General features: G+C 45.5%; 1 protein-coding gene across 1 annotated transcript; it reads right to left on the bottom strand.

Moving 5' to 3' along the window:
• Positions 1-75,299: 75,299 nt before the first annotated feature.
• PPP1CC (protein phosphatase 1 catalytic subunit gamma) lies at positions 75,300-222,952 on the bottom strand. The gene is made up of 7 exons (XM_069214857.1): positions 222,727-222,952; positions 200,419-200,550; positions 194,163-194,393; positions 153,201-153,305; positions 151,869-152,092; positions 97,956-98,090; positions 75,300-75,964 (listed from the first exon to the last, which is right to left on the bottom strand). The coding sequence occupies exons 1-7, from the start codon at positions 222,779-222,781 to the stop codon at positions 75,875-75,877; spliced, it is 972 nt and encodes a 323-aa protein (XP_069070958.1). The 5' UTR covers positions 222,782-222,952; the 3' UTR covers positions 75,300-75,874.
• Positions 222,953-288,358: the final 65,406 nt, after the last annotated feature.

Raw genomic sequence — 288,358 nt, 5'->3', positions numbered from 1 at the left:
TCACAGACCCACAAAGACACTGACAACCACTCACAGACGCACCCAGGCACTGATGCACCCACTGACAGACCCACACAGTCCCTCACGCACCCACTCAGAGACCCATTTAAAGCCTCACACACCCACTTACGAATCCACTCAGTCCCTCATGCACCCAGTTAGACCCACACAGACACTGACACATCCACTCAGACCCCCACAGATCCTCATGCACCCACCCACAGACCCATTTGAACCCTCACACACCCACTCACAAATCCACTCAGACCCTCATGCACCCACTCATAGACGCACTCAGACACAATCGCACCCACTCACAGACCAACACACACCCATTCACAGACCCAGACACTGACACATCCGTTCACAGACCCACTTATAGTGATGCACCTGTTGTGTAGGCTCTCATTATTCTAATTAGACTACTGGATTTTGAGCGGCAGAATCGCCTGCTGCGTGGGAGATGGAGTCTGACCCACTGCAGGTGACACCTGTTGCTCCAATCCGGGTTTTGCTCCGGCCAACTAGCAGTGTCTCATCCCTACCTGAGGGCAGGGATGACTGGGCAGCCGAGCGCATGACATAATTGGTTTCTCAGGGAAACCATGGTCACTCAGGTCTCATCCGTTTCTCTCAGTTACCTTAGTCTCATATATAAAATGACAAACAAAGGCAGTATATGTTTCAATAATGATTTTCAATAAAATGACTGCATCTTAGATAGCAAAGCATGAGCTGCAATAACCAGGACAACACCGCATGACAGTATTAAAATTGTAGCGAGGAAAGTGAAGAATAAAAATAACGATATCATATTGTCACTACGGTCAATAGACTAACTCCTACCTAGGCTATGATAGAGCACAGCGTGTTAAGCTCTAATTCTGCCCTTCAGGTTCCCCTGGGAAGACATCACCCCCCATACCTGAGCAAAGGCCTGTAGTCTGCGTTAGCATCTGTAGCGAAGCATTCGGCAATCAGCATACAGTCGTGGTTCTCTGGCTGGAATCTCCCTCGAACGTGTAAGGGACAGGGAAGTGTTTTTATAATAACACAGCTGATGTTCTGAGAAAATGTCCCTATGTAAGGATGTGTGTTCTCTACGAATGTTGGATACTAACTTATACCACGTTCACCCGCAATGTACCGTGCTGTAGCCTTGGAAGAAGCACAGAGTGAGCAAGAATGTCTTGTGTGAGAACAGAGGGCTGGCCTAGGCAAAAACAGTTAGATAAACAGAACATAAAACAAGACCGTAAAAGTGGCTATTGTAACAATAATAAAATAAAGCCGAATAAAATATATCTAGGTTAGAGTGCACAACGGTTTGGCCTAGTGCGTTACAATAACGTGCATGGAGCTATAGCTAAAATGGCTACACAACACCCTCCCCTTGTCGGTTGAAGGTGGTTCAAAGCCTGATAACATATAAAATTGCTACTAAAAAGCTAAACCTAAGATATACATGTAAAAATTAATGTCATTTATGACAAGTCGAAGGTACATGTGACATTTACAAAAGGACAATTTAAAACGTGAACATGTGGCATAAAAAGACCGAATTTCAAGAGTCAAAGTTATTTTTGAAAAGTTCCAATCAATTCTGGGACCATAGAGGACTGGAAATCTTCCACTTCGGCAGGTGTTCAAGTTGGAAAAGCATCGCTGATAAGGACCAAGGAGCAGTCATGTTCCATAGCCTCAGCCTCAGCCAAGGCGGCATTCCGTGGTATACCCAAAGATGAGTTAAGAGCCACATACTCCAGGAAGGGCAACTCATAAGTAGCTTCCCGTAACAAACGCAACCTCAACGTGCATGTCTGGTAATGAGCCGTCAGCAAGAACATCAACAGATCAGCGTCCAATGAAATCAAGCACTGCGTAGAAAGACAGACTTCCAGTGGGTGTTCGAAAGAGCACCAGAGGTACCAAAACACAGGCTGCACACAATGCAAAACCGGTCTGAATGACAAAGACCAGTCACACTCCAATTGCTCCAGGAGTGTTGCTCCTAAATACTGCATCATGCATTCACGACACAGCTGCGCTGATGGGAGCGCCTTCATTACTCCTTGTTACGGCGGGACAGCCATTGCGCATAAAAAATAGCAGCAGCAAAATGCCAGCTAATAAAGCCAAAGTTATTGGAAATCCCCCGAAAATACTAGAGAAAATTGAGTGGATGGCTGATGGTATTAGACCGAATATGGAGGAGAAGGTGTGAATGAAAGCAGAACCAACAGCCTTAAGAGGTTTGCGATTCCAGCTGTACTGGACGCATTAAATATCCGTCCCACAAGTTCACCAAAGTGTCTCGGAAAGTTTGTACTTAAAAGGGACTGTATCTCTGCTGACGAACTTGCCACCTGAAGTGCGTAGGTCTCACGTGCAGATGTAAGGGCCACATGCTTTTGAAACAATAAAGCCTTGAGTCTGCTCAATTTGTCAAACTGCACATTAGACGTAGCAATGTGAGGCCAAATATCTGCCACCTCTTTTATTTTTGTAGGAGGAAACAGTACATGCCTGCAGCATGTAACAATTTTAGAGACCGAAACAACATAAACTATTCTGGCTCGCATCCCACAACAGTCTTCACCATTGAGGATAACATAGCTGCTGTTTGAAAGCACCTAGAACGTAGGTCTAATCAAGGGGACAGGAACTCCCTTCAGATAACAAGCTAAGTTTGCTGCAGGCACGTTACAAGGCAAGGACAGCTGTTTACAAACCATCGAATGGCTGACTGAAGTCTTGCATTCACTATCTCTAAGAAAGACTTCTTTCATGCCACTAAGACATTTGTACGAGAAGGGTAGCTCCCACACCTCATGGATGTAACTATCTCCTAGCCTTTCATAGCTGCCTACCAGGATGTGTTTTAAACAGGAGGTGAGTTGAAGTGTAGAAATAGGCAGATTAATAGCCCATCAGCAGATGGTATTTCAGCCACAGTAAAAGGCAATTGTTCTAATTTTTCAATGTTTAGCATGCCATAAGTCGCTTCTTTCTTAGCCATTAGTTGTTGCTGTCGTGTTAAATTAAAGGAAGAAAATATTTCCCTCACACTGACATGTTTCCAGGGAATGCGACCCGCCTTCAGTGTTTGAAGTGTCCAACCCAACTGCATAATGGACCTTAACTGACTCTGTCTGTGATGTAAGGAAGACATATCTGTTTGTATAATGTCTATAGCAGAAGAGAAAATGTTATTTAAAGTGTATATCTGGTTGGACAGGGTATTAATCCCATTATCCACAACAGCTAATGCCTTTTTTTGATTTTCCTGGTCTATTTGCCTTAATCGGGCAGCTGCTTCTTGTTGGGAAAGCTTCCAAATGTCATTATATACTTCATATAAAAAATGCTTTCTGTGGTGTTTTCTGGGGCCTAACAGGACATCCTGTAAGTTGTACTATCATACAGGAGACTGAGGTGTTCTCTAACCGCATCTAATGAGGAAGTTCTTAACCACTGCTGGCATAGTTTCCCTACACTGTATGTTGTAACTATACCCTCATGTTCAGATGATATATAGCGAGGATCTGGCCTATTAGTTCTAAAACCCCTGAGGAATTGACAAAAATTGGTATCTACTGGCCACAATAACCACCCGCCAGGATGTGTCAGTGAAACATTAAATGTACCATTCCGGACCCATTCGTCGAGCTGATCTTCAGTTGCATTTGTATATTTTTGCCATTTATAAATCTTGCAGGGGCAGGTATACTGGGCGTGTTTAATTCTTTGATCTTTCCTAAGCCTAGACAACTTGTTTGTTGTACTGTTTCATTTAAGAATATAGTTTGTACAGGTATCAGGCATGCTCTGAATAAAGCTTCCTTCCCCCTTATTTGCCAATGTCTAGTTCCCCCACACACTTTTTAAGTCAATCGACTTCAGCCAATATTCATAGCCTTCTATAGTCAACCGGGAAACAAAGGAATCCAAATATATGAATTTCTTATTTGTCAATAATATGTGTATGTTTTTAGTAGGTGGCAATTTAAAATAATACGACTCAGCATTTTTAACATCATGCCCAGAAAAATATGTAAACTTTTCAGAATATGTTTTGGAACTCCCTTGTGGTGGAGTCAGACAATGTTCCCATTGTGTATAATTAAAAACTGTTTTGGGGCTGCTTGCTCTGTGTATGAAATGGTGCCCATAATAATTATAGCACAACATATCACCATAATGTTCTTTAGATTGAGAAACATCTTCGTTTTCAAATACAGTACAATACTGTAATTCAGCCATCATAGAATCAACTGTTTTCACATCCCAATCATCAGAAACAATGCCTGGTATTATTATATCATTCATGGAAAGTTTGAACATATATGGTATTTGAATGACCTCCGTAGGGCCGTATATATCAAAAGTTACTTTATCCCAAACAATCCCATCAGGAATTGGTATTGCGGAAATGTTCACAAAAGACAAGTCTCTTTGGACCTTGTGTGATGAAAAATGTGGTTTTAAGACCTCATCCACCAGTTCAGCTGTTGATTTTTCAGGAAGAAAATGACCGTGTATTAACAAAAAGAAAGTGATGACAAAACCAATCCAAAGTAGGAAAGCTAGTACAGTCAAGGAAAATCACAGATAGTTCCATGGAAAAATAAAGTATGTTATTTTAAGCCACTTCATTAGCTTACGTGTTCTTGACAGTTCAGGTGTTGAAGAGGCGAATGAGCCTGAGACGTCATCATTGATGTCAGCAAAATATCCAGAAGCAGTTCGTGCAAAAACTGGAGCTGTATTAATTGGTGGAGTCGGTGTTTCTTGCGGTGGCACAGAATAAATAGCACCATCAGTTTGTGTTGAAGCTGTATCGAATCGATCAACTATTTCTGTATTATTTGATGTTAGTGGAACCAATGCAAGATCATTTTCCACACTCACCAAGCTCGGAGAGGTGTCGTGTTGCTACTCACAACTTGTAGAGGAGCATCCTGACCAGTAGTGAGAGGGATTTGGGAACTACTGGTTGTTCCTCTTGGTCTGCTGTGCAGGATCGGCCACATGGTGTAGTTTGACATTGTTGATTGAGACAAAATGATTTTCTTTAGCACCTGCCAACGGCGGTAGAATTAAAATTCTGGTACCGCGTATCCCCAAGACTGGGATTGGTGCTCGATAAGAAGGACCGAATTCCTTTTTCACAGCGACCTTTTTACATACTAGATCCCCGACTCTAAGAATCCAGCCGGTAGATGTTACAGGTGCATCGTTAATTCCTACGGAGGCAGTACTGGCAGAAGAGTTGTCATTACTGAACTGTTGTAATTCCCGTAAGACAGTGACACATTTATTTATGTCAAAAGGTGTTTCTGCCGCCTCCACGCCAGGACCATCAAGATCTGGAACATACATTTGAGTTCCGAACAGGCACTCATATGAAGTACAACCCCCCAGGGACCTTATAGGCAGATTGTTATGTGCTCTGTGAACTCCATACAGGTGATTAAGCCAACAACGACCCGTACCTAAGACTCTGGCTGTTAAGGATTGCTTTAAATCACGGTTTAATCACTCCACTACACTATTTCCCTTGGGATGAACTGGAGACGAGTACTGGAATTGGACCCCAAACGAAGCCATGGCATCCCTGAATGCCCTTGAGGCGAAAGTAGGGCCCTGGTCCGAGTGGAAAGCCGCAACTGCATATGTACCGATAAAGACTCGCAAACAGTCCGAGCGTCAGCCGAGCGTTGTGGCCCCACCCATAGAAATCTGGAGCAAGAGTCAAGAGTGACCAAAATATACTTGTATGCACTGTCCGGTGTTAGGGGACCGCAATGGTCCAAGTACACACATTGTAAAGGTTTACTTGAAATCAAGAGGGGTGTCGGCGGCGGGCATTTGGCAGTTGAAACTTTAATTTGTTGGCAGATGTCACAACAAAGGACATACTGCTTGGCCTCTTTGTAGAGGCCTGGCCACCAATAGCGGGCTTGTAAGATTGATATTGTAGCCGCCACACCAGCATGGGCAGATGCTACCCCTTCATGCGCTGCTTTAATCAATTGTGGTCTTATATCTCTGTTGGGATTATCTCGCATCCTTACGCCTGGTATCTTAACTTCAGTGTTCAGGAAACCTCCCATTCGGTAGGAATATTTGTCAGGAAATGCTTTTGGATAGGGTGTACCATCAGCCGTAGCTTTCACAGCAGCCCATATGTCTGCGTCCGGTTTAGAACTCAACCGAGTTACTGCAGCAACAGCAGTCACAGGCACTGCTGCCTTTGCGGCTTCATCAGCCAGTGTATTCCCAGCAACGTGTATTCCAACGCGCTGGTGTCCAAGTGTATGCACAACATGGACATTTGGTAGCGTTTACTTTAGATCCGCTACTTTCCCCCACAGAAGTCTGTGTTTAATGGTGTTGTCTTTAGAATCTCTGAACCCATTCTGGCGCCAGTAATGCAGGTATTCATTGAAGGACTGGGCACAATAATACGAATCACAAACAATCAGTGTATACTGTGCAGGCTCCATATGTTCCAGTGCCAACACCAGAGGCTTGACCTCTGCTAATTGTGCTGTGCAATCCCTTAAGGCTTGCGTAAATGTATGGAGTGGACGGAACTTATTGTCCTCCATATAGCTGCTTACGACTGCGCAAGCAGCAGAGTATTGATGCTTTGTGCAAATTGCAGGCTGTGCAGAGCCATCGGTGTACATGACTCTGTGATATTGTTCGATAGGGAAAGTGTCTGCTGGAATTGGGTATTCCAGCTCGTATTGCAAAAATTCTTGAGTTTGTAACTTTGGGTCAAAGATGTAGTCTACATCAGTGGCTGTCAAAGACGTGGCCCAAGGTGTATCCAATGTGGATGTAATGCTTTAGCGTTTGGGACGCTTGCTTTTGTAACAGCCTCTAGGGCTGGAATTGGAATAACAACAATAATGTGTTTGCCCTGGGCTAGAGGTCTTTCTTTAATGATAGCCATCTGAACAGCAGTGAGAATTTTCTCAATGGGAGCAAAGCGTTGTTCTGCTAATGAATTCAAATGTGATTTGTAAGCTATCGGGACGGTCTTAACCTCATTAAATGTTACATAAGTGAAACCAATGGCCCCAGCAATTACTCTGATGACCAAGTGTGTTTTGTTGTCCCTCGTGTGTAGGTGTTGTGCTGCAAGCATGTCTGTCTGCAGTTCCCTAAGTATTCGTGTGTGTTTGACTGTCCAAAATTTACTTGAAAAGTCCAGATGTATTAAGTCATATAAAGGTTTAATGCGTGATGCATAATCTGGAATGTAAGTTCTGCCAAAATTTAGAAAACCCAATAGAGATTGGAGTTTTTTTATCGTGTTTGGAGGTTGTAGTGCAGCAAGTATGTCTGTCTGCAGTTCCCTAAGTATTCGTGTTTGTTCGACTGTCCAAAATTTACTTGAAAAGTCCGGACGTATTAAGTCATATAAAGGTTTAATGCATGATGCATAATCTGGAATGTAAGTTCTGCCAAAATTTAGAAAACCCAATAGAGACTTGAGGTTTTTTATTGTGTTTGTAGGTTGTAGTTGTGCGCATTTTTCGAAGAATTGTGGCGCTAGGCTCTTTCCTTCACTTGATAGCTCATTTCCCAGGAACAGGATGCTAAGGAAGGCAATTTTTGTTTTTTTGAAGTTGAATTTGTAGCCAAATTCAGCAAATCCGACAACAATACGGGCTACCCGTCTTAAATGTTGTAGTAGTTCATCATCCGTAAGATAAATATCTTCTAACTAGGACAATGCTTCAGGGTCAATCTCGTGCAGAATTGCAGTGACACAAGCTGCGAACAGTCTTGGGCTGTTCTTATACCACTGAGGTAAACAACAGATTTTTTTCTGGGAGCCTAGTGCACTGAAACTTGTTACGTCTCTACTCTCAGGCGCTACATTCTGGCAAAAAAATAAATTGGAAATATCCAGTGTTATTTTGTATTTTTTACGCACTATATTATTCATCAGTGCTGTACTATGTGGATTTTGTATGGCATATGTGCGTGTATGACTGTTCAAGTGTCTGTAGTCAAGACTATTCTGTATGAATGGTCCCGTTTGGCTACTGGAAATAAAGGGTTATTCATTGGGGAGACACAGGGTTCAATTACGTCCTGGTGCTCTAGTTGTGTGAGTATTTCTCTCATAGGTGCTTTTGTTTCATGTTTTATTGGGTACTGAGGTTGAGGTTGAAGTTCATTTTTAATGGGAATTACATGGTAGGGGGATTCTTTGTCCAATCCTACATGATTACGATATAACGCAGGTACCTATGCCAAAGCCCAATCAATGGCATACGATTCAGCGAGTTCCTCCGAAACAAGGGGTGAGAAAGAATGTTTAATAAGATCTTCTCCATATGGGAAGGTACGGACAAATTCAGGTGGCCAATCTTGTTCGGCCAACAAAACATTATATATGTTTACTTTGCGATCCCAAAAGATTGCGTCTATTGTGCGTTTGATGTCTCCTTCTAACTGTAGTGTTACTTTAGACACCCTGTCAGGCGTGGAGACATGCATCTCTACAGTTTCTACTTGTAGAACGTCATCAGTTGCTTTTACCTCCAGATGCTCTAGAAGACTCCGGCGAACTATTGTGACCTCTGCCGCGCTGTCTAGCAGTGCTAGTGCCCACTTCCTGTTCTTCAAGAGGACCCTCTTCTTGAGTGGCATGTCGTACTGCGACTGCTGCCACCTTTTTCTTTTTAAATTGGGGTTTTTGTTGGGGAGGTTTCTCTTCCTTTTTAATCGAAACCTCTGATGAGTGTTGTGATTGCTGTCTTAGTTTCACGTACTCTGTTCTTCGCTCTGATCGCCCACCTCTCTCACTTTGTTTTTCCGATGAGTCCTGAAAGGAATGAGATTGGCGTGTCTCAGTATATTGATATCTATCAGGCGTCTTTATATTATCTCTGAGATTATATCTATTCTGTGGGGTCTCCGTTCGCAGAGATTCTCCCCTTTCTTTTTTAGGTATTTGTTGTTTTTTATCCCAGCGTTTATTACCCTCAGGAGCTTGCTTGGAAAAATCTTTATTAGATTTGCCCTGAAACTGTGGTTTAGTTGGTCTGGCCCCTAGACTATCTTGACCAATGGTAGAATAGATCTCTGCGATAATCTTAGGCTGCTCGCGTTCCTGATCCTGTTGAGGAACATCATGGAGCCGCATGCACACTGCTAGTGCGACTGCTTCCCCTTTAAGACTACTTGAAATAATTGAGGATACTGTGGCAAAATTGCCCATTAGTTACATCCCCAAATCCAGGGCCGGGGCAGCCCCGTATTCATCTTGAATTTACTTCAACACTTCTGGTAAATTGGCAAGTGCCGGTGTACTGTGTGCGGTTGTATAGAGCGCAGCAAATACCGTGCCCCAAGTATTACAGTTTTCCACTGTAGGGACCATCCCAAATGGCAAGCACATCGTTAGGATTCTATGTTTATCCTGAGGTCCCGTATGGGGAAATACTGCTTCCAGCGCATTTATTTTTTGTGCTAACCAAAACAGAGTTTCTGCTCGTTTGGCGGGTACTTTACCCATGATCGCATGTACAGTTGCAGGGTTTATACCTGGCGTCACTGCATGTGGTTGTACTGGAGCAGCACGTGCTGGCTGGGTTTGTATTTAAAGTTTGCATCATAAACTGTACCAATCGTCTATATGTCGCTGTTAGTTCAGTATGTAAGCGACGAGCCTCAGCTACTGCTAAAGTCGCTACTGCAGGGTGTGGTGTATAGGTGGCCAATAAGGGCCAGGTAGGACCATCATTACTTAAGAGGACCTAACCTTACTGGTTATGTTGTGTGGGGTAGGGCATCATCAAGCCAATTATTATGTTCTTGATAAGATAAAGGTATTTCTAAATATGCATATGCCCTGTATTGTCCAGGTACGTTTGCAAGTGTATGGTGATGAAATGTATTTGTGTTCCCATCAACTGCTGGAAATGTGACCCAAGAATAGAAAAGTTCTGTCCTATAAGCTGTATGGGCATCCACCACAAATGTGACTGGACCCCCCTTGGGCCATTACGCCATTTGCTAATAAATGTGTAGTCAGAGGTTGTCTCATATTGACTGCTATTGCTACCTGCTGCGGATTCGCCATGCTAGATAGAAAATATGTTCAGAGAAGGCACACCAAATAGGGTTTTACCTTCTAGAGTTCAAGCTTGAACAACCTCCAGCACCAGGTAGGATAACCTACGTAGCTGGGGCGGAAATCCTTGGTACCACGGACGTCTCCGTATACAGTACTGGGGTATCATTGTATATAATGAGACAGAGATACTCAGGAGGACCCAAAAATTAGAGCCTGACCAAACGTTGGCGGCGCCATGTCGCGTAGGCTCTCATTATTCCAATGAGATCCCTGGATTTTGAGCGGCAGAATCGCCCACGGCATGGGAGATAGAGTCTGACCCACTGCAGGTGACACCTGTCGCTCCAATCCGGGTTTTGCTCCAACTAACTAGCAGTGCCTCTTCCCTATCCGAGGGCAGGGATGCTGGGCAGCCGAGCAAGACATAATTGGTTTCTCAGGGAAGCCGTTTCTCTCAGTTACCTTAGTCTCATATATAAAATGACAAACAGAGGCAGTATATGTTTCAATAATGATTTTAATAAACCGACTGCATCTTAGATAGCAAAGCATGAGCTGCAATAACCAGGACAACACAGCATGGCAGTATTAAAATTGTAACAAGGAGAGTGAAGTATAAAAATAACGCTATCATATTGTCACTACGGTCAATAGACTAACTCCTACGTAGATGTAATAGAGCACAGCGTGTTAAGCTCTAATTCTGCCCTTCAGGTTCCCCTGGGAAGATATCATCCCCCATACCTGAGCAAAGGCCTGTAGTCTGCGTTTTCATCTGTAGCGGAGCATTCGGCAATCAGCATACAGTCATGGTTCTCTGGCTGGAAGTTATAGTTAACTCAGGTAACTATAACTGCTGAATTTCTCTGGTTTTGTGGAATTAAATCCAGGACCCAAATATAACTTCTCTGTAACCTTTGTTTTTTTTCAGTGAATTTCTAAGGTATTTTAATTCTATTACCCATCTATAATGTCCATGTAACCTTTGTTTTTTTCAGTGAATACAACATCTCCTGACCCCCTTTTTAAGTACACAATGAATAACTGGGCCATTGTAGCCTGTTCCTACAGGCTACATAATATTTTTATCTCTTAAGTGACTCTGCAGGCCTTCCCAAAGAAAGGTTAACATCTGCACTTAAGATATATTGTGAAAAAGTGCTCTGGGGTCCCCTCACGTGGGCGGGACTTTTCATAATGGAAATCCCCTATGAGAGAACTTTAGTTTTCATATGCAGGCAGCAACCGCTGCCATGTACTTAAAAAAAAAACATACAAGAAGCCTTAAGGCCGAAGGGGAGAACTTTGAACTGGTAGTGGGATTTTCCTACCACAAATCATTGGAATGTCTTGTGTTACTTTACAATTTCAATCTGGAATTATGCATCCTGAAGGTCTATTGTGCTCATCCAATCCCCTTGGAGTTATTGCATATAGTTCTGGTGTAAGGCGAACACCCTGAATATCTTTTTTAGCCATGTTAGTCAGTCTCAAGCCGAGGACAAGTTTCTTACTTTCGGTAACGCTCTTTCTAGTATGGACTCTACCTAGCCATAGATTCCTCACCTGTTGAATATGCCACCGGCATCAGATTGGATCAGGAAACTTTTTTGCAGTAACTCAGCATGCGTTCAGATGACACAGTGTGGCTCTGCACCAACATTGTTACACTCCAGAAATGACATGTGGAGCTGACTTCAGGCTGTCTGTGCCAGACGCGCAGAGCCCCAAGTGTAAATTGGTTCTGATCTGTGATTAGATATCTAGACTTGGGATCTTAATAGATAGAATCCAATCACAGAATGGAGAGAAAGGGAGGGTCAGTGAGGAACCTGTGGGTAGAGTTTCTACCAGAAAGGGAGTTACCAAAACTAAGTAACTTGTTCTTCTGATAGACACGTCTAGCAACATATTCTGCAGCTTTTGACTAGATACCAAAGCAGCAGCTATTTGGAGCAGGTCTGTGAATGTACTCAAATCAGAAAGTCCTGCAGGATTGAGCAGGCAAAATGCCTCTCTTGGTGAACCTGACTATCTAGACCAGTGGCTCCCAACTTGTGATCCGGGGACCCCTGGGGGTCCGTAAAGCCTCCTCAGTGGGTCTGCAGTGCTTAGAAAATGTAATAATATTAACAGATTAGGTCCCCAGCTCTCAGTAATGACTATTGGGGGAGAAGGGGGTCCCCAGATTTCAATGATGATTCAGTGAGGTACCTCAGGTTCCAGTACTGACAATGTGAGGGTCCACAGAAGTCAAAATATTGGAAACCACTGGTCTAGACAATATTGCTTTGTGACCATATGGAAGCACACCATCCTACATGCCTGGCATTGTCTAGGACAGGGACACTGCATGCTAACACAGTGGTAGCAGACTTGGCCCTGGAAGAATGAGCATGCAGTCCTTCTGGAGTCTGCTTTTTAGCCAGTGCAATGCAGATTTCAATGCAGAGCATGATCCAGTGGGAAATGGTTCTCTTCTGCACTGCCTTGCCCTTTTCTGCTCCAGAGAACCCCACAAAAAGCTGACCGTCCACCCAGTGATCTTTAGTATGACCAATGTAAAAGCAGAGGGCTGTTTTAAGGTCCCAGCGATGGAGCCTCTCTTCCTCTTTAGAGGGGTAGGGTAGAGCTTAAAATGCCAGACAGGTAATGGTCTGATTGACAAGGAACGGTGTCACAACTTTTGGTAGAAATGATGCTCGAGTCTGCAGAACCAGTTTATCTGGGGAGAAAAGGGTACTGTATAGTGGATTGACACAAACAAACTGAAGCTAACTCACATGCCATACCAAGGTGATGGCGATGAGGAACAGTCTTAATAATAGGGAGCCGAAAGGGACAGCTGTGCAGGGGTAAATCTAGCATGTGCCGCACCAACTACAAATTTGTCCCAACAAGCGTACACAGTTTTCGTAGAGCGAAGCTTGACTGCCACGAAGACGACAACCTCCTCTGAAGAAAGGTCGAAGGTGTTCAGCTGCTGTCACCCCTCAATTTCTGAGCAAAAGGGTGGGGATTGCAAAGGCACAGGTACAGAATCCTGCCCTGCTGCTGTGACAGTAGGTTCTCCCATAGGGGCAGCCTGATTGCAAGATAGATGCATAAGCACAGGAGATCTGAATACCATCCTATTATCCCAAACTAGGGCCACTAGGAAGACTTTGGCCTGTTGGGTCTGATCTTGATAATTAAGGGCAGGAGTCGTGGAATACATGAGTCCAGAGTTTCAATCGAGGCGGAACATGTCTCCAACCGAGACACGTCTGGGAAAGTCCAACGCGTAAGAGTGCTGACATTGAAAGTTCTCAGCAGTGGCAAAATCATTAGTGAACAGGTCAAGCCAAGGTTCTCCCCCATGTTAACTGGTTTTGCCCTGGACACATCTGGTGCATCCTGAAAGACTGAGTCCTGACTGCCAAGTGGTGTTCCTGCAGTCCTGGGGATTTTAAAAGATATTTTGGGACTCTACAATTTTTTCTGAGTGAAGCAATAGAAGACTAGGACCAACCTGAAAGCCAATCCCCAAAAGGTATCTCGCCAAACGGATTCAACCTCAAGATCACAAGTCCACCTGATTGGGGTCTGTCTCAGACATTTGTTTGCGACAGTTCCTAAAGGGCTTAAGACCTGTCATTTTTCTGGGGAGACATTCCCGGAATGTACACAAAATTTGAGATGTGTCTCAAAGACAAGAGGGATCTCTGGGTGCACATTTGGGGGGTTATTACAACTTTGGAGGAGGTGTTAATCCGTCCCAAAAGTGACGGATATACCACCAGCCGTATTACGAGTCCATTATATCCTATGGAACTCGTAATACGGCTGGTGGTATATCCGTCACTTTACCGTCACTTTTGGGACGGATTAACACTCCTCCAAAGTTGGAATAACCCCCTTGGTGTCTTGGAAACGAATTGTAAACACACAGGAGTGGTGCCTGTATGGACTCCATGTCATTTCCAGAGTGAAAAAGCGTCAGTGCAGAGTCGCACAGCACCAGCTACAGGCATGCAGAGGTACTGCTGAAAAGTTTCTATCCAGTCTGACAACTAGGGAATATTCACAAAGGTGAAGAATCAGCGGCTATAAGTCTCTATCAGAATGGTATACTGAATTCTATAAGTCCCTAGAGTATGGTACAAAGTGTACCCAAGGCATGAAAGATAAATGCCACTAGTGGACTTCAACCCCTATGGTGCCATCCACAAACAGCGGCAGTGCAAACAGGACTTCAGGACTACTAGTATTGTGTGACTAACCATGTAAACACTACAATTCTACCTGTCAATGTACACCCTTTGGACAGGTGAAAACCTCCCTTTTAGAAATTGTCACCCCTGTGTAGCCATTAGAGCACACAAGGCAGGGTGCATGGTGTTTAAAAGGACACATCGAAACATAATGTTAACATGTCCTTACAGTGGCTATTTTTCACAGTGGCAGGCCTAGCTGTCCTATGCAGAAAACCAGAGTACAGATTAAAAATCCTGTAAAATACTGTATCTCTGCAATGGAACATTATCTTCCCCTTGCCTGAAGTTCCTGGAGGCTAAATTTGCATTTGCTCTCCCATATCTTCCAGCAAGTAATTAGCATTTGAACAGGTGTGAACAAGGTGCAAGATGTCTCCTAGGAGAAGATGATTTGAATGTGCACAGAATGCTAAAAAGTCCCAGAATTTGTAGGGAAGGGGCTGTGAGCATATTTTTTTCCATTCAAAGACACTTTGGCCCTCATTACAACCCTGGCGGTAAATTCCGCTTACCGATGTGCCGACGGCTGCCAACATACCGTGACCGCGGCGGAAATCCGCTACGGGTATTATGACCCACACAGAGAAATCCGCCACTATACAGACACCCACACAAGTCCGCCACACCAGAGGTCAGTGATAAACTGTCGATAGCAAAACCCACATCATCACGCCAGCCAACAGAAATATGCCCACAGTATCATGACCCACGAATCAACGCAGCGCTCTTTCAACCGCGGTAAACCATTGGCGGTACACACCAACGTGCTCAAAATAGACACACACATACAAAACACAACCACATTGGACAAATCATAATACACACATACACACACCACATACACACACCCACAACACTATATAGCACATACCCCCATTACCCACAACCCCTTACAGCGAACAATTTTGAAGAAGCAGAGAGAGAGAAAAGAAAACCCCACACTATCATCCAGAGGCACAGAACACCATCACACATACACCATCCACATACCTCACACCACACACCCCAACACATCACCCCACACATCACCTCACACATCACCTCACACCACATCATGGCACCTCAAACACACCCCAGGTTATCTGAGGAGGAGCTCAGGGTCATGGTGGAGGACATCATCCGGGTAGAGCCACAGCTATTCGGATCACAGGTGCAGCAGACATTCATTGCAAGGAAGATGGAGATATGGCGGAGAATTGTGGACAGAGTCAACGCAGTGGGACAGCATCCAAGAACAAGGGATGACATCAGGAAGAGGTGGAATGACCTACGGGCGAAGGTACGTTTCGTGGTATCAAGACACCAGGTAGCCATACAGAGGACTGGCGGTGGACCCCCACCTCCTCCCCCACAACTAACAACATGGGAGGAGCAAGTCTTGGCGATCTTGCATCCTGAGGGCCTCGCAGGAGTAGCAGGAGGACTGGACTCTGGTAAGTCAAATTTTAATTACCATATCCACCCACCCAACCTGCATGCCATCACATACTCCCACCCTCACCCTCACTCCCATGACTCCAACACCTCCCACAAACCCCACCATCACAACCCACCACTTCCACAACCAAGCCCTGCATGCAACAACAATGCATGGACACCCATCACAGACATGCATGGACACCCATCACCAAAGCATGTCCAATAGAAAGACTCACCCAGGCCACAAAATCGCCACTCACACAAGGGCCAAGGCGATAGTGCAAGCACATTAATACAGGGAAACACACCCACTGCACAAGATGGCACACACAGATACAATAACAATGCATTTACATACCAACAGGACCCCTACCCCACGTCACCGGACAGGAGGTGCCAGCCATATCCAGTCCCCCCACAGAAGAGGCCCACAGTGATGACAGCATCTCTGCACGCCTGGATGACCACCAGGGACCCTCTGGACAGTCGGTTCCCCTGCAACAGTCCCAAACCACCACAGAACCTCCCCCCTCAGGAAACACCACCACCTCACCTACCCAGCGGGCCCATGCCACTGTCCCCAGGACACGTCAATCAGCAGTGTGTCCACCACTACAGGGACCCCAGGCAACCCCACTAACCCAGGACAATCAGGGACTTGGGGTCAGTGGCAGTGGGCACACAGTTCAGGGGACAGAGGCACAGGACAACAGGGAAGCTGGGAGGGGACTGCTGTGCGACAGGGGGAGGACAGGCCCAGAGAATCAACCCTCCACGAGGCACTCTCCAACATCATGGGAGCATACCGCCATTCCCAGGAGACCATGGGCACGGTACCGGCCAAGTTTCAGGAGACCCAGCGGCTGCAGGAGGGACAATACATGGGGATCAGGGAGGACCTCACCAACATTTACACCATCCTGGTCACCATAGCAGGGGTGCTGGCAGACATAGGCAAGACCATGAGGGAGGCAGTGGCACAACAAAGGGCCCCTGACACTAGCCAAATTGAGGAAAAGCCCTCCACCTCTGCTTGTGGACAGGAGGCCCCGCCACAGGACCAACAGGCCACCAGCACCCCACCCCCTGCAGAAGGAGAACCACCCCACAAACGGTCCCTGTGATCTAGGCAGAAGACAGAGAACATTGCCAAGACCCCCACCAGGAAATAAGACTCTCCTGATTGTCACCCTTCTGTCCCACTCTGTCACGCTGTCCACCTTGAACTGCCATTACTTCCCTTCCTATGCCCCACTGGACAATGCACCTGCGATACCAAGAGACTGGATTCTATCCTGGACATTTCTCCACCATCACCCCAGCCCCTTGCACACACCCCAATACTCATTAGCCCCTAAATAAACACCCTTTAAGCACAAACCAATCTGGAGTCAGTCTGATCATTCACAAATGTATAATGACAACATTAGTAACAAATAGCAATATAAATGTTCATTTACTCATACCAATGTATGACAGTTGTTGGACAGCAGTACATATAGCAGAAGGCAGAATGGGGTACCCAGATCTGAAAAATGGAAATCCAAAGTGAACTGTCAGTGTCCATAGACAGAGGTTAAGAGGCTGACTTATACAATGTCCTACAGTATTCTGAAATGTGAGGAGGAGTTACAGTGTCTTACCTGTGTGTCACTGGAAGTACTGCATGATGATGTTCGTTCGGTTGTCAATATCTTCTTCCTCCGCCTCCTCTTCCTCACTGTCCACAGGCTCCACCGCTTCCACAAGACCATCTCCAGGCTCATCCTCCTGCAGAAAAGGCACCTGGCGTCGCAATGCCAGGTTGTGCAACATGCAGCATGCCACGATTATCTGGCACACCTTCTTAGGTAAGTAGTATAGGGAGCCACCTGTTAGATGGAGGCACCGGAATCTGGCCTTCAGGAGGCTGAACGTCCTCTCAATAATACGCCTAGTTCGCCCATGTGCCTCATTGTAGTGGTCCTCTGCCCTTGTCCTGGCATTCCTCACTGGGGCAGTTGCCATGAGAGGTTGGGGTAACCAGAGTCACCTGCAAATGTCGAGGGATACCTGTTAGCCAGACACTCACCTTTAGGGACAACCCCATACCCAGTCACCTACTCATACCATAAGGGATACTGCTATTCCTCAAAATGTAGGCGTCATGCACAGAGCCAGGATACTTGGCATTCACATGGGAGATGTACTGGTCCGCCAAACACACCATCTGCACATTCATTGAATGGTAGCTTTTTCTATTTCTGTACACTTGTTCATTTCTGCGGGGGGGACTAATGCCACATGTGTACCATCAATGGCACCAATGATGTTGAGGATATGTCCCAGGGCATAAAAGTCAGCCTTCACTGTGGGCAAATCCTCCACCTGGGGAAACACGATGTAGCTGCGCATGTGTTTCAGGAGGGCAGACAACACTCTGGTCAACTCGTTAGAAAACAATGGCTGAGACATCCCTGATGCCATGGCCACTGTTGTTTGAAAGGAGCCACTTGCCAGGAAATGGCGCATTGACATGACCTGCACTACAGGGGGGATTCCTGTGGGATGGCGGATAGATGACATCAGGTCTGGCTCCAATTGGGCACACAGGTCTTGGATTGTGGCACGATCAAATCTGTAGGTGATTATGATGTGTCTGCCTTCCATTGTCGACAGGTCCACCAGGGGTCTGTACACCGGAGGATGCTGCCATCTCATCATCTGCCCCAGCGGTTGTGGCCTAAGGAGGAGAACGGTGAGCAGAGGGTCATGTACCACATAGGTTGCACAAGTGTGTCTGCAGTAATGTTCGTAAATCCGTGTGTGACGTAGTTAGTCCGTATATGTGGCAAAATGTGCTGTGACGCAGTTAGGTGCCATGGCATGTCCCCCCCTGAAATGGCGGCTGCCTGACTTGTGAGGAGGGACAAGGGGAAATGAGGTAACTGCGCTGGCGTTGTGCTGCGTTGCGGTAGGCGGTCGAAGACCGCCGCATAATTCAGCATTGGTTATCATTGTGCCCTATGGGTTCCAGGAGCCAATGGCGATGTACATGCCGGCGGTGACAGTACACACCGCCTCGGACGTGACCACCATTTTCTATCTGTTCACTCACTTGATACCTGACCTTCAACAGGAGAGGACCTACACTGCAATTGCTGCTGTGACCTGTGTCTGGAAGCGACAATGGCTCGATTGTCTGGGGAAAGGGCCCCAGCCTTCACCATGGAGGAGTTGGACAAACTGGTGGATGGTGTCCTCCCCCAGTACACGCTATTCTACGGTCCTCCAGACAAACAGGTGAGGTCATTGTGAGCATGAAGCGTGGGCAATGCCTGTTTGGAGTGGTGTGGATGGAAGATAGATGTTGGGGGGGCTGAGGGCTGCATGTGAGGATGGTCAGTGTATGTGCGTCAGGGCATGGTTGGGAAGTGGTGGGCAATGAGTCTGACGGTCTGGACTGGTGAGTAATGTCCTTTCCTCCTGTAACTTTCCTCTAGGTCAGCGCCCACCAGAAGAAGGGTATTTGGCGTGCCATCGCCAAGGAAGTGCGGACCCTGGGGATCTATCATAGACGGAGCACCCATTGCTGCAAGAGATGGGAGAACCTGTGCCGCTGGAGCAAGAAGACGGCGGAGGCCCAGCTGGAGCTGGCCTCCCAACGTGGAAGGGGTGCCCGTCGCACCATGACCCCCCTGATGTTCCGCATCCTGGCGGTGGCCTATCCGGAGTTGGATGGGCGCTTGAGGGCATCACAGCAGCCACAAGGGGGTGCGTACAGTGTCATAAAGCTGACTCCACATGGTTTAGGAAGTATCTGGGTGGGGGATGTCGGCTGTGGGTGCCCCTAGGCCAGGGCAAACATGGCAGTGTAGGTCCCTTGTTGGGCAGGCTCTGAGGCACTCCAACCCCAATAGTGTTAGTGGGCTTTTACTACTGGGCAGGCTCCTGTGGGTTTCAGGTGTGCAGCTAATGGCGTTAGGCATTGTACCCCATGGGCTGGTGACTTTCCTACCAACTGGTAGTGTATGGCCTAGTGCATAGGGCTGCTCCCTGTGTGTTGTGTCCGCCAACGGTAGTGGTGTTGCTGGCATTGACCATGTGTGTTCTCTGTCTCCCCCCCCCCTTCTTGTTTGTCACCCTGTCCTTGTGTGCATTAGCATCATCTGGCGGAGGAGCAGAGGCACCGGTGATGGAGGGAGCTGGCCACATGGCCCAGGAGGGTGAATCCACGGAGGGTGAAGGCACCAGTAGGACGGAGGGCGAGGGGATCTTCACGACGGGGACAGTAGGGGATACCAGCGACAGCGACTCCTCCTCTGATGGAAGCTCCCTGGCGGTGGCGGACACCTCTGTGCCCACCCCAACAACAGGTACAGCCGCCACCCTCCCCACCATTACCGCCCTCCCAGCAGCCCCTCAGTGAGTTTCCTGTGCCCGCTCACCCAGGAGTGAGGGCATCTCCTTTGCCCCGGGCACCTCAGGCCCTGCCCCAGTCAGCCCTGCTGCCCTCAGTGAGGAGGCTATTGACCTCCTGAGATCCCTCACTGTTGGGCAGTCAACCATTCTGAATGCCATCCAGGATGTCGAGAGGCATTTGTAGCAAACAAATGAATACCTGGAGGGCATTCATTCTGGCGTGGCAGCCCAACAGAGAGCATTTCAGGCTCTGGCCTCAGCACTGATGGCAGCCATTGTCCCTGTGTCCAGCCTCCCCCCTCCAACTTCCACTACCCAGACCCAATCCCCTCTACCTCAGCCTATCTCAAGCACACCATCAGACCAGCATGCACACACATCAACAGACAAAAGTGGCTCAGGAAAACATAAGCAGTACACATCCCACAGGCACTCACACAAGCACCATACCCATGCACACATACCAACATCCACTTCCTCCACTGTGTCCCCCTCCTCCACGTCGTCCACCTCCCTCCCTGTCTTGTCTCCACTCACACCTGCATGCACTACATCATCAGACACTGCCTCCATCAACAGCATGCCGATCACAACACACCGCTCACGTGCAATCACCACCCCCACTACCATTCACACGTCCCCTGTGTCCTCTCCCAGTGTGTCTGTGAGCCCTCCTCCTAAAGTACACAAACGCAGGCACACACCCACTCAACAGCCATCCACCTCACAACAGCCTCCAGCCCATGCACCTTCACCCAAACTCAGCAGATGTACACCTCCTTCAACCACTACCTCTTTCTCCACTCCCACCCCCCCTCCATCTCCCTGTCCCAGTGTGTCTCAAAAACTTCACCTAGATAACATTAACCTCTTCCCTACACCTTCCCCCCGTCCTTCCCGTAGGGCCAGGATGTCTAGGTCCCAGCCCAGCACCTCAGCCACCAAATCTGCATCCGTTGTGGTCCCTGCTAGTCCGGTACGGACGAAGGGGGCACCCGTCAGAGCTGCCAGTGTGCCACCAACAAATAAGAAGGACCACCCTATTCTGCCACCTGCTAAGGTCAAAAAGGGGCTGGCTTCCAGCAGGGGAAAGTCACACCACCCACCCAGCAAGGCCTCGCCCAAACACAGTGAGGACAGTGCCAAGGTCCCTGCAGAGACTGCCAAGTTGGGGAAGAGCCACAAGCCAAAGGGCAAGTCACCTCAGGGCACGATGTCTCCTGGTGAGGGGCTGGTGACCATCATATCATCAAGGATGGCAGCCACCTGCACCACAGTCACCACTGCCGCTCCGACCGCCACCTGCAACGCCACTGCCACAACATCAGGCTGCAGCATCCTCCCCAAGGATCAGCCATCCGAGGCTGCCGGGAACGTTATGGTGTCTCCATCCACCACAACAGACACTTGCATCACGGCCAGCAATAGCAGCATCTCCGCCACAGCCACCTGCACCACCATCAGCACCGCCACATGCACAGCCGATACTACTCTGTCAGATGTCAGCACCATCCCCAGTGGGCAGCCGTCCGAGTCTGCAGGTGACGTCCTGGACCTTGGACACACCACTTGAGACACCACCTCCAACGCTGACACGAAACAGCAATTGGCAGCCTAAGTCGCCGCAAGATAGTGTGGCTCTGCCTCCATGGAGAAACATGCAACCTGTTCCAGGTACATCGCGTGGCTAAGACACCCAGGTGAGAGGATGTCAGCTGCCACACCCCAGGTGCAGCATCACTGGGCACAAAGCCCCCTCCAGAACCAGTGGAGAAAGGTATCCACTCCTCCAATCTTTGGCAGGATGAAGCACTCTGGGCACAAAGCCCCCTCCAGAACCAGTGGAGAAATGCATCCACTCCCCCATTTCTTGGCAGGATAAAGAACTCTGGGCACAAAGCCACCCCGAGAACCAGTGGAGAAATGCATCCACTCCCACAATCCTTGGCAGGATGAAGCACTCTGGGAACAAAGCACCCTCCAGAGCATGTGGGCAAACCACCCACTTGAGAGACTGAGGCTTTGTACTCCCCAGGACCAGGCAGTGGGCAACCCACCCACTTGAGAGACTTGAGAGACTGTGGCTTTGCACTCCCCAGGACCAAGCAGTGGGCAAACCACCCACTTGAGAGACTGTGGCTTTGCACTCCCCAGGACCAGACAGTAGGCAAACCACCCACTTGAGAGACTGTGGCTTTGCCCTCCCCAGGACCAAGCAGTGGCCAAACCACCCATTATAGAGACTATGGCTTTGCACTCCGCAGGAACAAGCAGTGGGCATGGAGCCCCCTCGAGGAGCAGTGGCGTCGTACCATCATCCGGCTGAGGTGCACCCTCTCCCCTTGCACATGAGGTGCCTGTTTTTTTTCCGACCTGATGCCCCTGCAGTGTTCTCTCCATTTTGATGCAGGTGTCATGTGTGGGCTTCGCCCATGCTTTTTGGGACCACTGGTCCACGGACATTTACATGGGACAGTGTACGGACTTGTGTACTTGATGTAAATATTTGTGTATACTGATTATTTTATTTTCACTAGATCTGTCTGATTGTTCCAATATAACACTAGTTAAACTCATTTAGTTTTGTTCTTGCGTTCTTCCAGGGGGTGACAGGGTGTATCTGTGATGTTGGATATGTGTGTGTGTATGTTGTTGTGGGTTGGGGGTGGGGGTGTTACGTGCCGCGAGTGTGTGTCACTCCCTTTTCCCTCCTCCCCTCCCCTGTGTGCTAGGTGCAGAACTCACCGTCGTCACCGTCGTCGCCGCCTTCTTTCTACTTCGCGGTGTATTAGTAGATACACCAACATGGGTAGGATCTGCAATTCGTACTCCATGGCATCCTGGTTCTTCGTGGAATGTCGAGAGGTGAGTGGTTCCCCTTCGTTGTTCAGTTTCCGCCGTGCTTTTGATGGCGTTGGTACTGCCCCGGAAAAGCTGGCGGATTGGTGCCTTGTAACAGTGTGGGCGGTACATTGTCTTCCGCCTGTCTGTTGGCGGTTACCGCCGTGGTGTTTGTTGCTACTGCCATTTTTTTTACCACCGGGCTGTTGGGGGTATTACCGCCACTTTAACACCGACCGCCAGGGTTGTAATGAGGACCTTTGTTTTATGCATCGCTGAACATGTCAAGCCTAACAGGCCCGTGTAACAGACAAAACAGAAACTGAGTAACATAACTGCAAACAGGAACTGAGTAACATAACTGCCACCCCACAGACACCAAGGTGGGTTAGCAGAGTCCCCAACAGAAACAGCGAAAAGTACTAACACTGAAAAGTTTTGCACATTTGGGTTAGTTTGTGCTTCTATACCAGGCAGCCCTTATTCCTGAAAGTGCAATTGGTCCTCCGGTTTCAGGAATCTCAAGTATCTGGGAGAACCCACGAGCAGCATCTGTACAGGCAGATACTTCACTAGCAACCTGCATGTCTTCGTATTTACAACTCATGATGTTCACATCCCAGTCAGTTTTTCCAACGGCAGCAGGGACCATAGTTTCCCAGCCAATTTCTAAGTCATCAGCACGACCACAGATATCCATTTTTGGGCAAACCACCGTTTTGCAGGTATCATATCGGGAGCGATTCTCCAATTAGCTTCAGTAAGTGTAGGAGGATGGCCTTATGCAGATTCACCCCCCACTTTGATGATTTTAGGTACTGGTGTATTTAAACTGCACATTAGGGAGCAGACGTTTAGTGTATGTATTCTGACCTCTATAACTGTACCAGTGGGTACAAATTGGCTAGTCCCCGATTGACAAGGCTAACAAATGCAAATTCCAAGTAAAAGGTACTCAGTATCTAGGGCCTGTAAGTTAAGATGCCGTTATTGAATTGCAGCACTTTTTGTGCTCTAGGCCTGTTCTGTAGCGTATATGACAGGTAAAACGTTATCTCTATTGATATCCTAATTGCTTTATTGGAAGGTTTAACTTGTGAGTTGCTAGTATATGGTACCAAGGGCCTGCCGGTTAAAGTGGAAGCTAGTGCACTTAAGTACCACTGCAGTGGAAAATGAAAATGTGGCCGTTAAAGACCTGTTAAATCCAACCTGTCAACCATTTTGACAGGCTCAACTCTCCCTATTCATTACCTAGAAATTACCCCTAAAGTCTACCGTAAGTGCCCAAAGGGTAGGGTGCAAGGTTCTAAATAGCAAGTGATATATAAACAGTTTTTTACAAGCCCTGATACTGGAAAATTTCCAAAGTTGATTTTCAGTCTTGGGAAGCTGGTAGCCCAAGCGGGTGACTTTTAATAAAATAAAGTGTAACTTTCCAGTGGAGCTAGCCAGAAAGATGTTTCAAAGTGTCAAATCAATAGTTACGTTTAAATCCAACTGGTTTCCAAAGTTGACTACAAGGCCACTAGTAGCCTTTTCTGATTTGTCCAGCAACTCACAGCTGCCAGGCCTGCCCTCCAATTAGGAGCATATATTCTTAGGAACTTAAAACAAAGAAGCCATCTACTAGGTGGAGTTTTCCTCTCTTATAACATGATGGGTGGAGAGGGTGCTTGTGGACTAATGACACATCCAGGAGAAGATGCTCCTGCTAGGACAGATGTCACTAAGCCTGTGCTTGCCACTTCCCCTGTTTGCTGCCCAGACGTACATTAATTAGATCAAGAGTTATCCTGAAGGGGGAAGTGTAGTCCCTAGATAGCCATACCTCTGGGGTGGGCTACTAAGTTCCACATGAGGAAAGGGGGATCTGGCCACACGAGTTTATAAGGGGGAGGGGGAAAGGGAAATAGGGCATTCTAGGATAGTTTGCTACCACACTTTGCAGGAAGTAGCCACAAGCTGGGTGCGATTACCCAGGAAAGCAGTAGCCCCATCGGCTGGCGAGCCCTCCCCTCCCACAAACGTGTGCAAAGGATACAACTAGCAACCTGCCAAAGGAACTCAGAACACTGCTTTGCCTGCAGGGCTGCACCTGTGGCACAAAGGATTTAATCAAAGCCTGTGCATGTTTGACCTGTGAGGAGGAACCCCAAAGGCCTGCTCCAACATATACCCAGGACAGAAAAGTGTTCTCCATAAAATAGTTGGCTAGTCACCAGTAGAGCCACAGTATCACAAAAAGCTACAAGAAGTCACCACAACAAAAGAAAAGGACATCCTGACTGCTAAGTGGTGTCCCAGTTGTCCTGGTGTCCTTAGAAGATAAACTGTACTCTGCCTGCCTAACTCACAAATGTGAAACTTTTTCAAGGATTTTTGCCCAGAGAACTGAGAGGAGACTGGGACCAACCTGAAAGCTGATCTGCCAAAGATGCATCACTAGTCGGATTCAACTTACCTCTTTGCCACCTCCGGAGCAGCTCGACCCCTACAACAATTTATAAGCCCACTCATGAAGGATTTCAGCAGGACCAACAGAGGAGCAGGCTGACCTTGCCATATATGATTTAAAATACATTTTAGAAAAAGTCCTAAATCTTAAAGTAAAGATTTGACTGGACAGACCTGGTCCCTGTATCAGACTCTTGCTCCATAGTTGTCAACCTTAACTTTTTAGTTTGACCCCGTCTAGAGCGACTAGATGCCCATGATTAACACTTCGTTTTCTGGTGCTAGATTCTTCGAGTTCAAAAGCTAAATTCTTTTAAAAATCATATTGTCAGTGATACACAATAGATCTAATTTTGATGTTATTTTAAATATTAAAATGCATACTACTTTTATAAATTGAACTGGGATTATTATTGTGGTGTTTGTGTTGTTAAATGCTTTACACATGCTTTCTCCTAACTTAAGCCTGATCTGTGCATAGCTACCAAGGCCTCAGTTAATTTGTGATTTAATGAGACCTAACTAGACCTTAAAGTAAATTGTGCCATGATTACTTAACGAGGTTTCACAACCTCATCAACGAATAAGCCAGTTTCCTATAGTAAAGAATTTATGATTTGTAGGCCTTATATGCAACAAAACTATGACAGATCTGGGCGTAACAAGCATCTTAGCACCCCTCTCAGAAGGCTAACATTTTTCCATAAAATCTGCAGGTGGCAGCAGGACATCACATAGACCTCATCACCCTCCTGTGCACACTCCCCAGCACAACCCTGAAGTGAGCGGATAGATCCCGTCAACATTTTTAGGCGTGATGTGCCATAACACAAGGTTATGCCCTATGCTGTACACTTTTACATAAATACAGGATGTCTATCCCTAACTTCCGTCATTGCTCCAGTGGAATCTCTTGCTGCAGTGTAGGAGGCCTGCGCTGCATAGAAGTCCAGGGCATTGCACCTCACAGTAAGCATGGTGTAATTATTAGAGAATATCCCATAGGGATGGGCATATTTTGGAAAGTGTCTCCCCAGACAGCAAGAGGCAGGTGGCGGTTCACAGTTAGCAGGATGCAATACCCAGTATAGGAGCTGCTAGTACCTCATCCAACCACATCTCCCAATTGAAAGTCCTTCCTACAGGGTTCAAAAGTTTTAATGACACCTTTTTGAAAGAGGTCCTTCAACAATCTGCATACCACCCACCCACCTGAACACATTCTTGCACCCCTAGAGTAAAATCAGGAGTTCGCCACAGCAGAGAATACAGTTAAAAAGCCCTTTCTAGGTCACCTGGTCCTAGATTTCCATTGTGGGCCTTATAATCTCAGACAAATAGACAAAGGCCTATCGCACTTGCCCAGCCATTGTACTGTCCACAGTGCTTGACCTATTACTGCTGCATCAATATGAATCCAGTGCCTTTCAGTCTTTTAAGGGACCACTCAAAACAAATCTGAAGCTGTGATGCATAGTAAAGTTTATCAGGGGCTCACAGTAGCCCCCTGTATACCATCATGCCTCACATGTGACAGTTCAGGTCATTTATACAGAAATCCTGAGTGAATGAATTGTTGAGAGATTTAGTTGTTCCTGTCCAGGCAGATGGGCAAGTTGCTTATTACTTTGAGGAGGATTCACCTGGAAGGGAATTAGTGTTGGACCTGGCATCCTTGGCGAAGTCTCCCCTGCTTTTTTGCCTCCGCTTCCTGTGTTTTTGACTGTGTGCTAGCCTCTGTTTTCATACTCTGGGCACTTTACCACTGCTGACTAGTGCTAAAGTGCAATTGCTCTCTGTGTAAACTGGATGTGTAATTCACTTTTCCATGATTAGCATATTTGATTTACTAGTAAGTCCCTAGTAAAGTGCACTAGAGTTGCCCAGGGCCTGTACATCAAATGCTACTAGTCGGCCTGCAGCACTGATTGTGCTCCCACTAGTAGCCCTGTAAACAGAGCCCAGACCCGCCACTGCATTGTCTGTGTGTGCAGTTTTAAACTGCCAATTCTGGATCAATAGGAACCTCTGCTAAGGATAAGAGCTGGAGGACTACTGCCCCTTTGCTGGCTTGGCCTGCATTTCCTGCTTCTTTTACAAAGACTGGACCTTGCTGTGTATCCTGCTTGTGAAGTTTCTCCAAGGGCTTGTCCCGATCTTGCTCCCCTTGTCTTAAGTCTCAGGGCCATCAAAGACTTCCTCTGCCAGCACCTGGATCCTCTGCTGAGACTCCTACCCTACCAAGTGGTGCCTAATCCAGTCCCTGGGCCCTTGAAAGGAAAAGTTGGTGGAAAACCAAGAAGAACCAAGGGCACCGACTTCAGACAACACCCAGATTGACACCTCTGCTGTCTCTTGCGATGCTGCCTGCAACTGAAGCAGTGGTCCTCACTGTAGTGCAAAAACTGCGCCCCAGCCTCGCCAAAGTCCATGACTACGTGAGTTCCGAAGTGTTGCATCACCGATGTCCATGACACCAGACTCCACCAAGGCACCCGCAGCCTCGTGGTGGGACCCCGTGAGTCATTACACCACGTCATGACTGCCAGATATTGACCCCGCTGCAAGTGCGAGGATCCAACGCTGCACACCTACACTGCCTCACCTCCACCGCAAGGACCCAACTCCCCCGCTCCTTTGCTCCGCCACACCGGATCCAGCAACACCTCAAACCCAGACTCCGTGCACCGGCTTGTTTCCTCATTTTCACAAGGCTCTGTTCCTAGGGGTCAGTGTGACTCCATGACTGGCACCATTGGCGTCGGATTTTGGGGAAAGACTGTAATATCTCCAAATTGAAGCATTGGTGTTTCTAAGTGAAATATTAATCTTTAAATGTTCATAACTTTGCTTGTCTAAGTTGGATTTTTGTTGTTTTGGTCTTGTTCTACTCAGATAAATATTGGCTATTTGTCTAAGCTGGTGATGTGTCCATTCAGAGCGGTTTCACTCTGTTACTGTGCGTTGGTACAAATACTTTACACATTGCCTCTGAGAAGCATGGCTGGTTGTGCCAAGCTATCAAGGGGGTGAGCAGGGGTTATCCTAGGTGTGCATCTCCCTTACCCTGACTAGAGTGAGGGTCTCTGCTTGGACAGAGTGCATACTGACTGCCAACCAGAGACCCCATTTCTAACAACAGGCGAGTAACTTTTTTGCTTCTCTTACAGGGGATCCTCATCAATAGTCAATCTCTGACTAGGCTAGCAGGCCCACCCCACAACAAGTGGACATGAAATTGAACAGCTTTAACCATTACCCAAATAAGTTCCTCAAAGTAGCCTGCCCCACCCGATTATCAGCTTTAGAGTCTGAATCTTGACAGTAGCATTTACTGAAAGGATAAACAGATTACCACGTAGGAGCTCTACAACTTCGTTTTTTTAACTGGGGATATTCCTAATAAGAGCTCCAGTTTCAGAATTTCCCAGTGTGCTTTAGGTCTAGTAGGAAGGAACTTCATGGCAAGTTGACATGACAGAAGTATTCAGGAGACTATCCATCAAGTAATGGTCTGCTTTGATGGAAAGCCTGTTCTCACTGGATCATAATATAGAAGATTCGATATTCTCATGTCTTGTTTTGTCTAAATAAAAGTTTATGATGCTTAGCATTGAGAGAATTTAGATGCTTCTCGGTGGAGTCTATCAATTAGGGGGAAAAGTAGGTAATGAAAGGGATTGATTAATGTGAAAATAAGACACCACATTGGGAAGAAAGCTAGGATGAGTGTATGGTTCAACAAAACACTGCCTAAATATATCTCTACGTGCTGATGCAATAGCCACTAAGAATGCTGCTTTTCATGTAAAATGTTGTAAGGAAGCTTTATGAATGAGTTCTATTAGTTGTGATAGGACAATGTTAGGTTTTCAAGGAGATTGAGACCTAAATTGAGGGAATGCCTTCTTAAGTGCTTCTAAGAAGTTTTTAATTACAGGTACTCTAAAGAAAGAGGTTTGTGATGGAGATTTCCTATTAGCTGTTATAGCCACAAGATTTACTTTAGTTGTAAACCAGACTTTGACAGTGTTGTGTAGCCATTTTGGCTATAGTTTTATACATGTTATTTTAGCATACTAGACCAGTCGCTGTGCACTTTAACCTAGATGTATTTTATTCGGCTTCCTTTTATTATTTTAACATTAGCCACATTTGCGGTCATTTTATTATTTTATGTCTAGCTGTTTTTCGCCTAGATCAGCACTACGTTCTTAAACAAGACATTTCTTTCACTCTGCTTTTCTCAAAGCTGCAGTAAGATAGGTTGCCTGCAAAAGTGGTACGCTTAGTCTCCAATGTTCACAGAAACATACACACGCTTACATGGGGATCCTTTCTTGGAACATCAGTTGTTATTATAAAAACGCTACTTTGACCCATGTACGTCAGAGGGAGATTCCAGCCAGATGACCACGACTGTATGCTGATTACCGATTGCTTCGCTACAGCTGCTTATGTAGACTACAAGCCTCTTGCTGGTATGAGGGATGTCATCTCCCCAGGTGGAACCTGAAAGGCAGAGTTAAGAGCTTAACATGCTGTGCTCTAACAGATTATGTAGGAACTCTCTACAAACCTTAGTGACAGTATGGTAGCATTACTCTTGTGTTTTACTCTCCTTGTCACAATTTTAATCTTATTGTGCTTCATCGTTCTATTTATTGCAATTCATGCTCTATTATCTAACATGCAGTTACTTCAATAAAACCTTTTTGAACTATACTTTGGTTAATTGCATATGTGAGACTAATGTAACTGAGAGAAACGGATGAGATCTGAGTGACCACGATTCCCCTGAGGAGTCATGTATGTCATGCTCACAGTTGCTCCAATCATCCCTGCTCTGGGTGGAGATGAGGCACTGCTAGTTAGCCGGAATAAACCGGGATTAGCCTGACAGGTGTCACCTGGTGTGGGATCAGACTCAGTCCCCCGCAGTACAGGTGATTCTGCCGCCCGAATCCAGTAGTCTCATTAGGATAATGAAAATCTACACGGCAACAGATGAAGCACAAGATTATAATCACTTCATGACACGATTGGATTGTGACCATACAGTATGTAGAACACAAGGCCATACAAAGCCACTGTGCGTGACTTTACATGGCCTTCTAGACATAAGGCAATGCAGCTCAAGTTGTTGCGTTGCCTTACTCTATCAAAAAGGCGTTCCATGGGTGTTGCGGTGGGGGTTACCTAGCAACACTCACGGATTTTGACAAATTCCCAGATTTACAAGGCTTTGTAAACTTGTGAATGCATCAAAAGCCTACACCTCAACACAGGAGGTGTAAAGGAGGCACTACGAAGAAAAATACTTTTATTTCTCCTTGTTTTTTCCCTTTTTAGAGTCAAGCCTGTAAGTGCATGCGCTGGCACATGCGAGTCACTGTTGTGTTCAGTGAAGGGCTGGAGCCCACCTGTTGCTCACCCTCTGATGGTTTGCGTGGCACTCTTTAAAGCCTCATAATTCATGAAGGCACATTTGGAATTTCCGTTACTGTGTGGAGCAGGGATCAAGCACGAATTGATTTCAACTTAATTAGTGCCCGTCCACTGCGCCCAACTTGATCGAGGTACTATTTTGTTCTTAACAGAAGGCTTGGGACTGGCAAAAACATGCCCAGCAGGACATGCAAAATTGCAAAGTTATTTTTTAAAACCAACTTGTTTTTATTTTAAAGCCGTCTTTTCTCAGTTTCCACTCAATTTTTCTTGTTTTTTTTTTGCTCGTGGGCACTTTTGACAAAAGTGGAGTTAACTTGTTCAAAATTTGCGAGACCTATTGCTTTGCAGTTCCTTGTTCTATGTGTGCTGCATTCCACAGCACAAATAAAAAGAGGAAACTCCTAGTAATTGGTTTTGTGCAGAAATGTGTTCTTTCCTGCACAAAAATATTCATCCCCTTAACAGACACCCTTGCACCATGGTGACACAGGTCAAGGATGTAAACTGTGAAGCCAATGCAGAGACAAATTCATGATCGACTGACATTAGGCTCTTGAGGTAGAATGAGGCCTCAAATGAGTAGCAGGTGGTGAATTTTCTAGTAAAGTCAGTCTTTCATATCGAGAGACTGAGGTTTGACTTTGAAGATGGCTTTGATGGTGGTTTCGACATCCATACATGCTTCAATGTCGATTGACTGGGGACTGCAGACATCTACCTTGACGCAGATATGTACTTCAACAGGAAACGTAGAGGGTGAGATGACACTGACAGGCTCTGCTGGTAAGCATTATGGGTGATTCAACAGTGATGCCTAGACAGCATTTGACAGCATACCTGTGGACTGCAAGCATACCAGTCATACATAGACATCAACTGGGAGTCCTCTTCCTTCAGTGTTTCTCTAAACCTCCCTCTGTGACAGTCCTTCAAGCTGGTAGAAAGGGATTTGAAACCTGAAACTGTAGATCTCCAGTATTGGAAACTTTCATAGATTCACATGCTTGAATCATTCCCCGTCGTCGAGATGGAAGTCCCCGTGTAATACAAAAGCCATTCTCAATTGCATAAAAAGCTCAGAGGCATTAGGCCTCTTAATTTAGTAACATCTTAAAGTCATTTTTATAAAAAAAAAGACCAAACTTAAACAGACAACCAATCAGCTCATACCACCTTCTAGAACTCTCCTGTGAGGAGCTGATTTCCCTCAGATTTTCCAAGCACAAGTGCAATAATACATCTAGGACTGAAGGAAATAAATGTGAGCTCCTCCGGGGCGGAAGGGTGGGTCGCATGTGAATCTATGAAAGTTTCCAATAGAATCAGAATAGTAAGCAGTGGATAACACATTTTCGACCTACAGATTGCAGCATAGCACTCTGAAATGCGAACTGGCATGACGATATGTACATACACTTCTTTCTACGATCTACAGCATTATTTTAAAGAAAATGTGAGATAACAGACAACAAGAGGATAGAGGGGAAATAACTATTTAGCTCACCTTTATTGAAACATGTTTCGAAGGACTGCTTGCCCAACGGCTGCATCCTGAAGTGACTCCGTGTCCAAGAATTAATGCTGCGCGAAGGTGTGAGTTTTCCTCCATGTCGCAGCTGGACATATGTCTTTAATTGGTACACCAGCAAACAGTGCATAGGACGCAGATATAGCTCTGGTAGAATGTGCTCTCACACTTGTTTGCAATGGTCTACCTGCTTGCTGATGGCAGAATATGATTGCATATTTAATCCATCAGGATATAGTCTGTTTCGTTACAGAGTGACCTTTTCTAGCAGCACTGAAAGCTACAAATAACTGAGTGGACTGTCTGAACGGCTTTGTTCTGTCCAGATAGAATTTTATGCACCTTTTAAGGTCGAGTGAATGGAGAGTACTTTCTGCAGTAGTTTGCGGGTTCGGGAAGAAAGATTTGAGCACCACTGGCTAGTTGATATTGAATTCCAAAGGCACTTTGGGAATGAATTTGGGATTGGTGCATAGGATGACTATCTTGTTTGAACTGCAAAAAAGGTTCTTGTACAGTGAAAGCTTGAATTTCACTAGCTCGGCGTGCCGAAGTAACGGCGAGAAGGAGAGCCACCTTCCAAGTGAGGTACTTGATGTCCGCCCTTTGGATAGGCTCAAAAGGCTCCTTTATAAGCTGGCCAAGGACGATGTTAAGTTGCCATGCCAGAGGTGGAGGCTTTACTGGAGGAAAAGATCTGAAGAGACCTTTCACAAATTACTTGACTAATCTGAGAGAGCATAAGGACGGCTTGCCTGGTACTCTTCTGTATCTGGAGATGGCTGCCAAATGGACACTAATTGAGCAATGGGCCAGTCCGGAACGTGGCAGTTGTAAGAAATATGGCAACACCACCTAGGGTGCGGAGGAGAGAGGGTGCATTTTTTGGGTTTCACACCACCAGCAAAATCGTTTCCACTTTAGGCGATAAGATTTGTTGATGCTAGCTGCACATGCATTAGCTAGCACTTCCCTGCACTCACTTGGTAGATCTAGATGGCCGAATTCATTGTATTCAGGAGCCATGTGCATAAACTTAGAGACTTGGGATCCGGGTGCCCCACTTGCCCCCGGTTGATGGTAAGCAGCTCCGGAACTGGTCTGAGTCTGATGGGTGGACAAGCAGACAGGAGAAGAAACTCCGTGTACCATGGTTGACGTGGCCACGTTGGAGCTATTAGAATCATCTGGCAGGGTTCCGACTTCATCTTCCTGATCACCCTTGAGAGGAGCGGGATCAGAGGAAAAGCATACGCATAGATCCCTGATCATGCTATCGAAAATGCATCCCCCTTTGATCCCGGTTGGTGATGCCAGCTTGCATGTCGGCATTTGGCGTTCTAGGAGGATGCAAATAGGTCCAGATTCGGTTTTCCCCACTGGTCGAAGATTCGATCTAGTGTCCTTTGGTCTAATTCCCACTCGTGGGAGGATGTTGCCAACCTGCTTAGCGAATCCACAATTGTATTCTGTAGGACTGGGACATGCTCCACAGTTATGTGGACTGAGTGGTGAATGCACCATTTCCAGATGGTTTGTGCTTCGAGAGAGTATGTGAGAACGTGTTCCTCCCTGCTTGTTTAGGTAGTGCATTGTGGTGGTATTGTCTGTCCTGACAAGCACTGCTGATCCTCGTAAGGAAGGCTTGCAAGGCATAATAGACTGCTCTCAGCTCGAGAAGGTTTATGTGGAAAAGATGGTGAGATGGTGGCCACTTTCCGCTCACTCGAAGGTCCTGCAGGCTTGCGCCCCATCCTGTGAGTGATGCATCCGTAGTTACAATCATTGGAGGAATTTGTGCCAAGAAGCTGAGTCCTTTTGAAATGTTCTCGGGATTGTCCACCAATCCAGAGAGTGGACCATGCGCGGTTTTATGAGGATGGTATCCTCGAAGGACCTTCGTGCTTGCAGAGAGTAGACCATGCGCAGTGTTATGAGGATGGTATCCTTGAAAGACCCTCGTGCTTGCGTCCATTGCTTGTCCTGATCCTCCTGAATTAAGCGCATGCAAAGGCAGCAGAATGGAATGAGGCTTATACATGACAACATCATGCCTAATAAGGACTTGTACCGCCAAACTGAAAGACAACTTTTTCTTTGGAAGCGCCTTGCCAGTTGTATTAACCTTGCGTGTCTGTCCTGTGCTGGATAGGCTTTGGCCTGTTGAGTGTCTAAGATAGCCCTGAGGAAGGCTAACCGAGTGGATGGCTGTAGGAACGATTTTTCTCTGTTGAACATAAGTCCTAATTCCTTGAAAAGGCGCAGAGTCGCCTTGACTGAGTTTTCTGCTGAATGGACATCTGGAGCTTTTACTAGCCAGTCGTTGAGATAGGGAAAAACCTGGTGTTTGTTTCGCCTTAGGTAGGCCGCCACTGGCGCTAGACATTTCGTGGTGCTGAACGTAGGCCAAAGGGAAGGACCTTGAACTGGAAGTGTTTACTGTTGACCACAAACCTCAGGTACTTTCTGTGTAGTGGATGAATGGAAATGTAAAAGTATGCATCCTGGAGGTCTAGAGAGGCCATGTAGTCTGCTCTGTTCAGAAGCTGGAGGACATCTTGTGGGGTGACCCTCCGAAATGTTTGTTTCTGGAGGTACTTGTTAAGCTCCCGTAAATCCAGAATTGGCCTCCATAGGCGAGACTTCTTTCGGATGAGAAAGAAGGGAAGTAGAAACCCTTTTCCCTCTGAGAATGTGGAACAGACTTTATAGCCCCTTTCTTCAGCATGGTTATTACCTCCAAGCGGAGCAGAGGAAGGTGTTTGTCGGGTCTGGGATGGAGGCATTGAAGGGGAAATCTGGGTGATTTTCAACAGGTGTCTGAATCGGACGACATCCAGCACTAACTTGTCTTTCATTATTTGTTGCCAGCATTGGATATGATTTTTTAAATTCCGTGATAAATTGTAGGAGAAGAGTGTAGAGGACGTGTTGTTAGACAGTGATTGTCTACGTGCGGATTCCTTAGATTGTCACCCCGACTTGTTCTTGTGGTAGGGCCTGGTATAGGCTGTGGGAGGCGGTTGCCTCGGCTGGTATTGTGTCCTAGAAGGTTGGAACGTGGAGGAATAGGATGGATACCTATATTGTTGGTATCCTCCGCAAACGGAAGTTTGACCTCTGCCCCTAGCACCACAAAAGGGCACTTTCCTGTACTGCAGAGTGCCTAAGGATTTTGCCGTCTCCTTATCAGTTAATGGTTTGAAGAGCCTCGGGACGAGAGTTGGTGACTTTGAACCAACCTTGTCACCTCAACACAGCTAAACCCGCGAGTAATCTGAAGCCCATCGCTGCTATATCTAGTGCACAATCGATGTCTGCTGAAGATCCCTGGCCCTCTAAGAGTACTTTCCTGGCCTCTGTTTTGGAAGCGTCTGAAAGCTCTTCCAATGATTGGGACATGTCTGGCCAGAGCTGTCGATCATATCTGCCAAGTAGAGCAAGGGAATTGGCCGCCATTACTACAATAGTGGAGAAATGCTTGCCGATGTTATTTAAGTGTCTCCCCACTTTATCCGGCTTTGATGTCAATGGCATAGAGGGTTTCCTGGAGCTACGTTAGGCAGCTTGCAAAATCATGGAGTCCGGCTTCGGGTGGCCCGATAGGCAAGCCAGAGTATCCTCCATGGGTTTATATTTTTTGTCCAGTCTTGGCAGCACTGCAGGGACCGTTGCCAGATTCTGCATAATTTTCAGGCCCTGGCTCCAACCTTGGTCTATGATGGGTATAGCTCTGACCATCTTCCTGTGGGGTTCTTTAAAATCATAGAGTAAGCAATAATGCTGAGTTGCAGGCATTGGAAGATCAAACCGTGTAGCTGCACGCTCAAGCAGGTTATGGAAGCCACCTATATCTTTAGGTGGGGACTCTACCACGGGTGCTGTAAGAGAAGCAGATGCCAGTATGATGTAATCATCCCACTCATCGTTGTCAGGCTGTATTTCACCTTCCTCTGCATCCTCATCAGAGGAGACCTGATGCCTTGGTGTGAAAAGAACAGAATGCTGTGATCTTGGCTGTGCTGGTCATCCACATGCAGCCTTTTCTTCATGCAGGTACCACAGGCTCTTACATGGTTGCCAGGTTGACCCACCTTGAATGATTTCTGAAGAGGAAAAAGTATCCAAATCTCTTCAGAAAGGATTTCTGAGAGTAAAACTGAGCAGAGCTCAGAGGAGACTCCTTAGCACAATGTGCGGTGGAAAATCTGAGGGAAATCAGCTCCTCACAGGAGGGTTCTAGAGGGTGGTGTGAGCTGATTGGTTGTCTTTTAAGTTTGGTCCTTTTTTATAAAACAACTCTAAGATGTTACTAAATTAGGAGGCCTAGTGCCTCTGAGCTTTATATGCAATTGAGCATGGCTTTTGTATTACACCAGGACTTTCATCTCAATGATGGGGCATGATTCAAGCATGTGAATCTATGAAAGTTCCAATACTGGAGTAAGGCTGAGCTTCTCTAAGGCCTTTTGATGAGCCAGTTGCTCTATACTGCCTTCTCTTGCAGACCATGCAGCTTGGTTTACAGTCGTACAGAATTCCACTGGAATAGTTCTGACAGTGGCTACTTACCTGTAATCCTAATTCTCTCAGCAGAATCTCCAGTAAAGTCATAAGCAACCCACCATCCTCCATTGTGGAAGAAGCAGAGACCACTATTGAACAAACATCCTTTGTAATACTGTCACTGCCTTTAAAAAGAACTGAGGCAACTACCACTTGCTGGGTATGATGGAATAATGGTGGGCTCTGGGCCCTTAAACTCTTTTCACATCTACCCATAAGTGCATCCTACAGGGCTACATTGTCCTTTTTTTTATTTATTTATTTTAAATAAAGGAAAAGGGTTTGTGACAGATTTAAGCAGTCAAACGGCACAAATCGTTAGTTTCTATACAAAAAGCATATGTTTTGCGAAAACAATTTTCCAAACAATGGACGTCACTTCAGTTGCTGTCTGGAAAGTTTGAGTGATCAGTCAAACGGGCTGAGAAAAGGGGGGTCCCAAAAATGTTTTCCCCATTCATTTCTCCATAGGGATTTTGAACAGCAATAACACCGAAACCACTCAAAGGAATTACACTAAAGTTGTTTGGCAGAAGGGAACCTCTTGGTCCAGAAAGATGCCTTTGTTATTTATTAAATTTGTTCAGTAGTTTGAGAAATTAAAGGATATATAAAATATATATATATATATATATATATATAAATAAGTTAATTATTTAACTATAGTACTCCAGTATTGGTATCTTTCATAGATTCACATGCTTGAATCATTCCCCGTCATCGAGATGGGAGTCCCCGGTACCTTAGAAAAGACAATGTCCCAAAGACATAACAGCTATAACATAAAAAATCTCTTCATTTTAGCAACCTATCCAGGTCCTTATGTAAAAAGGACCAAACTTTAACCTCAGCCAATCAGAGAGTACCACCCTTTGGAACCCTCCTGAGAGAAGCTCCAGCATCTCAGATTTTCTAAGCACTAGTGCACCAGTCAATGATTAAACAAGAGATATTAAAAGGTGAGCTTCCCCCGGGAGGCGGGTGGGTCGCATGTGAATCTATGAAAGATTCCAATACTGGAGAACTATAGTTACAGGTAAGTAACTTATTTTCTTACTCCACTATTGGAACTTTCATAGATTTACATGCTTGAATCAGACTATAAAGCAGTATTCAGAGCACATTGCATTAATCCTACATCCTCCAACTCAATCAGAGATTGCCGAGCTGTTCTTAATAGCATGAAAAACATTATGCTCCGTACATATAATATCATTAATTTTCACAGACACTTATATGTTATGATATAAGGAACATATGCAAATAAAACATAGCAAACAAACCATGCAATGTGCGAAGTAGAAAAGAAGGATGGAGGGAGGCAATGTGAGCTCACCATTACTGGAACAGATGTCGCTGGACTGCCTGACCAACTGCTGCAACTCCCTTAGGAATGGCATCCAGAAAATAGTGCTTCGTAAACATGTGAATAGTCTTCCAGGTGGCTGCTCTGCAAATGTCCTTCAGGGGTACACCTGCAAACAGTGCCAGGGACGCTGAGACAGCTCACGTAGAATGTGCCCTTACTGAGGATTGTAAAGGCTTTCCAGCTGCTTGGTGGCAAACGTTTATTGCAGCTACTATCCACCTGGCTATACTTTTCTTGGAAAGGGCCTGTCCCCTCTTTGGGGCACTATATGCAACAAATAATTGAGTAGTCTTTCTAAAATTCTTGTTTCTTTCCAAGTAAAATTTGAGATTTCTTTTGATGTCCAGCGAGTACAGAGCTTTCTGCCCGGAGATGTTGGGTTCGGAAAGAAAGATTTCAGAACCACTGGTTGGTTAATATGAAAGTCTGATGGCACCTTTGGTGCAAACTTGGGGTTCGTACAAAGTATGACTCTATCCTGTTTAAATTGGAGGAAACGCCCCTTAATAGTCAACGCCTGGATCTCACTGACCCGTCTAGAAGAGGTAAGGGCTAGAAGCAGAGACACTTTCCACGATAAATGCTTCAGATCCGCTCTGTGTATCGGTTCAAATGGGTGTTTCATAAGCTGAGAGAGAACTGTGTTGAGTTGCCAAGACAGTGGAGGAGGCCTTACCGGCGGAAAAACTAGAAAGAGCCCTTTGAGAAATTGTTCATTAATCTAGACGACCACAGAGATGGAGATGTAGGCGAACCTCTGTAGCGAGATATCGCTGCCAAGTGCACCCTAATGGATGCATGCGCCAAGCCTGTGTATGCCAGATGGAGGAGAAAGGGCAGTATTTGCTCCGGCGGTGATAATAGTGGATGAGTGTGCTCCTTCTGACACCACAAACAAAATCTCTTCCATTTCAAAGAGTACGATTTGTTGGTGCTTTCTGCTCTGGCTTTTGCCAAAATATCCCAACACTCAAGGTGAATGTCTAAATGGGCGAACTCATTGTGTTCAGGAGCCAGGCCGATAACTTGAGTGATCTGGGGTCTGGGTGTAAAATCTGGCCCTCGTTTCTTGTCAAGAGCTGTGGTGAAACTTTCAGCCGAATGTGATCCACCTCCGAGAACAGGAGGAGTTCAGAGAACCAATGTTGGCGGGGCCAAAACAGAGCTATCAGGATGAGCCTGCAATGCTTACGTTGGATCTTTGCAAGTACTCAAGATTAGAGGAATGGGTAGAAAAGTATAGGCAAATATTCTGCATCATGCCATCGAAAACGCATTCCCCCAAGAGCCCGGATGGTGAACCCAACCTGCATAATAGCAGCATTTGGTGTTCTGCAGAGTTGCAAACAGATCCAGTTTGGGTTTCTCCCACCTTCTGAAGACCTGGTTGAGCACCTGCTGATTCAGCTCCCATTCGTGACAGGAGGACATCAGTCTGCTGAGAGTGTCTGCTGTCTCGGTCTGCCTTCCTGGTAGATGTTCTGCTCGTAGACTGATGCCATTGCAAATGACCCAATCCCAAATCGCCTGCGATTCCCGGGACAGGAGGAGAGATTTTGTTCCCCCTTGCTTGTTTAAATAATGCATTGCTGCAGTATTGTTCGTCCTTATGAGAACTGTTGTGTGTTTTATTCTCGGGAGGAAAGCCTGCAGGGCCAGGGAGATCGCTCTCAACTCCAGAAAGTTGATATGATACTTTTGGAAGGAGTTGCTCCACTTCCCACTGATTTGAAGATCTTGAAGATGTGCTCCCCACCCCTCTAGGGAAGCATCCGTGGTGTTGACTAACGGAGGCCAAGGCGGTAGAAAGGGAAGACCTACTGCAATGTTTTGCTGGTCTTTCCACCAGTGGAGCACCTGAACCATCCGAGGAGTTACTGTGATTAGATCGAACAAGTTCTCTCTCTGTATCCACTGAAGATCTAATTTTTCCTGCAGGGGACGCATTCTTAGGTGACAAAAAGGGACTAACTGTACGCAAGAAGACGACATCCCCATAAGCGATTTGTAGGTGCGTACAGAAAGACTTTTTTCTTTGTATTCTGCTTGCTAAGCAAACGAGTTTCGCTTGTCTCTCCATCAACGGGAAAGCTCCATCTTTGATGGTGTAGATTTTTGCTCCTAAGAAGGTGGTTACTTTTGTAGGCAAGATGTTTGACTTGTTCCGATTCAGAGTGAGACCCAGCTCGTTGAATAATGCTATAAAAGCCGTCGTTGAGTCGTGAGCTGCTTGAGACGACCGCGCCTTTATTAACCAGTCGTCTATGTAGAGAAAAATGTTCTTCTTTCTCAAGAAAGCCACTACCGGAGCTTGGCACTTTGTAAAGATCCTGGGGGCGGACTTCAGGCCGAATGGAAGAACTTTGAATTGGAGATGGCTGCCGGCTACCACGAAACAGATATTTTCTGTGGGCTGCTGAAATCGGAATATGAAAGTAAGCGTCATGTAGATCCAGCGACGTCATATAATCTCTGTGGTTCATGCGGAGAAGAACATCTTGCAATGTGACCATGCGAAAGGTTTGGCACTTGAGGTACATGTTTAGGTCCCGGAGATCTAGAATGGGACGTTAAGATTCTCAGTTTTTGTGTACCAGAAAGAAACAGGAGTAAAAACCTTTGCCTTTCTCCGAAGAAGGAACACTATTGCTCCCTTTCTGAGCATGTTCACGACCTCCAGCCGGAGTTGTTTTAGATGCTTCTGCAAGAAGGTATGAGGAGGACAAGGTGGGTGTTGAACAAACTCTAAAGTATGGCCAAATCGAACAATGTTTAAAACCCATTGATCTGACGTAATTTGTTCCCACTTCTTGTAGAAATGTAATATCCTTCCTCCTATCTTCTGGCTCTGTGGCAAGGTTGTAGCTGGAGCTTGAAACTGGTCATTGACGTCTGGCTGCCTGTTTGCCCTGACACGGTCTCCCCCTAGGAGGGGGTCTGGAATAGGACGCCTGAGGTGGTTGCCTTTGGGTATATGGAGGCCGAAACTGCTGTGTAGTATAGGAGGGATAACGAAAACTCTGGTAGCCCCCTCGATATGTCGAGGCTCCCCAACCTCTGGAAGCACGAAAAGACATTCTCTTAAATTGAAATGTCCCTAAGGACCTTGCGGTGTCTGTATCTGATTTGATAGCCTGCAAGGCTTCATCCACATGCTTGCCAAACAATGCCTCTCCATCAAAAGGGAGGTCCAACACCTTGTTCTGAACCTCTGGGCGAAAGGAATTTGCCCTTAGCCAGCCCTGATGTTGCAGCACTGCTCCGCCAGCTAGCTGTCGAAAAGCTGTTGTTGCAATATCCATAGCGCAGTCCATCACCTCAGCCGAGGTGCGCTCACCCTCCAAGAGGATAGTCTTTACTTCCGCCTTAGAGTCTTCCGGGAGGTGATCCAGATACGGGGCAATATAAGCCCACAGCTGTCTGTCAGACCTTCCCAGGATTGCCAATGAATTAGCTGCCCTAACTATTAGGCCAGACATGGTAGAGAAACGCTTCCCGATCTATTCTAGTCTTCTGCCCTCTGTCTGGAAGAGCTGAAAGGGGCGTTGATGGGTTTTTAGAACGTCTCTGCGCTGCCTGGGTTATAACAGAGTCCAGCTTCGGGTGACTAACAAGACACACCGGGGCGTTCTCTGGGGCCTTATACCTTTTGTCCAACCTAGGAAAGACTGCCGTCACCGTAGCTGGATTTTTCATTACTTTGAGAACTTCCTCCCAGATGTAGCCTACTATCGGTATGGAGCGGACACTCTTCTGATACGGCTCCTTGAAGTCGTATTAAAAATAATCCATCTGTTTGGATGGCATGGGTATCACAAATCTCTTTGCCGCCCTCTCAAGCAAATTATGGAAACCCCCAATATCTCATGGGGGAGAATCCACGGGGTAGGCGATGGAGACAAGGGTGTCAGCAATATAGAACTGTCCCAATCCGAGTTGTCCTGCAACTCTCCTTCCTCTCTCTCTTCATCCGAAGAGTAGGTAACCTGTATGAAAGACCTTTGCGGGGTACTTCTGGCCGATCTCCGATGATGTAGGTTGTGGCCCTGGAGTGGCAGGCATCGATGGAGGAGGCGCCGTCTGAATGTCCAGTTGTGGCGCTGACGGAAATCTCCTTTTGTAATCTGACAAACTGTAGATCAGATATAAGGGAGCTTGGAACACAAACGATGTCCTCTGGTACGTAAGTCTGCTGTCACCGAGGAAAATAATACTGCTGATAATATTCCTCTTCATCCTCTTTGCACTTAACATGAAGTTGTGAAGGGCTATGGGCAGCCCGAACGGCCCATCATCATCCAAATCTTCCTCCAGAAGATGAGTCAGGATTAATTGAGTAACCTTGCTTGGGAATGTAGCTCTTGGAGTGATGTTTCCCCTTCCAGACGCAGACTGCATTTTTCTCTTCGACAGTGTCGACAATAGTACCATTGATGGAGTAGTCTCCGATAATCCTAGTGCTCCAGTAGACGGTTTCGCCGACGAAAGCGCGGACGTAGGGATCCTAGTTGTTGACTGAACCATCATAGACGACGTTTTGATCTTCAGCATTGGCGGTCTAGATTTTGTTACCGTCGTCGTGGACGTCGTCGACGAGAAAGAAGTCACCATAGATAGACTGGTTACCATTCTGTATGAGGGTCTTCTGAATGGAGCCTTTTCTTCCCACAAGTGCTGCAGGCTCTAAAGAGACTTTTTCTCTCTGTCAGACATCCTGATTGTACAACAGTCTCCAGAAAGTATGAGTGTAAAACAGAGACACCCAATGAGCAAAAAGGAATTCAGATATATTGAGAAAATCTTCTTCTACAAGAACTAACTGAGCAGAGCTCAGAGGAGACTCCCTAGCACGACGTGTGGTAGAAAATCTGAGGTGCTGGGGCTTCTCTCAGGAGGGCTATAAAGGGTGGTACTCTGATTGGCTGAGGTTCAAGTTTGGTCCTTTTTACATAAGGACAGATAGGTTGCTAAAATGAAGAGATTCTTTTTATATTATGGCGGTTATGTCTTTGGGACATTGTCTTTTCTAAGGTACCAGGGACTCCCATCTCAACGACGGGGAATGATTCAAGCATGTGAATCTATGAAAGTTCCAATACTGAAGTAAATGTAAATAAATAAATATATATTATACATATGGAAAATGTCACTTACCCAGTTTACATCTGTTCGTGGGAGGTAGTGCTGCTGATTGAAATGCTTTGCATATCTTTTCGGATATCTAGTGTTGGGCTCGGAGTGTTACAAGCTGTTTTTCTTCAAAGAACTCTTTTCGGAGTCACAGGAATCGAGTGACTCCTCTCGGTTACAGTGCACATGGGCATTGACTCCATTGTTAGATTGTTTTCCCACAAAGGATGAAGGAAGGAGTGATAGAGTATAAGAATACAAGATGTCCTTACGAATGTAAATGTATCTACATATTTAGAAATAAGAAACTGCAACGACTACAGGTTTCCGGGGAGGAGGGAGGGTGCATGTGAATCTGCAGCAGAACATGCCAAGAACGGATGTACACTGGGTAAGTGACATTTTCCGTTCGATGGCATGTGTAGCTGCAGATACACATGCTATGCATAGACTACAAAGCAGTTAGTCCTACAAAAAAATAGCAGTGGCTAGACTGTAGGAGTTGAAGTTGTTTGAAATAGTGTTTTTAAGACAGCTTGACCTACAGTAGCTTGTTGCTGCGAAAAAACATCAACACAGTAGCGTGTTGTAAATGTATGTTGACCATGTGGCTGCTTTATATATATCAGCCATTGGTATGTTTCCTAAAAATGCCATTGATGCACCTTTCTTTCTTGTAGAATGTGGTCTAGGAGTGATCAAAAGTTGTCTTTTTGCTTTGATATAGCATGTTTGTATGCATCTAACAATCCATCTTGCTAATCCTGGTTTTGATATAGGATTGCCTCTCTGTGGTTGTTGAAAAGCAACAAAAAGTTTTGTTTTTCTAAATTCTTTAGTTCTGTCTGTTTAGTACATAAGAGCTCTTTTGAGATCTACAGTATGAAGAGCTCTTTCTGCCAGAGTCTGGCTGTGGAAAGAAGACTGGCAATTCCACTGTTTGGTTGATGTGAAAAGGAGATACTACTTTTGGTAGAAATGTTGGATTTGTTGTAAGTACAACTTTATGTTTGTGTACCTGGAAAAAAGGTTCCTCAAGAGTGAACGCTTGTATTTAACTAACTGTTCTTAAAGAAGTAATTGCTACAAGGAAGGCAACCTTCCATGTTAAAAATTGAATTTGGCAAGAGTGCATGGGTTCAAAAGGTGGGCCCGTGAGTCTGGTAAGTACAATATTTAAATTCCAAGAAGGAACCGGTGGTGTTCTGGGTGGAATAATGCGTTTTAATCCTTCCATGAAGGCTTTAATAACAGGAACTCTGAATAGGGAAGTGTGTTAAATAGTTTGTAAATAAGCAGATATTGCAGTAAGGTGGATTTTGATGGATGAAAAAGCTAAATTTGATTTCTGCAAATGAAGTAAATAGCATACAATATCTTGTATAGATGCGGTAAGTGGATCAGTGTTTTTAGATTGACAGTAGTAGACAAATCTTTTCCATTTGTTTGCATAACATGGTCTAGTGGTAGGTTTACATGCTTGTTTAATTACTTCCATACATTCTCATGGAAGTTTTAGGTAACCAAATTCTATGACTTCAGGAGCCAAATCGCTAGATTGAGAGCATTGGGTTTTGGGTGCCTGATTTGACCTTTGTTCGGTTTTAACAAATCTGGTCTGTTAGGGAGTTTGGAATGAGGTACTACAGACAGATCTAGGAGTGTTGTGTACCAATGCTGACATGCCCATGTTGGGACTAGGAGTATCATGGTGAGTGATGTTTGACATAGTTTGCTGACCAGAAAGGGAAGGAGTGGGAGAGGGGGGAAAGTTTAAGCAAATTTTCCTGACCAGTTGATCCATAGAGCATTGACCTTCGATAGGGGATGTGGGTGTCTGGATGCAAAGTTTTGGCATTTTGCGTTTTTGCTTGTTGCAAATACATCTATTTCTGGTGTTCCCCACTTTTGAAAGTACTTGGGGGGTGAATCTCCCATTCGTGAGTTTGTTTGTGATTCCTGCTTAGGAGATATGCCAGCTGATTGTCTATCCCTGGAATGTATTCTGCTAATAGATGAATGTGATTGTTTGGGCTAGTAGGGACAGTTGAGATGAATGTGCCCCACCCGGTTTGTTGAGGTAATACATGGTCATCAATTTGTCTGTTTTTATTAGAACAGTCTTCTGTTTGAGAAGGGGTTGTAACGCTTTTATGGCAAGAACTACAGCTAATAATTCCAGGTGGTTTATGTGAAGCTGTTTCTGTTTGGGACCCCATTTCCCTTGAAAGGATGATTGTTGAGATGAGCTCCCCAACCTATCATTGATGAATCTGTTGTGATTATAGTGCGAGGCACAGGGTCTTGAAATGACCTCCCCTTCACTAGATTGCTGAGATTCCACCATTGAAGGGACATGTGTGTTTGGCGGTCTATCAACGCTAGATCTTGAAGTTGACCGTGTGCCTGAGACCACTGTTGTGAGAGGCACTGCTGTAAGGACCTCATGTTTAGTCTTGCATGTGGAACTATAGCTATGCAAGATGCCATCATACCTAGAATTTTCATGATAAATCTTACAGTATATTGTTGATTTGGCTGTATGTGTGGGATGAGATTTTGCAAAGCTTGTATCCTTCGTGCATTTGGATATGCTAGGGCTTTTTGAGTATTTAAAATAGCACCTAGGTAAGGTTGTACTTGTGCTGGTTAAATGTGTGATTTTTGGTAACTGTGTATGCAGGGTTTGCATCACATACTGAGTGCGATGTTGGCATTGTGTAAAATTGCTTGATTTTTTTTGCCAATCGTCTAGATATGGAAAGACGTGAATGTGTTGTCTTCTTAGGTAGGCTGCTACTACTGCTAGACATTTTGTGAACACTCTTGGAGCTGTTATGCCGAATGGCAGAACTTTGAACTGGTAATGCTTTCCTGCTATGACGAACCTGAGGTATTTTCTGTGAGCCTGGATGGATGGGTATATGGAAATACACATCTTTGAGGTCTAAAGCAGTTATGTAATCTTGTTTTTGTAGTAGTGGAATGACATCCTGCAGAGTTACCATGGGAAAATGTTCTGACAGGATGTATAGATTGAGAGGTCTGAGGTCCAAAAAGGGCCTGAGGGTGCAGTCTTTTTTGTGAATAAGGAAGTATAGTGAGTATACTCCTATTCCCTGTTGAGAATGTGGGACCAATCCTATTGCTTGTTTTAATAGTAGAGATTGTACCTCTTATAACAGAACGTTGTGTTCTGGGAACAATTTGTGGTAACGTGGTGGACTGTTGGAAGGGGGTGGGGAGATTAATTCTAGGCAATAGCCATTGCAGATAATGGATAGCACTCAATTGTCTGTGGTGATATTTTGCCTTGCTGTAGTCTTCCCCCCACCAGGAGATGTGTGGGGTAGGAAAGCAGACACTGCTTGTATGGTGTAGTGCCTTGCTTTGAGGCTTGGAATTTGCCTCTGTTTCTGAAATATTGTCCTCAGTAGGACCCTCAAAATCCCCCTCTTTGATTTTATTTGTTGTCCCTGCTCTGCCTGGGAGGTAGACGCTTCAGAGGATCGTTGCTTAAATCCGCCTCTAAACTGTGGCCTGCGAAAGGAGCCTCTATATAGTGTGGTATGTAATGCCAACATTGCCTTTGCAGTATGCAAGTCTTTCTCAGTTTTTACTGTAGTGGTGTCCACTTCAGGCCTAAATAAATGTTTATCGAAAGGCATGTTACAGTACTGCCTGTTGAATTTCTGGTTTAAAACCAGAGGAGCGTAGCTATGGATGCCTTCTAATTGTAATGACAGTATGGACACTCCTTGTAGCTGCATCAGCAGCATCGAGGGCAGACCTTATCTGATTACTTTTAGCCTGTCCCACTTCTACAACTTGTTGTGCCCTTTTTTGATGCTCTTTTGGGAGGTGCTGTATGAGTTCTTGCACCTCATCCCAATGGGCTCTATCATATCTGGCAATAAGTGCTTGCCAATTTGCAATTCGCCATTGGTTGGCTGCTTGGGTGGCTACCCTCTTGCCGGCAGCATCAAACTTTCTACTTTCTTTATCAGGAGGAGCATCTCCTGATGACTGACTGTTAGCTTTTTCTAGCCTGACTAATACTGAATCCAGAGGGACCTGATGTTTGATGTAGTGTGGGTCTGTAGGGGCAGGTTTATGTTTTTTGTCAATTCTAGGGGTAATCACTCTAGCTTTGACAGGCTCATTAAAAATTTGGTCAGCATGTTTGACCATTCCAGGCAACACTGACACTGGTATCTAGAGTGAGTAGAAGACAGTGTTGAATAAAAAATATTCCTCCAGTGGTTCAGAGTGCATAGGCACCTCATAGTAAGCAGCTGCCCTAGAAACTACTTGAGTGTAGGCAGTAGTGTCCTCTGATGGAGAAGGCTTGGAGGGGTATAGGTCAGGATCATTGTCTGGAATGGGATCATGATCATACAGATCCAAAGGGTCCAATGTATTTCCATGCGAGTATAGTTAGTGTGTTAGCGAAGGCAATGGTGGTGGACTATTGTGAGGTGGTGAAAAAATTGTGGAGAGTGAGGAGGAGAGGTGCTGGTTTCTCCTGTTTCTGAACCTTTGCTGGTGGTTGAGCAGAGTCTAATTCCTCTTGAAAGGCAAGCTTTCTTTTAGTCTTTAAAGGAGGTGCAGTCAGAATTCTGCCAGTCTCTATGTATACGGATTCTTAGTTTTCTTTCATCCATAACCTCTAATAATGGCTTAATCTCGTCTCCAGAAGCTTTGTGAGATTCTTGCATCAGCTTCGAGATTTGCTTAAGTTTACTTGAAAGTCCTTGTTCCTCTGTAAGAGGATTTTTTCAGTTCTGAAGTTGGAATCTTTTTCGGTCCCAAAAATGAAGTCAGCTGTTTCGGCACCGAAGCAGGACAGTGAATCTTTGATTCCAAAGAGTGAGTACGCTTACTTGAGTCTGAGGTGGAAGTTCTAACCGACTTGCTAGACTCTGAAGTAGACAGACGAGTGGCCTTTTTCAGCGCCGAGCCTGAAGGTCAATCGCCGACAGTCTTTTTTTGGGCTGAACCATGGCCTTCTGGCAGTGGTGTACCCAAGGCTGATTGTTTTTTATATATATATGGGCATAGGGGCAGACGTCCTCACGTGCTGGCCAGCAGTGATGGGTCTATCATCTTCCAATTCTCGCTTAGAGTCGGTGTCTCGGATGGAGACTGCTGTATGCGCCTGCTCTTCCTCCATGACGTCGAGATGTTTAGTGCTTTGACACCATTTCTAGTCTTCAGGCCCTGCGATCTCTCAAGGTCTTTTTCGGTCGGAATGATCGACAGGCTTCGCAATCTTCTTTGAGGGTCTGGAGAAAGGCACAAATTACAAACCAGATGTTGGTCTGTATATGGGAATTGTGTGTGGCACCAAGGGCAGAACCATGTGGTAGGCCTGAATAGGCTGGAGTCGAGCATACACGCCCCAACGGGCGAACTTTAGATTCCGACAGTACTACCTGTTCGATGCTAGATGGAAACAATACTGACGATTAATAGGTTTAAAGGTTTTTCCGATTCAAAATCTCAGAGCGAGAGGAAACACGTCCGAACCTGACAGCAGAAAGAAACCAATCTAACAAAGGAGTCGACGCCCATGCGCACTATGAGGAGTCATTCGATCCTGTGACTCCGAAAAGACTTCGAATAAAAACAATTTTGTAACACTTCGAGCAAACACTAGATGGCAGAAGTAATGCATAGCATGTGTATCTGCAGCTAAACATGCCATCAAAAAAATAATAATATATATATATGGAAAATGTCACTTACCCAGTGTACATCTGTTCGTGGCATGTTCTGCTGCAGAGTCACATGCTGTGCATACGTCTGCCATCTAGTGTTGGGCTCGGAGTGTTACAAGTTGTTTTTCTTCAAAGAAGTGTTTTCGAGTCACGGGATCGAGTGACTCCTCCTCTTCGGCTCCATTGCGCATGGGCATTGACTCCATGTTAGATTGTTTTCCCCGCAGAGGGTAAGGTAGGAGTGATAGAGTATAAAGAAAAGAGATGCCCATGCAAATGGAATATATATATATATATATATATATATATATACACCCACACATATATACAAGTGATTGTTTAACTTAAACAGCTACAGGCTCCCGGGGAGGTGGGAGGATGCATGTGAATCTGCAGCGGAACATGCCACGAGCAGATGTACACTGGGTAAGTGACATTTTCCGTTCGATGGCACGTGTAGCTGCAGATACACATGCCGTGCATAGACTAAAAATCAGTTGTTCCTCCCATAAAAGCAGTGGTTAGCCTGTAGGAGTTGAAGTTGTTTGAAATAATGTTCTTAGTACAGCTTGACCTACTGTGGCTTGCTGCACTGCTAAAACATCTACGCAATAATGTTTAGTAAATGTATGTGGTGTTAACCAAGTAGCTGCTTTACATATTTGAGCCATTGGTATATTTACTAAGAAAGCCATTGTAGCCCCTTTTTTTTCTTGTGGAATGTGCTTTAGGTACAACTAAGAGTTGTCTTTTAGCTTTAAGGTAACATGTTTGGAGGCATTTTACTATCCATCTTGCTAAACCTGGTTTAGAAATGGGGTTACCAGTAAGTGGTTTTTGGAAGGCCACAAATAACTGTTTAGTTTTTCTGAATGATTTTGTTCTATCTATGTAATACATTAGGGCTCTTTTAATATCTAATGTATGCAGGGCTCTTTCTGCCACAGAATCTGTCTGTGGGAAGAAGACTGGTAGTTCCACTGTTTGATTAATATGAAAAGGTGATACTACTTCTGGAAGAAATTTAGGGTTAGTTTGTAGTACGACTTTATGCCTATGTACTTGTAAGAACGGTTCTTGAATTGTGAAAGCTTGAATTTCACTAACTGCTCAATGGAGTAATTGCAACTAGGAAGGCTACTTTCTATGTTAAGAATTGTATTTGACATGAGTGCATAGGTTTAAATGGTGGGCCCATAAGTCTTGTGAGCACTATGTTTAGATTCCACAAAGGCACTGGAGGCGTTCTAGGTGGGATGACGTGTTTTAACCCTTCCATGAAGGCTTTCATAACAGGAATTCTAAATAAAGAGTTGTGCTGCATATTTTTGCAAATACGCGGAGATTGCAGGGAGATGTATTTTTATGTATGAAAAAGCTAAATTTGATTTTTGCAAATGAAGCAAATAGCATACAATGTCTTGTACTGATGCTGAAAGAGAGGTAATTTGTTTAGATTGACAGTAATACACAAATCCTTTCCATTTATTGGCATAGGACTGCCTGGTAGTGGGTTTTCTTGCTTGCTTAATTACTGCCATATATTCAGTTGGTAGTTGTAGAAACCCAAATTCTATGACCTCAGGAGCCAAATTGCTAGATTGAGTATGTAGGGATTTGAATGCCTGATCTGCCATTTGTTTTGTGTCAACAGATCTGGTCTGTTTGGGAGTTTTATACGTGGTACTACTGACAGGTCTAATAGTGTTGTGTACCACGGTTGACATGCCCACGTTGGCGCTATGAGTATCAGCTTGAGCGTGTTTTGACTAGAAGTGGAATGAGTGTGTGTGTGTGTGGGGGGGGTGTTGGGGGAGAGAAGCGTAAGCAAATATCCTGGACCAATTGATCTATAGAGCATTGCCCTTGGATAGGGGATGTGGGTATCTGGAGGCGAAGTTTTGGCATTTTGCGTTTTTGCTGGTGGCAAACAGATCTGTCTGGTGTTCCCCATTGTTGAAGTACTTGAGGGTGAATCTCCCACATGTGTGTTTGTTGATGATTTCTGCTGAGAACATCTGACAATTGGTTCTGTATCCCTGGAATTTATTGTGCTACCAGGTGAATCTTGTTGGGGATTGCCAACTTTTTTTGGGCTAGGAAGGAGCGTTGGCACGAACGAATCCCTCGTTTGTTTAGGTAATACATTGTTGTCACGTTGTCTATTTTAATACGGATATTCTTGTGAGTGAGAAGAGGCTGAAAAGCTTCGAGTGCTAGGAATACAGCTAACAACTAAGTGATTTATGTTTAACTGGTTGTGTTTGGTCTCCCATTGTCCTGGAATGTTGCGATTGTTGAGGTCAGCTCCCCAGCCAATCATTGATGCATCTGTTGTAAGTATGGTCTGAGGTCTTGAAATGGCCGCCCTTTGTTTAGGTTCATGGAATTCCACCACTGAAGGGACATGTATGTTTGGCGGTCTATCAACACTAGATCTTGAAGTTGACCCTGTGCCTGTGACCATTGCTGTGCAAGGCACTGTTGCTACGGCTGCAAGTTTAGTCTTGCATGTGGGACAATGGCAATACAGGATGCCATCATGCCCAATAGTTTCATGACGAATTTGACAGTGTACTGTTGGCCTGTCTGTATTTGTGCTAACATATTGTGAAATGCTTGTATTCTTTGTGGATTTGGGCTTGCTAGCGCTCAGAGTATTTTAGTGTTGCCCCTAAATACTGTTGAATTTGCACAGGTTGTTTATGGAGAACCCCAGGGTGTACAGGGTTTGTATTACATAAGGTGCATGGTTTTGACACTGTATGACTGTTTAATTTTATTAACAAATCGTCCAGATATGGAAAGACATGAATGTGTTGCCTTCTTAGGTAGGCTGCAACTACCACCACGCATTTTGTGAATACCCTGGGAGCTGTTATTCCGAAGGGTAACACTTTGAATTGATAATGCTTTCCTTGAATGACAAACCTGAGATCTTTTCTGTGCGCTGGATGGATATGTGAAAATACACATCCTTGAGGTCTAATATTGCCATGAAATCGTGTTGTTGAAGTAGTGGGATAACATCCTGTAGTGTTACCATGTGAAAATGTTCTGACAGGATGTAAAGATTGAGGGTTCTGAGATCTAATATAGGCCTTAAGGTCCCGTCCTTTTTGGGAATGAGGAAATAAAGTGAGTAAACTCCTGTCCCTATTTGATGTTGCAGCATAGCTTCTATTGCTTGTGTAACAGAGATTTTACTTCCTCTTGCAACAGAGCAATATGGTCTGTGGACAGGTTGTGTGGTTTTGGTGGAATATTTGGTGGAGTTTGTGTCAATTCTATGCAATAGACATTGCGGATAATTGATAATACCCAGCTGTCTGTGGTAATGGGTAGCCAATTGTTGTGGAACCTTTGCAGTCTTCCCCCCCCCGGGTGAGGTGTGAATTGGGAAGGGATGGCACAAGTCACTGCTTAATTTGTTCTGAGGCTTGTTTTGCTGTTTGATATTTTCCCCTGTTTCTGGGGTACTGGCCTCTAAGTACTTTTGAAACCACCTTGTTGATTTTGAGGTTGGTAGGCCGACTTTGGCTGTGAGGTGGATGCCTCCGCAGTTTGGGCTCCAAATCTACCTCTAGATTGGGGCTTACAAAAGGATCCCCTGTATTGAGTGGTACACAGAGCACCCATGGCCTTTGTTGTGTCTGAATCTTTTTTTCAATTGCCGTGTCCACCTCTGGGCCAAAAAGTTGTTTTTGGTTGAACAGCATATTGAGGACTGCCTGTTGTATTTCAAGCTTGAATCCTGAAGACCTAAGCCATGCGTGTCGTCTTATGGTTACAGCAGTGTTGATAGTTCTGGCTGCTGTAGCTGCAGAGTCTAGGGCTGACCTGATTTGATTATTGGTGATGGCTTGCCCTTCCTCTTTTGCTGTTCCTTATGGAGATGTTGAATTATGTCTTTCATCTCATCCCATCCTCTGGTGGTGAAGGCTTAGAAGAATAGCAATCTGGGTTGTTGTCTGGAATAGGGTCTGGATCATAAAGATCCCATGGATCCACGTTGTCCTGCTGCGAATCAAATGAGTGTGCTGGTGACTGCATAGGTGTAGGACTAGTAGGGGGGGGAGAGATAAGTAAATGTGGAGCGTGAGGAGGAGAAAATTGAAGAGGTGGAGGTTTCTCCTTTGTTCTTGGCACTTTAGCTGGAGGCTGTGCAGTGTCCAATTCGTCTTGAAAGGCTAATTTCCTCTCTGGTTTTGGAGAAGGTGCTGTTACAATTCAGCCGGTCTCTTTATGGATGTGACTCCTGGCTTGCCTTTCATCCATTGCCTCCATTGGTGAGTGTTCCTCAGTAGCTTTATGGCTTTCTTTAAGTGCCTGTGAAAGTCCATGCTCCTCTGTGTAAATAGGCTTTTTCGGCTACGAAGCTGTTTTTTTCAGTATCCAAAAAGTCAGGGTTGAGGATGGTCTCCGCTCCTAAAACGATTTGAGATTGACTTGAAAGATCGATGTTTGCTGGGCTCAGAGACAGAGCGTTGTCTCAAGTCAGATGGCTTGGGAGGAGTGGCCTTTTTCAGTGCCGAAGTTGTGGTTTGGTCACTGAAGGTCTTTTTTTCGTATTGAGCCATGGCCTATGCAGTGGTGTCCCCAAGGCCTTATGTTTGGGCTTGGCTGGGACAGGGGCAGGTGCCTGAGTGTTTTCTTAGAACGGAAGGATCTGCAGGCCTCCCAGTTTTCTTCCTGATGGTCTGGGGAAAGGCAGAGATTACAGACGAGATGTTGGGCTGCGTAGGGGAATTTAGCCTGGCACCGAGGACAAAAGCAGAATGGGGTCCAGTCCATGAGTCTTCCACACAGTCGGCCCGACTAGACCAGAGTTGGGCACGGGCGCCCCGAAGGGCGAGTAAAGATGTTTGACTCGAAAACACTTCTTCGAAGAAAAACAACTTGTAACACTCCAAGCCCAACACTCGATGGCAGATGTAAGCACATCATGTGTATCTGCAGCTACACATGCCATTGTGTGTGTGTGTATATATACACACACACACAAACCTTTTAAAAATATTCTGATGGAGCTGGCCAATATAGGTTTATAAGCTGCAAAACATTGTGTCTTAAGTGTAGGTGTTCACATTTCTTTAGTAAGGACTGCAGAAACACTTAAAACAACATTACAAAGAATTGCTCTGGAATCTCCGTACATGGGTGGGACTAATTCAAAGCTTATGACTATCAATGGAGATCTGCCGAGAGAGAAGGTGGGTTTCCATAAAGCAAACAAAGCAGATGGAATGAAGGTCTGGCTAGGTCTTTTTTCCATAAGGACACTTCACAAAAAGATAAAGTTTTTTCTTTTGACAAGTAAACAAAACATTCTGACAAAAAACGTTCTATGTACACGCTTGGTGCTGAAAAAGGCCAAATGACGAAAAGAAAGGTTTGGAAAGTTTTTCCAATATTATTAGCTAAAACGGGAGAGCTCAGTTCCCCCAGATTCCTGTCTCCAGAAGCCAGAAAAATAAATTGACCTCAACTGTCATCTGTGAGGCATGATGGGGTGCTGTGAGGTTCTTAAAGGCACAGTGCCAGTTCTCTATACAGTGCCTTGCAGTGCAGTCTACTGTCTAATGTCTCATATTCCCTTGTGAAAGATTTTCTATGGTCACTTAGAAGTGACATTTTTAGGGTCGAGCCAGCTTCGCTAGCGAGACGCTTTAGGAATTCAAAAGGGCTCGGAGCTCAGTCCACGTCACGGTCTTTCATTGGTTCGTGGGCTTGCCTGTTAGAATCTCCTTGATTTCATTAGTGGAAGGCACGCATACGTCATGCCTTTTCCAGTGGTTATCCCTCCTCGAGCGCATCGACCAAGTACAGAAAACATACGAGGCTCGCTGTTTTCTGACCGGTTCGTAAACTACTTTTTCTCCATTTTCGCAGCGCGATCTCGCTTGGCAGAAGTCAAGCGATTTGCATAATATCGACCCAGTTAGTTAATTGCACTTTTTCCGGTTACGTACATAATTGCACTTTTGCTGATCGGTTTCATTACGAGTGAAAAGTCCAGTTAGGAGTTTACAACGCTATTAGCTCTAACACGAGCAAACGTGAGACCCGTTGCATTGCAAATGCTTGTTAGGATTTGGCTAAAATGAAAATTCAATGTAATATGGCAGTTTTTAGCTTTACTGTATGTATATATATATATATATATATATATATATATATATATATATATATATAATCTCCCAAACACGAAAAGCCCAGGCACCAGTCCATGTTAAAATCCAAGCATTTAATAGCAATTTGTCTTGCTGCTCAGAATTGCTATTAAATGCTTGGATTTTAACATGGACTGGTGCCTGGGCTTTTCATGTTTGGGAGATATTTTCTGTGGGATGCTTCGCCCCAGTATCCCAGTCCGCCCTGCAGGGTCTGTGGCCCCTTACGGAGCAGGAGGTGACAATGATAGTTTTATGGAAGGGGCCCGACCCGCTCACCTTCATGCAAACAAGGCATTTATCTGAGAAATATATTGCGATGGAGGTGAGCAAGGGATAGGAGGGAGACAGTGTGCCTCTCCTCTTACTTTTCATGTATTCCTTGTATAGCTGTTATCATGCTGGGCAGCAACTGCAAAAGCAAGTGGACTATCAAGTAATGGATACCTAATGCACACAAGAACATTTGTATAGTGAACTGAAGTGCCTGTGACGCTATTGCAGCTATATGGAAATTAAGCGCTCCAGTTCAGGAAGTTATTTTATGGAATTGTGCATTATGGGAGTTGGAGTTTGGCTATTGAAGTCACATGACTATTTAAAAAGCACTGGCTCACTCACACCTGCTCTTACTTACCTGTGAACAAGGCATGCTGTTGCCGAAACGCGTCAGGATTTTTTGTCTTGCTGCTCAGAATTGCTATTAAATGCTTGGATTTTAACATGGACTGGTGCCTGGGCTTTTCGTGTTTGGGAGATAGTTTCTGTGGGATGCTTCGCCCCAGTATCCCAGGCCACCCTGCAGGATCTGTGGCCCCTTACGGAGCAGGAGGTGACAAAATATATATATATATATATATATATGGAAAATGTCACTTACCCAGTGTACATCTGTTCGTGGCATGAGTCGCTGCAGATTCACATGCTGTGCACAGTCCGCCGTCTGGTGTTGGGCTCGGAGTGTTACAAGTTGTTTTTCTTCGAAGAAGTCTTTTCGAGTCACGAGACCGAGGGACTCCTCCCACTTCGATTCCATTGCGCATGGGCGTCAACTCCATCTTAGATTGTTTTCCCCCGCAGAGGGTGAGGTAGGAGTTGTGTATGTTAGTAATAGTGCCCATGCAATGGAATTAATACGTATGTACATAATAAAGGTTAAAGTAATATATTTACAAATGTACAAATGTTCAAGATCTACTTCTAAACGGCTACAGGCTCCCGGGGAGGCGGGTGGGCGCATGTGAATCTGCAGCGACTCATGCCACGAACAGATGTACACTGGGTAAGTGACATTTTCCGTTCAATGGCATGTGTAGCTGCAGATACACATGCTGTGCATAGACTAGTAAGCAGTTATCTCCCCAAAAGCGGTGGTTCAGCCTGTAGGAGTTGAAGTAGTTTGAAATAATGTTCTTAGTACAACCTGACCTACTGTGGCTTGTTGTGCAGTTAACACATCTACACAGTAGTGCTTGGTAAATGTATGAGGCGTAGACCATGTTGCTGCCTTACATATTTCGTTCATTGGAATATTTCCTAGAAAGGCCATGGTAGCCCCTTTCTTTCTGGTTGAGTGTGCCTTTGGTGTAATAGGCAGCTCTCTCTTTGCTTTAAGATAGCAGGTTTGAATACACTTAACTATCCACCTAGCAATGCCTTGTTTTGAAATTGGATTTCCTGTATGAGGTTTTTGAAAGGCAATAAATAGTTGTTTTGTTTTTCTAATTAGTTTCGTTCTGTCAATGTAGTACATTAGTGCTCTTTTGATGTCTAATGTATGTAGTGCTCTTTCAGCTACAGAATCTGGTTGTGGGAAGAACACTGGTAATTCTACTGTTTGATTTAACTGAGATAACCTTTGGTAAAAATTTAGGATTTGTTCTTAGAACTACTTTATTTTTATGTATCTGAATAAATGGTTCTTGTATGGTAAATGCTTGAATCTCGCTCACTCTTCTTAGAGATGTGATGGCAATCAAAAATGCAACTTTCCACGTTAAGTATTGCATTTCACAAGAATGCATGGGCTCGAAAGGTGGACCCATGAGTCTTGTTAAGACAATGTTGAGGTTCCATGAAGGAACAGGTGGTGTTCTTGGTGGTATGACTCTCTTTAAGCCTTCCATAAACGCTTTAATGACTGGTATTCTAAATAGTGAAGTTGAATGAGTAATTTGTAGGTAAGTTGATATTGCGGTGAGATGTATTTTTATGGAAGAGAAAGCTAGATTTGATTTTTGCAAATGTAGTAAATATCCTACTATATCTTTTGGAGATGCGTGTAATGGCTGAATTTGATTATTCTGGCAGTAATACACAAATCTTTTCCACTTGTTTGCGTAGCAGTGTCTAGTGGTAGGTTTCCTAGCTTGTTTAATGACCTCCATACATTCTTGTGTGAGGTGCAAGTGTCCGAATTCTAGGATTTCAGGAGCCAAATTGCTAGATTCAAAGATGCTGGATTTGGATGTCTGATCTGTTGTTTGTGTTGTTAACAGATCTGGTTTGTTGGGTAGTTTGACATGAGGTACTACTGACAGGTCTAGTAGTGTTGTGTACCAAGGTTGCCTTGCCCATGTTGGTGCTATTAGTATGAGTTTGAGTTTGTTTTGACTCAACCTGTTTACTACATATGGAAGGAGAGGGGGAAAAGCGTATGCAGAAGATCCCTGACCAGTTCATCCATAGAGCATTGCCTTGGGATTGATCTTGTGGGTACCTGGATGCGAAGTTTTGGCATTTTGAGTTTTCCTTTGTTGCAAATAGATCTATTTGAGGTGTTCCCCAAATTTGAAAGTAATTGTTTAGTATTTGGGGGTGAATTTCCCATTTGTGGGTTTGTTGGTGATCTCGAGAGAGATTGTCTGCCAACTGGTTCTGAATCCCTGGAATAAATTGTGCTATTAGGCGAATGTGGTTGTGAATCGCCCAATGCCATATTTTCTGTGTTAGGAGGCACAACCGTGTTGAGTGTGTCCCTCCTGGTTTGTTTAGATAATACATTGTTGTCATGTTGTCTGTTTTGACAAGAATGTATTTTTGGGTTATTATGGGTTGAAATGCTTTCAGCGCTAGAAATACTGCTAACATTTCCAAGTGATTTATGTGAAACTGTCTCTGATGTATGTCCCATTGTCCTTGGATGCTGTGTTGATTGAGGTGTGCTCCCCACCCTGTCATGGAAGCATCTGTTGTTATGACATATTGTGGCACTGGGTCTTGGAAAGGCCGCCCTCGGTTTAAATTTGTACTGTTCCACCATAGAAGCGAGATGTATGTTTGGCGGTCTATCAACACCAGATCTAGAAGTTGACCCTGTGCTTGTGACCATTGTGATGCTAGGCACTGTTGTAAGGGCCGCATGTGCAATCTTGCGTTTGGGACAATGGCTATGCATGAAGACATCATGCCTAGTAGTTTCATTACCATTCTGACTTGTATCTTTTGTGTTGGATACATGGCCTGTATTACTTTGTGAAATGTTTGAACCCGTTGTGGACTTGGAGTGGCAATCCCTTTTGCTGTGTTGATTGTCGCTTCTAAGTATTGCTGCGTTTGACACGGCAAAAGGTGTGACTTCGCGTAGTTGATGGAGAAAACTAGCCTGTGAAGGGTTTGTATGACATATTTTGTGTGCTGTAAACACTGTTTTAGTGTGTTGGTTTTGATTAACCAGTCGTCTAAGTACGGGAACACACGTATTTGCTGCCTTCTGATATGTGCAGCTACTACTGCCAGGCATTTTGTAAAAACTCTTGGCGCAGTTGTTATTCCGAATGGCAACACTTTGAATTGGTAACGTATTCCTTGGAATACGAACCTTAGGTATTTCCTGTGTGAAGGATGTATTGGAATATGGAAATACGGATCTTTTAGATCTAATGCTGTCATGTAGTCTTGCTGTTTGAGCAGTGGGATTACGTCTTGTAACGTGACCATGTGAAAGTGGTCTGATTTTATGTAGGTATTTAGTGTTCTGAGATCTAGTATTGGTCTCAGAGTTTTGTCCTTTTTGGGTATTAGAAAGTACAGTGAGTAAACTCCTGTGTTTTTTGGTTGAATTGGTACTAATTCTATTGCGTCCTTTTGTAGCAATGCTTGAACTTCTAGTCCTAGAAGATCTATATGCTGTTTTGACATATTGTGTGTTTTCGGTGGGACGTTTGGAGGGAATTGGCGAAATTCTATGCAATAACCATGCTGGATAATTGCTAAGACCCAAGTGTCTGTTGTTATTTCCTCCCAAAGTTTGTAAAATTGGCTTAGTCTTCCCCCCACAGGTGTTATGTGATGGGGGTGTGTGACTTGGGAGTCACTGCTTATTTTGAGGGGTTTTGGGGCCTTGGAATTTCTCGATTTTTTGGGAATTGGCCCCCCCTCTAAATTGCCCCCGAAAACCTCCCCTCGGATATTGACCCTGGTAGGTAGGCCTCGTTTGTGAGGTTGTGGTTTCTGTGGGTTGACCTCAAAACCCTCCCCTAAAAGGTGTTTTCCGAAATGTGCCTCTGCTCTGCGGGGAGTAGAGTTCGCCCATGGCTTTGGCTGTATCGGTGTCCTTCTTGAGTTTTTCGATGGCAGTGTCTACCTCCGGCCCAAACAATTGCTGTTCATTAAACGGCATATTGAGCACAGCCTGCTGGATTTCCGGTTTGAACCCAGAAGTGCGCAGCCATGCATGCCTTCCTATTGTGACTGCAGTGTTTATTTTCCTTGCAGCTGTATCTGCTGCATCCATGGAAGACCGTATCTGATTATTTGAGATACTTTGTCCCTCTTCCACCACCTGCTGCGCTCTTTTTTGGAACTCCTTGGGTAAGTGTTCGATGAAATGTTGCATTTCATCCCAATGAGCCCTGTCGTATCTTGCCAAAAGTGCTTGTGAATTGGCAATACGCCACTGATTTGCTGCTTGTGCTGCAACCCTTTTTCCTGCAGCATCAAATTTGCGGCTCTCCTTGTCTGGAGGTGGTACGTCGCCTGAGGTATGAGAGTTGGCTCTCTTACGAGCTGCCCCCACAACTACTAAGTCTGGTGTTAGTTGTGTTGTAATATATATTGGATCTGTGGGCGGTGGCTTATATTTTTTCTCCACCTTTGGAGTTATGGCTCTGCCTTTAACTGGATCCTGAAATATTTGTTTTGAATGTCTTAGCATTCCTGGGAGCATGGGAAGGCTTTAATACTGGCTATGGGTGGAGGATAGGGTGTTAAAGAGAAAGTCATCCTCAATTGGTTCCGAATGTAAGGAGACATTGTGAAACTCGGCTGCCCTTGCGACCACCTGTGTATAGGATGTACTGACCTCAGGTGGTGACGGTTTTGTAGGATAAGAGTCTGGGCTATTGTCAGACACTGGAGCATCGTAGAGGTCCCATGCATCGGGATCATCCTGACTCATTGTGGTATGAGCTGGTGAGTGCATTAGTGGTGGAGTTGTCGCTGGTGATGCATGTGTTGATGGTGGTGGAGAAGGTGGTGGGGTTGTTTTCTTTGCCACCTTTGCCTGTGGTTGCTTGTCCCCTTGTTGAAAGGCAAGTTTCCTTTTAATCTTGATTGGGGGAAGAGCGGTTATCTTCCCTGTGTCTTCATGAATATGAAGCCTTCTCTGCGTGTAGTCAGGCTCTACAGCTTGAAGCTCCTCTCCAAATCTATGTAATTGGGTGGTTAACCCTTGTTCCTCTGTATAGGAACTAGTTTTCGGCTCCAAGGCTGGATGTTTCGGGACCGAAACCTTTTCGGAAGTCTTTTTCGGCTCCGAAGAAATTTTCTTTGGTTTTGGCGCGGTGTCTCGGTGCCGAATCTCTTCGGTGCCGCTGTCTCTGTGCCGAAGTTTCTCGGAGCCGCTGTCTCGGCTCCGAGGTTGCTGTGTGGCAGTATCACGACTGGAGTCGGATGACTTAGACACCAGCATGCCCTTTTTTGGTGCCTTGGGTCAGTCACCTAGTTTTTGGGTTAAGCCATGGCCTGTTGGCGGTGGCGTCCCCTAGGCTTTTGTGGACTTTTCGTGAGTCCTTATTTTCAACGTCTTACTCACGGTTGTTGTTTCTTCGGCGTCGAGTTCTTCTGAATCCGACTCGTGGATGGAGAAAGCTTCTTCCTCCTCGAACCGTTGTTAACCTGTCGGCGTGGATGCCATTTGTAATCTCCTGGCTCTTCGGTCTCTCAGCGTCTTCCTCGACCGAAACGCTCGACAGGCTTCACACGTATCCTCCTTGTGCTCGGGGGGACAAGCACAAGTTACAGACCAGACGCTGATCCGTATAAGGATATTTGTTATGGCATTTTGGACAGAAGCGGAACGGGGTCCGTTCCATCAGTCTTGAAGTCGCACGCGGTCGGGCCGCCCAGGCCCCGACGGGGGATCGAAATTACCCCGAAGGGCCACCGGAGCTCTTCAAAATTCGGTGTTGATTTGTTCTAACTAACCCGATACCGAACGCAACAATACCGACGTTTTTTTCCGAGATTCTAACTAACTTTCCGACCCGAAACACGGAGCGAAAAGGAACACGTCCGAACCCGATGGCAGAAAAAAAACAATCTAAGATGGAGTCTATGCCCATGCGCAATGGAATCGAAGTGGGAGGAGTCCCTCGGTCTCGTGACTCGAAAAGACTTCTTCGAAGAAAAACAACTTGTAACACTCCGAGCCCAACACCAGACGGCGGACTGTGCACAGCATGTGTATCTGCAGCTACACATGCCATCGAACATATATATATGGAAAATGTCACTTACTGTAGGAAGTTGGCTCTGTATGCACTATTTCAAAGTAAGGAATAGTATGCACAGAGTCCAAGGGTTCCCCTTAGAGGTAAGATAGTGGCAAAAAGAGATAATACTAATGCTCTATTTTGTGGTAGTGTGGTCGAGCAGTAGGCTTATCAAAGGAGTAGTGTTAAGCATTTGTTGTACATACACACAGGCAATAAATGAGGAACACACACTCCGAGACAAATCCAGCCAATAGGTTTTGTTATAGAAAAATATATTTTCTTAGTTTATTTTAAGAACCACAGGTTCAAATTCTACATGTAATATCTCATTTGAAAGGTATTGCAGGCAAGTACTTTAGGAACTTTGAATCATTACATTAGCATGTATACTTTTTACATAAAACACAATAAGCGGTTTTAAAAGTGGACACTTAGTGCAATTTTCACAGTTCCTGGGGGAGGTAAGTTTTTGTTAGTTTTGCCAGGTAAGTAAATCACTTACAAGTCTCAGGTTTGGGTCCAAGGTAGCCCACCGTTGGGGGTTCAGAGCAACCCCAAAGTTACCACACCAGCAGCTCAGGGCCGGTCAGGTGCAGAGGTCAAAGAGGTGCCCAAAACACAGGCTTCAATGGAGAGAAGGGGGTGCCCCGGTTCTGGACTGCCAGCAGGTTAGTACCTGCATCTTCAGAGGGCAGACCAGGGGGGTTTTGTAGGGCACCGGGGGGGGGGACACAAGTCAGCACAAAAAGTACACCCTCAGCAGCGCGGGGGCGGCCGGGTGCAGTGTGCAAACACGCGTCGGGTTTCCAATGAGAGATCAAGGGATCTCTTCAGCATTGCAGGCAAGGGGGGTGGGCTCCTCGGGGTAGCCACCACCTGGACAAGGGAGAGGGCCTCCTGGGGGTCACTCCTGCACAGGAGTTCCGTTCCTTTAGGTGCTGGGGGCTGCGGGTGCAGGGTCTTTTCCAGCCGTCGGGAAATGGAGTTCAGGCAGTCGCGGTCAGGGGGAGCCTCGGGATTCCCTCTGCAGGCATCGCTGTGGGGGCTCAGGGGGGACAACTTTGGTTACTCACGGTCTCGGAGTCGCCGGAGGGTCCTCCCTGAGGTGTTGGTTCTCCACCAGTCGAGTCGGGGTCGCCGGGTGCAGTGTTGCAAGTCTCACGCTTCTTGCGGGGAGTTGCAGGGGTCTTTAAATCTGCTCCTTGAAACAAAGTTGCAGTTCTTTTGGAGCAGTGCCGCTGTCCTCGGGAGTTTCGTGTCTTTCTTGAAGCAGGGCAGTCCTCAGAGGATTCAGAGGTCGCTGGTCCCTTGGAAAGCGTCGCTGGAGCAGGTTTCTTTGGAAGGCAGGAGACAGGCCGGTAAGTCTGGGGCCAAAGCAGATGGTGTCTTCTGTTCTTCCTCTGCAGGGGTTTTTGAGCTCAGCAGTCTTCTTCTTGTAGTTTCAGGAATCTAAATTCTTAGGTTCAGGGAAGCCCTTAAATACTAAATTTAAGGGCGTGTTTAGGTCTGGGGGGTTAGTAGCCAATGGCTACTAGCCCTGAGGGTGGGTACACCCTCTTTGTGCCTCCTCCCAAGGGGAGGGGGTCACATCCCTAATCCTATTGGGGAATCCTCCATCTGCAAGATGGAGGAGTTCTAAAAGTTAGAGTCACTTCAGCTCAGGACACCTTAGGGGCTGTCCTGACTGGCCAGTGACTCCTCCTTGTTATTCTCATTATTTTCTCCAGCCTTGCCGCCAAAAGTGGGGGCCGGGGACGGAGGGGGCGGGCAACTCCACTAGCTGGAGTGTCCTGCGGTGCTGGTACAAAGGGGTGAGCCTTTGAGGCTCACCGCCAGGTGTGACAGCTCCTGCCTGGGGGAGGTGTTAGCATCTCCACCCAGTGCAGGCTTTGTTAATGGCCTCAGAGTGACAAAGGCACTCTCCCCATGGGGCCAGCAACATGTCTCGGTTGTGGCAGGCTGCTGGAACCAGTAAGCCTACACAGATAGTCGGTTAAGGTTTCAGGGGGCACCTCTAAGGTGCCCTCTGGGGTGTATTCTACAATAAAATGTACACTGGCATCAGTGTGCATTTATTGTGCTGAGAAGTTGGATACCAAACTTCCCAGTTTTCAGTGTAGCCATTATGGTGCTGTGGAGTCCGTGTTTGACAGACTCCCAGACCATATACTCTTATGGCTACTCTGCACTTACAATGTCTAAGGTTTGGCTTAGACACTGTAGGGGCACAGTGCTCATGCACTGGTGCCCTCACCTATGGTATAGTGCACCCTGCCTTAGGGCTGTAAGGCCTACTAGATGGGTGACTTATCTATACTGCATAGGCAGTGTGAGGTTGGCATGGCACCCTGAGGGAGTGCCATGTCGACTTACTCGTTTTGTTCTCACCAGCACACACAAGCTGGCAAGCAGTGTGTCTGTGCTGAGTGAGGGGTCCCCAGGGTGGCATAAGATATGCTGCAGCCCTTAGAGACCTTCCCTGGCATCAGGGCCCTTGGTACCAGGGGTACCAGTTACAAGGGACTTACCTGGATGCCAGGGTGTGCCAATTGTGGAATCAAAAGTACAGGTTAGGGAAAGAACACTGGTGCTGGGGCCTGGTTAGCAGGCCTCAGCACACTTTCAATTCAAAACATAGCATCAGCAAAGGCAAAAAGTCAGGGGGTAACCATGCCAAGGAGGCATTTCCTTACACTTACCTAGTGTACATCTGTTCGTGCCATATTCTGCTGCAGATTCACATGCTATGCACAGGTCCTGCCATCTAGTGTTGGGCTCGGAGTGTTACAAGTTGTTTTTCTTCGAAGAAGTCTTTTCGAGTCATGGGACCGAGTGACTCCTCCTTTTCGGCTCCATTGCGCATGGGCATCAACTCCATCTTAGATTGTTTTCCCTGCAGAGGGTAAGGTAGGAGTGAGAGTGTAAAGAAAGATGTCCATGCAATGGAATAGAGATATATAGATATATATATATATATATACACACATACAAATTTAAATGTAACTTAAACGGCTACAGGCTCCCAGGGAGGGTGCATGTGAATCTGCAGCAGAACATGCCACGAACGGATGTACACTGGGTAAGTGACATTTTCCGTTCAATGGCATGTGTAGCTGCAGATACACATGCTATGCATAGCCTACAAAGCAGTTCTCCCATAAGCGGTGGTCAGCCTGTTGAAGTTGTTTGAAAGTGTTCTCAGTACAGCCTGTCCTACTGTGGCTTGTTGTGTTGCTAACACAGTAATGCTTGGTAAATGTATGAAGTGTTGACCAAGTGGATGCTTTAAAGATTTGTGATTGGTATATTTCCTAGAAATGCCATTGTTGCTCCTTTCTTCCTGGTGGACTGTGCTTTCGGTATTCATAATAGCTGTCTTTTAGCCTTTAGGTAACAGGCTTGGATGCACTTTACTATCCATCTGGCTATACCTTGTTTTGAGATAGGATTACCAGTATGGGGTTTTTGGAATGCGACAAAACAGCTGTTTAGTCTTTCTAAATGATTTTGTTCCATCAATGTAATACATTACAGCTCTTTTAATGTCGAATGTATGGAGCGCTCTTTCTGCTACCGAATCCGGCTGTGGGAAGAAGACTGCAAGTTCCACTGTTTGATTTAAATGAAACGGTGGGATGACTATAGGTAGGAATTTTGGGTTTGTGCGAAGTACAACCTTATTCTTGTGTACTTGTATAAAGGGTTGTTCAATAGTGAATGTTTGCATTTCATTAACTCTTCGTAATGAAGTGATTGCAACGAGGAATACTACATGCCACGTTAGAAATTGAAGTTGACACGAATGCATGGGTTCAAACCGTGGACCCGAGCCATGTGAGTACAATATTGAGATTCCATGAAGGTACTGGTGGTGTTCTTGGAGGTATGATACGTTTTAGACCTTCCATGAAGGCTTTGATAGGCACTCTAAATAGAGACTTGTTTTGTATATTTTGTAAATAGGCCGAAATAGCTGCGATATGTATTTTGATGATGAAAAAGCTAAATTTGCTTTTTGGAGATGAAGTAAATAACTTACAATGTCTTGTATGGCTGCGGCAAGAGGTTTTGTGTTTGGATTGGCAGTAAAAGACAAACCTTTTCCATTTGTTTGCATAGCACTGCCTGGTAGTGGGTTTTCTTGCTTGTTTAATTACTTCCATACATTCTGGTGGAAGATGTAGATATCCAAACTCTAAGACTTCAGGAGCCAGATTGCTAGATTGAGTACTGCTGGATTGGGGTGCCTGATCATTTGTTTTTGTGTCAACAGATCCGGCCTGTTTGGTAGTTTGATGTGCGGTACTAGTGACAGGTCTAATAATGTTGTGTACCATGGTTGACGTGGCTACGTTGGCGCTATAAGTATGAGTTTGTTTTGATGCAGTTTGTTGACCAGAAATGGAAGGAGAGGTGGAAAAGTGTAAGCAAATATCCCGGACCAGTTGATCCACAGAGCATTGCCCTTGGATAGAGGGTGTGGGTACCAGGATGCGAAGTTTTGGCATTTTGCGTTCTGGCTGGTGGCGAATAGATCTATGTCTGGTGTTCCCCATTGGCGAAAGCACATGAAGTACTTGGGGGTGAATTTCCCACTCGTGTGTTTGCTGATGATCCCGGCTGAGACCGTCTGCTAATTGATTGTGAATCCCTGGAATATACTGTGCTACAGGGTGAATGTTGTGAATTGCCCAATGCCAAATTTTTTGTGCTAGAAGACAAAGTTGTGATGTGTGGGTTCCTCCTTGTTTGTTCAAGTAGTGCATTGTTGTCGTATTGTCTGTTTTGATGAGAATGTGTTTGTGAACAAGAGGTTGAAAAGCTTTTAGTGCTAGGAATACCCTAGCAGTTCCAAGTGATTTTTGTGAAGTTGTTTTTGTTTGGTATCCTATTGTCCCTGAATGTTGCCATTGTTGAGATGTGCTCCCATCCAATCATTGATGCATCTGTTGCAAGAATGGCGTGAGGCACAGGGTCCTGAAATGGCCGCCCTTTGTTTAAATTTGTGGAATTCCACCACTGAAGCGAGATGTGTGTGGCTGTATCAACACTACATCTTGAAGATGACCATGTGCCTGTGACCATTATTTTGCAAGGCACTGTTGTAAGGGCCGCATGTTTAGTTTTGCATTTGGGACAATGGCGATGCATGATGCCCTCATGCCCAACAGTTTCATGACAAATTTGACTGTGTACTGTTGATTTGGCTGGATTCTTGGTAATATGTTGTGGAATGATTGTACCCTTTGAGGACTTGGGCTTACAAGTGCTCTTTGGGTGTTTAATGTGGCTCCTAAATACTGTTGAACTTGCGCTGGTTGTAGGTGTGATTTTTGGTAGTCTGAGAACCCTAGTGTGTGTAGGGTGTTTATTACATAACGTGTATGATCTTGGCACAGTGTTTGACTGTTGGCTTTTATTAACCAGTCGTCGAGATATGGAAAGACATGGATATGTTGTCTTAGAGTATGCTGTGACTACGGCAAGGCATTTTGTAAATACCCTGGGAACTGTTATCCTGAAAGGTAACACTTTGAACTGGTAATGTTTTCCTTGTATTACAAACCTGAGATCTTTTCGGTGCGCTGGATGGATGGTGTAAGGAAATGCCTCCTTGGCATGGTTATCCCCTGACTTTTTGCCTTTGCTGATGCTAAGTTTTGATTTGAAAGTGTGCTGAGGCCTGCTAACCAGGCCCCAGCACCAGTGTTCTTTCCCTAACCTGTACCTTTGTTTCCACAATTGGCACACCCTGGCATCCAGGTAAGTCCCTTGTAACTGGTACCCCTGGTACAAAGGGCCCTGATGCCAGGGAAGGTCTAAGGGCTGCAGCATCTTATGCCACCCTGGGGACCCCTCACTCAGAACAGACACTGCTTGCCAGCTTGTGTGTGCTAGTGAGGACAAAACAGGTAAGTCGACATGGCACCCCCCTCAGGGTGCCATGCCAACCTCCCACTGTCTATGCAGTATAAGTAAGTCACCCCTCTAGCAGGCCTTACAGCCCTAAGGCAGGGTGCACTATACCATAGGTGAGGGCACCAGTGCATGAGCACTGTGCCCCTACAGTGTCTAAGCAAAACCTTAGACATTGTAAGTGCAGGGTAGCCATAAGAGTATATGGTCTGGGAGTCTGCCATGCACGAACTCAACAGCACCATAATGGCAACACTGAAAACTGAAGTTTGGTATCAAACTTCTCAGCACAATAAATGCACACTGATGCCAGTGTACATTTTATTGTAACATACACCCCAGAGGGCACCTTAGAGGTGCCCCCTGAAATCTTAACCAACTATCCGTGTAGGCTGACTAGTGTGGCAGGCTGTTAAAACCAGAGACATGTTGCTGGCCACATGGGGAGAGTGCCTTTGTCACTCTGTGGCTAGTAACAAAGCCTGTACTGGGTGGAGGTGCTTCACACTTCCCACTGCAGGAACTGTAACAACCAGGCGGTGAGCCTCAAAGGCTCACCCCCTTTGTTACAGCACCACAGGGCACTCCAGCTAGTTGAGTTGCCACCCCCTCCGGCCACGGCCCCACTTTTGGCGGCAAGGCCGGAGGAGATAATGAGAAAAACAAGGAGTCACTGGCCAGTCAGGACAGCTCCTAAGGCAACCTGAGGTGACTGACTTTTAGAAATCCTCCATCTTGCAGATGGAGGATTCCCCCAATAGGGATAGGAATGTGACCCCCTCTCCCCTTGGAAGGAGGCACAAAGAGGGTGTACCCACCCTCAGGGCTAGTAGCCATTGGCTACTAACCCCCCAGACCTAAACACACCCCTAAATTCTGTATTTAGGGGCTCCCCAGAACCTAGGAACTCAGATTCCTGCAACCTAAGAAGGACTGCTAAGCTGAAAAACCCTGCAGGGAAGACGGAGACACCAACTGCTTTGGCCCCAGCTCTACCGGCCTGTCTCCCCCCTTCTAAAGACACTGCTCCAGCTACGCTCTCCCCAGGGACCAGCGACCTCTGAATCCTCAGAGGACTGCCCTGCTCTAGAAGGACCAAGAACTCCCGAGGACAGCGGCTCTGTTCACCCAAGACTGCAACTTTGTAACAAAGGAGCAACTTTAAAACAACCTGCGTTTCACGCACGGAAGCGTGAGACTTGCTACTCTGCACCCGACGCCCCTGGCTCGACTTGGAGAACAAACACTTCAGGGAGGACTCCCCGGCGACTGCGAGACCGTGAGTAGCCAGAGTTGCCCCCCCTGAGCCCCCACAGCGATGCCTGCAGAGGGAATCCAGAGGCTCCCCCTGACCGCGACTGCCTGCTTCTCAGATCCAGACGCCTGGTAAAGACTCTGCACCCGCAGCCCCCAGGACCGGAACTCCAGTGCAGGAGTGACCCCCAGGAGGCCCTCTCCCTTGCCCAGGTGGTGGCTACCCAGAGGAGCCCACCCCCCCCTTGCCTGCATCGCTGATGAGACCCCTTGGTCTCCCATTGAAACCTATTGAAAACCCGACGTGTGTTTGCACACTGCACCCAGCCGCTCCCGCGCTGCTGAGGGTGTACTCTGTGTGGACTTGTGTCCACCCTGGTGCCCTACAAAACCCCCTTGTCTGCCCCCCCGAAGACGCGGGTACTTACCTGCTGGCAGACTGGAACCGGGGCACCCCCTTCTCCATTGAAGCCTATGCGTTTTAGGGCACCACTGACTTCTGCACCTGACCGGCCCTGAGCTGCTGGTGTGGTAACTTTGGGGTTGCTCTGAACCCCAAACGGTGGGCTACCTTGGACCCAAACTTGAACCCTGTAGGTGGTTTACTTACCTGCAAAAACTATCAAACTCTTACTCCCCCCCAGGAACTGTTGAAAATTGCACTGTCTAGTTTTAAAATAGCTATATATGAGTTATGTGAAAACTGTATGTGCTATTTTGCTAATTCAAAGTTCCTAAAGTACCTACCTGCAATACCTTTCATTTGAAGTATTACATGTAAATCTTGAACCTGTGGTTCTTAAAATAAACTAAGAAAATATATTTTTCTATACAAAAACCTATTGGCCTGGAATTGTCGGAGTGTGTGTTCCTCATTTATTGCCTGTGTGTTCAACAAATGCTTAACACTACTCCTTTGATAAGCCTACTGCTCGACCACACTACCACAAAATACAGCATTAGTATTATCTCTTTTTGCCACTATCTTACCTCTAAGGGGAACCCCTTGGACTCTGTGCATACTATTCCTTACTTTGAAATAGTGCATACAGAGCCAACTTCCTACAGATGGGTATGTGAAAATATGCATCTTTTAGATCCAGTGTTGCCATAAACTCTTTGTTGGAACAATGGGACTACATCCTGTAGTGTTGCATCCTATCAGAACACTTTCACATGGTAACAATTGAGAGTTCTGAGATCTAGTATTGGTCTCAATGTTCCATCTTTTTGGGGAATGAGGAAATACAGGGAGTAAACCCCTGTTCCTCTTTGATGTGGCACAAGCTCTATGGCTTGTTGGAGTAATAGTGACTGTACCTCTGTTTGCAACATTGAAATGTGTTGAGGAGAGTGTGTGGTTTTGAGGGTATATCTGGAGTTTATGTGAACTCTGTGGTAACCATGTTGGATAATGGATAAGACCCAATTGTCTGTTGTGATGGGTAACCACCTGGGGGAGGAAGACTGCAAAAGTTCCACACCCACTGAAGTGTTGGGAGGGAAGATGTGGGTGAAGTCACTGTTTGGTATGCGTGGGCTGATATTTTCCTCTAGATCTGGGAAATTGTCCTCTGTAGGTTCCCCGAAACCCCCCCCCCCCTCTGGTATTGTGTCTGGTAAGAGGGTTTGGATTGGGAGGTAGATGGCTCAGATGTTTGGGGGTCTAAAGATTCCCCTATATGGAGGCTTTCAAAACAAGCCTCTGTATTGAGTTGAGTAAAGTGCCCCATAGCTTTGGCAGGGTCGGCATCTTTGTTCATTTTCTCAAAGGCTGTATCAACCTGTGTGCCAAACAGTTGGCGTTCGTTAAAAGGTATGTTAAGTACAGCCTGCTGGATTTCAGGTTTAAAGCCTGACGACCTAAGCCATGCGTGTCACCTAATGGTGACAGCCGTTTTAATAGTTCTTGCGGCTGTGTCTGCGGAGTCTAACGCCGACCTGATTGTTGGTAATTGCCTGTCCCTCCTCTACTACTTGCTGGGCTCTCTTCTGTTGATCTTTGGGGAGATGCTGGATAATGTCTTTCATCTTGCCCCAGTGGGCCCTGTCTTATCTGGCCATTAGCGCTTGGTAATTGGCTATATGCCATTGATTAGCTGCCTGTGATGCCACCCTTTTACCAGCAGCACCACATTTTGTACTTTATCTGGTGGGGGTGCGTCCCTAGACGACTGGGAGTTAGCCCTCTTCCTTGCTGTGCTGACCACTACGGAATCTGGGGGTAGCTGTTGGGTAATAAAAGCTGGGTCTGAAGGAGCTGGCTTATATTTGTCTACCCTTGGAGTGATCGCTCTTGCTTTAACTGGTTCCTGGAAGATTTGATGTGCATGTTGTAACATGCCAGGAAGCATGGGTAGACTGGTAGGTGGCGTAAGTTGAGGACGTGTTAAATAAAAAATCATCCTCAAGAGGTTCTGTGTGCATGGCTACGTTATGATATGCCGCTGCCCTATATAGAACCTGTGTGTATGAGGTGCTATCCTCTGGGAGGTAACTGCTTTGACGGATAGCACTCTGGACTATTGTCAGAAATGGGATAATCATAAAGGTCCCATGGGTCAGTCTCATCCTGGTGTGATTGTGCAGACTGTACTGGAGACTGTGCAGTGGGGGTAATAAGTGGGGAGACAGGTGAGGAGGAGACTGTTGAGGTGAGAACTGAGGAGGCAGAGATTTGTCTCGGTTTTAGCACTTTAGCCAGTGGCTGGTCAGTGTCCAAATGTCCTTGAAAGGCCAGTTTCCTCTGTTAGAGCAGGTGCAGTGAGGATTTTGCCAGTGTCTTTATGAATTTGGATTCTGGCCTGTTTTTCGTCAAATTCCTCCATTTACGCAAGTTCTTCCGCAAATCTATGGCTTTCTTTCAATGGCTTGGAAAGTCCACGCTGCTCGGTATATGTATGTTTTTTCAGTTCTGAAGCAGGTTTCTTCAGGATCGAAAGGCCTGGAGTAGTTGTTGGCCTCGGCTCCGGGAGGAATTTTCGGGGCTTCAGCTCGATGGGTCTATGCTTAAGGATTTCAGAGCCTGTGCCTCGGCTTGAGTCCGAAGGCTTCAGTGGTGTGGCCTCTCAGTGCCGAAGATGTTGCTTGGTCACCAGTAGTTTTCTTACAGGTGGAGCCATGGCCTTCTGGCAGTGGCATCCCGAGGCCTTGTATTTGGGCTTGGATTGGGTCGGTGCAAGCGTACTCATGTGCTGGCCTGCTGTTATTGGCCGGTCGTCACTCTTGATCAGTGGGACCCCCGAACGGAGACTGCGGTGTGGATCATCTTATTCTGTGTCAAGGCGTTCAGTGCTTCTGGACACCATCTCTAACCTTCGCTCTAGTCGGTCACGCAGTCATTTTCGAGCGGAAGGATCTGCAGGCCTTGCAAATATCCTCTCGGTGGTCTGGAGATACACAGGTTACAGACTAGATGTTGGTCCGTGTAAGGATACTTGGCGTGGCACCAAGGGCAGAATCTAAACGAGGTCCAGTCTATGAGGCTTCGACAAGACTTGGTCAGGCTGACCAGGTTTAAGTTGGGCACGGGTGCCCCGAAGGGCAAGTAGAGATCTGTGTCCGCTGGTACCGAGGTGTCGATGATAGATGGTACTCGATCGAAAACAATGACTAATTTAGAGAGTTTGTAGTACTTTTCCAACTCGAACAACCGGAGTGAAAGAAACGCGTCCGAACCTGATGGCAGAAAGAAAACAATCTAAGATGGAGTCGAATCTGGCGGTAGCTGTTGGGTGATTAAATACCAGGCCAGACGGTGGTGGTTTATATTTCTTCTCTACCCTTGGTGTTAAGACCCTTCCCTTAACCGGCTCCTGAAAAATCTGTTGGGCATGTCTGATCATGCCTGGGTAGACTTTGATAAGATGTATGTGTGGAGGACAAGGTATTAAAAAAAGTCCTCCTCTAGTGGTTCAGTATGCATGCTTACATTGTGGAAAGCAGCAGCCCTAGCCAAAACTTGTCTAGGAGGTGCTATGTTTAGGTGGAGAGGTTAGCCTTTGGCTAAACGGAAGCCAGTTTCTTTTTAAATTTGAGGGGAGGTGCTGAGGATTTTTCCAGTATCCTTGTGGATCTGTATCCAGGCTGGTCTCAAATTCTACCTGTAAAAGTTCCTCCTCAAATCTATGGCTTTCTTTCATCTGCTTAGAAAGTCCATGTTCCTCTGTATATGAGGCTTTTTCCGGCTTCGAAGCTGTTTTTTTCGGTACCGAAATGCCCATGTGATAGTAGGCCTCAGTTCCGAAAGTCTTTCGGGGTTTTGATTTGATGAGTCGATGTCGAACTTTTTCGGAGACTGTCTCAACTCCAAAGACTTCGATGTGTGTGGCCTTTTTCGGTGTCGAAGGTGTTGCTTGGTCACCGCTTAATTTCTTCCGGGTAGAGCCATGACCTTTCAGCAGTAGCGTCCGAGACCTTTTGTTTGGTCTTGGACTGACTCTGGGTTTGGGTAGGGGCAGGAGTACTCATGTGTTGGCCTGCTGTCGGTGGTCGGTCCACGTCTGATTCATCCGAGTCAGATCCTTGAATGGAGATGGCCATCTCCTCTTCTTAGACATCAAGGTGTTCGATACTTTGACGCCATTTGTAGTCGTCTCGCCCTTCGATCCCTCAAGGTCTTCTTGGAACAGAAGGACCTGCAGGCCTCACAAGTATCCTCTTGGTTATCTGTTCACAAACACAGATTACAGACCTGATGTTTATCCGTGTATGGATATTTTGCGTGGCACTGAGGGCAGAATTGGAACGGGTCCGGTCCATGAGGCTACAACGCTTCCTGCAGTCGGGCCGACCAGGCACGGGTGCCCCGAAGGGCAACTGAAGGAGTTTCGCTGGTGTCGATGCAAGATGGTTTGCGATCGAAAACACCAACGATTTTCAGTGTTTTTTAAAAAATATTTCTGAATCGAAAAACCAGAGCGAAGAGGAACAAGTCCGAACCCGATGGCGGAAAGAAAACAATCGAAGATTAAGTCGATGCCCATGTGCAATGGAGCGGAAAGGGAGGAGTCACTCGGTCCAGTGACTCGAAAAGACTTCTTCGAAGGAAAACAACTTGTAACACTCCGAGCCCAACACCAGATTGCAGGAACAGTGCACAGTATGTGTATCTGCAGCTACACATGCCACCTAACACAGACATATATTTGGTCCTCCTTATTGGGTTTGTCATTCTGGTATAATTAAGTTTTACTTAGTTGTTTGTAATTTATCGTTTTGCATTTCAACTTTTACTGTTCTGGTACTGCGTAAATACTTCAAACACTATCAGGGGTTGAGCTCTGGTTAATTTCGTGACTAACGGCTCACCAGGACATGGGTTGTAATTATTCCTTGAGCTGGGTGCTAATACTCCCCAAATTCAAATTCTCACGATCAATATTAAAAATAAATGGTTGCCTTCAAAGGGGGCTTCCTTGATTATGTTGGAATTTCCGACCTCCATTTAAAGTGTTCAGTCACCAAGCACTGAGATGGAATAAGGGTTTATAAATTTAATGAGGAACACATGGTAAAGACTAAGGCAAACTTAAATTTCAGATATATAAATACAAAAATGATTGTTGAAAATTAGGTGTACCTGCAAAGTGGTACACAGTAGCTTAAACAGATTTACTGTACACAGGGGCTCACAACATACTTTATTTAAAAAAAGGATCAACCTGAAAGAGCAGATATTCGAAAGACAAATCCAACTCCTTGATGTTTCTAGGCATTTAAAATGAATGGGCAGCTTGGTATGCATCAGTTTTTCTTTTGCTTACAACAGTGGTGCTTGTTGACAGTGCATTTTGTAAACAAAATGCAAACAGCACCTTCACCAATTCACTCGTGGATGGGCTGCAAAGACATCAAATTTCGCAATCCTGCCACTGCAAAAACCTTCAACTGCTTTGGAATTTGGCACTAACATGCCTACAGAATTCAATCCCTATGAATAGGTGTACTTTCAGATAAGTTTCCATTTGCAAACATGAAGAAATTGTCACTCCAACATTTAAAATCATGGCTTTAATTGTCATTTAAAGTTTACAGTATGGGAAATGTGCTTTAATTAAATATACATCAAACCAGTGATGCTGGTGAAGTTGGGGGTGTTTCACAGCTGTACAAGGGTGAACATGACAAAAACAATCCCTTTTAACGTTGTGGAATAAAAAATGGTTCACAGTGGTTTGTAGTAACATACGCAAATTATAGAGATTACGATTAGAGCTTTTCACCAGCACACTAGTGCCCTCTTCAGATCCTTAAGAAAACAAGCATTTACATTCCACATGGACTGTACAAGATGAAACCGAGAAAGTCCATTGAAAGGAGAGTACAGTAATTTGTAAAGTTCAGAGACCTTTTAAAAACTGCACTCCAATTGAGGTCAAAGGGCAGGATAGGGAGGAGGAAAAACATTCAGTCTCGCCTTGCTGTTAAATACAGCAACTCATTCATTAAAATCAAAATAAACATACATCTATTTTGAGCAAGCTAACCAGTGCACAGTAACACAAAAGGACATCTTAAAAATGGAAGTTATATACTATATTACAAGTCCGATTAGGAAATGTCAAAAGGACTCATTTCTTTGCTTGCTTGGTGATCATGCCTCTTGGTGGAGTTACAGGTCTGTTTGCATTTGGCTTTTTCTTCTCTGCAGGCTTCAAGATCTGAAAAATCGATTCAAGAGTTAAGTAGGCAGCATTTGCAAGGTCAGGATAACCATTTTTATACCTTTAAGTTAGTAAGAATATTATGAAATGTTATAAAATTAGCATGAATTCTAATAAACACTGGTCAGTGCATGGCACCAAGTACAATATGCTCATGTACCCAGACCACCAACCTAAGCATGCAATTATCTGAAAGGTTTAAAAAGTCTATATGCTGAAAAGAAAAACAATGAAATTAAAAGCATGCAACGTTCAAGACCATATCCACCCTTACTCCAATGATCCTTTAGCTAAGCCAAAATACCTGTACATCTGCTATCAATTTCTAAGAGCTCTATTTTCAAAAGGTCTTAAATTAAGTGCATCAACTGGCAAGCAGTGCTACAAGTGTCAGAAGTAAGATACGTACAGGAACACCCCAGGTCTTCCTGCATTCCATGCATTTTGACAGCTTTACTTTTAGGCAACCAACTAAATTTGATGTTGGCTGGCAGTCAGTCAGCGATGAGCTGCTGGTAATAACTCAGTCTTGTGAAGATTAGAAGCCTTACCTTAATGCCAATCCCCAGAAACTATTGTAGTGCTGTGGCATTTCCATAGTGCTTTCTAACCTTGGCTAGGCACCGTAGCGCTCTGCCGACAGCAAGAAAAGTTACTTACATGGTACTGTAATTCTTCGACAATTTGTACTCTTCATGGATTCACATGCTTGAATAATTGCCAGTCAGCTGGCTGAGAGTCCCCAGTAGCCAAGGTTTAAATGGTGAAATGTTAACCCACAATCTTCTCTCAGTGAGTGAATGGTGTCAGTCTAACCATTTTCAGATCTGAGGCACAGTTTTTTTCTTCTATTTAAACAATGTCTGAATCTTCTCAGGCAAGGACTCTTCAAGCTGCGTCCTGTGGTGCCAGGAAGGTTCTTCAAAGATGATATGGGTGAATAATCAACAGCACCCTGCATAGAGACCTCAGTTCCTGGTACTTCAACTGCATCCTAGCAAGGTATATGGAGAGGACCAACAGCAACATTTACATCAACAATAACAGCACATATCTTATTTGCATGTCTCGGATAGTCTATATTGCAGCTGGCTTGAGGGAAAGGGTGGTGAGGAATCTGCAGTAAGATTGAACCAGCAGATATTAAGGTAGGTCACTAAGATGACTGATACATCTTCCTGCAGGCACCTCACGTTAAACATGAGTGGGAATGGGTAGTGCCAATTAACCAAGGAAATAAAGCAGCACAGCCCATCCAATGCATTAGTCGGAGTGCTTGGGCTGCAAGGCAATGATGTTTAACATTATGTAGCAATAACCAATTACCAACCCAGCAGATGTGTACCAGAATGCCTCTGGCGAGAGCCATGAATGCAGCATGTCCTTGTCACAGGTCACAGCCATGTCCCCGTCAAGGCATAGATCAGTACAGAAGACCCAATGAAAACTGGTGAGTTTGACCGCCTCCTCTACATTCTTGGCTCCAACAATTCTCAGTAAGAGCTATAACAATGAATTGTTTTTTTCTTTGGAGTATGGTAGTTTAGTACAAGATTGCGTGAGTGGGATAGGGGGGGAAGGGAAGTTAGAAGTTGCGACTAAGCCATTAAGGCAAATCCCGCACCTTGGTATGGTCTGCAGCGCCTGCCTGTCAAGGGTAGTGATGAATTGCGACAGGTGAACAGAGGCTGCAACACTCAATATAGAAGTAAATAACTTAACGCAGTTTTGAAGACAAACTGGACAACTATGCATTGGCTCAAACAGAAGACACAAGAACAGCCAATAAATGAAATCTTTTCAGAAACATGTGAGTGACACATCCATGACAGCAGATCAGGGAAGACATGAAAGCATACAGGTAACTCTTGAGTAAGCATTGCCAGAGATGTCTGGGTGAAGGCCTAACCATGCTGTGAAAACAAGTCTGCCTGATGAGCAGGGCCACTGGAATTATGAAATTGTGCAGCTGTGGAGATTCTCACATAATTCTAGATTTGCTGAATTTGCCACACGATCCATCATCTGCTGCATAACCCGCAGATTAACAAAAAGGAATGTTACTTACCCAGTAAGCATCCGTTTGGGACATGTAGTGCTGTAGATTTACATGCTCTGCATACTTCCACCATCTAGCGTTGGGTCTGGAAGGTTGACAAATTATCTTGTCACGAGCGGCGACTCTTGCTGGCAATGTGCATGGTCTGGAACTCCATCTTCAGATTGTTTTCCCGCGGTGAAGTGTGTAGTGTAAAAATAAGCAAATTAAATAACCATGCATAAAAATGCATATCAAAAGACTAACAGCCACAGGTGCCAGGTGAGGTGGGTTAGCACACATGAATCTACATCACTACATGCCCCAAAGATGCTTACTGGGTAACATTTTCAGTTTGATAGCATGTGTGGCTGTAGATGCTCTGCACAGACTAAAGCAGTGTCTAGCCTCTGGGTTTGAGCTTTGAAAAAATATGCAGCGCTGCCAGACTTCCATTTGCTTGGAGTGCTAAAACATCCAAAATAGTTTAGTGAAAGTGTGTGGTGATAACCATGTAGCTGCCTTACAAATGTCAGGTTTCCCTAGAAATGCCATAGATGCACCTTTACATGTTGAATGTGCTCTTGGGTAATAGGTAGGGGCCTCTTAGCTTATGCATAAGATCAGATTCATTTAACAATCCATATCAATATAGAACATAAGCACACTTCACATATAACATGTGTAGGGCTCTTTCAGCAACTCAATCATGTGATGGGGAAAAAAAAAAGTTTGAGATGGAATTGAGCTACTACCTTTGGTAGCAAGTTTGAGTTAGTGTGAAGAACCACTATTTGGAAAAATGGTTCTTATAATGTTAATGCCTGGAGCTCACTTAAATGTTTCAGGGAAGTGACTGCAACTAAGACTACTTTCCATGAAAAAAACTGCAGAGGGCATGAATGTAGTGGTTCAAAGGTAGCCCCATAAGTCTAATGAGTACTATATTAAGATTCCAAGAAGGTACTGAGGTAACCTTGGTGGTATCACTTTAGTCTTTCCATAAAAGCCTTTGACAGGACTGTAAAAATAGAATGTTATCTGTTTTGAAGACAAGCGCCTACGGCTGCTAAATGTAATCTTCGAGATATTGCCAGGTTTGCTTTCTGCACATAAAGATACAAAATGATATTTTGTCCCAACACTTGGAAAGGGTCCCAGTTTTTAGAAATGCAATAGTGAACAAAGCGTTTCCACTTTGCTGCATAACATTCTCTAGTGGTTGGTTTGCATGCTTCTTAAAGAATGTCCATACATTCTTGAGGTAGATATAAAGATACCAGTCTTCTAGGACTTCATGAGCCAAACTGCAAGATTCAGCTCTGATTTTGGGGCCTGATCTGACCTTGGTTCTGAGTGAGAAGGTCCAGGTCGAGGGGAAATCTTGTGAGGTGCTACTGATGGGTCCCAGCAGAGTGGTGATCCATGGTTGGATTGCACATGTAGGTGCCACTAGGAGTAGTGAGAAAAGTTTGACTGAGCTTCTGAAGCACGTACTGAAGGAGGAGCGGGAGAAGAGCGTAGGCAAATATTCCCAACCAGTTCATCTATATAGCATTGCCCTTGGATGAGGCATTAAAATCTCAATGCATTTATTAAATGCAGATTCAGATACAGGAACCTGGCCTACTGCTGTGACAGGAGACCCTCCTGAAGGAGCAGCCTGATTGGAGGACATCAGCCTGATTGGAATACAAATGCTCATGCAGTTAGGAGTGAAGGATCCCAGACTTCACCTATTCCGAAGCAATTACTTGGACCTGGTCGTTCCTGATCTTGTGAACTCTGGACAGGAGTGGTATTGGTGGAAAGGCATACAGAAACCCTCAACTCCACTCTAGACAATACATCCCTGTGAGCAAGAGCTGCCTTTGAAGCTCCGGGGCACAGAAGTGCTGACGCTGCAGTGGAAAATAGATCAAACCAAGTTTCGCCTTAGTCTCTGAAAAGACCTTGCACCACCTCTAAATTAGACACCATTTGTAATCCACAAGTCATCAACTACTGAGTGTCTGCTCTATCAGTTCAGAAAGCCTGCCAGATGTTTGAACCACCACAAAAATGCCCTGATGTTCAAGCCATATACAGAAAATACTAACCTGCTTGTTGCAATGTCACATGGCAGTGGTGTTGTCTGAACAACTGAACCAGCCTTCCCTCAATAGGAGGAAACTCAATGCCAGGCGAATTGATCACTGTTCTAATAGGCTAATGTGGAGCTGTGATTCCACTAGAAACAGCCCTCCGATCTCCATCTCTCCCAGATGCCGCGCCTCCTCTCTACCCCCCCCCCCCCGGGCCCCCCCCCTCAAAATCCCAGAAGCAGTGAGTGTCATTATAGTGAGTTCTGGGTAAGAAGAGAGTGGACCTCTGACCCAATCATGGTACACAATCCCTCACTGCAGAGCTTTAGCAGTTTTCTGTCTGGACCAGATCAGAGATGAGATGAGATGAGATGAGATGAGATGAGATGAGATTCCCCCAGATGCTCTGCTCAATGGACTTTAGATCCTACTGCAGAGCCCACATGCACCAGTAGGGATGTTTTACCAGCAGGATGTAGGAGGCTGAGACCCAGCAGCCTCAGAATCAGTCTCAGTGAAACACAGGACAGAAGCTGAAAAATTAGAATCATAACCTGCTTATACTCGACTCACTGTTCCAGAGGATAACCCAGAAACTGCTTGGTCCAGAATAGCTCAGATGAAAGAGTCAGTCAGGTGTGACTTCAGCACATGTAGATAGTGAACCCCAGTGAATGCAGGAGGTCTGCAGTACTATAGAGGTGTGAGAACAGTCTGGGGCAATCCCGCTTTCAACCACTAGTCTAGGTAGGGGAAGACTGGACCCCCTGACCTCCGCAGATGTGCTGCAACCACTGCCCTCACACATTGGGTAACACCGGAGGAGCACTGGTAAGGGGAGCATAGCAATCTGATAATGCTGTTGGCCTATCATGAACTGCAGGTATTGCTGTGAACGGGCAGACCAGGGACATGGAAGTAGGCGTCCTGCAAGCCCATTGCTACCAACCAGTTTCTAGGGTTGAGTGCCAAAAGTACCTGAGCCAGAGTGAGCATGTTTAAATTTTCCTTCCCATGAAGTACTTGAAAAGGTAAAGGTAAAGTCTAGGACGAGGCCTCCATCTTGGTTAGCACCAGAAAGGAGTGGAAACAGCAACCACAACCTACTGCTGATGCCAGCACCCACTCAATAGCTCCTTTGGCCAGAAAAGCAGGTACAAGATAGAAAGGTGGTACTCCATCAGCTGATCGCGGGGGAAGGTAGTGGGGTCTGTTGGAAAAGTAGGGCATAGCCCCGCTTAATCTTAAGCATCCATTTGCCTAACATGATGGGTTGCCATTGGGGCTGGTTGTGCCGAATCCTGCCACCAACTGGGTGCTCACGAGGGCAAACTTAAGTGGCTTTGAGGTTATGGCTGCTGGGAGGGCAGAGTAGGGGGTTAACCTCCAGTTCTCACCAGCCTTGTGGAAGCTGCGGACACAAAAGGACTAAGATGCCTGCTGGCTGTGGAGGTCAAGAGGAAAAGGATGCGACAAAGCCCCTGCTGTAGCCACAGAAGGGGCAGGATGTGGCAGTCACAGGCCAGAGTGGACCCTAAAGACCTACCGGTGGCCCTACTCTCTAAAATGCTCAAGCGCCGAATCAGTCTTGTTGCCAAAAGGAGAGTGCCATCGAAGGACATGTCCATAAGGAATGCCTAGCCATGCCACCAAAAGCCAATTGTCTTCAGCCAGGCGTGACATTGGAGTAACACCTTGGAAGCAATGGCTCTGCCCAGCGAGTCAACCATATCCAAACAGCATCCAACTGTGAAAGTTTCAGTGCCTGTAAGGCTTGGGTCTATGAGACCATAGGCAGCACTTATTCTTATACTGTGCAGGATATGGGTGATTAACAGCTCAATGATCATGGAGTGTTCAGACTGCAGAGAGGATGGTGGAAGAGAAAATCCTCTTTCCAAAAGCTATGCAACCTCTTGGATTCAGTATCCAGTGGTAACAGATGTATCTGTGGTTGAGGCCTTGACCACCAGGCTGTCAGGAGAAGAATGCTGGGAAAGGAAGGCTGGGCCCACTGGAACAGGGTAAAGTTAGTGGGAGATAGTTCTGTGCACAGGAATGCCTGTGCAGAGCTTGGCCCAGCTCCCAAGGACACGAGAGAAGGATTTATTCAAGGGGAGAACAGTTTCTGAGGGTATACCCTGGACAGACGCACCTCAGTCAGGATACTGGTCTTGACCTAAAACGTGGCCAGTTGAAAGCGCAGGACCTTGCTGCCCTCTGTCCCACTATCACTAAGGAAATCACTCCCCACCCTCTTTCCTCTGTAGCCACTGTAGGAGGACATCAAGTGGTGCAAGTCTGGTGAGGTACCCACACCACTGGCATCACCCAGGGCCTAACAGCAGCTGTAGTCAGCAATGGACTCTGCAGGGTTTTGTCAGAATAGCCATAAGGATCCTCAGATCCCCCTTCTCACGTGTTCCTTAAAGTGACCTTCTGTAGAAAAGGGTTCCATCTCCAATTCAGGTTGTGTGGGCCTGGTCAGTGCTGGAACGGATGTCTGGTGAAGTTGGTCCAGCTCTATATCAGTCTTGAATTACAATGGGTTTCATGCTGCCAATTGGCATCTGTGTCACCAGGAACAGCACCACTGGAACAGTCTCTAGATGAGGTGGCGAAGTCTCAGCCAATTTGGATCTACCAACAGGTTCCTGAGGCCCAACTGGTGCCAAGGGACGACCCACCGGCAGACTTCCAGTACGAGTCCTTCCTGACCCCATAGTGTTGGAAGGCACTCCAGAGGGGTTCAACTGCCCAAAAATGAGGCTCCTGGCTCCATAAAATTGTTAGGTGGGGGTTGCTCTGGGAAGCACCAAGCAGACCCAGTGTCACTCTGGTTCCACAGAGAGGACCTGGGGGTGGGTTCTGGATTTGTGGCTTTGTTCCCACATGTCATCCGATGAATGAAACTACATGAAGTATAAGAGCGCTTCAACGTTTTGTGGGACTTACCTGAAGTTGTCCAGGATTGAAGTAAAAACCGACGTGAGTGAGCTGTCCATGGAACTCCCTCAAGAACAGGACCGAGCGGTGCAGAGAAGCTTCATGGCCCTGCTTGCCAAAGGCCTTCAGATTCAGTCCTGCAATCCACACATGCAATGGAGTTGTGGTGCTGTTCCAGACAGAAAAAACACAAAGTGGAGGCCTGTCAGCCATTGGCCTGCACCACAAGGCTAGAAACGGGTCAGTTTTGTGGGAGACTGCAAACACAAGGCACACTGTTCAAATGAGAACGGTTAAGAAAAATAAATTAAAAACTGATTGAGGGGAGCTCTTGGATCTGTGCAGATGGCATGGAAAAGGGGGAAAGGATGTCAGCGTACTGGGGAAATGGAGCCTATTAAGGCACCACACATCGCATCCGGCACGGACAATTGTAAGAAAGTGCTTCTTGTTGACATGGTTAGCCCCCCACTTCTTGCGTATTATCTAATATGATTGAAAGTGCACTGGGTTCCTGCTAACCAAGTCAGTAGTGCCAGATTTTCACTAAACTGTATAATATTCCCCACCTGGCAAATCCTCTACAACTGAGTCCCTCATAAATGGTACCCTGGTCCAAGGTGCTAAAGAGGATACCTAAGAGCTGCAGCACGAATTGTACCACCCTATGGCTACCCTCTCAACAAGGACATGACAGGCTGCCATTGCAGGCTGCGTGTCTTGGTGCAGACCAAAAGGAAAATCAGAGATGTCACATCCCTGTATTCCATGTCCCCATGCTAGCAGGCCTGACAGCCCTACGACAAGGTGCATATTACATGGGAGGGCATACCTGCAAGAGCAGATATGCCCATGCCGAGTGTGTCAATTCTCGGGACATAGCAAGTGGCCAGGGAAGCCAATTTAAATGCATGTGCTGGACACTGGTCAATGAGTTCCCCAGCTACAAGATGGCTTTACTGAAGATAGGGATGTTTGTATCAAACAGCTCATATTGATAAGCCCACACCAATTCCAGGGAAGGACTTCTCAATACATGCACACAGAGAGCACATTAGAGGCACTCCTTGAAAGCCTACCAGCCTCTGGTGTACTTGCTGTCTGCCAGCCTGCCACCCAAAACACTGTTGGTCCTCCTGAGAGCAGAAGGCTCTCACCCTAAGGAGCCAGAAAATAGCCTGTTCGGTATGACCTAATATGCACCAAAGTTGACTCGTCCTGCAGCTCTAACTCCAAAAGCCCAGGAGCTCTGCCTACCTTTAAGACTCAAGACCTCATGTTAACAGCAGAGCTGTTCTCCAGGAAAAACTCCAAAGAAGGGACTCTGAAGCCTCCAGATCCCCCAAAACTAGACACCTGATATCACCAGTGCACCAGTCTCTGACCCGAGTTGAAGTGGACCACTGGAGCCAACAAGGTTTCCCAGTCCTCCAGAGTAGTTTCACCCCTCCTGGACTGAGTACACCTGCAGTTTATACACAGCCCCTTCACTCTTACAACCGATCCGGCAAGGAAAAATCCAACACCTAAAGACACCTCTGCACCAGTCATCCCCGAGCCGTGTAGAAGGACCAAAGGTGCCTTACCTGTGTGAGCATGGTGAGGCTTAATCTCCGCTGCGGTTTCACCCAGACCGGCCCTCTGGCCAGAGCCTGCAGCCTTTTAGCAGTGAACAATCCATTGAAATGCATTGCTCACCCAATGCGGTTTTGCACCCTGCACCCAGTTGCCCCTGTGCTGCTGGCCTGGCCCACTACTCACCTGATCTCCTGGAGATTGGTCTTTTGAGTCAATGTACTCTGTTTGCACAACTTGTTTTTTCCTCCCATAGCATAACATTGCAGAACTCAGAAATTCACTGTCTACTTTTTAAAGTAGAAAGGGTTCCTAGAGGAGAAAAAAAAAAAAAAAAAAAAAAAACAACTAACAAGGAGTTCCTTGATGCCTAAACATATAGAATGATACTTGTTATTTTTAAATTGGTGTGGATCTCCTTTGAGTCTTGTATAATTTATTGTTGTATTTGTAGATGTCTTGCACCCCTGTGTTACGCTCAAGGCTGGGCGACCACTCACTACCTCTAAATACAGCAGTTTTGGGATTGCATACTAAACCCTATCAACTCATTGGGGAACCCCTGGACCCATTACACAGTATTGACATACCACATCAAGGGCCAGCTTCCTACAATGATGTAGACACTTGCCGAGCCAAATGACGCCACCTACCAGCATGTAATCAGACTGCTAAGATTTCTGGATGCAGTCTGACACTTTGGGGAATATTGTAGGGTATGGACTCTGTGGTTACAAGTCTATCAAATTCAGTCTTCCTCAAAAATTATAGATCCAAACAGCATGCCAGTAAGGGATGCCTGGACGTTCAGAGAAAATCCAGTTGCCCAAATCGAAGTATGTCAACTAAGCACTACTACACTGGTGCAGATAGCATGGCCCATGCAATTGGTGTCTAGGACCTCATAAGTACATTTTAGTACATCTAGTCCATCCTGAATAGTTTGGGCAAGCAAGGACTGCCTGAAAGATTGATAGTCATGTCCCAAAAAGATCAGTTGCACCTACCGTCCTTGAATGCGTGTCTTCTGGGTAAGACGAGAACAGCTAACTAATAATAATTCTATCTAATAAGTCTTTTTGGGAAAGTTGATATGGGGAGGCATTTAGACTCCCTATCAATACTTGCACCACAAGACTTCCCGGTGTATGGTATCAAAACTGCCAAGGACAGGTGAGTCATGTCAACAATTTACCTGAACAGAGAAGACTAACACGATTCTGACCAAGTGGCCTTAAGGGTGCCCAGAGTGCCCTCACATGGCACCAGACTATTGGACAAAACTGCCCGATTTCATTCAGCAAACAACCCTTTGTTTCAACAGTAGACCCATGGCGCTCAGCACAATTCTGTAAAGGCTGGGATTTCGGTTGGTGGACCAGGTATGGAGTACAGCTCTGTTTCATAGGTGTCCAGCTGGCATTCTGTAGGTCTAGGGAAAGTCCATCAATGTTGAGGGTAGAATATCTGCCTCAGTTTAGTAGAGAACATTTTAGTCCTTGAACGCTGTCAGAATTGGAACCAATAGGCCTTAAACCTGAAATACTGGCTTTGTGGAGGAGGCTGAAGACTAATTAATGAAGACTGGACGAACCTAGGTTGCCAGTGAGATATAGACCTGGTGCACTGCTATTTGTGCTATCAGCACATAAGACTTGCCTGGAAGCCTGGGCTAACATCAGCATAGGTCTCAGGTGGAACCTAGGAGGGATGTTGGTTAGGAGGGCACTTGGGCAGAAATCTGACTAGAGGCCCCTGCAGCTGTGTGGACAGAGAACAGAGGAAGCCAGCAGCCGCAAAGCTCTGGAGCATGACCTCTTGCTCTGGGGTTGATCTGTTCGGTAATTCTGGTCACATCAAGACCAACAGTTGAACCAGATCCGATTGAGACAAGAAACTTCGTGTAGCCCTGTAGGTGGGAAAGGAGAGTCGTGCTTGGCTTTCTCATGTTTATTAGTCCTGGCCTCTTGCTATATCTCCATAAAAGAAAACAAGTTGCTTACCTGTAACTGCAGTTCCAGTATTGTATCTTTCATAGATTCACATGCTTGAATCATTCTGAAGTGGGAGTCCCACTGTACCATAATAAAGCAGTACATCAGGCTTTAATGGCAATGAGTCAGTTTAATAGCCTGTGTCCTTTTTAAAGAAGGACCAAACTTGAACTATAACCAAACAAGGAGGCTGCACCCTCTGCAATACTCCCAGAGGCTGTCCCTCAGATTTTTAAGCACAAGTGGGAATAAATATTCCCGAGCTATGGGGGGGGGGGGCTCTCCAGGGAGGAGGTTGGGTCACATGTGAATCTATGAAAGACAACAATACTGGAGAGCTGCAGTAACAGGCAAGTAGGAAAATGTTACTTACCCATTAGACATCTGCTTGTGGCATGTGTAAGCTGGTCATCTTGAAGCATTATGTTTGTATGAATTTGTTTATGAACCCAAGGTTTATGGCCTTAAGGTTTGAGCTTGTTTTGGTATGAGGAAATATGTTGATTAGTTCTTTGTAACTAATGTGCTGGCAAGAATTACAGCTTTTTTTTCTATTTTTTTTTTTTTAAGAGTAGCTCTTTCACCTCTGTTCTGAGTTGTTTTAGTTCTTTCCCCTTGTAAGAGCTCACCTTTGGGGGTCTTTGTGGGGGTGGTCTGTTCAGTTCTATGCAGAATCCGTAGCAGATATTTAGGATCCATTTGTCTGTGGTGATGTTACTCCATTCCTGGAGGAGCCACTTGATTCTGCCACCTACTGGTGTGTTGGGTGCCACCCCTCCTTCTCACCCCCTGGGTGTTGGTCCTCTTAAGGGCGGTCTTGCTGGATGCTGCCATTGTTGGAAAGGCTGCAGTTGAGTGGTTTGAAAGGAAGCCCCCTGTTGCTGGCTTTGTTGTTGCCCTGTACTGAAAGGCGTTCTGCCTGTGGGTCTTCTATTGGGGGTGCCCCCGAATTGTAGAGTACCCACTGCTCTTGCAGTTTCATTGTCCTTTTTTGTTTAAGGGTGTCATTCTCTGCCTGTCCGAATAGGGCGTCCCCTGTGAAGGGAGTTTATTATTGATGCTTGGTCCTCGGGCTTGAATCCAGAGCCAGGCGTGTCTATTTAGGGTGGTGCCTGTGCACATCTGCCTGCTGACCATATCCAACACATCCAGTGCAGACTTTAGGCATGTATTTGCAGTACCCTTCCTGATCACCTTTACTGTTTTTGTAATCCTCAGTGAGGTTGCATGAGGTCTCAGATTTCCTGCAATTTCTGGCATCTGTAGCAGTTCATGAGGGAATACGAGTTGACTATCCTCCATTGAGTGGCCACCTCCCTTTCCATTTTCCTTCTCACCAGGTCCAGCCGCTTACTCAGGTGGTTGACTGAGGTGGGCAAATTCACTTCCTGGCAGTGGTCACAGTTGTCTGCACTGGACCTTGCCCTTGATGTATTTAGGGTCCTGGGTGGAGTGCTTGTTTCTCCACTCGGGGCCTGAGAGCCCTTGTGCTAGTTGGTATGCAGCCCTTTTTAACAGGCTGCTGTACATGGCCAAGTCATCCGGTGGAGATGGTATAGAGGACTACCCATCAAGGCCCTCAGGTGAGTGTACGTCTGCCATGCATCCAAGATGGCTGGAATTAAGCCTTGAGCGTACTTGTAGTCTGCCCCAAAGAACTCTTCCCATTGTTCGTGTGGTTCAGGCATTGCTGGTGCCCCCAGCACAGATTCGACCTCTGGATGGAACTGTTGGGGGTTTTGCTGGGATGCAGAATTTAAGGAATTGTCAAATTCCCCTTTTCTCTGTATAAGCTGCCATTTCTGCCTCAAGTTCACTTCTTTCAAGGTTTTGTGCCTGTAGGTCTATCTCGTCTGACAAAGCTTTCCTTTTTGGGACTGTGGGTTCTGGCATCTTAAACACTCTGGCCTTGTCCCTTGCATTCAGTGTCTTGTCAGTTCTTTTGACAATGCTTTCTGGCCTTCAGTATCCGTTGGTCTGGATCTGCTCAGCTTTTTTGCCGACCTTCGGTCACTGCTGTTTGGCACCAAGGCTGTTTTTGATGTCTTGTCAGAAGGCTTAGGGTCCATCCCTTTCAGTCTTACCTTCCTTTTCAATGTTCCTTCGACCCCTTTTGTGGTTGGATGTTTCTCCATTTGTGGCTTGAATATTTCAATGTCAGCCTCCGTCCCCCTCCCACTGTTTTGGTCTCTTCTATGTTCTCCTACTCATTGCTCAAGAGGCCTAAGTGCCAAAGTGACTCCAGCTTCTGGACACGGTGTAGTGTACCTTGTCTTTGCTTGTGTTGAACCTTCAGAGTTTCAGCACAAATTCTGTGCAGGCCTCAGTCTTCGTCCCTGTGGTCTTTGGGCAGGCAAAGGCTGCAGACCTCGTCGGGTCCTTTTTTGCAACTTGTGGTGGCATTTTGTACAAAAAAATTAAAAATATATAAAAAAAGGCGTTAAGTATTTCCCATGACCCTTCCTTGCCCACTGTCTTCATTCTCCATCTGTGGTAGGTCCGATTTCCTCATCCAGCGGCCCTGACTGGGTCTGCGGTGTCCCGACAGGCACAAGGCCGATTCCCAGTGACGTTCCCCTGATGGGGCGTGGCAATGTTCTCTCAATGTCTTCCGAGCTTCCTTTCCTTTAAAAAAAAAATAATAATAATTTAATACAAAAAAAACAATTATGTATTTCAAAAAACCTATTCAGGGGCTCCTCGGTCATGCTTCCAGACCCAATGGCGGGAAGGAGAAAAAAAAAAAAAAACAATCTGAAGATGAAACCATGCACAGGTACTTCAAGGGCACTGTCCGAGGTATCAGGCCAGACCAAGTTCACCAACACCTCAAAACTTTCTGGACCCAACCAGAATAATGCACAGCATGTGAATCCAGAAAAGGATTCATGCTGCAAACTGCAAAACCAAGAGTCCTATATACTTTGTTTTGGTGACAAAACAGGTTTTTGGGGGTCAAGTAGTCTTGGAGACAGAAAATAACTCTGCAGAGCAACTCTTCTGCCATTTTCCAAAACAGCAACTCCATAATGTGTTTTATATAGCATATTGGTAATTGATTTCATTATGGTTTTTGTTCCACGTTTTCAATTGATCCAATTCGTAAACATTAGCTAATCAGGTGGTAGCAGACGATCTTTACCGCCTGACAGTTAACAAAATCTGAAGACTCCAAAGAAAAATGTGTCACATGCCAAACTAATCTGAAAGAAAAGCTATCAACTGCAGCTGGACAGAAGAGTGAGATGCTGCAGAAATACTACAAAATGAAGTTCACAAAAGGTTGAAAATGATGGGTGACTAGAATCAAATATTCTATTGTAACAAGTGCTACAAGTTGTATGCAATGGAAAAAACCAGGAAAAAGTGCGTAAAAAAACCCCGAGCAGAAACCAGTGAATCACAACAAGAATTTGAGTCTTGAGAAAGTGACGCCAACCAAACCCAATGCCCATCCACTTAGCTTTCTGATCAGTTGCTGGACTGGACAAAGTTCTGAGGACCTTCAATGTTTTCCGTGGTTTAGTGATAAAGACCAAAGGGATTGACGAAAGTACAGAGCATGAGATAGAACCGGTTTTTATATACAGCTAGTTTCTTTGAAGATTTAGTTTTCAGCTGAGTTGCTGATCTATACATCAAGGTGAATGTATTTGCAGCAGATTTGTATGCCCACCCAAACTGCATGCATATATAAATATGAATGTACAATGAGGTCCCAGCAGCAACATAAACGCCCACCTTCAGTTAAATTTGCACTCTGAAAAAGCAAATTAAGTTTTAAAGCCACTCATGTGCTGGATACAGGTTCACACTCTGAGAACAGAGACATAATAGTCATTGATGAAACTATTGATGATCCGTAATAATGAAATTAAGATGTGTGATTTAAAAAGACAATTCTGTTTGTCAGTCTAACAAAAAGAATGAGCCACTTATGGTGTTCTCAGCAGAGTTGACCCCTGAAGGTCTTGCTGCCTAAGAACTAAAGATGCAGTTAAAAAAAAAAAAAAAAAAAAAAAAAACCAGCAGGAATCATTTTAAGAAACTTCCTAAAAGATTTAGATTTTGGACTTCATGACAAATTGTCATGCCTCAGAGCTCCACAGATCATAGGAGTCAACAAGAATGCCTGATAACATTTTTTTTTATATCATGGTTTAACATCAGCAAAGCAAAACTGTTATAAACTAAAGCTGGAGTTTGCTTATCTTCAAAGCAGTCAAGTGTTGCCTGCTTCTATTCCAAAGTGGAAGACCATCCAATGAACAGACAGGCTTATGCTGTGAAAATGTACTGTCTTTTCCAAATCATGCTTTATGAAATAAACCATGGTAAAAAGAAACCTCCCCCCCCCCCAGCCAGACAGGTGCAGTCACTTCAGTTAGTGACTAACCTCCTTCCTGGTTTACTTAAGGGCTACCCTGAAGGTGGGACCCTAGATTTGTCTGCAAGACTCCAGGAACTGTCTGCAAGTCTCCTCTGAAAGACACTTCTGCAACCTGGACACCGGATGCACTGTTCTTTGCTAGAACTAAGAGCAAGGTGGGAACCAGTAGGAGGGCTTCAACTGCAAGTTCTGCAAGACTTGTGACCTCTTCCCCGGTGCTGGCTGCCAAAGGGTCCTGATAGTGGCAGCATCGATTCCTGCTGGCTCTCCTTGCTGAGGGCTCATCCTGACCTACCATGCAAATATGGGTCACTTCAACCTTGCTGGTTGTCACAAATGTAACCTTTGTGCAGCTCTTCCCTGCAGTTGCCAAGTGCGGACCACTGACGGAGGTTGGGTTTTTACCAGTAATAGCATCTCCAGTCAAACTATGCAACAGTATACACAGCTCTACTCAATTTCCAAAGTGTGCATGCTCTGCTTGAAGACCAGCCTATCCTGACAATTTTCTGCAATGAAGGTGTTTTCTGTACTGTAGCCAACATTTTTAGGCGCAATCCAGTAGAATTTGCTAACATTTATCCAATGATAGCCATTTTCCACATGACAGAGGTTGCATGGTGCAAGAAGTTCAGTAGATGTGGCATAGATGCACTTGAGGCCGAAATCTTTGAAAGCAAAAAACTGTCCAGTCAGTACTGAGCAGAACTCATTGTCATTCGTTACAAGGTATGCGCATTATATCGGAGGCTATAGAACCATTGCGCTGAAATGCTTTCTGGAACAAGGACAAGTTTGTTTTTGCACATCTTCAGAAATCAACAACCCAAATGGTTAAACTTCAGTCAAAAGATGTAATGCAAAGCCAGGGAGTTTTCAGTACACAGTAAAACAAAATAAAATTCAGAAAACCAACTGAGTTTGTCAAAGAATGAAGAAAAACCAAAACTTTGCAAGTACTGGGGAAATGTTTCACACGATTGCTCTAGTGAAAAACGTGGTACATGCCGATCGGGAAGTTGAGTGGGAGCTGCATGTGAAGACACTGGAGTCACCGATTAACGCTTCATGAACTTGATTGCATAAACTACCTGAGATGTATCCTTGGATTTGGAAAGAGTGAAGCAGCTAGAGGTGGAAAAACCATACCTCAACAGAAAATACATCTGAAGACATTGTTGTGAAATGCTGTGGCTCCAGATATGAAACTGGAACAGACAATCCAAAGATCACAAAGGAATTGTTGGTCAGACATGTAAAAGTGAATATGCTGCTCAATGGAGCCTAGTTTACCATTAAGTCCTTTCCATTTGTATATTTTTCAGCGAGATGACATTCAAAGTTAAGGACCATTGTGAAACTGTTCCTCACCATGAAATTTTGGAAAGCAGGAACATTAACATGAGTCCTCTTCATTTCATGCAGCAGCAAGGAAACCCCTTTGAAATGACAGCCTTTTGCAACTACACAACTTCATGACCAAACAATGTGGGTAACGATATAAAGAGGTCTACTAGATGTACTGGAACATGGATCAAAACTATATGCAGAACTGAAGGTGGAGAGATTTGTATTGGCGAGAAAGCTGTTTGACAATCACTAAAACTGAACTTCCACGCTGTAGTTTCCATAGTAAGTTTTGTTCAGTCACTACAAAAAAAAGGTTAACCCCCCCCGAAAATTTTGCAAACAAGGAGATTTAGCAAAATAAAGGTTTCTTTATCAAGGACATTCTGTTGCATGATCTTCCAACAAAGGCATTGTTTGACGACATGCTGTAACCAAACCAGTGAAGCACAAACTCGTACAAAAGCTCGGAAAATAAACTTTCACTTTAAGAATTTCCATTTGAAAAGGTGTCCTCATTGAAAACTGCTGTTGTGGACCGTCACAATTGCGAATGGTCAAGATTTCACCCATGCAAAACTGGAGAGGTTGTTCAGACTGTTCTACATATCTCAAAGACAGTGTGCACTTTGCAAGAATTGCACATTCTCTTTGGCAGAGAACTGTCAAAGAACTTGAGAGAATCAAAAGAATGTCTATAAGATGAACTGGCCTTGCCAGCATCAAAACAATGTGACACCTATACCGTTGCAACTTGATAAATTCTGGTCATCAAGATTAACTTGATGTTAACTCTCCAAAAATGAGCTTCCACGGACGTCATTCTGTGTGGGGACACATTAAAAGATTTCTGTTGTAGGGTCTCAGTCATAACACTTGTCATAGTCTTGATTATCCTCCTGGTATTTAGGTTGTAATTCGGAGGGACTGTGCGCTACCCTGAAAGGTCCTTTACCGTCCAATTCGTCATTAAACAGATGATGCAGTGGAAATGGGGTGATTTTACTTGGTGAGGTGTGCTTCGGACAGAAGTTGGTGTGCAGGTAATGTAGACAGGGACATGCCTGTAACAGACATCAAGGGTGTCAGAATATGTGGCTGTTGGTTGTAGGCAGTGATACTATTGCCGACAATGGTGTAGACTGCAGCTTAGTCGACGGTTGCTTTTCGGATGGTGGAATCAAACATTGTTTAGTCACCTCAATGGTATAGTCAACGGAAAAAGTGTCTTCCTTCTGTCATGAAGGGTTTTCTGTGAGAAAGGTCTACAGATTTTGCGATCTACAACCTTATGCTCTGGTTAGACACAATAACTACACACCCTGTGAGTAAGTATTTTGCCACAGGTGTTACATGGCTTAAACAGGGCCTTTAAGAGATCCTTACAATCAGTGTCCCAGGCTGTAATAAAATGAAAATTAAAGCTGACCTGAGAAGTATTCTGTTGAAGTTAGTTGTTCTGAAGAGAAAAACTGAGCAAAGCTCAGACTCCCATCACCTGACGTGTGTTAGAAAATCTGAGGTACTGGAGCTTCTGTGGAAAGGGTTCTAGAGGGTGCTGTTGCCTGATTGTTAAAAGACCAAAGTTATGCATGGACAAAGAACATAGATAGGCTGTTAAATTGAACTTTGCATTCCTTTTTTAAAGCCTATTAGTATAATGTACACTTCTTGTTATGGTACCAGGGACTCACAGCGACAACAGGAATGATTCAAGCATGTGAATCTATGAAAGATTCAATACCGGAGAATAAGTCTTTACCACCAAGAAAGCAAGTTTCTTGTTCATCTGAGACTACTAGCTGCATATTCCATACCTTTGAACAGATACCGAAGGAATACCATCCCTAGAGGTGAGTCTACAAACCAATTTCAGAAAAGAAAGTCTTGTAGGACAGAATGGTCAAAATACCTATCCCTACAAGCCTGTCTGTCCAGGCAGTAATGTTTAATGAACGTGTGCCGAGACACCCACATTGCTGCCTGGCCAATGTCAAGGACCAGAACTCTGTGCCAACGCAGTGATCGCAGCTTTATAACTGATGGAATGCACTTGCAAGCGTTCAGGAGGTTGCTTTTTGGCCAGTGTGTAGCAGATCTTGAAGCAGAGTATGACCCAAATATAGATTGTTCTGTCCTGCTCTACATTTTTTCACATCTGCATTCCCCACGAAGAGGTGGCTGTCCACCCAGAACTCACAGGTATGATCCAGATAGAACACCACATTTTGGGTCCAGGAGGTGGAGTGTTTTCTCAGAAGGATGTGAGGAGTGTGTAAAAAGGAGGCATATTGATTGGCCTACATGAAAGGGTGTGACGACGTTTGGCAGAAAAGAGAAAAAAAAAAAAAAAGGCCCGTGCGCAAAGCACCAGTCTGTCAGGATAAACAGAGAAAGCTTGGATGGGTGGGTAAGAACACCTGACTGTTAAGATGAAATAAGACTTTGGGAGGAGGGTCAAAAGGTGTCAACTGCTGCTCAATCTCCACGCAAGGCAGCAGAAAGTGGACAGGTTTGGGTGAAGAACCCCTCCCTGCAGTTGACTGGGGCAGTCTGTTTGAAGGATCGATTTGATGGCCATGCTCAGTAGCTCAGGACACCAGACTGTCCAGTTCGGAGCCACAAGGGTGACTTGGGCCCAGCCATTCATAATCTTCTTGATAACTATGGGCAGAAAGGTGTACAGGCTGCCCAAGTTGAACTGAGAAAGCATCCGAGTGACAACTGCCTTGAAAACTCCAGCGCACAAAACTGCTGACATTGCAGGTTCTCGGTGGAGGAAAACAAATCTAACCTAGGCTCTCCACACTGTGGCAAGAAATCTTGCACTACCTCAGGGTGGAGATGCCATTTGGGATCCAGTAAGCATCTTTGGGTGAGTTTGTCTGCTCTGGCGTTCAGAGAGCCTGCCAGGTGTTGTACCGCTAGGGATATGGCCTGCTGTTCCAGCCATGTCTGGATGCGCAGAGCCTCAAAGGGTCCACAACCACACCCCACCCTGTTTGTTGCAATACTACAAGGCAGTGGTGTTGTCAGTGAACACCTGCACTATCCTTTCCTTGACAGAGTAGAAAGACTTACTGACAGTCAGAACGCCCAGAGCTTTAGCAGGTTTATATGGTGGCAAGATTCTGCTGGAGGTCAGAGTCTCCTGATCACCACCTCTCCCAGATGGCTGTCCTATCCCCAGGAGTCTGATCTGTCACCACAGTAAGTTCTGGTTGGGCAAGGAAGAGGGATATGCCTCAATTCAATCACGGTTTAACCACTGCAGATCTTTCGCAGTTTCCTGAGATCTCGACCGGTTAAAGAGATTCCCCGGATGCTGCACTCACTGAAACTTCAGGTTTCCACTGCAGAACCCACATGCACCATCTGCCTTGTGTCACTAGCAGGATGCCATGAGCCCCCAACAACCTCAGTGAAATCAATGCTAGAGGCTGAAAAATCAGTATCATAGCCTGAATATCCTGGAGTCTCTGCTCTGGAGAAGCCCAAAAATGCACTGTGTCCGGAACAGCTCTGAAGAAAGGGGGCTTCTGAAAGGGAGCCAGGTGTCTTTGGCATGTCTATAGTGAACCCCAGCAGGTTAACCATAGTCTGGAGGTGGGAGAAGACAGCCTGAGGCAGGCCCACTTTCAACAGCCAGTCAAGATAGTTTAAGACTACCACCCTGGATCTCCACAGATTAGCTGCAACCACCTTGGTGAACACCCAAGAGGCGCTGGTAAGACCAAAGGAAAGCACAGTGAACTCAGTGCTTGTGGCCTACTGTAAACCACCAGTAACATCTAAGCAGGCGGGAGAGGAATGTGGAAATAATCAGCCTGTAAGTCCAACACTAACATCCAGTAAGTATGGTCCAGGGCAGACAAGACCGGAGCAAATGGGAGCATTTAGAATTTCTCCTTCTTGAGCAAGAGATGGAGGACTCTTCGATCTAAAATAGGGTGAAAACCTTTGGGGAGGATCAGAAAGTAGCAGAACCAGAGCCTGCCTACTTCTGGCACTGGAACCCTCTATGGCTCCCTTGGTCAAGAGAGCTGCGACTTCTTTGTGAAAGGATAGATGATAATCAGTCATTCAGTCCTGATATGGTGGCATGGAGAGAGGGATAATCTTGGAGAGGTAGTACCCCCTTGGACAATCTGCAAAACCCAACTGTTCGATGTTATGGCCAGCCAGTGGAGCAGGTGATGGCAAATCCTGTCGCCAACTGGGTTTCCAAGTTGGTACAGAGGCAGACCAGGAGGGATTAGGAGCTGCTGGGGGATGTTCAAGCAAGAAGAACTGATCAGAACGCTGGCACCCGACACCCCACCAGCTGCCCTCACCACCACTGCATAGGAGGCACACAAGTTATTTTGGAGCTAGGGAACTATCAAAGTTGGGAGCGGAACACTGGATCAACATTGAAAGGTCCAGATATATGCGGCTATGGGGTGCCTATGTGCAGCCATGTTCAGTCCCAGGGTTGTAAAAGATTGTCAAAGTGTCACAAGGCACTACCTATCTGGATAAGGAAAATTCTAACAGTAACTTCTAGCTCAACCGATCAGCTGAATATTCTAAAGATGAGTAATCTGGTGTTAGAAGTGTAAATCAGAAATGACCTAGTCAGTCAATGTCCAAGTTGGGGAAATTTCATACAAGTATAAAGAGCTCTACAGCACATCAAAGCAAAGATACAGGAACAGCTGTAAGCTCACAGGTTGGCATTTAATATCTGCCTATATCCAGCAGGTAGATAGGCAGGACATGGTGCTGATGGAATGTGTCCAGTAAAGAAAATGTAGGATAAGGACACTGCCTTGGTGGAGAATCTGCTTGCAAGCAATTCTACTTTACAAACGTCTTGTGTGTCTAGCACATAAATATTAAGAAATGTTCCTCAGGCCTCTTTTCCAACAATGGCTAAATAGGTCTAATGACTGCTGAAGTTTACAGTTGACCCTGAATCCCAATTAGCCTCTAGCAAAAAGAAACATGGCTATTTGGGATTCTTTCCCCACTCAGGAAGGGCATGTCTTGTAATATGCATTTGAGTTTCTATTGTAGTACTAGCGCAGCACCACAGCAAGTGGTAAGGTACAGAAGAGACAGGCAGAAATTAAAGCAAGCTTGAGATAAGTCTTTAAACATTATAGAAACTAGAATATATATACACACACTACATAAACTTTCTTGCAGTTTTATAAATTGCTTTTTATTCTATCAGCATCTTACCTCAAGGAAACCTGCAGACAAAAATGGGTAAATCATTTGAGCAATTACAATAGTTTCGACAAGAATAAAAACATTAAAGGGTAATGAAGTTTAGTTATGAACGAGTTTATCAACATGTAAAATTGATGTACAGTTCCATGCACCTACGCTTGAGTCAAATATTCTGCAACCGCTACAAAAAAAATGAGAAATAATAAAATGAAGCCAACATGTACAAATTTAGTTTGAATAAGGTTTCATAATTTTCATAAGAGGATGGCATGTCCAAGTCATGAGTGCTCAACTTCTGAATCATTCATGAAAGACCAGCTCAAATCCTGATCAGTTTGATTGGGTAAATCAAAAGATCTTTAGACTAGAATAGTAGCCAATAAGTAAGCTCTCATACCTGAAATGAGCACATCAAGGTTTCATCCACACTCATCATGGCACCTGCATTATCAAATTCACCACAGTAGTTTGGTGCTGAGAACAAGGTTACCAACTGTCTCTTTGCGAAGAACTCATACCCATCTTCAACAACCTAGCGGACAAACAATTAAACAGAATGATTACCATAAATAACATTCCAAACAAGTATAAGTGAAACAAGGTATTGTGAACATAAGTTGAAGGGTTTTGTAATGCACAGCATGAACTTAACCATATACCTCTTAGTTCTATAGTATTCTCAACTGGAAATCACAGCGTTACAGGGTTGCATGGCTCTTCAGAGTTGAAATCAGTAAGAGTTGGGGAATCAGGAAAATTAAGTTTACAAAAAAATTAGAGAAGGAAGAGTTTACCTGTAACTCCAGTTCTCATGTAGGGGTATTTCCATGATAGTCATAAGCGTTGAATAGTTCTGCCCACCTGCAGGAACCCCAAAGCACTTTTCCAAAATATCAAGTGTTGATGTTCGACTTACTTCAGGAAGGCCTGCAAAGTCACTTAATGTCAATATGCAGCCTAAAGGAAAGGCTACAGAGTCCAAAATTCTTCAGCTGGTCTGCTTTCGAAAAGGGCAATATACTAAGGCACCTGCATTCAAATGCATGAAAGTTGAACATTCTTGCAGGAAAAAAAAAAACCATCACAAACTTTTGTAATGCAGAATAAGGATAAAGGAGTGCAGGGCAGTGTAGCCCATAGGCTGCCACTAAATGAAGAAAAAGGGGACTGTGTCTTTAAGAACAGACAGACCTCCAGTATCCCATCATGCCTAGAGTGAGGCAGTTACCTCAGTTCTTTTTGTAGGCAGTCATCGGTGAGCATCATGGTATTCCCAAGATATTATTTTGTCTACTTCACTGGGGAGGAGGGAGGGTTGTTTAGGACTATCACGGAAATACCCATATGAGAGAACTGGAGTTACAGGTAATAAACTATTCCTTCTCTCGTAGGGGATTTCCATGTATAGTCATAAGCCTGGATTAGAATAGCAAGCCCATCCCAGAAACATCAGGAGAGTAGACTGAACACTGCAATGCTCTATACCATAGAGGTTTCTGAGAGAAGCTTGTCCTACTTGAGCATCTGTCCTGGCATCAGAGTCAAGACAGCAAAGTTTAGTGAACGTGTGGACAGACTTCCAGGTCGCAGCCCTGAAGATACCTGCCAGGGGAACCTTCAACAAGGCAGTCGTGGCAGACTCTCCTCTGGTAGAATGCGCTCTTGGTCTGCCAGCTAGGGTTTCGTCAGCTAGTTGGTAGCAATAAAGAATACAAGAGACAATCCACCGAGAGATTGATTGTTTAGAGGGGGCCAGCCCGGGACAAACCGGTCCATAATTAATAAGTTGTGATTTTCTAATAGATTTGGTTTATTTAAGTATAGTTTCAAAACCCCTCTTTACGTCTAGAGTGGAGTGCCCTCTCAGCAGGAGTGGATTGGTTTTGAAAGACAATTGGCAAGGAAATGGTCTGGTTGACATGGTTCAACTAACCTTGGGTAAGAATTTAGGATGTGTTTGCATCACTACTTTGGAGGAGTGGAACACTGTAGGGCTCATGAGCACAGAGCCTGAATCTCGCTAACCCTGTGTGAATGTCACTGCCACAAGGAAAGCAGTTTTCCAAGTGAGGTGTTGGAGATGCTTTGTGTATGGGCTCAAATGGATGAAATGAGGTGTGAAAGGTCCACGTTCAGCTCCCATTGCAGAGAAGGACACCTAAGTAGTGGAAACACTTAGTCCCTCTAGGAAATCTTTTATGACTGGCAGCTTAAAGAAAAATGTTTGAGGGCCCTTTTCTGTATGCAGTCAGAGCTGCCAGATTGACTTTCATAAAAGAGAAAGATCAGATTTTGGTAAATGTAACAAATATTGTAGGATGACATCCTCCTGGCAAGATATAGGGTCTATCGTCTTGGAGGAACACCAGATGCAAAATCTCCATTTGGAGGCATATGCTGCTCAGGTGGAAGGTAGTTATGCCTCTTAGAATTTCCATACAGACTTGTGGAAGACATAAGTGCCCCAACTGTATTAGCTCCGGAGCCATGCTGCCAAACTCTAGGAGAGGTTGGGGTGTCTCACCTGACCTCCAAATTTAGTCAGGTCTGGCCTGCATGGAAGCTTGAGATGTGATCGGAGTGACCGGTAAAGGTCCAGGAATCACCACTGTCTCAGCCATTCTGGTGCAATGAGAATCAATCTGGCAGTGGCCATTGAGTTTGGTTAGGACTGCTGGGATCAGGGGAATTGGTGGAAAGGCGTACAGAAATTTGTTGGACAAGTCTATCCACAGAGCATTCCCAAACTATTCTGGATGTTAAAACCTGGCAGCAAAGCTGCTGCATTTTCTGTTGTCCACTGTGGCAAAAAGATCAATAGAAGGTGTGCCCCACAAACTGAATATATCTTGGATGTCTTCATTCAGTACCCACTCATGGTTCTCGTCTAGAACCCTGCTGAGGGCATCCACTTGTACTTTCTGAACTCCTGGAAGGTGAGTTGCTATCTTCACATTCCTGGCCAGAAGCCGGTGCCAAATTGTAAGGGCCTCTTGAGGCAAGACTCTGGATTTGGTCCCCCCACCCCCTCCTTGTTCCAGTAATACATGGTGGTTGTATTGCCAGTCTGGACGAGCAGGGTGTTGAACAAAGGGAAAAAAGCCTTGAGAGCTAGGTGAACTGCACGTAGCTAGAGAAGATTGATGTGGTAAGACTGCTCCTTCAAAGACCAGAGGCCTTTTATTTGTAGGTGATCCACATGAGCTCCCCACCAGAGGAGAGAAACATCCGTCACAATGGTCTGGTCCCATTGGTCCTCTAGGCACTCCTGGAGAGGTTGCATGTGGAGACGAGTGTTGGGAGTTAGGAAGATGCAGGAGGCCATGGAGCCTAGAAGTGAGGAAACTGTGCATACTGTTGGGCGACGGATAGTCTTGAGAACGCAGCACTTCTGTAGTATTGAGACGTTCATCAGAATGACACTTTTCCCTGCAGAGTCTATGGTAGCTCTGGTGGCGAGTGACCTTCCCCTTGCTCAGAGGGGCCACTGGCTTCTTGCTGGCATCGCCTCTCTGCTTACACTTGAAGGCGAACCTTCTCCCTGTCGCGCAGGGTAAGTCTAGAAAATGACGTGCAGATATTACATGAGGCAGGAAGGTGTGAAGAAGGTAGGCAGATGATATAGACAATCTGTTTTGACCTTTTTTCTGCCACAACGTGGCCATTTGTCAAAAAGCAGGCATTTTACAGGGAAAAATACCTTAAATCCTGTCGGAAAAAGACAATTCAAGAAACAGTGGGGAAAAATAATAATAAATCAAGTGAAAAAGCTGAGTTAACTGCTTCACTCTAGGTATGATGGGATACTGAAGGTCTGTTCTTAGACAGTCCCCTTTTTCTTCATTTATAATGGCAGTCTGTGGGTTAAACTGCCCTGCACTCCTTCATCCTTATTCTGCATTACAAAAAGGTTTGTGAAGGATTTATTCTGCAAAAAGTTTTCAACTTTCATGCATTTGAAGGAAGACATTTGCCTTAATATATTGCCTTTTTTGAAAGCAGACAAGATGAAGAATTTTGGTGACACTAGCCTTTCCTTAAGGTTGCATATTGATAAAGTGACTTTGCAGGCCTTCCTGAAGTAAGGCGAACATAAAGATATTTTGAGAAAGTGCTCCGGGGTCCCTGTAGGCAGGCAGAACTATTCAATGCTTATGACTACACATGGAAATCCCATACAAGAGAATTTTAATTTCTGTGAGAGCAAGTTAAGAATGGGTTTATTTTTAAAGGATTAAGACTAGAGAAAAAAAAATGAAATGGCTTTTCTACAAGTTTGTGATCTCCATTTGCAACTGGTTTGAAAAGGTCTGCAATGGTCTCTGTTTTAAACTGGAAAGATGGTGGTTAAAATGCTCAGACAGCTTCTGCAGTACAGTTTGATTCTCTGCAGGACCAACTATGGCTTCCATCTGAACATTCGAAAAATTAGTAGTGACATCCTATAAAAGATGCATTGTGGGCACCACACACAAACTAAAGGTTATAAAGACTTCCCTGTATGGAACCTTTAAAATCGAGGCTTCAGTGACAACTATTTAAATGTCACTAACCAAGTTTTTTGGGGAAGACCTTCAAGCTTTGATATTTTAGGATGGTGATAACCATACTTTTGCTGCAATGGAGCTTTGAGAGGAGATCAGCCCATACTTGCATGAATAGGGTCATCCTGCATCTGTGAATAAAATTTCTTACCGGCAACTTGGATATATTTTACCAGCTTCCAAGCTTGAATATGTCTAGCCAGGAAGAGACTCTTCAGTAGTCCAGAATAATACAGCGTTGTTGAAAGGATTTATAAAATACTTACTGGGACTAAGTGCTTCAAGTAGCTACTTTCCTCCTTAGAAGCGAAGAAGTGAGGAGAAAAAAAAACATAGTAAGCTTTTCATTATAGCTTTGATAACTACTAATGGCACTGTTTGGATTCCAGCAAGGCTCTGATTATACCACTTCTCTGCTCACCATAAACAATCCAAGTAAAAAGACATGTCAAATATTGTGTTCTGTGATTCTGGCGGCCCAGTTTGGTAAAAGGCTATTTAGGGCAGCATTTAGAGACTTATCCTCATCAGCATGCTCCAGTACCATCATGTAGGAGTTATGCTTATCAGTGTTAATAACACTTTTTTTTTTTTAAAGGACAGAATCAATTTGAATTAGTTATGTATGCTATTTTGCAACACAGCAGTGGCTTACTTGAAAAATAGTTGAATGTTTGTGGGTTTGTTATATAGGTACAGATTTGGTTTTAAGAAGTTATAGGGTTGAGGCACCATATTGCGTGGTAAGGAAAATGTCACTTACCCAGTGTACATCTGTTCGTGGCATGATACGCTGCAGATTCACATGCTTTGCACATCCCGCCATCTAGTGTTGGGCTCTGAGTGTTACAAGTTGTTTTTCTTCGAAGAAGTATTTGAGTCACGAGATCGAGGGACTCCTCCCCTTTCGGCTCCATTGCGCATGGGCGTCGACTCCATCTTAGATTGTTTTCCACAGAGGGTGAGGTAGGAGTTGAGTATTATAGTAATAGTTCCCATGCAATGGAGTAAAAATGTATGTACATAATGTGGTTTAAAGCCATATATTTACAAATGTTCAAGATCAACTTCAAACGGCTACAGGCTCCCGGGGAGGCGGGTGGGCGCATGTGAATCTGCAGCGTATCATGCCGCGAACAGATGTACACTGGGTAAGTGACATTTTCCGTTCGATGGCATGTGTAGCTGCAGATACACATGCTTTGCATAGTCTAGTAAGCAGTTATCTCCCCAAAAGCGGTGGCTCAGCCTGTAGGAGTTGGAAATAAAGTTTGTAGCACTGCTTGTCCTACTGTGGCTTGTTGTGTTGTTAACACATCCACACAGTAATGCTTGGTGAACGTATGAGGCGTAGACCATGTGGCAGCCTTACATATTTCATTCATTGGAATATTTCCTAGAAAGGCCATGGTAGCACCTTTCTTCCTAGTTGAGTGTGCCTTTGGTGTGATAGGCAGTTCTCTTTTTGCTTTGAGATAACAGGTTTGAATGCAACTATCCATCTGGCAATGCCTTGTATGGATATTGGATTCCCTGTATGAGGTTTTTGGAAAGCAACGAATAGTTGTTTTGTTTTTCGAATATGTTTTGTTCTGTCAATGTAGTACATTAATGCTCTTTTGATGTCTAATGTATGTAGTGCTCTTTCAACTACAGAATCTGGTTCAGGAAAGAACACTGGTAGTTCTACTGTTTGATTTAAGTGAAACAGTGATATGACTTTTGGTAAGAACTTTGGATTTGTTCCTAAGACTACTTTATTCTTGTGTATCTGAATAAAGGGTTCTTGTATGGTAAATGCCTGTATTTCACTTACTCTTCTTAGAGATGTGATGACAATTAGAAATGCTACTTTCCATGTTAAATATTGTATCTCACATGAGTGCATGGGTTCAAACGGTGGACCCATGAGCTGTGTTAAGACAATGTTGAGGTTCCACGAAGGAACTGGTGGTGTTCTTGGTGGGATAATTCTTTTCAGTCCCTCCATAAAAGCCTTTATGACTGGTATCCTAAATAGTGAAGTTGAATGCGTAATTTGCAGATAAGCTGAAATTGCTGTGAGATCTTTTTTAATGGATGAGGAAGCTAGCTTTGACTTTTGTAAGTGCAGTAGGTAGCTGACGATTTCTTTAGCAGATGCGTGTAAGGGTTGAATTTGTCTATTATGGCAGTAATAAACAAATCTTTTCCACTTATTTGCATAGCAAAATGTCTTGTGGTTGGTTTTCTAGCTTGTTTTATGACCTCCATACATTCCTGTGTAAGGTCTAGATGTCCGAATTCTAAGACTTCAGGAGCCAAATTGCTAGATTCAGCGATGCTGGATTTGGGTGCCTGATCTGTGTTGGGTTAACAGATCTGGTCTGTTCGGTAGTTTGACATGAGGCACTACTGAAAGGTCTAGTAGTGTTGTGTATGAGTTGGGGACTGCATCATTGGTGGAGTGGCTACCGGTGATGGTTGTGGTGAGCGTTGTGGAGATGGTGGTGGGGTTACTTGTCTTGCCACTTTTGCCTGTGGCTGCTTGTCTTTCTTGGAAGGCAAGTTTTCGTTTCATTCGAATTGGAGGGAGAGTACTGATCTTCCCTGTTTTTTTGGATGTGGAGCCTTCTTTGGGTGTAGTCTGGCTCCATTGTCTCCAGTTCCTGTCCAAATCTATGTGTTTGCATTTGTGAGGACAGGCCTTGTTCCTCGGAACCTGATTTCGGTTCCGAGGCCGGATGTTTCGGTATCGAAACCTTTTCGGCTGCCTTTTTCGGTTCCGACGACACTTCTTTGCTCTTCGGCGTACTGATTTCTCAGTGCCGACTTGGTTCGGTGTCGATCTCTCGGTGCCGAGATTGCTCTGAGCCGGTGTCGAGTCTGCTCTGACCCGGTATCTGGACCGGAGTCGGATGACTTAGACACATGCATGCCCTTTTTCGGTGCCGATGCCCAGTCACCTATTTTTCGGGTTAAGCCATGGCCTGTTGGCGGTGGCATCCCCTGGGCTTTACGTGAGTCTTGTGCATCGACGTCTTACTCATGGTTTTCGGTGTCTGTTCGGGATCGACCTCTTCTGAGTCTGAATCCTCGATGGAGAAGGCTTCCTCTTCTTCCTCCATGTGTTTGTCCTGTCGGCACCGACACCATCTGTAGTCTTCTTGCTCTTCGGTCCCTTAAGGTCTTTCTGGACCGAAATGCCTGACAGGCCTCACAGGTATCCTCTTTGTGTTCTGGCGACAAACACAAATTACAGACCAAATGCTGATCTGTATAAGGATACTTATTGTGACATTCGGGGCAGAAACGGAATGGGTCCGTTCCATTAGCCTTGAAGACGCACGCGGTCGGGCCGACCAGGCCCCGACGGGGAATCGAAAACCCCGAAGGGCCGCCGAAGCTCTTCAAATTTCGGTGTCTATCTGTTGTAACTAACCCGATACCGAATGCAAACAATACCGTCTAATTTTCCGAGTTTTCCACTAACTTTCCGAACCGAATCGCGGAGCGAAAAGGAACACGTCCAAACCAGATGGCAGAAAGAAAACAATCTAAGACGGAGTCGACGCCCATGCGCAATGGAGCCGAAAAGGGAGGAGTCCCTTGATCTCGTGACTCTAAAAGACTTCTTCGAAGATAAACAACTTGTAACACTCAGAGCCCAACACTAGATGGCGGGATGTGCAAAGCATGTGTATCTGCAGCTACACATGCCATCAAACATACACACATATATAAAAAAAAAAAAACAGAAACCACAAAGGTAAACAATGAACAATCAGGGGACAGCACATTTAGAACATGCCCAACGGCATCTTCCCTCAGATGTTCCAGGCACTAGTCAGACAAACCTCACTGGCCAAGAAGGGGAGCTTCTAAAGGGAGGAGGGCGGGTCGCATGTGAATCTATGAACGATACCAATACTGGAGAAGGGAGTTACAGGTAAGTAATATTCTTTCTCCAGTACTGGGGTATCTTTTAGATTCACATGCTTGAATCAGAATACTTAGTGCAAGACATTAGCAATGAAATGCATATGCTAGCAGATGAGGGGTACCACATTATATGGTAAAAGGCTCACCTTATTGGAAATTATGCTGAAGTACTGCTTGACCCACAGCTGTATCAGTGGTCTGTGCTGAAGCCAGACAGTGCTGGGAGAGAAAGTGCCTGCTTTTTCCAGGTTCCATAAAAGCATATCTTTTTTGATGGATATGCTAGCAAATAAGACAACCGTTTTGAAAACTGCTCTCGTAGATGTGCTTTAGTTTTTTTTGTTTTTTTAATGGCTTGCCCAGGAGTGACAGCACTGGATGGCAGATTAAATCCCTCTTGCTATGGTGGGCTTGGAGACTGGTCCACCTATGTGATTGTAACCACAGGCCACAAAAAGTTGATCAGCAGTACGAATATGCTTTGTTAGATGCAAGTAAAATTTTAAACATCTCCTGATGTCGAATATGAAGACTGTTCCGCTGGTGTTTGACTGGGAAAGTTAAGCATAACCGGTTGCTTTAGATGAAAATCAGTAGGGACCGTTGGTATGAATTTGGGATTAGATTGTAGGATTACCATTGTATCTCTGAATTGCAAAAAATTTTAATAGTGAATGCTTGTAGTTCGCTTACTCATCTAGCGAAGGTGAGGGCTAGTAACATCACCTTCCAAGTAAGGAGCTTCAGTTTTGCCCAATGAATTGGTTCAAATTGACTTTTAATCAATCAGTTGGGATAGCATGGTATTCAGATACCATGCAGGTGGCAGTGACTATTGAAGGATATGCTTTGAAGAGTCTTTTGAGCAGTTGGAATATTGTGACCACAAGGAAGGAGTCCAAAGTTCGCCTATACCTGGAAATAGCAGCCAGATGCACCTTGACAGTGGAGTGCGTTAGACCGGATCTAGCTAGAGACAACAAACATGACACCTGTTTGGGAGGAGCTGTGATAGGATGTACTTTAGATTTCTCACATCTAAGACAAAACATTTCCATTTGAAGCAATATGTTTGGTTGGTAGAATGAGCTGGACTTTGCAAGAATACTCCGACAATCTTCTGGAATATCTAGGGGCTGTAGCTTATGGTGCTCAGGAGCCAGGCTGATAAATGCAGAGGACTAAGGTCTGGATGAAAGACCTGTTGATTGTTCGATAACAAGTCTATTTTCTGCTTGAGTTGAATGTGTTGGTTCACAGACTAGGAGCTCCGTAAACCAGTGTTTTCCAGGCATCATGGAGCTAGGATTATTAACGACATGTTTCCTATTTGATTTTCTGCAGGATTTTAGGAATAAGTATCAGGAGGGAAAAGCATAGCCCTAAATTCTGGATTACTGCATTGAAAGGGGTTTCTCCGAGGTTTCTTTAAGGGTACCTGTTAGCGTAAAACCATCATTTGTTCTCAATGACAATCAATCCAGATTGGGCTTGCCCCATCTTTAAAACATGGCATCCAGGACCAGTTAATTCAGTTCCCATTTCTGACATATGCTCAAGGTGTCTGCTAACGAGTTGTGTACTCCTGGGAGATGTTCTGCCCTTATGGTTATGCAATGCCAGATAGATGAAGCTTCTTGGGACAGTCTTGGATCTTGTACCTCTTCGTTTGTTGAGATAATGCTTACTGTGTTGTCTGTCCTTAACATCGAGGAACCTTGATTTCTCAGTAGAAATGCTTGAAGAGCTAGTGAGACTGCTCTGAGCTGGAGAATTGGATATGCAGTTGACACTGGTCTTGAGTCCAACTACCCTGAATTTGCGGATCTCGGGAGATGGGAGAAAGGACTCCAAGTCCTACAGAGAGACTGAGCTTATCCACCAGGGAAGAGACGTTTTCATGACTGGTGTGATCCGTACAAGGTCAAACTGACCTTCCGACTGGAGCCACTGAGCATCCAATGGCTAGTGGAACGGTTGCATTTTGAAATGAGCATTAGGTATAAGGAGAATAGCTGAAGACATCATGCAACCAAGCGCACTTTCTTGAAAGGAGGCACGCTTGAATGGAGTTTGTTGCCTGTGTGAAGACAATGCGTTATCAAGTAATGTCTAGCGTTACTCCCAGAAAGACCAGCCTTGTTAAAGGCAAAAGGGACGTCTCGAAATTTACTGAGCCCCAGGTTTTGAAAGAGGTGAAGACACCTGGAGGTATCCCTCAACATCTGTTGGGAAGATGGAGCCTTTATCAACCAGTCATCAAGGGAAAACGTGAATGCCTGGTCACAGGTGGGCCACCAGTGTGGGAGAAAAACGTTTTTTTCAATATCCAGGTAGCAGATCGGAGACTTTGAACTAGTAATGTGTACAGACTATTGAGAATCTGAGGAATTTGCAGTGCTTGGGATGGATGGGAATATGAAGATATGCATCCTGGAGATGTAGGCTGGTGAGAAAATTTCCAAGGTTGAGAAGTTGGAGAAATTAGTGAAGGGAAACCAAATGAATAGATTGTTTCTTCAGGTACTTGTTGAGTTCCCCCCCCCCCCCCCGAGGTTGAGAATGGGACACCACTCCCCTGACTTTTTTCACAAGCAAAAAAGAGTGGAGTAAAAACCCTTCCCCTTTGAGAATATGGAACCAGTTCTATGGCCACCTTTGACAATATGGCCAAAACAGACATCATGCCAGAATGGCGAGTTTGCGGCTTGGCCAGTGGTACCAGACATGATCTTATATAGATCTTTTATCTATATTGTCTAATCACCTGCCCTCCCTATCAGGTGGAGGGAGACGAGATAGGAGTAGGAGGATTTTTAGATCTGTTGTGCAGCCTGAGTAAAGGCTGCATCAAGCAGGCTGGAGCATCATCTGCCAGTTTTTTTGTTTTTTCCCCTTTAAATTATTGGGAACAGCGGGAATTGTTGGCGGTGTTTATGGTTTTGACTCCTTCCTCATATGTAGTCTACATTCTGTATTGCTCTGACTTTATGGATTGATCTTTGAAGAAAAAAAAAAAAAAACAGTACATCTGTTTAACAGTAATGGGGGTCATGGAAACGCTTGGCTGCTCACTCAATTAGCCTACGAATATCACCAATATTTCCAGGTGGAGAATCTTCTGGTTGTGGCACGAGAGGAGAAGGTGGAGGGATAAGGTAATCATTCTATTCTTTTGTAATGGTATGATTGTGATTTCGCCTTCTTCCATCTCCATCATCAGTTGAGGAAGGATGGTCTTGAGGAGGCATGGTAATACAGGTATGCGGGGGTCATCCTTGGAGTAGAAGGTGGGGCAGATGTTGGAGATTTCAGTGCCTGCATAGTTACTACTGCAGGTGATTACAAACACTTCCCAACACCAGCTGAAGCATATAAATTTTTAAGCATGCTTTGCAGGTTTTGCACAACAGTAGCTGAAACCCGAACCTTGTCTGGTGGCGGTGGACGACACATCAGGCAGATACAGTTTCACATATTGACGAGTTTGGTAAACAGGCACATAAAATCTTGCTCTTAGTCTTCATCCTGATACTTAACGTGCAATTGAGGGGCTGTGGGCTGCACCAAACATTCCTTGATCATTGTCAGAGTCTTGAATATCCAGTAAGGGGCTGGGTATAAGAGGGGACACATCAGTAGGCAACATGAAACTAAGATGAATACAGTAAGGAGATAGTAAGACTCATCGACAAGGCCATAGACACTGGGTAATAGTAATGTTGATGACTTAGTGTTTTGACTTTGCAGACGAGGCCTTTTCTGATAGCTGCGTTGTCAACAGTATTGTCAACAATAGTGGTACTGATGCGATCGTTTAATGTGTTGGAACAGTATGTCGACGTGATAGTGTCGACAAGGTAGTCAGTCAACGTTGAAACACTTGATATTGTCGACCATGGGATTGAGGACTACAGTGAGAGCCTAGTCTGTCTTTTGTCACTTCTAGCTGTCATTGGCCATGGTTTTAACGTTTTGGGTGCCGTAGATTTCTTTCTATCTAATGGTGACTGAGACAGGTTCAGACAATCTACACTTTATAGAAATGGCAACAGATGGAGTAGATGGCTCAGATTTAGATTCTGGAGAAGCCCTTTTTGGTGTTCATGGTGGGCCTTTTTGAAGGCTTTTTTTTCCTTTGATGAGGGGGGGGTCGACTCATGGTGAGACCATGTGAATAGCAATAATTAACAATTTTTTTTTTTGCCATAGGCTATAATGGAGACGGCAATTGCTCATATAGCCTATCCATGTCCTTTTGTGAAAGGACTCAAACCTGCCTGCTGTCCAATTAGGCACCAGCACCCTCTAGAACCTTCTCCAGAGAAGCTCCCTTCCTCAGATTTTCCAGCACAAGAGTGAAAAATTCTAACCTGAGAGGAAATGCGAGCATCAAAGGGGAGGAGGGTGGGTTGCATGTGAATTTATGAAAGATACCAATATTGGATAACTGTAGTTACAGGTAAGTAACTTGTTTTCTTATCCAGTATTGGATCTTTCATAAATTCACATGCTTGAATCTGAATAGTCCGCAGTATTGTTGATAAACATATCCAACGTGGATGGAGGGTGCGAGCATGAAGACCCTCTATCTCCAATATAAATAGTTAACTCATACATTTTTCATTGTGAGCTTCGAAGGATTATAGATACTTCTAAGTAAATGCACACATACTGAAATTCAGGTTGTAAATGCCGATATAGAGATATATATATATATATATACACATATATACATACACACACACACACATTCATATATAAGTGTAATAGAAATCACGGTTATTTGCATCTCAAACCATTTGTATATAACTAAGGAAAGGTCTCACCTTAATGAAAGATGGCGTAGAACAGCTTGTCCTACTAGAGAGTCGGTTCTTTGTGATGACTCCAAACAATAATGCTGCGTAAAGGAGTGCGTAGTTTTCCATGTCGCAGCTTGGCATATTTTATCAAGGGCAATACCTTGAAACAAAGCAGCCGATGTGGAGACTGCTCTCGTGGAGTGGGCTCTCGGGCGCCTAGTCAGCGGTCTTCCTGCCTTGGTGCGACAGAATTGGATTGTTGAGGAAATCCATCTGGCTATAGTGGCCTTGGTTACTCCTGTTCCCTGTCGTCCAAGAGAATAAGATACTAGGAGTTGGTCTGATTTTCTGATTTGTTTGGTAGTTTAAAGATAAAATTTGAGGCATCGTTTGATGTCCAAAGAGTGTAGTTTTCTCTGCGATCGTAGTAGTATTTGGAAAAAAAGGTTTGTAGAACAACAGGTTCATTGAGATGAACCAAGATGGCACCTTGGGAATGTATTTGGGGTTGGTTCTGAGCATAACAAAGTCTTCAGAGAAAACTAAAAAGGGTTCTTCAGTAGTGAACGCCTGTATATCACTGACTCTCCTGGTAGAGGTAAGAGCGAGCAAGGTTGCCACTTTCCAAGTGATGTACTTGAGTTCCGCCCTATGAATGGGCTCAAAAGGAGCTTTCATGAGCTGGGAAAGGACATCATTAAGGTGCCACTCTGGCGGAGGTAACCGCACCAGGGGAAAGTGTGGAAAAGCCCTTTCATAAACTGCTTAATGACTCTGGATGAGCCGATAGATGGCATCTCAGCCGATCGTCTGTATGAGGCTATAGCTGCTAGGTGAATCTGGACTGATGCATGGCAAAGACCAGCTTTGGAGAGAGAGAGAGAGAGCAGGTAAGAAAGAATTTGCTCAGGGTTAATTTGAAATGGGCGAAAATTGTTCTGAGAGCACCAAACAAAATCTCTTCCACTTGAGTTTGTACGTCTTATTTGTGCTCTCTGCTCGTGCCCTAGACAATATAAGTCTACATTCCTGATCGATGTTCATATCGTGAAACTCTGTACTCAGGAGCCAAGCATGCAATTGTAGTGAAGCTGGGTCGGGATGTAGGAGGAGACCCTGATTCTTCATTAGAAGTGTGTGGTTGCAAGGAAGGCGGACTGGATTGGCCACAGACCGGAGTTGGAGCTCCGTGTACCAGTACTGTCTGGGCCATTTGGGTGCTATAAGAATGATCCTGCAGCATTCGGTCTTCATTCTGAGGAGCCTGGGAACCAGTGGGAATTGGGGGGGGGGAAAGCATATGCAAAGATCCCGGACCATCTCATCAAAAGAGCATTTCCCCATGACCCCGGGAGTGGGTATCGACTGGCGTAAAACTGGCATTTGATTTGGTGCTCAGGTTGGTGGCAAACAAGTCTAGGATCGGCCGACGCCATCGTTGGAAGATGCCGTCGAGTATGTTCTGGTTGAGTTCCCACTCGTGGCAGTTGTCGTCCGTCCTGCTGAGAGAGTCCGCTAGAGCGTTGTTGACCCCAGGCAGGTGCTCCACCCTGAGGCAGACGTTGTTCAGTGTGAGCCAGTTCCAAAGAGACTGAGAGGGAGAGGGATCTTGTTCCTCCCTGTTTGTTGATGTAAAACATACTTGTTGTGTTGTCCGTTTTGACTAACACTGATGATCCTGCGATGCGTGGCAGAAAAGCCTTGAGCGTGAGATCGATCGCCTTCAGCTCTAACAGGTTTATGTGCATTTCTTTTTGGAGCCTGGACCATCTGCCTTGAATGCGCATGTCCTGCAAGTGGCCTCCCCATCCTTCCAAGGAGGCGTCGGTGGTGATGACAGTCTGTTATTGGTGCTAGAAAGTTAAGACCTTGGGAGAGGTGGTTGGTGCGAGACCACCATTTCAACGCCTGCCTAATTTTTGGTGTGATAGTTATCAAGTCGAAGGACCCTAGCGACTGGTTCCATTGAAGTTGCAGTTCTTCCTGCAGCGGCCTCATTTTGAGTCTTGCTAGCCGTACTAGGACTATGGCTGAGGAAATCATGCCCAGGAGCTACTTGAACAGTCGTACTGAAACAAACTCTTTTGTGGAGATTGACAGCCAAGTGGGTTAGCTTCTGCTGCCTTGCTAGAGTGAGATATGCCTTGTTTTGGATAGTGTCTAATTCTGGTCCCAGGAAAACTCTTCTGCATGAGGGGAGCACGACTGACTTCTGTAGATTCACTGTTAGACCCAAACTGTGGAATAGTTTTAAGCAGGCATTTGTCACTTTGGAAGCTAGTAGAGATGACGGAGCTTTTATGAGCCAGTCGTTCAGGTATGGGAACACCTGGAAACCCTTGCTTCGGAGGAAACCTGCGACTGGGGCAAGGCATTTCGTGAAAATTCTTGGAGCTGATCTGAGACCAAATGGTAGGACTTTGAACTGATAAATGGCACCGGCTACTGTAAAGCGGAGATATTTGCGATGTTTTTGGTGTATTGGTATGTGGAAGTAGGCGTCCTGGAGATCTAGAGTGGTCATAAAATCTCCAGGATTGAGGAGGTGCAGGATATCCAATAGTGTGATCATCCGGAAAGATTGCTTCCGAAGGAACTTGAGTTTCCTGAGGTCTAGTATAGGACGCCACTCCCCTGACTTCTTCCTTAGGAGGAAAAAACGGGAGTAGAATCCAAACCCTCGTCGTTGTACTGGAACTGCCTCTACAGCTCCTTTGGCAAGCAGGCTGAATACCTCCCCTTGAAGCAGACGAAGATGGAGAGATCTGCCTGATGTTGGTGGATGATGCGATGGCTTTTGTATGAATTCCAGGGTATGACCTCTTGTCACTATATCCAGCACTCATCTGTCTGATGTTATTTTCTTCCACTCTTGGATGTAGTTGGAAATATTTGCTCCTGGTGTGGGCACTGGGGGAGCATAGCCGGTGCCTGTAGAAGATCATTGTTTTCTGGGTTGATCTCTGGATTGTGAACCCTGTCTTCGTTTACCTCCTTGTCTGGCATAGGAAGCAGTAGATGATTGCCTGTACTGTTGGTGGTAGGAAGGCCTATATTGGGATTGCTGGTATTGCCTGTGGAAGGAACCTCGAAATGAGGTGAAACCTCTTCCTCTAGCACCCCAAAAGGGCTGCAGGGTACCCAGGGACTTGGCAGTGTCAGTCTTGATGGCTTGAAGCGTGTCATCTACGTGTTTGCCAAATAGAGATTCGCCATCGTAAGGCATGTCTAGGATCCGGGACTGCACTTCCGGCCTGAAAGATGTGGCTGAGCCAACCTTGGCGGCGTAAGACCGCGGCACCTGCTAGTTGACGAAAACCAGTAGAGGCTATATCAAGAGCGCAGTCGATTATTTCTTCCGACGTACGCTCACCCTCTTGGAGGATCTTCCGTGCCTCTGCTTGCTTACTTACTTTCAGGGATGAGGTCCAAGAAGGGTTGCAGGTCAGACCACATTTGGCGGTCATAACGACCTAGAATTGCCAAAGAATTTGCTGCTCTGACAGTGATTGCTGACATGGAGGATAATCTTTTGCCTATATTGTCCAATCTCCGTCCTTCTTTGTCTGGAGGAGTAGAGATAGGCGTCGATAGGTTTTTGGAGCGCCTTTGAGCAGTCTGTGAGATAACTGAGTCAGGCTTTGGATGGCCAGTAAGGCAAGCCAGAGAATCTTGGGTTGCCTTGTATTTCTTGTCCAGTTTTTGCAGGACTGGTGGAACTGTAGCCGGGTTGCGCATAATCTTTGTACCTTCGCTCCATATGAAATCAATAATCGGAATGGACCGTACAGACTTCCGTGACTGCTCCTTAAAATCATGTAGGAAACATTCCGACTGGGAGATGTTGGAAGGTGAAAGCGTACAGCAGCTCTGTCCATAAGATTATGGAAACCACCTATGTCCTCGGGTGGAGAATCAGAGGGGCGAGGAGGTGGTGGAGAAGGAGTGGGGGCTAAGTAATCATCCCATTCCTCAGTAGGATGTTGCGGGGTAGAAATTTCTCCTTCCTCTTCTTCCCCTGAAGTGGAACCTTCATCTCTAGGGGGTGCAGCTAACACCGAGTGGGATGTTATTCTTGGAGTAGCTGGAGGAGGAGGGACATTGATTGGTGTCACCGGAGAAACTGGCGCTGGTGGCTGTGCTTCTGCTGCCAGTGGGAACCTTCTCCTATAATCCTGTAGCATAGATTGTAAATCCTGGATTAAGGAGGAAGGCATCTGTATAGTCTCTCTATGCTGAGGCTCTCTTGGTTGGTAATAGTGTTCCTGATGAGTTGTATGGTTGGTATTGGTCATACTCATCCTAGTCGTCTTCTTCTTGATACTTGACGTGGAGCTGTGAGGGGCTGTGTGCATCTCTGAAAGGACCTTCATCAGATTCCCCCCAGTCAAGAAGATGACTGGGTACTAAAGTTGAAACCTTGCTTGGAGATGTGTCTATTGGATAAATGTCTGGTGTGGGCAGAGATGTGATCCTGACCATGGCTCGGAGATCTGGAGACCTGGAAGAGGTAGGAGTCGCCTCTATCTGCCTAATAGGCACCAGTGCAGTCGTCGATGGCGTGAAAGTTGATGGAGCCGTGGATGGTACAGATTTTTCCATCGACTATGGTCTTGGCGATGATAGTCTCGGCGACGATGGTCTCGTTAACGTCATAGATGGTAGTGTCTTCGTCGACGAAGACTTCTTTGACGGTGTCCCCGTCGACGGTGAAACAGCCGATGACATTGGCGTCGCTGACGTTAGTTGACGGGGCAGTCGAAGGTGTTCTAATAGACTATGTTTTTGTAGTCTATGGTGTACTAGTCGACGGAGGCTTGAGTGAGGGGATAGGAGCCCTTACCGTCGATGTTAGAGTAGTTGACGCTGGTCTCGTCGACGATGTAGTGGAGACAGTAGTTGTTAGTACAGTCGTCCCGGTCGTCGACGGTGGTGTCGATCTGATTTTTAGAGTCACTTTTCCAGAAATAGAAGGCTCTGAAGGAGAAAGACTGTAGGACTCCTTCTGAAGAGGAGAGGAAGGTTCAGAGGAGACTGAAGTCTGTAAGCCCTTCCCATGATGTGATTTCTGCCTCTTCCTAGATTTTTCTGTGTGGCCCAGGTCCTCAGATTTGAACCTTTTATGTGGCCTCTCTGACCCACTCTCCTCACCTGAAGTACAGGATTTAGCCTGTAACCATGTCAGGAGCCTACCCTCACGGATTCTGAGGGTCTTTGTGGAGAAGGTGCGACATATCTTGCAGTCCTTAACCTGGTGTTGTGGGTAGAGACAATACAAGCAGTCTTTATGTGGATCATGTACATGGAGCCTTTTCTTTCCACAGGTCTTGCAAGGGCGGAAAAGGCCTTTTCTAGAAGAATCCGACATTTTCAATTCTTGAGAGAAACTGTTCTGAAGTAGAAGAAAAACTGAGCAGAGCTCAGGGAGACTCCCTTCACACGACATGTGGTAGAAAATCTGGAGAAGGTTCTAGAGGGTGCTGGTGCCTGATTGGACAGCAGGCAGGTTTGGGTCCTTTCACAAAAGGACATGGATAAGCTATATGAGCAATTGCGGTCTCCATTATAGCCGATGGCAAAAAAAAAAAAAAAAAAAAAAATTGTTAATTATTGCTATTTTATGTACCGTGGGACTCCCACTTTGACGACGGGGATGAGTCAAGCATGTGAATTTATGAAAGATCCAATACTGGATAACTTGCCAACTGCCCGTCACATTTCGTGCAGATTCAGTGACAAATTTAAGCAAATAAAAATGTTATTTACACATGCCCACCTCAGTGCCATTTCTCAGACTGACACAAAACTTAACCTACCAATAGAAAACTAACCAATTGAATCTTCTGTGCAGAATCCGGCCAGTGATTAATATATTACTACTTTTTTGCTACCTGTAACTTTTAAACTGGCCCCTCCTTAACTGATCGAAGTACGAACCGTAGGCTAAATATGGTAAGTGTCTATCAAATTTTATCAAGCTGATGTGCAAAGCAACAAATTATCAACTTTCTATATGTACACACCCACAACAACCGGCACTTTTGTTTAACAAACCAGGCTTCACGTTCCACATTTATTTGCTACATGTATACATATGCAGCTGTCAGGACAGCTAAAATCCCCTCTATGCCACATAGGGACGACAAATTTTACTCCAATTCTTAAAAATCATGCTTTGAGTAAACTTCTACATTCATGCCCAGTTTGGCAAAAATATGGTCAGTAGTCTTTGCTGTATTTCGTATGGATATGCCACAAAGGTGCAGACTCTACGCATGTGCCAAATTTTGTTCAAACCACTCCATGACAACCAAATGTTCTAGACGAATCAAGATGAATCAGAACTTAGCTTTTTTTCTAGTGCAACGTCACCATTAAAACCAATGAATTCTCCAGTTGTTTGCAGCACACATCTAGCACCTCCTTTGGTGTCAATGCCATCCACATGACTTCATTGACAAGTGACAATATTTAATGCACAACTTACAAAATCACCCTTGCTGCTGCCTGAACCATGATTTGGGTTATCCTCTTGAACTGCTCATGATGACACCACATAACATTGATAATGGTCACACTGAAGATACTACTGATGACACTTCTGACTTTACCAATCAGATCAAGCACAAAACTCCAAAAACGTTCATCAAAAAAACAAATCACCTCAAACTGAAGCCAAAACAGGAGGACTCAGGTGAGACTTTAGTACACAGAATAGAAAGTTTGATATATATATTTATTTTTTAACATGGACTTAAATTTCATAAAAATCATACAATAGTACAATGTATAGGTATCTCAGTACATTAGGCACAGTAGCGATCAGGTAGTAAAATGCAGATTTAACCGTCATTACATCACCCACACAAGGTCTCCAAGGCCAGTCTGCTCAGACTCAGTACCCATATACTGCAAATAGGCAGTTCATAGCAGTGTAGGAGCAGCAAGACTACTCAGTTGTATTTTCCCCATCCCAGGTCCAGGAGTTCCTACAGCATTCCTGCCCATAAAAAACAATCCTCCAATTTATCGGTTCTAACCTCCAGCATGCAACGTTCTTCTGCTACTGTCAATTTCTGGTTGCCATTGTGTATGTGGGTTGTGTAGGCAGCAATCTAATAGCCTTTGTTTGCCAAGACCAAGGAATGGATAGATTGACTGCAATTGCACTGCTAAATACACTTGATGCAAGATACAGAAATGCGCCAATGTGAAGTGGGCATTACCAGAGGCGTCTCACCAGTGCATGAGCTTTGTTCCACTCTGTTCCAAGGGCACCTTCAAATCTGTGCCAATACAGTTGTGCCAGCTGCAGGAACTTAAGTGTCGTGTTTGAGTGCACTGTAGAATTGGGATAGCAGTCTTCGGAGGGAACCCATATCAAGCAGCACCGCCACTCCAAGGGGTCACGTGTGCAGGAAACCAGCTAAGTATGAGGAGATTTATACCTGGACTTTGCCCTGGAGGGAGAAAGCTTATGAACTCTTTTCTAGAGGCCTTTGATAGGAGGTGCAATTGCACTGGTTCTTGGCCTTATCGTTGATCAATTACTCAAGACATGGGCCTCCAAGATCTTTGCACCTCGTTTCTGGATAGCCTTCTGCAATGCTATCTGTATTTAACAACAGACTCCATCTTGACCAACAACTCCATTTTGTGCTTAGCTTAAGGTGCTTGCCATCACATCGGTAGCACAGCTTGTTTTCCACATAGAACGGTGTTTGTGCTTCTTCCCACCAGCACCGGGTGGCACTATGTAGGAACAGAACATGGGTGGATGTGGACAGTATAAGTGATGAGTCTCAGCTTCGGAATGTTTTCATTACGGAAGAGTACTGCTCCTGCGTCTCTGGAATGCCCATTGGGCAGTGCCCAATACTTTGCGTGTTTGACGAAGACAGTACAGCCAGCACTTGAATTTCATAACCTACTCGGAGGGAGGAAGGTTGCCAGAACCTTCATCTTGGGTTTAAGGTGTATATAAGGTGGGGAAGCTTGGCACTGAGGCAGGAGGAACTCATTTTGGGGTGGAAGCACTGCCCAAAAACAAAGTCCCATTGGGGGAAGGTTCTCCTGTCTCAGCTGTCCAGGGATCCTCAGACTGACATTGGTAAGGAAGATGTTCAATCCCCATGGTGATGCATTTATATTCTTAATTATCTAGCTTTGCATGTGTGTGTAATACATGTGAGATATATAAACAAATGAAAAAATAAATAAAATCACTGCATATATTCATTGTTGACATATTGCACCGTTTTATGCCTGCCAGGAGTATTTTGGCATTTACAAGTGTTTTACTGCATTGAAGTTAAATGCTCATGTTCATGTGTACTTTTATTCGATATCTGGGAAGTGCCTTAATAGTCATTATTCAAACTAGGAGTGCCACATTTCCTTGGCATCGTTTTCCTCTTAGTTTGAAGCAGAGGAAAACGCATTCGGATTCATTTGGAGGCTGAGATCACACGACTCAACAAGACTATCATGCCTCAACAAGACTATCATGAAGATTTGTAATATATATCTGTCAATTACACCTGTGGCAGGATTGCAACACTGAACTCTTGTGGGTGATCAGTCCAGATTTTTTTTTATATATCTATATATAAAAAAAAAAAGTGGTCACGTACATCTGTTCATGGCATGTTCTGCTGCAGATTCACATGCTATGCATATTCTGCCATCTAGTGTTGGGCTTGGAGTGTTACAAGTTGTTTTTCTTCGAAGAAGTGTTTGAGTCACGGGATAGTGTGACTCCTCTTCGGCTCCATTGCACATGGGCATCGACTCCATGTTAGATTGTTTTCCCGCAGAGGGTAAGGTAGGAGTGATAGAATATAAAGAAGAGATGTCCATGCAAATGGAATATATATGTACAAGTGATCGTTTAACTTAAACAGCTACAGGCTCTCTGGGAGGTTGCATGTGAATCTGCAGCGGAGCATGCCACGAACAGATGTACACTGGGTAAGTGCCATTTTCCGTTTGATGGCATGTGTAGCTGCAGATACACATGCTATGCATAGACTACAAAGCAGTTTTACCTCACATAAAAGCGGTGGTCAACCTGTGAGAGTTGAAGTTGTTTGAAATAGTGTTCTTAGTACGGCCTGTCCTACTGCGGCTTGCTGTGTTGCTAACACATCTACACAGTAATGCTTGGTAAATGTATGTAGTGTTGACCAAGTGGCTGCTTTACAAATTTCAGCCACTGGTATGTTATTTAAGAAAGCCATTGTAGCCCCTTTTCCCCCCCCTGTGTGGAATGTGCTTTAGGTGTAACTAATAGCTGCCTTTTAGCTTTCAGGCAACATGTTTGGATACATTTCACTAGCCGTCTAGCTAACGCTTGTTTTGAAATAGGGTTAAGAGTATGTGGTTTTGGAATGCTACAAATGAGTTTGGTTTTCCTAAAGGTTTTTGTCCTGTCAATGTAATACATTAAGGCTCTTTTAATATCTAATGTATGCAGGGCTCTTTCTGCTACAGAGTCTGGCTGTGGGAAGAAGACTGGTAACTCCACTGTTTGATTAATATGAAACGGTGATATAACGTTTGGGAGAAATATTGGTTTATTCGAAGCACAATTTTATGTTTATGTACTTGTATGAATGGTTCTTGAATTGTGAAAACTTGGATTTCACTAACTCTTCTTAATGAAGTAATTGCGACTAGGAAGGCAACTTTCCAGGTTAAGTATTGAATCTGGCATGAGTGCATAGGTTCAAATGGTGGACCCATAAGTCGTGTGAGCACTGTTTAGATTCCACGAAGGTACTGGTGGTGTTCTAGGTGGAATGATGCGTTTTAATCCTTCCATGAAGGCTTTGATAACAGGGACTCTAAATAAAGAGCTGTGTTGTATATTTTGCAAGTACGCAGAGATTGCAGGGAGATGTATTTTAATGGATGAAAAGGCTAAATTTGCCTTTTGTAAATGAAGTAAATAACTTACAATGTATTGTATTGATGCTGAAAGAGGGGTAATTTGTTTAGATTGACAGTAACACACAAATCTTTTCCATTTGTTTGCATAACACTGCCTGGTAGTGGGTTTCCTTGCTTGTTTAATTACTTCCATACACTCAGTTGGTAGTTGCAGATATCCAAACTATGACTTCAGGAGCCAAAGTGCTAGATTGATTAGTGGTTTGTTTCGTGTTAAGATCTGGTCTGTTTGGGAGTTTAATATGTGGTACTACTGACAGTAGTAATAGTGTTGTGTACCAGGGTTGATGTGCCCACGTTGGCGCTATAAGTGAGTTGGAGTTTGGCGCAGTTTGTTGACTATAAATGGAATGAACGGGAGAGGGGGGAAAAAGCGTAAGCAAATATCCATGACCAATTCATCCATAGAGCATTGCCCTTGGATAGGGGATGTGGGTACTTGGATCCGAAGTTTTGGCATTTTGCGTTTTCGCTGGTGGCGAATAGATCTAGGTCTGGTGTTCCCAGTGGTGAAAGTATGGCTGAAGCACTTGGGGCTGAATCTCCCACTCGTGTGTTTGTTGATGATCTCTGCTGAGCACATCCACTAATTGGTTGTGTATCCCTGAAATGTACTGTGCTACCAGGTGAATGTTGTTGTGGACTGCCCATTGCCAAATCTTTTGGGCTAGGAGGGATAGTTGTGATGAATGGGTCCCTCCTTGTTTAGGTAATACATTGTGGTAATGTCTGTTTTATAAGGATGTTCTTGTGAGTGAGAAGAGGCTGAAAAGCTTTGAGTGCTAGGAATACGGCTAGCAATTCTAGGTCATTTATATGAAACTGTTCAGCGTCCCATTGTCCTTGAATGTTGTGATTGTTGAGGTGTGTCCCCCAGCCAATCATTGATGCATCTGTTGTAAGTATGGTCTGAGGCACAGGGTCTTGAAAAGGCTGCCCTTTGTTTTGGTTTGTGGAATTCCACCAATGAAGTGATGTGTGTTTGGCGGTCTATCAACACTAGATTGTTAAGTTGACCCCGTGCCTGTGACCATTGCTGTGCAAGGCACTGTTGTAAAGGCCGCATGTTTAGTCTTGCATGTGGGGCAATGGTGCTACAGGATGCCATCATGCCCAACAGTTTCATGACAAAATTGGACAGTGGGCTGGCTGTATTTGTGTCAATATATTGCGAAATGCTTGTATTCTTTGTGGGCTTGCAAGTGCCGTTTGTGTATTTAGTGTGGCTCTTAAATAGTTTTGAATTTGCGCAGGTTGTAGGTGTGATTTTTGGTAGTTGGAGAACCCTAGGGTGTGTAGGGTTTGTATTACATAATGGGTATATTTGACACTGTATGACTGTTGAATTTTATTAGCCAATCGTCGAGATTGGGAAGACATGAATGTGTTGTCTTAGGTAGGCTGCTACTACTACTACTACCGCCAGGCATTTTGTGCATACTCTGGGAGCTGTTATTCCGAATGGTAACGCTTTGAACTGATAAGGTTTTCCCTGAATTACAAACCTTCGGTATTTTCTGTGCGCTGGATGGGTATGTGAAAATACGCATCCTTGAGATCTAATGTTGCCATGAAATCTTGCTGCTGTAGCAGTGGAACCACATCCTGTAGTGTTACCATGTGAAAGTGTTCTGACAGGATGTAAAGATTGAGGGTTTTGAGATCTAATATTGGTCTTAAGGGTATGTCTTTTGGGGATGAGGAAATAGTGAGTAAACTCCTGTTCCTATTTGATCTTGTGGCACAAGCTCCATTGCTTGTTTGAGTAATAGAGATTTTACTTCCTCTTGCAACATGGTAATGTTTTGTGTCGAGATGGTGTGGTTTTGGGCGGAACATTTGGGGGAATTTGTGCCAATTCTATGCAATGGCCATTGCGGATAATAGATAATACCCAGTTGTCGGTTTACGGGTAGCCAATTGGTGTGGAACCTTTGCAGTCATCCTCTAAGGGCTCAGGGTGCATGGAGACGTTGTGGTAGGATGCTTCCCTAGCTAAAACCAGAGTATATCTGGTACTATCCTCCGGTGGTGATGGCTTAGAGGGATAGCAGTCTGGGTTGTTATCTGGATCACACAGATCCCATGGATCCACATGGTCTTGCTGAGAATCGATTGTACAGGAGATTGTACAGGTGTGGGGGTAGTAGGGGGAGCGACAAGCCAGTGAGGAGAGTGAGGAGACCGAGGAGGAGAACATTTGAGGCAGAGGAGAATTCGGTTTAGGCTTTGGCACTTCAGCTGGTGGCTGAGCAGTGTCCAATTGTTCCTGAAAGGCCAATTTCCTCTTAGGCTTCAGAGGAGGTGCAGTTTTAATTTTGCAAGTGTCCTTGTGAATATGAATTCTGGCTTGCCTTTCATCTATATCCATGATTCTATGGCTTTCTTTGAGTACTTGTGAAAGTCCACGTTCCTCCGTATAAACTGGCCTTTTCGGCTCCAAAGCGGGTTTTTTGGTATCGAAAGGCTGGGAGTGGATGTTGGCCTCGGCTCCGAAAGTGATTTGAGGTTTTGACGCGAAGGATAGATTTCTGATAGTTTCGGAGACAGAGCTGCGACTCAAGTCCGAAGGCTTGGGTGGTGTGGCCTTTCAGTGTTGAAGTTGTTGGATGGTCACCGAAGGTCTTTACGGGTCGAGCCCTGGCCTTCCGGCAGTGTCATTCCTAAGGCCTTATGTTTGGGCTTGGCTGGGGCAGGGGTACTCATGTGCTGTCCTGCCGTGACCGGTCTGTCGTCCTCGGACACCTGTTCGGAGTCGGACACAGACTGCAGTGTGCATGATCTCCTCCTCAAGACATTCAGTGCTCTTGGATGTCATCTAGAGTCCTCGTGCTCTTCTGTCAGTTTTCTTTGAACGAAGGATCTGCAGGCCTCACAATTTTCTTCCCGATGGTCTGGGGAGAGACAGGTTACAGACGATATGTTGGTCTGTGTAGGGAAATTTTGTGTGGCACAGAGGACAAAAGCGGAATGGGGTCCGGGCCCGACTAGGCCAGAGTTGGGAGCGGGCTCCCTGAAGGGCAAGTAAAGATGTTTGACCCAACTGTACCGAAGTATCGATGAGACGATACGTGAAATCCAGACGAGAATTAGCGAGTTTTAGAACTTTTCCGATTCGAACTATAAGAGCAAAAGAAACACGTCCAAACACGATGGCGGAAAGAAAACAATCTAACATGGAGTCAGTGCCCAAGCGCAATGGAGCCGAAGCAGAGGAGTCACTCGATCCTGTGACTTGAAAACAGTTCTTTGAAGAACAACTTGTAACACTCAGAGCCCAACACTAGATGGCAGAATATGCATAGCATGTGTATCTACAGCTACACATGCCATCGAACAGAGACAGATACACATACATATATACATACAAACATATATACACACACATATATATATATATATATATATATATATATATATATATATATATATATATATATATATATATATATATATATATAGAAAATGTCACTTACCCAGTGTACATCTGTTCGTGGCATGATACGCTGCAGATTCACATGCTTTGCACATCCCATCTAGTGTTGGGCTCGGAGTGTTACAAGTTGTTTTTCTTCAAAGTCTTTTTCGAGTCACGAGATAGAGGGACTCCTCACCTTTCGGCTCCATTGCGCATGGGCGTCGACTCCATCTTAGATTGTTTTCCCCGCAGAGGGTGAGGTAGGAGTTGGGTATTATGGTAATAGTGCCCATGCAATGGAGTATGTATGTACATAATGTGGTTTAAAGTGATATATTTACAAATTTACAAATGTTCAAGATCAACTTCAAACGGCTACAGACTCCCGGGGAGGAGGGTGGGCGCATGTGAATCTGCAGCGTCCCAAGCCACAAACAGATGTACACTGGGTAAGTGACATTTTCTGTTCAATGGCATGTGTAGCTGCAGATACACATGCTTTGCATAGACTAGTAAGCAGTTATCTCCCCAAAAGTGGTGGTTCAGACTGTAGGAGTTGAAGTTGTTTGGAACAAAGTTCTTAGTACTGCTTGTCCTTCTGTGGCTTGTTGTGTGGTTAACACGTCCACGCAGTAGTGTTTGGTAAACGTATGAGGTGTAGACCATGTGGCTGCCTTACATATTTCAGTCATTGGAATGTTTCCTAGAAAGGCCATGGTAGCACCTTTCTTTCTAGTTGAGTGTGCCTTTGGTGTTATAGGCAGTTCTCTTTTTGCTTTGAGATAACAGGTTTGAATGCATTTAACTATCCATCTAGCAATGCCTTGTTTGGATATTGGGTTTCCTGTATGAGGTTTTTGGAAGGCAACGAACAATTGTTTGGTTTTTCGAATTTGTTTTGTTCTGTCAATGTAGTACATTAACCCTCTTTTGATGTCTAATATATGTAGTGCTCTTTCAGCTACAGAATCTGGCTCTGGAAAGAACACTGGTAGTTCCACTGTTTGATTCAAGTGGAACGGTGATATGACCTTTGGTAAGAACTTAGGATTTGTTCGTAAAACTACTTTATGCTTGTGTATTTGAATAAAGGGTTCTTGTATGGTAAATGCTTGTATCTCACTTACTCTTCTTAGAGATGTGATGGCAATTAGAAATGCTACTTTCCATGTTAAGTATTGTATCTCACATGAGTGCATGGGTTCAAACGGTGGACCCATGAGCCGTGTTAAGACAATGTTATGGTTCCACGAAGGAACTGGTGGCGTTCTTGGTGGGATAATTCTTTTCAGACCCTCCATAAAAGCCTTTATGACTGGGATCCTAAATAGTGATGTTGAATGCGTAATTTGCAGATAAGCCGAAATAGCGGTGAGATTAATTTTAATAGATGAAAAAGCTAGCTTTGACTTTTGTAAGTGCAGTCGGTAGCTGACGATGTCTTTAGCAGATGCGTGTAAGGGTTGTATTTGTTTATTATGGCAATAATAAACAAATCTTTTCCACTTATTTGCATAGCAATGTCTTGTGGTTGGTTTCCTAGCTTCTTTTATGACCTCCATACATTCTTGTGTGAGGTCCTGATGTCCGAATTCTAAGACTTCGGAAGCCAAATTGCTAGATTCAGCGATGCTGGATTTGGGTGTCTGGTCTGTTTGGTAGTTTGACATGAGGCACTACTGAGAAGTCTAGTAGTGTTGTATACCAGGGTTGTCTTGCCCAAGTTGGTGCTATGAGTTTGTTTTGACTCAATTTGTTTACCAGATATGGAAGGAGTGGGAGAGGGGGAAAAGCGTATGCAAATCTCCCTGACCAACTCATCCATAACGCATTGCCCTGAGACTGATCCTGTGGGTATCTGGATGCGAAGTTTTGGCATTTTCTTTTGTTGCAAATAGGTCTATTTGTGGTGTTCCCCATCTTTGGAAGTAGGTGTTTAGTATTTGTGGGTGAATCTCCCATTCGTGGATCTGCTGGTGATCGAGAGAGATTGTCTGCTAACGGATTCTGAATCCCTGGAATATACGGTATTAGGCAAATGCGGCTTGAATCGCCAAATGCCATACTCTTTGTGCCACGAGACAACTGTGTTGTGTGCTCCTCCTTGTTTGTTCAGATAATACATCATTGTCATTGTCTGTTTTGACAAGAATGTGTTTGTGTCTTATTATAGGTTGAAATACTCTCAACGCTAGAAACACTGCCAGTAGTTCTAAGTGATTTATGTGAAACTGTCTCTGCCGAGTGTCCCATTGTCCTTGGATGCTGTGTTGGTTGAGGTGTGCTCCCCACCCTATCATGGAGGCATCTGTCGTTATTACGTATTGAGGCACTGGGTCTTGGAAAGGCCGCCCTTGGTTTAAATTTATATTGTTCCACCATTGAAGCGAGGTGTATGTTTGGTGGTCTATCAACACTAGATCTAGAAGTTGACCCTGTGCCTGTGACCATTGTGATGGTAGGCACTGTTGTAAGGGCCTCATGTGCAGTCTTGCGTTTGGGACATCATGCCTAGGAGTTGTAGTACCATCTTTGCTTGTATCCTTTGTGTTGGATACATGCGTTGTATGATGGTGTTGAAATTTTGAATTCTCTGTGGACTTGGAGTGGCTACTCCTTTTGATGTGTCTATTATGGCTCCTAGGTATTGTTGTACCTTGCGCGGCAGAATTTGGGATTTTGTGAAGTTGACGGTGAACCCTAGTTTGAAGAGGGTTTGTATGATATGATTTGTGTGATTTGAGCACTCTATTAACGAATGGGCCTTGATTAGCCAGTCGTCTAGATATGGGAACACATGTATTTGCTGCCTTCTTATGTGTGCAGCGACTACCGCTAGACATTTGGTAAAGACTCTTGGTGCGGTTGTTAATCCGAAAGGCAGTACCTTGAATTGGTAATGTATTCCCTTGAATACAAACCTTAGGTATTTCCTGTGCGATGGGTGTATTGGTATATGGAAATAAGCATCCTTGAGGTCTAGAGTTGCCATGTAGTCGTGTAGTTTTAGCAATGGTAATACTTCTTGTAGTGTGACCATGTGAAAGTGGTCTGATTTGATGAAAGTGTTCACTACTCTGAGGTCTAGGATTGGTCTCAGCGTTTTGTCCTTCTTTGGTATCAGAAAGTACAGTGAGTAAACTCCTGTGTTTATTTGTGTGTTTGGCACTAATTCGATTTCATTCTTTTGCAATAGTGCCTGTACTTCTATCTCCAGGAGATTGGAATGATGTTTTGTCAAATTTTGTGCTTTTGGTGGTATGTTTGGAGGGAATTGTAGAAATTCTATGCAATAACCATGTTGGATAATTGCTAGAACCCAAGTGTCTGTAGTGATTTCCTCCCATGCTTTGTAATAATGACTTATTCTTCCCCCCACTGGTGTTGTGTGGAGGGGGTGAGTGACATGTGAGTCACTGTTTAGTAGTAGGGGTTTTGGGGCTCTGAAATCTTCCTCTATTCCTAGGGAATTGCCCTCCTCTATATTGTCCCCGAAAACCTCCTCTATACTGTCCCTGGTAACTGGACGGTGTTGCTTGTGAGGTGCTGGCTTGTGTGCTCTGACCCCGAAACCCCCCTCTAAAGGGTGTTTTACGGAATGTGCTGTAATTCCCTCTGCTCTGCGGGGAGTAGAGTGCGCCCATGGCTTTGGCAGTGTCCGTGTCTTTTTTGAGTTTCTCAATCGCTGTGTCCACTTCTGGACCGAACAGTTCTTTTTCGTTAAAAGGCATATTGAGAACTGCTTGCTGAATCTCTGGTTTAAATCCAGACGTTCGGAGCCATGCATGTCTTCTGATAGTTAGATGTATTAATTGTCCGTGCAGCTGTATCTGCAGCGTCCATGGAGGAGCGGATCTTGTTGTTGGAAATGGTCTGTCCCTCCTCAACCACTTGTTTTGCCCTATTTTGTAGGTCTTTGGGCAGATGTTCAATGAGATGTTGCATCTCGTCCCAATGGGCCCTGTCGTAGCGCGCAAGTAGTGCCTGGGAGTTCGCGATGCGCCACTGGTTTGCAGCTTGTGCTGCGACTCTTACCAGCTGCATCGAACTTGCGGCTTTCTTTATCTGGGGGTGGTGCATCTCCAGATGTGTGGGAGTTGGCCCTTTTCCTAGCTGCTCCTACAACGACAGAGTCTGGTGGCAGCTGTGTAGTGATGAAAACCGGGTCTGTAGGAGGCGCCTTATACTTTTTTTCCACCCTTGGTGTGATTGCCCTACTTTTGACCGGCTCCTTAAAGATTTCTTTTGCGTGCCGGAGCATACCAGGGAGCATAGGCAGGCTTTGGTATGAGCTGTGGGTGGAGGAGAGTGTTGAATAAAAAATCATCCTCGACCTGTTCTGAGTGGAGGCTTACATTGTGAAATTGTGCTGCTCTAGCCACCACTTGAGAATACGCGGTGCTGTCCTCTGGTGGAGATGGCTTCGTAGGGTATGCCTCCGGACTGTTATCTGACACTGGGGCATCGTATAGGTCCCATGCGTCTTGATCTTGGTCACCCTGGCTCAAGGTGGTGTGAGCTGGGGAGTGATGGAGTTTGTGCTGGTGAGACGTTAATCACGGGCGGAGGAGAGGGTGGTGGGGTAACTGTTTTCACCACTTTCGGTTGTGGTGTCTGTTCAGTTTGGAACTCCAACCTTCTCTTTCTTCTAATAGGGGGAAGGGTGCTTATTTTTCCTGTCCCCTGCTGTATGAAAATACGCTTTTGCGTATGGTCCACATCAGTTGATTGTAGCTTTTCCTCAAACCTATGCTTTTGCATTTGGGAGGTTAGCGAGTGCTCTTCTGTATAAGAGCCTGAAGCTGGGTCGTTGCAGTTTGTTTCGGGCCCGAAACTTTGTCTGCGTCTTTTTTCGGCTCCGAGGTGACTTTTTTCTTTTTTGGGGCCGAAACCTGTCGGCGCCGATCTTCTTCGGGGCCGCTGTCTCGGCATCGAGCCGTGTCTACACCGGCATCTTGGTGTCGATGCTGGTCTCCAGCACTTTCTCGGTCCCGAGAAGGCTGCGTGCCGGTGTCTCGACCGGAGACAGACGATCTCGGCACTGTTTGGGCCTTTTTCGGTGCCGACGGTCGGTCACCGAATTTATGGGTGGAGCCATGGCCTGGTGGCAGTGGCGTCCCCTGGGCCTTGTAAATCTTCCTCCGAGTGGTTTTCGACGTCTTACTCACGGTTTGTGTATCGTCGAATCCTTCGGAGTCTGAGTCTTGGATCGAGAAGGTACCTTCCTCTTCTTGTTCCTCGAACTCTCGGTGGGCTGTCGGCGCGGACGCCATCTGGAGTCTTCTGGCTCGACGGTCTCGGAGTGTTTTTCGGGACCGGAACGCACGACAGGCCTCGCAGGTGTCTTCACTGTGCTCAGGTGACAGGCACAGGTTGCAGACCAAGTGTTGGTCTGTATAGGGGTATTTATTGTGGCATTTGGGGCAGAAACGGAACGGGGTCCGTTCCATCGGCGTTCTTCAGCACGCGGTCGGGCCGACCAGGCCCCGACGGGGGATCGAAAAACTACCCCGAAGGGCACCGGAGCTCTTCGATACTTCGACGCGGTGTTGAATCTAACTACGCCGATCCCAAACGCAACAATACCGACGAAAATCTTCCGAAATTAGCTATCTTTCCGTTTCGAAACTTGGAGCGACAGGAACACGTCCGAACCCGATGGCGGAAAAAAAAAAAAAACAATCGAAGATGGAGTCGACGCCCATGCGCAATGGAGACAAAAGGAGGAGTCACTCGGTCCCGTGACTCGAAAGACTTCTGCGAAGAAAAACAACTTGTAACACTCCGGCCCAACACCAGATGGCGAGCTATTGCAAAACATGCGTATCTACAGCGACAGATGCCATCGAACATGTATTTCCTTCCCTTTGAAGTCTCTCCCAGGGTTTCAAAAGCCAGATTGCTTGCAATCCGGCTTTTGAAACCCCACTAGACACCAGGGATTTTTTTTTTGGGTGTGAAAGTGACAAAAGGGAGCGACCCCTTGGGCAAGGGTCGCTCCCAGGGGGGGGTCATTTTTTGGGGGGGAAGGCCTTTTCTGCCCCCAGGGGGGGCAGAAACCTCAAGGCACCAGGGATCATTTTTTTTTTTTTTTTGGTGGGGAGCGACCCCTTAGGCAAGGGTCACTCCCCTAGGGGGCAAATTATATTTAGGCCATTTCTGCCCCCCTTGGGGGTAGATCAGCCTATTTTGATTAGGCTGATCTGCCCCCAAGGGGGGCAGAAACCACTAGGCAGCAGGGATTTTTTTGTTTTACAGATGGGGAGCGACCCATTAGGCAAGGGTTGCTCCCCTGGGTGGCAAATTGTATTTAGACTTGGGGGCAGATTGGCCGATTGTAGGTCAATCTGCCCTCAAGGGGGGGCAGAAACCACTAGGCAGCAGGGATTTTATTTTTGCGCCATCACGCAAGGGGAGCAACCTTGTAGGCAAGGGTCGCTCCTTGGGGGGGAGGGAGACAAATTTATTTTAGGCCATTTCAGCCCCCCAGCCCCCCCCCCCCCCAGGGTCGGCTGAGCTAGAGGCCAAAATCCACAGGTAGGCACTGTTTTCTATGAAAAAATTTGATGTGTCCATGTTGTGTTTTGGGCCATTTCCTGTCGCGGGCGCTAGTCCTACCCACACAAGTGAGGTATCATTTTTTATCGGGAGACTTGGGGGGGGGGGGGGGGGGGGGGGGGGGGGGGGGGGGGAACGACGCTAGGTGGAAGGAAATTTGTGGCTCCTCTCAGATTCCAGAACTTTGTCACCGAAATGTGAGGAAAACGTGTTTAAGCAAATTGAGGTTTGCAAAGGATTCTGGGTAACAGAACCTGGTCAGAGCCCCACAATTCACCCCATCTTGGATTCCCCTGGGTTTCTAGTTTTAAAAAATGCGCTGGTTTGCTAGGTTTCCCCCGGTGCCGGCTGCGCTAGAGGCCAAAATCCACAGGCAGGCACTGTTTTCTATGAAAAAATGGGACGTGTCCACGTTGTGTTTTGGGGTGTCTCCTGTTGCGGCCGCTAGGCCTACCCACACAAGTGAGGTATAATTTTTTTTATCGGGAGACTTGGGGGAACGCTGGGTGGAAGGAAATTTGTGGCTCCTCTCAGATTCCAGAACTTTGTCACCGAAATGTGAGGAAAATGTGTTTTTTTTAGCCAAAATTTGAGGTTTGCAAAGGATTCTGGGTAACAGAACCTGATCAGAGCCCCACAAGTCACCCCATCTTGGATTCCCCTAGGTCTCTAGTTTTCAAAAATGCACAGGTTTGGTAGGTTTCCCTAGGTGCCGGCTGAGCTAGAGGCCAAAATCTACAGGTAGGCACTTTGCAAAAAACAGCTCTGTTTTCTGTGATGTGTCCACGTTGTGTTTTGGGGCATATCCTGTTGCGGGCGCTAGGTCTACCCACACAAGTGAGGTACCATTTTTATCGGGAGACTTGGGGGAACATAGAATAGCAAAACAAGTGTTATTGCCCCTTGTCTTTCTCTACATTTTTCCCTTCCAAATGTAAGATAGTGTGTAAAAAAGACGTCTATTTGAGAAATGCCCTGTAATTCACATGCTAGTATGGGCACCCCGGAATTCAGTGATGTGCAAATAACCACTGCTTTTCAACACCTTATCTTGTGCCCATTTTGGAAATACAAAGGTTTTTTTGATAGCTATTTTTTACTCTTTATATTTCAGCAAATAAATTGCTGTATACCCGGTATAGAATGAAAACCCACTGCAGGGTGCAGGTCATTTATTGGCTCTGGGTACCTAGAGTTCTTGATGAACCTACAAGCCCTATATATCCCCGCAACCAGAAGAGTTCAGCAGACGTAACAGTATATTGCTTTCGAAAATCTGACATTGCAGGAAAAAGTTAGAGTAAAACGTAGAGAAAAATTTATGTTTTTTTCACCTCAATTTCAATATTTTTATTTTTCTGTAGGAAACCCTTGTAGGATCTACACAAATTACCCCTTGCTGAATACAGAATTTTGTCTACTTTTCAGAAATGTTGCGGTTTCTGGGATCCAGCGTTGGTTTCATGCCCATTTCTGTCACTGACTGGAAGGAGGCTGAAAGCACAAAAAATCGTAAAAATGGGGTATGTCCCAGTAAAATGCCAAAATTGTGTTGAAAAATTGGGTTTTCCGATTCAAGTCTGCCTGTTCCTGAAAACTGGGAAGCTGGTAATTTTAGCACCGCAAACCCTTTGTTGATGCCCTTTTCAGGTAAAAAAAAAAAAAACAAGCCTTCTGCAGCCCCTTTTTCCCATTTTTTTGAAAAAATGGAAATTCACTGTATTTTGGCTAATTTCTTGGCCTCCTTCTGGGGAACCCCACAAAGTCTGGGTACCTCTAGAATCCCTAGGATGTTGGAAAAAAAGGACGCAAATTTGGCTTGGCTAGCGTATGTGGACAAAAAGTTGAGGGCCTAAGCGCGAACTGCCCCAAATGGCCAAAAAAAGGCTCGGCACAGGAGGGGGAAAAGGCCTGGCAGCGAAGGGGTTAAGTGAGTAAGAAGGAAAATTATAATACTGTAGTGCGTATAAGCATGTTTTTAAAGCTTTGCCAAGACAAAAGTGTGTCAGTAGAGAAAGTGGCAGCTTAGTTAAAATAAGTGTGGCCTGGCTGGAAAATGCTCTGCCGAGCCCAAGCCTTTTTGAACCTAGGGAGGACAAGCAAATTGGCATTGGCAGAGTGCATGAGGGGCAATAATGTACAACCTTGTTACACAAGGAGGGCTGTTCTGATGCATGCCCTGGTGAATATACAATGATTTAAACTGTACTCTTTTCAGCGCTTCCTAAGTAAATTACTGCAGGGTTCGGGACAAGAAGACAAACTTGCAGCTGCAGTCTGGATCCAATTAAGGAATTTAATGGGAATCAAGGGAGCACAAAAAAAAAAAAAATTGCAATAAGCCTATGAAATTATTATTAAATATCTTAAATGGCGAACTGAAATGGCTTAGATAGCGTTTGATAAAAAAAATAAAAAAAATTAAGTTAGTCCAAGTTTTAAAACAGCATTTGCTTGTTTTATACCCATTCAGAGTTGCACAGACTGCATAGGCAAGGCCTTTGTAATATTTCCATGCCTCCTTTGCTGCACTGAATTGTCACTGGCCCTGAATGCACTCAGTTTTTTAAAATCACATGGAAGAATTCAAAACGGTCTGTATCTGCAAATTCCTAATAGGCATAGAAAAAAAAATTTAAGCCATTTAGCCAATCATGTTCTTATGAAAAAAAAAAAAAAAAGTCTCAATATGTAAAATTCAGACTAACAAGAATATCTCCAACAAGTCTTTTTTCCAACGCCAGTATCTCCAACTAAACTACAGAATGGATTTCTACTGTACAGTGAAGGCACACCAGGTAAAGTTCAATGTTTTTGCTGAAGCAGAGTATAAACATTTATATGGGAGCTAAAGTGAAAAGGGCTTATTGCTCCACTAAACTTCTCTGCATGGGTCTGCACAAACATCACATGGTAAAACTTAGTTGCACATTTTAAGAGTGTCAAGTTTCATTAAGACCCACCCAATGCATCTTGGGAATGAAAGCTGCATTTAAACAGATGAATGGTCAGATAGCTCAACGAAGAGTTGATTGCTTACCTGTAATTACGGTTCCTCTTTCAGAATAACCACAATTTAAATAATAATTACTGAGTTGTCCCATCCACACCTAGTGTCCAGAGCACTTCACACAATATAGTAAACGTTTCAATAAACGAACCAATAAATTAAAACATTCAGTTGCAGAATATACTGGCCAATTTGTATTAATTTAAAACAAATTAACATCTACATTAGAAAAAGTCATAAGAAAAAGTTAATCATAGTAAGCAAGGAAAGCCAATGTATCCAAATAAGCCATAACCAGCAAAGATGGAAAACTGGTGCCGCTACCTCAAGCATCACACTAGTACACCACCAAACCAGTGATAACTGCATCAGTACTCTATTAGAAACTTAGGACCCTGCCCTTTATACAAACCAGGTTTAGACGTATACTGGGAAAATGGAGTTGCTCAAGACTGATTCCCTGAAGGAAAAAATGTGTTTACTTCTAAATTTTAGCTTCCTTCAGGAAAATCTCTACTGAAATAGGCACCAAATACTCGCCGCCCCGGATGCAGGATCATGAAGCACTTTTGCAAGCAAATATCACATTTGCTCAATTCCCCCCCCCCCCCCCACCCCCCCATGCACTGCTTAATCAATGCAGTGGCAGCAATCCGATCTTTAGGGTCAGGGGTGGTGGGGAAGAGAATGGGGAGGGTCCAATAAATGGAGCATCTCCTCGAGGCAAGTGAGATCAGAGAACACTGGTAGACTGATTGCCAAACATGAAAGGGAGTCATTACTTTTGGTAAGGGCACGAGGTACGGAGCTAGGATTCACCTCACTGGTTGAGCCCTGCACAGTAAGGCTCTCTGAAGTGAGACGCTTAGTGAGGAAAGGAGTATCACCAGGCACTGGTTTACGATACGTGGGCAGGAACATGGTTTCAACAAAGTATCTGGGCAGACATTAAATGGAAGATTAGAGGCGCAGAAGTTGCTAGCCCATGGTGCAGAATTTGTCAAACACTTCAATGGGGGATCGTCAAAGAAAGGCCACTATTTGGAGAGTAAAGCTCCTTCTCAGGGGGAGACACCATAGTTAAGCTCCCCCACCTTGCACACAGAATAGGAACCCAAAGCAGAAAGATAAGAGCCTTTGCTATACTGCAGACATGGTAGAGGCAAAATAGTCAGACTTTTTTGCAACTAGTTATGCTTTTCATAATTTCATACCACGGCATCAGCTGCACTCAGGTTGCGAAAGACATGAGTATCAGGGTACCAAGAACCAGTGTGGATTTTGGGCTACTGTGGAAGTCTATCAATTTGGTATGGGCCCAACAACTAGTACCAAATGGATAGACAACCCTGTCAAGGCACTCACTGGTGGTAACCCAAGTGGAAGGCCTTGAAGGTCCACGGAGCTGGAAGCATGCCAGAGGAGGCCTTACCACACTAATTTTTGCAATGTGGTCTCCTTGAAGTCCTTAATCTTCTGCAGGGTAGAATGCCCCAAAACTCTGGGTGTGTTGAGACAAACTGAGGAATCTGTCAAGTGATCAGTTACAGAGTGTGGTTTAGATCTTGATGACCTTGTACCATCGCCCTGGAGTCAGTGCAGTGATGGGATTGAGTTCAACTTCTCTTTATACTTGTGTTTGGACTTACTGGAAGAAAGAAGTGGAACAGTCTGACCAGGACCAAAGGCAGACATGTGACATAGAGCAGGATCTACACAAAGACAAAACTACTTGTGAATGGCAAGACTTGCCTCCCAGTCTCGACTCCCCTACAAGTCCATGACTGCACATTTATCACACAACCTGGCTATATGCCAAGGCCAGGTACAAAAGACCCCATGCAGGTCAATCACGTGCTTCCTGCAATCACAGCCCCACTTGAATGCAACATTGTTTCCTAGCACACTGAAAAATTAATAAAAAATTTAGGAGAGGTGCTCCAAATCTGCATCAGAAGGCAGATAGTCATGTCAGCCCAGATGGATGGTTCTTACACGCAGCTCAACTCAGTTTTGGGGCAGTTAGGAGTCAATGGAGTCACTAAGCCACCTTCTGGTGAGAGGGAGTACTGGGGAAAAGAAAAAAAAAAATCCAGTCTTGCACTTGGTGAACATACTAATGTGAGGAAGCTGTAATTAGGAGTATCAATACAGAAAAACAAAGTACAACTTAAACCTGTAGGCTGCAGCCAAGATGACTAAACTGACATTGTAGCTTTAAGGGCCTCCAGTATTCCCATTATGCTCTCTGTGGCAGGTCAACTCTCTATGTTGAAGGTACGTTTACTAAGTAGCATTTACTATGTATCTCGAGATTGATTGCTTTGAGACAGTATCCTACCTTTCAAGCAAGGCGGAATTGCTACCTCTGTAAAGGAGACCGCAGCAGAACTCACTTTGCAACCAGCAACATCAATTCCTTTACTTTCATTGTCTTGGGGCATCAAAGTTTTTGGTGCAGAAGCACGTCATTCTAAAAGAAGGACATGACCAGCTTTTACTCGTGTTGTTAAGACTATAGGGTTGACTCCTTTTGAAAGAGTCTCTGGGTAACCACTCAGATGGTTGCTCGTGAAAATTATTTCTACCAGTTCTGTCAAGCCTTGTGCCAGATGCTGTGTTGGTCTGAAGAAATGCTAGGTTGCAAAGTTTGTGTAATGACAAATTGTTATGCTGCAACTCCTCTGATCAAGATATAAAATATGAGGTGGTCATCAACCAGCAAAGTATGTAGGGAAGAGGTTCATGGAGAAGTGGTATTGACGAATATGAACCTATAGACGTAGTCATGAAGACCCTATTTGTCATTTCATCTGTGAATTTCTGGGGTTTGTAAAATGCATTAAGGTGACCGCTGTTTTGGAGACATGATGTGCTTTTACCATGACTGGTTTTGGCGAACTATCCAAAGTAAGTAGGTGTCTGAAGAATGCAAAAGGCTGGAATAGTTATTCTGTGAATCTTTGCTGGTAAAGGAGACACTGTGGGTCTGCCCTAGCGAAGAACAGTGATCCTGAACCCTAGAGACAATGGTGTCCTTAGCAACTTAGACAAGGTTACATCAGTTACACTTCAGCTAGATGGTGTAATTTAGGTAATTTAAAAATAATTACCAGAAAATAGTTGTGAATGCTGCTTTATTTTATAAACCAAGTAACATTTATTGGTCTATTAAATACATTTTCACGTCTACTAAAATATAAATAGCTGTGAAGAAACATCGGGTGGGGGACCCACATGCAACATGAATTATTCTAGTAATTCTAAGTTTAAGGCAGTCGGTGAGAAGCAAATCATGCAGAGAACCCTCCTTGCAAATGGTTTGCATAATGATCTTTCAGCTAGCAAAGTTGGATAATGAAAGAAATGTGGGTGAAAGTCAGATTAACATTAAAAATTCACAGACTTTAGTTAGAAAACTGTAATATGCCTCCATGACCACTTTACTTTTATGAAAAACTACAAAGTTCCTTATACGAAGGGTTTTGATCTTGCTTACCCTGCAAGCATGTGTCCTTGCTACAAAGGACCCCATGGAGCACATTGTAAGAAGGACTTATGTAAGTGTTCACAAGGGAACTCCTTTGGTTGCAAAGGCCACATTGAGTTCCAAAGATGGTAAAGGTCACCTATCTGGAAGAAACACTAATGCCTTCTGGAAAATCATCAATTACAGGGGCTTTGAAGAAAGGTTTTTGAAAGACATTTCCTTCAAGCTCAGCTGTAGTATCAACAAGTTTCACTTTTGTAGCACAGTGCTAGAAGCCAGTTCTGGCCAAATGAAGCATGGAAGCATTGCTTCAACACTTTCTGCTCTCCAGGTCCAAGATGCAGACTCATCCACTTGAAGGGCATTAGCATTCCCTTAAAACGTCCATACAATACTGAAGAGGGTTAGATAACCCTATGAGTTTAGGAGCAATGATACCAATTTCAAGAATGTTAAGCTGGGGTGCAGGAGACGCCCCCTGAACTTGAGGAAATCTAGTCGAGTTGAAGCCTCCTGGATGGCTGTTCTAACAGGTTAAGAGGACTGGTAAACCACCACTGGCATTGCCCCGCTAGTGCTTTAAGGATAATCCTTGTACAGAAACTTCGGACCAGCTGATCAGAAAGTATTCCTTAATTCCCAATGTTAATACAGAGAAGACTGGCCATTTGTATTCAGCTTCAAAAAGTTACAGCAGAAGACAGATCCATGATTTTTACAGGCATTGCTGAGTGAACCTGCCTCTGCAGTGGCCGTGCTTTAAAGGAACATAGTCAGGATCTTGTACTGCCAACTTAATGATTTAGTGCATTGGTGTTTTGTCCATACGTACACGAAAGAGGGCTTTGCCTTTATTGCTGGAAGAAAAGAATGGAAGGCCACAAGGACTGCTCAATTGTGCTCGACAGCTATTTAAGAAACCTTGACCCTTCAACCTGTACGAGTTTGTCACCCCTTTAAAGATTGATGGTGACTACTGATTGAATATCTTCAAAGAGACCTCTCCCGGTTTTTCACCTTGCACAACAATGGGAATGACTGTCTCTGTATTCAATCTAGTTTCCTTTCCTAGTAGTCATCCATTGATTAACTAGGACCTGTTGCTTGTATCTCAAGTGAAATATGAGATGGTACAAAAAGAAATGCAAGTAGTAATGGGCCCCAGAGGAGAACATCTACGATGTAGTGACCAGAGACTTTCTTTTGGTAAGATTAGACACTTCAGGCACACCGAAAGGCCACAACAGTCTCTTCTTCAATGTATACTATTTACAGCCCAGTATCCAACACTGCCCCCAGGTAACAGATGGACTGGGGTCAACATAAATTTTGAATGATTAACCATGCCAAACTGATTTCAGAACATTAGGCACTCTGAACTCACACAGATCTTTTAGATCTAAGCCTTCAAGAGTCATTGGGGAAAGGATGACTTGAGGAAGAGGAAGCACTGGGTCCATGTTTTCCAGACATTCCTAAAGACTCATCCTGCAAGAAAGGAAAATGTCACTTACCCAGTGTACATCTGTTCGTGGCATTAGTCGCTGCAGATTCACATGCTGTGCATAGTCCGCCGTCTGGTGTTGGGTCGGAGTGTTACAAGTTGTTTTTCTTCAAAGAAGTCTTTGAGTCACAAGACCGAGGGACTCCTCCTACTTTGGTTCCATTGCGCATGGGCGTCGACTCCATGTTAGATTGTTTTCCCCGCAGAGGGTGAGGTTGGAGTTGTGTATGTTAGTAATAGTGCCCATGCAATGGAATGACTAAGTATGTACAAAATGAATGTTAAGTATGAAAATGTCACTTACCCAGTGTACATCTGTTCGTGGCATCAGTCGCTGAAGATTCACATGTTGTGCATAGCCCGCCATCTGGTGTTGGGTCAGAGTGTTACAAGTTGTTTTTCTTCAAAAAAGTCTTTCGAGTCACGGGACCGAGGGACTCCTCCTCTGTCTCCACTGCGCATGGGCGTCGACTCCATCTTCGATTGTTTTCCCCGCAGAGGGTGAGGTAGGAGTTGTTTGTTAGTAATAGTGCCCATGCAATGGAGTGAATAAGTATGTACCTATTTAAGATTTAATATATTTACAAATGTACAAAGTTGAAGCTAACTTCCAAACGGCTACAGGCTCCCGGGGAGGTGGGTGGGCACATGTGAATCTTCAGCGACTGATGCCACGAACAGATGTACACTGGGTAAGTGACATTTTCAGTTTGATGGCATCTGTCGCTGTAGATACACATGTTGTGCATAGACTAGTAAGCAGTTATCTCCCCAAAAGCGGTGGCTCAGCCTGTAGGAGTGGAAGTAGTCTGAAATAAGGTTCTTAGTACGGCTTGACCTACTGTGGCTTGTTGTGCTGATAGCACGTCTACACAGTAGTGCTTGGTAAATGTGTGAGGCGTAGACCATGTGGCTGCCTTACATATTTCGTGCATTGGAATATTCCCTAGGAAGGCCATGGTAGCGCCTTTCTTTCTGGTTGAGTGTGCCCTTGGTGTAATGGGCAGTTGTCTTTTTGCTTTAAGGTAGCAGATTTGGATGCACTTAACTATCCATCTGGCTATACCTTGTTTCGATATTGGGTTTCCTGCGTGAGGTTTTTGAAATGCAATAAACAGTTGTTTAGTTTTTCTGATGTTTTTAGTTCTGTCGATGTAGTACATTAGTGCTCTTTTGACGTCTAATGTATGTAGTGCCCTTTCAGCTATGGAATCTGGCTGTGGGAAGAACACTGGTAGCTCTACCGTTTGATTTAGGTGGAACGGTGAAATAACCTTTGGCAAAAATTTAGGATTGGTCCTTAGGACTACTTTATTTTTGTGTAGTTGGATAAAAGGTTCTTGTATTGTAAACGCCTGAATTTCACTTACTCTTAGAGATGTGATGGCGATGAGAAATGCAAATTTCCAGGTTAGGAATTGTATTTCGCAAGAGTGCATAGGTTCAAAGGGTGGACCCATGAGTCTTGTTAAGACGATGTTGAGGTTCCATGAAGGAACAGGTGGTGTCCTTGGTGGTATAATTCTTTTGAGGCCTTCCATAAATGCTTTAATGACAGGTATCCTAAATAGTGAAGTTGAATGGGTAATCTGCAGGTATGCAGATATTGCTGCGAGGTGTATCTTAATGGAAGAGAAGGCCAGGTTCGATTTTTGTACGTGAAGTAAGTAACCCACTACATCCTTTGGAGATGCGTGTAATGGTTGAATTTGATTATGATGGCAGTAGCAAACAAACCTTTTCCATTTGCTTGCATAGCAGTGTCTAGTGGATGGTCTTCTAGCTTGCTTTATGACTTCCATACATTCTTGTGTGAGATTTAAGTGTCCGAATTCTAGGTTTTCAGGAGCCAGATTGCTAGATTTAGCGATGCTGGGTTTGGATGCCTGATCTGTTTGTGTTGTGTTAACAGATCTGGGCTGTTGGGCAACTTGACGTGGGGTACTACTGATAGGTCTAGCAGTGTTGTGTACCATGGTTGCCTTGCCCATGTTGGTGCTATCAGTATGAGTTTGAGTTTGTTTTGACTCTATTTGTTTACTAGCTATGGAAGGAGAGGGAGAGGGGGGAAAAGCGTACGCAAATATCCCTGATCAGTTCATCCATAGGGCATTGCCTTGAGACTGCCTGTGTGGGTATCTGGATGCGAAGTTTTGGCATTTTGCTTTCTCCTTTGTTGCAAATAAATCTATTTGAGGTGTTCCCCAACGTTTGAAGTAAGTGTTTAGAATTTGGGGGTGAATTTCCCATTCGTGGACCGGTTGGTGATCGAGAGAGATTGTCTGCAAGTTGATTCTGGATCCCTGGAATAAACTGTGCTATTAGGCGAATGTGGTTGTGAATTGCCCATTGCCATATTTTTTTGTGCCAGAAGGCACAGCTGTGTCGAGTGTGTCCCCCCCCTGTTTGTTTAGATAATACATTGTCGTCATGTTGTCCGTTTTGACAAGAATGTATTTGTGAGTTATGATTGGTTGAAATGCTTTTAATGCTTGGAAAACTGCTAGTAGTTCGAGGTGATTTATATGCAGCTTTCTTTGATGTACGTCCCATTGTTCTTGTATGCTGTGTTGATTGAGGTGTGCTCCCCACCCTGTCATGGAAGCATCTGTTATCACGTATTGTGGCACTGGGTCTTGAAAAGGCCGCCCTTTGTTTAAATTTATATTGTTCCACCATAGAAGCGAGAGGTATGTTGAGCGGTCTATCAACACCAGATCTAGAAGCTGACCCTGTGCTTGTGACCATTGGGACGCTAGGCACTGTTGTAAGGGCCGCATGTGCAACCTTGCGTTTGGGACAATGGCTATGCATGAGGACATCATGCCTAGGAGTTGTAATATCATCTTCGCCTGTATTCTTTGTGTTGGATACATGCGTTGTATAATCTTTTGGAAATTAACCCTTTGTGGACTTGGAGTGGCTATTCCCCTCGTTGTGTCTATTGTCGCTCCTAGGTATTGTTGTACTTTGCACGGCAGAATGTGTGATTTCGCATAGTTGATGGTGAAACCGAGTTTGTAGAGGGTTTGTATGACCTGATCTGTGTGGTGTGAGCACCTTGTCAGTGAGTCGGTCTTGATTAGCCAGTCGTCTAGATACGGGAATACGTGTATTTGCTGCCTTCTGATGTGTGCAGCCACTACTGCTAGGCATTTTGTGAAGACTGTTGGTGCAGTTGTTAAACCGAACGGCAATACTTTGAATTGGTAATGTATTCCTTTGAATACGAACCTTCGGTATTTTCTGTGCGACGGATGTATTGGTTTGTGGAAATACGCGTCTTTGAGATCTAAGGTTGTCATGTAATCTTGTTGCTTTAGCAATGGTAACACTTCCTGTAGCGTGACCATGTGAAAGTGTTCTGATTTGATGTATGCGTTTAGTGTTCTGAGGTCTAGGATTGGTCTCAGTGTTTTGTCCTTCTTTGGTATTAGAAAGTACAGCGAGTAAACCCCTGTATTTGTTGGTGTATCTGGTACCAGTTCTATTGCGTTCTTTTGCAGTAATGCTTGAACTTCTATTTCTAGGAGGTCCGAATGTTGTTTTGATATATTCTGTGGTAATGGTGGTATGTTTGGAGGGATTTGTAGAAATTCTATGCAATAACCATGTTGGATAATTGCTAAGACCCAAGTGTGTTATTTTCTCCCACGCTTGGTAATACGGACTTATTCTTCCCCCCACTGGTGTTGTGTGGAGGGGATGAGTGACGTGTGAGTCACTGTTTGGTTGTAGGTGTTTTGGGGCTTGTAAGTTTTCCCCTGCCTCTAGGGAATTGTCCTCCTCTGTATTGGCCCCGAAAGCCTCCCCTTTGGTACTGTCCCTGGTAGGTGGACGGTGTTTAATGTGAGGTACTGGCTTGTGTGGCTTGACCCCGAAACCCCCCTCTAAAGGTTGTCTTGCGGAAGGTGTTGAAAGTGCCTCTGCTCTGCGGGGAGTAGAGCGCGCCCATGGCTTTTGCAGTGTCAGTGTCCTTTTTTAGCTTCTCAATTGCTGTGTACACTTCAGGTCCGAACAATTGTTGCTCATTAAATGGCATATTGAGCACCGCCTGCTGTATCTGGTTTAAAACCAGATGTTCGTAGCCATGCGTGCCTTCGTATGGTTACTGCCGTGTTAATTGTTCTTGCTGCTGTGTCCGCTGCGTCCATGGCGGAGCGTATCTGGTTATTGGAGATGTTTTGGCCCTCCTCAACCACTTGTTTCGCCCTCTTTTGTAGGTCTGTGGGTAGATGCTCAATGAGGTGTTGCATCTTGTCCCAGTGGGCTCTGTCATATCGCGCTAGGAGCGCTTGAGAGTTAGCGATGCGCCACTGGTTTGCAGCCTGTGCCGAGACCCGTTTACCGGCTGCATCGAACTTGCGGCTCTCCTTATCCGGGGGTGGTGCATCGCCCGATGTGTGAGTTTGCTCTCTTGCGAGCTGCCCCTACCACAACCGAATCTGGTGGCAGTTGTGAGGTGATGAAAGCTGGGTCCGTGGGAGGTGCTTTATATTTCTTTTCCACCCTCAGTGTTATTGCCCTACTCTTGACAGGCTCTTTGAATATGTCCTTTGCGTGCCTTAGCATTCCTGGGAGCATAGGCAGGCTTTGGTAGGTGCTATGTGTGGAAGAGAGGGTGTTGAAGAGGAAGTCATCCTCGACAGGCTCCGAGTGTAGAGACACGTTATGGAACTCCGCTGCTCTAGCCACCACTTGTGAATATGCTGTGCTGTCTTCTGGTGGTGAGGGCTTTGTAGGATACGCCTCTGGACTGTTGTCCGACACTGGGGCGTCGTATAAGTCCCAAGCATCTTGGTCCTGGTCACCTTGGCTTAAGGTGGTGTGAGCCGGTGAATGTGACGGAGTCTGTGCCGGTGAAAAGTGAGCTACAGGTGGAGGAGAGGGTGGCGGAGTTACCTTCTTCACCAGTTTGGTTTGTGGTGCTTGTTCTTGTTGGAATTCAAGTCTCCTCTTCCTCCTAATAGGGGGAAGGGTGCTTATTTTCCCTGTCCCACTCTGTATAAAAATCCGTTTTTGAGTGTGGTCCACCTCGGTGGATTGTAATTCCTCCTCGAATCTATGCTTTTGCATTTGAGAGGACAGTGATTGTTCCTCTGAATAGGAACAGGTAGTTGGCTCTGTTGCGGGCCGTTTTGGCACCGAAACTATGTCCACGGTCTTTTTCGGCTCCGAGGTGACTTCTTTTTCGGAGTCGAACCCTCTCGGCGTCGATCTTCCTCGGTGCCGCTGTCTCTGCGTCGAGCAGCTTCGGCTCCGCTATCTCAGCGTCGATCTTTGCCGGCAGCACTATCTCGGTCCCGAGATGGCTGGGTGCTTGTGTCTCGACCCGAGTCGGACGATCTCTGCACTATTTCGGCCTTCTTCGGTGCCGATGGTCGGTCACCGATTTTATGGGTTGAGCCATGGCCTGATGGCAGTGGTGTCCCCTGGGCTTTGTCAGTTTTCTTATGTGCTATCTTCGACGTTTTACTCACTGTTTCATGGTCGAATTCGTCCGAGTCCGATTCATGGATCGAGAAGGCTTCTATTTCTTCTTGTTCCTCGAATTCTCGGTGTCCTGTCGGCGTGGACGCCATTTGCAGTCTTCTGGCTCGTCGGTCACGGAGCGTTTTTCGGGACCAGAACGCACGACAGGCCTCGCAAGTTTCTTCCCTGTGCTCGGGCGACAGGCACAGGTTACAGACCGAATGTTGGTCTGTATATGGGTATTTGTTGTGGCATTTAGGACCGAATCGGAACGGGGTCCGTTCCATCAGCGTCGATGTCACACGCGGTCGGGCCGACCAGGCCCCGACGGGGGATCGAAAACTACCCCGAAGGGCAACGGAGATGTAATCGTTTGGATTCGATGTCGATGATATCTAACCCGATCCCGAACGCAATACCGACGTCATTTTCCGATTTTGAGCCAACTTTCCGTTCCGAAACCCGGAGCGAAAGGAACACGTCCGAACCCGAAGGCGGAAAGAAAACAATCGAAGATGGGAGTCGACGCCCATGCGCAATGGAGACAAAGAGGAGGAGTCCCTCGGTCCCGTGACTCGAAAGACTTCTTCGAAGAAAAACAACTTGTAACACTCCGACCCAACACCAGATGGCGGGCTATGCACAACATGTGTATCTACAGCGACAGATGCCATCGAACATATATTTACAAATGTTGAAGATTACTTCCAAACGGCTACAGGCTTCCGGGGAGGCGGGTGGGCGCATGTGAATCTGCAGCGACTAATGCCACGAACAGATGTACACTGGGTAAGTGACATTTTCCGTTCGGTGGCATGTGTAGCTGCAGATACACATGCTGTGCATGGACTAGTAAGCAGTTATCTCCCCAAAAAGCGGTGGTTCAGCCTGTAGGAGTGGAAGTAGTTTGAAATAAAGTTCTTAGTACAGCTTGACCTACTGTGGCTTGTTGTGCAGATAACACATCTACACAGTAGTGCTTAGTAAATGTGTGAGGCGTAGACCATGTGGCTGCCTTACATATTTCGTTCATTGGAATATTTCCTAGAAAGGCCATGGTAGCACCTTTCTTTCTGGTTGAGTGTGCCTTTGGTGTAATAGGCAGCTGTCTCTTTGCTTTAAGATAGCAGGTTTGGATGCACCTAACTATCCATCTAGCTATACCTTGTTTTGATATTGGATTTCCTGTATGAGGTTTTTGAAATGCAATAAATAGTGGTTTTGTTTTCCTAATTAGTTTTGTTCTGTCAATGTAGTACATTAGTGCTCTTTTGATGTCTAATGTATGTAGTGCTCTTTCAGCTATTGAGTCTGGCTGTGGAAAGAACACTGGCAATTCTACTGTTTGATTTAAGTGGAACGGTGAGATGACCTTGGGTAAGAATTTTGGGTTGGTTCTTAGAACGACCTTATTTTTGTGTATTTGAATAAATGGTTCTTGTATAGTAAATGCCTGAATTTCACTCACTCTTCTTAGAGATGTAATGGCAATGAGAAATGCAACTTTCCACGTTAAGTATTGCATTTCACAAGAATGCATGGGTTCGAAAGGTGGACCCATGAGCCTTGTCAAGACAACGTTGAGGTTCCATGAAGGAACAGGTGGTGTCCTTGGTGGTATTATTCTCTTTAGGCCCTCCATAAACGCTTTAATGACCGGTATTCTAAATAGGGAAGTTGAACGAGTAATCTGCAGGTAAGCAGATATTGCTGCGAGATGTATTTTTATGGAATTAAAAGCTAGATTTGCTTTTTGTAGATGTAGTAAATATGCTACTACATCTTTTGGAGATGCATGCAATGGTTGGACTTAATTATTATGGCAGTAACAAACAAATCTTTTCCATTTACTTGCATAGCAGTGTCTAGTGGATGGCCTTCTAGCTTGTTTTATGACCTCCATACATTCTTGTGTGAGGTTCAAGTGTCCAAATTCTAAGATTTCAGGAGCCAAATTGCTAGATTCAGCGATGCAGGGTTTGGATGCCTGATCTGTTGTTTGTGTTGTGTTAACAGATCTGGCCTGTTGGGTAGTTTGACATGAGGTACTACTGACAGGTCTAGTAGTGTGGTATACCAAGGTTGTCTTGCCCATGTTGGTGCTATCAGTATGAGTTTGAGTTTGTTTTGACTCAATCTGTTTACCAGATATGGAAGGAGAGGGAGAGGGGGGAAAGCGTACGCAAATATCCCTGACCAATTCATCCATAGAGCATTGCCTTGGGATTGCCAGTGTGGGTACCTGGATGCGAAGTTTTGGCATTTTGCTTTCTTTTGTTGCAAATAGATCTATTTGAGGTGTTGCCCAAATTTGGAAGTAAGTGTTCAGGATTTGGGGGTGAATTTCCCATTCGTGGACCTGTTGGTGATCCCGAGAGAGATCGTCTGCTAGCTGGTTCTGGATCCCTGGAATAAACTGTGCTATTAGGCGAATGTGGTTGTGAATTGCCCAATGCCATATTTTTTGTGTGAGGAGACACAACTGTGTCGAGTGTGTTCCCCCCGTTTGTTTAAATAATACATTGTCGTCATGTTGCCTGTTTTGACAAGAATGTATTTGTGGGTTATAATTGGTTGAATGCTTTCAACGCTAGAAATACTGCTAACAATTCTAGGTGATTTATATGAAACTTTCTTTGATGTACGTCCCATTGTCCTTGGATGCTGTGTTGATTGAGGTGTGCTCCCCACCCTGTCATGGAAGCATCTGTTATCACGTATTGTGGCACTGGGTCTTGGAAAGGCCGCCCTTTGTTTAAATTTGTACTGTTCCACCATAGAAGCGAGATGTATGTTTGGCGGTCTATCAACACCAGATCTAGAAGTTGACCCTGTGCATGTGACCATTGTGATGCTAGGCACTGTTGTAAGGGCCGCATGTGCAATCTTGCGTTTGGGACAATGGCTATGCATGAGGATATCATGTCTAGGAGTTTTAAGACCATCTTTGCGTGTATCTTTTGTGTTGGATACATAGCTTGTATCACCTTGTGAAAATTTTGAACCCTTTGTGGACTTGGAGTGGCTATCCCTTTTGTGGTGTTGATTGTCGCTCCTAAGTATTGCTGTGTTTGACACGGCACAAGGTGTGACTTTGCATAGTTGATGGAGAAACCCAGTTTGAAAAGGGTTTGTATAACATAATCTGTGTGGTGTAAACACTTTGTTAGCAAGTTGGTTTTGATTAACCAATCGTCTAGGTACGGGAACACGTGTATTTGCTGCCTCCTGATATGTGCAGCTACTACTGCTAGACATTTTGTAAAGACTCTTGGTGCTGTCGTTATTCCGAATGGCAACACTTTGAATTGGTAATGTATTCCTTCGAATACGAACCTTAGGTATTTCCTGTGCGAGGGATGTATCGGTATATGGAAATACGCGTCTTTTAGATCTAACGTTGTCATGTAGTCTTGCTGTTTCAGTAGTGGTATTACGTCTTGTAACGTGACCATGTGAAAGTGGTCTGATTTGATGTAGATGTTTAGTGTTCTGAGATCCAATATTGGTCTCAGACTTTTGTCCTTTTTCGGTATTAGAAAGTACAGTGAGTAAACTCCTGTGTTCTTTTGTGTTTATGGTACTAATTCTATTGCGTCTTTTTGCAGTAATGCTTGAACTTCTAGTCCTAGAAGGTCTATATGCTGTTTGGACATCGTGTTTTTTCGGTGGGACGTTTGGAGGGAGTTGGAGAAATTCTATGCAATAACCATGTTGGATAATTGCTAAGACCCAAGTGTCTGTTATCTCCTCCCAAGATTTGTAGAACTGGCTTAGTCTTCCCCCCACTGGTGTTGTGTGAAGGGGTTGAGTGACTTGTGAGTCACTGCTCGTTTTGAGGGGTTTTGGGCCCTTGAAATTTTCCCTGGTTTCTTGGGAATTGGCCCCCCATGTATTGGCCCCGAAAGCCTCCCCTTTGATACGGTCCCTGGTAGGTAGACTGTTGTTTGTGAGGTGCTGGCTTGACCTCGAAACCCTCCTCTGAAAGTAGTTTTGCGAAATGTGCCAAATGTGCCTCTGCCCTGCAGGGAATAGAGTGCGCCCATGGCTTTAACTGTGTCAGTGTCTTTCTTTAATTTTTCAATTGCAGTGTCCACTTCTGGTCCAAACAATTGTTGTTCATTGAACGGCATATTGAGCACTGCCTGTTGTATCTCAGGTTTGAAGCCGGATGTGCGCAGCCATGCGTGCCTCCTTATCGTTACAGCAGTAGTTATAGTTCTTGCAGCATTATCTGCTGCATCCATAGAAGAACGGATTTGGTTGTTGGATATGTTTTGTCCCTCTTCAACCACTTGTTTTGCCCGTTTTTGGAATTCTTTGGGGAGGTGCTCGATGAGATGCTGCATCTTCTCCCAATGGCTTCTGTCATATCGCGCTAGGAGTGCCTGCAAGTTGGCGATGCGCCACTGACTTGCAGCTTGTTCTGCAACCCTTTTCCCGGCTGCATCAAACTTTCGGCTCTCCTTGTCTGGAGGTGGTGCGTCGCCTGATGTGTGCGAGTTGGCTCTTTTACGAGCTGCTCCTACGACAACTGAATCTGGTGTCAGTTGTGATGTAATAAAAGCAGAGTCTGTGGGTGGTGCCTTGTATTTCTTCTCCACCCTTGGGGTTATTGCTCTGCTTATAACTGGCTCCTTAAAGATTTGTTTAGCGTGCCTTAGCATTCCAGGGAGCATAGGAAGGCTTTGATAATTGCTATGGGTGGAGGACAGGGTGTTAAAAAGGAAGTCATCCTCGATAGGCTCTGAATGTAGCGATACGTTATGAAACTCTGCTGCCCTAGCTACCACCTGAGCATACGCTGTACTGTCCTCAGGTGGTGAGGGCTTAGTGGGGTACGACTCAGGGCTATTGTCCGATACTGGGGCGTCAGAGATCCCATGCGTCCTGGTCATCTTGGCTCCTGGTGGTATGAGCTGGTGATTGTGACGGAGTCTGTGCCGGTGATATAGGAGTTGCCGGTGGTGGAGAGGGTGGTGGAGTTACCTTCTTCACCACTTTTGCTTGTGGTGTTGTTTCTTGTTGTTGGAAATCTAGTTTCCTTTTTCTTCTGATTGGGGGAAGGGTGCTGATCTTCCCTGTACCACTTTGTATAAAGATCCGCTTTTGCGTGTGATCTACAGCGGTTTGTAATTCCTCCTCAAACCTGTGTTTTTGAAGTTGGGAGGACAGTGATTGTTCCTCTGAGTAGGAACTGGCTTTCGGTTCAGTTGCTGGGCGTTTTGGCACCGAAACAGTGTCTGTTGTTTTCGGCTCCGAAGAGATTTTCCTCTTTTTCGTTGTCGTACCTTCTTGGCGTCGACCATCTTCGGTGCCGCTATCCCTGTGCCGAGCAGCTTCGGTGCCGCTATCTCGGTGCCGATCCTTTTCTACGGCAGTATCTCGGTCCCGAGATTGCTGCGTGCCTCGACCTGAGTCGGACGATCTCGGCACCAGCTCGCCTTTTTTCGGTGCCGATGGGCGGTCACCTACTTTATGGGTTGAGCCATGGCCTGTCAGCAGTGGCGTCCCCTGGGCTTTGCCTGTTTTTCTGTGTGATGCTTGTTTCGACGTCTTACTCACGGTTTCTTCGACGTCGAATTCTTCGGAATCGGATTCGTGGATGGAGAATGTTTCTTCTTCTCCCTCGAACTGTTGTTGTCCTGTCGGCGTGGACGCCATCTGCAACCTTCTGGCTCTTCGGTCTCGGAGCGTTTTTCTCGACCGAAACGCTCGACAGGCCTCACACATTTCTTCTTTGTGCTCGGGTGACAGGCACAAGTTACAGACCAAATGTTGGTCTGTATAGGGATATTTACTGTGGCATTTAGGACAGAATCGGAACGGGGTCCGTTCCATCAGTCTCGATGTTGCACGCGGTCGGGCCGACCAGGCCCCGACGGGGGATCGAAATTACCCCGAAGGGCTACCGGAGCTCTTCAAGATTCGGTGTCGATTCCAATCGAACCCGATACCGAACGAAACAATACCGACGAATTTTCTGTTGATTCCGACTAACTTTCCGACCCGAAACACAGAGCGAAAAGGAACACGTCCGAACCCGATGGCGGAAAAAAAAAAAAAACTATCTAACATGGAGTCGACGACCATGTGCAATGGAACCAAAGTAGGAGGAGTCCCTCGGTCTCGTGACTCGAAAAGACTTCTTCGAAGAAAAACAACTTGTACCACTCCATCCCAACACCAGACGGCGGACTATACACACACACACACATCTTTTTACCAAACTGTTCCAGCCATTTTGATTTTGAACGGAATGGGTCTGAAGAAGAGGAAGCCTGAATGACAAGACTCAGGCGTGGGGTATCGGGACAGGAATTTAAGGTTGTTCGGAGCTGGCCGATGGCACTGTGCAATAGTCCTATCCACAGGAGCCCCAGTGTTGGGTTTGGACCAAGTACCCAAAAGGACATCTGTGAGGGCTTCATTGAATGGCAAAAGGGGTTCTGATGTGAAAGCCCTGTCTGAAGCACCTCCATCAGGAGATTGGACACTGCGCTGAGTCGTCTGGGATAAGGATCAGGTCGACATTAGTGACATCAGGAGCGTCGACAATGGCCCGGCGCCAGGGAAGGTCTCAATGATGAGACCTTGGTGGCCGGAGCTGCCAGCGCAGAACCCGAAGCCCCCTCAACCAAACCCCTTGGGCCCCAAAGGTGCTGTATCTGGGTTGGTCCGCTCAAAGATGAGGCCCATGGCCTCATAGAATTCTTTAAGTTAGGCAGGGGTAACTCCAGAAAGGTCGAAATCCAGAGACCTCGGAGGCCAGAGCCACCAGCACAGAACCCGAAGGCCCCTCAACTGAACCCCTTGGGCCCGAAGGTGCCATATCTGGGTCGGTCTGCCCAAAGAGGAGGCCCATGGCCTCATTGAATTCTTTAAGTTGGGCGGGGGTGGCTCTGGGAAACTCAGGGAAGCGTGGACCCAGATGCAGGCTCAGAGGACACAGGCCTTGGGTGTCTATGCTATTTCTGCGTTCCATCAGCCGAGCGACGGGGTGAAGTCAGAGCGATGGGACCTCAGACTGCTTACCTGAACCCTAAAATTTTGAAGATGAGTGGTGATGGCTCCGCAAATGGTTGAGACATTACCCTCGATCAAGACTTAGACAGAGTAGAGCGCCGGGCCACTGTGGGTTTGAGGGAGAGAAAGACAGGGGGGGGGGGAATTAGGTGTTCTCATTTAAAAACAGTAGAACGCCCTTCCCAACACGTTCAAGCACAACAGCTACCTCAGTTTAGGAATTCCTTCAAAATCATCTATTTGGATAACTTTTCCACCACCAAGTCTCCCCACATGCTTTTTTTGGGGTGCTTTATACACATGATGGATATCAATGCAAATTCTAGGGTGCTAAACCACCTTTTATGCATGGACCTCTCAGATTGCTGCCTTGCTGCCTTCCTACGCATTTACTTATATTCTGTCATTATCCACAGAGCTGGCAGTTTTAAAACACTTTACTCTTAAAGTATGAGAAAAAAAAAAAATGTACATAGACACATTGTTCTGAGGTGTTCTGGAATTTAGCTCCGACAATGTGAGAACAAAAAGGAAACCAATTAGGAAGGACAGAATGCATCAGGGTCATTGCAAAAGAAAAAAGAAAAGCTAGGATGAGGAATTTCACATACCTGGTGTGCTCTACATATAAGATCCAAGTCATGTTTATGAAGAAATTTTGCAACGACTTCAGCTCCAAAGGTGAAGGAAACTCCCCGGTCATTCTCTCCCCATCCCAACACATCTTTGTCAGGATCAGACCACAATAGATCACACAGGAGACCCTGATCGGGAACATCAGTAGGACGCATAATCCGCCTGATCTGTTCCATAGACTGAAGATCTGGTGATAGACCTGTGAAAAACATGACTATTTACTAAATGCATGTTTTGGTTGTTAGAGAATCTTCCTTTTTTAAGCTATGAACTATGTAAATTCTTTGGAGTAATTGACTTTCATAACACCATATGTAACCCCCCCCCCCCAATTAGTTGTTTTCTTCATGAAACTCTTGTACAGAAGTAAATACCTAAAAAGCTAGACTGACTCATCCAAATTCTTATCCACCTTATACAGTATGAACCTACCTTATGAAGGACGTTAAAAAAAAAAAAAGTGAGGGCCTACCAGCGTAACAATAAGATTTTACAAAACCCCCGACAAAAATTATTTCATGAAGTTATAGGGCCGGCAGTGCACGCCAGACCTTTTTTGCTTTGCCAATCATGGTTTGTGGTGCTTTAGTGTTATTTTCTCTTGCACCAGTGGTGTGCTCTGGACAGACTTGTTCGCAGAAGTAGTAGTCAACAGCCATTTGTGTTTCTGAAGCCATCTCGGTAACTTTACCTCACTATAATGGAGGGTTTTGATAAACCGTGACAAAAGTTCGACCAAATGGTCCAGGGAAAGACAGTAAATAAATATTCTGGTAGGATAAGATGTATAAATGTTTAATTTGCAACAAGCTTCAGAGGTCTTAAAAGCTTTTTCCATGTTAGCAAAATAAACGATGTAACATTGGAATTAGGGACACAGAGGTAAGGTTTTAAGAAGTAGGTTTAGACTTAATTTCTGGTCTTGTTCAGGTACTAAAGCAGTACATGTTTAAGGCTTTCTGAATGTACAAAGTGTTGTCAAGTTAAAAGGAGACTCAACTTGTCAAAATGGTATTGATTCAAGCATATGAATCAATACACACTATCCATCATTTGATTTATAGGCACCTACCATTGAAACAATTCAACTCCTGCAGACATGCAGTATTGTAGTACATCTAAGCAAACTGCATAGTTAATTTTTCAAGGTGAGACCGCCAACTATGAAGTCTGGCAACGTATTTTCCAACTCCAATATTGAAAGGAGTATAGAGGCTATGTAGGTGGGGGACAAGGTTGGGAATATAAATCTTTACCTATAATTGTGCAGCAGACTGCAGTGTAATAAGTAAAAAGGGAGCACTTACCACCATGACAACAGAAGATCTTCTCATCTACAATAGCTGCGATTGGCAAACAGTTGAAGCAGTCTGTAAAGGTTTTCCATAACTTGATATTGTACCTTCTTTTACCTATTTAAAAAAAAAAAGTTCCACTGAACTATAGCCTGAAATTTTGCATGTAATTTCACATCAGTGTAGCATACAATTCTCAGAACTATGAGAAAGTTGCTCTAGCGTCTAGACATACAGCTGATAAAAGCAAAGTGAATTCTGCATCTTTTAATAGATTAACTCCATGTATTCTTTTCTTGGAACCAGCCACACAGATGAACAAGTTATTTATCTCCTGTAACGCATTATCTGGTAGAGACAGGATCTAGCTGCAAATTCTTTAATTTATAATCTTCCCCTTGGCACGAGCCTGGATCTGCAAAGCTTTTCCCCACAGCAAGTCTGTCTCAGAAGAGGACATTACGTGGCAAAGTTGTCTTCCACCAAAAATGACAGCAGAGTCACTATACCCGCCCCCCCCCCCCCCCCCCCCCCAACCACATCAGTTTCTTGATGACCATTTTCTGTACTCAAAAGGTGGAGCCACATAAAGAAACTGCCTACTGAAACAGTGTGCTAGCACAAGACACACCCCTTTGTCAAATCACTAAATTCAAGGTGTAGATTGGCACAACGAAATCTTGAGGCCAAAGAACTTGTCACAGGAAGGGGGGGGGGGGGGGTGGGGGCGGGGGGGTAATCGTTACGGAATCTGCAGCTAGATCCTGTCTACCAGATAATGCGTTAACAAAAAAGCAACGTTCATCTTAGGGACACCTAGCCACAGATTCCTTACTTTAGAATCGGACACCAAAGCCATAGTAACCCAGAGGAGGGAATTAAATAAAAAAAATAAAAAAAGTCTCCAACTATAACAAAACCTGTCTAGAACAAGAGAAAGACTGTGTAAGGAACTACAGGTAAATAAAACCATAAGTTATGAAAAACATGAGAAATAATAAATCCATGTTAGTATTTTAAGTGTGTGTCAGAAGCGACCAAACAGTATTGAACCCCTCTAACCAGAAGATTGGTCTAGTACAAGAGAAAGCCATGTTCATAATACGTATGAGGAAACATCCTTCTTACTAAAAGAAATGTGCAAAGGACCACAGTACAAAAAAAAGTTATTTAAAACAAAAATTAAGAGCATGGAGAAAGCACCATCCATGATCAAGACCATTAAAAATATGTCCAAACAAGTCTACAACAATTCAAAAAGGACCAGGCATAAGAATGTAGGTGAGCCCCAACATTTTAAGACTAAACTCGTGGGTGGAACCACAGATTTCAAATCAGGGAAAAATAAAATTCATGTTAATGACCAATCTGTGTCAGAGGCTAACAACTAGAATACAAGACTTACTCCGTTAATGAGATCTGAACCTACAGATGAGCACCCCAAAAGTACTGGGGCAGGGACTACAGTACTGTAAACTAATAGTGACAAAGAATAAAATGGGTAAGGAACCTTACCCATGATCGCTGGAATGTATTGCCAAATGAGCTAGTGAACATAATCGATTTGTCTTTATACATAGACCGAAACTGCAAGTTCAACCCTGTTGGAACACAGCATAACTTGCCATTGAGGAACAGCAATACCTTTTACCATATAAAAGGTAAATCCTAACCAGACCTACACACTAAGACATAGAAAACATACAATTTCTCTAAAAAACAAACAAGCAAAAAAAGCCACCCCACCATTTGGCTCCCCACAACCCCCCCCCCCCCCCCACACACACACCTCCCACCCAGGAAAAGTAGGTAGAGAGGTTAAAACCTATACAAGATATTCTAAATGAGAGATTTTAAACTAAATAAAAATCAAACATGAAAAAGGGGCCTTGGGGTAGTGTGGTGAAAAAGGTGAGAATGTGACTCAATGAATAAGACTCCTCTACAGATCAACTAGAACAAAAAGTTGCCAATGACAAGAACATGAAAGTTTGCAGAATTCTGAAATAAAAGATTCCATCTTATGACACTTCTAAAAAAAGTGTGAACCCAACCTACACAACTAGTCAGGTAACAATGAAAACAGTTGTATCTAGATGAGGTATGAACATCTGACCTCCTTATGCACCCCATATATAAATATCTTCATAGAGAAGAAGAAATACCCCTGAAGAAGGTAAAACCCTTCCATAAGGAAGGGAGTGTTGAATGCAAACATAAAAGCAGCAGAACTTCTAAAGAGTCAAATATATGAATTATTCTATACAAGAGATAAGTCTCAATTAAGACGAATGATATAAACTGACATAAGTCACGAAAAGAACATGTCGACACCATACAAATGACTACCAAAGTGTAGAAAATCCATCTAACTGTGATGGCTTTCTAACATAAAACCTTTAAGAGCAAACCAAGAAAAGTCCAAGTCCCCAAGGGGAAACTTTCTGGATTCTAAAGCATCCAATCTACCAACAGTAGAAAATCTGATACTACCATATCAGAGGTAAAAGTTGACTGTACACCACAGTTAGTGAGGAACAGCTACCTTGTTTGACAGTACAAGGAGGAATAAGGAAACAGACAACCCGAGTGCTGTAGAATCCTTATAAAGAAATCTTTAAACAGAGATTAAACAATATATATTGACATTCCTAGGGAGCGGTTAATCTCATAAATGCCCTATGAGGAATACTAGTATAACTCCATATTCTCAAGTCACAAAACTAACTCTGCAAAGGGAGCAACTCCATTGCCCCACATGGTGTATTAGCCCTGTATGTATGTATGTATGTATGTATGTATGGAAAATGTCACTTACCCAGTGTACATCTGTTTGTGGCATGTCGCGCTGCAGATTCACATGCTGTGCATTATCCTGCCATCTAGTGTTGGGCTCAGAGTGTTACAAGTTGTTTTTCTTCAAAGAAGTCTTTGAGTCACGGGACCGAGTCACTCCTCCCTTTCGGCTCCATTGTGCATGGGCGTCGACTCCATCTTAGATGGTTTTCCCCGCAAAGGGTGAGGTAGGAGTTGGTAAAGTAAGGATACTAGAGGTGCCCATGCAATGGAGTAGAAATGTATGTACATAGTGTATTAAAGGAATATTTTCAATTTACATGCACCTAAAACGGCTACAGGCTCCCGGGGAGGTGGGAGGGCGCGTGTGAATCTGCAGTGCAACATGCCACGAACAGATGTACACTGGGTAAGTGACATTTTCCGTTCAATGGCATGTGTAGCTGCAGATACACATGCTGTGCATAGACTACAAAGCAGTAATCTCCCCAAAAGCGATGGTCAGCCTGTAGGAGTTGAAGTGGTCTGAAATAATGTTCTCAGTACAGCCTGTCCTACTGTGGCTTGTTGTGTTGCTAACACATCTACACAGTAATGCTTAGAGATTTGTAAGGCAGCCACCTGGTCTACGTCCCATACATTCACTGTCATTGGTATATTACCAAGAAAAGCCATTGTGGCGCCTTTTTTCCTAGTGGAATGTGCCCTTGGAGTAATGGGTAGTTCTCTTTTAGCTTTAAGGTAACAGGTCTGAATACATTTGACTATCCATCTGGCAATGCCTTGTTTGGATATAGGGTTACCTGCATGAGGTTTTTGGAAAGCTACGAATTATTGTTTTGTTTGGTCAATGTAATACATTAGCGCTCTTTTAATGTCTAATATATGCAATGCCCTTTCTGCTACTGATTCTGGTTGTGGAAAGAAGATTGGGAGTTCCACAGTTTGGTTTAGATGAACCGGTGATATGACTTGGTAAAAATTGTGGATTTGTACAGAGAACCACTATGTTTATGTATCTGGTTCTTGGATAGTAAATGCCTGTATTTCGCTAACTCTTCGTAGAGAAGTGATGGCTATTAGAAATGCTACTTTCCAAGTCAAGAATTGGATTTGACAAGAATGCATGGGTTCAAATGGTGGACCCCATGAGTCGTGTTAGTACAATATTAAGATTCCATGAAGGTACTGGTGGTGTCCTTGGGGGTATGATTCTTTTTGGTCCCTCCATAAAGGCTTTGATAACTGGGATTCTAAAAAGCGATTTTGTATGTGTAATATACAAATAAGCAGATATTGCAGTGAGATGGATTTTAAAATGGAAGAAAAAGCAAGATTTGATTTTTGTAAGTGTAGTAAATAAGGATTAGTTACTTACCTGTAAATCCTAGTTCTCTTCCAGGGGTATCCTCATCAAAGTCATAAACATTGAATATTCCCGCCCTTGTGCGGGGACCCCGGAGCATATATATATAAAATACATACATATTATCATGTGTAAAACAGCAATGCAGGCTATAATCATAAATAGGCTAAAATGCTTTATTTCTATGCAAGTTTTTTTTTTTTTTTTTTTTTTATATTATAAAATCACAATAGATCATAAATATCTACCTAAGCCCCAAAAACTGGACTTAGGGAAGTAAACAGCAGTAAATATCAGAGAAAAATAGAAAAAACCACATTGAAAAACAATGAAGCATTCTTAGCCAATAGGCTGCATGCAGGTTAACACAGGAGAACCATAAAAACTTTGGCACCGTGCCTTTAAGACCCTGAGCACCTCCAGTATCCCACCATGCCTCAGGGGTGAAGGGAAGGTGACAGTTGGTTCACAGTTAGGTCAGTACTTTTTTACGGTGACAATCTGTGTAACTGATCAGAAAGATAATCTGTCCTGCACTTCTAGGAGACTTAAGTCCGGGGAGGAGGGTGGGTTGTTTATGACTTTGATGAGGATACCCCTGGAAGAGAACTAGGATTTACAGGTAAGTAACTAATCCTTCTCTTCCAGGGGATCCTCATCAATAGTCATAAACATTGAATAGATTAGCAAGCCCATCCCTAAACTCTGCGGACAGTCCGAAAGAAGTGCAGGAAAGAATACATATTCATGCAAATAGATTTCTAAGAGAGGCCTGCCCCACCTGGGCATCCGCTCTTGCATCCGAGTCTAAACAGTAATGCTTAGTAAAGGTATGCACAGACTTCCATGTAGCAGCCTTACAAATCTCGGAAATTGTTACATTGTTAAGGAGGGCAGCAGTAGCCGCTTTTCCCCTTGTGGAATGCGCTTTTGGCCTAGCCAGTAATTGCTTATTAGCCAGTTGGTAAGTGTTAACAATACAAGACACAATCCATCTTGATATCGTTCGTTTAGACGCTGCCTCTCCTGTTCTTAAATGACCATAATTCAGAAACAAATGGTTAGAATGTCTAATCGGTTTTGTTTTGTCCAAATAGAATTTCAGCACTCTTTTTAAGTCTAAAGAATGCAATGCTTTCTCAGCCGGAGTCTCCGGATTGGGAAAGAAAGTCGGTAAAGATATAGTCTGATTGATATGGAATTCTGACACCACCTTCGGAAGGAAAGATGGGTGAGTTCGCAGAACCACTCTATTATCGTGAAAAAACGTGTACGGTTCTCTGCAAGACAGAGCCTGAATTTCGCTGACCCTCCTCGCTGAAGTAATGGCCACCAAAAAAGCCGTCTTCCACGTAAGGTGCTGTAAAGAGGCCTTGTGGATAGGTTCAAAAGGAGGGCCCATAAGTTTTGACAGGACTACATTCAGTTCCCATGGAGGAGAAGGTCTCCGAATGGGAGGAAAAACCTTTTTCAAGCCTTCTAAAAAATCCTTGACTACAGGTATCGTAAAGAAGGATTCCTGAGAAGGCGACTTACGATACGCTGTAATTGCAGACAAATGAACCTTAATAGAAGATACCTGCAGACCAGACTTCGCCAGATGAAGTAAATAGGATAGTATGACGTCCTCCTGAGCTCGTATGGGATTTATACCTTGTTGAGAGCACCAGATGTAAAATCTCTTCCACTTAAAAGCGTAAGAACGCCGCGTGGAAGGTAGTTTTGACTCTTTCAAGATGCTCATGCACTCCTGTGAGAGCCCTAGGTGCCCATACTGTAGGAATTCAGGAGCCATGCTGTCAAGCTCAGAGAGGGAAGGTTGGGATGTAGGATTCTGCCTTCCATTCTGCTCAGGAGATCCGGTCTGCACGGCAACCTCCTGTGAGGTCTTTCCGATAAGTTGAGTAGGTCCGTGTACCAGAATTGGCGGGGCCATTGTGGCGCTATCAGAATCATTCTGGTTCTGGAGTTGTAAAATTTGTTGATTACTGCCGGTATGAGGGGAATCGGTGGAAAGGCGTAGAGAAATGTCCCTGACCAGTTGATCAACAGGGCATTCCCTTGAGATCCCGGACGGCAGAACCTGGATGCGAAGTCTGGGCATTTCTTGTTTGTTTCGTCTGCAAAGAGATACAACTGAGGTCGACCCCATTGACCGAAGATGTCCTCGACGACTTCGTCGTGTAGCACCCAGTCGTGCGCGTCTTCCAGATGTCTGCTCAGGAAATCTGCCTCTACGTTTTGCTGACCTGGCAGGTGTACCGCTGTGATAGACATTCCCCTGGCCAGGAGCCAATGCCATATCGTTTGGGATTCTCGAGACAGAGGTAGTGATCTTGTTCCCCCCTGTTTGTTCAGGTAATACATTGTGGTTGTATTGTCTGTCTGAATTAGGATAGATTTCCCCTGAACCAATGGAGAGAAAGATTTGAGAGCCAGATGGACTGCTCTGAGTTCCAGTAGATTTATGTGATAGTTCTTTTCCTTGTCGGACCACAGACCCTGAGCTTGGAAGGAACCCAGATGAGCACCCCAACCCTGAAGAGACGCATCCGTTACCAGAGTGTCGACTGGAATTGTCTGGTGAAACGGAGAACCTATCGACAGGTGAGGTCTGTGCATCCACCATTGTAGTGATTGAAAAGCCACTGCTGGTAGTCGAACTCTGTCCTCCCAGTGACCAGTCTTTTGGCTCCAATTGTTCTCTAATGCCTCCTGAAGGGGCCTCATGCGTAGCCTGGCATTCGGGACAATGAAGATGCATGAAGCCATGGAGCCCAGAAGCGATGTCACCTGACGAGCTGTAGGTGCATCGGCTGTTAATAGATGTTGACACTTCCTGTGGATTGATAAAAGTCGTTCCTCCGAAGGATACACTCTTTGGAGCTCTGTGTTTAGTATCGCTCCCAGGTAGTGGAGGTTTTGTGTTGGAATCAAGGTTGACTTGTCGTGGTTGATTTGAAGACCTAGAGACTCGAAAGTTCTTAGAACGATATCTCGATGTTTTCTCGCCTGATCCGGAGAGGAGGCCTTCACTAGCCAGTCGTCCAGGTAGGGGTAGACGAATATTTTTTGTCTTCGAAGGTGTGCCGCTACCACTGCTACACATTTTGAAAAGACTCGGGGTGCAGACTTCAGGCCGAATGGAAGGACTCTGAATTGGTAGTGCTGTGACGCTATCTGGAAACGTAAAAATTTCCGATGTTTGGTTGCTATTGGGATGTGAAAATATGCATCCTGTAGGTCGATGGAGCACATCCAGTCTCCCTGATGCAGTTGCGGGACAATCTGGTGAAGGGCTAGCATCCTGAACTTTTGTTTTCTTATGTACTTGTTCAGGAGCCGTAAGTCCAGAATTGGTCTGAAGAGGCCCTGTTGACCTTTTTTCGCCACCAGAAAGTAACGGGAGTACACCCCTTTTCCTTTTTGTGCCGGAGGAACCTTTTCTACAGCTTTCTTTTGTAGGAGTGCGAGAACTTCCTTGCGTAGCAGGCTGAGATGAGAAGGAAAACACCTTGCTGGCGGCAAGTGAGGAGGAGGTTTTTTGAAAAGGAGAGAATAGCCATGTTCGACAATATTGAGCACCCATTTGTCTTTTGTGATTGAGTGCCACTCGCGAAGATGATGCGTAACACTTCCCCCCCACCGGAGTGGTGCACAGTGCTGAGGGAAGCAATGCCTCATTGCTTTGATGGTGTCTTTGCTGTAGACTGTTGAGGTCTACTTGACCCTCTGTCTCTTGTGGGTCTACGTGCCTGAAACAGGGGACGTCCCCGTCGTTGTTGTGGCCTTTGAGACCAGTGAGGGGTTTGAACCCTCTGCTGGAATGGTCGTCTGTCATACGGCCTGTACCTCCGCCTGAAGTCTTTTTTACGTTCCAGGCCCACTGCCCTCATCGTGTCGACTTCCATTTTCATTCGGGCCATCTCTTCATCCGCGTGGGTACCGAACAACGAACTCCCGCTGAATGGGAGGTTCAAAATGCGCTGCTGTGCTTCCTGTTTCAGACCCGTGAGCCGTAGCCAGGAAGACCTCCTAGCGCAGATTCCGTGCGCATACCCATGCGCAGCCAAATCCGCCCCGTCCGCCGCCGCGCTGATGACCTGGTTAGATACTAGGCCCCCTTCCTGCAAGATTTCCTGGAAGTCCTGTCTATCTTCCCTGGGCAACTTTTCTGTAAATCTGTGGAGTGAGTCCCAGAGAGAGCGGTCATATCTGCCCAGAAGTGCTGAGGCGCTGGAGACCTTCATAGCAGATGCCGCCGTACCGCACATCTTTCTCCCCAGAGAGTCTAGGTGTCTGCTCTCCTTATCCGGGGGGACTGTGGAAGATGATGCCACAGAGTGTGTTTCTGGCTGCGGCTAAGATCAGAGTCCGGTGGCGGATCCTTCCGCAGGAATAAAGGATCTTGTTCCGGAGCTTTGTATTTCTTTTGAATCCTAGCCGGGGCAGACTTGAGAGTGGCTGGAGACAGAAAAGTGTCCATAGTCGGTTGCAGCAAACCCGGTACTAGTGGCAGCAGTTTTCTCGAGACTGATCTGTGTTGTAGGGTCTCAAAGATAACTGAGGATGAGGTGGCCGGCTCCGGTACCTCAATATTTAGCTTCTGCGCTCCCCTTAGAAGAACCTCATTAAAAGTGGTGATATCATCCACCGGGGAAATCCTAGCAGGTGGAGAATCTGTGAGTGTGGGGGAGTAGCGCCCAACAGACGATCCTGAAGAAGACCAAGAAGGTGATCTTCTGCGTGGTGTTCGTGACCTGGTTCTCCTTCGGGAACGGGACCTGCTCCGAGAGGCTGTAGCAGAGTGTGCAGGTCTTGTGGTCGGCTGACGAGAAGCAGAACAAGCCCGTCCTGCTCTAGCTGTAGGCGATGGCGTTCTCGGTAATGAGGCAGTAGGAGAATACATCCTAGAGTATTGTGAATCCGGGGATGCTGTGATGGGAGAAACATGCCCCGATGCTCTGGAATGGGATGATGCACTCCTTATAGAGACCACCGGTGAGGGAGCTTTGTCCGCTGGCTCTACTGCCTGTGACACAGCTGAAGGTTGTGTCGACGTCGATTGCATCCTCGGCGTCGAAGGTCTTGACGTCAGAGGTCTTGCCGTCGAGTGTCTTGACGCCGATCGCCTATCGCGGGACCTGGACCTACTCGCCGTCGTGTGTCTCGACGTTGAGTGGCGAGTGGTCGACGGCGGATGTTCATGCCGTCGAGGTGTTTTTGGTGTCGTGTCCTTCGACGCCAAGGGGTGAGACGTTCTCAACGGCGAACGGGAGCGCCGGAGATGACTCGACGCCGAACGGCGGCCTGCCGTCGACGGAGATGTACCCCTGTGTCCATGCTTCGACGTTTTGTCCCTCGACGTCGGTCTGGTCGCCGTCGACCTATGCCGGTGAGACGGTGGTGCCGATGACGTCGATGGAGAACAAACAGGTACAATCCTACCTGTCGACGTCGATCGGGCCATTCCTTCTGCTGTAGGTCTGGGAAGTGAAGAGGATGTTGACTTTTTCCTCTCCTGAAGCCCATGTAGCCTGATCTTCTCTCTGTCTTTGAGAGTCCTCCTTGACATGTTCTTACAATACTTGCAGGTGTCAGGACAGTGACTCTGTGGCAGGCAGACAATACACAGAGTGTGGGTCTGACTGGGCTTTCTTCTTCCCACAAGGACATTTTACAAAAAGAGATGGCATTTTCTGTCAAAAGACTTCCAAACTCAGACAAAAGATGTTATCTGTCGAGTAAATAGGAAAAACACTATTTTTAAGGATTTTTCTGAAGAAAAACTCAGAAAAACTGAGAGCTCAATGCTCCAGGATCCTCTCAGAAGAAGCCGGAAAAAAGAACTGACCTAACTGTGAACCAACTGTCACCTTCCCTTCACCCCTGAGGCATGGTGGGATACTGGAGGTGCTCAGGGTCTTAAAGGCACGGTGCCAAAGTTTTTATGGTTCTCCTGTGTTAACCTGCATGCAGCCTATTGGCTAAGAATGCTTCATTGTTTTTCAATGTGGTTTTTTCTATTTTTCTCTGATATTTACTGCTGTTTACTTCCCTAAGTCCAGTTTTTGGGGCTTAGGTAGATATTTATGATCTATTGTGATTTTATAATATAAAAAAAAAAAAAAAAAAAAAAACTTGCATAGAAATAAAGCATTTTAGCCTATTTATGATTATAGCCTGCATTGCTGTTTTACACATGATAATATGTATGTATTTTATATATATATATATGCTCCGGGGTCCCCGCACAAGGGTGGGAATATTCAATGTTTATGACTATTGATGAGGATCCCCTGGAAGAGAACTTACAATGTTTTGTATGGAAGCATTTAGCGGCGTAATTTGATTAGCCTGGCAGTAGAAAACAAACCTTTTCCATTTATTAGCATAACAATGCCTTGTTGTGGGTTTTCTTGCTTGTTTAATGACCTCCATACACTCTTTTGAGAGGTTTAGATATCCAAATTCTAAGATTTCAGGAGCCAGATTGCTAGGTTGAGCGATGCTGGATTCGGGTGCCTGATTTGTTGTTTGTGTTGGGTTAACAGATCTGGTCTGTTTGGTAGTTTGATGTGCGGTACTACTGAGAAGTCCAACAGTGTGGTGTACCACGGTTGGCGAGCCCACGTTGGTGCTATGAGTATTAGTTGGAGTTTGTTTTGACTCAGTTTGTTGACCACAAAAGGAATGAGCGGGAGAGGGGGGGAAAAAGCATAAGCAAATATCCCTGAGCAGCTGATCCATAGAGCATTGCCCTTGGACTGATGGTGTGGGTATCTGGATGCAAAGTTTTGGCATTTTGCGTTTTTTGTTGCAAACAGATTTATGTTTGGTGTCCCCCAGCAGTAGAAGTGATCTTTTAGAATTTGGGGGAATGTATTTCCCTATTCGTGAGACTGTTGGTGATCTCGACTGAGATGGTCAGCTAGCTGATTGTGAATGCCTGGTATATATTGTGCTATCAGACGAATGTTGTTGTGAATTGCCCAGTACCAAATTTTTTGTGCTAGGATACACAGTTGTGACGAGTGCGTGTCTCCCCCCCCGTTTGTTTAAATAATACATTGTCATATTGTCTGTCTTGACAAGGATATGTTTGTGGGCTAGAAGGGGCTGAAAGGCTTTTAGTGCTAGAAAGACTGCTAGCAGTTCTAAATGATTTATGTGAAGTTGTTTTTGTTGAATGTCCCATTGGCCTTGTATGCTCTGATTGTTGAGGTGTGCTCCCCACCCAATCATGGAGGCGTCTGTTGTGATAATGGCGTGAGGTACTGGGACTTGAAAAGGCCGCCCTTTGTTTAAATTTACAGGGTTCCACCATTGAAGCGATGAGTGTTTGGTGGTCTATCAACACTAGATCTTGGAGTGGACCCTGTGCCTGCGTCCATTGTTTTGCCAGGCACTGTTGTAAGGGCTGCATGTGTAGTCTTGCGTTTGGGACAATAGCTATGCATGAGGACATCATGCCTAGTAGTTTCATCACAAACCTGACCGTGTATTGTTGGTTTGATTGCATGCTTGATTTTATATTTTGAAATGAGTGAACTCTTTGTGGACTTGGAGTGGCAATTGCTCTTTGTGTGTTGAGTGTTGCTCCCAAGTAGTGTTGTAGTTGCGATGGTTGAAAATGTGATTTTTGGTAATTTATAGAAAACCCTAGTTTGTGCAGAGTATCTATTACATATTGCGTGTGATTTTGACGTTGAGTGTTGGCTTTTATTAGCCAATCGTCTAGATACAGGAATAAGTGCATGTGATTTCTCCTTATATGAGCTTCTACTACAGCTAGGCATTTTGTAGATACCCTGGGGGCCGTTGTTATTCCGAATGGAAACACTTTGAATTGGTAATGTTTGCCTTGTATTACAAACCTGAGGTATTTCCTGTGAGATGGATGGATATGTGAAAATACGCATCCTTTAGATCCAGTGTTGTCATGTATTCCCCTTGTTTTAGTAAAGGGACTACATCCTGTAGTGTTACCATGTGGAAATGATCTGATTTGATGAAGATTCAGTGTTCTGAGATCTAAAATGGGTCTTAATGTTTTGTCTTTCTTTGGGATGAGGAAATACAGGGAGTAAACCCCTGTTCCTCTCTGGTGAGGAGGTACCAGTTCTATGGCTTCTTTTGCTAGTAGTGCTTGGACTTCTATTTGTAATAGGTCTAAGTGTTGTATTGACATTCTGTGTGTTCTTGGAGGGGGGGGGGGGGGGGGGGGGGGGGGGACATCTGGAGGGAATCTTGGGAACTCTATGCAGTAACCATGCTGGATAATTGATAGAACCCACGTGTCTGTGGTAATGTGTGTCCAATTGTGGTGGTATTTTGTTAATCTCTCTCCCCCCCCCCCCCGGTGATGTGTCGGGAAGTGTGACATTGAAGTCACTGCTTGCTACCAGGGGTCTGCTTGGCAGGTTGGAATTTCCCTCTTCCTCTTGGGAACGGTCCTCTGTAGGAACCACGAAACCCCCTCTCTGGTACTGAGATTGGTAAGTCAGTTTTGTTTGGGAGGTGGATGGTTGCTGTCTAAACCCTCCCCTAAATTGTAGTTTCCTAAATGTTCCCCTGTATTGAGAGGAGTAGAGCGCGCCCATGGCTTTGGCCGTGTCCTTTCATTTTTTCTATTGCGGTATTGTAGGAAGTTGGCTCTGTATGCACTATTTCAAAGTAAGGAATAGAATGCACAGAGTCCAAGGGTTCCCCTTAGAGGTAAGATAGTGGCAAAAAGAGATAATACTAATGCTCTATTTTGTGGTAGTGTGGTCGAGCAGTAGGCTTATCAAAGGAGTAGTGTTAAGCATTTGTTGTACATACACACAGGCAATAAATGAGGAACACACAGACAAATCCAGCCAATAGGTGTTATAGAAAAATCTCTTTTCTTAGTTTATTTTAAGAACCACAGGTTCAAATTCTACATGTAATATCTCATTTGAAAGGTATTGCAGGTAAGTACTTTAGGAACTTTGAATCATTACATTAGCATGTATACTTTTCACATAAAACACAATAAGCTGTTTTAAAAGTGGACATAGTGCAATTTTCACAGTTCCTGGGGGAGGGTAAGTGTGTTAGTTTTGTCAGGTAAGTAAATCACTTACAAGTCTCAGGTTTGGGTCCAAGGTAGCCCACCGTTGGGGGTTCAGAGTAACCCCAAAGTTACCACCCCAGCAGCTCAGGGCTGGTCAGGTGCAGAGGTCAAAGAGGTGCCCAAAACGCATAGGCTTCAATGGAGAGAAGGGGGTGCCCCGGTTCCGGTCTGCCAGCAGGTAAGTACCCGCATCTTCGGAGGGCAGACCAGGGGGGGTTTTGTAGGGCACCGGGGGGGACACAAGTCCACACAAAAAGTACACCCTCAGCGGCACTGGGGCGGCCGGGTGCAGTGTAGAAACAAGCGTCGGGTTTTCAATGGAAATCAATGAGAGATCAAGGGATCTCTTCAGCGTTGCAGGCAGGCAAGGGGGGGGCTCCTCGGGGTAGCCACCACCTGGGCAAGGGAGAGGGCTTCCTGGGGGTCACTCCTGCACTGGAGTTCCGTTCCTTTAGGTGCTGGGGGCTGCGGGTGCAGGGTCTTTTCCAGCTGTCGGGAAATGGAGTTCAGGCAGTCGCGGTCAGGGGGAGCCTCGGGATTCCCTCTGCAGGCATCGCTGTGGGGGCTCAACTTTGGTTACTCACGGACTCGGAGTCGCCGGAGGGTCCTCCCTGAGGTGTTGGTTCTCCACCAGTCGAGTCGGGGGTCGCCGGGTGCAGTGTTGCAAGTCTCACGCTTCTTGCGGGGAGTTGCAGGGGTCTTTAAATCTGCTCCTTGAAACAAAGTTGCAGTTCTTTTGGAGCAGTGCCGCTGTCCTCTGGAGTTTCTTGGTCTCTTGGAAGCAGGGCAGTCCTCCGAGGATTCAGAGGTCGCTGGTCCTGGAGAAAGCGTCGCTGGAGCAGGGTTCTTTAGAAGGCAGGAGACAGGCCGGTAGGACTGGGGCCAAAGCAGTTGGTGTCTTCTGTCTTCTTCTGCAGGGGTTTTCAGCTCAGCAGTCTTCTTCTTCGGTAAGTTGCAGGAATCTGTTTTCCTAGGTTCAGGGAAGCCCTTAAATACTAAATTTAAGGGCGTGTTTAGGTCTGGGGGGTTAGTAGCCAATGGCTACTAGCCCGGAGGGTGGGTACACCCTCTTTGTGCCTCCTCCCAAGGGGAGGGGGTCACATCCCTAATCCTATTGGGGAATCCTCCATCTGCAAGATGGAGGAGTTCTGAAAGTTAGAGTCACTTCAGCTCAGGACACCTTAGGGGCTGTCCTGACTGGCCAGTGACGACTCCTTGTTCTCATTATCTCTCCTGGACTTGCCGCCAAAAGTGGGGGCTGTGTCCAGGGGGCGGGCATCTCCACTAGCTGGAGTGCCCTGGGGCATTGTAACACGAAGCTTGAGCCTTTGAAGCTCACTGCTAGGTGTTACAGTTCCTGCAGGGGGGAGGTGTGAAGCACCTCCACCCAGAGCAGGCTTTGTTTATGTCCTCAGAGAGCACAAAGGCTCTCAACCGCATGGGGTCAGAAACTCGTCTCTCAGCAGCAGGCTGGCAGAGACCAGTCAGTCCTGCACTGAACAATTGGGTAAAATACAGGGGGCATCTCTAAGATGCCCTCTGTGTGCATTTTTTAATAAATCCAACACTGGCATCAGTGTGGGTTTATTATTCTGAGAAATTTGATACTAAACTTCCCAGTATTCAGTGTAGCCATTATGGAGCTGTGGAGTTCGTTTTTAACAGACTCCCAGCCCATATACTCTTATGGCTACCCTGCACTTACAATGTCTAAGGTTTTGCTTAGACACTGTAGGGGCATAGTGCTCATGCACATATGCCCTCACCTGTGGTATAGTACACCCTGCCTTAGGGCTGTAAGGCCTACTAGAGGGGTGACTTAACTATGCCACAGGCAGTGGGAGGTTGGCATGGCACCCTGAGGGGAGTGCCATGTCGACTTAGTCATTTTCTCCCCATCAGCACACACAAGCTGGCAAGCAGTGTGTGTGCTGAGTGAGGGGTCCCTAGGGTGGCATAAGACATGCTGCAGCCCTTAGAGACCTTCCCTGGCATCAGGGCCCTTGGTACCAGGGGTACCAGTTACAAGGGACTTACCTAGGTGCCAGGGTTGTGCCAATTGTGGAAACAATGGTACATTTTAGGTGAAAGAACACTGGTGCTGGGGCCTGGTTAGCAGGGTCCCAGCACACTTCAGTCAAGTCAGTATCAGGCAAAAAGTGGGGGGTAACTGCAACAGGGAGCCATTTCTTTACAGGTATCCACTTCCGGGCCGAATAGTTGATGTTGATCAAACGGCATATTCAATACCGCTTGCTGCATCTCTGGTTTAAACCCAGAACTTCGCAGCCATGCATGCCTTCTAATTGTTACTGCTGTATTTACAGTTTGTGCCGCTGTATCAGCAGAGTCTATTGCAGAGCGGATCTGGTTGTTCAATATGGCCTGTCCCGCTTCAACCACTTGTTGGGCACGTTTTTGATGCTCTTTGGGGAGGTGCTGGATGATGTCTTGCATCTTGTCCCAGTGTGCTCTGTCGTAGCGGGCAAGGAGGGCTTGTGAGTTGGCAATTCGCCACTGATTGGCTGCTTGCGATGCCACTCTTTTCCCAGCCGCGTTGAATTTACGACTTTCCTTATGAGGGGGTGGCGCATCCCCTGATGACTGCAAATTAGCCCGTTTTCTTGCAGCCCCCACAACCACTGAGTCCGGAGGGAGCTATTGTGTAATAAACACAGGGTCTGACGAGCGGTTTATATTTCTTCGACCCTTGGCGTGATTGCTCTCCCTTTCACTGGTTCTTGGAAAACCTGTTGTGCATGTTTAAGCATGCCCAGTAACATTGGCAGGCTTTGATACAATGCATGCGTGGATGCCAGAGTGTTAAACAGGAAGTCGTCTTCCACTGGTTCCGAGTGCATTGCTACATTGTGAAATGTTGCTGCTCTGGCCAGTACCTACGTGTAGGACGCACTGTCCTCTGGCGGCGAAGGTTTTGTCGGATAACACTCTGGACTATTGTCCGAAACTGGTGGGTCGTATAGATCCCAGGGGTCCGCATCATCTTGAGTCATCCCAGTATGTATGGGTGACACTGCCATTGGTGTACCCACTGGTGACAACTGTGGTGATTGAAGTGGGGACGGTGACCTTTCTCTAACCACTTTGGCCTTTGGTTGCATCTCAGTCTTGTGAAGTCAGTTTTCTTTTGGACTTGAGTGGAGGGATAGTTTGTATCTTCCCTGTATGTTTCTGGATTTCTAGCCTTTGCTGAGTTTGATCATACTCTTCTAAATCCAGTTCCTGCTCAAATCTGTGCTTTTCTTTGAGCTGTAGAGAGCCCCTGCTCTTCCGTGTAGGACACCTTTTTCGGCTCCAAAGCAGTTTTTTTCGGTATCGAAACCCCGATGGAGATTGTCGGTTTCGGCTCAGAGTGGCTTTTTCGAGGTTTACTTGTCTCTATTATTTCGATGCAGACTCTTTTCGGTGCCGGTTTCTCGACCGGAGTCGGAAGTCTTCGCCACTGATTTGGCCTTTTTCGGTGCCGATGTTACTTGCTCACCGTCTTTTCTGTGGGTTGAGCCATGGCCTTCCAGCAGTGGTGTCCCCGAGGACTTTTGTTTCTTGACCTGACCTTGGGTGTGGGACGGGGCAGGTGTATTCACTTTTTGTGCCAGCGTTGGTGGTTGATCCCCGGATTCATCAGAGTCCGAACCCTGGATGGATATCTGCATCTCTTCTTCCTCTGCGTCGAGATGTTGACTGTTTCGACGCCATCTGTAACAGTCTTGCGCATCGATCTCTTAAGGTCTTCTTGGATCGAAACGCTCTGCAGGCCTCACAAGTATCCTCTGTGTTCGGGCGATAAACATAGGTTACAGACCCAATGCTGGTCTGTGTAAGGATACTTGGCGTGGCACTTCGGACAGAAACGGAAAGGGGTCCGGTCCATTAGTTCTTTGTCGATGGGTGTGGTCGGGCCGACCAGGCCTTGATTAAGTGCGGAAGCCCCAAAGGGCTGCCGAAGCGGTCTTGTTTTCGGTGCCGATGTGATACTAAACCGGTCCCGAACGCAAACAATACAGACGAATTTCAATGATTTTCTAAGTTTCACAGATTCGAATTACGGAGCGAAGAGGAACACGTCCGAACCCGATTGCGGAAAGAAAACAATCTAAGATGGAGTCGACTCCCATGCGCAATGGAGCCGAAAGGAAGGAGTCACTCGGTCCCGTGAATCGAAAAGACTTCTTTGAAGAAAAACAACCTGTAACACTGAGCCCAACACTAGATGGCAGGATAATGCACAGCATGTGAATCTGCAGCTACACATGCCATCGAACGGAAAATGTCACTTACCCAGTGTACATCTGTTCGTGGCATGTAGTGCTGCAAATTCACATGCTGTGCATAGTTCGCCATCTAGTGTTGGGCTTTGAGTGTTACAAGTTATTTTTCGAAGAAGTCTTCGAGTGACAGCTCTGTGATAGTGCGCATGGCATCGACTCCTTTGTTAGATTGTTTTCCCACAGAAGGGTATCGAAAGAGTGAAAGAATCTAAATGTACAACTAGATGTAATAGATAAGATGTCCATGGACGTGTGTGTGTGTGTGTGTATATATATATATATATATATATATATATATATATATATATATATACACACATACACACACATACACACAGAGACATATACATATACACACACGTACAAATAAGTACTGCAACGACTACAGGCTTCTGGGGAGGACGCATGTGAATCTGCAGCACTACATGCCGCTAAGTTGTACACTGGGTAAGTGAAATTTTCTGTTCAATGGCATGTGTAGCTGCAGATACACATGCTGTGCCTAGACTGAAAAAAAAAAAATCCTTTTCCCAAGAAAGGAGTGGCTAGCCTGTAGGGGTTGAAGAGGTTTGAAAGTGTTTTAAGTACTGCTTGACCATCATTGGCCTGTTGCTTTGATAATACATCCACACACAGTGTTGTGAATGTATGCGGTGTGGACCATGCAGCAGCATTGCACATGTCTGCCATTGGTATGTTTCCTAAAAATGCCATAGAAGCACCTTTTTTCCTAGTGGAATGTGCTTTAGGAGTTATAAAAAGTAGCTTTTTTGCTTTAATGTAACATGTTTGAATTCATCTCACAATCCATCTAGCTAATCCTTGTTTAGGGATAGCATTACCTGGTTGTTGGAAAGCAACAAAAAGCGGTTTAGTTTGCCTAAACTTTTGTTCTGTTAACATAGTACATTAGAGCTCTTTTAAAGGTCAAGACAGTGAAGAGCTCTTTCAGTAGTTGAGTCTGGCTGTGGAAATAAGACTGACATTTCCACTGACTGATTAATGTGAAAAGGCGAAACTACTTTTGGCAAAAATGTGGGATTTGTCTTAAGTACAACTTTGTGTACTTGGGAAAATGGTTCTAGAGTGAATGCTTGTATTCTACTCTTCTTAATGAAGTAATTGCTACTAAGAAAGCAACTTTCCATGTGAGAAATTGAAAGTCAGATGAATGCATGGACTCAAATGGTGCTCCCACTAATCTTGTGAGTACAATATTGAGATTCCATGAAGGAACTAGTGGAGTAATATGTTTAAGTCCTGCCATGAAGGCTTTTGTAACAGGGAGAAGTATGTTGATATAGCTGTGAGATGAATATTGATAGAATAAAAAAAAAAAAAGCTAAATTAGCTTTTTTTTTTTTTAAATAAAGCAGGTAACATACAATATCTTGTATTGATGCTTTAAGTGGATCTTATATTTTTGAATTGACAGTAGTAAGCAAACAGTTTCCACTTGTTTGCATAGTCTAGTTGTTGGTTTGCATGCTTTTTTTTTTTTTTTTTTTTTTTTTTTTTTTTTAACTTCCATACATTCTAATGGGAGTTTGAAATATCCAAACTGACTTCAGGAGCCAAATCGCTAAGTTGGGTACACTGGGATTGGGATGCCTGATTTGACCCTTGTTGTGTTAAAAGATCTTGTCTGTTTGGAAGTTTGTGATGGGGTACTACTGACAGATCCTGAAGTGTTGTGTACCAGTGTTGGCGTGCCCACATGGGAGCTATGAGTATCATGTTGAGGTGTGATGCAGTCTGTTGACCAGATATGGAATTAATGGGAGAGGGGGGAAGTGTAAGCAAATACCCCTGACCAGATGATCCATAATGCATTGTCCTCTGGACAGAGGGTGTGGGTGTCTGGATGCGAAGTTTCAGCATTTTGCGTTTGCTTTTTGCGAAAAGGTCTGTCTGGTGTTCCCCACATTGAAAGTACTGTTGAAGTACGTGAGTGAATTTCCCATTCGTGTATTTGTTGCTGCGTCACGCTTAGTAAGTCTGATAAGTGGTTGTTTATATCTGAGATCTATTGAGCTAGCAAGTAAATGATTGTGAATTGCCCATTTCCATATTGTTTGGGTTAGAAGGGACAATTGGGATGAGTGTTTTCCCCCGGTTTCTTCAGATAATACATTGTTGTCAGTCTGTTTTTATTAGGACTGATTTGTGCCTGATAGAAGGTTAAAAAGCTTTTAGGGCCAGGAACACAGCTAACAATTCTAAATGGTTTATGTGATAAGTTAATTGTGTTGCGTTCCATTCCCCTTGTATGGTTAGGTTGTTGAGATTAGCTCCCCAACCTGTCATTGACTCATCTGTTATTATGGTCTGAGGCACAGGGTCCTAAAATGACCGCTCCTATTAAGTGGTTGTGATTCCACCATTGCAGAGCTCTGTAAGTTTGGCGGTCTAACACTAGATCATATAACTTACCCTGTGCTTGAGACCATTGTTGAGATTGTTGGGATGTGCAAAGCATGTGCATCTGCAGCGTCTCATGCCACGAACAGATGTACACTGGCTAAGTGACATTTTCCGTTCGATGGCATGTGTAGCTGCAGATACACATGCTTTGCATAGACTATTAAGCAGTTATCTCCCCAAAAGCGGTGGCTCAACCTGTAGGAGTTGGAGTTGTTTGAAATAAAGTTCGTAGTACTGCTTGTCCTACTGTGGGTCTGTTGGCGGTGGCTTGTATTTCTTCTCCACCCTTGGAGTTATAGCCCTGCTCTTCACAGGCTCCTGAAACACCTGTTTGGAGTGTTTTAGCATTCCAGGTAGCATAGGGAGACTTTGGTATTGGCTATGTGTGGAGGATAGTGTGTTGAATAAAAAGTCATCCTCAATAGGCTCTGCATGCAGGGTGACATTATGGAACGCCGCTGCACTTGACACCACCTGTGTGTAGGCTGTACTGTCCTAGGTGGCGACGGTCTCGCTGGATAACAGTCTAGGCTGTTATCTGATACTGGCGCATCATAAAGATCCCATGCGTCGGGATCATCTTGACTCATTCCAGTATGAGTTGGGGACTGCATCAGTGGTGGAGTGGCTACCGGTGAGGTGTGCGTTGTGTGGTGGAGATGGTGGCGGTTTTACTTGTCTTGCCACCTTTGCCTGTGGCTGCTTCTCTTTCTTGAAAGGCAAGTCTTCTTTTCATCCTAATTGGGGGAAGAGTACTTCTCTTCCCTGTGTCTTGTTGGATGTGGAGCCTTCTCCGAGTGTAGTCTGGCTCCATTGACTCCAGTTCTTGTCCGAACCTATGTCCTTGCATTTGTGAGGACAGTCCCTGTTCCTGTGTAGGAACCTGTTTTCGGTTCAGAGGCCGGATGTTTCGGAATGGAAACTTTTTCAGCTGTATTTTTCAGTCTCTCTGTGCCGAATCATTTCAGTGCTGCCCTCTCGGTGCCGAACTTGCTGACCCGCTGTCTCGGGGTCGAGTCTGCTCTGTGCCGGTATCTCGACCGGAGTCGGATGTCTTCGACACATGCGTACCCTTTTTCGGTGCCGATGATCGGTCACCTATTTTTCGGGTTAAGCCATGGCCTGCTGGCGGTGGCGTCCCCTGGGCTTTAGTGGTCTTTCCGTGAGTTGTGTGTCGACGTCTTACTCACGGTTTTTGGCGTCTGTTCGGGATCGACCTCGTCAGAGTCCGAATCCTCGATGGAGAAGGTTTCTTCTTCCTCCTACAAGTGTTTTTGTCCTGTCGGCGCCGATGCCATTTGTAGTCTTCTCGCTCTTTTAATGTCTTTCTCAACCGAAACGCTCGACAGGCTTCACAAGTATCTTCTTTGTGTTCTGGAGACAAACAAGTTACAGACCAGATGCTGACCTGTGTAAGGATACTTGTTGTGACATTTGGGGCAGAAGCGGAATGGGGTCCGTTCCATTAGCCTTGAAGAGACACGTGGTCGGGCCGACCAGGCCCCGATGGGGGAAATCGAAAACCCCGAAGGGCCACTGGAATTCTTCAAAATTTGGTGTCAATCTGTTGTAACTAACCCGATACCGAACGCAAACAATACAGATGATTTTTCCGAGATTCTAACTATCTTTCTGAACCGAAACGCGGAGCGAAAAGGAACACGTCCGAACCCGATGGCTGAAAAAACAAAACAATCTAAGATGGAGTCGACACCCATGCGCAATGGAGCCAAAAGGGGAGGAGTCCCTCTATCTCGTGACTCAAAAAGACTTCTTCGAAGAACAACAACTTGAAACACTCCGAGCCCAACACTAGATGGCGGGATGTGCAAAGCATGTGTATCTGCAGCTACACATGCCAGCGAACATATATATATCTCCTGCGCCAACATTCAGACTATTGTAGTTACTGCTGCAAGCAAAAGGGCTAATAGCCAGTCTTCAGAGGATACTCCTCCCCCGACAAAGAAAGTAAGAAGTTTGATGCTGTGGGTAAAAGGGTCGCTACACAAGCAGCTAACCAATGGCGTATTGCCAATTCCCAAGCCCTGTTAGCAAGGTATGACAGGGCACACTGGGGGATGTAATGCAAGAGTTCTTGCAATATTTACCCAGAGAGCACAGCAAATTGTTGAAGAGGGACAAGCAATCACTAATAATCAAAATAGATCTGCCCTTGACGCAGCAGAGACGGCGGCTAGAAGTATCAACACTAGCATAAAGATGATCTACTATTTGGACCTGAAGTAGATACAACTATCAAAACTCCGAAAGGATTCTGACACTGCAAAAGCCATGGTAGCCCTATATACACACACCCCATACCTTTCGGGGTACCTTTCTCAAACAGTATAGGGGAGGCTTCAAAACCCAAACTATTGAGGCTTCCACCTACCATTCTAAACAAACAGCAATATTATCCAAGAGTGTCATTTAGGGGGCTCTTACAGAGGCCAACACTTTAGAGCCAGAGGAAAGTTTAATACCTCAAAGTGTCACCACTCCCCCAAAACAATTTCTCAACATCCCACGTCTCCTGTGGGAGGAAGGCTGCAACAATGCCACTCACTGGCAAAGCACCACAGATCAGTGGGTACTTTTAATTATCCACAATGGTTACTGTCTAGAACTCATTACTCCACCAAACATCCCCCTTGTTCAGATGGCCAACTATGCACAGCATGTGTATCTGCAGAGAGATTTTATATTTAAATAAGTATGCTCACCAGCATACAAGTCAATACTCCACTTAAAGTATGGTAATACCATTTAAAGTAACAACTCCAGCACAAGCTCTTCAGAGTAAAGTAAACAGTATCAACTTTTATAAGGCATATTAAAAAGTGATAACCCTCCAAGAAGCAGTTATTGACAAACTTGAAGTGGAAAGCCATCACTCAAGGTGGTGGTGGGGACATTATGACCCCGACAGGGAGTGTCAATGTGGTGGTATGACCGACAACAGGCTGGCAGTACATACCACCACATTGAGATAGCTGGTATGAGCCGCCGGGCTGGAGATGTGTATCTCCAGCCCGGCACCTGGCATAGTACCGCTGGCAGCATTATGAGCCTGCCTACCTCCATGGTTTTCGTGGTGACCGGTAGGTGGCATCAAGAGGCAGTCGTGCAACACCCTCTAACAACGCACAGACATGAGATGGGTAAAAAAGGTTTCTTAATCCAGACTTGTGCCTGAGAAAGATTCTAAAATAAGGAGTCTGGTTTCATGTCTCAGATACATGGTTACACATTTTCAAAATCACCAGAACTCTGGGGCTGTTCCAAACATTCATGGTAGTTAATAAACATGCTTAAGACTTTCTGTATTTAAACTGCAATAATTACAATGTAATTCAAGCTACCCAAGATGAGGATTCTCAATTTAAATGAGCACAAATCAGGCCAATTGTAGAATTTTCTTAGGCACTCTGCTGTAAAGGGTTCTCAGAAATATTGGGAGCTCAATTTAGTAATTTGCTACATTCACATCAGTATCTTTTGTGTAATGTTACACAAGATTTTCTGTCATGTGTCTTGCTGGATTAAGACCTCTGCATGTTACCACTGCTAACCAGTAATAAAGTGCCTATGCTCCGACATGTAAATAGAATTTAAAATGACTTACTACCAACTGGTATATTTAACTTGTCTCCGAGTCCCTAGTATATGGTACAAAATGCAATAAGACCTGTAAAAATTAGACAGTTGATACTTAAAAACCTCCCTTTTACATATCAGTAGGTCACCTGTTTGAGCGCCCTGCCTGTTTTTTTTTTTTTTTAAATCTTTTCAAAATTAAAATAAGAGAAAAATATCTACCAAAGCCCCACAACTGGGCCTAGGGAAATAAGCAGTAGTAATCAGAGGAAAAAAAAAAAGAGAAAAAACTACATTGAAAAACAATGGAGCATTCTTAGCCAATAGGCTGCATGCAGGTTAACACAGGAGAACCATAAAAACTTTGGCACCGTGCCTTTAAGACTCTGAGCACCTCCAGTATCCCACCATGCCTCAGGGGTGAAGGAGAGGTGACAGTTGGATCACAGTTAGGTCAGTACTTTTTTACGGTGACAAGCTGTGTAGCCGATTCGAAAGATAATCTGTCCTGCACTTCTAGGAGACGTGCGTCCGGGGAGGAGGGTGGGTAGCAGGCCCATCCCTTGACTCTGCGGAGTGTCCAATAGAAGTGCAGGAATAGATATGCATCATGCAAACAAATTTCTCAGAGATGCTTGCCCAACTTGGGCGTCTGCTCTTGCATCTGAGTCCAAACAGTAATGTCTAGTAAATGTATGTACAGACTTCCATGTAGCAGCCTTACAAATTTCAGAGATTGGAACATTATTAATGAGGGCAGCAGTAGCCGCCTTTCCTCTTGTGGAATGCGCTTTAGGTCTAGCGAGCAGCTGTTTGTTAGCCAACTGGTATGCATTAACAATACAAGAAACTATCCATCTTGATATGGTTCGTTTAGATGCTGCCTCTCCTGTTCTCAAATGACCATAATTTATAAACAAGTGGTTGGAATGTCTAATCAGTTTGGTTTTATCCAAATAACATTTTAGCACTCTTTTCAGACCTAGGGAGTGCAACGCTTTCTCCGCCGGAGTCTCTGGATTGGGGAAAAAAGTTGGTAGAGATATAGTCTGATTGATGTGGAATTCTGACACCACCTTCGGTAGGAATGATGGGTGAGTTCGCAGAACTACTCTATTGTCGTGAAAGACTGTACGGTTCTTTGGAGGACAAAGCCTGAATTTCACTGCGGAAGTTATGGCTTCCAAAAAAGCCGTCTTCCACGTAAGGTGTTGCAAAGAGGCTTTGTGTATAGGTTCGAAAGGAGGGCCCATAAGTTGATAGTACTATGTTCAGCTCCCATGGAGGGGAGGGTTTCCGAATGGGTGGAAAATTTTTCCAAACCTTCTAAGAAATCCTTGACTACTGGTTTCGTAAAGAAGGATTCCTGAGAAGGTTACTTACGATCGGCTGTAATGGCAGATAAATGTACCTTAATAGATAATACCTGCAGACCGGAATTTGCCAAATGGAGTAAGTAAGACAGTATGACCTCCTCCTGAGCCGGTATGGGATTCTGACAGCACCATATGTAGAACCACTTCCACTTGAACGCATAAGAACGCCGCGTGGAAGGTCGTCTGGACTCCTTCAAGATGTTCATGCACTCCTGCGAGAGCCCTAAGTGCCCATACTGCAAGAATTCAGGAGCCATGCTGTCAAGCTCAGAGAGGGTAGGTTGGGGTGCAGTACCCTGCCCTCCATCCTGCTCAGAAGATCTGGTCTGCACGGCAGCCTCCTGTGAGGTTGTTCTGATAGATTGAGGAGATCTGTGTACCAGAACGGACGGGGCCATTGCGGAGCTATGAGAATCATTCTGGTGCTGGATCTGTAAAGTTTGTTGATAACTGCCGGTATGAGGGGGATCGGTGGAAAAGCGTAGAGAAATATCCCTGACCAGTCAAACAGGGCATTCCCTCGAGATCCCGGACGGTATAACCTGGACACAAAGTCTGGGCATTTCCTGTTTACCTCGTCTGCGAAGAGATCCAATTGAGGCCGACCCCAGTGAGCGAAGGTGTCTTCGACGACTTCGTCGTTCAGGACCCAATCGTGGGCATCCTCTAGGTGTCTGTTCAGGAAATCTGCTTCCACGTTTTGTTGACCTGGTAGGTGAACCGCTGTAAGCGACATTCCTCTCACCAGGAGCCAATACCAGATTGTTTGGGACTCCTGAGATAGGGGTAGGGATCTCGTTCCCCCTGGTCTGTTCAAATAATACATTGTGGTTGTATCAAATCAAATCATTAACATTTATAAAGCGCGCTACTCACCCGTGCGGGTCTCAAGGCGCTAGGGGGGAAAGGGGGGGTAATCGCTGCTCGAACAGCCAAGTCTTTAGGAGTCTCCGGAAAGCGGAGTGGTCCTGGGTGGTCCGGAGGCTGGTGGGGAGGGAGTTCCAGGTCTTGGCCGCCAGGAAGGAGAAAGATCTCCCACCCGCCGTGGAGCGGCGGGTGCGAGGGACGGCAGCAAGTGCGAGGCCAGCGGAGCGGAGGGGGCGGGTGGGGACGTAGAAGCTGAGGCGTCTGTTGAGGTATTCCGGTCCCTTGTTGTGGAGGGCTTTGTGTGCGTGGGTGAGAAGACGGAAGGTGATCCTTTTGCTGACTGGGAGCCAATGCAGGTGTCTCAGGTGTGCGGAGATGTGGCTGTTGCGGGGTACGTCGAGGATGAGGCGGGCCGAGGCGTTTTGGATGCGTTGCAGGCGGTTTTGGAGTTTGGCTGTGGTCCCGGCGTAGAGGGTGTTGCCGTAGTCCAGGCGGCTCGTGACGAGGGCGTGGGTCACGGTTTTTCTGGTGTCGGCGGGGATCCAGCGGAAGATCTTACGGAGCATGCGGAGAGTGAGGAAGCAGGCGGAGGACACGGCGTTGACTTGCTTGGTCATGGTGAGAAGAGGGTCCAAGATGAAGCCGAGGTTGCGGGCGTGATCTGCGGGGGTCGGTGCGGTGCCGAGGGCCGTGGGCCACCAGGAGTCGTCCCAGGCGGACGGGGTGTTGCCGAGGATGAGGACTTCCGTTTTTTCCAGAGTTCAGCTTTAGGCGGCTGAGCCTCATCCAATCTGCGACGTCCTTCATACCCTCTTGTAGGTTGGTCTTGGCGCTGGCGGGGTCCTTGGTGAGGGAGAGTACAAGTTGGGTGTCGTCGGCGTAGGAGGTGATGATGATGTCGTGCTTGCGTACGATGTCGGCGAGGGGGCTCATGTAGACATTGAAGAGTGTCGGGCTGAGCGATGAGCCTTGAGGTACGCCGCAGATGATCTTGGTGGGTTCTGAGCGAAACGGAGGGAGGTAAACTCTTTGGGAGCGGTTAGCGAGGAAGGAGGCGATCCAGTCCAGGGCCTGGCCTTGGATCCCGGTGGAGCGTAGGCGGGTGATTAGGGTGCGGTGACAGACAGTGTCAAAGGCAGCCGAGAGGTCGAGGAGAATGAGGGCGACTGTTTCACCGTTGTCCATCAGGGTTCTGATGTCGTCTGTGACTGAGATGAGGGCGGTTTCCGTGCTGTGGTTGGTTCGGAATCCGGTTTGTGAAGGGTCGAGTAGGTTGTCGTCTTCCAGGAAGGTGGTCAGCTGTTTGTTGACGGTCTTTTCTATTACCTTGGCTGGGAAAGTTAGAAGAGAGATGGGGCGGAAGTTTTTCAGGTCGCTTGGGTCAGCCGTAGGTTTCTTTAGTAGGGCGTTGACTTCAGCGTGCTTCCAGCATTCGGGGAAGGTAGCAGAAGAAAAAGAAGAGTTGATGACGGTCTGGAGGTGCGGGGCGATGATGTCGTCGGCTTTGTTAAAGATGAAGTGCGGGCAGGGGTCCGAAGGGGCGCCGGAGTGGATAGAGTTCATGATGGATTTGGTTTCTTCCGTGTTGATGTGGGTCCAGTTGTTGAGGGTGATGTCCGGGGAAGCGGGTTCAGTGGTGTATGGTTGGGTCTGGTGTCCGAAGCTGTCGTGGAGGTCGCTGATCTTGCGATGGAAGAAAGTGGCGAGGGATTCGCACAAATCCTGTGAGGGCGTGACGGCGTTGGCGCTGGCGCTGGGGTTGGAGAACTCTTTGACGATGCTGAAGAGTTCTCTGCTGTTGTGGCTGTTTTTGTCTAGTCTGTCGGTGAAAAAGTTCCTTTTGGCAGTGCGGATCAGGTGGTGGTGTTCGCGTGTAGCGTTCTTGAGGGCGGTCATGTTGTCCGCGGTGTGGTCCTTGCGCCAGGCCTTCTCAAGGGCACGACAAGTTTTCTTTGATTCTTTGAGGGTGTCAGAGAACCAGAGAGGTTTTTTGGTGTTGGTCTGTCGATGCGTGCGTTTGAGGGGAGCAAGGTTGTCAGCGCAGTTGGAGATCCAGTTTGTGAGGTTGAGCGCTGCGTCGTTGGGGTCGGTGGTGAGGGTGGGTTGGTTGGCGGCGAGAGCGGAGAAGAGTTGCTCTTCAGGGATCTTGTTCCACTGTCGATGAGGGATGGGTTGAGTGCGGAGGTGGGAGGTCTCGCGTCGGAATGTGAAGTGGACGCAGCTGTGGTCGGTCCAGTGTAGGGCAGAGGTGTGGCTGAAGAAGACGTGTTTGCTGGCGGAGAAGATAGGGTCGAGCGTGTGTCCGGCGATGTGGGTGGCGGTGTTCACCAGTTGTTTGAGGCCGAGGTTGTCGAGGTTGTCGAGCAGGGTGGTGGTGTTGGGGTCGTTGTTTTGTTCCAGATGGAAGTTGAGGTCGCCTAGGAGGATGTAGTCCGGTGAGGCGAGGGCGTGCGGGGAGATGAAGTCGGCGATGGCGTCGCTGAAAGAGGCGCGAGGTCCGGGAGGACGGTAGACGAGGGATCCTCTGAGGGTGGTCCTTGGGTCGGTGCGAATCTGAAAATGCAGGTGTTCAGCGGCGAGGGGGGGTCTTCGGTGGAGGTGGTGACGCTGATGGAGTCTTTGAAGATGATGGCGACACCTCCTCCTACTTGGTTGGTGCGGTCTTTTCTGGAGATCTTGTAGCCTTCGGGGATGGCGGTAGCGATGTCTGGAGCAGAGGAGGCGTTCATCCATGTCTCCGTGATGAAGGCGACGTCCGGGGCTGTGGAGTCCAGGAGGTCCCAAAGTTCAACGGCGTGCTTGTGGACGGAACGAGCGTTGATCAGGATGCACTTGAGGTGGTTGATGGCGCGTGGGCTTGTGGTCGTGGTAGTTGCGTGGTGGAAGATGCGTTTGCAGGAGTTGCAGGTGAAGGGTCCATGGGTGCGTTTGGGGTGAGCTAGGAAGCAGGTTTTGGAGCGCCCTGGGTTGAGGGCGTGGAGGGTGGTGGGGTCGTAGCGGATCAGCGGGGCTTGGGGGAGCTGGGGACCAGGGGTCGTGGCGCTGGGCGCGGGCCAGGCGCGGACGGGCGCAGACGGGCTTGCCTCTGGCGCGCCCGCTGCGCAGTCGCGCAGCGGCCGCCATAAGAGGTAGGAGGGGGGGGAGGGGTCAGCTGGGGGCGAAGGCGTGCAGGAGGTCGCGGCGGGAAAGCGCGAGGGAGGGGGGACAGGTAGAGTGAGAGGAGCTGGGGGAGGGGGTTTAGGGTGGAGGAGGGTGAGTGTTAGGAGGTTTGGAGGTTAGGGAGAGAGATAGGAGTAGGGTTGTGAAGATAGGGGAGGGGGGGTTGTAGAGGTGGGTGAGGGAGAGAGGTAGAGTGAGAGGATAGGGAGATAGGTAGTAGAGGGGGTGGCGGGAGGGGGGAGAGATAGAGAAATAGAGAAAATAGATAGAGAAGTCGATAGATAGGGAAATAGATAGATAGATAGGTAGGTAGGAGGAGGTGGAGAGTGGGGGAGTTAGATAGTGAGATAGGGAGCTAGAGAGATAGGAAGATAGGAGGAGTGAGGGAGGTAGATAGCGAACGGGTTAGCTAGGGGTGAGAGAGGGGGAGGCGAGTGAGGGAGGGGGATGAGGAAGGAGCAGGAGGGCAGGCTCGGGGGGAAGAAGACGGAGGAGGTAGAAGAGCCGAACACAGAAGAACACAGAAGAACACAGAAGAACACAGAAGAGAAGAACAGAAGAACACAGAAGAGAAGAACAGAAGAACACAGAAGAGAAGAACAGAAGAACACAGAAGAGAAGAACAGAAGAACACAGAAGAGAAGAACAGAAGAACACAGAAGAGAAGAACAGAAGAACACAGAAGAGAAGAACAGAAGAACACAGAAGAGAAGAACAGAAGAACACAGAAGAAGATTGCAGAGGGGGGCGAGGAGGAAGAGACAGAGAGGAGGAAAAGAAGCAGGAGCAGGAGAGAAGGTGAGTGGCGCGGGGCAGGGCGAGGGGCTGGGAGGAGGGGGGGTACTTACAGTTAGGTGGGTCTCAGGAACACAGGAACTCGGGAACTTGGAGGAGCTGCAGCGGCAGGGGGAGCGACCTACCCTTGGGTCAAGGGTCGCTACCACTGTCGCGCAGCGGCCGCCATAAGAGGTAGGGGGGGGGGGGGGGGGGGGGGGAGTGGTCAGCTGGGGGCGAATGGGAGCTGGGGGGCGGGGGCGTGCAGGAGGTCGCGGCGGGAAAGCGCGAGGGAGGGGGGGACAGGTAGAGTGAGAGGAGCTGGGGGAGGGGGTTTAGGGTGGAGGAGGGTGAGTGTTAGGAGGTTTGGAGGTTAGGGAGAGAGATAGGAGTAGGGTTGTGAAGATAGGGGAGGGGGGGTTGTAGAGGGGTGAGGGAGAGAGGTAGAGTGAGAGGATAGGGAGATAGGTAGTAGAGGGGGTGGTGGGAGGGGGGAGAGATAGAGAAAATAGATAGAGAAGTCGATAGATAGGGAAATAGATAGATAGACAGATAGGTAGGTAGGAGGAGGTGGAGAGTGGGGGAGTTAGATAGTGAGATAGGGAGCTAGAGAGATAGGAAGATAGGAGGAGTGAGGGAGGTAGATAGCGAACGGGTTAGCTAGGGGTGAGAGAGGGGGAGGCGAGTGAGGGAGGGGGATGAGGAAGGAGCAGGAGGGCAGGCTCGGGGGAAGAAGACGGAGGAGGTAGGAGAACAGAAGACAGAAGACAGGAGACCAGAAGACAGGAGACCAGAAGACAGGAGACCAGAAGACAGGAGACCAGAAGACAGGAGACCAGAAGACAGGAGACCAGAAGACAGGAGACCAGAAGACAGGAGACCAGAAGACAGGAGACCAGAAGACAGGAGACCAGAAGACAGGAGACCAGAAGACAGGAGACCAGAAGACAGGAGACCAGAAGACAGGAGACCAGAAGACAGGAGACCAGAAGAACAGAGAAGAACAGAGAAGAACAGAGAAGAACAGAGAAGAACAGAGAAGAACAGAGAAGAACAGAGAAGAACAGAGAAGAACAGAGAAGAACAGAGAAGAACAGAGAAGAACAGAGAAGAACAGAGAAGAAGAACACAGAAGACCGGAAGAACACAGAAGACCGGAAGAACACAGAAGAACAGAAGGGAAGAACAGAAGAACACAGAAGAAGATTGCAGAGGGGGGGCGAGGAGGAAGAGACAGAGGAGGAAAAGAAGCAGGAGCAGGAGAGAAGGTGAGTGGCGCGGGGCAGGGCGAGGGGCTGGGAGGAGGGGGGGTACTTACAGTTAGGTGGGTCTCAGGAACACAGGAACTCGGGAACTTGGAGGAGCTGCAGCGGCAGGGGGAGCGACCTACCCTTGGTATTTGTCCGTTTGTATTAGGAGAGATTTCCCCTGAATCGATGGAGCAAAAGACTTGAGCCAGATGGACCGCTCTGAGCTCCAGCAGATTGATGTGGTACTTCCTTTCGTTGTCGGACCACAGGCCCAGAGCTTGAAAAGGACCTAGATGAGCCCCCCATCCCTGAAGAGACGCATCCGTTACCAGAGTGTCGGATGGAATTACCTGGTGAAACGGAGCTCCTACTGACAGGTGAGGTCTGTACATCCACCATTGTAATGACTGATGTGCTGCTATCGGCAGCCGCACTCTGTCTTCCCAGCGACCTGTCCTTTGGTTCCAGTTGGTTTCCAACGCCTCTTGGAGGGGCCTCATATGTAACCTTGCATTTGGGACAATGAAAATGCATGATGCCACGGAGCCCAGTAGAGATGTCACCTGACGGGCCGTAGATGCGTCGGATTTTAACAGGTCTTGACACTTTCTTTATTGATAATAGTCGTTCCTCCGAAGGATACACTCTTTGGAGCTCTGTGTCTAGTATTGCTCCCAGGTAGCGGAGGTTGTGTGTTGGAATCAAGGTGGAATTTTGGTAGTTGACTTGAAGACCTAGAGACTCGAAAACCTTGAGCACAATGTCCTGATGGGTTCTCGCCTGTTTCGGAGAGGAGGCTTTCAGTAGCCAGTCGTCTAGGTATGGGTAAATGAAGATTTTTTGTTTTCGTAGATGTGCCGCTACCACTGCCACGCATTTCGAGAACGCCGGGTGGGGGGGGGGGGGGGAGGGGTTGGGGGGCAGATTTCAGGCCGAATGGTAGCACCTTGAACCGATAGTGCTGTGAGGCTATCTGGAAGCGCAGGAATTTCTGATGCTTGGGAACTATCGGGATGTGAAAGTATGCATCCTGCAGGTCGATGGAGCACATCCAGTCTCCCCGATGTAGCTGAGGGAAAATCTGGTGAAGAGCCAGCATCCTGAACTTTTGCTTTTTTATGTACTGTTCAGTAGCCGTAAGTCCAGAATTGGTCTGAAAATGCCCCCTCGGCCTTTTTTCGCTACCAGAAAATAACGGGAGTAAACCCCCTTCCCTCTGTGCGCGAGTGGAACTTTTTCTATTGCCTTCTTTCGTAAAAGGGGCGAGAGCCTCTTTGCGCAATAGGCTGACGTGAGACGGATTGCATTTGGCTGGTGGCAAGTGCGGTGGAGGTTGGCGGAAAAGAAGAGTAGCCATTCGACAATGTTGAGCACCCATTTGTCTTTTGGGATCGCACGCCACTCGTGAACAAAGTCTGATACTTCCCCCCCCAGCTTTATATTTTTTCAAAATCCTAGCAGGAGCCGATTTGAGGGTGGCTGGCGCTAAAAAGGTGTCCATGGTTGGCTGCAACAGACCAGGCACTAGCGGCAGTAGCTTTTTCAAAACCGCTCTATGCTGCAGAGTCTCAAAAATGACAGATGAAGAGGTTGATGGTTCTGGAACCTCTATATTTAGCTTCTGTGCTCCCCTGACAAGCACCTCATTAAAAGTAGTGATGTCGTCCACCGGTGAAACCCTAGCTGGTGGAGAATCTGTTAAGGTGGGGGGAGTATCGTCTGACGGATGACCAAGAGGGCGACCTTCTGTGTCTTGATCGTGACCTAGATAGTCGTTGGGAACGTGACCTGCTGCGAGATGCTGTAGCAGAGCGCCCAGACCTCGTGGTTGGCTGGCGAGAAGCAGAACGAGCCCGTCCTGCCCGCGCTGTCGGTGATCGTGTTCTCGGGAGAGAGGCAGTAGGAGAGTACATCCTTGAATATTGCGAGTCCAGGGAGGCCGTTGGTCTATTAAGGCTCTCCAACCATCTTGGTGACAAATTGATGGGAGAGACATGCCCCGACGATGCCGCTCTCGACCGAGATGAACCACTTCTTATGGAGACCACTGGAGATGGAATGGTCTTACCTGCTGGCGGAAGCCGATGCTCTGCTCCCTGCAAGACAGGTAAAACCTGCGTTGACAGCCGTAATGACGAAGGGAGCGCTGCCGGTTGTTCCTGCTCACCGTCGTGTGCCTCGACGTCGAGCAGTGGACAGCCGACGGCGGATGTCCTCGCTCCTGGCGATTTCAACGTTGCCTTTCTTGACGTCGAGGGGTGCGAGGCCTTCGGCGGCGAGTGGGCACGCCGGTGATGGCTCGACGTCGATCGGCAGGTTGCAGTCGCCGGAGATATACCCCTGCGGTGGCCATGTTCTCTCAACGTCGTATCTTGGGACGTCGGTCGGGTCGCCGTCGACCTATGGCGGTGAGATGGTGGCAGCGAAGACGTCGACGGGGAACAAACAGGTATCTTCCTACCTGCTGACGTCGATCTAGCCTGTCTCTTCTGAGATTGGCTTGTTGGCTGCCTGGGAAGCGAAGAGGGTGATGTTTTCTGCCTCTCGTGAAGCCCAATCTTTTCCCTGTCCTTCAAAGTCCTCTTTGACATGTTCTTGCAGTGTTTGCAAGTGTCAGGGCAGTGACTGAGGCAAGCACACAATGCAGAGAGTGTGTGGATCTGACTGGGCCTTCTTCCCACAGGAATGGCATTTCACAAAAAGTGAAGGAATTTTTCAGTCAGGAAAAAACTTCCAGACTCAGACAATGTTAGATGTCGAGAAAAGTAGGAAAATACTTTAGAACAGTGTTTTTTCCTGAGAAAAACTCAGAAAAACTGAGAGCTCAATGCTCCAGGATCCTCTCAGAAGAAGCCGGAAAAAAGAACTGACCTAACTGTGAACCAACTGTCACCTCTCCTTCACCCCTGAGGCATGGTGGGATACTGGAGGTGCTCAGGGTCTTAAAGGCACGGTGCCAAAGTTTTTATGGTTCTCCTGTGTTAACCTGCATGCAGCCTATTGGCTAAGAATGCTCCATTGTTTTTCCAATGTAGTTTTTTCTCTTTTTTCTCTGATGATTACTACTGCTTATTTCCCTAGGCCCAGTTGTGGGGCTTTGGTAGATATTTTTCTCTTATTGTAATTTTGAAAAGATTTTTAAAAAACCTCCATAGAAATAAAGCATTTTAGCCTGTTTATGATTATAGCCTGCATTGCTGTTTTACACATGTGAGTTTAGTATGAAAATGTGTCTACTAAAAATGCTATATATTTTTTTCGTGCATATTTCATACTTTATATGTGTGTATTTTATATATGTTCCGGGGTCCCCGCACAAGGGTGGGAATATTCAATGTTTATGACTATTGAGGAGAATCCCCTGGAAGAGAATACAACAGTATGCTACACACACCTAGAGCATTCATAGCAGAATCTAAGAGTGGCCAGAGACTTTCACCATCTTGAAATGACCTTGACAGGTGGCATTTTGGGCCTATTTTCAGGCACGCAAACTAACTGCTGCAAAACTGAGTTACCCCTGGGAACTTTGACTGCTAGGCACCCCTAACCAACAGAATAAATCACTCAGGATTTATAAAGCGTGGCTAATCACCCAATAGGGTATCCAGGTGCTTGCAGGTTCGAGGCTTATTCAAACAGCCAGGTCTTGAAAGACATTCAGAATTCTGGTAGTAAGGTGATAGTCTGGAGGTGTGTGAAGAGGCGGTTCCAGGTTTTTGATGCAATGCGGGAGGAGCGTCCTCCACCGCTGCTTTAGTAGATGTGGGGTGAATGGGCAAGTGAAAGGGAGGCAAAGTGCAGTCTGACAGTGAGCAGCTTAGGCGGTGAGTAATGTACACAGGCCCTTGGTTGTGTAGTTCCTTGTGTGTGCGCACGTCAGTAGCTTGAATTGGTATCTCTTCTGAAAAGGGAGCCAGTGGAGTTGCCTGGGGTGTGATGTGGGTTTGTCAGGGAAGGCGGAGGATGAGTCTTGCTGCAGTGTTCTGTATGGTCTGAAGTCACTGTAGGCGTGCATAAATTCCTACAGTGGTCATCAGCTGGTGACGAGGGCCTATGTCACAATGTCTTGTGTGTAGGGGTAGCAACTTGAAGATCTTACATAGCAGGTGCAAAGTGAGGAGGCAGGCGGAGGAGACAGTTTATCTGATTTTAGGGAGAGCTTGTTGATGATTCCGAGATTTCTGGCATGATCAGAGGTAGTGGGTGCAGGTCCCAAGTCTGATGCCCATAAGGAGGAGTTCCATGTGTTGCTGCCTTTGCCAAAGATCAGTACTTCAGTCTCGTCAGTGTTCAGCTGCTGGCAGTTCATCCAGTCATCAACACCGGTCATGCATCCATAGTGGAAGCTGGTTCTGGTGGTGGAGGGGTGGTCTGTGAGAGTTTGGTGTTGTCTGTAGGAAACTATGCTGAGACCATGGGATCTGACAAGGTTAGCTAGCTGGGTAATATGCGTTGATTCTGGGGCTGAGCCCTGCGGGACACTGCAGGTGATCTCTTTGGGTTCAGAGGTGAAAGGTGGATCGTCTGGGTTCATCAAGGGAGGAAGGAGGTGATCCATCAGAGTGTCCCTTCTTATGCTGATGTGGTGGAGTCTTTCGATCAGCATGTGGTGGAATACATGTCAAAGGCTGCAGAGAGGCTGAAGAGGATCAAAGCTGCTGTTTCTTCTCGGATGGAGGGTTTACATGTCAGAGGCTGCGAGCAGAAGCCAGATTTTTTTGGGGGGTAGGGTGCATAGAGTTGCTGGTTCTACTCCAGGTATGTCACAAGTTGCTTGTTGATTTTTCCATTACCTCCGCTGGGAATCGGAGCAGGGAGATTGGTGATAGTTTTTTGGTTCGCTGGGAGTTGGCAGAGGGTTTTTGTGAGCAGTGGTCCGAGTTCAGCATGTTTCTAGGTGTTGGGAAACAGTGCAGTGGTGGTAGGTGTTGACCAGAGTGGCGGGTTCCTGGACGATTCTTTGGTTTCCAAGGTTGAAGGTTTGGTGCAGGCATGGGTCTGTGGGAACTCCCAAGTGGATTGATTTCATGGTGAAGGTGATGTCCTAGGTGGAGAGGATGTTCCAGGAAGTCAGTGTGTGGTTCATGTCAGTTACAGCAGTGACGTATCTGTCGAGGAAGTCGGTAGGTGTGTGGTTTGAAGTTTCTGTATATGGTTGCAATCTTGTTATGGAAGAAGTGGGCATTGTTGTTGCACAGCTCCTGTGAGGGTGTGATGTTTTCGCTGGCAGCTGGGTTGGAGAATTCCTTAACGATGTTGAAGAGTTTCTTGGTGGTGTCACTGGTTTTGATGCATGCGGCAAGGACAGACTTCTTTGTTGCCCTCAGCAGGCAGAGGTAGAGGTTGAGGGAAGTCTTGAAGGCTGCTCTTGTCAGAGGTGTCCTTGCTGGAACACCATCCCTTATCTGCTAACTGGAAAGATGACCTGTGACTCACCAGGACACAAGCTGGGAGGCCTTTTCCTGAAAGTAGCAAGTTGCTAGCATTTTGGGTAAAGTGGCCCACATATCCAGCTGACCAGTAGCTATTTGACTTAAATTGCACTGCTGTTTGCCTATGCCCAACATCAGTGAATCTAAGTGTCTCCTCTAATGTCCTGTGTACTCTTGTGGAGCATTGGGACTCAAAAGACTGAGACAGAAGGTAAAATATTTGGCCAGGACAAACATGGCTTATGTATCTAAACCATGCTCCATCATGGTGAGCCTCAACTTGCTCCTGCTTCTTGGCCTAGAGCAACTATTGACTTGTGCCTTTTGGCACCATTGCTACTTAAAACTTTAATTCATATCTCCGGTTCTCCTGAGTGGATAAGTCATTTTGTTTGTTAAATTTTATTCTATTTTTTTTGGCACAATCCAATTTCTTACAGTAGGATTTTTTTGCAGTAATATCTTTTGGTACGGATCTTCTCTTTGGAGGGGAATTAAGGGTGTAGTCTGGGCCAGAGCTCAGTGGGTGGGTTTGGAGAACTTTGAGGTGCCACAGATTCCTCATAAGGACATACATATTTCCCCAGAATATTTTAAGTTAGACTTTAAGGAAATGTGCCAAACGTGACCACCTCCCTTCAATAGAGACCATTTCTTGGTCAACTTCACCTCCAAAACAACTGCCATCAGCTGTATCAGTCTACTTAAGTCAATGGACTAAAAACAGGGACACAATACCCAAAATGCAAACCATCCCTAAAATGTCCAAAAGGAAATGAGCTGGCCATCTTTTGGCGTGCGGTGGCCTTAATAGACAAAGTGAATAAATGATAGGAGGAGCATAGACATGGAGCCAGTACACATAGTAGTTAGTTTAGGCCCCCCAATGGCTAGCACACCATTGGTGTTCTAGTCAAGTTAAACCAGAATTTCCAAAGGACAATGCTTAAGGATTTTTCACGGGGCAGCAAAAGACCTTATGATGACGCCCCTTAAGTTAAATTGATCTTCAGCTTGTTTAGGTGCTAAAAGATTACAAAAAGCCTCCACCACAGCCAAAGTCCTGACACGATACTCCTAAACAAAAAACAGAAATGGAGTTAAATGCCACTGAAAGTCTTCTGCTGAGAGACGTTAATGAAATTCCCTGAAGCATAACAAGAAAAAAAGAAAATGTGTTTGGGGTAGATCGGAAGAGGCGGAGGCAGGAGTGGTAGCGTAAGCAAGGACTTAGACCACAGCATGAGGGGTCAATAAGAGACTAAGGTCAAGCGAGACAAGCTTTGATATGGACAATGGTGATGCAGGTGGCACAGTATTCACAATCGATGTCTGAAGGCAGGTTCAGCTGGGAGGGAAGAGGGAAAAAAAAAAAAAAAAGCGCCATTAAGTTATGACTTGGGTCAAGTGAAGGCAGGTGTGCACGTATTGGGACTCTAGAGAATTCAATCAACAGGCCCCATTGTGCTTCCATTATCCTTGCCACACTATGTTGGAACAGGGGAGAGTCCTATTTGCCATTCCTTTAACTAGAGGACAACTGCTAATGATGATGCAGAGCAACCAAGAAACAAAGTTTTCTGTAAAAGGTCTTGAGAAGCTGGCCATTTGCTCTAGACTTTATGAATTCAGAATTGAAGGGGTTTCATGCCTTTTCTTTATTAATATACCACTCCACTTGGTGTGAATAACAGTAAACGATTAAGTTTGATTAAACCTCCTTTTTTTTTTTTTTTTTTTTAGAATTAAATGTCTGGCACAAATGGAAAACTCCCAAGTCTATAAATTCAATGAAAATTCTTAGCATAAGCACAATGATCAAAATTGGCCTTTGTACTCATGCACCCAGATAAACGAGTAAAAAAGCATTTACAAATGACTGGCAGACTTGTGTTAGAAGAGCTACTCCTTCACAAGCATTGTTACATTGACAACCCAGTTCCACAGGCTATTTAAGTCTTAAAATTCAGGTTTGGAACCTCAAAGGAAATGGAATAGTTTCACGCAGCTATGATGAAATAAGAAAGAAGAAGAAAAAACCAAATTAGTTGACGGAAAAGGTATCCTTAGGCTCTGACTGTTGAAAATGTAGACAGGTTCCATGGTTTATTTACAGGGGTAGTATTGAGATCCTTAGACTATTAAACCACATATACTAGGGTAGGGTACAGATTGTAAAATCGTGAATATTGGTGCAACTTGCTCGGAACATCCTGGAGAAGGTGGACATTCGGGAAAATGAAGTGCGTGGTGGTTGAAGGAGTACTGCTAGCAAGCACAGTGACTCTTGACTCACACAGAATGGAAACTGACAAACTCCTTATAAGAACATTTCCATTATAACTCCTTAACAGTTCCTTTCCATTGAGCTTGTCCCGTTTTATAGAACTGTTTTTTTTAAAGGTCTCATTTTGGTTTGGTGTCATGGGACACTAAAGTAGCAAACTTCTGTACAGTGAAGTATGTCAGTTTCCAAGAACTTTACAGCAAGGCTTTTCTTTAACCATAATCACAGAACCACAATGCCGAAGTGCTAAAATACTTTTTAAAAAAATAACTACTGCTCAACTATAGTCCTTGGAAGCCAAAAGAGAAAAAAAAAAAACTTGTAGCCCAACCCAATATAATCTTTTACTGATCACTCTATGAATCTTTTTGCTATTGTTAAGTAACTGAATGGGTTAGATGACTGTACACCACATAAGTACCTCACAGACACCCTGACCAACAAAACGCCATACAAAAAACAAAAAGGCAAGGAAGCGAAAGGTCAATTAAGATCAGTCAGTGTAACACAAGGCAATTCAGGCTATGTGCATTTCAGGTTCACCATCAACTTACGTGCGTCCAGAGACACATTAATTCAGACTGAGGGACAACCTTGTGCATGCCATTCAGAAACCAATCTCAAAAGGTGGCACCCACAGCAGACTGACCTCAAGCACACAAGAAAGGATACATAGCCTCTGAACAGCCACATCTCTCCGTTGCAAACAGATTTGGAGAATGGAACAGAGCTCATTGAAGTTTTCCATTCTGTTCCACTCCCCCTTAGAACTGCCAATAGGCAAATACACCGTGTACATAACCTGGCAAATGTGGGGCACCCACAAGCTTTATATCATACAAATCAGTTCATAAAGACTGCTAATGACCCTCTCTACAGACAAGCTTCCTCTTTGAAGATTCACTACACTGGAACCATCTAAAACACAAAAATTTACCTAACACACCAACCTGTGTTACATGGAAGATTTAATGCATAAGGATTGTGAATTCAGCAAATCGTTACAAGCAGGATACCTCAAAGACCAACTATAGGGCAATTATCTGTGCATTAATATAGTGAACAAAGGAGTGCAAGGCTGTCATCCTCAATCTCCCACCATGTAATGCATTTACAGCCCAACTGCTCAAATCTAGCTGCAAGAGCAAGAAATGAGTGGGGTGGATGAATAGTGAAATATGAAAGCGATTGTTCAAACAAAAATGCTATGAATATAAGGTTAAGTAGCTGATCTTTGAGAAATCAAACTGAAACAAATGGTCCCAGAAACATCACACGTGGGGACAAATTTGGAGAAGATATACACAATTACCCAGTGGCAGTCACCACTAGGTAGTTATAGTTAGGACCACATTTCCATAGAAAAAGCATTTTGACTTGCCTATATCTTTGGCACAGTTTGACAAATCTTGTGGCCAACCTTGCTGCACATAGCCAAAGAACGTGCAGGGTTGGGTGGTTATAAGGACTTGGCTGTAGGGTCTGAACACCCGCCACAACCAACCAAAGGCTGTGCCGTTACTTTACGTAAAACAAACAAAAATAATTTAAAAAAAAAAGGTTACAGGGACATTATAGTTAGGATCTGAATTTACTCAAAAAAAAAAAAAAAGAGAAACTAGTTCTCAAGTAACTACAACTCGTGCCCTAAGGCAACTATGACTTGCAGCCTTGCCATGCACTGTAATTTACCCCACAAATGACAGTCCCCATGACATCTTTGACAACATTAATAATATAAATGTTCTATTTGCAGTAACAATTTGACGGGGGGGGAGGGGAATAAACTGCATGGCGAGGGCACAAGATATTTACCTTACCGCTCGAGTTGTAGTTAACTAGATAAAAGGTGAATTTCTATGGTTTGGTTACATTTAAAATATGAGCCTAACTAACCTTTGGATTGTTAAGCGAAACTTTTTTTTTTTTTAATTCTATGTTCCAACAATAACGTCCATGTTTAAAAAAAAAAATGATATATATATATATATATATATACACACAATTTTTTTTTTTTTTTTTTAAAGTCACCACTTGTACATGCATTTCTAGTCATCACAGTATAATTGCCACATGGTGGTCAAGTGTAAGTTAATACTTTGGCATCCTAGCAAATGAAAGAAAATGCATCATATACAGAAGAGACCACTGTATCGAGATGCAGATGCTGCAAACCCCACTGCACATAAGACTTTCATTTCAATGGTCACATTACAGTTTCAGCAACTAATCAAATGAAAACATAACTTACATTCGTCATAAAACCCATAAATTCTATTAATGCTGGCACATTCATGGTTGCCTCGGAGTAAGAAGAAGTTCTCAGGATATTTAATTTTGTACGCAAGTAAAAGACAGATAGTTTCCAAAGACTGCTTTCCTCTGTCCACATAGTCTCCCAGGAACAGGTAGTTGCTCTCAGGTGGAAAACCTCCATATTCGAAGAGCCTAAGTAGGTCATAATACTGCCCATGAATATCACCTGAAAGGGGAAGACAAAAAAAATACAACCACATGAAGGTTAGAGGAAAACCAGACTGTAGTAGGCAATTGCTTAAATATAAAGTGTACAAAAAGCATCTTGAACTGCAGTCCAACTGTCCTTCAATTTGTAGGTACTTGCTAGACATGGATTTGAACGGCCAGTGTGTCCGTTTCCCTTGACCAAGTCCAGGCAGCACATGCGAAAAGGAAGAGGGGGGGGGGGGAAGAAAAAAAAAAAAGCTATATCTAAATATCAAGCACTAACTATTAGGAATTGCTAAACACTGTACTAGTAAGATTAGCTTTGTCCCAAAGATTACCATTTTTATAGAATCACACCCATGAGTTCTTGTAGCAGAGACTTCATTGTCCAGCAAAGATTATTGAAAGCGAAAACTGAACTTTACTTACTTGGTAGTCTGAATGGGGAAGATTAATCTCCTCTATCAAATAAGTGCAACACCTGGTAGCCTAATATTGAAGCAGTCTATGGAGCCATTAATTGGTGTTTAATGTAGTCAGAAATATTACCTGCTGGTGGTGACGCTCTTGTTGAATGGTAAGATAAAGGCTACAGAATGAAGTGTGTTTGGTTTTAACAGCAAGAGTTTGTGTCCTCCTGTAGCACAGCTGTATATAGTGCACTATAGCCCTTGTAGCAGTGAATGAGTGCACTCCAACTTACTTTTCTGCTTACCAGTAGGTTGCTCCAGAAGTATTTTTAGCAAATTTGTTCACTGCAGATGGATTTGCTGCAAAAATCTCTTTATAGGACTTGTTATGTCTTGAAACTTTTCTACTCTGCGTTTATGCTGCATCCTCCAGTTGTAGCTCATCTTACCACATCCACTAGCATCTTCATCTGTCAAGCATGACATAGGTGCATGCTCCAACTGCTTGACTGGTTGCTGGTCAAACTATGCAAGCGGTCCTGCATTTTAATATTTGTTGTGAACTATCAGTCTTCGTTTCCTAGTACTGAGACAACATGGAGTTTCTTATAAGGATCCTCAGTTTAAACCAATGTACCTCCAAATCAACTGTTCAATCAATGACAGACCAATGTTAGGCCAATGTTATCAATGATGTTCAGTATATGCCACTTTTCCAAACTTAGTCGGCTACCCACCACACTTCAATGTAAATGTTGGTTTTGGTCTTGCCTTCATAAGGTATTACTTAGTCTTCCCCCTCACCTAATTTATCCGCTTTCATTCCTACAAACACCCCTGGTCATTAGCTGCATTCTTATGCTTTAAGTTTACAACACAATAAATGAGCGGACTAAGGAAACCATGTCACATTTGCCGCTTCCTTATTCGAATTCATAAGGATAGAGCATGGTTTAAACGCACGTAAATATGATTAGCCTTACTAGCAGCAATGGTCTTTTGCACTTTGGATAAAAGTGCTAATTATGAAAACACTCAAAAGTGTTATATATTTTGTAACGGGATAGCTCTGACATTAATCTTTACACCAATGTTATACAATATATTGTCCCATCTCCGATTGTTGCTCGCCAAGTTAAAGCAGTTCCTCAATGGATCCCAACAGAGGTTATGATTTAATATATACAACAGTTACCCTTAATGGATACACTTTGATCAAGTTGGACATCGTCTGCTCAACCATGTGGCTGATTTAGTCACTCTAGTCAAGATTCTCCTAAACACATTTTATGGCATGCGACTAGACTAAAGATTAAGACTTGCCCAATACCTTTTATTAATAGGCTCCACACATGCAAGAAGGTATTTCAAACCAGGACATTTTTGAAGATGACACATAAGTGGTAATTTGTAGCTCTGGTTCTGCAGTTCTTTGAAGTCAAATGTTATAGTAATGTGTGGCTCCTTGAACACTTTAAAGTAAATATTTATGCAAATAACCGCACAAACAGGCTGCTAGTGTCCCATTTCTATTAGGAATAGCACCCTTCAAAACTCTACCACTGACAAGATTTTTCTGAAATGAGGAATGCTCAAGGCAACTTAACACAACGTTGCAGCATGAATTGTATAAGCAAGTAAAAATCTATGATTGAATGATCGCATGATAGGTTTATACTGTAAAGCTATACAGACAGAGCCTTTAAGAATCCATGAGTTACCACTACCCATGAAGCACCTCACTTGCCCTAGTCTCCCTCAGTCAGGCCTTTCTAATACAGTGAAAACATTCTAGAAATATCCTAAAACAGTACAATAATTACATTCCAAACGCAGGCAACAAATTTAGCAAAGGGTGTGCAGGTAATTTATAACTTCAATGAAGAACCCTACAGTGCAGAATCAGGATAACAAGTAACCATCTCGCCGGCATCATAGGAACTTCATTGACAGTCCTAGACAATAATAGAGTAGCAAGAGAACATCAGTTTTACTATGCAGCTCTTGGGTACATAAAGTAATTATTGTAGTAAATATTAATATAGTCACTAGTAGCTCATTAACAAAAAATTGGCATCAGCTTGTGTACCCGAATCTGGGCAGTCGTGCTTTAAGAAATGGTGCACCGATTTCCAAGTGGCAGCTTTGCAGATATCTGTAAGAGAAAAACATTCTAAGCCAAACTGATAGATTCAAGATGGCAGAACACAGGGACCCTCTGGGCACCACCCCTGGGATGGTGATGGGCAGGGGAGCGGTCACTCCCCTTTCCATTGACAAATTTTGCACCAGAGCAGGGAGTGGGGGTCCTGAACCGGTGTAGACTGGTTTATGCACAGCAGGCACCAAATGTGCCATTCTAAGCATACCAGTGGCTTGAGGAGAATAACCCTCTCAAAGCCATGTAACACCCATTTCCAAAGGGAGATTGTATTACACACTACCCTACCTCCCTTACCCCTCCGAAAGGAAATCCTTTGTTCTGCCTTCCTGGGCTTGAGCTGTTCAAGCAGGAGGGCAGAAACCTGTCTGATGGGTGGCAGCAGCTTGGGCTGCACAGAAAACCCCAGAAGGCTGGTAGGAGCAATACTGGGGGTCCTCTAAGGAGCCCCCAAAGTACATGGAATCATACTTCCAATACTGGGAACAGTATTAGGATATGATTGGCATGTTTGGTATCAAACATGACCAGGTTCGGAGTAACCATTATGTAGCGACCAATGTCCAGTACACACACACAAAATGGCATCCCTGCACTCACCAAGTCCAAGAGAAATGGAACTGAGTTTGTGTGGGCACCTCTGCTAGTGCAGGTGTGCCCTCACACACAGATACTTAAACATGCCCTCTGAGCTAGGAGGGTCTGCCATAGGGGTGACTTGCAGTGATCTGTAGTGAAAAGGGTGCAGGCACCCTTTCACATAAGCTGCAATAGTAGGTCTGCAGACACTTCATGGGCTCCCCATGGATGGCAGAATACATGCTGCAGCCCATGGGGAACCCCTGGTGTATCAACGTCCAGGGTACCCAAGTGCCATATACTTGGGACTTACAGGGGGTTCACCAGTATGCCAACTGTGGGATGTAAAGAGTAGCAAGATAACCACATTTGGAGGAGTGTGCACAATCATTGGGGTCATGGTTAGCAGAATCACAGTGAACAGTCCAAGCTCATTGACAGACAAGAACTATGGGTAACCATGCCAGAAAGAGGGACTTTCCAACAATTAATGCAAGTGCTACTACTCCACCGTGGGGGACCTTAAATGAAGTATTGTTTGTGAAGTGCTCTGGTCACTGAGCATGTGGGACAATTCAAATAAATGTTTATAAAAAAAAATTAAAAAAAAGTTGTGTAGAAACCTTGCAGTCTACTAGTTATTCCTGCCAAAATCAATTTTTAGAATAGCCATGAAACTGACCCGTGTGTGTGTGTGTGTGTATATATATATATATATATATATATATATATATATAAAAATAAATAATTTCAGCTCTCAAGGGCGTGTGCGTTTATATTTTAACAAACACTACAACATAGCAAATGCCTTGGACAGGCAGTCACCATTTCATGTTGGGAGTATGGATGTTGTACTATCAGTCATAGTGAGGACTTCATGTGGGAGATGAGATTGTGATGTAAATTAAGTTTGACAATGGATAACAGGTAAATAGGCCTTCCATTCTCCACGGAATATCTCCATTAATTGTCCTAACTATTTTGAGAAGCATGCCTATCCTTACAAGCAAGCAGTGCAGAAGCAAGATAACAAAAGCTTTAAGAGAAGAAAAACAAACCCTCAGAAGTTTTTATTCAAAGTGGCATGACCCAATTGGGTATCTGCAAAATTGCCAGGCAAACACATGAACTAAGTTCAAGTCAGGCACTACTATCATCAGCGATAGGGACATAAAGTGTCAGCTTTTCTCCCTGAGAAACGTGCCTGTTTCCAAGGAAAAGTTTTGTTTGCTTTCTAACGGCACAGAGAGTCAAAACTGGTTTAAACTTCCCACCATTCTCCTCCCCCAAAAATTTTTAAAAAATCCCCCCTCCCCAAAAGCTCATGTTGACACCTGGGGGTGTGCTTAGTCTTTCAAATGGAGGAAACCAGGCTTAATTAATAAAAAATAAATTTAAAGAAATTTTAAATACCTGCCCTTCCAGCCTTTGTAATGAAAACAAAGACGACAACTTATAAATTATGTGTGGTCGCCAACTTGCTCGAATCTGAAGTCGGAGGAGGAGTGGTCTTTTTCGGCGCTGATCCTGAAGGTCAGTCGCCGACAGTCTTTTCAGGCCGAACGATGGCCTTCCGGCAGTGTATCCAAGTGCTGCAGGATTTCTTGGTTTGACCATTCAGGCACCCACCACAGAGTGCGGTACTGCTTTGGGACTCTATTCATTAGGTGAGGAATCCATAGGTAGTTGTATCCATCAGAAGAACGAGTTACTTACCTTCGGTAACGACTTTTCTGGTGGATACATTAGCTACCTGTCGATTCCTCACGGTCCCACCCGCCTCCCCGTTGCCTTTTTGGTCTTACCAAGTAATTCTTGAGTGTGCTCCTCTTGGTCTTGAGGACTGCAATAGATTATGTATATATGGACATGTGTATATGTTTATATTTATAAAAATATATATATATATATATATATATATATATATATATATATATATATAGCAATGATGTGTGGTTTACAATGTTATGAGACGTTGCTTTTGTCTTATCGCATTAGATTATTGTTCTCAGGCACGTAAAAAATGTTGGTACCGACGTCAGCGAGGACTTCTTATTGCCTGTATGACGTCAGACGGCGTCGCGTGGGCAAATGTGACGTCGACGTGCAGAAGCTAGGAAGAAGATTTCCGTTGAATGCTGGTGCCATGGGAGTATTCCATGGCAGTTGTACATTTACCTCAGCCACTCCACACAAAAAAAAAAATATATATATATACACACACACACACACACACACACATATATATATATACACACACACTTTCCTACGTGTGACGCAACTCACAGCAATGAATAATTCAGTAGCTTAATTACTAACATTACCAATGGGGAAAATCCTCAAGTACAGTCTGTAGCTATCCCCAAGGGAAGAAGTGTAGACGGTTTGAGGAGAGTTGGGGACAAGTAATATTTCACATTTGAAATGCCATGTTGCGGTTCAGAGAATTGAAGGGGCTAGGCAGAATATTGCTTATAAAATCTCTAGCTTTTAATGTACTACTCCAAGGGTCTTCAGGTCTCAGACATCGAACGTCTCAGTCACTTACAGAGCATCATCAGCCTAGCCTAAAACTGGACCACACCAGGCAACATCGCCAACTTAGTAAAACAAAACAAAAAAAACAAAAAAACACACAATTCCTTCCTTGCATTAAAAATTAACACATTGGCATTGCTGGAGAGGATGGAGGAGGATTAAAAAGGAGTGTCTCAATAAAAGACACAAAGTATTGGTTACAAATACAATTATGATGCAACACCCCCCCCCCCCATCTCCTACAATCTCCCCTCCCTCAAAAGTAGTTAAGTGTGCCATGGCTGATCTGTAGTGTAAAACCACTTAAACCGAACTACCAGGAAGAAATGCAATATTTTCTCATGAGTACTTACCACATATTTTAAGCGGCGCTTCGAGTTCTAGGAGGATTGGTTGGCTAAGGAAAATTTCCCGAGACTTCAGGCAAAGCCCTCGAATTTCATTTTCTTGAAGTTGTACATTCTTACCAGGCTTGGACCCTCTAACTAGAAAAGGAAGACATTATGACAAATGTTCAGAGGGGTCTGAAACTAATAAGATGTTTGAGTGCATATGTCAAGTCACACTAAATCATAAGTCAACGTCATACCAAATAATGCACTTGGACTACGTTCTATCCTTAAAAAGTAGTGTCAATTTACCAGGAGTAGCATAGCCCCCCACCAACTTTTTCTGCAATATGCCTTGAACCCAACTCTTAAAAACAAGGCTTAGTCACAATAGCCTCCCTCCCCCACCCCCAGTAAATACGATCCTACCAGATAGCCATCACCAGAGAAGCTGGAGGTCACATACTTGGACGAAATAAATAAGCAGAGGCTTACAATTCAATCACCATGCCATTTCTCCATGGTACAGTAGATATGGATATACACTTACTAGAGAAGTACTCAGTTGATTTGTGGATTTTGACACTGGGGTAGGCAGCTGCGGAGGTGGTGGTTGGGGAGGGGGAGACATCACAAGGCACCAGAAATCATGGGTTCAATTCTAGAAGGGCATTAAGAGAAAGTCCTCTCCAGGAGGCATGGCCAGGCACCGATTGTGTAGGAAGCAAGAATCAGAGCTCCTGCCCAGCGAACCCCACCCGGCGCCATCCCGATTTCTTCCTTTTGCCAAGGGGGAATCTAATACAGGCTATGCGGGAGGGCGGGTTGCAACCTTTCAGGGACACCGAAGAGAAGAACGACTGCATGAGTGACCGCCCGTACAGCTGGTGCTGAGTGGGGAGGCACGATGAGCGGACTGCCAGCCTTTCTCAAGGGGTGGAACACAGGTGGGATTTGGAGCTGGGCACCAGGTGAGTAGAGCAGCCCTGAACAGAAACAGCATTTTGAGGGGGGGGGCCTACAATGCAGCCATACTAAGAAGTTATACGTATCATGAACTGGTTCACAGGCAGGGTAAATGGATCCTCAACATGGCCGGCGATGCCCAAATATCAGAGGATTTGGCTAGTGCTGGAGGCGGTTGGGGCTAGGGTATTGCCCCCCCCCCCCCCACTGCGAGTGACAGAAGCGGACCGCAACTGGTGCGAAAGGGCTGAATATGTAGTGTACCTCAGTAGGGTTAAATGGGAGAGATCTGGGAAGATTAGACCAGCTAGAGAATTGTTATTACAGGGGAAGCAGTGGGCTTTTGAAGGTTGTATATATGTGCCCCGGAGTTCTAGAGGATAACAATTTGCATGAGGTGGAACAGATTGTACGGTTGTCTGTAATACTCTACCAAAAAAAAAAAACTGTTCTTTTTCAAATACTGCTGAGGATACCACTGAATCGTGGGTGTTACAGAACTACTGAACAAGGTGCATCAAAGTCATAAGTGCGGCCCCCATGAAATGACCCCAGATATTTTGGAAATCCTGCCACATGGAGGGGATGGTTTCCAGCAGAGGAGAGTCTCCCATTTGAAGATTTGAACTTGGAAAATTACTTGCCTTGTGGGCATTTTCTGCTCCACAGGGCAGTGACAGCAGCATTTAGATATCATTGGGGTGTAGGCATGTCAGAACCACCTCATAAGCGCTGCCACGCCCTGGGGTACATTCAGAGTAGTTACCTGTCTGTATAGGGCAATTTGGGAAGACCTGATTTAGTCACTGGACTCATAAGGGACCAAATGGGAGGAGGACCTGGGGAAACTCAATACCTGAGTGACTTTGTTGGAACAGACTCCCAGGGTGTCACGGAATGCTAGATTTAAACTGGTCAATTTCTAAATCTTTCATAGGGCATACTGCATCCCAGAAAGAGTAAATAGATATTTTAATACAGTTGGAGCAGCATGCCCACGATGTAGGCTAGTCAGAGTGGAATTCTTACATTTGCAATAGGACTGCACAATGTGTGCAGCATATTGGGAATTGGTCGCAAACAGGGCCATCAACATTACAGAGGGAGGGCTCCTGTTCAAGGGTATTGCTTATTTGAGCTGGTTCCCACACAGCAAGATCACGAGCAAGCTCCACGAGTTGGCTTTCACTTTGGCAAATTACAAAAAAAAAAAAAAAAAAAAAAAAAAAATTGGAAGGCTCCCAGGGGACCCTGATCGCAGTTTGGCATAGGGCACTCGAGAGGTGGGAGGGGTGTGAAAGTCAAGTGCTGATCCAGGAGGCCAAACTGGAACGTGGCTCACTAAACATGGCAAGGGAGGTATTAGTGAACTATTTGAAGGACCCAGATTAGAGCTGCTGTTATGCTTGCAACCCTTTCCACTGATCTATGTCCCAACGTGCTGGACTCCGGCACAGACTATGGCAGATCTAACTCTTACCATGCTGAGCAGGATGATTACCAATGGGGAAAAAAAAGTTAAATAGAGGTATCGATTTGTGGGCATAATTTAAGGGTGAGGCGGGAAGATTTGGGTGGGAATTGCAGGAGGAAATTGATGGGAATGCATGGATAGTGTTTTGAAGGATGTCACTTTCTGGCCTGATGTTTGATGCAGCTTTAATACTCAATATGTTTATATATTTTTTTTTAAAAATCATCTTCAAAGCCAGTATCTCCACAATTAGTTAATTTGCTAGTTTTCCATGCCAAGCACCATAAAACTATTGAAGCTCTTAGAATTTGAGGTCCAAAACAAAGCTTTCACGCTACAAGATTGTATGAGAAAAGTTACATTTGTCATGGTAACCATGATATGATTTGAATGACTGGGCAAGCCATTAAAATCGGAGCCAGGACCCTCAGCAGTTAAAGGGCTTGTGCTACAAAAAGGTATTGTGTGAATCACATAAGCCCCTTCAGTCTTTCTGTCATGTTCCACCTGCCTATTCCCTTATATGGGACTCAAGTGGATTCTGGAAGGGGTTGCACTGATCCAACCCTTTTGCCTAGTCTCATATTCACACCAGAGGCTGGAAGTGGCAGAGCTATAGCTATCCCCCACCTCCCACGCCAGGGTACTGAAGTAATGATGAGAAGTGTGGCTCAATGGTTAGAGCGGCAGACCCTGAAGCAGAGATCTGGCTCAAGACCAGGGTTCAAGTCCCGCTTCAGCAGGTCTTGGGCTCAATTCCCCTTGACCAGATAATTCTCGCCTCAGTGCCTAATCTAATTCATGGGTCCCACTCTGCAACTCTGGGCAATAGCTTGCTTAATCTCCACAACGGCCCCAACAGCGCTTGGATGCCTGGCTTCACCCTGGGGGTGCTCAGGAGTGGGCGCCTCACAGGGAAAAGCCAGGATGGGTTCCATAGCGGTATGAGTACAGCGCCTTGAGACCCTAACGGGTGAGTAGTGCGCTATACAAGTGCTAATTTACATTTACATTGTGGAACCCAAGACTAGCGTAATCCATTTATTTCACCTAGTTACTTCATGGATTTTGATGGCGTGAAGATGTGGTATGTGTAGCAGGAGGCAATGCAGACTGCAGAAATTTGAGCTGTGTGTTTGACCCAGTTCAGCTACAGCAGATCTGACATCACTCAGTAATACGACCACTTAGTGTGCACTATAGCACCAAGGGGAAGGTTGCCAAAAATGGTCACAAAACCATGCCACACCCACAAATATCGCTCTACCTCTACTGACAGCTTTACCTTCTGTCAAGAGATTGACTATAAGGACTGTTGCAGGCAAGCACGCTTAGTGGCTGCACGGATCAGCTTAAGAGCATGTGGACTCTGCCTACAACCATTAAGTCAGTTAGTGTCTCGAGACTTATGGTAACACAGACGTTCTGTTTGCCCGACTTGGGATGGTAGATCAGGACAGTGTCAAGCACATAATTTCATGCGAAGAAAAATTATATATTAAACCCCCCCCCCCCCCCACAGGAAACCAAAGTAGCAGTACACGAAAAACATGGAAGGCATAGACATTTAATTTAAACTTGGCGGTAGCTTCCTAAACCATAAACTTAAGTTTTATTGATCCAGTCAATGATAGGAGAAAAGCGTTAAGTAGCATTTCAGATCAAGGGTCTTGACTAAACTGCTTGTGGGGAAGGGGGGGGGGGGGGGGGGGTCAGGCAGCCACTGGATAATATTTCAAACATAGAAAAAGACGAAGCAGGATCTAGAGATTAAGAGGAAATCACACACCAATTCAGGAACCCTTAAAGTGAAATATCTGCAATTTAATTGAATCTGGTGTGGTTTATCTGAAACAATTGTCTTCGCCATATTCCATTTACCCCCAACAAAAAATGTATTTTAACAATCATGGAGGACGTTTGATTCTTATAAAAGAGTAGCAAGGAATTATTCAGAAACCAGCAAACCCATGTGGAAACTGGAAAGATACCTCCACATGAACCGCAAGAGCAGGATGGAGTAGTCTTAAATCATGCCACTGCACTCGGGATTAGTAATTACCACATTATACTCTGCCATCTACATATACACTATGTATTTTAAGTACGGGGCAATTGGGTATCAAGTCAAATTGCTCTCTGCTAACGAGAGAACCAAACGTTTACGGCAGTTCAGAGTTCAGCAACTCAAAACCGTGCAATTAAGATTCCACAAGAAACAATTACACAATTGAAAGGTCTGTTCACTAGTCACCTACTCCAAGAGGTGAAGCAGTGGCCACATGAAGTCTAGGAGGGCAGGGCGTTTGTGACGGTGAAAGATACCAATGCAGACGACCTGTAGTTACACACTACTTTTCAGCATCACATACTTGAAATACACCTACAAAAACAAAAAGCAAAACACAGAAGTGGAATGCAACGGTTTACTTCAGCTTAGGCTAAAGGGTTATGCAGCAGTCTGTCCACTAGTCACCTAGAAGTGGTTCAAGGTGTAATGCAGTCATTTCAATAAGCCATCGAAGCCCCGTGGAGTCTTGAACGAATTTTCATAACACCAGTAAGTGAGGTTTTTTTTGGTAGAGAGTAAAAAATAAAAAATAAATTATATATACACACACACACACACACCAATATTAGAATACGGACGATTGCACAAAAACCAACAGTATGTAGAGATAGCTGCTAAATGTTTCACAGAAAAACTTGCGATATAATATTTGTCTAAATGGAGGAGCATGCTTTAGCTACTTGCAAGATCTTTTGCTAGCTAAACGGATGGCTAGGGAGCCAAATTCAAGGACTCCATGATTAAAAGGACTGAAGCAGACATGAAGTCAAATCCAAGACGCTGATTAAAATGAAAAATGTAACCTTTACTTTGTGAGGAGTTAAGCTTCGGCTTGAACTGGATCATTCATTCTGTCCACCAGCAGGACGCATAACTCCGGACCAGACCTGGCGGACATACATACATCAGCTCTATCAGTATGAGTTTGAATGGCATTGGTTTCATCTTGTGGAGGACCCAAAAGGTTTTTATGGGCAAGCCCCGAGCTATAGAAATTCTTAGGAAACATTATTGAAAATGACATCTATAGAGCTTCCCCAACACCGCCCACCCCCCACAAAAAATCCCTCCTGTAAGGAAATGCCTCCTTGGCATGGTTGCCCCCTGACTTTTTGCCTTTGCTGATGCTATGTTTACAATTGAAAGTGTGCTGAGGCCTGCTAACCAGGCCCCAGCACCAGTGTTCTTTCCCTAACCTGTACTTTTGTATCCACAATTGGCAGACCCTGGCATCCAGATAAGTCCCTTGTAACTGGTACTTCTAGTACCAAGGGCCCTGATGCCAAGGAAGGTCTCTAAGGGCTGCAGCATGTCTTATGCCACCCTGGAGACCTCTCACTCAGCACAGACACACTGCTTACCAGCTTGTGTGTGCTAGTGAGGACAAAACGAGTAAGTCGACATGGCACTCCCCTCAGGGTGCCATGCCAGCCTCTCACTGCCTATGCAGTATAGGTAAGACACCCCTCTAGCAGGCCTTACAGCCCTAAGGCAGGGTGCACTATACCATAGGTGAGGGTACCAGTGCATGAGCATGGTACCCCTACAGTGTCTAAACAAAACCTTAGACATTGTAAGTGCAGGGTAGCCATAAGAGTATATGGTCTGGGAGTCTGTCAAACACGAACTCCACAGCACCATAATGGCTACACTGAAAACTGGGAAGTTTGGTATCAAACTTCTCAGCACAATAAATGCACCCTGATGCCAGTGTACATTTTATTGTAAAATACACCACAGAGGGCACCTTAGAGGTGCCCCCTGAAACTTAACCGACTATCTGTGTAGGCTGACTAGTTCTAGCAGCCTGCCACAAACCGAGACATGTTGCTGGCCCCATGGGGAGAGTGCCTTTGTCACTCTGAGGCCAGTAACAAAGCCTGCACTGGGTGGAGATGCTAACACCTCTCCCAGGCAGGAATTGTCACACCTGGCGGTGAGCCTCAAAGGCTCACCTCCTTTGTGCCAACCCAGCAGGACACTCCAGCTAGTGGAGTTGCCCGCCCCCTCCGGCCAGGCCCCACTTTTGGCGGCAAGGCCGGAGAAAATAATGAGAATAACAAGGAGGAGTCACTGGCCAGTCAGGACAGCCCCTAAGGTGTCCTGAGCTGAGGTGACTCTAACTTTTAGAAATCCTCCATCTTGCAGATGGAGGATTCCCCCAATAGGGTTAGGATTGTGACCCCCTCCCCTTGGGAGGAGGCACAAAGAGGGTGTACCCACCCTCAGGGCTAGTAGCCATTGGCTACTAACCCCCCAGACCTAAACACGCCCTTAAATTTAGTATTTAAGGGCTACCCTGAACCCTAGAAAATTAGATTCCTGCAACAAGAAGAAGGACTGCCCAGCTGAAAACCCCTGCAGCGGAAGACCAGAAGACGACAACTGCCTTGGCTCCAGAAACTCACCGGCCTGTCTCCTGCCTTCCAAAGATCCTGCTCCAGCGACGCCTTCCGAAGGGACCAGCGACCTCGACATCCTCTGAGGACTGCCCCTGCTTCGAAAAGACAAGAAACTCCCGAGGACAGCGGACCTGCTCCAAGAAAAGCTGCAACTTTGTTTCCAGCAGCTTTAAAGAACCCTGCAAGCTCCCCGCAAGAAGCGTGAGACTTGCAACACTGCACCCGGCGACCCCGACTCGGCTGGTGGAGACCCGACACCTCAGGAGGGACCCCAGGACTACTCTGATACTGTGAGTACCAAAACCTGTCCCCCCTGAGCCCCCACAGCGCCGCCTGCAGAGGGAATCCCGAGGCTTCCCCTGACCGCGACTCTTTGAACCTACAGTCCCGACGCCTGGGAGAGACCCTGCACCCGCAGCCCCCAGGACCTGAAGGACCGGACTTTCACTGGAGAAGTGACCCCCAGGAGTCCCTCTCCCTTGCCCAAGTGGAGGTTTCCCCGAGGAATCCCCCCCTTGCCTGCCTGCAGCGCTGAAGAGATCCCGAGATCTCTCATAGACTAACATTGCGAACCCGACGCTTGTTTCTACACTGCACCCGGCCGCCCCCGCGCCGCTGAGGGTGAAATTTCTGTGTGGACTCGTGTCCCCCCCGGTGCCCTACAAAACCCCCCCTGGTCTGCCCTCCGAAGACGCGGGTACTTACCTGCAAGCAGACCGGAACCGGGGCACCCCCTTCTCTCCATTCTAGCCTATGTGTTTTGGGCACCACTTTGAACTCTGCACCTGACCGGCCCTGAGCTGCTGGTGTGGTGACTTTGGGGTTGCTCTGAACCCCCACCGGTGGGCTACCTTGGACCAAGAACTGAACCCTGTAAGTGTCTTACTTACCTGGTAAAACTAATCAAAACTTACCTCCCCTAGGAACTGTGAAAATTGCACTAAGTGTCCACTTTTAAAACAGCTATTTGTCAATAACTTGAAAAGTATACATGCAATTTTGATGATTTGAAGTTCCTAAAGTACTTACCTGCAATACCTTTCGAATGAGATATTACATGTAGAATTTGAACCTGTGGTTCTTAAAATAAACTAAGAAAAGATATTTTTCTATATAAAAACCTATTGGCTGGATTTGTCTCTGAGTGTGTGTACCTCATTTATTGTCTATGTGTATGTACAACAAATGCTTAACACTACTCCTTGGATAAGCCTACTGCTCGACCACACTACCACAAAATAGAGCATTAGTATTATCTATTTTTACCACTATTTTACCTCTAAGGGGAACCCTTGGACTCTGTGCATGCTATTCCTTACTTTGAAATAGCACATACAGAGCCAACTTCCTACATTGGTGGATCAGCGGTGGGGTACAAGACTTTGCATTTGCTGGACTACTCAGCCAATACCTGATCACACGACAAATTCCAAAATTGTCATTAGAAATTGATTTTTGCAATTTGAAAAGTTTTCTAAATTCTTAAAAGACCTGCTAGGGCCTTGTGTTAGATCCTGTTTAGCATTTCTTTTAGAGTTTAAAAGTTTGTAAAAGTTTGAATTAGATTCTAGAACCAGTTTTAGATTCTTAAAAAGTATTCCAACTTTTAGAAGCATAATGTCTAGCACAGATGTGAATGTGGTGGAACTCGACACCACACCTTACCTCCATCTACAGATGAGAGAGCTAAGGTCACTCTGTAAACTAAAGAAAATAGCAATGGGCCCCAAACCTACCAAAGTACAGCTCCAGGAGCTTTTGGCAGAGTTTGAAAAGGCCAACCCCTCTGAGGATGGCAACTCAGAGGATGAAGATAGTGACTTGGAGGGAAATTCCCCCCCTCCAGTCCTACTTAGGGAGAGCAGGGCTTCTCAAGCCCTGACTCCACAAATAATAGTCAGAGATACTGGTTCCCTCACAGGAGGGACCAACAACTCTGAGATCACTGAGGATAACTCCAGTGAAGAGGACATCCAGTTAGCCAGGATGGCCAAAAGATTGGCTTTGGAAAGACAGATCCTAGCCATAGAGAGGGAAAGACAAGAGATGGGCCTAGGACCCATCAATGGTGGCAGCAACATAAATAGGGTCAGAGATTCTCCTGACATGTTGAAAATCCCCAAAGGGATTGTAACTAAATATGAAGATGGTGATGACATCACCAAATGGTTCACAGCTTTTGAGAGGGCTTGTGTAACCAGAAAAGTGAACAGATCTCACTGGGGTGCTCTCCTTTGGGAAATGTTCACAGGAAAGTGTAGGGATAGACTCCTCACACTCTCTGGACAAGATGCAGAATCTTATGACCTCATGAAGGGTACCCTGATTGAGGGCTTTGGATTCTCCACTGAGGAGTACAGGATTAGGTTCAGGGGGGCTCAGAAATCCTCGAGCCAGACCTGGGTTGACTTTGTTGACTACTCAGTGAAAACACTAGATGGTTGGATTCAAGGCAGTGGTGTAAGTAATTATGATGGGCTGTACAATTTATTTGTGAAAGAACACCTGTTAAGTAATTGTTTCAATGATAAACTGCATCAGCATCTGGTAGACCTAGGACCAATTTCTCCCCAAGAATTGGGAAAGAAGGCGGACCATTGGGTCAAGACAAGGGTGTCCAAGACTTCAACAGGGGGTGACCAAAAGAAAGGGGTCACAAAGACTCCCCAGCAGAAGGGTGATGAGACAACCAAAACTAAAAATAGTAAAGAGTCTTCTACAGGCCCCCAAAAACCTGCACAGGAGGGTGGGCCCAGAGCCTCTTCACAAAACAATGGGTACAAGGGTAAAAACTTTGATCCCAAAAAGGCCTGGTGTCATAGCTGTAAACAGCATGGACACCAAACTGGAGACAAGGCCTGTCCCAAGAAAGGTTCCACTCCAAACTCCCATCCAGGTAACACTGGTATGGCTAGTCTCCAAGTGGGATCAACAGTGTGCCCAGAGCAAATCAGGGTCCACACTGAAGCTACTCTAGTTTCTGAGGGTGGGGTGGATTTAGCCACACTAGCTGTCTGGCCGCCTAACATGCAAAAATACAGACAGCAACTCTTAATTAATGGGACTAGAATAGAGGGCCTGAGGGATACAGGTGCCAGTGTCACCATGGTGACAGAGAAACTGGTTTCCCCTGGCCAATACCTGACTGGAAAAACTTACACAGTCACCAACGCTGACAATCAGAGAAAAGTACATCCCATGGCAATGGTTACTTTAGAATGGGGAGGGGTCAATGGCCTGAAACAGGTGGTGGTCTCCTCAAATATCCCAGTGGACTGTCTGCTTGGAAATGACCTGGAGTCCTCAGCATGGGCTGAGGTAGAGCTAAAAACCCATGCAGCAATGCTGGGTATCCCTGAACTGGTGTGTGTGAAAACAAGAGCACAGTGCAAGGCACAGGGTGAAAAAGTAGAGCTGGAGTCTGGAAAAATGGCCCAGCCTACCAAGAGAACAGGAAAGTCAGTTGGGAAACCAACTGCAACACAGCAAAAGAAAGGGAACCTCTCTTCTCAGGAAGAAGTTCTGCCCTCTGAGGGAACTGAGCCTTTGGAGCTTGAACCTTATCAGGTTGAGCTCTTAGGCCCAGGGGGACCCTCAAGGGAAGAGCTGTGTAAGGGACAAGAAACCTGTCCCTCTCTTGAAGGCCTTAGGCAGCAAGCTGCTGAAGAGTCCAAAGGCAAGAAAAATGGAACACATAGGGTCTATTGGGAAGATGGGCTCCTGTACACTGAGGCCAGAGACCCCAAACCTGGTGCCACTAGGAGAGTGGTAGTGCCTCAGCTGTTCAGAGAGTTCATCCTAACATTGGCCCATGACATTCCCCTTGCTGGACATTTGGGACAAACCAAGACGTGGGAGAGGTTAGTCAACCACTTCTACTGGCCCAATATGTCCAACATGGTTAAGGAGTTTTGCCTCTCCTGCCCCACCTGTCAAGCCAGTGGTAAGACAGGTGGGCATCCAAAGGCCCCCCTCATTCCACTTCCAGTGGTGGGGGTGCCCTTTGAAAGAGTGGGTGTGGACATAGTTGGTCCACTGGAACCTCCCACAGCCTCAGGAAATATGTATATCCTGGTAGTAGTGGATCATGCTACCAGGTATCCTGAAGCTATTCCCCTTAGGTCGACTACTGCCCCTGCAGTAGCCAAGGCCCTCATTGGTATCTTTACCAGAGTGGGTTTCCCTAAGGAGGTGGTGTCTGACAGAGGTACCAACTTCATGTCAGCATACCTAAAGCACATGTGGAATGAGTGTGGAGTGACTTATAAATTCACTACACCTTACCATCCACAAACTAATGGCTTAGTTGAGAGATTCAACAAGACATTAAAAGGCATGATCATGGGGCTCCCAGAAAAACTCAAAAGGAGATGGGATGTCCTCCTGCCATGTCTGCTTTTCGCTTACAGGGAGGTACCACAGAAGGGAGTAGGGTTCTCACCCTTTGAACTTCTGTTTGGTCATCCTGTAAGGGGACCACTTGCCCTTGTTAAAGAAGGCTGGGAGAGACCTCTCCATGAGCCTAAACAGGACATAGTGGACTATGTACTTGGCCTTCGCTCTAGAATGGCAGAGTACATGGAAAAGGCAACCAAAAACCTTGAGGCCAGCCAACAGCTCCAGAAGTTTTGGTATGACCAAAAGGCTGCACTGGTTGAGTTCCAACCAGGGCAGAAAGTCTGGGTTCTGGAGCCTGTGGCTCCCAGGGCACTCCAGGACAAATGGAGTGGCCCTTACCCAGTACTAGAGAGGAAGAGTCAGGTCACCTATTTGGTGGACCTGGGCACGAGCAGGAGCCCCAAAAGGGTGATCCATGTAAACCGCCTTAAGCTCTTCCACGACAGGGCTGATGTCAATCTGTTGATGGTAACAGATGAGGATCAGGAGGCAGAGAGTGAACCTCTCCCTGATCTTCTGTCATCAGACCCAAAAGATGGTACAGTAGATGGAGTGATCTACTCAGACACCCTCTCTGGCCAACAGCAAGCTGATTGTAGGAGAGTCCTACAACAGTTTCCTGAACTCTTCTCCTTAACCCCTGGTCAGACACACCTGTGTACCCATGATGTGGACACAGGAGACAGCATGCCTGTCAAGAACAAAATCTTTAGACAGTCTGACCATGTTAAGGAAAGCATCAAGGTGGAAGTCCACAAGATGCTGGAATTGGGAGTCATTGAGCGCTCTGACAGCCCCTGGGCTAGCCCAGTGGTCTTAGTCCCCAAACCTCACACCACAGATGGAAAGAAAGAGATGAGGTTTTGTGTGGACTACAGAGGGCTCAATTCTGTCACCAAGACAGATGCTCATCCAATTCCAAGAGCTGATGAGCTCATTGATAAATTAGGTGCTGCCAAATTTCTAAGTACCTTTGACTTGACAGCAGGGTACTGGCAAATAAAAATGGCACCTGGAGCAAAAGAAAAGACAGCATTCTCCACACCTGATGGGCATTATCAGTTTACTGTTATGCCCTTTGGTTTAAAGAATGCCCCTGCCACCTTCCAAAGGTTGGTGAATCAAGTCCTTGCTGGCTTGGAGTCCTTTAGCACCGCTTATCTTGATGATATTGCTGTCTTTAGCTCCACCTGGCAGGATCACCTGGTCCACCTGAAGAAGGTTTTGAAGGCTCTGCAATCTGCAGGCCTCTCTATCAAGGCATCCAAATGCCAGATAGGGCAGGGAACTGTGGTTTACTTGGGCCACCTTGTAGGTGGAGGCCAAGTTCAGCCACTCCAACCCAAGATCCAGACCATTCTGGACTGGGTAGCTCCAAAAACCCAGACTCAAGTCAGGGCATTCCTTGGCTTGACTGGGTACTACAGGAGGTTTGTGAAGGGATATGGATCCATTGTGACAGCCCTCACTGAGCTCACCTCCAAGAAAATGCCCAAGAAAGTGAACTGGACTGTGGACTGCCAACAGGCCTTTGACACCCTGAAACAAGCAATGTGCTCAGCACCAGTTCTCAAAGCTCCAGATTATTCTAAGCAGTTCATTGTGCAGACTGATGCCTCTGAACATGGGATAGGGGCAGTTTTGTCCCAAACAAATGATGATGGCCTTGACCAGCCTGTTGCTTTCATTAGCAGGAGGTTACTCCCCAGGGAGCAGCGTTGGAGTGCCATTGAGAGGGAGGCCTTTGCTGTGGTTTGGTCCCTGAAGAAGCTGAGACCATACCTCTTTGGGACTCACTTCCTAGTTCAAACCGACCACAGACCTCTCAAATGGCTGATGCAAATGAAAGGTGAAAATCCTAAACTGTTGAGGTGGTCCATCTCCCTACAGGGAATGGACTTTATAGTGGAACACAGACCTGGGACTGCCCATGCCAATGCAGATGGCCTTTCCAGGTTCTTCCACTTAGAAAATGAAGACTCTCTTGGGAAAGGTTAGTCTCATCCTCTTTCGTTTGGGGGGGGGTTGTGTAAGGAAATGCCTCCTTGGCATGGTTGCCCCCTGACTTTTTGCCTTTGCTGATGCTATGTTTACAATTGAAAGTGTGCTGAGGCCTGCTAACCAGGCCCCAGCACCAGTGTTCTTTCCCTAACCTGTACTTTTGTATCCACAATTGGCAGACCCTGGCATCCAGATAAGTCCCTTGTAACTGGTACTTCTAGTACCAAGGGCCCTGATGCCAAGGAAGGTCTCTAAGGGCTGCAGCATGTCTTATGCCACCCTGGAGACCTCTCACTCAGCACAGACACACTGCTTACCAGCTTGTGTGTGCTAGTGAGGACAAAACGAGTAAGTCGACATGGCACTCCCCTCAGGGTGCCATGCCAGCCTCTCACTGCCTATGCAGTATAGGTAAGACACCCCTCTAGCAGGCCTTACAGCCCTAAGGCAGGGTGCACTATACCATAGGTGAGGGTACCAGTGCATGAGCATGGTACCCCTACAGTGTCTAAACAAAACCTTAGACATTGTAAGTGCAGGGTAGCCATAAGAGTATATGGTCTGGGAGTCTGTCAAACACGAACTCCACAGCACCATAATGGCTACACTGAAAACTGGGAAGTTTGGTATCAAACTTCTCAGCACAATAAATGCACCCTGATGCCAGTGTACATTTTATTGTAAAATACACCACAGAGGGCACCTTAGAGGTGCCCCCTGAAACTTAACCGACTATCTGTGTAGGCTGACTAGTTCTAGCAGCCTGCCACAAACCGAGACATGTTGCTGGCCCCATGGGGAGAGTGCCTTTGTCACTCTGAGGCCAGTAACAAAGCCTGCACTGGGTGGAGATGCTAACACCTCTCCCAGGCAGGAATTGTCACACCTGGCGGTGAGCCTCAAAGGCTCACCTCCTTTGTGCCAACCCAGCAGGACACTCCAGCTAGTGGAGTTGCCCGCCCCCTCCGGCCAGGCCCCACTTTTGGCGGCAAGGCCGGAGAAAATAATGAGAATAACAAGGAGGAGTCACTGGCCAGTCAGGACAGCCCCTAAGGTGTCCTGAGCTGAGGTGACTCTAACTTTTAGAAATCCTCCATCTTGCAGATGGAGGATTCCCCCAATAGGGTTAGGATTGTGACCCCCTCCCCTTGGGAGGAGGCACAAAGAGGGTGTACCCACCCTCAGGGCTAGTAGCCATTGGCTACTAACCCCCCAGACCTAAACACGCCCTTAAATTTAGTATTTAAGGGCTACCCTGAACCCTAGAAAATTAGATTCCTGCAACAAGAAGAAGGACTGCCCAGCTGAAAACCCCTGCAGCGGAAGACCAGAAGACGACAACTGCCTTGGCTCCAGAAACTCACCGGCCTGTCTCCTGCCTTCCAAAGATCCTGCTCCAGCGACGCCTTCCGAAGGGACCAGCGACCTCGACATCCTCTGAGGACTGCCCCTGCTTCGAAAAGACAAGAAACTCCCGAGGACAGCGGACCTGCTCCAAGAAAAGCTGCAACTTTGTTTCCAGCAGCTTTAAAGAACCCTGCAAGCTCCCCGCAAGAAGCGTGAGACTTGCAACACTGCACCCGGCGACCCCGACTCGGCTGGTGGAGACCCGACACCTCAGGAGGGACCCCAGGACTACTCTGATACTGTGAGTACCAAAACCTGTCCCCCCTGAGCCCCCACAGCGCCGCCTGCAGAGGGAATCCCGAGGCTTCCCCTGACCGCGACTCTTTGAACCTACAGTCCCGACGCCTGGGAGAGACCCTGCACCCGCAGCCCCCAGGACCTGAAGGACCGGACTTTCACTGGAGAAGTGACCCCCAGGAGTCCCTCTCCCTTGCCCAAGTGGAGGTTTCCCCGAGGAATCCCCCCCTTGCCTGCCTGCAGCGCTGAAGAGATCCCGAGATCTCTCATAGACTAACATTGCGAACCCGACGCTTGTTTCTACACTGCACCCGGCCGCCCCCGCGCCGCTGAGGGTGAAATTTCTGTGTGGACTCGTGTCCCCCCCGGTGCCCTACAAAACCCCCCCTGGTCTGCCCTCCGAAGACGCGGGTACTTACCTGCAAGCAGACCGGAACCGGGGCACCCCCTTCTCTCCATTCTAGCCTATGTGTTTTGGGCACCACTTTGAACTCTGCACCTGACCGGCCCTGAGCTGCTGGTGTGGTGACTTTGGGGTTGCTCTGAACCCCCACCGGTGGGCTACCTTGGACCAAGAACTGAACCCTGTAAGTGTCTTACTTACCTGGTAAAACTAATCAAAACTTACCTCCCCTAGGAACTGTGAAAATTGCACTAAGTGTCCACTTTTAAAACAGCTATTTGTCAATAACTTGAAAAGTATACATGCAATTTTGATGATTTGAAGTTCCTAAAGTACTTACCTGCAATACCTTTCGAATGAGATATTACATGTAGAATTTGAACCTGTGGTTCTTAAAATAAACTAAGAAAAGATATTTTTCTATATAAAAACCTATTGGCTGGATTTGTCTCTGAGTGTGTGTACCTCATTTATTGTCTATGTGTATGTACAACAAATGCTTAACACTACTCCTTGGATAAGCCTACTGCTCGACCACACTACCACAAAATAGAGCATTAGTATTATCTATTTTTACCACTATTTTACCTCTAAGGGGAACCCTTGGACTCTGTGCATGCTATTCCTTACTTTGAAATAGCACATACAGAGCCAACTTCCTACACCTCCTCCCTCCCAAAACAACCTGCGCCAGAGAACTACATTGGTGTTCTCTTCAGAAAGAGGCCCAGTGGAGGCACACCATTCCACTAATCAGCTGAAATGGCTTTTGGGTCACTGTCTGGTCCCTGTGAAATATGGGGTTTTTATGCACTACTCTGAAAAAGCACATACATTAAAAAAAAAAAATTGCCATTTTAGTGAAAAATAAATAAGTCTTGTAAGAAGCTGGCTATCCATGTAGTGTACCAATGTTTGGGGGGCACTAAGCCTGCAGTCCAGGGGACCCATATCGGTTTACGTAATTACAAATGACAATTCCAAAAGCTTTCTTTCGTGATAGTGTGGGTGAGCAGTTAGGCTTATCAGGAAGTAGTGCTAAGCATTTGTTGTACTTTGAGGCAATAAATGATCCACACAAGAAGGAACTCGGGACCAATTATCTTAAAAAAAAAATTGGTTACTTTGGTATAATGTTTCAACACTAGAATATTGTTGCAAGAATACATTCTGAGAAAAAACAAGCAAGATACCTGAAGTGTCTTTAAAGATAGTAATGCAAACCTACGGAAAACAACATGTATCGCATAAGGGCATTCAACAGCAAATTACATGACCAGTCTTCAGGAGTTAAGGCGAGTATGGGGCACGGTCTAAGGCAGCACCCACAGGTCACCTGGTTAGAACAGCTGTACTTGAACACATTCACTGCTGCAGTGAACGTTCAAATTCCATATTTATTTAAATAAAAAAAAATATAAAAAAATAAATAAAAAGGTGAAAAATACTAAATAGTTAAATGGAAGTAAGGTTTATGATGCCTTGCTGAATGTAGAGAAATAAGCCCAGAAGTCTAGCAGTTAGACAGGGTGAGATTATAGCAGATGTAAGTTTTGGACAAAATAACTATTAAGTGAATCCTTGATTAAACCCTTTAAACGGTATTAATGTGTTCAACTCTACAGAGACCAGTTTTACAACCATGTACTAGCTGTAAGATTGGTCTCTGCAGAGCTGTGAAGCGTTCAGCTGACACTTTGCCAGGCCATAATAGATACTATAAGCACAATAATACCACTGAAGTATGGTGTCTTCAGGAATACAAGAAAGTATTAAGCACAGATGTACAGCTAGAGCAGACTGGCTAAATAGGCACAGCAACAGGAGAGACCCTGATCAAACCAGACTGAGAATTATTGCCGAGTCAGCAGATGCTGAAGTTCCTCAGAGAATGACAGACCATTAAAGAAGAAAAAAAATGCATCACACCCTAGAAATCTTGTCCCCATTCAATTTTAGGAAGTGGCATCACCCACTTTTAAATAGTAGCAAGGCACTCTCCAACACAGATGTTATTCAAAGCCTAAATGTCAACACTAAACTAGAGCTATGTATCATCTGCATAAGAACACCAGAAATCCAAGGGACCTGATCAGTTTCTACATAATTACTGAGCTTGATGGACAAGAGCAAACTCTTGAAGAAGACCACTTTTTACTGGATCCACCTTGGACTTAAATGGTGGCGGAACAGGGCGTGGTCAAGATGGCAGGAAGCGCTCTGTTGCTCCACCCCCCCTCCACATTACAGGGTGTGTCTCCAAAGTAATGTTTGACTCTTATCCCCTGCAGTTTTTCAGAAGTCCTCAAATTTCATGTGTGGTGGCAGATTTTTGGAAATTAAAGGCAGGGGTTTGTGGGTTTAAATGATTTTACCTGAAGGAGCCTGCAGCTAGTGAAAGGACACTGGCTACAGGAAACCTTATGTAGTGCACGCGCCACAGCAAGGAGCAGACCGCAAGCAAAACCCAAAAAGACAACGTTAGTCACATGGATGATGCAAGTGTGGGATCAAAAGCCCTAAAATATCCACTGAGCTCAACCCCTACCTTGCGTTCAAAAAAGAATGTCAACATGGCTGATTGACGCCAGTAAGGCCAAGGTTGGAGTCATCACCCATGCTATGCATGGAGGACCATGCAGTTTTTTCTCTTTTATTAAAAGTGTGCCTCTGATTACTGCTTGGCCCTCCGAGTCGTGGCTTGCAAGCTTCTCTACAATGTGTAGGTTTGTGATAATACCTTGCTCTTTGGCTATGCAGAAAGATGGCCATTTACAGGACATAAAAAATAATTTAGGATTTAATGCAAATATCTGATTCATGGCATATTAGTTGCACTTACATTTTCTAAAACTTATGCTACTGAATGTATCCAATAGTGGACAGCCAAAAGTACTGCAAATATATTTTTAGAACTTTGGAATAGGACATCTGGGGCTTCCTAGCTAACTTAATCCCTCCACTTTGTTCGCAACATATGCGCGATTCCAATCCCCCAATTCCCCCCCCCCCCCCCACCCCAACACAAGAACACCCTGGAACTTTCCTTCTTTGACTGACGCATGTGAAAACACAGAATTAAACAAACTGAAAATCCCAAAAACATATACACTTCTAATACCATGAAAATTTAACAGTTTCGGTACCACCCAAGAACCCAGCTTTGTGTGTTGGGCCATGAAGGCACGTCCAACATTTCAGAAATCACCACATTTGAATCTGACCTGTAGGAGCTTAAAAAAATACATAAAAAATGCAGTCTTAAAATGATCAAAGCTCTAATAGGAATATACAACTTTATAAAAGTCTTCAGATTTAGAAGAGAAAGGTTTCTTGAAGTACATCACCAGCAGAAGTCTTAAACACCAGTCCAGATAGAAACCATCAGCCAAGAAGGAATGCAAGAGATATATATGCTGCACTCTTAAGGCAGTCCACAATTCCAAAACGTTGCTTACTGAGTGGATTTGGAAGGTCAAATGCAGGGAAAGACAATAGGTAATAACACTTGTTCTTCTATGCCCCCCACCCCGAGCAGCTCCCAGCCATCCAACGCATAGAAGAGGTTAAGCTCTCTAGTGGATAGATTCTTGTACACTAATAGGTGAAGTAAGAACTTCTTAAAACTACCACTATCAGTGAACAAACCAGTCATCAAATCAAACAGGAGTACAAGCAAACCACTACTTTGTGGGGGGGGGGGGGGGGGGGGGGAGAGAAAGAGAAGAACATCAACCACTGCACCAATGGTGCAATAGTGTATGAAGTGTCTAAATGTACAATTGAATTCTTAAAATGTACTATAAGAGTCAAGGAAGCTGAAAGCTAAAAATTAAATTTGAATCCTCAAATTTGTAGGCACATCAAACAACGTGGAGGACGTGTGGCTCCAACATTGCTTTAAAGATTTTTTTTTTTTTTTTAAATAATTACTTGTTTACAAACGAAATAAAATGTTTGCATTTGTGTACGTGTGTGATGAATGCTTGTTTCTGTATTGTTTTGCTTTTCAAATCATCGACAATGTTTAGACCAGAGTCTCCGCCTTCCAGTAATGACCCTGGGGGGCATCCTCGGATTCCAATAATGATAAAGTGGGGGTCCACACGTCAAAAGGTTGGGAACCACAGAGCAAAAACAGGGAGTAGTGAAGTGCTCGAGATCAGGGAAGCAAAGGAAGCTAATGTACCACACACTTCAGTAACACTGGAACTAGATACAGCATGAACGATTGATATAGCATCCATTTGGTATTACGTTCCGAGCTGTTTCCTCGGACTACTTGCACGGCACTAACCCCTACTAGAGATGTCAAAAAAATAAGATTCTTCAGATTGTCACGTTGTTTCCATCAGTTTCAACTGCACGGATGAGGGTTTCTCAATTTTGTGATGCAACAGTACTGCATATACCACTTTTCTTTCACAGTACATTAAAATACATATATGCCCCTGCAATTGCAAATTCAAATAGCCGCTCAGAATGAGTAGAAAAAATATTTTCACAGTAACTCATTAAAAAGAACCACAGTACTTAGCTGCACAAACTATCATGGAAACATGAATGTGAACATAAAATGAACGGAGTCCTAGTTTTCAGAATGTGTCCCGTCCTCCATAGCTTGACCAGAGCAAGCAAGGCAAATCCAATCCCAGAAGATTACCTATAAAAACAAAAGGCAATCCATTTGGGTCACGGACGCCCACCTATGGCTCACATTACGCCGCACCAGAGAAGCCAGAAAATCCAATAACCTGCAAGAGTTGGAAATTGCTTCTTGCCACCGAGATAACCCACTTTCTCACATGAAAGAACCACCGCGCTCCGAGGCGGCACCAATGTTCAGAATGACAGACACCTTACTGGCACAAATAATTCAGCTGAAAGACATTACTTGAACACCATGGGGTGCACACTGATTTTCACCAGAGTATGGTTATAGTCTCACTTTAAATCAAGACGAAAATAAGAATAGCAACATACTGATGCCAAAGATAGACAAGTGAGGGGTGCGGATAGCGTGTTTTTCTATTTCAGAGGCAGTCGCGAGTTAAAAGACAAGGAAGAGAATGATTGTGAGCGCCATCACCACCTTCACTCAACAACGCAAATGCGTTGTTTTCGAAAGGCGAGCTGTCAGGACGGATAGCGACCACGACAGGGCTACAACGGTGTAAATATTTGAGTCTAGAAAGCGGACTGAGAGGGACGTCGAAAGCAGTTGTGAAATTAAAGCTGAGAATTTTCGGCCTCAAACACATAAGCTTACACCATAACTCGAATGGTCCGATCCAGATCGGATTTCGGGAGGTAACTGACTTCACGTTTTTTTTTTCCTCTTTTTTTTAAATCCGTCAGAAAATGTCACCAAATTCCGCACGACCTGTTTTCAGAGAGGATCCAGTGAAAACAAACTGTTCTGGTACAGGACTAGAAATCACTTCAATTAACACAAATTGTACACTACGTACGAGACGCATTTATTGCATTCTACTTAGTGCTTCGTTGGCCGTTCTAAACATCGGGGAGCGTTGTCTTAAATCATTGTGTCCCTCAGTCGATGTGCAGTTGTGTCCTACTTCTATGTTTGTGAAATGTCCGGGTTTTTGGTTTCCAAAGTCTCGTCACATTAGTTGGAGTCCACCTACAAGAATGACTTACTGATCAAGTAAAGGGCAATATGGGAGGACGGCAGAACAGACACCGTACATTTCAAGCAGCGACCGCATACATTCAACACTTGTCACTGAAATTGAAATGCGAGTGTGTTACGTCATAAAGAGTCAAACAGGTGCGCGACTAAACGTGGGTCTATAATATGAATGACAACATACATTAAGCATAAAAAATAATAATATGAACACGCACAAGCATTCCGGACCTCAAAAGGTGTGAATAACCCAGTGTAATCAACGGGCCCCATTAATTTCGAGGACACGGGCTTTCTTATATAAAGCTATGGCAAACGTACGGTTTCAACATCTGAGGCAAGCGGCGTACGTACAGAATATCGGCTATGAGAGGCTCTATAATAAGTCCCGACGGGCTATCACGCCCCTAAAACAAGATGTTCAGCTTGCAGAGAAGCGGGGGCTTTAGGATTGTCACTTCACTACTGGAGTCAATATTTTCCTTAAGATGAGCGAAAAGAAGAACGCGTTGTGCTTCCTGTCAAAAACAGATATAGACTGCCCCTTATTACTTCCACCAAAAGTGAATACCGATCCCCCAGTTCAAGGAACCACAAGGACAAAAAGCATACAAAAAGCATACAACCAAGGTATGCTAAGGAAGAGGTCGTCCGCAAATTAGCCACGCGCACCTCAAGAGCATTCCATTGCTAACAAATTCACAAGGAAGAGTTGGGGCTGGTCCCCAACACACAACTGTCTAAGAAAGTGCGCAATAGAGAGAGAAACCAGAGGGTGCAAAGTTAAATTGAGAATCAAGCACGGGCGCCAACGTAAAGCACCTTATTTCGGCCAACTGGGGGCATGTGCTCTTACCTGAAGCACGATTACCAGAGGGCACAATTTTCCCGTCTCTGGCTTTCTTTTCATAACCTATTGCTTTCTGGTTCGCCTAAACTAGGACAATTGTTCAAATCACATGGAAACGATGATCTAGTACAGAACCCCCAAGATTAACAATGTGCGCCTAATAAAACGGTAACCTTAATCTTTAGAAACACCAAGAACAGGCAGGTACCCTACAAGAACTCTAAGCGCGCTCACTGTGCGAAGACAAGGGTGCAGGGGCTCGGGCATAGATGAGGAATAACGGTCCAGCAGGCGGGTACCCCGGGGAAAGGGACACTGCGCTCTGTAGGTCACGCTCTGTATAGTGTACAGCTCTGCCGCCCGCCTCTAACCCTCACCACAAACAAACCCTAAACACACTCCCCCAAAACAAGTCTTGACACCCCCCCTCCCCGGACGACCCGTTACTCTTAGAATCCCCGCCCCCTCCTCACCTTCCAGCAAGCGCTGAATGATGCTGTCGATGTTCAGCTTGTCAACATCGGCCATTACTCAGCGGGGACGCGCGGCGAAAAGACGTACGGAAACAGCGCGGAGGGCCGGCGCTCGGCGAGCAGTCCGAGGGGGCCACGTGTGGCAACTCACAAGGTTCAGCCACGGGCCAAGCGTTCAGCACAGCCTGCGCCTCAGCCGGCGATCAAAGATGGAAACAAGATGGCTACCCTTCTCAGCCGGCCGGCGCAAGAATACAGGAAACCGTCCTACGTCACCATTTATCACGTGGTGCGTCAGCGCGCAATGGGGAAAAGCACACCTCCACGCCGCGGATCCTTGCGCCCCGCGCTCACTTCTGCTTAGGCACGCTACGATTCCTCTGCGCACTATATTCCATTTGAACATAAACTGTCACTGGTTGTCAAAAGGTCCGGTTGCTGCGTGCACCGGATTGTGAGGTCACTTCGCTGACCAGCGGGAAGCCTGGTGTGATTGTTGGCTGCCAGCAGCATCACAGGAGCAGTGATAGAAACCCTCTGCACTTCTATGTTGTTCTTAAGCGCGCTTTATTTATTCATTGAAAACAAGGAAGCCCACTGCACCTCTGATGTTTTTAATGTATGGTTTTCCAGTAAGTGGTCTCCTACTTTCATTCCACCCTAGCATTTATTTTTTAAAACCAAAAAGGTTTTGTGTTGTGACCATCCAAACGTTATCCAGCCTATTGTAGCTCAGTCAGAAGTCCGAGTTCAGAACCGTTATGTCCAACTCGAATACTTTACACAGCATGGGAACCATATTTATTTATCTTGCATCTAATTACGTGTACTTTTAGATTCCTAGCCAGGAGAGGTAATAGGAGTTTGATTTGGCATTTTTCTGAACTAACGTTAATGTTAAAACACAAAAAATGACACGTACCAGGTGCGATATCTTTAAAGCCAACGGAGCAGTTGTGTATTCAGGTCAAAATTTAGACGGCAACAAGGAGGCTTTGTAATACATTGGCGAACGTTACTTTCCGAATTGACTTGGCAAGTTTAAGTGGTCATAAACTAAAATAAAATTATTTGTAGGTTGAAGCCTTACTAGAGAGCTGTGCTGTCTGGTTGCAGAGCCATATAGGAATGTCTTCTGTCGATTGCTTACGTGTCTTTCATGTTTGCTTGCTTTCTATTTGATGGCTTTTTTGTTTGAGCCCATCCGGCTTGTTTTTGTCCCTTCCACTGAAAATAGTGTAGTGTCTTTTATGATTTAGAACAGAACCTTTATGGCTCCTCGAGGACTCTGTATATGTGTAACGTAATCACTAGAATAGAATGTAATGAAAGCTTCGTTTAGAACGTTGGAGTTTACAGGTACACACATAGGAATAAATACATGATTTTCAGCTTTGTGTGTGGCCTAGTTATTCATCAGATACCAAGATGAGGAAGACTCTACAAATGGCAACAGGATAGGGGATTAGTAACCCGAAGAAGAAAGTGCTCTCCTGGAGAGTTTGCCTTTGTCCAATCAAAGTGATTGCACGTGCCACATGTGCCTTCATCAAGGTGCTGGGTCGACGGTTGACTACATGGAGTCGAAGCACAACTCCAGCTGGCGTGAATGGAAAGAGAGCTTCACAGGAAAGTCTACACATCGTTTGTCAAGAAACTACGACCAAGATCCTACAAAAAACAGCGCTGCCACCAAAATAAAATTATACAGTATACGGAGTATTAATGCTGAAGGCGGATTTAACCAAGTTTACCAAGCACTGTGAAAGACAATCATCAGATACCAAATAGTGCTGGCTGATAGAACCAGTAAAAAAGAAGCATACTGTTATTACTCTTATCTGAGCCCTAATAAGTTGAGCATTACCACCTCAGCACCGGGCGGGGAGACCCAAGAAGAAGCACTCAGGTTTTGCTTACAGAGCTGTCCAATACCTGAAGGGCACACCATCAGAGCTGCAAGGTGGTGGCTCAGAACAACTCCAGAGATCTCAGTGAGTGACTGGGCTCTGATGGAAACTAAGAAGAAGGCCAAAACTACAAAGACTGTCCTGGATGACCCAGAGGCTGAAATATAATCAGGCCTCAGTGATGATGTAGATTCCCAGGGACAGTCAACAGCATTTGACAGAGCTACACCCTCGACATCAGCCACTCCCATGAACAGTTACAATGGTGCCGCCTTCCTCAAACCCCCACCATTTGACATAGCCAAAAAGCTAAATATTGGAGATAGATGGACTAATTGGATAGATGCATTTGAAGATTTCATAGATGAAGAGACTGACAACAGGAAGATGATCAAATATCTAAAAACCTTGCTGGTGATGGTGTGAACAAAGTCATAAAGAAAATGCCAAGAACTGATGAAGAAGTCACATACCGTCAGATAAAGGATGCATTGAATCTCAAGTTTAATCCTGTGCCAAATGTCGGCTATGAACAATATGTTTTCAGTCAACAACATCAAAGAGTTGGCAAAACAATAGATGAATTTGTTGAAAGGCTCGACACACATCAAACACTGTAAATTCAAATAATTTAATGATGAAGAAGCCATGAGGTTTAGAGTAATCAATGGATGCTTATTCAAGTCATTCAGACAACGAATGTTGAGAGAAACTCTTAGTCTGGAGCGAGTGTTGATAGCTGCCAGAGCCGAAGAACGTGCTGAGAAACAAGCTGCCGACATGGAGGCCAGAGGTGTCCATAAGGAGTCAGTCATGAGTGTGTAAAAGAATTAGACACAAAAAACTGAAGGACACACATTCATATCTACACACAAAAATAAGTTGTGTTTCAGGTGTGGATTTGCGTTTCCACACAAGGGAAAGTGTCCCCATCATTGGTCAGATATACAAAGGCTGTGGTAAAGAGAACCATTTTTTGACGATGTGCAGAGCGAAGGAAAAAGTAAGTGCGCCACGGTGCAAAGGCTAAATGGCCATCAGAACATTCTGGATGCAACATTCGATGCACACCCACAAGGCCAGCCTGCAACATCCATTGAGGTAAATGGATACTAAGCAAAGTTGAACGTCATTTAAATCATTGTCAAATAGTTCTTCAGCCTCAGTAATAAGTGAAAGTGAAAAAAGTGATTGGGCCATGTCAATGGTTACCTCAGAAAAACATGCATGTCGGACTTGTTACCTGTGAGGAGAAAAATTAGTCAAAGAAAAGTCAACATGTCAAAGCAACAACATCATATATACACTGTCCATAGATTACATTGAAAATAAATGGATGTTCAGTATCTTTCATTATCGATAGTGGTGCCCCGATAAATATAATGGCAAAAGAAAAGTACAATGAACTGTCTCTGTTACCGCAACATATGCTGTCAAAGACAAGAATGTACACTTGGGCTGCATCAACACCCATGAAAAGTAAAGGTTTGTTTATAGCGACAGTGAAATGTAAGAAAACACAGGTACAAGCATCAATCCATGTGTTTCTCAGTACAGCTGCAAGTGTCTGCTTGCTCATTTTCAACACAACTGCTAGCATGGGACTGATTTATGTGAATAACAACATGAATGCTCATCAATAAATAGTAAGTCAACTACCTTCATTGTTTCATTGTAGGAGGCTGGACTGGCTTGTAGTGAGTACCAAGGGGTACTTACACCTTGCACCAGGCCCAGGTATCCCTTATTAGTGTAGAGGGGTGTCTAGCAGCTTAGGCTGATAGAAAAGGTAGCTTAGCAGAGCAGCTTAGGCTGAACTAGGAGACGAGTGAAGCTCCTACAGTACCACTAGTGTCATATGCACAATATCATAAGAAAACACAATACACAGATATACTAAAAATAAAGGTACTTTATTTTTATGACAATATGCCAAAGTATCTCAGTGAGTACCCTCAGTATGAGGATAGCAAATATACACAAGATATATGTACACAATACCAAAATATGCAGTAATAGCAATAGAAAACAGTGCAAGCTATGTATAGTCACAATAGAATGCAATGGGGGCACATAGGGATAGGGGCAACACAAACCATATACTCTAGAAGTGGAATGCGAACCACGAATGGACCCCAAACCTATGTGACCTTGTAGAGGGTCGCTGGGACTGTAAGAAAACAGTGAGGGTTAGAAAAATAGCCCACCCCAAGACCCTGAAAAGTGGGTGCAAAGTGCACCTAAGTTCCCCAAAGAGCACAGAAGTCGTGATAGGGGAATTCTGCAGGAAAGACCAACACCAGCAATGCAACAACGATGGATTTCCAGACAAGAGTACCTGTGGAACAAGGGGACCAAGTCCAAAAGTCACGATCAAGTCGGGAGTGGGCAGATGCCCAGGAAATGCCAGCTGTGGGTGCAAAGAAGCTGCCACCAGATGGTAGAAGCTGTGGATTCTGCAAGAACGACAAGGGCTAGAAACTTCCCCTTTGGAGGATGGATGTCCCACGTCGTGAAGAGTCGTGCAGAGGTGTTTTCGTGCAGAAAGACCGCCAACAAGCCTTGCTAGCTGCACAGGTCGCGGTTAGGGTTTTTGGATGCTGCTGTGGCCCAGGAGGGACCAGGATGTCGCCAATTGCGTGAGGAGACAGAGGGGGCGTCCAGCAAGACAAAGAGCCCACTCAGAAGCAAGCAGCACCCGCAGAAGTGCCGGAACAGGCACTACAAAGTGGAGTGAACCGGAGCTCACCCGAAGTCACAAAGGAGAGTCCCACGACGCCGGAGGACAACTCAGGAGGTTGTGCACTGCAGGTTAGAATGCCGGGGACCCAGGCTTGGCTGTGCACAAAGGAAATCCTGGAAGGGTGCACAGGAGCCAGAGTAGCTGCAAAACACGTGGTTCCCAGCAATGCAGTCTAGCGTGGGGAGGCAAAGACTTACCTCCACCAAACTTGGACTGAAGAGTCACTGGACTGTGGGAGTCACTTGGACAGAGTTGCTGAGTTCAAGGGACCTCGCTCGTCGTGCTGAGAGGAGACCCAGAGGACCGGTGATGCAGTTCTTTGGTGCCTGCGGTTGCAGGGGGAAGATTCCGTCGACCCACGGGAGATTTCTTTGGAGCTTCTAGTGCAGAGAGGAGGCAGACTACCCCCACAGCATGCACCACCAGGAAAACAGTTGAGAAGGCGGCAGGATCAGCGTTACAAGGTTGCAGTAGTCGTCGTTGCTACTTTGTTGCAGTTTTGCAGGCTTCCAGCGCGGTCAGCAGTCGATTCCTTGGCAGAAGGTGAAGAGAGAGATGCAGAGGAACTCTGATGAGCTCTTGCATTCGTTATCTAAGGAATTCCCCAAAGCAGAGACCCTAAATAGCCAGAAAAGGAGGTTTGGCTACCTAGGAGAGAGGATAGGCTAGCAACACCTGAAGGAGCCTATCAGAAGGAGTCTCTGACGTCACCTGCTGGCCCTGGCCACTCAGAGTAGTCCACTGTGCCAGCAGCACCTCTGTTTCCAAGATGGCAGAGGTCTGGAGCACACTGGAGGAGCTCTGGGCACCTCCCAGGGGAGGTGCAGGTCAGGGGAGTGGTCACTCCCCTTTTCTTTGTCCAGTTTCCCGCCAGAGCAGGGCTGAGGGATCCCTGAACCGGTGTAGACTGGCTTATGCAGAGATGGGCACCATCTGTGCCCATCAAAGCATTTCCAGAGGCTGGGGGAGGCTACTCCCCCCAGCCCTGACACCTTATTCCAAAGGGAGAGGGTGTAACACCCTCTCTCTGAGGAAGTCCTTTGTTCTGCCTTCCTGGGCCAAGCCTGGCTGGACCCCAGGGGGGCAGAAACCTGTCTGAGGGGTTGGCAGCAGCAGCCGCTGCAGGGAAACCCCTGAAAAGGCAGTTTGGCAGTACCCGGGTCTGTGCTAGAGACCCCGGGGAATCATGGGATTGTCTCCCCAATCCCAGGATGGCATTGGGGGGGCAATTCCATGATCTTAGACATGTTACATGGCCATGTTCGGAGTTACCATTGTGAAGCTATACATAGGTAGTGACCTATGTATAGTGCACATGTGTAATGGTGTCCCTGCACTCACAAAGTCCGGGGAATTTGCCCTGAACAATGTGGGGGCACCTTGGCTAGTGCCAGGGTGCCCACACACTAAGTAACTTAGCACCCAACCTTTACCAGGTAAAGGTTAGACATATAGGTGACTTATAAGTTACTTAAGTGCAGTGTAAAATGGCTGTGAAATAACGTGGACGTTATTTCACTCAGGCTGCAGTGGCAGGCCTGTGTAAGAATTGTCAGAGCTCCCTATGGGTGGCAAAAGAAATGCTGCAGCCCATAGGGATCTCCTGGAACCCCAATACCCTGGGTACCTCAGTACCATATACTAGGGAATTATAAGGGTGTTCCAGTATGCCAATGTAAATTGGTAAAATTGGTCACTAGCCTGTTAGTGACAATTTGTACAGAGAGAGCATAACCACTGAGGTTCTGGTTAGCAGAGCCTCAGTGAGACAGTTAGGCATCACACAGGGAACACATACATATAGGTCACAAACTTATGAGCACTGGGGTCCTGGCTAGCAGGGTCCCAGTGACACATAACAAACATACTGAAAACATAGAGTTTTCACTATGAGCACTGGGCCCTGGCTAGCAGGATCCCAGTGAGACAGTGAAAACACCTGACATATACTCACAAACAGGCCAAAAGTGGGGGTAACAAGGCTAGAAAGAGGCTACTTTCTCACATTCATGGTTTAGGAAAGTTAAAGACTATGAAAGTAAAACTGTATAATAATGAGGATGTCTATGCTATTGCTCAAAAACATAGATGAGTTGCTTTTCATTTACAAGAAGCTGTTGAAAAAGAACTTGAATCATTACTCAAGCATGACATTATTAAACTGGTCCAATATCATGGGTTTCTACCCTAGTAGTAATGCCTAAAAAGGACCTTGATGGATCTGTGTGCATATACGTTGGCATGCGCCAGGTGAACAGAGCGATTGAATGAGAGAGACATCCATCACCGTACATTGCTGACATGATCACACAACTGAATAGTGCCAAAATCTTCTCTCGACTTGATTTGAATGAAGGTTATCATCAGTTTGAATTAGAAGAAAGCTGCAGATATATGACAACCTCTGTTATACATGGTTTGTTTAGATACAAAAAACTTAGTTTTGGTGTGTCATTGGCTGCAAAACTTTTCCAAGATGTCATACAACGCATCAGACAACCTGTTGCAAATGCATTTAACTATAGCAATGGCATACTGTTTTTTAGAGCTACACAGAAATAGCATTATAGGTACCTCACACACATATGTCAATTACTCAGTGATGCAGGTTTGACTTTAAATGTCGACAAGTGTAAGTTCAATACGACAAAACTTAAATGCTTTGGCCATATCTTTTCTGATAGGAGCATGACACCTGATCCTGCAAAAGTCCAAGCCTTAACAAATGCCGACCCCCACAAGATGTTTCAATGGTACGTTCTTTTCTTGGAATGGCCAGCTACTGTTCACAATAGATAAAGGACTTTGCCACTGTCAGTGCTCCATTATGAGAGTTAACAAAGAAAAATGTTTCTTTTAAATTGTCATGAGAATGTGAAAAAAGTTTCAAGGGATTGTGATTGACGCCAGCCCCATTGGGTTAGGCGCTATACTTGCACAGCATAGTGGACACCCAAATGCAAGATGACATATTGTGACCTATGCTAGTAGACGTTTGTCTCAAACAGAACATACTTACTGACAGCCTGAAAATGAAAGTTTGTTTGCAGTGTGGGCTTATGAACACTTGCTTATATTCCTGTATGGAAAGGCGTTTACGCTGGTGAGTGATCTTCAAGCTTTGCTGACTATCTTTGGCAATCCAAAAGCCAAGATGCCTCCTCGATTTGAAGGATGGGGACTACGATTGCAAGAGCACAATTATACAATTGTGAATGGACCAGGAAAGGATCAAAATCCTGCTTACTATTTTTCGTGAGTGCCTATTCAAGGTCATGGTAATCCATCCAAAATGGCTGAGGCCTACATCAATTTCGTTGTCAAATCAAGCACACCAGCTGCTATAACATTAGCCCAGATTGTCACTGCTATGAATCATGATAGTGACCTGGTAAAGTTAAAAAACATAATTACACATCAGCTGTGGAACAAACATGTTCGACCTCTCAGTAATGATGGTGAGTATCTAAAGTATAAAAATGTTAAAGATGAATTGTCCATAACTCAGGAAGGAGTTATACTACGAGGCTCCTGATTCTGGAGAGTCTACAGCAAAATGTGATAGAAGTGGCCCATGAAGGACATGTTGGTATTGTTGCTACAGAGAGAGTTCTCAGAAGCCGAATTTGGTTTGTATACCTACATGAAAGAGTTGAAAAGGAACTCAAAGCCTATAACATATGCAACTGTCTAAACATGCCTGGGAGAGGATGGCCATCAATTTCTTTGGTCCACTTGACAATGGTGCTCGTAGATGAATATTCACATTTTCCTTTGGTCAAAAATCTCTCATCCATGACACATGAGTGAGTAATCAAAAAACGTGTTGTCATGTTTGCAACCTGGGACTTACCAGCCATTGTGAAGTCTGGCAATGGTCCACCCATCAACAGCAAAGAAATTAAAGCATGTCCAGAGCACCTGAACATAAATCATCAAAAGATCACATCCTTGTGGCCGCAGGCCAATGAACTTGTTGAGCATTTTATGAGTATGCCAATTGAAGCAGTGCAGTGTGCAACTCTTGAGAAGGTCAGTCTAAAAACAATACTGAACTCTACAAGCTTATCAGTCAACACCCCTAACTTGACCTCAAGTAAAAGTCCTGCAACTTTGATATTCGGGACGTCAATGGCAACCATGGTACCTCAAAGGACCACAGAAAGAGATAGTAGTGAAAACCTGATTCCTACACAGGACTTGGTTCAAAAACTGAAAATGAAAGTGTAGGCGGACAAGAGGCGACATGCAAAGACCTCTCATTCTGAAAAGGAGATTTGATGATTGATCAACAGTTACGGAAAAATAAATCTGATGCTCCCTATCATGCTGAACTTTTTAAAGTAGTGTTTACCAAAGGACACATGGTGACTGCCCAACGACCTGGTAAGTCTCTTACCAAATTCTCTTACCGCACCAGGTCTGTGTTTCATCAGTCTTCAACTCGAGATGGTGAAAGAAGACTGATTCTGAAAACTCAGTGACTGTTGCTGATCCCTTACCATCATTGGCAAACTCCAACACTAAAGACAACCGTTTACAGCTACCAGTAACCAGATCGGGCCAGCAGATCAAAGCACCAAGAAAATTAATTGAAGAGATATAATGGTACGTTTCTATATATGTAAATATTTGTGTCTGTTTAAATCACAGAAATTGGAGAGGGGGAGGTAAATGCCTCCGTATGTCCTCCCTACACTAGATACTTCAACACAAAAAGGTATAGTAGCATAAGAGAAATTAAGACTACTTCCCCTAGTTGGCATGCAAGTCAGAGCCCTATTTGGACAACAAAGTAATCCTGTTCAGTCACATGGGAAAGCCATTCCTTTTGGGAGATGAAGCCTCATACACTGTTTGTGTCAAGCTTCATCATCAGCAGCCTCTCCCCACCCTGGTTGGGCAGTGCCACCAGGGCGGACTCATCCTCCTGGTGGACTAGAGGGAAGAAGGGAGTTCTTAAATAAAACTTGACTGGATAAATGATAGGATCCAGATTAATTAAAAATACCTCGGGTATCCAGGTGTATCACCTTTAATATTGAGCCCCAAGTATATCTAAAAACCTCACTGAGATGGTCACTGAGCAAAATGTATCAAACCATCGCCCAAAGCCAACATGTTTCTGCCCTAATGGTTAGCATAACTAGTCTTGGGCATTTATGTATCTTCGGGTGCAACATATTTAGATACAGGTAGGATTCACCTGGGTGCTTGGTTTCACCAAGTTTTTCTCTTATTTGCTGTTGGCGAATAAGCCACCTCATTAGGGATCATTGGCCCTGCCGAATGTCCAAGATCAGTTAGGCTAACCATTAGGGCAGAAACATATTGGCTTAGGGAGATGGTTTGAGACATTGTTCTCAGTGACGATCTCAGCGAGGTTTTTAGATATACCTGGAGTCCCAATATTAAAGGTGATACACCTGGGTACCTAAGGTATTTTTAATTCATCTGGATCCCGTCATTTGTCTAGTCAAGTTTTATTTAAGAACTCCCTCCTTCCCTGTAATCCACCAGGAGGTTGAGTCCGTCCTGCTGTGACTGCCCTACCAGAGTGGGGAGACGTTGCCGATGATGAAGCATGACACAGTGTGTGAGGCTCCTCTTCTAAAAGGAATGGCTTTCCCACGTGACCAAACAGGATTACTGTGATGTCCAAATAGGACTCTGACTTGTATCCCTAAATAGGATACCTTCTTACCTTGTGGTGATATATTTGTGTCTGTCTCATGATTTTCAAAAAAATTGAAATTTTTCATTAAAAAGAGGGGGAGATGTAGTGTCCTGCATGATTTAGAACAGAACCTTTCTAGCTCCCCGAGGAGTCTGTATCAGTGTGATGAAATTGCTATAGAATATAATGTAATGGAAGCTTGGTTTAGAATGTCGGAGTTCACAGTTACACACAGAGGAATAAAGATGTGTGATTTACAGCTCAGTGTGTGGCCTATTTATTCAGCAGCTACCAGACTGATGAAGACGCTACACATAGCCTCTTTACCACCTCTCTGATTTGCTCCTTCTATGCTTCTATTACTGTCTGATTTGCAGGTACTCCTTTTTTCTTTTTCATGAAGGACTCCATGAGAGTGCATGTCTTTTCCAGATGTCTCACATGTATGCTTCCCTGTCCTCCCTGCCCCCCTTTCTGTGTTGCTCTCAAGCAAAGCACTGTGTGCCACTGTAGACCATGCACTCCACTTTACTATTTATTTGTATCAGGGGCACACACTCCTGCCGGCAGTGCAGCGCCGAAGGGGCCTCTGACCCTTCAAGGTCCCCATTTTAGCCCAACACCAATGAATAGCTGTGAGATATGGGAGATTCAGGGCCCACTCTTCACATTCCGCAGTGGAGCTCCACTATTTTTCGTGTTGCCTCTTATTTGTATGGCATCGACCCAGGCCTGAAAATGGGATTGCAATTAGTAACGAAAATAGCAGCTTTGATGCATATTTAGTTTTACGTGGATTAGAAAAAACTGAGGTACATGAGAGAACACTACATTTCTGAGGAGTTCTGAGGTCCTTTGACTGAATCCTTTCCGAGGCTGGATTCATGAATTGCAGACAGTTGCAGGCTCCCCCTCCCTCTTCCCAGTTAGGTTTCTTCACTTAAAAGCCTGGAATGTATGATCTTTATTAAGCCACAAGGGAGAGGTTGCCCTTTGCCATACCTTTATCAGAACAGTGTCTTCTTCACCATGTGAAGACACAATTTTAAGAGCCACTCATCATACAGGATTTGTAGGACGAAGCCTTCACAGCCGCCAGATGTACGAGCATTTTGAGGACAACTAGCATACCAGTTAGTTTCATTCACCGTAGACGGCCTGAAATCAGCATACACATTGCCAGAAGCAAGATTTTACAAAACAGAATCCGTGTTGTTTAAAAATAAAACACATACCCTGTTAGTGTAATACAGGTGCTGAGCTGCTAATGTGTGACACCTTCAAACAATCCTGGTTCGTTTACCAGTACCTTGCGCCCTAAGAGTTTTGAGCCCATTACTGTAAATGGTAAAGCTGAAACCCAAAGTCCCAGAATGCAACATGCTGCAGCTCCAAAATTCAGAACTGGCTAATGAGGAAACATGTAACATAAACCCACTTAACAGTTATAAGGTTAAGGTTGTTAAGCTGACGATGACTGAAAACATCAAGCAGAGTACTTTAGACTTGGCATGGGCAGGCACGTACTTTGGCACACTTTGTTTATAAATGAATGAGATTATAAATATGCTTGAACTCTTAACTCTTTTTTTAATCAAATTATTGGATATGGAAACAGATCATGCAACATGAAGGGAGGGCATGCAACAAACCTGTGGTCAGTAATTTAGTAGACTGTAAACAGTGTTTCAAGATGTTTGCAAATGGCATCTTTAATTGAACTTGAGTGTTGTTAATGTTAATTTCTAAAGAGTGCAGGTAGAATCAAGTGAGTAGGAAGAGTGGTTGAAGTTTTCCAGGTTCATGCATGAGTAGCTCATCCAGTATATGTCTTTTTTGGCATTCTGGAACCCTTTGTCCTAATTTTAGAATGGGATCACCCGCTCATCCACGGATCTGAGAAACTTAAGCGCTCAGTGGGTGAGATATGAAGTGGCAGCAGCTGTAGGGATTGTGGATTGTGGAGGGACTGAGAAAGGAGAGTTAACTGCCTAGCATAGTCTGAGGGATCCCCATCCTGATTGTATTGGGCGCAGAAACTTTTAACACACTGCCTACACTGGACACTAATTGGGGTTGGAGGGCTACAGATCAGAGCCCAGTTGTTTTTTCGAGCTGTACGTTTAGGTTACATGCACATTTCTGTGGTAGGCACCAAACTCACCAAGGCAACCTACCATCCGTGCAATATTCTTTTTAAAAGAGAATGCAATTACATTTCGCTTAGAGTTAAACTTTATCAGATGCTGCAAAAAATATTATAGTTTCATGGTAAAAGGGTCGGTGAGCAAACTAGTATACTTTAATATATACACAACCACCGATTGTTTTTTCTGTAATTTTCAACATATTTGCCGTGGGATCCGCCTTTCTCTCTATCAGAATTCAAAGCTCATGGTCTGACTTCATCATCTATGCTGCCAAGCTTCCTGTGCAGTGCTCAGAACTATGCGATTATCCCAGCAGTAAAAGTGCACGAAGGTAAGTATGGAAACTGTCATCTTTAGTACAATGACGGTGTGGCGAGCGAGTGTGGAGATGGGGGTCAAAGACGTGGCTGAAAAGCATACATATCCTGAGACTATTTTGTTGGTCTTTTTCTTACAGGTACCTGCATATAAAATATAATCATTCACCTTAAATGAAAACTAAATGGAACTCAAATGTTTGTGTGGGAAAAGCATTCTTCGTGCTGGATAGCTCAGCTGGTTACTGCGATCACTTTGGATGTCTGTGGGAGTATCTGGTTGGTCACTAATTTTAAGCCTGTACCATGCACTGGAGAAGTTATATAGTGCTAAATGTCGAAACTGGGGTAAAGAAAGTCCTAGGATTATGTAAATCATTCACATTTCTTTCAGGAGCAGGGACCATAAAGAGAAGGCTTGTTTTTTCTTTAACTGTCTCTGCCTTCTGTCACTTCACAGTCGAAGAGACCCTACTTCTCTACTTTTAGTCTGTGGTGGCTCAACCATTCAGGGACGGTTGCTTTCTAATAAAAAGAATGGGAATAGTTTTGATCAAATTAATAAAGCTTGGGAACGTTGTTCCTCTGGCCACTTCAACCTCTGCACTATCCCAAAGTCACACCGATTCTCCTCATTGTGTCCAGGACCGACTCACAGCTCCCACCAGTCACTGTAAATGCCAGCGAGGCCCATTCATTGAATAGATGGGCTGGCTGCTAGAGCCTCAGCACGAACAAGAATTGGCAAAGCCGATAGGTGTCGCCTTTGAGACCTTCTGGCTGTCAATGTTTTTTCCTCATGCTCTATATGTACACCATGGGCATTAACGACTTTGGCAGTGATTTGTAGCAATGCTGCGTGGCTAAAAAGTAATTTAAAAAAGTGCATTAGCCCTGGCTGCTTCAGATCACTTTTTAAAATCAGTTTTAGCCTTGCTGCAAAGCTGCCACACTGCTGTACAGCATGGCTACAAAACATTACCAAATCTAATAGCTCTCGTAGGCTTTGCAAATGCTTGTTGGCTTTAACAATTTTGAGTCTTCTGTCCGAATAGGATGCATTGGCATTTATGTTCAGACTAGCTAAAATTGAGATGAATCCTACCTTGTGAGACTTGCACCCAGTAAATGAGATTTTTAAATGGTCAAGATATCTGAAGCATGATGTAAGCATACCAAAAGTGCGTTTACTGATGATTCAGACATCATACATGCCAACAGACCCAATTCAGGGGTGAGGCTCCTGATATTTATAGCCAAACATGGCTTTATTTTAGCTGTCGCTGGACTAAAATTGCCTGTTTTCATCTTAGTCACCGAGGAACATAAACCCCCCAATTGTTTTCACTATCTCCCCTTTTCCTGTTTCAAAATGTTGGCATGTATGTATGTGTTCCCTATCGTTTATTTGCTGAGTCTGTGAGGTTGGATGTTAGAAAGGGGTGAGAAAGGGTGAAAAGGTGGTGAGAAGATTGAGAAAGAACCTATACCCACCACCACCTGCAACAAAGATGTCATTTTTATGGTTTCGCTTGCGAGACACTTTAGGAGTCAGAAAAGGGCTCGGAGCCCTGTTCACGTCACATCAGTTGTCTTTCATTGGTTCATGGGCTTGCCTGTTAAAATCTGCTTGCTTTCATTAGTGGAAGGCACGCATACGTCATGCCTTTTCCAGTGGTTAGCCCTCCTCGAGCGCAGCGACCAAGTACTGAAAACATGCGAGGCTCACTGTTTCCCGTCCGGTTTGTGGACTACTTTTTATCTTTTGTTCGCAGCGCGATCTCGCTTGGCGGAAGTCGATCACTTTGCATAACATCGACGATGTTAAATAGTTAATTGCACTTTTGCCGGTTACTTAGATAATTGCACTTTTGCCTATAGGTTTCATTACGAGTGAACTGTAGCAGCGCGATAGCGCTGTTTTTTTATTTCAATGTGGAAAGTAAAATCCGATTGGGAGTTTACAACTGCTAATAGCTGTAACTCGGAGAAATGCGAGACTCTAGTGCATTGCAAATGCGTGTTCTTATATTGTTGTAATCTACAGATTTAAATACACAATTGACATATGCATGTGTTCAGTGGTATTATGTGGTAGTATTATAGTATTCAGTGGTAGTATGGGTGCATAATGAAATATGGTGATGTTATAAGTTACTTCAATTGGTGATACCATTCCTTAGGTATACCAGCAATGCCAGTGTTAGTTAAATTTACCCAGTAGCCACATGTCACCAAACCACCCAGCAACCAACGGATGTGAAAGATGTGACTGTTAGAAAATATAGCTGTGGTGTATGCCCCCAGGAAAGGCAGTGTACGCATCAGTGAAGCGGCCATGGCATCGCAGATAGCTTACATGCTGAGTGCTAGCAGTCTGTTGCGCAAATCATGTCCCGTGTGGTTAAAATGCCACACATGCAATCAATGGCACCTAATCCAGAGGGAAGTGGGCAATAGAATTGCATTCATCAGGTAATGCATCTCAGTATCTTTTGGAGGCAGCATGATTGGCTTGCTTTATGAGGGCGTCCTTAGTCACACTCTGTATAGGTACAATGACCAGGAAATGGCGTGCAGCCAGTATTCTCACATGTGCAGGGAAGGCCTGGAAGTGGGCTGAAAGTGATTCAAGCTCTCGCTCCTAGTATGCAACCGTGTTAAGGATCACAACAGGTGGGAAGGAGTATCCTGCAATGATTGCTCTCCTGGACATGCCAATGATGCTGAACCTCTGGCCGAAACACTGCACTGTCCTCCTCAAATAATTGTTCATCAGAATGAGTGGCAAGGCAACAAAGAATTCATTGGCATGGTGTAAAATTATTTTGAAGGTCTGTGGCTTGATTTCTTATGTTCGTATGTGGACCGTTTGTAGGAAAGTACCATCTTGCCTGGCATGTTACCCCCATATTTCACTGTATATATGTTGTTTTAGTTGTATGTGTCACTGGGACCCTGCCAGCCAGGGCCCCAGTGCTCATAAGTGTGCCCTGTATGTGTTACCTGTGTTTTGACTAACTGTCTCACTGAGGCTCTGCTAATCAGAACCTCAGTGGTTATGCTCTCTTATTTCTTTCCAAATTGTCACTAACAGGCTAGTGACCAATTTTACCAATTTACATTGGCATACTGGAACACCCTTATAATTCCCTAGTATATGGTACTGAGGTACCCAGGGTATTGGGGTTCCAGGAGATCCCTATGGGCTGCAGCATTTCTTTTGCCACCCATAGGGAGCTCTGACAATTCTTACACAGGCACCTATATGTCTAACCTTTACCTGGTAAAGGTTGGGTGCTAAGTTACTTAGTGTGTGGGCACCCTGGCACTAGCCAAGGTGCCCCCACATTGTTCAGGGCAAATTCCCCGGACTTTGTGAGTGCGGGGACACCCTTACACGCGTGCACTATACATAGGTCACTACCTATGTATAGCTTCACAATGGTAACTCCGAATATGGCCATGTAACATGTCTAAGATCATGGAATTGCCCCCCAATGCCATCCTGGTATTGGGGAGACAATCCCATGATCCCCCGGGTCTCTAGCACAGACCTGGGTACTGCCAAAACTGCCTTTCTTGGGGTTTCACTGCAGCTGCTGCTGCTGCCAACCCCTCAGACAGGTGTCTGCCTTCCTGGGGTCCAGCCAGGCTTGGCCCAGGAAGGCAGAACAAAGGGCTTCCTCAGAGAGAGGGTGTTACACCCTCTCCCTTTGGAAAAAGGTGTCAGGGCTGGGGAGGAGTAGCCTCCCCCAGCCTCTGGAAATGCTTTCATGGGCACAGATGGTGCCCATTTCTGCATAAGCCAGTCTACACCGGTTCAGGGATCCCCCAGCCCTGCTCTGGCGCGAAACTGGACAAAGGAAAGGGGAGTGAGCACTCTCCTCCCCTGGGAGGTGCCCAGAGCTCCTCCAGTGTGCTCCAGACCTCTGCCATCTTGGAAACAGAGGTGCTGCTGGCACACTGGACTGCTCTGAGTGGCCATGGCCAGCAGGTGACGTCAGAGACTCCTTCTGATAGGCTCCTCCAGGTGTTGCTAGCCTATCCTCTCGCCTAAGTAGCCAAACCTCCTTTTCTGGCTATTTAGGGTCTCTGCTTTGGGGAATTCTGTAGATAACGAATGCAAGAGCTCATCAGAGTTCCTCTGCATCTCTCTCTTCACCTTCTGCCAAGGAATCGACTGCTGACCGCGCTGGAAGCCTGCAAAACTGCAACAAAGTAGCAAAGACGACTACTGCAACCTTGTAACGCTGATCCTGCCGCCTTCTCGACTGTTTTCCTGGTGGTGCATGCTGTGGGGGTAGTCTGCCTCCTCTCTGCACTAGAAGCTCCGAAGAAATCTCCCGTGGGTCGACGGAATCTTCCCCCTGCAACCGCAGGCACCAAAGAACTGCATCACCGGTCCTCTGGGTCTCCTCTCAGCACGACGAGCGAGGTCCCTTGAACTCAGCAACTCTGTCCAAGTGACTCCCACAGTCCAGTGACTCTTCACTCCAAGTTTGGTGGAGGTAAGTCCTTGCCTCCCCACGCTAGACTGCATTGCTGGGTACCGCGGGATTTGCAGCTGCTCCGGCTCCTGTGCACTCTTCCAGGATTTCCTTTGTGCACAGCCAAGCCTGGGTCCCCGGCACTCTAACCTGCAGTGCACGACCTCCTGAGTTGTCCTCCGGCGTCGTGGGACCTTCCTTTGTGACTTCGGGTGAGCTCCGGTTCACTCCACTTCGTAGTGCCTGTTCCGGCACTTCTGCGGGTGCTGCTTGCTTTTGAGTGGGCTCTTTGTCTTGCTGGACGCCCCCTCTGTCTCCTCACGCAATTGGCGACATCCTGGTCCCTCCTGGGCCACAGCAGCATCCAAAAACCCTAACCACGACCCTTGCAGCTAGCAAGGCTTGTTTGCGGTCTTTCTGCACGAAAACACCTCTGCAAGCTTCTTCACGACGTGGGACATCCATCCTCCAAAGGGGAAGTTTCTAGCCCTCTTCGTTCTTGCAGAATCCACACTTCTACCATCCGGTGGCAGCTTCTTTGCACCCACAGCTGGCATTTCCTGGGCATCTGCCCACTCCCGACTTGATCGTGACTTTTGGACTTGGTCCCCTTGTTCCACAGGTACTCTCGTCTGGAAATCCATCGTTGTTGCATTGCTGGTGTTGGTCTTTCTTGCAGAATCCCCCTATCACAACTTCTGTGCTCTCTGGGGAACTTAGGTGCACTTTGCACCCACTTTTCAGGGTCTTGGGGTGGGCTATTTTTCTAACCCTCACTGTTTTCTTACAGTCCCAGCGACCCTCTACGAGCTCACATAGGTTTGGGGTCCATCCGTGGTTCGCATTCCACTTCTAGAGTATATGGTTTGTGTTGCCCCTATCCCTATGTGCTCCCATTGAATTCTATTGTGACTATACATTGTTTGCACTATTTTCTATTGCTATTACTGCATATTTTGGTATTGTGTACATATATCTTGTGTATATTTGCTATCCTCATAATGAGGGTGCTCACTGAGATACTTTGGCATATTGTCATAAAAATAAAGTACCTTTATTTTTAGTATATCTGTGTATTGTGTTTTCTGATGATATTGTGCCTATGACACCAGTGGTATAGTGGGAGCTTTGCATGTCTCCTAGTTCAGCCTAAGCTGCTCTGCTAAGCTACCATTTTCTATCAGCCTAAGCTGCTAGACACCTCTTCTACACTAATAAGGGATAACTGGACCTGGTGCAGAGTGTAAGTACCCCTTGGTACCACTACAAACCAGGCCAGCCTCCTACATTGGTCGTGCAGCGGTGGGATAAGTACTTGCAACTACTTGCCACTTTGTCATTTTGTACTTTTCATAAGAGAAAAATATACAAAACAAGTTCAGTGTATGTACACCTAACCAAAAAGTTTTGTTTTTCTTCTCTTACTCTTTTTGCTAAGTGCTGAAAAGTACCTCTAAACTTTCAAAAAGTTTAAAAAGTGTTTTTCTGTTCCTTAAAAAGTACTGAAACTTTTTCTTTCTTTTTCTGTCCCTTAAACCTTTTCTATCATGTCTGGCACGGGATAAACTGTCGATCTGACCAGAGTTGCTTATGATCACCTTAGCTGGAAAGGAGCAAGGAGTCTCTGCATTGAAAGAGGTTTAGGGGTAGGGAAGAATCCCTCAAGAGAACTGTTAGTTAATATGCTCATAGAACAAGATAAGACCTTAGTTGGCACATCTGGTGAGAAATTAGCTGATGGTTCACACTCTGATTCTAGGGTAGCCCCAGTAAAAGTGTTAGAAGGGAACCTTCCCAACCTGCCCCTTAGCAGGCCACCTAGCATGGCTGGTACTAATGTGAGTTCTCATCACAGTAGGAGTGTTACTTCTGTAGGCCAGAGTGTTAGAGTGCCATCTGTTAGGGACAGGTCTCCCTCTGTCCATTCACACCATTCTTCTGTGTCAAGGCATGCCCAACCCACCCTCCCTGAAGACAGAATGTTAGAAAGGGAACTCAATAGATTGAGAGTGGAAGAGTCCAGGCTGAAGCTTAAAAAGCAACAGCTGGATCTAGACAGGGAAGCATTTGACTTAGAAAAAGAAAGACAGAGGTTGGGGTTTGGACCCCATGGTGGCAGCAGCAGTTTTACAGATAGTAATCCTGTGAAAGAGCATGATTCTAGGAATCTGCACAAGATAGTTCCCCCTTATAAGGAGGGGGATGACATTAACAAGTGGTTTGCTGCACTTGAGAGGGCCTGTGTTGTACAGGGGGTCCCTCAAAGGCAGTGGGCTGCTATCCTATGGCTATCTTTCAGTGGAAAGGGTAGGGATAGGCTCCTTACTGTTAAGGAAAGTGATGCCAATAATTTTACAGTTCTTAAGAATGCACTCCTAGATGGTTATGGCTTAACCACTGAACAGTACAGGATCAAGTTCAGAGAAACCAAAAAGGAGTCTTCACAAGACTGGGTAGACTTTGTTGACCATTCAGTGAAGGCCTTGGAGGGGTGGTTACATGGCAGTAAAGTTTCTGACTATGAAAGCCTGTATAACTTAATCCTGAGAGAGCATATACTTAATAATTGTGTGTCTGATTTGTTGCACCAGTACCTGGTAGACTCTGATCTGACCACTCCCCAAGAATTGGGAAAGAAGGCAGACAAATGGGTCAGAACAAGGGTGAACAGAAAAGTTCATACAGGGGGTGACAAGGATGGCAAGAAGAAGGATGGTAAGTCTTCTGACAAGGGTGGGGACAAATCTAAAAATGAGTCTTCATCAGGCCCACAAAAACACTCTGGTTGGGGTGGTGGGCCCAAATCCTCTTCAAATCAAAATAAAGAAAAGAAACCATGGTGCTATTTATGTAAAATAAAAGGCCATTGGACAACTGATCCCAGTTGTCCAAAGAAAAGCACCAAGCCTCCCCTACCACAACCCCTCCTGCTACACCTAGTGCCCCTAGTAATAGCAGTGGTGGTGGGAGCAAGCCAATCCAAGGGAGTAGCTGGGCTCACTTTTGGTAATTTAGTTGGGGTTGGTCTTGTTAGGGAGACCACAGAGGCTGTGCTAGTCTCTGAAGGTGCCATTGATTTGGCCAACTTGGTTGCTTGTCCCCTTAATATGGATAAGTACAAGCAACTTCCCCTAATAAATGGTGTTGAGGTTCAGGCCTACAGGGACACAGGTGCCAGTGTTACCATGGTAATAGAGAAACTGGTCCACCCTGAACAACACCTACTTGGTCACCAGTACCAAGTGACTGATGCTCATAACAACACACTTAGCCACCCCATGGCTGTTGTAAATCTCAACTGGGGGGGGGGGGTTACTGGTCCAAAGAAAGTTGTGGTTGCCTCAGATTTACCTGTAGACTGTCTACTAGGGAACGATTTAGAGACATCAGCTTGGTCAGAAGTGGAGTTGGAGGCTTCAGCCCCTTTGAACTCCTATTTGGACACCCTGTAAGAGGTCCTCTAACACTTGTTAAGGAGGGTTGGGAACAACCTTTAAAAGCTCCTAAGCAAAACATAGTGGACTATGTACTTGGCCTAAGATCTAGGATGGCTGAGTACATGAAAAAGGCCAGTAAAAACCTTCAGGCCAGCCAAGAGCTCCAAAAGCAATGGCATGACCAGAAGGCTGTTCTGATTCAGTACCAACCAGGGCAGAAAGTGTGGGTCTTGGAGCCTGTGGCCCCAAGAGCACTCCAAGACAAATGGAGTGGAGCCCACATTATTGTTGAGAAAAGGGGAGAAGTCACCTACTTGGTTGACTGTGGCACTGCCAGGAGTCCCCTTAGGGTGCTCCATGTCAATCGCCTGAAACCCTACTATGACAGGGCTGATCTCACCCTGCTCATGGCAACAGATGAAGGACAGGAAGAAGACAGTGACCCTCTCCCTGATCTCTTCTCTTCCACAGAACAAGATGCTCTAGTGGAAGGTGTAGTTTTGGCAGATTGTCTTACTGCTGAGCAGAAAGACGACTGCATAAATCTCCTGGGTCAGTTTTCTGAACTCTTTTCTACTGTGCCAGGCACCACTTCTTGGTGTGAGCACACTATAAATACTGGAGACAGCTTGCCTGTCAAAAGTAAGATCTATAGGCAGCCTGACCATGTCAGAGACTGCATAAAACAAGAGGTTCAGAAAATGCTTGAACTGGGAGTGGTTGAGCACTCTGAAAGTCCATGGGCCTCTCCTGTGGTACTTGTACCAAAACCTCATTCCAAAGATGGAAAAAAGGAAATGCGGTTTTGTGTAGATTATAGAGGTCTCAACCAAGTAACTAAAACTGATGCTCACCCTATACCCAGGGCAGATGAGCTCATAGATACATTGGCATCTGCCAAGTATCTAAGCACCTTTGATTTGACTGCAGGGTATTGGCAGATCAAGTTATCAGAGGATGCAAAAGCAAAAACTGCATTTTCAACCATTGGAGGGCACTACCAATTCACAGTAATGCCTTTTGGGTTGAAAAATGCACCTGCCACTTTTCAAAGGTTGGTGAATACAGTCCTGCAAGGATTGGAGGCTTTTAGTACAGCATATCTAGATGATATAGCTGTCTTTAGCTCCACCTGGGATGATCACCTGGTCCACCTATGGAAAGTTTTGGAGGCCCTGCAAAAGGCAGGCCTCACTATCAAGGCTTCAAAGTGCCAGATAGGGCAGGGCAAAGTGGTTTATCTGGGACACCTGGTAGGTGGAGAACAGATTGCACCACTTCAGAGGAAAATCCAAACTATTATAGATTGGGTTCCCCCTACAACTCAGACCCAGGTGAGAGCCTTCTTAGGCCTCACTGGGTATTACAGGAGGTTCATAAAGAACTATGGCTCCATAGCAGCCCCTCTTAATGACCTCACATCTAAGAAAATGCCTAAAAAGGTATTGTGGACAGCTAGCTGTCAGAAAGCTTTTGAGGAGCTGAAGCAGGCCATGTGCTCTGCACCTGTCCTGAAAAGCCCCTGTTACCCCAAAAAATTCATTGTCCAAACTGATGCATCTGAATAAGGGGTAGGGGCAGTCTTATCACAACTTAATTCTGAGGGCCAGGATCAACCTGTTGCTTTTATCAGCAGGAGGTTGACCCCTAGAGAAAAGCGTTGGTCTGCCATAGAGAGGGAGGCCTTTGCTGTGGTCTGGGCACTGAAGAAGTTGAGGCCATACCTGTTTGGCACTCACTTCATTGTTCAGACAGACCACAAACCTCTACTTTGGCTAAAACAAATGTAAGGTGAAAATCCTAAATTGTTGAGGTGGTCCATATCCCTACAGGGAATGGACTATACAGTGGAACATAGACCTGGGAGTACCCACTCCAATGCAGATGGACTCTCCAGATATTTCCACTTAGACAATGAAGACTCATCAGGTCATGGCTAGTCTTATTGTTCTTCGTTTGGGGGGGGGGGGTTGTGTAGGAAAGTACCATCTTGCCTGGCATGTTACCCCCATATTTCACTGTATATATGTTGTTTTAGTTGTATGTGTCACTGGGACCCTGCCAGCCAGGGCCCCAGTGCTCATAAGTGTGCCCTGTATGTGTTACCTGTGTTATGACTAACTGTCTCACTGAGGCTCTGCTAATCAGAACCTCAGTGGTTATGCTCTCTCATTTCTTTCCAAATTGTCACTAACAGGCTAGTGACCAATTTTACCAATTTACATTGGCATACTGGAACACCCTTATAATTCCCTAGTATATGGTATTGAGGTACCCAGGGTATTTGGGTTCCAGGAGATCCCTATGGGCTGCAGCATTTCTTTTGCCACCCATAGGGAGCTCTGACAATTCTTACACAGGCCTGCCACTGCAGCCTGAGTGAAATAACGTCCACGTTATTTCACAGCCATTTACCACTGCACTTAAGTAACTTATAAGTCACCTATATGTCTAACCTTTACCTGGTAAAGGTTGGGTGCTAAGTTACTTAGTGTGTGGGCACCCTGACACTAGCCAAGGTGCCCCCACATTGTTCAGGGCAAATTCCCCGGACTTTGTGAGTGCGGGGACACCATTACACACGTGCACTATACATAGGTCACTACCTATGTATAGCTTCACAATGGTAACTCCGAATATGGCCATGTAACATGTCTAAGATCATGGAATTGCCCCCCCAATGCCATCCTGGTATTGGGGAGACAATCCCATGATCCCCCGGGTCTCTAGCACAGACCTGGGTACTGCCAAAACTGCCTTTCTTGGGGTTTCACTGCAGCTGCTGCCAACCCCTCAGACAGGTTTCTGCCTTCCTGGGGTCCAGCCAGGCTTGGCCCAGGAAGGCAGAACAAAGGACTTCCTCAGAGAGAGGGTGTTACACCCTCTCCCTTTGGAAGAAGGTGTTAGGGCTGGGGAGGAGTAGCCTCCCCCAGCCTCTGGAAATGCTTTCATGGGCACAGATGGTGCCCATTTCTGCATAAGCCAGTCTACACCGGTTCAGGGATCCCCCAGCCCTGCTCTGGCGCGAAACTGGACAAAGGAAAGGGGAGTGACCACTCTCGTGACCTGCACCTCCCCTGGGAGGTGCCCAGAGCTCCTCCAGTGTGCTCCAGACCTCTGCCATCTTGGAAACAGAGGTGCTGCTGGCACTGCTCTGAGTGGCCAGGGCCAGCAGGTGACGTCAGAGACTCCTTCTGATAGGCTCCTACAGGTGTTGCTAGCCTATCCTCTCTCCTAAGTAGCCAAACCTCCTTTTCTGGCTATTTAGGGTCTCTGCTTTGGGGAATTCTGTAGATAACGAATGCAAGAGCTCATCAGAGTTCCTCTGCATCTCTCTCTTCACCTTCTACCAAGGAATCGACTGCTGACCACGCTGGAAGCCTGCAAAACTGCAACAAAGTAGCAAAGACGACTACTGCAACCTTGTAACGCTGATCCTGCCGCCTTCTCGACTGTTTTCCTGGTGGTGCATGCTGTGGGGGTAGTCTGCCTCCTCTCTGCACTAGAAGCTCCGAAGAAATCTCCCGTGGGTCGACGGAATCTTCCCCCTGCAACCGCAGGCACCAAAGAACTGCATCACCTGTCCTCTGGGTCTCCTCTCAGCACGACGAGCGAGGTCCCTTGAACTCAGCGACTCTGTCCAAGTGACTCCCACAGTCCAGTGACTCTTCAGTCCAAGTTTGGTGGAGGTAAGTCCTTGCCTCCCCACACTAGACTGCATTGCTGGGTACCGCGTGATTTGCAGCTGCTCCGGCTCCTGTGCACTCTTCCAGGATTTCTTTTGTGCACAGCCAAGCCTGGTTCCCCGGCACTCTAACCTGCAGTGCACGACCTCCTGAGTTGTCCTCCGGCGTCGTGGGACCTTCCTTTGTGACTTCGGGTGAGCTCCGGTTCACTCCACTTCGTAGTGCCTGTTCCGGCACTTCTGCGGGTGCTGCTTGCTTCTGCGTGGGCTCTTTGTCTTGCTGGACGCCCCCTCTGTCTCCTCATGCAATTGGCGACATCCTGGTCCCTCCTGGGCCACAGCAGCATCCAAAAACCCTTACCGCGACCCGTGCAGCTAGCAAGGCTTGTTTGCGGTCTTTCTGCACGAAAACACCTCTGCAAGCTTCTTCACGACGTGGGACATCCATCTTCCAAAGGGGAAGTTTCTAGCCCTCTTCGTTCTTGCAGAGTCGACAGCTTCTACCATCCGGTGGCAGCTTCTTTGCACCCACAGCTGGCATTTTCTGGGCATCTGCCCACTCCCGACTTGATCGTGACTTTTGGACTTGGTCTCCTTGTTCCACAGGTACTCTCGTCTGGAAATCCATCGTTGTTGCATTGCTGGTGTTGGTCTTTCTTGCAGAATCCCCCTATCACGACTTCTGTGCTCTCTGGGGGACTTAGGTGCACTTTGCACCCACTTTTCAGGGTCTTGGGGTGGGCTATTTTTCTAACCCTCACTGTTTTCTTACAGTCCCAGCGACCCTCTACGAGCTCACATAGGTTTGGGGTCCATCCGTGGTTCGCATTCCACTTCTAGAGTATATGGTTTGTGTTGCCCCTATGTGCTCCCATTGCATTCTATTGTGACTATACATTGTTTGCACTGTTTTCTATTGCTATTACTGCATATTTTGGTATTGTGTACATATATCTTGTGTATATTTGCTATCCTCATACTGAGGGTACTCACTGAGATACTTTGGCATATTGTCATAAAAATAAAGTACCTTTATTTTTAGTATATCTGTGTATTGTGTTTTCTTATGATATTGTGCATATGACACCAGTGGTATAGTGGGAGCTTTGCATGTCTCCTAGTTCAGCCTTAGCTGCTCTGCTAAGCTACCATTTTCTATCAGCCTAAGCTGCTAGACACCTCTTCTACACTAATAAGGGATAACTGGACCTGGTGCAGAGTGTAAGTACCCCTTGGTACCACTACAAACCAGGCCAGACTCCTACATCGTTGGCATGTGATTGGCTGATATTTTAAAGACTTGCACCTTTAGTGTCCTGACTGTTGAATTCCCCATCCCACAATTGCAATATATAACCACTAGGTAGTTATAGTTAGGACCAGCTTTCTATAGAGAGAGCATTTTTTGTTTTGCTATTAACTTTGGCACCACTTACTGTTTATGTATATGTGTGTTTGCGTGTGTGTGTGTCGTGTTATTATTATATCATTATTTCCTGCCTCTATTGCTTTCTATGAGAGTGCCTTGCAATGGCAGTGATTGCCCTTTCTTGGCGCTTCACTTACTCCAAAGTTTGGCTGGAGTATATTTGAGCAAATGTTGTCAGAAAATAATAGATGTAGATTTAAAGTTAGTGAATATGTTTTAGTAGTTACATGTCCCTCCGTACACCCCTCTGTGTTTTTCCCTTATTTCCAACCTTTAGTAGCAGATATTGCTCATTTTTCTCCCACTCTCCCTTGCAGCTTCCATTTACACCTACAATTGATACCTGCGTGTAAGTTATAGGGTAGGCATAGGCAGAACTCTCCAGACAGAGTTTTGTGAATAGCATTTGTGAGTATGTAAAATATGCATGTAATGTCAATCCTTAAGCGTATTACGTTTAATGAAAACATTAATTAATCAATGGAAATCAGTGATAAAATACATTAACTTGAAACAAAAATACAGTTTTACCAACAAATCATTGAAAGAATCTGTTGAAATGAAATGAATGAAATATTTGTAATATGGAGTGTGTCACTTATGGAGTGGAGAGTTCGGATAGTTTATCTCTATGCGGGCTACTATACTGGCCATGCATCAGTTTGTAATGTACCTTCCTGTTATGTCTGCATGTTGCTGCTAACATCCCTGCACAGTCAGTCATAACATTCTTCACCAATTGTTTCTCTGTGTTTGATTCATATTTGTTCATATATGCCTATCTTCTACCTTATTGAAAAGACAGTAGTACCTTAAACATATTTTATATCATTGCCTTAGAATGTGGGCCTTGGTCAACCTTTGTTTTCAAAAGAGGTAAGATCCCTAGCTGTGGCTTCTCATATGGCAAGTGATATTACCTAATGTTCAAATTGAACATAGTGTAGCCTCTCACTCTCCCGTAGATTTGTAGATTGAAGGCTTGTTTGCATTGGTGAAAAGGCTTGATGGCCTCATATGGAAAATATCAGAAATTGTTAAGCAGACATTCAGCCTGCACTGATCAAGGTGACCTCCTTGCCATGCTGGGAGAAAGTCATTAAAGGAGCGAATGGGCCTATGGGATGTCAGGCAGAATGGCAGCCCATGCTAATGACTACTTTGTCATCATTTGTGAATAAGTGTCTTCATATGGGTGCAGATCTAAATGTTGGCCAGTCCCTGAGTTTTAGGGGACCAGAGTATGTCATTAAGAGCGCTTCCCTTTATGTTATTGTCTATGTGGACCCAGATTTTGCCTTATTCCTTTTTGATAATATAACATTAATCTGAGTAGCAAAAGACTACCTTGAAATTTTGGTTTCTGTTGTAACTTTGCTAGCAGACTTTATTTCTTCCCTGCAGTTGGTTATAAAATTCTATTTTTATTGGAAATCTTAAGGCTTGGAAAGTAATTCAGCTTGACAGCCTTCTATCATACAAGGTTAGGTACATTGGACCCCAGTTATGAAGATTACTTCTTTTAACCCTTAGAAGGTTTGATAAAATTAGCTATGACCTTGATCACCACTGAGTTGGTTAATTGTACTCCCAAATATTGAATGGTGTTTATTTCCCAGCAGAATGAACATCTTTGTTGAAGGGTACCTATCTCTTCTGTTGTACAGGACAGGTTAAGTACACCTGACTTTTGCTTATTTATTTTAAAGTCAAAAACCATTTGAAAGTTTGTCAATTGTTCAAACAAGACCTGAGCAGGGGTGGTTCCTTCGCTATGCCAAAAGAGCGTCGCCCCCTGGCTAAGCCAGAAGCAGAAAAATAAAACAACAGTTTACTATTATTTTATTTTTCTGCTTCTGGCACAGCCAGCAGTGCAGGAAGGGGTGGGGCTTGGCCACAGGAGGTGGGAGGGGGAAGGGGGAGAGTGCACCTAAGTGCACATGTGTGTTTGGCCGGCTGTCTGAGGACGACCAAACACTTAGATTTCTCCAGCCTGGCTGTGTTTAACAGCCGGGCTGGAGAAACTGCACAGACCCCAGGGCTGTGTCTGAGCCGCTCAGACCAATTCTGGTGCTACTTTCATGCTAGGTTTCGCTTGAAAGCAGCGGCAGGATTGCTGGGGAGCCTGTGCTATTGTCCCAGCTGTGAATGCTGGGACACCAGGTGAAGAGGAGCGCAAGGTGACAGGAGGTGGCAGGGACGGCGGCAAGGTAAGTTCTCTTTTTTTTTTTACTTCGTCTACGCCCCCTGCCCCTCCCCTAGCGTTATGCGGCAGCAGTCACTGGACCTGATTGGAATGTGACAGGGAGCCTAGGGTGAGTAATACATGATATACAAAGAGTATCAGTTTTCGTGTGTCTCTCTTAAAACCTGTACTCACTGTCATCTCTGCGCTGCTAGCCATGTACCTCAAGGCTCAGTACAGACAACATCAGTGATAGTGGACTTCCCCATCTGGTGCCGTAGCCCGAATGCTTTGAGCCCGAATGCTTTGGGTGGTTGACATAAGTAGCCAGCTTATAAAGCCAAGGCCAAATCTTTTTCTAAGATTACATACCACCATTACACCAAGACAAAAACCTTCTACATGTCCAGTGACATCAATATATCAGTTGCCCTATTCCTCTTAACCTTCTTTATCAGTTGCATCTTTCAGAATATTGTCATGGGTTCGCTGGCAGTTCTATTAGTTGAGGAAGTAGATAATTTATCTTCTTTACAGGTGTTTTTGTAAATGCTTTGGCATTTAAGTTAATGGGAAGAGTATCCCTATAGGGGCTGCATCTCACAGGGTCATTACCCTAGGAGAGAATAATATATCAGCTTCAGACATGTAATCAGTGATTGTTCTGATCTTTGAGAAATACCTATATAGTTTTGCTCAGTGAGTGGGTTGACTGGCCAGAAAATATCTGGTAGAAACCCAACTAAATTCATTGATGCAAAGGGGTCTTCTTCAGAGTCCGCCCCTTTGAACTAATACGTGCTCATATATAGGATATTTCTCCTTTCACAATGAGTTGGTTATAAAGCGCATAGATTTTGTTATGCTCAGTTTGTTATTATCACCTTAAGTTGTCCCTTCACTGCTTTAAGTTTCTTCAAAACTCTGAGAGTATTTCTGTTCAAGTGCTTTTAACTCGGCTTCTGTTTTCCCCAGGGTCATTTGCTTCAACTCCCTTATGTGGATCATTATGGGCATCAGTTTACCATACACACCTGTTTTGAATGTGTCCCATGTTATTGCTTGTGATACTTTTGCATCCCAATTATGTGCAAAATATTCCTGAGTCCATTCTTTTGTCATGAGGACCTCTTGTTGGTTCCCCCTGTTTTCAGCTCCACTTAGCTCCATTTTATATTTCATATTTTATTAGTTTTAGTTAGGCTGCTTTTAGCAATTGCTTTTTACATATTTTTAGTAGTCTGCTTTTATTCTAGGAATATAAAAGTGAGCTGCTTGTTTAGTTAGCCTTTGTACAGTATGTAATCAGTACTTTCTGTCCAAGGCATTGTACACAATATACTAGTCTATGTTGCCCATTCAGGAGACAGCTTCTAACACCTTGACCCATCGTTGCATCACGACTTTACTTCCAACACATTTATTATATAAATGGTGCACTGATCCAGAGGGAGCAGAGGGCTTTCCGGCCACGGCCATCCTAGGACGAATGCTGTTTGACATGCTGCTCTGCTGGTGCTATTTTAACAGCCCGAGAGGTTTGCCATCAACACTGCAGGCCAACTCCTGACACTATCTTCAGGCATGGGATTGGGGCTAATCCTTTAGATTGGGCGAGGCAGAAGGGTACACACGCTATGCTCTTGAGTATAGACTAAGGGTTAGGTAGGAGCCTCTAGAACATACAAAACATCTTAAATCACATTCACCATGGTAGGATTGTGTATCTTCTTCACCATGTTTATCATGCTGATTACTTTGCTCTGTTTCATCTGCCTAATTATGGCAGCTTATTTCCTTTATGCCAGATTGCGATTCTTTCAATAAATGCATTAAAAAACTTATCTTGCATCTCTTTGTGTCTCGCCTAGACATGCATGAATAATGCCATAGAAGGGTATGATCTGTTTCCACGAGTCAGAGTGTCATGTTTAGGTTGCAACAATCAACATCCACCCCTGTTGCTTTAGGGGTTCAGGTGAGGCACTGTGAGCTAGCCAGGAATTGGGGCAACATTTTCTGACGGTATTGACGGACTTAAAGCCTGATTTAGATATTTGTAGATGGGTCACTCCGTCACAACGACAACAGATATTCCATGCACTGAACTCTAAATCCCATTATATTTAGTTTCAAACAGGATATCCATCACCATTGTGATGGAGCAACCCATCTCTCAGTATCTAAATCAGACCCTTAGTCTCCCACATTCTGTCAGTCCAGCTCTAAATAATAGGTCGCTCATAATGAGTGAGGTAAGCCTCCATTCCCTTGGTTTGCCTTTCTTAGATCCCTAATGGATATTCAAGAGATGAGGCCATATCCTGTGAAAGCAATTATGCCAATGTCCATTTTGAATGTCTGCTACATTGATGTGTTGCTAGGGAATAAATATTGGATCAATGGGAGTATATGGCCTATGGACATGTGAGCAGGTGTACTAGCTATCAGAGTTCTATTTCTTCCATATGTCCCTCAATCTCAAGTTATGGCCGAAATCAGCGTTTTGTAAACTGCTCCTATAGTTGCTTCCCTCTCAGAAAACCTATCAAGTAGGCCATCCCATGCCAATTTAAAATCACTGTCAAAATCTGCACCTACAGTAAAGTGATCAGAAAAGCATCCTGTCCCAGGTTTGGGCTGTAGACAGTAGCTACCATGATCTGCCTGTCATTTGCAGATCACATAATCAGCCGATACCGGACATCTTTAGCTTTCTTCAACTCTTTAACAGTAAATGGGGCGGGGTCCTTGTAAAATAGGTTGGCCCCCATTGTGTTTCATGCCCAAAAAGATTGAGGCCACAAATATTGATGGTTTGTGCTTCAATCTACCCTGATCACGTTGTTAGGGCGCCTCTACTGGATGCAGAGTTTGTTAGCGTGAAAGTTTAAGGGAGAATTCCATACTCTAAGGTTATCCGGTTATTCAATGACCTAGCATCTTATGAACAAATTCAAGGCTCCATATTCCTCCGGGGCACCATATTATTTCAGTGAATGGATTTCACAGTTTCTTGCCCTTGATGTTCCTCTCCTGTCCCACCTCTACAAACAAAACTCCCACAAAGGGAGAGTATTTTCCAAAAATAACTTTTGGAACAAACAAGTCAATAGTTTACAGGACAGATGGGTCCCCAGAGCTCACTAGTTGTATGAGCCTCATCTGTAGGCTCTTAGTACCTACCTAATGGTCTGATGTGTGAAACTTATTGGAGGACAATTTTACACCGGGCATTTGTCTACTTCTTCCCCACTCACTCATCTTCTCCAAACAACTCCCTTGTGAATCTAAGTTCAAGCTTCAATCAATCAGACGTATATTACCATATGATTAGTTTATGAACATTAATGTTTTCCAGGCATCTAGAGGTAGTTTTTGGTGTCCAGTTATCCTTTATTGCTCACTGTAATTCATGCTCTCTAAGGAGAGACTTCAGCTGTTTTCCTTTTCCATGTTGAAGATAGATTTTTCCCAGCCCATGCTAAAGTTGCTCTGATTTCTGTACTCTGAGTTCAGAATGTACTCCACCCTGCACCACCGTCCACGTTCCTATCTTGTGGTAGACCAGCTATCTAATATAGAACTGAGTTGCTGTCTAATCTTTACATGCACAGTGACATATTTTACCCCTGAGCTCAAATGCAATGCCAAATTGATATTCCCATCTTTTTCTCCATCTTCCTGCAGTTTTTCCATAATTAAATTAAAAGTGAGGCGTTCTTGGAGAATTGCAACAGAAATATCAGAGACAAGGAACAAAAGCAACTTCTTTGGCCTTGCCTCCTTCATATAGTAACATTTCTTCAATCTTCACATAGTGAAATTTAACAAGTCCGTAGATCATTGTATATTTTGGTCTTACTCTAGAGACAGTATCTAAATGCACCTCCAGTTGTCCATCACACAGGATGTAGCTTAGTGGTACACCACAAAAGCCTCAATGTCCTAGCCTTCATTCTCCTTTCCATTCCCACACTGGAAGTGTTTTTGAAGATCTTCAAATTGGGCTCCCGCTTGGGCTAACTGACCCTCGTGGGTCTAGAAGGTTTGCTTCATACTGCACAGCACTGATTCTACATTATCTATGCGGGTATCACATTCTTCCTTTTTTCTACTAATTGTGTCAACATCTTTCAGGAAGGCAGATCCTGGCTCAGTTTCATTCCTTAAACCTTTGTTGATTACCACTCTCAGCCCCTTCTTCAGCGCTTTGAGGCATTCTGTTAAATTACCTTTCGAGGCTGCCATAGTGTCTTGCAGGAACGAGTCAATGGTGCTTTGGGACCTCAATGGCATGGAGATTTTATGAGGCAGAAATTAGGATATGCCCTTAAGAGTAGTTTTTTGGATGGCCTGAGGTGGAAAACTCTGCATATCGTTCTTTGTATTCAGCTGCATCTTGAAGGTGTGTGTTTATACTGCTTTCTAAGTCCTTATGGTCACCAGAGGCTCCACCTGTTGTTGAATGGAGTGTTCCTGTTATTGCTGTCCTAGAAATTCCAAAACCCAGCAAGTTTCACTGGTCAATCAAAAACGTAGCAAGCATGGTACAGCCCTAAAAATATGTGCCCACAGAGGCATCACAGTTGATTGATTAGACTAACTACAGTGGCACGACACTGTTGTCCTTGTAGATTTGGTGTCTGTCCCTTTTTGAGTACTGACCGGAATCACATGCTCAATGTTCAGAATGATCTTCTGCCCTGGGGGCTGAGGTGCTGGGTGCCTGACGCCAGTCTCCTGTCAGAAAGCACTAATCTTGTAGTCCAGATCAATGGAGGAGATTAATTTTTCCATCTCTCTCCACATCTACTGCCAACCACACGCACTAGCAGTATCTTGTTAACCACAGTACAGGGAGTGGGTAAGAGAGAACACAGAGACACTGGATATCGCCCCTCTGACTCGACATTCTGCAGGACACTGATGTCTACATACTGGATATCTAAAAACAAAATAAATATTGTCAGTTCCTGCTCATCATATTACCCCATCTATCTCTTGCTATACCAATGACATAACTTCAGAATATCTCAGACTCTTTGTGGGAAAGCTGATATTTCTAAAACAAACTAATGTTATTTAACCCTTTAACACAACTCTTACTTTCCTTGCTTTCATGGTAACTATTTTCTGTTTTATGAATGTACTCGCTGTGGGGATTGTGAGAAAGTAGCCTCTTTCTAGCCTTGTTACCCCCACTTTTGGCCTGTTTGTGAGTGTATGCCAGGGTGTTTTCACTGTCTCACTGGGATCCTGCTAGCCAGGGCCCAGTACTCACAGTGAAAACCCTATGTTTTCAGTATGTTTGTTATGTGTCACTGGGACCCTGCTAGTCAGGACCCCAGTGCTCATAAGTTTGTGGCCTAGATGTATGTGTTCCCTGTGTGGTGCCTAACTGTCTCACTGAGGCTCTGCTATCCAGAACCTCAGTGGTTATGCTCTCTCATTTCTTTCCAAATTGTCACTAACAGGCTAGTGACCAATTTTACCAATTTACATTGGCTTACTGGAACACCCTTACAATTCCCTAGTATATGGTACTGAGGTACCCAGGGTATTGGGGTTCCAGGAGATCCCTATGGGCTGCAGCATTTCTTTTGCCACCCATAGGGAGCTCTGACAATTCTTACACAGGCCTGCCACTGCAGCCTGAGTGAAATAACGTCCACGTTATTTCACAGCCATTTACCACTGCACTTAAGTAACTTATAAGTCACCTATATGTCTAACCTTTACCTGGTAAAGGTTAGGTGCAAAGTTACTTAGTGTGAGGGCACCCTGGCACTAGCCAAGGTGCCCCCACATTGTTCAGGGCCAATTCCCCAGACTTTGTGAGTGCGGGGACACCATTACACGTGTGCACTACATATAGGTCACTACCTATATGTAGCTTCACAATGGTAACTCCGAATATGGCCATGTAACATGTCTATGATCATGGAATTGCCCCCTCTATGCCATCCTGGCATAGTTGGCACAATCCCATGATCCCAGTGGTCTGTAGCACAGACCCTGGTACTGCCAAACTGCCTTTCCTGGGGTTTCACTGCAGCTGCTGCCAACCCCTCAGACAGGCATCTGCCCTACTGGGGTCCAGCCAGGCCTGGCCAAGGATGGCAGAACAAAGAACTTCCTCTGAGAGAGGGTGTTACACCCTCTCCCTTTGGAAAATGGTGTGAAGGCAGGGGAGGAGTAGCCTCCCCCAGCCTCTGGAAATGCTTTCTTGGGCACAGATGTGCCCAATTCTGCATAAGCCAGTCTACACCGGTTCAGGGGACCCCTTAGCCCTGCTCTGACGCGAAACTGGACAAAGGAAAGGGGAGTGACCACTCCCCTGACCTGCACCTCCCCTGGGAGGTGTCCAGAGCTCCTCCAGTGTGCTCCAGACCTCTGCCATCTTGGAAACAGAGGTGCTGCTGGCACACTGGACTGCTCTGAGTGGCCAGTGCCACCAGGTGACGTCAGAGACTCCTTCTGATAGGCTCCTTCAGGTGTTAGTAGCCTATCCTTTCTCCTAGGTAGCCAAACCCTCTTTTCTGGCTATTTAGGGTCTCTGTCTCGGGGGAAACTTTAGATAACGAATGCAAGAGCTCATCCGAGTTCCTCTGCATCTCTCTCTTCACCTTCTGCCAAGGAATCGACTGCTGACCGTGCTGGAAGCCTGCAAACCTGCAACATAGTAGCAAAGACGACTACTGCAACTCTGTAACGCTGATCCTGCCGCCTTCTCGACTGTTTTCCTGGTGGTGCATGCTGTGGGGGTAGTCTGCCTCCTCTCTGCACTAGAAGCTCCGAAGAAATCTCCCGTGGGTCGACGGAATCTTCCCCCTGCAACCGCAGGCACCAAAAAGCTGCATTACCGGTCCCTTGGGTCTCCTCTCAACACGACGAGCGAGGTCCCTCGAATCCAGCAACTGTGTCCAAGTGACCCCCACAGCCCAGTGACTCTTCAGTCCAAGTTTGGTGGAGGTAAGTCCTTGCCTCACCTCGCTAGACTGCATTGCTGGGAACCGCGACTTTTGCAGCTACTCCGGCCCCTGTCCACTTCCGGCGGAAATCCTTTGTGCACAGCCAAGCCTGGGTCCACGGCACTCTAACCTGCATTGCACGACTTTCTAAGTTGGTCTCCGGCGACGTGGGACTCCTTTGTGTAACTTCGGGTGAGCACCGTTTCACGCATCCTCGTAGTGCCTGTTTCTGGCACTTCTCCGGTGCTACCTGCTGCTAAGAGGGCTCCTTGTCTTGCTCGACGTCCCCTCTACCTCCTGGTCCAATTTGCGACCTCCTGGTCCCTCCTGGGCCACAGCAGCATCCAAAAACGCTTACCGCACGATTTGCAGCTAGCAAGGCTTGTTGGCGGTCTTTCGGCGGGAAAACACTTCTGCACGACTCTCCAAGGCAAGAGGGATCCGTCCACCAAAGGGGAAGTCTCTAGCCCTTTTCGTTCCTGCAGAAACCTCAGCTTCTTCTGTCCAGTAGAAGCTTCTTTGCACCCGCAGCTGGCATTTCCTGGGCATCTGCCCATCTCCGACTTGCTTGTGACTTTTGGACTTGGTCCCCTTGTTCCACAGGTACCCTCGACTGGAAATCCATCGCTGTTGCATTGTTGGTTTGTGTCTTTCCTGCCTTATTCCCCTATCACGACTTCTTTGTCCTTTGGGGAACTTTAGTGCACTTTGCACTCACTTTTCAGGGTCTTGGGGTGGGCTATTTTTCTAACCCTCACTATTTTCTAATAGTCCCAGCGACCCTCTACAAGGTCACATAGGTTTGGGGTACATTCGTGGTTCGCATTCCACTTTTGGAGTATATGGTTTGTGTTGCCCCTATCCCTATGTGTCCCCATTGCATCCTATTGTAACTATACATTGTTTGCACTGTTTTCTAAGACTATACTGCATATTTCTGGTATTGTGTATATATATCTTGTGTATATTTCCTATCCTCTCACTGAGGGTACACTCTGAGATACTTTGCCATATTGTCATAAAAATAAAGTACCTTTATTTTTAGTATAACTGTGTATTGTGTTTTCTTATGATATTGTGCATATGACACTAAGTGGTACTGTAGGAGCTTCACTCGTCTCCTAGTTCAGCCTAAGCTGCTCTGCTAAGCTACCATTATCTATCAGCCTATGCTGCTAGACACCCTATACACTAATAAGGGATAACTGGGCCTGGTGCAAGGTGCAAGTACCCCTAGGTACTCACTACAAGCCAGTCCAGCCTCCTACAGTGATGATATGTGTTCAAAGTATGCTTTTCATAAGCTCTAACAGAAAAAACCTTCATCATAATTATATAGCTCACACAGATACTACTTAATCACTTCCATAACCCCATTCACTACTTTAACTAGATTATGTGCTTTGTGAATATAGAGATATGATCTGTGGAATTTAAAGGCTCCTGTCCATTTCTTTACTTCGTTGAGATCGGAAAATGTGCAACAAAACTATAGTTCAATGTTCCTCTGGGGTCTCCTAGAAACAGTACGTCAATTATTAATGTTGATTTCAAACATGACTTAATCCCATGCAATACTTCTCTGTATTCAGCTTCAGTTTTCAAACGTACCTTCAATGAAAAAGCAAATAACTTCTAGGCTTCTGCAGGTTTTTATGTTAGGATCCTGGCAGCATCAACAAGCAACTCAGTTGCCTAGCAAGGACACAGTGAATTCCAAGGAAGCTTATACTCAGTCAATTTAAGTTGGTTACCACCATTTAGAACAATGTGAGAGCTCTGCAGACTCATGGAAATTATAGTTTGCAATCATGCAATGGTGCAAAGTGCATTCTCTAGAGACATGAATCATTTGTCAAGTGGCATGACACTTTGGGCCACTACCGGCCTTTCCTTCAGGGGTGGCTCCTTTGCAATGGCAAAGCAACGTCGCTGCCCTGGCTAAGCCAGGAGTTGGAAGATAAAACGATATTTCATTATCATTTTATCTTTCAGCTGCTGGCTCAGCCATCAGCAGGTGCAGGGAGGGGTGGGACTGGGCCACGGGAGGGGGGAGTGAAATCTGTGCACTAAGTGTGCATGTGTGTTTGGCTGGCCGTCTCAGGCTGGGCAAACACACATGCACACTTAGGTTTTTCCAACTAGGCTGTGCTATACAGCCGCGCTAGAGAAACTCCACAGACTTCCACACAGTGTCTGAGTGGCGGAACAAGCTGCTCAGACCAATCCTGGCGCTGCTTTCATGCCAGGTTTAGCATGAGAGCAGCACCAGGATTGCTGGGGAGCCTGTGCTGTTGTCCCAGTGAATGATGGGACACCACAAGAAGAAAAGCAGAGGGGCAACGTGGCATTCGGTGGCAACGGGAGCAGGTACGTTATTTTTTTAATTATTTTTTTATCCCCCGTCCGTGTCCCTCCCCTTGAACAATCTCAGCACAAGTGAGTTTGGAGTATTACACTCTCTTGCCCAACTTGTGCTGCTGAAAGGTAAGCCCGTAGGCTGGTGGGCATCTGGCCAGAGCCTAAATGATCCCCTTTCTCATCTGTTTCTTTTGCCCCTTTCTGTCTTTCTCTCTTGCTCTCATTCAAAGTCTGATATTGAGAAATATGTCTTAGGGCCTTATTTATACTCCATCATACATGTAGTGGATATCCTGTCCATAGTATTACAAGTGCAATGTTGCCTATGGCACTTGTAATCCAGCAAGCAGGATATCCACCATGTTTTGACAGAGTATTCCATCCACCAAGCTCAAAATAAGGCCCTTGGGGACAGATGTATCATTCCTTCTAATAGCGATTACCAAATTGCGATTTTTTGCAAATCACAATTAAGTAATCGCTATTGGAATGTATGAAACTCCAGGAGTTTCATATAGCGATTCGCAAGGGCTCGCAAATTGACCTACTTCATTAATATTCATGAGGTAGGTCGCAATTTGCGACCCATTGTGAATGGCTGCAATCACAGGGATGGTGGCCTGCTGTGCTCAGCACTCAAATGAGCCTCCCACTTTATCAGTGTCGGCTGAGACTGGACACTGTGCTTAAGGCAATTCTGAAGATGTGAAAATATTGAAAAAAATATGATCAACAAAAACATTGAATTCATAATATCGTTTTATAAATATTGGTGGGTGCAAACTTTCTGTTACTAACGTCAATGGGGCGATATTTTACAGATGATATTTAAGGCACACAATATTCTGGCATCATAGCGCTCTGAAGCTGAGAGCAGACATCCCAACGCGCAGAAGAGGCAAAAAGTGAGAATCAAAGGATATAAAATACTGATGCCACATCCTCCAATATGTTCCATCTGCCAGTATTTTTTCCAAGCACAGATTACATTCGGCAATGGTTTCTGGAGGCGGGACTCGTTATTTATAGATATGTAGAATCTGTAATAGAATACAGTTATTTACTGCATATCTCTCTTACAGCTAAGCAGGTGCAGTTTTCCATGACACTGAAAATTCAGCAGAAGCTCTAAAGTTACCTGCTGATTACTAGTACTGAGGCCCAGAAAGAAAGCAGGAGAAATAGATACTGGATTAATAGTAATTTTAGACATATGAGCTTCAAGCCAAATTCATTCTATAGCACCCTATGATCACAAAGCAGTCATTAATTTAAGCATAGTTGTTTAACATGCAGGTTTGTGAGCAGTGCTGGAAATAAAAAAAAGGTACCCATGAAGCCACAAACTGGCAGTACGGGGGCTTCTGCTCGAAAGCGAGCGAAGTCAAGATGGCGGAGTCATGAAGAGCTGTTTAATGGCAATTTTACACACTCAAATAAAATGGGAACATAGAAAAAAGTGGTTTTACACCTATCCTGTCTTACTGCATTTTAAGATATATTGAAGGGTTAATGCACCTGCTGCTGAGACTCTGGCTTAATGTTTGAATCATGGAATAGCTTGAAGCATTTATGTCTTGATTCAGAGCATTATCTCTAATGTGCAGGTTACAAATGCCCAGGAGCAGCTCCTCTTTTAGGGTGGAGGAGCGTTGCTCCCCCGCCAGGAGCAGAAGCTGCAAAACCTTTAACAAAAGAAACAATAATAAACCCTGTTGGACTGGCCGCAGGGCAGGCTGAGAGTCTGTGCCTGCAGCTACAACGGGAAAAAGAGGAGCAGCGCGGCTTATCTAGGTAAGCTTCTATTCATTTATTTATTTAATTACATTTTAGACCATCCTTCCCACCCCCATCCACCCCGCATGCCGCACCCGCCATTTATGAGCAAAGCGAGCCACGACTGCAAAAGTCTATTTTATGTAGCTAACCCTCTGGGAATGCCCCCACAAGGTCCAAGGGGTGAGGATATTCAGCACACAGAGATGGAGTCCACGTGTTGTGAAATGGTGGCAACAACATTGTTGCGGCCAGCCAATCAGAGTGTGAGCTCCCACTGGACTCATGGGAGCAGGATGGCCAATGGGAAAAGAGGCCCCCTTGGCTAATCAGAATGTTCTATTATTTGAAGTACTGTGATCGCGGAATTCCTTTGAGAGTCCTGCAAACCCTACCATCCAGATATAGATAAATATTGAACCTTAATTCCTGAAAAACCACTGAATGAATTTACACAAAATCACAAAAAGCACACTTCCTAGCTACAGACCTAGTTTTCTGCCAAAGTTTGTGTAATTCAGTTCAGCAGTTTGGGCTGAAGTGCTGTTCAGAAATCCCTACAGAAATTGCATGGGGAAATAGAATTTTGGGACCCCCATTTTTTCTCGGCACCTGCTTGATGGATCACCTCAAAACTTTGAAGGAAGGAGCTAAGTTACTGTAGGGCATGAGTTATAGTTTATTGAGATACCTCTAACTCTAACAGGTGAATTTCTATGGTTTTGTGCTTTTAAAATATGAGCCTAACTATAACGTCCCTGTAACCTTTGTTTTTTTAAGTAAATTTTAATGTTTTTTTCAAATTCTATTTCCTAACTATAGCGTCCCTGTAACCTTTGTTTTTTTCAGTGAATTCCTATGGTATATTTAACGCAAGGTAATTTGTATTACTATATGTTATTCCAAACACCGCCACGCAGTGTCCGGCGGGGGTTGGCTGCAAGGCCTCGCCTGTGGCCAGGCCCTAAGGCCAACCCTCTATGACCACCCAACCCCGTGCCATGCAGGGCCTTTGTCCGTGCGCAGCGGGGGTTGGCCACAGGGGTTGTCTCTCTTTGTGTGAGAATAGGTGTGAGAGGATATATCTAGGTGTGAGAGCTGCTATGTGAGTGTCTGTCTGGTGTGAGAGTGAGTGCATCAGTGTCTGTGTGGGTCTTTGAGTGGGTGTGTGAGGTTTCAGTGGGTCTGTGAGTGGGTGTGTGAGAGTCTGCGTGGGTGAGTGGCCGAGTGGGTCTGTCAGTGGGTGAGTGAGGGCCTGAGTGGGGCTGTGAGTGGGTGCACAAGGTTCTGAGTGGGTGTGTGAGTGTCTGAGTGGGTCTGTGAGTGGGTGCGTAAGGGTCAGAGTGTGTGTGAGTGGGAGAAAGATTGAAAAAGAGAAATTGAGAGAGCGAGAAAGAGAGTGAGGGAGAGAGATAGAGAGTTTTTAGGCTTTGATGAATGTTATAATAGAATGAGATATTTCTGGACAAATTGAAAAGAAAAATGTATTTGTCAATTAAAAAGAATGAGGTCCACCTTTCAGTATGAACCTTAAACTTTTGAAGTTTAAAAGGAATTAAAGAAGGAAAATGACCTAGGACACAGCTGGAGTAGCTCCCTCAACTTTCAGCGCAAGGGTCTGTGACCTTTATCTTGAGGCCATAGGTGACTCTTTACTGTGATGCTTCCAGACATACATATGACAGTCAACCCATGCATGTGCTTCGAAAGAAACATGAATGTTCCATCACTAGAAAGGTTTAACAGTCAAAACTCTAATAAATAAACAAACACACTGCCAAGCGATACTAGGATTTGAACCTTCAGCCTACTGAGTGACAGCACAAGGCCTTGACCATTAGCCTAGAAGTGACTATGTTCCGCTCTGCATCCAAACGTAACTATAACATTCATACCAAACATCTTGGTAGTCTTACTCTTTGAAGTGATTGTATGGAGAGACCATTGCAATGACAATCTCTCTCTGTCTTCCATCCCTTTATGAGATGAAAGAACAAGAGTGACAGGACCGCGTGACAAGTAGCCCCCTGCATCCATTTTCTATAAAGCCCAGGGGAAGAGGTGCTCCCGGGGGCTACCACTCCAAAATTTAAATGCCCCCAGGACCTGGCCCACCCTGGGGCTTTAATGAAACAAGCGCAGGAGCCCGTGCTTTATTTTTTTTTCCTGCTGCGATTCCAGACAATTTTTTTGTAAAAAATGTTTTTCGGCTCTTGGGGTGGGGGGAGTCCCTCTGGGACCTCAGCACCAGAGCTAAGGGGGAAGGGTGTCCCTGCCTGGCCCCTTTTCTTTTTTAAAAATCTTTCCCAACATGGCTACCAACACTTCCTTGTTGAAGTGTTGTCAGCCATCAGATCTCAGCATGAGATTGGGAGGGTTCGCGGAGCCTTTGCGTCCCTATATATACAAATTTGGATTTTCTTTGATTTCTCAAAAACTACTGAACGGATTTACACGAAATAACAGAAAGGTCGCTTTCTGGACCAAGAGTTACCTTTCTGCCAAATTTGGTGTAATTGTGTCCAGTGATTCAGGCTCAAAATCCATATAGAAAAATGGATCACCCCGAAACTTTCCAGACAGATGCTGAAGTGAGCGTCATATGTTCTTGGAAAATTTTGTGAAGATGCCTCAAATGGCGCCAAAGTAATTAGCAAAACAAAAAACGCTTTTTCTAAAGAAACTAGGTCCTAACTATAACTACATAATGGCGACCATCACTAGGATATATATATATATATATATATGAAATTATATATATTTATATGACATTATATATATATGCAAGTTAGGCAGTATGCAATTGACATCACGGCATGTGACTTCGCACGTGGCATTACAGGAAGTGGCATCACAGCCCATAACTTTACAGGTCGTGACATAATAAGAAGTGACCTCAGATCCTGAGACCTCACATATACGTTTAGCAGGTCTATGATAAGTTAAAAGAAGAGCAAGAAAATTAAAAAACATAATATTAAACAGGTTTATAAAAAACGTTATATAAAGTGCAATATCCTCGAGCTTTAACATAGCCACTGCTTAGGTTCTACTACTTTGCAAACAGGACTAACAAATGGTTGGAAGGAAGCAGAATGGGAGAACACAGTGTTAACAAATAAAGGCCTTCATTATAACCCTGGTGGTCGGTGACAGGCTGGCGGTACTTCACACCACATTTTGACTGTGGCGGTACCACCGCAGTAACACCGCTGGGACCGGTGGTATACCGCCATGGCGGTCCAGCGGTCTTAATCTGCCAGGGCAGCGCTGCCCTGGGGATTTTGACTCCCCTTACCGCCAGCATGTCCATGGCGGTGGCTGGCGGTAAGGGGACTCAGGGTGCCCCTGGGGGCCCCTGCACTGCCCATGCACTTGGCATGGGCAGTTCAGGAGCCCCCAGGCACAGCCCCATCATGCATTTCACTGCCCAATTTGCAGGCAGTGAAATGCGTGACTGGTGCTACTGCACCCACTGCACATCAGCGAGCCGGCAGCAATGTTGATGTGACACTGTTACCGTCCGCTGGGCCAGCGGAAAAGTCAAAATAGGGAGCCGAGGTTGTAATGGGGCCCAGAGTGAGTTCAAAACATTCCAAAAAGTGCAGTGTCCTCGGGCTTTAATGTGTCTGGTACATAAGATGTAATACTTTGCAGATAAGACTAAATAAGAATTTAATTGATGAGTGTCTCAACTGTTCTACTGTATTCTTCTTGAATAGGCTGGCGCATGTGCTTGGAGCAGTTGATCTCACTGCTACCTTTTTGCTAGTACATAGCAGGAACGCCACGAGAGACGCTCACAATTTACTGGAGATTAAAACACCACATCAAAAATTCATGTTTCCGCCTGTATTGGTATAACTAGAGCTTCTGGGAAGTAACCCAAGTCATGCCTATGGACACAAGCTAAAGTGCTGGTGCAGAAGCAGGTTTCACTATACACTGATGCTCCTTAAAGCAATTAGCGCCAAACGGGAGCTGCTGGCGAGCCCAACACTGTTTACCTTATTCTGAAATACCGCCTTATGGGTCAGTGTTGCCACCTGTAGTGGCAAGAGTAAATCTAAAGCGGAGTGTCCTGAGTCATGCCTGTCAACATAAACTGAGGTGCAGGTGCTAAAAGGAACTTGCACCATAATGCAGGAGCTACTTAAAAGGTTGTCTGTCATCAAGCTGATGCTAGGTAAGACCACCCTGTGACAGGGTAGTCACGTCCACTCATGCCCAGAGAGCTACAAGTGTGTGCGTGTATAGTGCTGTTGCGTGTTCTATTCCAGATAGTCCTTTAGTTGTCATCACAGCCGAGGCAGCTATGAAGAGGCGAGGACTATAGCCAAATAACCATTAAATAGCTACAGTGCACGTTTGTGCCATTCCCTATGGGCTCATTGGTATGTCCCCCTTAATAGTGCCAAGTGCCCATGCATTAAAGTGCAAATGAGTGGAGGTCAGACGCTTTGAGATGTAATTCATCATTTATACGCCCCCCTTATTAGTGCTAAGTGCCCTTGCATTAAAAGTCCAAATGAGTGGCTGTCAAAAGATTTGAGATGTAATTCCTCCATTTGATTGTGCAACTGCTTTGTATCGCTGCTCTGCAATAATTACCAGGCATGCCATTACTTGGGGGCTCTGCCCCGCAGGCAGAATAACAGGGCTTGACGGCATGTTCTAACTCTGTTAGCATTAAACAGATTCCCTAAAAGTCTGGCAAATGCATAGTAAGTGCAAGAAGGGCTCGTTCGGCCCATGGCACAGCCTGTAAGACAATGAGGGTCCATGATGCTATTGCGTCCTTTGATGGTAGCAGGCTGAATCTTAATGCTAAGTGTTGATACATAACCATGAATGTCTACATTTGTGAAAACGTTCCTTATCCTGCGACCAGGATAGGAGTCTGACTTGTTTGTTCATTAACAATTTGAAAGTTTGATGTGATAGGTGCCATTTCTACAGGTTTTGCGACGTCAGCACTTTTACAGCTTCGTCTTTCGCCTTGGCCCAATAGTTTGATTTACTGTAGACCTGAATATCCTTCCAAATGAGTGATTTCAAAGTATTTGGGGGGCCCACTCGGGCAGATGACAGGGATTTTAGGAGGGCATAGTATTGTGCTAGCTCTTGCTCGAAGAGCCCAAATTCTAATGGGATTTGCGCAGGTGACGTGTTGTGCGAGGTGAAATACTAGGCAATAGTCTTTACTCTGGGCGCCATTAAGGAACAAGCCTACTCGTTCCGGGAAAGTCACTGATCCGTGCGACAGTGTTGGAATTCGTTTTTATTTGATTGCTGTTAGAGTTGGTTTCCAGGTTGGTGTGGGGAATTTGCTGTACCATTTTTGTAAAGCCGCTATCAGTGAAGCCAATCGCGGTTCCATGGTCTTTAGGTGGAGCTTGGGTGAGTGGCGCTCTTGTAGCCAAACCCCCAAATCTTTGTAACTGGGGCTCCTTTCTTCTGAACTGCCACCCAGGTAACATTTACCCTTTTTTTTGCGTTTGTTCTCAAAGATGACAATATTAGTTTTATCTAAGTTAACTGTGATCCAATTTGTTGCACAGTATGAGGCCAAAGTATCGAGCATGTTTTGCAGCCAATGGGAGTTTGATTCATAAGAACAATGTCATCTTCATACTGGAGGGATGTCATTTGATGCAGCCCCAACTTTGGGGGATGTGAGTGCACCTCATCCAGGGCTGGGCTCGGGTCTGAAATGAACAGGTTGAATAGTGTAAGGGCAAGGATGCATCCCTGTTTTAAGCCTCGTCCTGTGGGAATGGCTGAGGATAGACCCTTGTTTGTGCCCCGGCTAACCTTTGATACCAGGTTTCAGAGTACAGTAACTGTATTGCCCGCAGGAGGTTGGGTGAAATGTTCCATGCGGCTAATTTACGTCACAGCAAATTCCTGTCGATGCAATCAAAAGCTTTTGAGAAGTCGATAAAACATGTGTAATGGGGTTGCTTTTTCTGAGTTGTATCGCTATGAGCATACTGAGCACCACAAGATTGTCCGTCGTACTCAAGCTAGGACAAAAGTCAGTTGGATTACATGCAAAACGTCCTGTCTCCTCTGCCCGTTTTTCCAGTTCATGCAGGAGGATTCCAGCAAAGATTTTTGTTTCAACATCTAGTAGATCGATTAGATGATAGCTGTCTGGGGACTCGTAAGGAACTTTTTTATAGATCAGGTGCAAAATTGATACTCGCCAGGACTCTTGTATACGGTTCTTGCAAAGACAGAAGTTAAATAGTTGAAAGAATATGTTGCTCCATATCTCTGGGTCCACCTTGTATATTAAGGCAGGAACACCATTTGTCCCGCATGTTATTGAGTTTTGTTGTACCGCAATGGTGGCTTGGGAGATGGAGAGAGCCGGCGTGGCCGTTTTCAGGTTTGAATACTGCAGCATAATGTTGTTGCTGCGGTATGGTGACCCGCTGTGCATCAGCCACATTTGTTAGGGGACGTTATTGCTTGCAGTGCAAGCCAAGCCATGCTCTAGCTGATTTATCATGGCCCACAATGATTTGCTGTTTTTTGCTTTGCAGGCTTGTAAAATTTCAATCTACTGTTTCACATTTCCTGAATTTTGCTTATTGTAACTAGATTCCATGAGATTAATCTTGTGGATTCTTTGGCCTTGTCCTTCTCTCTTCCTGGTGTAATGCAGAATTTGATGTCCGACTTTTCCACTGCAACATAAGTCTTCATCGCCAATCAATTAATATTAGATTATTAGGGAGGTTTTTACCTTTGGAATTTTTCCTCCAAATTGTTTAATGCAAGTCTGGTGTCAATGCACACTTTTTATTTACTCATATCATTAAAGTTTTTTTGTAAGACACTTCATATGCCAAGGGCTGCATCAGAGCACCAGGGTGAGCGGGTAGCAAGAAGAAGCTGCAACATTGGTACAATGACCAATGTCCAACTGATAAGTCAGGAATACTCCAAGGATAGATAACATGCAGAACACTTGCAGAGATGACCTAGTGACATGGAGGCTATCTTACAACAGTTCATTAGATAGAGACGCATTGATATTGATATGAATGGTCTCGGGCATCTAACTAATAAGGGAGAGCTGTGAAAGGGGGCCTTGAAGCAGTGTGTGTGTTTTTAGTGATCTAATGTAGGTTAGAAGACATGGTTTCCAGATTTTTTCTGAATCTAAGGAAGTTCTGAGTTTTAAGAAGAGTGGTGTGGAACTCCAGAGGGTGGATCGTTATAAATAGGACATCCTTCCCCAAATCTCTTATTGTTATACATTGTCCAGTATAAAAGATTATGACCATATTAGTCTTACCCCTAAAAAAAACTCTACTGGATACCACTAAAGGTGCTCATCAACTTGAAAAATAGTCTATTTCGCAAATAAGTCTCTCCACTCTGGACTTTCATCCTATTTATTGGACAAAGTGCAAACCAGAGAAGGTGAAAGAGTAACGAGGTGAATCACATCTAAATTCTTCAAGCAAAGAAAAACAGTCCCTAAACCAGGCTTTTTCCTTGCCTGTCTCAGAATCTGTGGAACCTAATCCCTGAAATCATTTTGGATTATCCCTATTCTCTTAACATTTAGGAAAAAAAACTTGAGACTCATTTGTTCAATAGGGGTGGGCAATCCCCGGAAAGCTTGAGTTAGGCTCAAGTCTGAAGCCCAGCTCTGGCGCAGCTTGGGCCCTGTTGAAACCTCGAGCCCACAACAGGCCGAGCTTTCATATGGCTTCTGCCTGTCTCCCTTCCTCTACCCAGGATGTGTTGTTATGCTCAGCGCTACCACTTAAACCCTGTGGAACCAGGTTCAAGTCTCGGCGTCTGCGCAACATCCTGTAATTCTGGCCAAATCACTGACTCTCCCCATGCCTGCAAATCATGCATGAGACCTTGTGCAATGTAACTGGTGTTCATGTAAAGCGTTCGACCTTCTTCAGGTCGAGTTTGCGCTATATTTAAAAACTGTACTAAAGGGTAAAAACAAAGCCTTAACACAAGGGAAGATAAATATATGCTCATTTTCTGGGTGAATTATACAAAGTGAATTCAGAAAACCTGGTTATGTTGCAGGTTCCCCAATTAAATTGTGTGATCTCCGGCAAATATTTTTGTTGTACGATTTACACAGAAAATATTTTCAGGGCTTGGCTCGTGCACGCGTTTTAAGATCTCGACCAGACCCTTGGCTCGGTCAGGCTCAGCTCTCCTTGGGAATTTGTTGGCTTGCCCACTTCTACTGTTCAAGCTGCTCCTACCGGACTGAAGGATGCCTCTGCCATCTCTCCGTCCAATCACCCTCTTTGTACAGTCTTTCTAGGAGTCTAATCTTCTTTAGCTCCACCCCTTTGCAATCCCCAAGTTACTTTTCTGACCGTACCTTTGGTTCTTTTGTTGCGTTCTTCTGTCTAAAGCCATTGTAAGGCACCTGTATACTCTTCGGTGACAGAATTCAGAACCTAATGCATCTAACTTGCATCTGCAAGGAAAGTGAGAGAGAACGAGTTATGGACGAATTTTTTTTTACAAACTAAAGTAATATTGAGGAAGCCTTATAAATGATTATGGGAGTGCAGGTCCTTCAGCTGGCAGGGAGCGTTTTAAACATTCAGAAACGCAGTGGGTATGGAATACATATTTAACAGTGAATATTTTAAGTCAATAAGGTCCCTACAAAATAATTTTGTGATCTGACTCGCTTCATTTTACTTTTTGCATATGTTGAAGCCAACCACATACGTGAGTAAATTACATTTTATCAGTGCCAGTGTTTCTTTAATGAGAACATCGAGGCACTGCCGTTCTTTAAACAGTAACAATGTGACTTTGACACTGATGCATTTCTTTGCAAATCACATGGAAGGGGGGAATGCCCTTACATTGACCTCTTTTCCTTGTAATTAACAAAGACTTGCAATATGTGGACTACCTGTCACAATGAAAAATGCCACTCACAATGCACTTTAGTGCTTTTGCATTTTGCTTTTTCCCTTTTGAAAAGCCTAACGCTCTGTACAGCACAGGCTGTACAAGAAAAATCTCTTTAGTACATCAGGTCCCACATCTATTAGCTTTTTTTCTGCTTCTCTTTCTGGCTAACGTTTGATCACATCAGAGAATAACCCAAAGCTGAAAAGGACTGATAGTTCCTGTAGAGACACAAATAACATAAAATAATTTAGCCACCAAGTTGCTACTGTATTGTACATGATATATTCGACACCTCAGGGCTCGAAATTTATCGGATATGATAAATGGCCCCAGATTATGATCACTGACCTCAAAATGGAGCATACGTTGCAAATTGTTATGTGTACTGCACCAAAATAAATTTGTTATGTATGGGGCATTTTCCCCAGATACATTTTAGCAGGTTTGAGCTGACTACATTTGCCAGGCGAACAATGTGAGGGGTGTGCCTATGGCATTACTAGCAATTGGGAATTTGACAGTGGTTACCACAAATATAGCAATTAAAAGGGCTGACCATAATCAGGTGTTAATAATATTTATTCAAATGTACTCATCTACTCATTTAAATTAACTTGAAAATATGGTAGTTGGGATTCAAACCTTCACGTTCAAAGCAAATGTGTCCATTGGATGCCTTAGTGCACTGAAAGAACTATCTGATAGAGTCTTCTAGTTGCAGATTCCTTACCTTAGAATTTCCCCAGGTGTCAGATTGGATCTGGAGAATTTTTCTTCGAGCAGTACCACTGCACGCAGTTAGGTGGCGTCAGTCGACTCCACTGGTGTTGTGGTCGTCGTGATGACATTGTGGTCGTATATAGGCACCACCCCGGCGCGCTGACGTCCGTTCTTTTCTTTCCACGCCAGCCTACGGGCAGATCCGGAGAAGAGCTACCGCAGTCATTTTTTGACTAACTATGACATTTCGGCAAATTCCTTTTTGACGTGTATTGGTTTGCGGCGAGGGATGTCCCGTAAAACCAGATTTAAGCCCTGCAACTCCTGTCACAGCATGACGTCGATGATGGATCCGCACCTCGTGTGTCTCTGGTGTTTGGAGCATGACCACGACCCGTAGTCGTGCTCCGAGTGTCAGGCCATGAACCCGAAAGCTTTGAGGGAGCGGTCCCTGAAGCTCATGGCGGCCTGACACTCAACTCTGCGTCATTCCCGGTCCTGTTCGAGAGGAAGGTCAGGATACCGGTCGCGGAGGGACCACCTTCCATCTTCGCCCAAGTCATCTGGACATTCGGGTAAGAAGATGAAGTCGAAGACGCCAAAACGTTCTTCGACTTCGCCCCGTCGCTCACATGACGCTATGCGGGAAGAGCGGCGAAGCTCTAAGCCTCCATCTACGGAGCCTCAGTCTGGGTCTGCTCCGCACCTCCCCGAATTTCCGGGAGCGGTGCTACCCCTGTCCAACTCAAAGAGTTCTATGAGGCCATGCGCCTCAGCCCGACCTGCCTTCGGGCCCAGTGGAGTCGGTGAGGGCCCCCTTGGGTTACAAGTCGGCAAGTTCGGTCCCAACTCCGGAGGGCACCTCAGGATCCACTTCTGGATCTGTCCTGACTCCGGTCATGCCAACGTGACCTTCCCCAGTGTCGGGTCAGACGTTGACGCTACCGGCACTGATTGGGCCCACAATCAACATCGACCCTTATACTTATTCCCAATGACCCGGAGCCGGAATGACGTTGCTCGACGGCGATTATGTTTTCCATGTGCTCTGCTGTGCCCAGGGATGATCCTGAACTCTATTACTATGGGTATGGATACGGGAATAGTGTAGAGGGGTCACTGGACCCTTTAGAAGACCAGCTTGAGTCTGAACTGGACTGGGTACAGATTTGGGTGATGCCAGTGGGTTGGACACCGCCCCTGACACTGGGACGTTTTCTCCCCATTCCATGGCTACAGAGGAGGGAGCATCATATTCCATGGTGGTGAGAAGGGCTGCTGAGGTTTTGAACCATCTCGGAACCCTTTCTTCCCTTCAACGAAGCACTTAACAGACGTCCTACTGAGGACCTGGTCCAAACCCAGCACAGGGGCTCCTGTGAATAGGATGTTTGCCCGCCGCCATCAGCCTGTGCCGAATGACCCAAATTTCCTTACCCAACACCCTACACCTGAGAGGCTTGTCATCCAGGCTTCATCGTCCTCTGGCGCATTCCCTACTGCTCCTCCGGACAGGGAATCAAATAGACTGGACAATTTAGGGAAGAAGATGTTTTCTTCTGCCAGTCTAGTGCTATGGTCGGTTAACACCACATGCCTTTTGGGCCGCTATTCCCATATTCTCTGGTATACGGTCGCGCAAGTGCTGCCTCAAGTTCCAGAAGAGGCCCGGAACATTCTCTCCCAAGCCATGACAGATGGAAGAGACGCAGCAAAGTTCATGATACCTTGTGGACTAGATACGACCGACTCACTAAGCAGATCAGTTGCCTCGACTGTGGCATTGAGATGCCACGCCTGGTTGAGGACGTCTGGCAATCTTTGATGGACAAGCCTTTTGATTGCACTCATTTCTTCGGAGACAAGGCGGACTCAGCGCTGAAGCACTTTAAGGATTCCCAGGCTACGGTCGGTCACTTGGCCTCTCAGCTGCTCCTCACCCCCCTCAGTCCACCTATCGCTTGTTTCATGGCTACGGAAGGGGCACCCAACTGCGTCCATTTCCACCAGGCCACCGACCCGTGCATGCTGTACAGCTCCTGCGCAGACGCGGGATCCAACGACATGCGGATCAGGGAATCAGCAGGCCACCCAGTCCACCCTGCCCCTTCCTTCTGCCTCTAAACCTTCCTAGTCCATTGAGACATCCGGGACCAGTTGGCAGCAGGATTCGCAATCACCTGCCCCACTGGGAGTCCATTACCACGGACAGGTGGGTATTACAGATCGTCCGAAGGGGCTACCCCCCTCCTCCTAGACTTCTCCTCCAGCCATGTCACCATCAGTTGATCATCTATCAGAGAATCATTAGGCACTTCTCCGCCAGAAAGTCAAGGCTCTCCTGGCCAAGGGAGCCATAGGGAGTGTCCCTGTGCCAGAAGTAGGTCGTGGTTGCTATTCCTGCTACTTTCTGGTACCCAAAAAGGACAAGGGCCTTCGCCCTTTCCTAGACCTCTGGTCCCTCAATCTCTTCCTCAAGAAGTAAAAGTTCAAGATGTTAACCCTAGCTCAGTTCCTTTCTGCCCTGGAGACTGGATGGTAGCTTTGGACTTGCAGGATGCCTATTTCCATATTCCCGTCCTGCCGGCCCACAGAGGTTACCTACGATTTGTGTTAGGTCACAAGCACTTTCAGTTCACCATGCTCCCCGTTGGCCTTAAAGGCACCCCTTAGGAGTTCACAAAAGTGATGGTAGTGTTTGCAACTCATCTGCGCAGGTTAGGAGTTCCAGTCTTCCCCTACCTCGACGACAGGCTGTTGAAGGCGGACATGCCCCTGAAAGTCGTCTCCCACCTCCAGACTACGGCAAACCTTCTGCATTCGCTGGGGTTCACTACAAACATGCCAACTTCACACCTGACTCCCTCTCAGACGCTCCCTTTCATCAGAGCTGTTCTGGACACAGTGCAGTTTTGGGCTTATCCTCCTGAAAAGCGAGTCCAGGATATTCGGGCTATGATACCGATGTTTCAACCTCTATCCTGGATTTCGATGATAATGACTCTGAGGCTGCTGACCCTCATGGCCTCCTGCATCCTGGTGGTCCAACATGCCAGATGGCATATGCAGGCTCTGCAGTGGGACCTGAAGTTCCAGTGGGCGCAGCATCAGGGGAATCTCTCCGACATGGTTCAGATCTTAAAGGGAACTGTGAAAGACCTGCAGTGGTGGTTGTTGAATCTGGATTGGGTCAACAGCAGATCTCTCTCCCTTCCCCAACCGGTTCTCACAGTAGTGACAGATGCATCACTGGGGTGGCCACATGGGAGAGGCGGAGATCAGACGCCTCTGGTCTTTGGCGGAGTACGTCAACCTTTTGGAGCTCCGGGTGATCTGACTTGCATTGAAAGCATTCCTTCCCTCTCTCAAAGGGAAAGTAGTGCAGGTGTTCACCGACAACACCACCGCCATGTGTTATTGCAACAAGCAGGGCAGAGTGGGGTCGTGGACCTGTTGTCAAGAGGTTCTTCGACTCTGGACATGGCTGGAACACCAGGGCATTTCCCTGGTGGTTCAACATCTGGCTGGCTCTCTGAACGTCAGACCAGACAAACTCAGCCGTCGATGCATAATCGATTATGAATGGCGTCTCCACCCGGAGGTGGCGCAAGGTCTCTTTCAGCAGTGGGGAGAACCTTGGTTAGATCTGTTTGCCTCCGCAGAGAACGCGCAATGTCAGCTGTTTTGCGCGTTGGAGTTTCCAAGGCGGCACTGGCTCGGCAACACTTTTCATCACAAGTAGAACTCAAGCCTCCTGTACGCCTTCCCGCCAATACCAATTCTGCCCAGGGTTCTGAAGAAGATCAGGCAAGACCGGGCCCAAGTGATCTTGGTGGCTCCGTACTGGACACGAAGAGTCTGGTATCCCGAGCTACTGAGCATGGCCATCGATCCTCCGATCAGACTTCCCCTTCGGGAGGATCTTCTGTCGCAGCAGCAGAGGACGGTTATCTACCGACCCTGTCCAGTCTCCGCCTCCTTGAGTGGAGATTGAGCAGCAACAGTTGACAGCTTTTGACCTTCCACCCGAAGTCTGTAATGTCATCTTGGCAGCCAGGCGTCCCTCCGCAAAAACAGTATATGCCTGTGGCATGGTGTATCAACAAATCTGTTGATCCCCTCTCTGCACCTTTCTCAGAGGTTCTCCTCTTTATTCTCTCTCTTGCCCAGCATAGCTCTGCTCTGGGCACCCTAAAGGGATATTTGTCTGCCACCTCTGCCTTCTTAAGGCTACCAGACCATTCTTCTCTTTTCAAATCTCCCATTGTTGGGAGGTTTCTTAAAGGCCTCACTTATATGTTTCCTCCTGTCCCGTTCATCATGCCACAGTGGGATTTGAACTTGGTCCTCACATGCCTCATGTGTGCCCCTGTTAAGCTAGTCCATAACTGTGCTCTACGGCTCTTAACCCTTAAAAAAGCTTTTTTGATTGCCCTCACCTCTGCTCGTAAGTGAGCTTCAAGCTCTTTCTTTGAAGCCACTATTCCTAGCAGTGCATCTTGACAAAGTGGTGCTTCATACAGGGCTTCCTTTCTTCCCAAAGTGGTAACGCCCTTTTTTATGTAGTCCAATCTATCACCTTGCCTACTTTTTACGCACCCCCACATCCCTCTCATGAGGAGGAGAGACTCCACCATCTAGATCCAAAAACAGCGTTGGCGTTCTACCTAGATCGTACCAAAGATTTCCAGGTGGATGATCAACTCTTTGTGGGATATGTGTGTGCGAAGAAAGGGAGGGTGGTGCAGAAGAGGACCATCTCGCGGTGGGTAGTGTGCTACGCTTTGACGAAAAAGCAACCCCCTGAGGGTTTGCGCGCTCATTCAACCAGAGCAACTGCTGCTACCACAGCGTTAGCATGTGGAGTTCCGGTCCTGGATATCTGACGTGGGCGTCCTTACATACGTTCACCAAGCATTACTGCCTGGACAGTCAGGTCCGCAGGGACGGCTATTTTGGCCGTTCGGTCCTGTAGAACTTTTTGGTGTGATCCTAGTTTGCAGCCCACCACTGGGGATGGTATTGCTTGAGTATCTATTCTAAAGTAAGGAATCTGCAACTAGAAGTCTCTATCAGATGTACAAGTTACTTACCTTAGGTAATGATTTATCTGGTAGAGATATATTCTAGTTTCAGATTCCTTACGGACCCGCCCATCCTCCCCGCACTGGGAACTGATTTCTAGGGACAGGTACTTCCCTCTAAGGGCCCTAGTTTTGGCACACCAATCTCAGTGTTCTTCATGGCTCCGCACTACTGTTGTGGAAAGTCGTGAAAAGAAACTGACATCAGCGCACCAGGGTGGCACCTATATACGACTGCGACGTCATCACGGCGATCCCAATGGCGCCCGCGGAGTCGACTGACGCCACCTAACGGTGCGCAGGGGTGCTGCTTAAAGAAAAATTCTCTGGATCCAATCTGACGCCTGGGGAAATTCTAAGGTAAGGAATCTAAGGTAAGGAATCTGCAACTAGAATATGTCTCTACCAGATATATTGTTATTGAAGGTAAGTAACTTGTACTACAAGCTAAGATGTTCATCATACACCATCCTTATGTATGAGTATGCAGAAAATTCTTGATGGATTATCAAGTTATACTTACAGAATTATATAAACAGGGATTGACTTACTGCCGAGGTATGGACACGTCTGTATGAGCAAATTTGATGTAGTAAAACCACACATTCAGGACACCGTAAAAGGCAATTAGTGAGTGATGTATACAAATTGCAGCTGAAAATGGTTTATTCAGCATCTACATCTCTCAGTTGAAAACCGCCATATTTGGAATTCTGTAGAAGGTGAAGTAACTGTGCCGTAAATCATGTATCAACCGCCTGATCTAGCATGGCTGACCTGCCACCATCTGTGATGGAATAACCGCGGTAAAAGGTTGTCTGGGAAATGGTCATAGAGTTTCACTTAAAGATAATTATATTGTCCCTAACATACTGGGCAACATTATCCATCCTATCACCGGTGGATCTCCCATCGAGGATTCCTCCCAAAGTGGTTTCCCCTGCTGGAGGGCCCCAGGCATTTTGGCAGAGAAACCTTATTAGTCACACCCCACCTAGCAGGAGAATCGGTCACCATGGCAGAAATGGACCATGCTAACATAGTCACTATTTATGGCTTCTTAACTTTTCCATGTAATACTATCTAAGTTAATATGGTTACTCCCCTTGTGGATGGGCATAGTAGAGGCTTGCACAAGCATACCTGTGAAACAACTACTGAAAGGGTTTGGGAAAAGTCTAAAATTACCTACCACATAGGAGTTGACCACAGACCGAATAGAACCAGTTTTGTATGTGTGTCTGTGATGTTACACACCATTTTCCCCAGGCTTGGAAAAGCCATCTCAGTGGCCCTGCTGAGGTGGATGTGGAAAGTGGCCTATTTTTGCACTATCACTTATATGTCTGCATTTCTTCATCATTCCTGTGACCGGAAAAGCCCAACTTGATGGTATGATGATGAAATTATGCCTCATGTAGTCATTATTTACACACGTCAACAGACCCAATTCACACTGGAGACTCATGTTTTTTTTAAAGCCAAAATGGCTTTATTTTAGCTGTCTCCCACCTAAAATTGCTTCTGCTTCAATACATGCCAATGGTAAAATTACATTCCACCGATTTTTTTTCAACATCTCCCACTTTAGAGTTCTAAAATAATGGCATATCATAAAAAAAAAAAGTAATTTTAAGCACACCACTTATGGGTTTGTTAAAATGGCAGATGCACCAGTGCAGTTTAAGGCCTGATTCACAGAGGTAAAATTACACTTCTGTGTAGGTTTGCTATTTTTTGTTGTTGTTCATAAACTACAAGTTCAGTGTTACTAGTTATTTTACGATATTGGAGAATCCGCACCTAAAAAGATAGGCCTGTCCTACCTTAATATGTGGAGTTCTCTGGCCCATTGCGGATTCTCGGCAGTCGTAAGCGTACTGTAAGTAAAATTAAACTTGTAGTTTGTGAATAGCAAAAAAAATAGTAAACCTACACAAAAGTAAAAATTTACCTTTGTGAATCAGGGCTTCAGCCGTTTGTGTCGCTGCTCACGTCACGGCTAAATAATGGCGTCCTCTCTAATGGCCGCCTCCGTATTTCCACTGGTAAAGGATCTCTTTCTAGCTGGTCTGCTGACACTTTATCCCGTCTCACCTACGACCGATGGGCTCCATTCAACCTGTCATTTGCAATCCCCTGGGATTTCGTGCTCACTAAGTAATCCAATTACTGCAGCGGTTAGGAAATCCCATCCCTCCAGTAATCTGTTTCGGTGTTAACGAAGAGGAACTGGGTGATGCAATATTTGGCGCGTGTCACGATGTCTCCCGGATCTAGGATTCAGAGCCAAAATCACCTCCCTGCAGGAGTGGCCGCGTTTCATCGCAGCTGGTTACGTGTTAGGTATAGTGGAGGGCTCGGTTAGCAATTTATTCAACACCATCCACTCCCTCTGGAAGTACAACAGTCGAGGCCGCATCCCGAAGTCACCTAATTTCTTCTTTCTTTCATTACAAAGTATTTTTTGAAAAAGAAGAAAAATGACGATGGATCAGTATTTCCATAGCTTGCACTATAAGCCTGCTGACTAATGAATGCATGTGGGGCACAACCATTGTCTTTTCTCAAAGTGTTATGGGAAAATAACACAAAATATGGCATTTTCAACTGTTCTTCAAAAATTCAAAACTAACATTTTTGGGGTTTAGGTTTATCCATTTCAGTTCTCTGACCTAATCATCACTTTGTCATTATTATTTAAAGAGCGGTCATCTTGGCCTCAGAAGGCATGCAGGTACATGCATGTTCCATGTAAGGACAAATAGAGTGTGGGCGATGTGACCTCTATATCGACTGGATGGTGTTTGAGTGACAGTTGGGGAGGCGCTCCAGTGGTGTGGGTGATGTGACCTCTATATTGAGTAGAGGGTGTTTGAGTGACAGCTGGGGAGGCGCTCTAGTGATGTAGGTGATGCAACCTCTATATTGAGTGAAGGGTGTTTGAGTGACTGCTGGAGAGGCGTTACAGTGGTGTGGGTGATGTGACCTCTATATTGAGTGGAGGGTGTTTGACTGACAGCTGGGGAGGCGCTCCAGTGGTGTGGGTGATGTGAGCTCTATATCTAGTGGAGGGTGTTTGGATCAAAGCTGGAGAGGCACTCCAGTGGAGTATGAGATGTGACCTCTATATCGAGTGGAGGGTGTTTGAGTGACAGCTGGGGAGGCGCTCCAGTGGTGTGGGCGATGTGACCTCTATATCGAGTGGAGGGTGTTTGAGTGACAGCTGGGGAGGCGTTCCAGTGATGTGGGTGATGTGACCTCTATATCTAGTGGAGGGTGTTTGAATCAGGGCTGGAGAGGCGCTCCTGTGGTGTGGGTAATGTGACCTCTATATTAAGTCGAGGGTGTTTGAGTGACAGCTGGGGAGGCACTCCAGTGGTGTGGGCGATGTGACCTCTATATCGAGTGGAGGGTGTTTGAGTGACAGCTGGGGAGGCGTTCCAGTGGTGTGGATGATGTGAGCTCTATATCAAGTGGAGGGTGTTTGAGTGACAGCTGGGGAGGCGTTCCAGTGGTGTGGGTGATGTGACTTCTAGGTTGAGTGGAGGGTGTTTGAATCAGAGCTGGAGAGGTGCTCCTGTGATGTGGGTGATGTGACCTCTATATTGAATGGAGGGTGTTTGAGTGACAGCTGGGTAGGCGCTCCAGTGGTGTGGGCGATGTAACCTCTATATCGAGTGGGGGGTGTTTGAGTGACAGCTGGGGAGGCGTTCCAGTGGTGTGGGTAATGTGACCTCTACATTGAGTGGAGGGTGTTTGAGTGACAGCTGAGGAGGCGCTCCAGTGGTGTGGGTGATGTGACATCTATATTGAATGAAGGGTGTTTGAGTGACAGCTGTGGAGGTGCTCCAGTGGTGTGGATGATGTGACCTTTATATATAGAGGAGAGTGTTTGAGTGACAGCTGGGGAGGCGCTCCAGTGGTGTGGGTAATGTGACCTCTACATTCCACAGAGATGGAAGTTTGCATGAAGGCTGAATCTCAGCCCATAGATCCAAAATTTTATTTGAAGGTAGAAAGGTCCTTTTCTTGTATTGGGTGTGGGGAGCCATGCAAAGAGTCTTTGCAGGAGACTCTTCTTTATGCCAGGAGCCAGGGCAGCATGTGCAGAGGTAGGCTGGTGTGGTCTTGTGGATGAAGATTCAGATTGAGTCCTGCTGCAGCATTTTAGATTCGCTGGAATCTAGGATGTACTGAGATAGAGAGCTTTGACATAATGCGGATGTAAGCCCACCAAAACAATAGAAGATACTGCCCACAGACCACCCTGGGTGGAGAGATGATCTACCTCTGTCCACTCCTGTGTGTAAAGCACAACTGGCACTACCCACAGATCACCTTAATGGGCAGAGCTACCACAGTTTACAGTCCTCCTCTATATGGTTGTATGTGAAGCTAGCACAATCTACAGGCCACCTTTGGGTGTAGAGCTAACACACCCATGTCCAAAGGCCTCTCCAATAATTGTGGAGCTACTTCCGTCAACAGATCACCACTGGGTGTAGAGCTGAACTCAGTGCTTAATTTGAAAATAACAAGTTGTCGGTGCTCAAAGCTCCCCTCTTAAACATGCGGCTGCTGCAATTAAATGTGGGAACCCGGAATATTAAGGTAGCATAGTCATGAAGTCATCTTGGGCCACTTCAATCCATTTAAAGCCACTCCCTGCCCCTTCAGATCACTTTTGCAGCTTTATGCTTTCTCCCATTGTGACACTTTTTCGTTTTTCTCTTCCTCCATCTTTCCTATATGTGTCTTTTGCTCGCAGCAAATGCTTGGGAGCAAAGAATAAGCGCCAGCCCTCAAAAATAAGTGCAGGTGCTCAGCACCGGAAACAACAAGCACAAATTAAGCACTGGCTGAACTACCCCTGTCCACTGAACCCGAATGCATGAAGCTGTAGCTGTCAATAGAACACTTCTGGGTGTGGAGCTGATCTTCTCCTAGCCACATACCAACTCTGTATGTATAGATCAACAGGCAATATCCACAGACCACAATGCCCCATGTGTGGAGCTGTCATAGTTTACAGACCCCCTTTATGTGTTGAACTAGCACAGTACACAGAATACCTGTGGTTGTGGAGCTGATCTACTCCGTCTTTAATCCACCTCAGAGTGTAAACCTCAACTAGCGCTATCCACAGAACCTCCCCACCAGGTGTAGGGATGATGTACTCCAGCCACTGACCATCCATGTGTAGGGCTAACACAATCCACAGAGTCACTTCATGTTTGGAGCTCCCACTGCCCACAGATCACCTCTGGATGTGGAGCAGATCGACTCCTGTCAATACAGACCTCTCACATATGTGTCGAGTTACAACTGTCCATAGACTACCTCTTGCATCTCTATCATTATCTCCTTCCTACAGTGCTATCCCAGTGCTCAGACATCCATTGAGCGCTCACAATTTATCTCTATACCAAGCTGCATCATGCTCTACTATGCAAATACAGAGTCATCTGCAGAGCTTAATCCTGATCTACACTGTGCACTTCTGTCCTTATGCTGAGACATCTACAGGGCTCTTGCAATGCAGAGATATCCTGATCTACACTGTACACTGCTGTCCCTATGCTGAGTCATCTACAGAGCGTTTGCAATGCACATCAAGAAGCATAATTCAAACTCCTAACCCACACTTTCAAGGCACTACATACCAGTGGTCCAGCATACCTTAATAATCACATCTGTTTCACAAACCTTCTAGACCTCTCCGCTCATCCGGATTCCTACTTGCACAAATCCCACAGATATGAAAAACCAGATCTGGTAGTCGAGTTTTCTCCTACATCCCTCCTAAGGCATAGAATGACCTGCTGCTGCACATAAGAGCCTTCTCCTCACTTTCTGAACTCCACAAGCAGCTGAAGACCAGGCTTTTTGAGTAGTCCCACTAGTCTCTAGGTGTGGCTAGACACACTTGCTAATCTCCAGGATACCCTCCCGGATGAAGGTGCACTCTACAAATCTGCATAACATAACACCTCCACCTTGGTCTACTCCTTGAAGGGTTATCCAAGAACTGAGAGATCCACTAAGCTCCCACGAGGTGTCACTGTCCTAACCTGAACGATGCACTGCCACCCCAGTACTGACACAGAGTTCTTGCAAAAGCCCTGTGATTTGGATTATGGCATGGACGATATTCCAGCTCAGAGACATGTTTGACACCTCTCGTAATGCATATCTAGTCTGAACCTCATCTTAGCGATTTCCCATTATCGCAACATCTATGCTGAGTTTTATCTTGCATGCCATCAGTGACAAATATAAGACCTCTCACAAAGCATCTCTTTCCTGACATGCAGAATGCTGTTAGTGGCATGTATATAGCTCACGTTCTTACATTTATATGGTCTTGCAGCACTGTCATTTTTAGACTTACACACGCCTTGGTATTTTAGTGCCGCTCCATGGCATAGACGTGTGTATCAACGCCTTTGAATATGGTGTGGAAACAAGTCTTTCTTTCTGTGTTACATAGTTCAGAAGGTCAACACAGCTGTTTCCGAGGTGTACCCTAGAGGCTGAAATCCCGGATGAATACTATTGTTACCTATGTATTATGATGAAATACTTTTGCACTCAAAAATACCAACACCACGGCTCTCTGTTTTTTTGGGATGCGGAATTACTGTGGCACTCTAAGCTATCCCCTATGGAATGGGAAGCAGTATTGAACATTGGTGTTTCTGCACCTATTTCAACATACAGTTACCAAAGTCTGGTACATGTTCCAGAAACTATTTTTTTTCAAATTCTGATCTAGCGATTTTACCCCAGAAAAATCCACAGTATTTACTGCATACAAAATAATTCTACTACCTGTAATACCAATTTAAGTACAAACTCTAGTTGGCACCCAAATCGGTATTCACAGACCACTCATAATGAGTGCTTAAGACGTTTTCTGGTTAGATGTCACCATTGGAACAGGCTAAACGTAAGGCGGGGACCCCATTTGTGTACCTTGTAAGGGGCTCCGGAGGTTTTCTTATGCCACTAGGTGGGGTCAAGGATAGGTTTCTTCAAGAGTGTCTTGGTATATGAACCTTCATAGCTCATAGCTGTAAAAGCCCTCGCAAAATGAAAAGGTGAGGAGGGATTGTGCCACCAGTGAGATTGAATTGATGGCGTGAAGCTGGCTGAAGGCTGTTGAGTGGCAACGGCCAGCAGGGATTTAGATTTTCGCCAAGATATAACAATCTTGAAAAATTAGGAATCTGACTGTGGTCCGGTATAGCAGGAAGAGCTGGTGGAGGAGGTTCTATGAGTTATGCAAAACTTTTCCCTTTATCCACGATGGCCATCTGTTTTGAGAAGTGGGAATGGGGTCTGATGCTCTGTTAATAAAGTGGTATGTCAACCCCCCAAGACCTGCTACATGAAGATGGGGCTGACATCTGAGGAGTTGGGTGTGTCGAGCAGCCCCACGTTGACAGTATACACACCTGGTTTGTATTGTTATAAAACCGCTGTATGAGTAGTGCCTTGCCAGGTCCAGGGTGCTTTGAATCTCCTGACCAATGTCCACTGTATGCAGTGGATAACGTGTAATCAGCCTGGGCAAAGGTTACAGAGGCAAACAGGAACAGGACAGAAGTGGATGCTTCAGCCAAAGCCTCCCAGTAGGAGCTGTGCCAAAGCGGAAGTATGGCAAAGTGTGAGTTGCCTCAAATCTCTCTCATTTGGGAGAGAGAACATTTTCAATATTTCACGACTCACATTGTCGTGAGCACTGTGCTATTCGAGAGTAAGTGATAGGGCTAGGAGACTTGTCTAGTGTCAGACCTTTCCAAGAGGGCGGTGTGCCCAAAGAGGTAGTCTCATAGTTTTTGGAATCAGATTTTTGGCAGCGAATGACCAAACACTAAAGTTGTAATAAGGCTACCGCTAGGTAATTCCAAGCCTTGAAGGATAATGAGGGCCTAAATCATGGCCTGCTACATGAGGTTCTGGTCGTGTTGTCAATGTGCACAAACCACATGTGTTGCTGGCTTCCCAGTCAAAGAACATATATTAGGAACACTAACATGGAATTAAAACAACAGCAGTGTAGAGGGCGAAAACGTGATGTAAGGTATAATCCGAAATTCCACAGTGTAACCTAGAGGCTGGAGAACTGGATAGCAGCAGCTATAAGTGTAAGTCTGCAACGGGAGTGAATGGCCACAGTAAATCATTGAGTGATGGAGAAAAAAAGAAAACCTTTCATTGAGGTGGTGATCAAGTGCCAAAAGGAGTCATTGGGCAATGGAAAACTAGTAAGGAATGCTGACATCAACCAGTAGAGATACAAAAAGTTAGGGCGCCATCCCAGTCACTGTATGATTGCATAGCCTCTGGTGTTGAAGGTAAAGTAGTGGTGCCATCCAAGATGGCGGTACATGTGACAGACAGCATCGAAAACTGCTATGCACATTTTCCGGCTGATGAATTACTACCCAACTCAATGGCACCTACTCTATCAAATTTAGATTGAAAACTTTATTTAAAACCTGCAAAGATCTGCATAACTCTCTTAGCTGTCTTACTGTGTAATGAGCTTGTGACCTGCAGTTTACATGCAGTTATCTGCAACAGGCACATTAGCCATTCCAGCTAATTCATGACTTTTCAAACCTCTGACAAGAAAATTGCATACAGATCTATTCAGCAAGTAAGTTAACCATCTGAGCAATCACACCATTACTGCACACTGAAACTTAGTTGACTGGTACTCAGACCTGTTTATATCTAATATACTTGCTTATATAGGCTTTCATTCAGCTCTCTTCATCAATTGGTCTGTTGCTGGGTCATATATGTATTGTTTCTATCCACCACAGCATACAACATGGGGCAGCAGGCCAGTCCACTTGAGCCATTGGCGCCTTATACTATGAGTGCCAGTAATCTGCTTATGAAGAAAGAGCTTTTCCACCAAAAGGTACTCATTATTGTTTTGATATGCACTTATTTTATTTTTCCAGGTTGTTTTGATCCTGTTATTATTCTGTGAGTGTCTGGAAACTCTCCAGCTATTGCTACTGGGTCACGTTTGTCACTTGCAGAGTGCTGCATCTGAGGTGGGCTCTGCAAGCATCAGACATTTTTCAATGATTTTTAAACCCATTCAAAGATAGCTACACATGGCTGTGCATGCACGTACACAGGCTGCCATCTTTGAATGGGTTTCTAACCTATTCAGAAATGGATGCCCGTGTGTCTGCATGTGCATGCAAGCGCATGCAAGTATGGGCGACCATCTTTGAATGTTTATTTAAAACTTGATTACAAAAACATTTTAAATGGTCACCTGCGCATGTGCATGCGTGGGAGGTCATTTAAAACATGTTTTTGTAATAAAGGTTTACAAAACCATTAACAAAATGTATTGGTAAAGCCAACCAGTACTATCAACTTTGCCAATGCTTGTTTTTAGCTTATGTTACAGGTATACACAATGCCTGATATGGGCAGGCTCTCCTCTCAGCTCAGACTTCACTTCTTGTCTGCCTGCCTAACATCTATACTTTCTGTTTTACATCAGCGCTGCCTGCTGAGCCGGGGATCACAGATATGAACTGAGCCACACAAGAGGGAATAGAGCGCACACAATTATCATCGATTTCGATTATCAATAAAGCCATTCTCCTTAGTACCTGATAATGTGACCCACACCGAATACATGTAATGTGACATGAATACACAGGGATGTGTAACATAAATAATACTATACAAAGAAGTTATATAGTGTGCATTCAAGTACTGACAAAATGACATGTCCCAGCTCCCCTTCATCTAAATCCTGATTTCTGTAATCTGGTCTCAACCCATGTGCCACGTGTTTTAAAAATAGATATGTATTAACCATTTGTTCAGCCACATAAACATTACATCAAATTGCATAGAGCCAAACTCTACATGTAAGTACCCTCAATTGGGGGATGTTGTCTTCTTGCGCATATACATCCATCCATGAATGATAGAAAGAATTTGCTGGTAAATGTACACAGCTGTAGATCTTATGTTAACTTTTAGAACAAAAACTGGAACGAGGTGCAACCAGAGGTCAATTTACATATTTCCTCATATAATAAATTAACAAACTAGCCATGCCAACATCTTCTCTCACAGTAACCCTCTTCTTAAAACCATTCTCGCTCCTAGGTATCACCCTCCAGCCACTTCTAGTTCCTTCTGTGTGGTTTACCATCAGATTTGGTTTCAAGGGCAAGTATAATTGTGTCCACATCACAGATGCTGGGAATCTGCCATTCGGTCTCTTTAGCATAGTTAGTGTACAAAGTTTAGCAGTGTCCACTTCGGCAAATCTTTGACCAACATAGTTAGACCCGGGGAGCTGATGACTTCTACAACATAGTTATGCATCTTTTAATCAGTACCAATGCTCAATCCACAACCCAGTTTACCTGGTTGTTTTTTTATCATCTGGGGATGATACCTAATAAACACATCAATGGTTCAGCCACCATTATTATTCCTGCAATGCACGCTATTACCCCGAAAAACGTATTTCCCATAGCTGTGTGATGACAAAGCACTGCCAAACCAGATGGTACAAATCTGCCTCCAGATGGTTTCATCTCAGGCAGTTCGTGCAGGCATCTTTGAACATAGATCCTATGCACTTCAAAGTGAGATACGCCTGCTCTATATAATTCAGTTTCAGCTTTGGATTCCTAGTTACCTCCAGTAGATACTCTTTAGCGGATGCCTGTTATTCAGTTCACTCACAAGATTTTTAGTCCATGTAGCCGTCAGGTTCAATGTCCTATCTTCTTGCTTTGCAATTAGTGCTGTGGATAGTAATGTTGCTGCCTTTTTATTACTAGCATGAGTAGTAACCTCAACATGTTTGATTTACTTAGTGCCAGATTATTTTGTCCCCAAGTCTTGTGTATTATAGCTGCCATGGCGTTATACGTAAGCAACTCCATACACGCCCTTATATTTTGGAATGTGTGTGGAATTTTGTGCTCGTACAAGGTCCCGATTGTTGTCACACCTCCCTCCTCCCGGGTTCTCTTGCCATGAAGGGTACCCAGTGTCCTCGTGTCTGACAGGGCCAGTAATGTCTTCTCCACAGCATAGGGACATGGGCGCCATTTTGGTTGAAAATACCGCCTCCAGCAATACTTGGGAATAACAGCCAACCGGATCAATGTGTGGTGTCTGTGTGCAGGAGACGATGGGGCCTCCTTTGAGTTCTCTTGTTAGGTCATCCCGTTCAGGACCTGTAGCAGGGATGCTTAAGAATGTAAGGAGAACACAAGAGGACACGGCTCCATGCATCAGGATAGTCTAGATTTGCATACAGTGCAGTATCTTCATACAGTGATGTAGGATACGTACTGTAGAGTGACAATCCTACAAAAAGTGTGGATTTTCAGCGCTGCTGTCAGGATCATATTCCTCTGAAATGCAGATTTGCAGATCAAGCCTGCATTTCCCAGTGCCATGCATGGAGCAAAGACGATATATGCAGAGTCTCAGAAGCAAACTTGTACTGTATGCATTTTAGTAATGGTAGCAAACTGGATGCTGGGCTGTCCAATCTAGGGCCTGTTCACGATAGAACGCAAGTTGAGCAAGGGCATTTGTATTTTCATTTTCATGTATAAGTGATCTTTTGTGGTCGCTGTCCTCACACTTCGAGAGGCCGTGTATTGTGTGCAAGATCCCAAAGCAGCGCGCGCAAGCTTTATTTACACGAGTCAATACGCCACTGTTTACACAGCTCAGCGTGCGCCG

The sequence above is a fragment of the Pleurodeles waltl genome, chromosome 11 (assembly GCF_031143425.1).
Source record: "Pleurodeles waltl isolate 20211129_DDA chromosome 11, aPleWal1.hap1.20221129, whole genome shotgun sequence".
In the NCBI taxonomy this organism is placed as follows: Eukaryota; Metazoa; Chordata; class Amphibia; order Caudata; family Salamandridae; genus Pleurodeles; species Pleurodeles waltl.
This window is presented reverse-complemented; position numbering and strand designations above follow the sequence as displayed.

Excerpts from the sequence above, each read along its gene's own strand:
- PPP1CC (XM_069214857.1), bottom strand. The coding sequence starts at position 222,781 with ATGGCCGATGTTGACAAGCTGAACATCGACAGCATCATTCAGCGCTTG. Across the intron at positions 194,394-200,418 it reads AGCGCCGCTTAAAATATGTG|GTGATATTCATGGGCAGTAT; the intron begins GTAAGTACTCAT and ends TTCCCCTTTCAG. Across the intron at positions 75,965-97,955 it reads CCTTGATGTGCTCATTTCAG|ATCTTGAAGCCTGCAGAGAA; the intron begins GTATGAGAGCTT and ends TCGATTTTTCAG.